We start from the raw sequence: 288,358 nt of genomic DNA on the forward strand, positions 1-288,358 counted from the left end.
TCGGAAAAGATGCTTGATATAATTTCAACCCTCTCAAATCTATTAAGAATTGTTTTGCAGCCACTCATGTGATCTATCTCAGAGAATGTTCTATTTGCACTTGAAAAGAATGCATATTCTATTGCTTGTGGATAGAATGATCTTTATATTTCTGTTAAGTTCATTTGGTGTAACATGTAAAGCTGCTGCTTCCTTATAATCTTTCTGGATTATCTATCCATTGATGTAAGTGGGATATTAGAATCCCCTAGTATCATTGTATTGCTGTCTATTTCTCCCTGTAGGTATGTTAATATTTGCATTATATATTTAAGTGCTTTATATTGGGTGCATAAACATTTACAAATGCTATATCCTTTTGTTCGGTTGTCCCCTTTATCATTTTGTAATGACCTTTTGTATCTCATATTATAGTCTTTGTTTTAAAGACTATTTTGTCTGATATAAGTATAGCTACTCCAGCTTTCTTTTGGTTTCCACGTGGATGTAATATTGTTTTCTATCCCTCCACTTTCAGCCTGTGTGTGTCCTTACATCTGAAGTGAGTCTCTTGTTGGCAACATATACATGGGTCTTGTATTTTTATCCATTCAACCACACTCTGTCTTTTGATTGGAGAATTTCACCCATTTACATTTAAAGTAATTATTGATAGGTATGTATTTTTTTCCATTTTGTTAATTATTCTGGCTCTTTTGTAGTTTCTGTTTCTTTCTTCTTCTCTTGTTCTCTTCCCTTGTGGCTTGATGACTTTCTTTAGTTATAATACTCTATTATGAGTTGATATTAAATTAAGTTTGAACACATTCTGAAGTTCTATATTTCTATTTGCCCCTCATGTTATATTTTTGATGTTACATTTTACATCTTTTATCTTTGTATCCCTTTACTATTTATTGTAGTTATAATTATTTTAACTACTTCTGTGTTTTAATGTTTATACTAGCTTTATGTGATTAATCCACTACCTTTGCTATATAACAACTACCAGTAAGATTTACACTTTCATATGTTTTCTTGTTACTAATTTGCACCCTTTCTTTTTAGCTTAAAGAAGTTCTTTTAGCATTTCTTGTATAGCCAGTTTAGGAGTGATGAATCCTTTAGCTTTTGCTTGTTTGGAAAACCCTTTAACTCTCAGTTCTGAATGATAACTTTTCTGTGTATAGTATTCTTTGTTGGTAGTTTTTTCATTCAGCACTTTGACTATATTGTGCTGCTCCTTTCTGGCCTGAAAAGTTTCTGCTGAAAAATCTGTTGACAGTCTTATGAGGGTTCCTTGTGTGTAACAAGTTATTTTTCTCTTGTTGTTTTAAGATTTTTTTCCTTGTCTTTAATTTTGACATGTTGATTATAATGTGTTTTGATATGGGTGTTTTGGGGATCTTCTTGTTTGGAAATCTCTTTGCTTCCTGGATCTGGATGTCTGTTTCCTTCCCCAGGTTAGGGAAGTTTTCAGCCATTATATCTTCAAATAAATTTTCTGCACTTTTCTTGCTCTCTTCTCCCTTTGGAGCCCCTATCATGCAAATGTTTGTCTGCTTAATGTTGTCCCATGAGTCCCTTAACCTATCTTCATTTTTTCATTTTTTCTTTATGCTGTTCTGACTGGGTGAGTTTTACTGCCCTGACTTCGAGTTCACTGATCCTTTCTCCTGCTTCATCTAGTCTGTTGTTGAAACCCTCTATTGTATTTTTCAATTCAATTATTGTATCTTACAGCTCTGTGATATCTATTTGGTTCTTTCTCATATTTTCTAGCTCTTCGTTGAAGTTCTCACTGTGTTCATCCATTCTTTTCTTAAGTTCAGTGACCTTCATGAACATTACTTTTAACTCTTTGTCAGGTAAATCACTTATCTCCATTTCAGTAAGTTTTTTTTTTCTTAAGTATTACCTTGTTCTTTTGTTTGGAACATATTCCTCTGTTTCTTAATTTTGCTTGGTTCCCTGTGTTGGTATCTACTCATCAGATAAAACAACCACCTCTCCCAGTCTTGAGTGAGTGACTTCATGTAGGAAATGAACCTTATTGTTCAACCCTGCCTTAACTCTTGGCTGTCTCTCAAACCTTTGTGATTGTTCAAGCAGCCTATTTTATTTTTAATGGTTTCCAGTAGGTGAGAGTATGATGAGACCTCAGTGCCCCAAAGGAGAGGACCTCAGTCAGCACCTATATTTAGGCTGTTTGGAAGCCAGACCCTCCAGTAGCAGCTTCTAGAGTATGCAAATGTATACAGTCCTATGGACTGCAAGTGTCAGCCCCACTGACCACCAGTGCCAGGTGATCTAAAAGTGTCCCCTGGGCAGCAGCTGCAAAAATCAGGTCTCCAAACAAATGTATAAGCTTCTGTCTGGGAGATACCAGCAAGCTGTAGTGAGGTAGATGGAGTGCACAAAGCTAGTGTGCACTGGCTTATGTTTCTCTGAGAACACGTCCATAGATCTCTAGATGTGTGCCAAACCTGACGCCTACCCTCAGGTCAATGTTCTAGGACAAGCAAATAGACCTCTTTCACAAAGAGACTTGGAGTGTGTTTCAGTATGCTGTCTATGAAGAGCCCTGTGAATGGTATCATGCCAAGAACTATCTCTCTGTTATAGCCCCATGGGACCCAAGAATGCAAGTCCCTTTGGCTACCAGAGCCAGACAATCAAGGGGCATCCCCTAGGCTGCAGCCTCAAAGATCAGAGAACTAGAAGTAAAAACTGGAGTACCAGATGCATGTAAAATCTCCCCTCAAGAGATACTGGTGCTTTGGATTAAGGCAGAGGGAGAGTGCAAATATAGGGCCCACAATACAAGGCCTCTGGAAAAGATTACATTCAGCCCTTAGATGCATGTCTAATTAGAATCCTGCCCCTCAGGCTGCAACTATGATGATAAGTTAACAGGCTTCATCATAGAAAGACTGGGATCTGGGGTCTATTGCTTTTTTGCTGTGCAGTGGAGGTGGTAGCAATTTAAAAACTCTTTTCCTGTTGATTACAGTGCTGTGGGACCCATGAGTGAAAGCCATGGCCACTGGCCACTGGAGCCAGGTGATACTGAAGTGTCCCCTGACAGAAACCACAAAAATTGGGATTGCAGATATAAAACCTAGGCACCAGATGCATGTAAAAGTTCCCCTCTGTGAGTTACTGACACTCTGGAGCATAGTAGAGGGAGAGTGCAAAGATGACACCCACTGGCTGGAACAAGGCAAAGGAAAATTGTCAAGATTGCCCCTGCCAGGAAAAAGGAAAGAAAAAGAAAGGAAATAACCCCCTAGAGTTAAAAAAAAAATTTTTTTAATGTTGCAGCCACTGGCTGGAGCAAGGCAGAAGGAAAGAAAAAAGCAGGAAAGAAGGAAGGAAGGAAGAGAGAAAGGAAGGAAGGAAGGGAGGGAGGGAGGGAGGGAAGGAGGGAGGGAAGGAAGAATGAAAGAAAGAAAGAAAGGAAGAAAGGAAGAAAGAAAGAAAGAAAAAGAAAGAAAGAAAGAAAGAAAGAAAGAAAGAAAGAAAGAAAGAAAGAAAGAAAGAAAGGAAGGAAGGAAGGAAGGAAGGAAGGAAGGAAGGAAGGAAGGAAGGAAGGAAGGAAGGAAGGAAGGAAGGAAGGAAGGAAGAAAGAAAGAAAGAAAGAAAGAAACGGACCTAGAGGCTTTTTTTTGAGGGAAAATAGGGATGGTGCCTGCAGCTGGAGCAAGGCAGAAGGAAAGTACAAAGGTGGCATCCACCAGTCTCTATCCCAGATAGCACCTCAGCAGTCCTCCAAAAGTGTGTCAAATCATATGTCTGCCCCTCAGGCCTACGTTCAAAGATCAGCAAATGAGGCTCTCCCGTACAACATCTGGGCATGCTTGATTGGCCACTTCTTTGCTGGGCCCTGGGGCAGGCGAGTCTGTGTGTTCAAGACCTTTAAGTACCATTTCTCAGATCCCTATAGCATTTTGTCTCTCATGGACACTAGCCCAATTGGTTTTAAAGGCTAGAATTTTGTAGCCGAGCAGGACCCTATGGGACCTTCCTGGGACAGACTCCTTCCTCCATGTCTTTGCCTGCCTCTTGTTTATAAAAAGGCTTTCATCTCCTAGACTTTCCTTGACTTCCAAAGAACAGATTCAGTTACTAACTAGGAAAGTGAGGGAATGCAGAAACAAAGGAAAAGGAAGCCTAACATAATCTCTTCATGATTGTTAGCTTAAACTAATGCCTTGATTTATCACCCCAAACTGTCAAGATAATATTCTGTGGCTTCAACCAGTTGGCCCCAAGCAGAAAGATTGAAAATGTGGTATTAGGTGGTATATATTAATATCAGTCCATTGCTGCTCTCCAATCAGCTACAGAGTTCAATTAACATCATCCTGGACTGCAAAGTATACTAAAGGTATGGTGCTATAGACCTTACCCAGCTTTCATCCGAACTAAAAAGCAGCAGAATCTTGGCAACTGTTTACTTAAAGGGTTATGGTGCTGTCTTTTAGTTTCTACTTTGTTTCTTCTGATAGTAAAATGAAGAGAGGTTATTATATTAGAGTTGCTTAAATATGAAATTTTTAAAACCTAAAAATTAGCCTAATGAATATTGTTTTGTTATGAAAGCAAATACCATGAGGGAGGGGAAGAGTGGGCAGGGGAATGTAGCTCTTTTTTTCTGCTTTTCAAGCTTTCTGCTGCTGCCATCTAGTGTTCTGTCTATACTGTTTGCATTTACTTTTTAGTATTAACCGATATCCCTCTGTATCTCTAAATGCCACTGCAAGAAAGGATCTGGGTATTCTGACTTCCCTGTCCAATGTTTTTTTCACTTTACCACATTTGGGATAAAGTAGAACATAATCATAAAAACTGTAGCTCTCATTTGTGGTGGTCTCTGCAGTTTACGAAGTACTTTCGCACACTTGTCATCTTAGATTGCTCCTAATAGCAGCATTTCAATGATCCAGAGACTACAAATTCTTTAAGACAAATAATCATAGAATGTCAGAACTGAAAATGATATTAGAGTATAGCTAGCCCAATGGTTTTCAAACCATGGTATTCTCTGTCCTAAGGTTCCAGGGAAGTAACTTGGGGGTAGGGGTAGAGGTAATGGGACTTCCTCCTCTCACCCCTATCACCACAAAACACACCTCCTTTATATATAGCACTGTTCCATTGATTTTAGGTGTTTTATCTATTTGGGTACTAATAAGATTTTATTTTTCTGTATGAGATTTTGCCCACAGCCAGGATTCTACTACTAAAAAGTGAAAGTTGAAAATCCATACAGATGAGAAAACTGAAGCTCAGAGAGTTTCAGTCATAAGTAAAAGATCATGCAGCTAATAAATAGCAGAGCAAGATCTGCCTGATTCTAAGGCCCACATTGGCTTCCCAGACTTTGGAGTTGCTTATACTAATCCAGATAGTTAAAAGAAATGAAAGATCAGACAATAAAACAAAACAAAAAACAACAACAACAACAAAAACAGATGTTTTTTTAAAACTGTGGTAAAATATGCATAACATAAAATGTACCCTTTTAACCATTTTTAATTTTATAATTCAGTGGCATTAAGTACATTTACAATGTGTATCCACATTGTATCCACCAGTAGGTATTTCCATAACTTTTTGCCATCTCAAACAGAAACTCCATATCCATTAAACAATAACTCCCCATTCTCCCCTCTATCCAGTCTCTGGAAACCAACATTTATTCTCTGTGTCTATGAATTTGACTGCTCTAGGAACCTCATATAAATGGAATCATACAATATTTGTTCTCCTGTGACTGGCTGATTTCACTTAGCATAATGTCTTCAAGGTTCATCCATGTTGTAGCATATGTCAGAATTCCCTTACTTTTTTTTAAACATCTTTATTGGAGTATAATTGCTTTACAATGTTGTGTTAGTTTCTGCTGTATAACAAAGTGAATCAGCTATATGTACACATATATCCCCATATCCCCTCCCTCTTGCGTCTCCCTCCCACCCTCCCTATCCCACCCTTCTAGGTGGTCGCAAAGCACAGAGCTGATCTCCCTGTGCTATGTGGCTGCTTTCCACTAGCTATCTATTTTACATTTGATACTGTATATGTGTCAATGCCCCTCTCACACTTCGTGCCAGCTTACCCTTCCCCCTCCCCATGTCCTCAAGTCCATTCTCTACTTTTTGAGGCTAATATTACACTGTATGTATATACCACATTTTGTTTATTCATTCATCCATCAATGGACATTGAGTTGTTCTCTACTGTTGACTGTTGTCAATAGTGCTGCTATAATTATTTGTGTACAAATATATGTGAGTCCCTGATTTAATTTACTTTGGTATATACCTGAGAATAAAAATTGCTAAATCATATGGTATTTCTATATTTACCTTTTTGCAAAACCACCAAATTGCTTTCCACTTTGAAGAATATTTTTTTCTTTTATTCTTTTTCTTTTAATTTTTATCTGAGTATAGTTGATTTACAATGTTGTGCTAGTTTCACATATATAGCAAAGTGAATCGGATATATATATATATATATATATATATATATATATATATATATATCCATTGTTTTTCAGATTATTTTCCCATATAGGTTATTATAAAATATTGAGTAGAGTTCCCTGTCCTTATTAGTTATCTATTTTATATGATATCACTTATATGTGGAATCTAATAAAAATGATACAAATGAACTTATTTATAAAACAGAAACAGAGTATAATTTGTATACTTATTTACAAAACAGAAACAGAGTATAACCAATCTCAAAATCAAACGTATGGTTACCAAAGGGAAACGTGGGGAGAAGTGATAAATTAGGAGATTGGGATTAACATATACACACTGAAGTATTTTTAAAAGCAATGCATTATAAATTCAGACAATATGTTTTCCAAATAATATATTTACCACTACCAATAAAGATTTTCCTTTTATGCTAAATTGTTTTTTTATAGAACATTGTTGTCTATAATCAAGAACACCTTATGTGGTTTTTATCACTGCTTATACTGAAGATTCTCTTGCTCTCCGTATAGTTACAATGAGTTGAAGTTTTGCTGATAGTCAATGCTGAGATTTAGAAGTCATGTGTTGTTTATGAAGACACATTTCTTTAGAATCTTTTCCTTTTTGTCTACCTTCCTTAACTTATTTTGGCAAGGCCCTAATCTAATAGAAATTCTGACATTTATTTAAGCACATTTGCCTCCAAAAGATGGAAGAATAAGACTAATTTATCATGCCACTTTTTGAAGTTGCTCCAGGTCAATTAAATGCCTTCTTCTCAGTGTTAAGTCCTCAGGTTTCCTAAAGCATAATTTTCAAAATTAAAAATTTTTCACTTGATCAGTTAATTAATGAACTGGATGATCAACTTACAGTATCATGTCACAATGTCTCTTTTACCTGAAGTAACTCTGTGGTACAAATAAAATGTCCTTTTTTTTTTTTACCCCCAGCACAGAATGTGAAAATCTTCCAGCAGATGCATAATATGAAATCAATTTGACCAGGATTATTCTATCGTTATTGCTAATATCAGTGAGTGTGACAAAAATAAATTTGCTTGAAGGAAGTATTCTTAGATACACTGATTTCTAAGACAATTCTACCAACATATTGACAGGTTCAATCATTTAATTAACTAAATGTTTACCCGCAGACCTACTAAGCTTCTGAGTTAACAAGAGAGAATATCCCTGTTTTCATGGAGGTTCCACTCTAGTGCCACGAGACAGACAAAGCACTAATAAGCAAAAATAATTTCAAATAGTGACAAGTACTAGATGGAAAGTGTTATTCTTTAGATAAGATGGCTAGGGAAAACTTTTCTGAAGAGATATTTGAGCTGACACCTGAATGGCAAGTAGGAGACAGCCATGCAAAATATGATCCAGGCAGAGGGAATAGCAAAGGCCATGAGGTAGAGGAAAGGTACATATATACCAGATCATGTAGGGTCTTGAAAGTCATGATAAGGAGTTTAGATTTTAACCTCAGTTCAACTTATATCAATACAGTTAAATCACCATGTATAATCTACTATGAAAGATTCTAAATTTTGATTCAGAATTTTATAGGAGAATTGACAGTTCCCTCATTCCTGTGTTGGAGGACAAGTCATTGGAAGTAGATCCTATTATAAGTCCAATAAGTGATCTTATCTCTGTACCTTTTTTACTACAAATTTATGGCTGGACACTGCTGATGAACAGGAGGGAAAATAGGTCAGTGGTATTACTGCATTTTTTGTGATGCTTTCAAGTTAAGTGTGTTGCAATAGGAGAAAACAGGGAATTTGATTTCAAAGAATTTAAAAAACACTTGGTTTTATGGTTTTAGGGTTCAAGCCTGAGACACTTTGGGCCAGGGGGCAGGTAGTAAACCATTTTTGAATTTAGCCATTTCCAGCTAATCCTTATTCTTTGGAACAAATGAGGTTTGGAGTTAGCAAGAGGAAATCTGGACAGTCACTGTGGTCTTGCTCTTTTTACGGCCACTTCCCTACCTTTCCACCCAAGTCTGCTTTCTATACTGCCTCAGGAGAAAAGATGGAACGATAAGTGTTAGTAAGTCAAAATGTGACCTTAGAAAAGGGCCAGAATTCCTAGTAACCAGAGGAATGATGGAAGTGTGTAGGCCTTAAAGAAATGCTACTTCATCTGTTTGATGAGGCTTATTAGCATCTCACATCACCATATTACATGATGAATGAGGACCCCTCCTCCAATATTTCAAAAGGGTGGGATACAGTAGTGACCCATCTAAGAAAGCCTTGGTGTTGCTTCAGGTAATAACACTGCTGTATTCCCCAGAAAGCTAGAGATGGAAATGGCTCACACAGCTCAGGGTAGCCTCCTAGACACGAGACTAGGCCTCCATCTTGCAACTAAATGATGATAGCCAAGGGCTAATTTCCCACTCAAGTAATTTTTTTGTGGATTTGAACATGTATGAGGGTTCTAATCACTCCACATACTCACTAATATTTGTTACTATCATTATTATTATTATTATTGCCCTCTTAGTAGATGGAAAGTAGTATTTCATGGTTTTGATTTGCATTTCCCCATGACTAATGATGTTGACCAACTTTTCATGTGCTTATTGGTCATTTGTTTATGTTCTTTGGAGAAATATTTATTCAAATCCTTTGCCCATTTTTTAAAAATTATTTATTTATTTATTTATGGCTGTGTTGGGTCTTCGTTTCTGTGCCAGGGCTTTCTCTAGTTGTGGCAAGCGGGGGCCACTCTTCATCGCGGTGCGCGGGCTTCTCACTATCGTGGCCTCTCTTGTTGCAGAGCACAGGCTCCAGACGCGCAGGCTCAGTAATTGTGGCTCACGGGTCTAGTTGCTCTGTGGCATGTGGGATCCTCCCAGACCAGGGCTCGAACCCGTGTCCCCTGCATTGGCAGGCAGACTCTCAACCACTGCGCCACCAGGGAAGCCCCCTTTGCCCATTTTTTAATGGGATTGCTTATCTTTTTGTTGTTGAGATGTAAGAGTTCTTTATGTATATTCTGGATACTAGATCCTCATCAGATATATAATTTGCAACTATTTTCTCCCTTTCTGTGGTTTATCTTTTCACTTTCTTGATAATGTTCTTTGAAGCACAAAAATGGTTAATTTTAATGAAGTCCAATTTATTGTCCTTCCTTTGGTTGCTTGTGCTTTAGTTGTCATATCTATGGAATTACTGCCTAATCTAAATTGGCAGATATTTACACTCAGGTTTTCTTCAAAGAGTTTTATAATTTTAGTTAGGTCTTTGATCCGTTTTGAGTTAATTTTTGCATATGATGTGATATAGTGGTCTAGCTTCACTCTTTTGCGTGTGGATATCAAGTTGTCCCAGCACTATTTGTTGAAAGGACTATTCTTACTCTGACTGAATTGTCTTGGCACCACTGTCAAAAATCAATTGATCATAGATGTATGGTTTATTTCTGGACACTGAATTCTATTCCACTGATTTATATGTCTATCTTTATATCAGTACCACGGTCTTGCAGTTGTTTTTAGTAAGGCTTGAAATTGGGGATCGTGAGTCCTCCAACTTTGTCCTTTTCAGGATTGTTTTGGCTATTCTGAGTCCCTTGCATTTTCATATGAATTTCTGAAGTTTCTGCACAAAAGTCAGTTGGGATTTTGCTAGAGATTGCGTTGAATCTGTAGATCAATTTGGGTGTATTGCCATTTTAATATTATGTCTTCTAAACCATGAATACAGGATATCTTTCCACTTATTTAGATCTTTAATTTCATTCAAAAGTATTTTGTAGTTTTCAACGTACAGGTCCTATACTTCTTTTGTTAAACTTATTCCTAAGTATTTTATTATTTTTGATGCTGCTGTAAATGGAATTGCTTTCTCAATTTTATTTTTGGATTCTTCACTGATAGTCTATAGAAATATAACTGTTTTGCATATTGATCATGTATCATGCAAACTTGCTGTACTCATTCATTTGTTCTAATACTTTTTACATTCTTTCTTTAAAAATTTCAACATACAGAATGATGTAATTTGCAAATGGAGATAATTTTACTTCTTCTTTTCCACTCTGGATGCCCTTTATTTATTTTTCTTGCCTAAACACCCATGTTAGGACCTCGAGGACAACGTTGAATAGAAGTGGAGGAAGCAGAAATCTTGTCTTGTTCCTGATCTTAAGTGGAGAATATTCAGTATTTCTCTCAAGTATGATATTAACTGTGGGTTTTTCATAGATGCTCCTTATCAGGTTGAGGAAGTTCTCTTCTATTTGCTGCAAATTTTTATCAAAAATTGGTAATGAATTTTATCAAATGATTTTTCTAATTCTAATGACAAGATAATGTAGTTTTCATTTTATTCTATTAGTATGGTGCATTATATTAATTGATTTTTCAAATTTTAAACCAAACTGCTTTCCTGGGATAAAGCCCACTTGATCATGGTGTATATACCTTTATATATATATATTACTGGACTTGGTTTGCTAGTATTTTTGTACCTATTGATACTCACAAGGAATATAGGTCTGTAGTTTTCTTGTGTTGTCTTTGTCAGATCTTAGTATCTTAGTATCTGTGTAACACTGGGCTCATAGAATAAGTTGGAAAGTGTCCTTCTCACTTTTATTTTCTGTAATAGTTTTTGAAGAATTAGTGTTAATTATATTTGGTAGAATTCACCAGTGAACCCTCTAGGACTGGGGTTTTCTTTGTGGGATGTTTTTAAATTATGAATTCAATTTACTTGTCTTAGTTCAGACTGCTATAACAAAAATACTATAGAGTGGATAGCTTAAACAGCAAAAATTTATTTCTCACAGTTCTGGAGGCTGGAAAGTCTAAGATCAATGTTCTGGGAAATTCAGTATCTGGTGTGGGCCCTCTTCCTGGCTTGCAGCAGCCAACTTCTCATTTTATCCTCACATGGCGTATAGAGCAAGGCTCTAGTCTCTTTTCTTATAAGGAAACTAATCTCACCATGGGGGTCCCAACCTCATCAACTCACCTAAACCTAATTACTTCCTAAACACCCCACCTCCTAATATCATCCCACTGGGGGTTGTGGTTTCAACACTTGAATTTCTGGGAGACAGAAACATTAAGTCCATAACACTTGTTATAGGTCTATCTGGATTTTCTATTTATTCTTAGTTTTGGTAGTTTGTGTCTTTCTAGGAGTTTGTCCATTTCATGTATGTTACCTGATTTGTTGGCATGCAGTTTGTCATGGACTGAATTGTGTACCCTGCCCCATATGTTGAGGCTCTAACACCTAATATGACTGTATTTGGATAGGGTCTTTAAGGAGGCAATTAATGTTAAATGAGATCATAAGGGTGGGGCTCTAATCCAATATGATTGGTGTCCTCCTAAGAAGAGGAAGAGACACCAGGGATGCATGCTCCTCCGTGTGAGGAAAGAGCAAGAAGGCTTCCGTCTGTAAGCCAAAGAGAGAGGCCTCAGAATAAACCATCTCTGCCAGCACTTTGGTCTTCTAGTCTCTGCAGCTGTGAAATTTCTGTTGTTTAAACCACATGGTCTGTGGTATTTTGTTATGGCAGACATAGCAGACTAATACACCATTGTTCATACTATTCACTAATAATTCTTTTGATTTCTTTAAGGTAGGAGGTGATGTCTTCTCTTACACTCTTGATTTTAATAATCTGAGTCTTATTTATTCTTGTCACTTTTGTTGATCCCTTCATAGAGTCGATTTTTTGTTTAATATTTTCTATTGTTTTTCTATTCTCTATTTCAACTCTAATATTTATCATGTCCTTCCTCCTCTTTGCTTTGGGTTTAGTTGCTCTTCTTTTTCTAATTTCCTAAGGTGAAAGGTTAGGTTATTGATTTGAGAGCTTTCTTACATTTTTTTTTAATTATTATTTTTTTGGGCACACCATGTGGCATGTGGGATCTTAGTTCCCTGACCAGGGATTGAACCCGTGCCCCCTGCATTGGGAGCATGGAGTCTTAACCACTGGACCACCAGGGAAGTCTCCCTTCCATTTTATATAGGTATTTACAACCATAAGTTTTCCTTTGAGTACTCCTTTCGCTGGTCTCATAAGTTTTGGTATGTTGTGTTTCAGTTTTACTCATATCAATGTATTTTCTAATTTCCCTTATGATTTCCTCCTTGATCTATTGGTTTTTTAAGTATTGTCTGACTTCCACATAAATTTTCCAATTCCCTCCTGTTGTTTGCTTTCAATTTCATTCCACTATAGTGGGAGGACATACTTTGCATGATTTAATCCTTTTAAATTTATCAAAACTTGTCTTATGGCTTTGAATATAGTATATTCTGAAGAATATCCCATGTGCTCTTGAGAATAATGTGTATTCTGCTATTACTGGAAACTGTTTTATGTCTGCTTCTCCCTGCAAGGCAAAATCTCTTGAGTCAGGTCATTGGAGCCGGTAGTGGGGACAAAGGCAAGCTTCCCTCTGAGTGATTCCTACTCTAGGAGTTGAGCACTCAGTTGGGGGCAGGGACAGCAGCCTGAGATCTTCTCCTCGCATAGAACCACATCATGAGCTGGGGAAAGAGTGATCAGGGCCTCAGTCTTCTCAGCCCACACTACCAAAGCAGAACCTCCATACCATGAGAGGGGGTTGGGCAGAAGAAGGGAGCCCCCACCTGTCAACCTCATTGAGACTTAGCCTCAGTAACACATAGCTGGGGGAAGGATAAGAAATGCTGATATCCTGCTTCTACCTGGAAGAAAGCCCTTAGCCTGGGATCTGGAGGGATAGGGAGCCTTTGTTCTTGGCTGTAGCAGTCTAGAGTAGTCTCTGCCTTGCTGACCTGGGATGGGGTAAGGAGAGAGCAGCCTTGGTCTTGGTTCAAATACCATAGATTCTCACCTTTCTTGCAGAATTTTCATAGATTTTCTTGAACAAACTTTTTTTGTTTTTTTCTATTTGCTGTTTGTCTTTACATTTCCAGAGGTTTTCACCAGTTCCACTGAGAAGTGAGTCAGAAGACCTCCTCCCATTGTCAGGCTAGAAGTTAATCTTTCTAATTCCTTTTTTACACTTAAATTGCATTCTGCAAGCCTTCCTTTATGAAAATTGAAACATCCGAAAGCAGTTCAGATAAGATATTTGTCTTCAAATGAATAACTTTAATCTGTAGAGTATAAGGCTTATCAAGATTCTAAGAAAATCAAGACTCCAATGAAAGTATGTTTTGGAGATTAGGAAGATGCATAAAGGATATGCAAAAAAATTAAGAGAATAAAATCATAAGGACTTTAGAAATCATTTAGTGATCAACTTCAGCCTTGTATAGCTAAAGACAACTGAAACCAAGGAAGAAAAGGGAATTGGCCAAAGCCACTCAGTAAGTCTCTGACAGATCTAAGGCTAAAACTAGACCAATGGGAAGTGGCATGTGTAATAATAGTTAAGTATACAGACTTTGGAAAATGATCTGAGGGTAAATCCTGCCATTTATTAGCAGTGTGATCTTGGGCAAGTTGTTTGCTTTTCTACACACCAGTTTCCTCATCTGCAAAATAGGGCTAATAATACCTTCCTAATAGCACTGAGCTCTCAAGAAATCTAACTATTATTACTAATACCATCAATTCTGACATTAAAATCCCACCATCACAAACAATCCCTTTACAGACCATCCCCTCAAAAAAAAAAAAATCACGTAAGGCTTCCCCTAACCTGTTTCTGAGGCTGCTGTGCTTGAAGGCATCGACACCCAAATCCTAACACTAGAGGATTTCATTCCTCATTAACCCTCCAAACCCCATTCCTCTCTCTCCTCTAGTTAAAATGGATCTTAGAGAGGTATCAAAATTTCCCCTTAGCTTTCCTTTCTCCCCTTACCCTCCACCATAACCATAGTACCTGACTCTAGAGTCAGACTCCTTCCATCAAAACACACGTCAAGCATACAGGCCAGGCCACAGAATGGTGTACAACCACAGCACAAGGCCCCAAGCCAGATTTCTAGGTTATATTCTCCTAATATAAGCAAAGATTAGTGTAAGTATAATCAGTTAGCCAAACCTGACTTTCTCTACCTAGCTAGAAAAATAAACTCTCTTATTTTGAAGCCAAAAATAAAGCAGAATTGACTTACTAGAAATTAGGCAACAAGCCCAGAGAAAATTAATATACTCTATTTTCAACTCCCTTTCTGTTTGATTTTTACAGCAATCTTTGTTGACAGAAGAACTCAACAGTCAATCTGTTAAAAACCAACATTTCTCTTCCTTGGATGACAATGAGTGGAAGGTGGTTAGAAGAGAAAATGTGGCATTGTGAAATATGAATGAGACCAATGTAAATGCCATGAACCAAATGCAACTTGGGCAGTCCTAATGGCTTTTCAAAACCCATTGCAAAATCCCATTACTTAAGAATAAAGAGGGGAGCTCTACCATGTAACAAAGGACATTAGTTCTGAGTTAAATTACTTGAAGTTTTTCCCCTAATAACCACATAAACTGTAACAGAATTGTTATAAAAATAAATAAAAATTGTTATAAAATTCAAGTTAGCAGGGGTTCAAATTCAATTTTACTATATTTATATGGCTACTTGAAACCCACCAAATGCCATCCCTGCCCCAAAGTCTTACCTAGGAAAAAAATCCAAATCATTAAAATGATACCAAAGAAGGATTGGTATATGAAAGATAGGTTAGTAAATGCTTTCTTTTTGAAACACTCTATTTTCCCTAGATATTTTGGATTTAGGGAAATTTTTTAAAATGAGGGTGCAAGGGAAGAGTGGCAAATTAAATGAGTAAAACCTAGAAGTAATTCAAGGAATGTTAAAAAAAAAAAAAGCCCAAAACAAAAACCCTAAACTAAATTAAAACCATGGCTTAAACCAGGAACCTTGCTATATTCTCTGAGAACTGTACTTAAAAACCATTTAAATTCAGAAGGGAAAAAAAGTTCTAGGTTTTGCAGCTGGCAAGAGAGCACAGTGTGTGTAAGGTAGCAGTAACTGATAAATTTTGTATCATGCACTGTAAAGGACACTTGTGTACATTATTAGCAGAATTAATCCTCAAAATAAGATATAAGTAAATTCGCTATATTTTTCTTGGATATTTACCTTTGTGTAATTATGCATAAGATATGTACTTTAAGAGTTCCATTCATTTTTCTACTTACAAATCTGATATCTTTAAAACTTTTAGTTCCTAACTAACCACCTCCAAAAAGTACTAAGAGGCATAAAGACCCACATCATAATGTCCTCTTTATTAAATGATCTTAGATATAAGCAAAAAGAAATGTGATCTTCAAAGTACTTATTGCATGATTTTAGAGTCTTCTTTTCACGGACAATGGAAAAATGGAAAATGGAACCAAATATCACCCCATTAATAAGATATAAAAGCTAAGACTAGAAACCTGGAAGAAGATATTCTGGATGAATCAAGGCTTTTCTATTTACTAGCCATGTAACGTTCGGCAAATTACTAGATTTCACTGAAACTCACTTTTTCTGATCTGAAAAATGGAATTGACTGATAGTGTCATTCTGGTGCTTGAGAATATATTTGAAGATGAAATTTGTAAACTGCAAAGCTCTTTAAAAAAATCACAGTGCTTGGCACATAACAAGTACTCAGTAAATGTTGAAATTAATAAATGTTGACTGAATTAATAAAATGAACAAATAAACAAATCTGAGAAGGAAGAGACTAGTCTTCCTTTAGCCACCTCTTATCATTGATATAAAGAATACAGGCTACAAATTCCTGGTGGTAAATATCTTCTTCTATGAAGGAGATCCCCGTATGTATCTGGAAAAAGAATGTAACTCATTATCTCAGATTGTTCTCTGGAAATTTCTGCTTGAATAATTATAAGCAAAGCAATAAAAGATTAATATTTTGACAGTATTGAAAACTTATTGTATTCACCGGTCATATTTTTGAGGCAACTGGAGAGTAAAAATATATCTATCATAAACTTGAACTATTATTTTGCCTTAATAACTATTTTTCTGTATCATGATAACTACTCAACACAATTACAACAAAAATGAACAGCAACCTTCGAAACTGAAAGGCAATGTGACTATGATCAAGCAAATGATATTTTCTGCTCCATAGGACCACACTAGACAAAACTAACACTTATGTTCTTGTATACAAGGTTTGCTATAATTTGTAAATTAAAGTTTAACAAATAGAAACAATTCAGAACCACCAGTATTTCATTATTAATATTTCAGATGAACAATACCCATCGTAACAAAAAATCCCCTAAAAAGTGAGCTATTATATAATTTGGGCTGAAAATTTCATTTTAACATGATATTCTAAGCTTTTTTAAAAAGAAAAAAAAAATCACCTTCAGACAGTTTTACTGCTTTAAATTACGTGACAGAATAAACAAAATTCCAAATATAAGTTAACATGTTGCTATACAAACACTACTTAGAACTGTAGCATGACAAAAATTAATCACAAAAAAATTCCTAAAAATGAATAAATCCCACTAAGTAATATTAGTAACCTAAATCAAGCAATTTAAAATGTTTTGATTTCTTCATATATTTACTATAAAACTTATTCTCTGAAGAGAATCATAAAGATGCTGAGCAGGTAATCTGACTATACAAAATTTACAAATTAATGAAAGGATACTAGCTTCAGAAAGTTGTTTTTAAAAGTTCTCCAATGTCAAATTAAGATTTAATTTGTTAATAATTAATAACAGTAAGAATTATCTATTACATGTTTGTAATCGACAGATAAGAGGTAACTTTATTAAGGCAATTGCCACAGCTGGCAAAGGAAAAACATACTAAAGTTACCAAGAAAGGAAAGAAGAAAGAAAAAATGTTTCTTCAAAACTTCAAGAAAACACTGACACCATAAAAAGTTCATTTTATTTAATGTTGTATTTGGTTTACCAGCAATCTGTAGCATTAAAAAAATCCTTTAATTATTTATATAAAAGACCTAAAAAAGCAACTTAGGTGTGCAGGCTTAAATATCCAAAGAAAACCAACTCACAGGCTCAATATATTGGTTTCAATTTATTTTGTGCATTTTTGGAAAGTAGCTTTAAATTGTCAGGGGCATATAACTGAGGAAGAGGGTAGAGAGCACTCTGTCCTTGATCTTCCCAACTAGAAAGAAAAATGGATCTTCTTCTGAATACTGCTGTAATATTTTATTATAAAAATTCTTTACTTTTTCTATCTTAAAAAAAACTATCAGGTGAAGTCAGAAAACATCAGAGCCTGCTAATGAATAATTTTTAATGTACATTTTTATATCTTTAAAGAGGGTTATCTTTAACCAATCAAGCAACTATACACAAATACCAAACAATGCATCTCCACTTAAATCTCCAAATATTGCAAAAATGTGGACTACTTTCATAGCCATAGGATATGATGCCAGAAGGCAAAGGTGATATTTTTGCTGAATACCTTATTTCTTAATTCTAAATACACAAAACAGACAGTATATGTATGAAACATACAGTTGGGTCTTTAGCCAGCTTACTTACCTTGAACCGAATGGAGTTCTGACCACTGGGAAGAAAATTCTCAGCAACCATTTAGTTGCATAAGTGGGATGTTCTTGTTAGGGCCTTCAGTTCCAGGCTTAAAAGTTACCTCTCACCTTAGTTCTCTCCCTTCTTCATTTACATTGAACTAAAGCACCATTTATAATATAGTTAAGCCTCTGTGGGCAATTTCACTATAAATAAGAATGCCAGAGATTCATAGCTCAGCTGTTAAAACTTATAAGCTATAAACACATTAGAAATCTATTCATTTCAAAGAGCTCTCTCTACAAAACAAAATGTTGAAAAAAGCTTTCCAGGCTGTTTTTTAATGCACCAAGCAGTCCACATTTAAAATGCTGACATATTTTTACCTAAAAGTGACCCAAAGAATATCTGCAACAACTAAGGGAAAAAAAAAAAACCTTAATTTTCTTTGATAGAAGAGCCCTAGTTTCTCTAATTAAAATAATAACAATAATAGAATATTATATGACAAAAGACAAGAAAGGAAAGGACTAAGAGTTACATTTTACAGTCTCTGAAGCTGGATAATGGAAAGGTAACTCCATATTTCTTTGTTTTTGTTAATTTATCTCCAGTACCTGAGTTGAGGCACAAAGCAGCAAGAGTGCAATTGATTCCAAACAACTTGGAATTTTATTGTAAACATCCCATAAAGAATGGCAACAAATTAGTTCAGTTTTTTTTCTTTGAAGGTAATTGCTTATAATGACTAATAACTGCCAAACAAAACATCTTTTATAAACCAAGCCAGTTTAGTTTACCTTTCTTTACTGAATTTTAGTTTAATGGACATTTTGTCCACATACAATATCACATCAACTATTAACTGAATGATTTTCCACCTTAAAATTTATGGATACTAAGAACAAACATAAAGTACAGTTTTGTTAATACTTTGTAAGGGATTACAAAAGACAAGGATGATAAGTTACAGGACAAAGAAATAAATTACTGATTGCCATCACCACAGTATTGTTTAAAGAATTAACATTTGTAGTACTGCCTAATGTGTATCTGGTGATATATGTAAAAACACATTTCCCAACTGTGTTTCTAAATATTTTTGTATGTGATTTTAAAAGTCAATTACCAATGGCGATTTTAATACGTATCAATAGTTTTATTTTTTAGAAAATACTTACAATGCTTTTATGTCAAAGTCTCATATTCTAAATTTAATTAAGATAGGTATAAGAATAACAAATGGGCATACATATAAATAAACAAACACACCTTAACTCTAAACTGCAGGGCCTTTCTACTGTACTTCTTCCATCAATGAATCATAAATTGCCAGTCTTGTTGAAGTTTGCTAAATTAGGTGCACTCTTCATTGCAGAAAGAGAAATGAGGATAAAAGCAAGCAGGAGAGAAATGATGGAAAAGGAAATAATCAAGGATAAGACTATATAAGAAATAAATGTCAAAAAATTTGAGGGCAATCCATATTATACAAAATACAGCACCATGAAAATAATTTAACCTCATAATTAGAATTTAATCAAAACTTGTTAAATTTGGTAAATTAAACTTGGTAAAGAAACTTTACTGAGAGGTGAAAAGCAAAAAAGCATGAAAATATTTTCACACTATTTTTTAAAACAAGTCTTAAAAACCATGTTAGAATATTCTATTTTCAATATAACCTTCATAAACCCTCATGTAACACAAAGATGTTGGGGATGGAGTTAATATTTAAAACAATGAACTTTAAATGTTGAAAGTTCCATTCCTTCCCCCAGAAGTAAACTATTTATTTCAGAACTTGAAATGTTGGTAATTGTTTAAAAGGCTGGATATCAAAGTATACTGAAAATTATACAGGATGTAAGTCTTTTTGTGGATGTGAAAATTCCAGCTTAAAAAAAAAGAAAATTCCAACTTTAAAGATAAGTACCAGTTGGTAAATGTGCATAAAATAATTCCCGAGATATATGAGCAAGTAATAAGGTGTTTAATTTTATCACTACCACAACATACAAATTTTGAAAAATGCTCAAAAAAGTTTTTATCAAAAAGCTAGAAGTAGCATTCACATCTTTCTCTTTTAATCATTCTGTTATTGTCTGAGGACAACTTAGGATTACAACAAAAACAACAACAAAGATAAATGACTCAAATTTACTTCAAAGTACTGGAAGGCTGAGTTAGGTATCTGAGCACACAGTTGTGCAGAATAAGATTTATTAATTTTACTCAGTTTCTTAGCCTCTGGGTGAAACAAAGTGCTGTATGAAAGAATTCCAGCACAAGCTTGATCTCTGGGAAGGGAAACAGACAAAGAAACACATGAAAGAAGGGCAAATTAGATTTAAAAAAATAGGACACATGTACACGACAAAACCTAGATTGTTTATCTAGAAGGCATAATGATATGGATGATCAAGCAGTATATATACAGGCTAAGCGCTTTACAACAGAGGCAATAAATTGGTAGACAGTGAAAACAGCTGTCTTCCACACAAACTTTTTTTTAATGTCTGAGATAAAGCGTGTCAAGTTGGGGAAAAAAATCTACATGTAGACCTATGCGTGTGTGTGTGCGCGTGGGCGCGAGCGCCCGCACGCACAAACACAAACATATCTAGTCATTACATTAATAGGCTAATGAATGTTTTGGAGAGCATCCTATTGCTGGAAGAGATACACACAGCTAGCCATAGAAGAAACACACAATTCTGTTTTCATAAACAGATACACATGCTAGGATCTTAAAGCTGGGAATTAAGAACATTATTAGCATTCATGAGAAATATTACAATTCATTGACTGTTAATATCTAGCATAGGAATAGGCTTGTACATGTATATGGTCTCATGGGCCTAAATGTAACTGTTTTTTTCTTAGCAATTCATTTAAGATTTAGACTTTTCTTCAAAATTCTTAGCTCATTTCCTACTTGCTTTGCTATGGCTAAACCCAGATCTTATTTAGGTTTTAAGGACCTCTAAAAAATTAAAGTGATAAAATATCAATGCGATATAAATTACAATACATTCACAGGAGGTGGTATTACAAAAAAAAGCAAAGTATAAATGGGGAGGGAGGGAGTCCAGATATAAAAGTAAAAATACTGTCTTCCAAACTTTTATTTTCACACTTATTAAAATAATTTGCATGCAAACAGAAAACAATCTGTTTGTTTTGTAATAAATGATAACTATGCTCATCTAACATACCCTGGTGACTAACTTTAAATCCTAATAACTGAAATCAATATTACAGCAAAATGCTGTTCACTAGTATTTTCACAGTATCTCACTACATATAAAATATGCTTAAAAATGTCTTCAGCCTTATTATTCTAATTATCTAAACCTAGAAAATCTTGACGTTTGGGAAATAAATGTGCCATTTTTATTTTTCAAAATAAATTATAAATAAAGCTTGAGATAGCTAAATCACACAAATGGCAATTCTTCTACATTTCAAGAGGTCGGCTCTTCATAGAAGAATGTCAAAATTTTTTTTTCACACTAAAACAATACACATGATACACATTTGAGTATATCCATGAATTTAAGTAACTATGTTACTTTGAATAGGGTAGGCCAAAGTGTTATCGATTCCAGGAAAACACAGGCACAAATTTAGTCTAAATGTCTAAGATATGAATAACTAAAATAGTACATTTTAGTAAAAATCAAATGTAGAGTTTTAAACATGAATGTTTTTGAATCTATATTATGGTTAAAAGTGGCAGCTGAGTTACAACCAGAAGTAATTTTGGTTTAGTGAAAAGTAGACTACAACAACAAAAAAAAATCAGCTTGATTTACTGTCCAGTAACAGAAGTTAGTTCCATTAATAATTCACAATACTTTCTTAAAGCCTGAACATCATTTCTACTGCAAGTGAAAATTGCTTAAAGATGTTAGTCCGAGAATACCCCCCACCCAACCCAACCAAAAAAGCAAAGTTATGTGTGTACTCCTTCCCCTGCACTTAAGGATTTTCAGACGCATGAAATGATTGAAAGCATGAGACAAATACATTAGCTTAGGAAATATCCTGGGATTACTAAGCATACATTAAAATGTTTCTTTTATCCCACAAGTCTGATCTATGCACAACAAATCGGTTGTTACAAAAACAGAGATCAATATTATCCTTCTCACCTCAAAAATCTAAGAATCTAATGAATTAGCAAATTTGCAATCTCTCAAATTTGAGGAGTAAAATTGATCTTGGAACTCAAGCTCACTTATGGAACCATGTGCACTCTACTTCTGTAAACAAGACCATACGGTTTAAAGTTTTTTTAATCTATAAAATAATGACTCAAAATATCAGTGTGCAGTGCAACCAGGTTCTATTCTGAAAGATTATCACAGAAGAACCCTTTGGAATGGTATAAGCAGAACCCTATTAAAGTTGATTCAAAATATTAGCTAGCCAAAACATTCCAACTCAAACTAGGTACTGTGTTACATTTTAAAATTCAAAACTAGTCACTCACAGCTGTTAAATAGTAAGTGGTAGCAGAGATATATAAGTAGTAGATCAAGTCTACTTATACAAATATGTTCTAAGAAAAGCCTAATAAGGTAGAGCATACTAAAGAAAGTTTGTTAATTACAACTATTAATTTGAGAGCCAATACAATTATTAACAACCTCTCAGCTTATAACTTATGAGTATTCATTCCTACCAAGCTTGTTCTATTTCTCCTTAGTAATGAATAACAGCATCTATTTTTCTTAATGTTTCCAGTAGTTGTAGTTAATAGAGGTAGCTGAGCTACTATTAAGTTATTCTTTGTGGATGAGGATTTTTCAAATGTTTAAGTTATTTTTTAAGCTACACAAGTTCTATTAATGCAATAAAATATAATAGGAAAAAGAAAATGGATGCAAGAAACTTTTGCATTTGGCACCTTGTCTAGATTGATACCTCAAGTATTCTTTTTTTAATAAAGTTAATGCACACATCAGGACACACCACAAAGATTTGCTACATATTTACAAGGCACCAACCCTTTCTCACCTTTAACATGAATTAAGCAAATCAATGAAAAGCATATTAAGAACCCCCCACCCCCCAAAAAAACTGTAGTATAAATATATACTTCAGTTCAGTACAATTCATGAAAGTTTGGCCTGGGAAGAGTAAAATAATCCAGATCGTTCTTACAATATAGAAACTGTAAACATTTAATAGCTGCCTTTAGGATTGGTGTATTGTGCAAAAGTTATTATTACTGGTACAGGAATCAAAATGGCAAAAACAAACTATATAAAACTCTGTAAGAAGGTGCTATACTTCTGTGATACAAAAGCAAAAGAGGGATATTCCATTGAGATAAAAATGTCATGCTACTCTTAAGAAGCTGAATGCTCCCTTCATGTAGTAAATCTGTAGTGTGTCTGTGGTGTGTGTGTATGTGTGTGTGTGTGTGTGTGTGTAGAATTTTTTAAAATTTAAGGCCTAATGAGTAAGGCTTGTTTGAACAAATGAAGTGTGGAGATCAAAAGTCTTGAAACAAATGTATACTGGCATAATGGAAAAGCACCAATGTGAAAGGAAGCAGAAGTCCCCACACAACTTGCTTTGTAGATTTCCTGGTAAATTCCCTGCAGTAGAAGGCCATTAAATTTTTAAAATTATTCTAAATTTATTAACTGTTAATAATTCCATCCCATGAGATGGCTAACCCTGGCTTTTTCTGTCATTTTACGGACTCTGCCTGATCTGGATGTACCAAGGTTTAGAGGATCTTCAGTGGACACAAAATTGTCATTATCAGAATCATCATTATATAAAACAGTCCTCCTGCCTTGGTTTCTTGTTTTAATTCGAGGCAGTCTACTGAAACGTCCTGAAAACATAGTATCAAATTCATCATCTGCAATACGTGCACGTTTGGCTCTGGTGGCTCCTCTAGAAGCACCTCTTCCTCCTCTCCCTCTCCCTCTCCCTCTCGTGCCACCTCCACCTCTTCCTCGACTGCCTCGTCCCCTGCCTCCTCTTCCTCTGCCACCTCTACTCCATCTACCCCATCTGCCCCATCTGCCTCTTCCTCCCGTGCCTCTCGTCTTCCAGTTTCTTTTTCCATTGGCATATTGCTTTCTGAGTTTTCTTTTAGGCCTAGTTTGTATGAATTTGCTATAGTCATGGTCTCCATCTACGTAATCTTGATCTGTTCTGGAAGTTGATTCAGAGTCAGAATCAGAACCACAGGTACTTTCAGAACTTAAACTGGATCCTAACTCTCCACTCTCTGAGGAAGATAAATGTGATTTCTCTTTTGTTTCTTTTTTCTCTTTCTCTTCTCTTCCCATGCTCTCATCTTCTTCTGATGCACTAAGTAGTTTTCTCTTGATTCCTGCCCGGGGCTCTCTGCCATCACCATTTGTAAGGGGTCCATCAAGGGAGTGATCTAAATCAAGATGAATAATTTTTTAAAGTTAAGCTTTGACATTGATAAGATGGTTATTTAGGTTCAAAAGTAAAATAAAAAGTCTATCAAAATATATTTGGCGCCCAAAGATAGATGGGGTAAAATCATGGAGAGTGCTGGAGTATGAATTTAAATCTGTTTGAAATGAAAGATACTAAGGTTTTAATTTTTATCTGATTGCTTTTTGCAGGGGATGGGGGGAGTGTGGAGGGATGATGGGTGGTGAGGTAGCTAGGTAGAAATTTTAAGGGCTTGAACTCTAGAAGGAATAATCTGGGAACATGTATCAGAATAATTTTATTCATTCATTCAACAAATATTATTGATTACCTACTATCTGCCAGGCATTGTATGGATTTTGGAATATGGCAATGATGAGACAAAGTCCTTGATCTTTGAATTTATATTTTAGTGTGGAAACCCTGATAGACTATGAAGTAAACAAATAGATAATATAACTTCAAGTACTAATATGGGTTATAAAGAAAAAGAAAAGTGGTTAAAAAAAAAGAGTGTGAATGTATGTATGGGGGGTATATTAGATAGGGAAGACTTTTCTGCTGAGGCAGTATTTGAGAAAAGAACTGAATGAAGTGAGATCTGGGGAAAGAACATTCCACTGAAGGAAACAGGAACCCAGTATAATTAGAGTAGAAGATAAAAATAAGAAGTAGTAGGAGATGACTGCCAGTGGAGAGTTTTAAAGCTAGAGAATGACAGGATCTGATTTACATTTTTAAGAGTGCTATGGTTGCTGTATAGAGAATGGAATATAGGAGGGGCAAGATTGAAAGCAGAGATCAGTTGGGAGTACACTGCAGTGGTCTAGGTAAGAGATGATGAGAGATGTATCAATAGAGGTGATGATAAGTGATTAGATTTAGAATATCTCCTTCTGGGGGAGCTACCAGAACCAATCTTTAAAGTTCAAACTGACAGGAATTGCTGATGGATTGGATGTCAAGTGTTAAGCACAAAATGAAGATCAACTCCTAGGTTTTATGCCTGAGTTAACTTGGTGAATGGTAGAGATATTTTGCTAGGTTAGAGAACAATGAAGGAGAATAGGTTTGGGCAATCTGGTGGAAAGAAAAAACCAAGATTCAAGATAGAAATACTACTAGAAATCCAAGTCAAGACATTTTAAAAAGAAAAAGAAAAAAAGCAAGTGGATATACCAGTCCAGAACTCAGGGGAGACTTGGATAGAGTTGGAGATATAATTTTGGATATTTTCAGTAATGAGATAACATTTAGGGTAAAGAGAAATAAGAAGGCTCACTGAGAGAGCAAGTAAAGAGAGAGAAGGTGGCTGAGGACTGAGACTTGGTATATTCCAACATTTAAAGATAAAGAACAATTGGCAAAGATAAGTGAGGTAGGAGGAAAACAGGAGAGTGGACTGGAAAAATTGGAGAGAGCAGAGTAGGGTTGTATGGTAACCACAATTACAAGATTAGTCTAATAGTCTAGGTGTTATGGACTGAATTTTGTGTGCCCACTCCCCCCTGCCAAATACATATGTTGAAGCCCTAACCCCCAATATGACTGTATGTAGAGCCTTTAAGGAAGTAATTAAAATTAAATGAAATCATAAGGGTAGGTGGGCCCTAATGCACCAGGACTTGCCTGTGTCCTTATAAGAGAAAGACACACCAGTGCTCACTTGCTCTCCCTGTCTGTGTATGCAAAGAAAAAACTCACACGAGGACACAAGGAGAAGGTAGCCATGAGCAAGCCAGGAAGAAAGCCCTTACCAGACACCAACCCTGCTGGCACCTTGATCTTGGACTTTGAGCCTCCAGAACTGTGAGAAAATAAATGTCTGTTGTAGGTATATGAAAAGGTGCTCAACATCTCTAATCATCAGGGAAATGTAAATCAAAACCACAATCAGATATCACCTCACACCTGTCAGGGTGGCTAATATCAAAAAGATAAAAGATAACAAGTGTTGGCGACGATGTGGAGAAAAGGGAACCCTTGTACACTGTTGGTGAGAAAGTAAATTAGTACAGCCATTATGGAAATCAGTACGGAGGTTCCCTAAGAAAACTAAAAATAGAACTACCATTTGATCCAGCAAACCCACTTCTGGATATATACCCAAAGAAATTGAAATCAGCATCTTGAAGAGATATCTGTATTCCCATGTTCAGTGTAGCATTATTCACAACAGCCAAGACATGGAAGCAACCTGTATGCCTTTCTACAGATGAATGGATAAAAGAAGGAAATATTGCCATTTATGACAACATGCATGGAGCTGGAGGACATTATGCTAAGCAAAATATGCAAGATACAGAAAGAGAAATATTGCATGATATCACTTATATCTATAATCTAAAATAGTCATTCTCATAGAGGGAGAGAGTAGGATGGAGGTTGCCAGGGGCTGGAGGGAGGAAAAATGGGGAGGTGTTGGTTAAAGGGTACAAAGATTCAGTTATTCTGGATATCAAATGTACAGCATGGTGACTACAGTTAACAATACTGTATTGTATACCTGAAATTTGCTAAGAGGATAGACCTTAAATCTCCTCAACACACACACACATACACACAAACTCGGTAACTATGTAGAGGTGATGGATATGTTAATTAGTTTGATTGTGGTGACCATTTCATGGTGTATATGTATATCAATATATCAAATTGTACACTTTAAATATATACAATTTTTATATGTCAAAGGGTATCTCAATATAGCTGCTAAAAAATGAATATCTGTTGTTTAAGCCAATCTGTGGTATCTTGCTGTGACAGCCCATGTTGACTACTATACTAGGCTAGAGACTATGGGGATAGCAATACAAACTGTAGCAAGAGATTTGAGTGATACTAAAAAGTTGTAGAATTCACAAAACTTAGCAACTGACACTTATGAGGGATAAAAGGTGAGTCAAAGAACACTGTAAGATTTTAAGTTGGATGACTCAGAAGATGATGGTGCCATTAACTAAAATAGTGAGTGCAAAAAAAGAAGCAAGCTTGAAACATAAAAATGGATGATAAGCACTCAAGGGAAATTTTTTTAAGAAGTACTGGAAATGAGACTGGTAGAATAAAGAGATGTTAGGGCTAGATATATGAATTTGGAGTCATCAGCATTAAGATGATAGATGTAGTTATTAAATTCTTTTATTTGTAGAAGACAAAAAAGTGAGAAACTTCAAATAGGAGGCATGAAAGGCCAAAGAAAAGACAAAATATAGAAATATAGGAGAAACAGAGATATAGGATCAGTAGAGTATAGAAGCCAGGCAGTGGAGTTCCTAGAGTGGGTAGTCAATAGCATGCAACGATATAGAGAGATCGAGGAGATGGGGACTAAGAAAAGGACACTGGTTGGTCACTGAAGATTACTGGTGATTCTGGGGAGAAAAGCTTTTGGAGAGTGGTACGGGCAGAGGCCAGACTACAAAGCATAAAGGAATGTTTAGATGGAAAGAAAATAGAGGTAGGAAGTATAAGCTATTCTTTCTAAAAGCTTGACAGTGAAGGAAAGGGCAAAAAGAGAAATGGCATGAGTATGCAATGTGCAGCAGGATCAGAGGAGAGGGTAAAGATATAAACTGGAAAAATAAAGGCACTAATTATTTTAAAGTAATCTGAAGTTTCAATATTTCTCACATAACTGATATAAAATATATCTTTAGAACATCTATTTTTAAGTTATTTGATACTTCAATAACAATGGATAAGCTACTTAATCTTTCATTAAAAATTTATATAAAATAGAAATATATATTCCAATAAAGATATTTATAAAAGCATATTAATCATTCTTCACAAAATTCAAATAGATGAACATATTAGAACTTTCTTTGAACATGCTCAGGGTCCATAACATAGGACTAAGTATAAGAAGAAAGTCTGCATAACAACAATAACCTTCCAGTATTTATAACTGATGCCCTCAGACATGGTCCAAAATGGATGTACCTGATAATGAATTATTAGGTCAGTGATTTCTTTTTAAGCAGTGAAAATTATTCTTCAAATAAAAGTTATATGAAAGCTCATCACACGAAATAAAAAACAGAGTTGTTCTGGTTGAAAGGAGAAAGCTCTTCTGAGTATTTCTAAAGTACCTCTTTGGATTACCCAGAAATAGGTAGAACAGTCTGAAAACCCCTGAATTATTGAGACAGCAGGCCCCCGAAGGAAGAGAATATCTGAGTAACATAACTGGAAAACCAAAGGAAGGTTTTAGAAGTGGATGTTGACTGAAAGAAGGCTCACTTTTCAACACAAGCCCTTTTGTAAAATTGGGGTAGCCCTTAAAAATATGAGGCCTATTTAAAGGTGATTTTGGATTTTTTTTCCTTTCTTATTAATATGGTTTAATAATATGAAAAACCCTAAATGTGTCAAACAGCCTAGTTTTTATGTGCTTGGGGAAAGATCTCTTCATTTAGTTTTTTCTCCCTACTCATTTTAAATTTTATTTTAAAAGACTAAGATATGTTTGGAAATCTGCATATGAAATCCTATCTGACTCAAGTCTGACAATATTGAAATCCTTATTAACTATAAGAACATGCTTATTTTTACTACCTAAATACATCAGCTTTTAAATGATTTGTCTGCCATCATAAAGGAACAAAGAATAAATTCCCTGTCCATATTTATTTCTTACCTTGTTTAATCGGCAAAACTTTATTTCGAAATGATTTGGCTTTCCCTGGGTCATGGCTATTTCCACTTCGGCTATATCCACCGAAGCTCGATGAAGAAAATGGCCCATCCAGTTCATCATCAAGTAAATACAGTGACAGCCCTTCAGCAGCATCTGAAACTTACATTTAAAAAGATTGTAATGTTAACATAATTATGTTTTCAGAAAAATTAAACAGGCTCTTTTTAAAACTATATCTCAGTTATTTCACTCTAACATAAAAATTACAAATTGTTTAAAGAAAATATGAATATTTTGAGAACAAATGTTTTATTACATCATTAAGCTTTCAAGCACAGTTTGTCAGAAAAACTTGTCCAAGGAAACCACCTCCCCACATTATGAATCTTCAATTCTTAGGTTGGCAATTATCGATGAGTGGTCTGAGATATTACAGATGTTAAAAATCATAAAGTCACATAATTTTAAAACTAAGTGACTTTAAAATTCATCTAGTCTTAACACCCTCACTTTAAAAATGAAGAAACTAAGTCCTATGACCTAATGTCTTACCCAGGGCCACAGAGAACTGGGGATAAAATGCAACTTTTCTATTGATACATCCAAATTCACTGCTCCTTGCATTATAAACCATATTGCTTCTTCTATATTCTTTAGTTAAACTAAAATACAGAACACCAATAACAAAAGGCATATTTACCAGGAGATGAGAAAGGAGAGCTAGTCCTGGCATAAGACACTGAGGTATTCTGGTCATTTTTAGGCTGTAACTTCATTTGTTTCTGTTTCCCTTTTGGACTATAAGTAAAAATATATAATAATGAACAAATTTTTTTATTAGCAATATATTATGATAGACAGTATGATACAAAATGCTTAAGCTAAGCAAAGAAGAAATGCAATATAATTTAAGTGAAATAATTCAAATTGGTAATAGGACAAAGTTAAATTTCAATCATTAAAATTAAAAAAAAAAAGGTTTTGGTATAGTAAAAGCCATATAAACAAAGCTTTGGGTTACCAGCTCCACCTTTACACAGGTATAAGAGTTCTAACAACAACAACAAAAATCTCAGGCTTCCCTGGTGGCGCAGTGGTTGAGAATCTGCCTGCCAATGCAGGGGACACGGGTTCGAGCCCTGGTCTGGGAAGATCCCACATGCCGCGGAGCAACTAGGCCCGTGAGCCACAACTACTGAGCCTGCGCGTCTGGAGCCTGTGCTCCGCAACAAGAGAGGCCGCGATAGTGAGAGGCCTGCGCACCGCGATGAAGAGTGGCCCCCGCTTGCCGCAACTAGAGAAAGCCCTTGCACAGAAACGAAGACCCAACACAGCCAAAAATAAATAATAAATAAAAAAAAATAAATAAAAAAAAAAGAATTTCTAAAAAAAAACAACAAAAAATCTCTTGGATTCCCTCAAAGTAGTCAATAAACTTTAAGAAGTGAGGTAATACATACAAGATGCTTTGAAAACTAAACTGCTATGTCAATGTAATATACCTAGGAGCTCTGCTACTAGATAATGAACTGCTGCTGCTTCTTAGACGTTTTCTGTACCGTGGCCTTCTCCTCTTCTGACTCTGGATTGCTGACTTATATTCAGAGATGATATTTTTAATATGACTTTCAAATAAGGCAGATAATCGCAATGTCATGCTATAGATCTGAAAAGGTAGAAATTAGTCTTGTTTTACCAACTACTTTAATTATATAAAAATAACAGGTTATAAACATGCCTGAACAATATCAACATCATCCTTTCAGACATAATATATGTGCTTCTTACACTTGAAAAATTCTTCCTGAAGAATTAAAACAAAATACCATTTTCACCTACAAATTAATAAAGATTTTTAAAAGATAATATCCAATGTTGGGAAGGGAAGGAAAAAACATTCTTATACATTGCCAGTGGGTATTTTAACCTGAACAACATTCTAAGGACAATCTGCAATATTTGCCAAAAACCTTAAAATATATACATCCTTTGGCTAATAATTTCATCTTTAGGAATTTATCCTAAGGAAATATCAGAGAATTACACACACAAAATAATTACGTTCAAGGATGTTAAAGATGTTAGCCACAGCATTATCCATTTAAAGTGAAAAACTAAAAACAACCTAAATCTCTAGCACCAGGACGCTGGTTAAACAACACAAAACCACCTACACAAAACCACCTACTCTTCTGTTTTCAAAGAGTAATAATAAGATGGAAAAATGTTCATAATATATATTTTTAAAAAGGCTTCAAAATATAAAACCTACTGTTTAAAGATTATACAAACATTTATCAGTACACATGTAAATGTAGAAAATAAATCAAGTGTGAAAAATTATGTGTACAGAAATCAGTGAAAATTCATTTCATATGAGGTGGAAGTGAGCATGTATATACCTACTGTGCAATTGATTTAAAAGTTAATCAGATACTAGTGATTAGAAAACACAAAAATTATTACTTTTTTGTTCTCAAGATGTTTAAGTACTGACAAAACACAGAGAAAGTATTCATGTGAGTATGAATAAACAGTTATAATTTCCCAATATAGTTCACTAATTTGTTATAATAAAGGGAACATAAATATTCATAGCTAATCTAAATATTTCATACAAATTAATCCTGTCAACCACTTTTATTTATCAAATTATTTATTGGACATATTAAAGAGTACTCAAATTTCTACCACTCCTTTCCTTGACTTCTCTCTGGCAAATATAGGTATTACTTAAGAGTAAAGAAGAGGCAGGTAGGAGAAAGGAAGAAGGGCTTAATTTCAGAATGACTATGCTAAATGTATCTTTAATGCATGCTTAATAAACTGTTTCAGAGAAAGTACTGAGAATCAAACTTTAGAAACTATGTCAGAATGGTAGTACATACTTGTTTAGCAATTTTAAAACTGGTGAAAGAAAATTGCCTGATATATATAACTAAACACTTAGGTAATTAATCCACCTAATATTGGTTTTTTCATACCCTTGACTTTTTATTAGAGGTATAAGCTTTGGAGTTGCTGAATATTTGGCGAACATCCTTATAAAATTCCAGAGGACTACCATAGTTTCCTGCTTCCAAAGTTTCTTTCACAGTGCTGAAGTCCATAGGAGTGTCTATAACATGATAATCCTACAAAGAAGAATGTGTTATTAAACACACAGGCTGGGTAACAACACTACATAATACAATGGGACTGAAATTTGCATCATCATGAAACAAACACACTGCTCTTCAATCTGCCAGTTACCTCTTCCTAGTCCCAAACCATCCATTTAATAGAGGCCTTTTGGTGGCTCAGGGAAACAGCAGGGGTCTGTGGGAGGGTCTTAGCCCTCACCCTTCAATGGAAAACCATATGACTCTCTCAAGGGACAGAATAGAAAATCCACAGCCACTGGCTTCATCTCTACATAGATGGGAATATCTTGGAAATAGGTAGCTAATTTGTGACATGGAACTATTTAATTCTGTGTGAATAATCCCATCTTCTACTTTCATTGAGCAATGTGCCAGGGAGTTGGCATGAGGGCATTCTACCTAAACTGTCATTAGTTGAAGGTCAAAATCAAATTGGTCATGTTTGTGCCTTTCTCCTATCTTTTTGTTTTTTAATAAATGTGACACTTGTGCTTCATCTAAAGTCTTCAGTCTCAGATTTATAATTAGTTTGATTTTTATTAGTTAGGGGTAGGAGAATATTCTTTCTATTTTAATCTAAATCTTTCAAGTCTAGTTAAGATATTCCTAGGGTTAACATATGGAATTACATCTGAAATTTATACTTATGTATACCACAACCACCAATAATAAACATGTTCTGGAGTGAAAACCATAGTCAATATTAGATCTTTCATCCTACTTAGAATCATTAAGAAATAAAAGCACAACATTTCTCTCAAAGGAGAAGCCAAAGGGCCAGATGAAGGGGCAGAAGAAAGGTATTATAAAAAGAGAAAATATTTTTCAAAGTATGAGAAACCACAGTTGATCTTAATGTATCTTAAATTTTTTTTGCTTAAATCATAAAAACCAAAGTATATTCCAACATAGTATGGCTTATGAAACAAAGATTTTCATAGAGAAAAAATATTGGAACTTCATGTAATACAATGACCAAAACTCAAAAGACCCAGTCAGCCTGCTGAATAAAGTCCCACTGGGAACAATCAGCTGCAATTACAGACATAATTATGTTGTGTAATTGATGTTTTCTACTCTGCTACAGTAGCTTTAGGCCTATAGAAACAAACAAACATCTACCCAGATGCTACAAAGAACTCTCCAGAGCATGTGTTGTTTAAAAGACAAAAAATAAACAACCAAAAACTCAAACAAAGGTAAAAAGATAGTGAGCAAAGTTGAAAAATAGCTTTACAAATTATAAAAGGTTTGTTTACAGTATTGGGATTTAAAAAAGTAAAACAACACAAAAACAACCAGAACATATATGCCTTTTAAGAGACTACTAGGCCTACCTCACAAAGAGATGGATCTTGTTGTCGTTCTGGAATAACTGACTCGGAGGATTCGCCCTCTTGCTCTTGATGGCCCTATTAGGGTAAAGAAGATATATTGTATTTCCAGACCACCACAACAAAATATCAAGACTTGCAATGCAATTATGATTTAAAGCTCAAAGATCCATAAATAGGAATTATGTTTTTACTGACTATAATTTAAGATGAAGGAATTCTATATTCACGATTCTCCTCTACCATGAAAAACACAAAACTAATTTATTCTACCTAAACCCCCTACAAAAACAAATCAAGTTTTGTTGAACGTAATTTTGTTCCTTATTTGAATAATATTTTTTCCCAACTGAAACCTGTGTATGCAGAGAATACTGATGTTTACTAATTTCAGAGGATGGTTTGATGTATTTCTGAAATATTGCTGTACCTTTTTTCTGAAAAAGCTAAAACAGATTTGCTATCTATACTAAAAGGTTATTCAACATATAAATAGATATACTCCTAGAAAAGGAATCCTGTAATTTAAGTTCTCATGCTTTTATCTTTGATGAAAAGTAATATGGCATATTGATTAGTCTAAGTGATCATATTGAATAACTTATTTATTATAAATTAAATAGAGCTGACATATGTTATCAAGGGTCTCCAGTATGTAGAAGTTTATTAGAAGTTAATAAAATGCATTAAACAAATATGCAAAATAAAAGTAGGAAGGAAATGCAAAGATGTTTAGATTAAAATTTGGTTTACAACTGTGTAATTTACAAAGTACATGTCAGGCATTTTAAAAAGTCATGACTAATCACACTACCCACTTTCACAATTCAAAGATACACAAACAAAGAAGGAAGAAGGAAGGAAGGAAGAAAGGGGGGAAAGGGCTCTTAACTAGAACTTAGCATGGACATTTATGGGAAATTACATATTGGTAATTATTTAAATAACTATACTTACTGGGTAGGAAAGAGGATCAGATGGCTGTCTAAATGGCTCTGAGTCTTCACGTTCATAAATGAGGCCCAACAGTTCTGTGCATTGTTTTCTCCAAGCATCAGGATCACACTTTAAAGACAGTCTTCTGCCTCGGCATTTGACCTGTAGATTTTAAAATAATTATATCTAAAAGCTCTTTCCTTAAGTCTTCATTGATTTTCTCCTGTCTTCCTATGTTAATATATATCTATATAAGATAGAGCAGCTGCTATTTAAAAGTTTCTTAGTTTAGATTAAACATCATTCTCCCTGGCAAAAATATAAACAAATAAAAACTGGATATTATATTCTTAGAAACAGCAAGAATTCTAGTATTCTGAATTCTCATTTTAAGAAAATCTACAAGGTCAATAATTTTAATACCTTAGTCTTTGCTGCTAGTTAAGAATATTTGACAATGGCACTGTAATTTTCTCAAAATAACACTTGAACAATATATATATTCTTAAGTAAACCCTTTGTGGTCATAATATATTCTTGCCTTTACTATTTGATGCCTTTTTTACACAATCTGTTTCAGTATTTGAAAGGAAACATTTTCCTTATATACAACAAATGTTTGTCTAATTATCATAGAGGAGAACTGTGCAGAACAGAGTTAACGTAACAGACCTGAGGCTATCTTTAGCAGGGCTTGCTTATAAGGTTGGCCCTTGACTGGCGTCTAGGAACTTGATACTTCAACTCTTTCCTAAATAATAAAGGTGGTTTACTGTGCCCACACTGTTTGTACAAAGAATGTCACTTGTGCTGAACATTCACTTTCCTGTACATTTCCTATGCTTTCCTGCTTTCTGGGAGTCTGGAATCTTGGCATGTGCTAGCTAGATAGGGTCTACATAACAAGCTCCCAATAAATTCTTTGGGAGCTTAGTCTCTAATCACACACATATTGCTACATTTTCATTGTGGGGAAAGAATGTACTCTGTGTAGCCCTTCAGAGGAGAGAGAGAACATAAAGAAACCTGCACATGGATTCCTCCAGACTCTGCCTGTATCTTTTTCCCTGTGATCCAGCTGTGTATCCTTACTGTGTCACTGTCATAAACCTTAGCGATGAGTTAACAAGTATATATACTGAGTTCCATTAAGTCTTTCTAGCAACTCTCCAAATATGTGGAGTTGGTCTTAGGGATCCCTGACACAGGAAGCCTGAATTTTTTCTTATCAGCAGTTCATTTATTCACTTACCCTTCTTCCAGATGAAGTACCAGGACCATCTGAATCTAAATCAACCATTTCTGTATCCTAAAATTAAAAAGGAAGAGTGGGAGAAGATATTAAGTTATATTCAGTCTTACAAATCAGATAAAATTTACAAAGAAATGGCAAATATAATCAAAATTAACTCCCTCATTGGAGCAGGCAACAGAACAAAGGTGGGAGGGAGACTCACTCCAAACTTCACCTACATGCTATATACAAGTTGGAAAATATACTGGGAGAAGAAGAGTAAATGAGGTTTCTCTTTAAATCAGAATAGGAAATGAGGGGGGAAATACAATCATTGGTATCTAAAGTTGTACCTAAATGTTAGTATTTTTTTAAAAAACTTGTTTTATATGACATGCTAATTTAATATACTATAATCATGAATTACTCATGATTAATCTTTTGCTACTTCAAGAAATACATCTCTTTTCTATAGGGAAAATATGAATGTTTATTAAAACATAAGATTCAGTTAAGTATCCCTCTGAGGGTTAGTTTTCTAATACAAAGAGGCAAGGCCCACACACCACTATTAACTTGGTGATGGTGAAGCACACTGGTAATGCCTCGGAGAATCTAGAAAAAGGCTACAAATGAACTTATCTACAAAACAGAAATAGAGTTACAGATGTAGAAAATAAACTTATGGTTACCAGGCGGGTAAGGGTGGGGGAGGGATAAATTGGAAGATTGGGATTGACATATACACACTACTATATATAAAATAGATAATTAATAAGGACCTACTGTCTAGCACAGGGAACTGTACTCAGTACCCTGTAATGGCCTATATGGGAAAAGAATCTAAAAGAGAGTGGATACGTGTATATGTATAACAGATTCACTTTGCTGTACACCTGAAACTAACACAACATTGTAAATCAACTATACCCCAATAAATTTTTTTTTAAAAAAGAAAGCAAAGTAGCTCATGAGCCATTGGTTTCCCTTTCTAAAATTGCTGAATTACATTTTACTTTAATTTTCTATTCTAATCCAGAGTTCCATTCTGAGGTGAGCAACATCCATCCATGATAAAAACTCCCTGGGGGGTTAATATCCAAAAGATATAACAAAATAGGTATAGATTTTATTTCAACATAATAAAGGCCATATATGACAAACTCACAGCTAACTTCATGGTCAATGGAAAAAACCCAAAAGCTTTTCCTCTAAGATCAGGAGCGAGACAAGGATGCCCACTCTTTTATTTATTTATTTATTTTATTTTTTAATTTTTTTTTTAAAGATTTATTGATTGATTGATTGATTGCTATGTTGGGTCTTCGTTTCTGTGCTAGGGCTTTCTCTAGTTGTGGCAAGCGGGGGCCACTCTTCATCGCGGTGTGCGGGCCTCTCACTATCGTGGCCTCTCTTGTTGCGGAGCACAGGCTCCAGACGCGCAGGCTCAGTAGTTGTGGCTCACGGGCCTAGCTGCTCCGCGGCATGTGGGATCCTCCCAGACCAGGGCTCGAACCCGTGTCCCCTGCATTAGCAGGCAGACTCTCAACCACTGCGCCACCAGGGAAGCCCCCACTCTTTTATTTTATTTAACATAGTATTGGAAGTCCTAGCTAGAGCAATTAGTCAAGAAAAACAAAAGACATCCAAATTAAAAAGGAAGAAGTAATACTGTCTGTTAGCAGATGACATAATATTACATATAGAAAACTCTAAATACTCCACCAAAAAACTGCTAGAACTAATCAACAAATTCAGTAAAGTTGCAGGATACAAAATCAATATACAAAAATAAGTTGTGCTTCTATATACTAATAATGGGCTATCAGAAAGAGAAATTTAACCAAGGAGTTGAAAGATCTGGACACTGAAAACTATAAGACCTTGATGAAACAGAAGAATACACAAATAAATGGAAAGATAGTCCATGCTCATGGATTGGAAAAATTAATATCGTTAAAATGTTTGTACTACTCAAAGCAATATACAGATTCAACACAATTTCCAACAGCATTTTTTGCAGAAATAGAAAATAATCTTAAAATTCATATGGAACCATATAAAAGAATTCTAATATCAATCTTGAGAAAGAAGCACAAGCTGGAGGCATCACACCTCCTGATACCAAACTATATTACAAAGATATAGTAATCACAAGAGTATGGTATTGACATAAAACACACTGATCAATGGAACAGAATAGAGCACAGAAATAAACCCATGCATATTGGTCAATTAATTTACAACAGAGGAGCCAAGAATATAAAATAGGGAAAGGATAGTTTCTTCAATAAATTGTGCTGGGAAAACTGGATATCCACCTGCAAAAGAATGGAACTGGACACCTATCTTACACCATACATTAAACACAACTCAAAATGGATTAAGGACTTGGATGTAAGACATGAAACCATAAAACTCCTAAGAGAAAACACAGGGGGGTAAGCTGCTTGACATTGGTCTTGACAATGATGTTTTTGGATGTGACAAAATCCAAAGGTAATAAAAGGCAACAAAAGCAAAAATAAACAAGTGGGACTACATCAAACTAAAAAGCTTCTGCACAGTAAAGAAAACCATCAACAAAATGAAAGGCAATGTACCAAATGGGAGAAAATATTTGCAAATCATATATTTGATAGGGGGTTAATATCCAAAAGATATAAACAACTTGATAGCAAAAGAACAAAGAATGCAATTAAAAAATGGGCAGAGAAACTGAATAGACATTTTTCCAAAGGAGACATCCAAACGGCCAACGAGTACATGAAAAGGCACTCAACATCACTAATCATCAGGCAAAAGCAAATGAAAACCACAGTGAAATATCACCTCACACCTGTTAGAATGGTTATTATCAAATAGACAAAGAAATAACAAGTGCTGGCGAGGATGTGGAGAAAAGAGAGTCCTTGTGCACTGTTGGTAGGAATGTAAATCGGTACAGCCACTATGGAAAACAGTACGGAGGTTCCTCAAAAAATTAAAAACAGAACTACCATATGATCCAGCAATCTCACTTCTGGGTATATATCTAAAGGAAATAAAAACAAGATATCAAAGATATAAAGTTGTACTCCCATGTTCATTGCAGTATTATTCACAATAGCTAAGATATGGAAACAATCTGTCTGTCAACAGATGAATGGACAGAGAAGATATGGTGTATATATACACACAATGGAATATTATTCAGCCTTAAGAAAGAAGGTAATTCTGCCATTTGTGACAATGCAGATGGACCTTGAGGGCATTATGCTAAGTGAAATAAGTCAGACAAAGGAAGACAAATACTGCATGGTATCACTCATATGTAGAATCTTTAAAAAAATAAAGTCAAACTCATAGAAACAGAGTACAGAAAAGCAGTTGGGTGGTGGTCCAGATGGTGGGGGGGAATATGGAGAGGGTGGTAAAAGGATACAAACTTCCAGCTAGAAGATGAATAAGGTCTGAGGATATAAGGATCTAATGTAAACCATGGTGACTATAATTGATAACACTGTATTGTATAACTGCAATTTACTTAAAGAGTAGAACTTAAATGTTGAAAGAAAGGAAGGAAGGGAGGGAGGGAGGGAGGGAGGGAGGAAGGGAGAGAGGGAGGGAGGGAGGAAGAAAGGAAAAATAAGGTTGCTGAATTACATTTTACTTTAATTTCCTATTCTAATCCAAGTAATGCTACTTCGAGGAGGTATTCTTGCTACATCAAATTCTGAATCAAAAGGCATTTATATGAAAGGTCAGAGAAAATATCAGGAATAAGAATGATACATTTTTCATTAGTTTCAGGAGGATAATATCTAATTGGCATATCTGAGTTTTCCTTAATATGTAAATAACATTTAACTTCAATAATACAACATTTTATAGTCAAATACATTTTTGTGATTTTTAAAAACACTGGAGATTTACCATTCTGGGAATTAACAGTACAGAAAATATAAACATGTAAAATACCTCTGTACAATAATAGCCACTGCAATAAAATCCAGCATATTTGAGTCACTCATCCCTGGGATGAATTGTTTTCCATTAAATATTTTTGAATTATCACTTTTCATTACTGTTTAAGCCTCTTATCTTGGTTTTTGCTTCTCTCTATCATAGACTCTAGTCACAAATAGCTTAATGTAAATTAGGGATATGACTGTGTGGGGAAATAAGATACGTGAGGGTCTACTGACAATACTAATTCCATTTCATTAAGAAAAACTGGTTTATGTTTGCAAATTTTCATAAAGGAAATCAAATAGCAATTCCATGAAACTACTAAAAATGTACTTTCAAGTTTAAAATTATAAAATACTTAAAAATTTTATATATACTGTGTAGAAAATTAATCCCTACTAAAACTTCCATCAACTAACCATTCTTTTAAAACACTGTTTAGTGCCTTGTCCTGTTTTCAAGGGCTGGAAAATAAAGTATTGATTTCTCATCACTGAAACCCACTATGTCAAAAAGGATGACTGACCACCTCTCTCTGACTGTAGCACCACTACATTTTTGGTATATATTATCTACATATAGGTTAAAAAGTTTAATACAAAAAGATGCAGGTGTTCAGCCAGCTTTCAGAAATCAGCTTCACTGCTCATAGCCAGTTTTAACACTTACATATAATACTTATTGTACTTTAAATGACAGAAAAGGAATTCATGCCTACTAATCATGCTGTGATTCTTACCTCCTCTGCATCAGTACTGTTTAGCTCTTCTGCTTTAATTTTATTATAAGTATCCAGTATATCAGTACAGCTCTGATCCCTGAGAAGACAAATAAGTTAAAATACATTTCAATAAATTTTAGAAGTCAGAAGTCAGCCTCTATGGGAGATAAAACTGCTTCTTACCCAATAAATCGAAGTAAGACATCAGTTACAATTTTGGCTGCTTTAACTATAGGACTGTCTGGCTCATTGAATGTCCTAGCATTATGCTCAATGTAGCGTACTTCCCACATTAATGCTGATATTCTCCTATGAAAGAAAAAATACCCTGTTACTCTTGGTTGATACATTTAAAGTCTATTCTAGGATTAGACAACATAGAACAACTAGGCATTTAATCATGATATGTCAAAGGTGTTCAAATATATGTATGTGACTCAATATATGTGTGTGACTAATGTGCACTAATAAAGGTATATAGTTAGAGTATTTGAATCACAGGCAAGAGTTCAGAACCACTGGACTATAAACTTGGATATGAAAACTTGGAAAAGAACTGACCCACGACATTGTGCGTAAATAGTGATTTGACCAAGGTCAAAGTAACAAAAACAAACAAATAGTGCTTTGATAAAGTCAACAGAAGAATGTTTCATTTTCAGAGAAAAGCAAAAAAACAAAAAGGACAGATTTTTATCTCATTGCTTTTATGATATATACTATTGAATGAAATTATAGGTAAAGATATAAAATACACCCAACTGGTTATATTTATAACCATTTCATGGAATAATTGTGGTTAGGACACAGTAGACTCTAGGGTGAGAGAGGTACCAAAAGCTGCCCTCCACTGCCTTCCCATAATCACCCCACTCCCAACCAAAACCAAGGAAAAAATAACTTGGCTTTTTCTATACACATTTTGGGGCTGGTAATTAAATCTAATTAACTGCTGCCTAATTCCCCAACAGGGGATTTAAAACATGCTCCAAGTCCCTGGAGCACCATAATCAGGATGAATCCACAAACTACTTAATCTGCCTTTAATAAGCTAAAATTAACTGTAGTTTTTGTTTCATATGTGACTTGTGCTAGTCATAATTTCCTCCCTGTCCATACCCCTTCTTACCCTGGAAGAGTGAAAATCTACTGAATAAAGGGAAATCAGTGTTCCAAATTTTCAGGAGAAATTTTGGAGTGGGTCTTCTGAACGGTTATTTTACACTATGAAAACAAAGATCTCAGTGTATCATTATGCAAAAAGGAAAGCAAAATATATAAAACTATACAAGCTTTTAGGAAATGATAAAAACTAAACAGACCTGTAAAAGCGATTTTCAAGTCTCCGCCTGATGGTGTTGAGGTCAGTTGGATAAGCAACTACAGTACAATACAAGGGATAGGCACTGAGATCCACTGGAACAGCAAAAGGGCTGGCAAAATCTACAACATTTACAAAATAAAAAAAGACAATTATAAAGAACACTAACATTTCATGTTAACAAACAAAAACACATATAAACAAGAAGGGTGGGCAATATAATACTACATTTCTAAAATGCTGATGATTCAATTATGCAAAAACTAGACCAATACTATTATAATGTTATTCTTTTTATTTGGACATTCTATCTATGAATCAATCATGCATGATACACTGGTTCAAATCAGGTAAAAACAAGACAGAATTAAAGGAGAACTGTGTTTAACTTCAAATTTATGTCTTTTCTGGATAAATGTCAAATGTCTCGTGATATACTTCAGAAAATATAAGTAGTCATGGAGTAAAATATATTACTGCACGCACTGTCTTTACCAAAAAATCGATCCAAAGTTAGGCTCAGGGAATAGCTAGAGAGCCAAAATGACTCAAGAAAGTAAAAGACACCTATATGGCTGCCTTCACTATTACAGCCCCAGAACTGAAAAAGTTTGCCAGTCATTACTTTGGCTAAGCAAATAAAAATGTTATTATTAAAACTAGAATCACCGTGCCTCTTGAGTTAAAAGTATACAGTGAGAAAATGCATTTCCTTTTACAAAACTTATAATTCTGCTGGTTTTCCTTATTCCTTCCCATCTTCCTAATATTCTTTCACATTCACCATACCCAGGGAAAGAAGGTGGTTGATGCCCTGAATAACTCGTTCACATTCCTCATCTCTGGAATGAGCCCCCCACTCTCCTTCCTGAGGTTTGTATAGCAAAGAAGTCAATTCCTCCTGGGACACAGGAACACCAGCACCAACTTCATCTGGAAAGGCAGCTATGCATAAAGTAAAAAATCAGAAATAATTAGTTTCTAGAATCATGATATTGCCATTTTTCTTTTAGAAAAATTATAATTCATTTTTTAAAAGCATATTTACTTCCTTCTGGAATTGGCTCCATATCCCAGGGACTCATCTTTTCTCTCTCGTTATTGTCCCAGCTATTAAAAAATAACAAGATACAAATCAAATTCAGATGACACTTTATATACTAGCATCATTTGCATTACTTCTTGGGGGTGAAATTTGTAAAGGGACAATACAGTTTCCTTGAAGTACAACTTTGCTTACACAAAGATAATAATAAGCCTCTAATAGAGAAAACATGGTCTATCAATATGAAAGAGAGTCATAAGCTTACTCTTAGTTCTGCTGGGCTTTTTTTTTTTTTTAATTCCAACCAAGCATACATTCAATGTTAAGCCAGGGTACGGAATAAAAAGATCTCTTTGGAAAATTCCTTTCAGGTTAAAAAAGTCGATTTAATAGATCACTTCTTTCTATGAGATAACCTACTTTATTCTAACAGGTTGAGTATTATAGCTTCTCCAAAAGTTTATTATTCCCTTTTGATCTACAATATGGAGACTAAAAGTCAATCTTCACGGAATAAACATTTGTTCTATCATTCTTGGGAAGAAAGGTTTATTTATCAGGAATCTTACAACTCTGGTATTTCATGAAGAACAAAAGTAAATTGTAGACAAACAGTATATCCAAACATAATGCAGTCACTCCTGTCTAGAATTCATACCATTAAATAAAAGACTATGTAAATATTTAGTATTATATTCCAGCTGTAACAATTAATTTAAACACTGAATTAATTTCAGTATTCTTCATGAAATAATAATTGTAATTCTTGTCTAAAATAGAAATACTTAAGAGAAAATACAGGAATAAGGGAGGCAGAAATAAGTCTTCAGTTCCTGCTTTGTGTTAGCATGCATACTGGACCAAAAGGTTTATCACCAAATTCCTTCCTTAAAGGTATTATGATTACTTCCTTACAGGTATAAGTCTTATAAGACTAGGTAAGGTAGGGTTTATAGAAAGTCCATGTAGTACTAAAGTATTATATCAGGTGTAAAAGACCATAAATATACTTACTGAACACTGTAACACTGGAAAGAACTATCAGGATACTCTGGTTGAAAAGGCTGCTGACTCTCCACGGTCCCAAACCACCAGGCGTCATCTATTATACTGCGGAATCTATCACCTACAATGTTTTTAGAAATTCTTAAGAGTGCTCTTGAGAATAATCACTCTGTTCCCACTCTAAACTGCTAGTTTTTGTTGAATACAGAAGCAGCATTGTATCCAGCATTATTAGAAGTTTCAATCTGAGTTTTCCATATATGTGAATTTTACATTTTACCCTCTTCAAGGATTTTGATTTCCAAATGCTAATAATTATTCTGAAATAAATCACATATTACCGCATATAATTTAACGTTTATCAATTACTTGGGATCATCATTAGACATACTGCTTTTTGTACTGCACATATGATACTACAGTTGTTTCTTCTATTTTTTGTTTCACCATTTTGTTTTTAAAAATCTCTTCATACTAGTTTTGTACCTGTAAATGGCTAAGGAATACGAAACCAACCATATGGACAAAAATGTTTCTCCCACATAAGGAGAATTTAAAAGTACTAATAGCAGATAATAACATAGTGTTTGCTCTGTGTCACGTACCATTTTATTCATATCGACCTTATAGGTATGTTCTGATGTGATTCCCATTTTACAGATAATGGAATTGAGGCAGAGAGAGGTTAAAATCTTGCCCAAGATTAAACAGCTAGTGAAGGGGGAGGAATAGAGGGGGAGAGAATAAGAAGGGGAAAGAGAGAAAGGGAGAAAAAGGGAGAGGGGGAGAGGGAGAGAGGAGGAGGGCAGAGGGGTAGATGGAAAGAGGTAGAAGAGGAGGAAGAGGGAGAGGGAGAGACAAAGGAGAGAGAAACCCACAATCAGTAAAGGTCTGTTAAAAGCCCAAGTGTTAAGTACTCCATTTCATGGCCATTGACATTTCAAGATTTTCTTTTTAATACAGATTTGTATTCTAATAGAGTAGGTATTCACAGAAAAGGTTTTATGCCACATACAATGTTCATAAAATCACCTAAACGTAACCGAAAAGAAAAATTTAATTTAATTTTTCTAATTTGGCTAACAGCTTTTTCAGTCTACTGGTTTCTTTCTGTTAAATCGGTTTAAAAGTTACTTACTCTACTTCAAACAATAATTATTCAGTGAGAATTCTATACTTACCAATCTGCCAGTTCCTTTCTTTGGCTTCATTATAAAACTGATGTAGCACAAGGAAGTCAATGACATCTGGCATGTCATGATACCTGAGGAGAAAGTAAAGTACATATGATTCAGTATACTGATATAACAGTATATGTTACTTTCTAAACATCCAGGAATATATGCTTAATGTGGAGGTATTGAGCAAAATGTTGCAAATCTCAAGGTCCCTGTGAATGCCTTTACTTAAATTAAACCCCATCTGTTTGATCTGTTTGGCTTAAATATTTACTTATGACATTATTTATATCACTAGCTATATTACTTATTTACTTACTTATTTATTTATTTATTATTTATTTATTTTTGGCTGCCTTGGGTCTTCGTTGCTGCGTGCAGGCTTTCTCTAGTTGCGGTGAGCGGGGGTTACTCTTCAATGTGGTGTGCGGGTTTCTCATTGTGGTGGCTTCTCTTGTTGTGGAGCACGGGCTCTAGGCGCGTGGGCTTCAGTAGTTGTGGCACGCAGGCTCAGTAGTTGTGGCTCACGGGCTCTACAGTGCAGGCTCAGTAGTTGTGGCACACGGGCTTAGTTGCTCCGCGGCATGTGGGATCTTCCCGGGCCAGGGCTGGAACCCATGTCCCCTGCATTGGCAGGTGGATTCTTAACCACTGTGCCATCAGGGAAGCCCTATATCACTATCTATATTACTTTTATCCTGTCTATTTTATAAGATTGTTGTTTCTTACATTACCCAATTGTGTAACCAGGTCTTCAACAAAACTAATGATGCTTAAATGTCTTGAGGCAATTGATCACATACATAGTTCCATATAAAATTAATTGTAATAGCGCAACTCTAGATATGAGCAGAAGCAACAAGGGAGAATATTTCCTGGATTATAAGAGTCTAGTAAAACAAATGATCCCAAGCCTAATCCAGAAATAGCACATTGAGTGGCCTATCAACAAAGTCCTTGCCTGACCTAAGAATAAGCCTTCGTAATGCCATGGGACAAATGGGTCATGACATTCTTCCCAAACCTTGGTTGAATTTATGACCAACGGGGGGTACTGTAAACAAAAATATGTTGCCTGCCACTCCAGTTCTACAAGGATCAAGTCATTAGCCACTGTAGTTGCTGACCTACAGCACACCCTGAAAGGAATTCAAGATGAAACATTCTGTGTTTTGGATATATGGGCCCCTAGATAGTTAAGATGCATATGTAATGAAGAATTTCAATGACCCCGGATTCTTGCATCTTCCCATATATAGAAAAGCACTAAAATCATTAACTGAGATATCTGATCCTTGTGACTAGCAATAACTAGCAGGATGTATGCTTGACTACATGTATTTCCCAGCCCCCCAAAAATCATATATACGCTGGCTCATTCCCTCCTACCTCTTGAGAGCAGTTTGTCAGAGCTATCTGAGAGGCTGTCTCCTAGACTATAGTCCTCAGTAAGTCCCCAAATAAAAGTGAAATCCACAACTCTCACATTGTACGTTTTTCAGTTGAGATATAGATAGATAGATAGATAGATAGATAGAGAGCTATTAAGTGGAGAAACAAAGCAAGAATTACACAAAGCAAGAATTCAACATTAAACCTTGGTCTTTAAACTCTAAAGCCTGTAGTGCTGTCATGTTTTCTTTCCCATTAAGACTTGTACTCTGCAGAATAAATGATAGGGATTAAAATACACACACACCCACACACACACACACACACACGATCCAAGATAGATACTCACTTAATGGAAAAAGATTCTCCAGTCATTTTGCCTGAAATGGGGTCCAGAAATGCAAGCTTCAAGCAGCATAGTGTAGGTGGTCCAACCTCATATTTGATTCCTACAATCTTAACAAATTCTTGTTCCTATTCATGAGAATACCAATAAATTATTACTTTCAATATAAATAATTGCCTAACATTTGCATATTATTTCATTATTATTTGAACAATTTAAAAATTATCTGAAACAACATTGTAAATCAACTATACTCCAATAAAACTTTAAAAATAAAAATAAAAAAATAAATAAAAATTATCCTAATACCCATCAGATACTAGGCACTCCACTAAGTGTTAAAGGTAATAAGACATGGCTCTTGACCCCTTAATAGCAATTTGTAGTTTAGTGCAGGGCTATAAACCAATGATAAACAGCAGAATCCCCTTGGGAACCTTTTTAAAATTCATGTTCCTAAACCCTACTACTATGGAATTGAGTTCACTATGTCTGGGGTAAAGCTCAGTTATATATATTTTGAAAAAACCTCCCCAGGTTTTTCTCTGGGGAGTTAAGAATTGCTCTGCTGGTTAAGAATCACTCCTCTTGTCACTACTTCTCCCCTGAACTCCTTGATAGTCTGTCAGTGGGAGATCTTTGTGGCCGTCCTCTTGCCTCCTCCAGCCCCACAGAACCCTACAAGTCTCAGTCATGCATGAGTGCATCTCCAGCCATGTTGGCCAGGCTGGTGTCCAGATCAGCAATTTCTGCTGGGAGCTCTACTGCGTGGAACATGGCATCCAGCCCGATGACCAGATGCTAAGTGACAAGACCATTGGGGGAGGAGATGACTCCTTCAGCACCTTCTTCAGTGAGACAGGTGCTGGCAAGCATGTGCCCAGGGCAGCGCTTGTAGACCTGGAACCCACAATCATTGATGAAGTTCGCACTGACACCTACCACCAGCTCTTCCACCCTGAGCAGATCGTCACAGGCAAGGAAGATGCTGCCAATAACTATTCCCAAGGTCACTACACCATTGGCAAGGAGATATTGACCTTGTCTTGGACCAAATTCGGAAACTGGCTGACCAGTGCACAGGCCTTCAGGGCTTCCTGGTTTTCCACAGCTTTGGTGGGGAACTGGTTCTGGGTTCACCTCCCTGCTGATGGAACGTCTCTCTGTCGATTATGGCAGGAAGTCCAAGCTGGAGTTCTCCATTTACCCAGCCACCCAGGTTTCCACAGCTGTAGTTAAGTCCTACAACTCCATCCTCACCACCCACACCATACTGGAGCACTCTGACTGTGCCTTCGTGGTAGACAATGAGGCCATCTATGACATCTGTTATAGAAACCTTGATATCGAGGGCCCAACCTACACTAATCTTAATCGCCTCATGAGCCAAATAGTGTCCTCCATCACTGCTTCCCTGAGGTGTGATGGAGCCCTGAATGTTGATCTGACAGAAGTCCAGACAAACCTGGTGCCCTATCCCCACATCCACTGACCTCTGGACACATATGCCCCTGTCATTTCTGCTGAGAAAGCCTATCATGAACAGCTTACTGTAGCAGAGATCACCAATGCTTGCTTTGAGCCAGCCAACCAGATGGTGAAATGTGACCCTTGCCATGGGAAATACATGGCTTTCTGCCTGTTGTACCATGGCGACGTGGTTCCCAAAGATGTCATTGCTGCCATTGCCACCATCAAGACCAAGCATACCATCCAGTTTGTGGACTGGTGCCCCCCGTCTTCAAAGTTGGCATTAATTCCAGCTTCCCACTGTGGTACCTGGTGGATTCTTGGCCAAAGTATAGTGAGCTTTGTGCATGCTGAGCAGCACCACAGCCATTGCTGAGGCCTGGGCTCGCCTGGACCACAAGTTTGACCTGATGTATGTCAAGAGTGCCTTTGTTCACTGGTACGTGGGTGAGGGCATGGAGGAAAGAGAGTTTTCTGAGGCCCGTGAGGACATGGCTGCCCTTGAGAAGGAGTGAGGAGGCTGGAGCAGATAGTGCTGAGGGAGAGGATGAGGGTAAAAAGTATTAACCTGTCTGCTGCAATTTTACACTATTGTCTTGGGACTATCTTATTTGTGTTCTGTGAAGCTGCCCATTGTGGCCCTATCTTGTCAATAAAAGTGATATTTCTATTTTAAAAAAGAAAAGAATAACTCCTCTAGCAGAAATACAGTTTGTAAGTAGTCAGGTGGACATGTTATGTATATGTTTGGGAAAAGGACTTACATTTATGAGTGCCTACAATATTATTTTATAATACCATCCTTATACATTGTTATTAGTCACACTTAACAGATGACAAAACTGAGCCTCATGGGTACAGTGACTTGTTTCAAGTTATACACTAGTATATAGCAGAGCTGGGATTGAAATTCAGGTCTTATTCCAAAGCCCAGGCTCTTATACCACATATATGCTGCCTCCTAAAATTTCCTATAACCACAGGGTTAGAATTTAAAGTAGGAAATCATATGGTTTATTTATTCCTTTGATTCTAAAAAAAAACAAGAACAAAAACCTCAATTTTCACCTGATTCAGAACAGATGGTAGCATTCCTGTTTCCCAGGAGATGATTATGTAAAGCTCACTTGATAAGAAATTTTAGCACCTTACAACCTTGATACAATTTTTACAAGTGTCAAATCTTTATTTCAATAAATATACACATTCTCTCTTGCATCCTTCCTTTGAAGCATCATTATACAACAACCCTTCATTTACCTGGAAAACTATCATAAAATTGCCCTTTAGTCTCTTGTTCTCAGAGTCGAAAAAACAAAACGACAAAAACAAATGTAAACCTAAGTAGAAATGATGGTGTATGTATCTCTATGTCTTTTTGTCTGTATTTATATAAGTATGAATGAATGAATGAATATGTATTTACAGTGAGAAAATCCTTCTCTAAAAAATAAACATATCTGTTTTATTCAATGACATGTAGCTACATAGGTACTATATCAAAAGAAATAATAAATAAAGCACCACAAAGTCATGAGTTTCTTAGGATTTATGATATTTACTATATCCTAAATCTGCCAGAATCTCAAGGGTGTTTGTGGTCCACACATGCAGTCACAGTTTATAGAACCTCTAGAACGTACAAAGCTGCTGAGGAAAATATCCACACCATGGAACTACTGCTTTGCTCCAATTATATCAATAGAATTGTATACACTACAGGACCTGAAGCTTGAAGGAAATTAGGTCAAATAATCAAGACAACAGGTGGCATACAAATTTCGGGAACCATAAAATGTGACCCATAACACTCAGCTGTACAAGAGTATGGTACATCACTTTATCCTGGATGCACAATCAACAGTGAAATATCCAGAAACTGAGAATAAGCCTACAGGCTAATAACTTAATTCCCAAGATACTTCAATTGCATAGCTTATTAATTTGGTGAACTTACCCTGAGATCCATTTTATTCCATGGCTGTTTTTGTAGGTTAACGCTGTATATTTTTGATTTTCTTACAGCCCGTACATAAGCTTCATGTCCTTGCCTAAAATATATAAGCTAAAACAAAAAACATGAGGTATTAAACAGCAGCATACCATTTAACACCTCTATACGTCCCAATATATTCCTACAAATGTCCTCTTCTGTTTACAAAGAATATAAATAATTATAATTTTGAAAAAATTTATACAATAAAGGTACTTATAATCAAATAATGTTCATTCAGTACTCATGCCTATGTAGCTCTGCGCTAAATATTGCATAATAAAAACACACACAGTCCTTCTTCTCCTTAGCACCTTCATAAATTTCTGAAGAAACAGACTAATGACAAATGTACACAAAAGTGGTCATATTTTAAAGTAATATTTTTCAAACTGTAATTGACATTCTAAAGCATCAACATTTTAATAGCCTACACATTATATATATATATATATATATTTCTAACCACAGGCTACTAAATACAGTAATTTCTAGACAGATTAAAATTTTTCTTTTGTAAGAAATAATATCAGAACTAGCATGGTATGGAAGGAAAATGAATCCAAGTGCTTGATAAAACTGTTCACCTCTTTAAGACAGCATTCACTACCATATTCTGATTCATTAAAAAAAGTTTCTTTCCCACAATAATTTTTTTCATCCTCATACCATACTGACAGGTTCAAATCACCTCCCAACCACAAAAATCTTAGCCTCCTTTAAGGTTCAGAATACTGGATCTGATTAAACAATCAGCAAACATTTCGAAAGTGAATGCCAACCCTGGATACAGCTTATTGTCCCAAACCTGTGCCCACCAGGGTAGAACAATGCCAGTGCGAATGGCCTTGCAGTAATGTTCCCTAAATATCCCTGGGTGCACTCTGTACCTGAGAAGCTTAAGATCAGATTGCAAGTAGAATATGTAAGTAATGCCACCCTTCTTGTACATGTAGCTTCTTCCAAACAGCAGGCCTACTTTGTAGGCGTTTTCCCCACTCTGCTTCCTTTATTTATTATTAATCCAAACACCCCACAATCATTACACAAAGGCAACCATGGGGACAGGGAAGAAGTCAGGAGACCTGACTGCTGTTGGTGCTACCCTTACAGGCCATGTGACTCTGGCCTTCCACATGCTCACCTGTCAAATGAAGAGGACACTCTGCTGGCAGGGGTGTTCGAAAGATTAATAACAATAACAAAGGACAGAGAGACTAGCATGCCTCAGGCACTATCCTAAGTGCCCTACAAATATCCTTTAATTTAATCCTTCCCAGAGCCCTATAAGGTAGATACCTTTATCCCCACTGTACAGTTGAGGAAACTAGGGCACAGAGAAGTAATTTGTCAAAATCTTATTAGGTTTCATGCACTCCAATGTCCATTGCAGCACTATTTACAATAGCCAGAAGCAACATGGAAGCAACCTAAATGTTCATCAACAGAGGAATGGATAAAGAAGATGTGGTACATATATATAATGGAATATTACTCAGCAATAAAAAAGAACAAAGTAATGCCATTTGCAGCAACATGGATGGACCTAGATTTGTCATACTGAATGAAGTAAGTCAGAAAGAGAAAGACAAATATCATTATGATACCACTTATATGTGGAATCTAAAAAAAAAAAAGGGTACAAATGAACTTATTTACAAAATAGAAGTAGAGTCACGGATGTAGAAAACAAACTTATGGTTATCAGGGAATAAGGGGGGAAGGAATAAATTAGGAGATTGGGATTGACATGTACACACTACTACATATAAAATAGATAACTAATAAGAATCTGCTGTATAGCACAGGGAACTCTACTCAGTACTCTGTAATGGCGTATATGGGAAAAGAATCAAAAAAGAAAAAAAAGAGTGGATATATGTATATGTATAACTGACTCACTTTGCTGTACACCCGAAACTAACACATTGTAAATCAACTATACTCCAATAAAAATTTTTTAAAAAAGAAAAAAATACTTATATTTCCTATAATACTTTTAAAGGGGTGGTAGAGATAAATAGAAGAAAGTAACGTAAAAAATACCATACTATGGAGATTTTAAAAATACACTGACATATTCTACCAATCAACACTAAGTCAGAATTTCTAATAGTTAAAAATACAAGTAAAATTTTTTAAAGGTTTAAATATTAGTATATAAACACAACTGTAGTGGTAAAAAAAGTCATTACCATGCTTACCAATAACATGATAAGCATGTTATTCAGATATCCTTTATTATATATTTATTCCTGTACTCAACAAATATTGATCAAATATGTATGTACAAGGCACTGGGTGCTATGGTAACACATCAAAATAAAATCCTTTCCCTCAAGGATATGGACAGACATGTAGATATATGAGTATGATACAAGGCAGAATGTAGTATGTATCATAAGAGAGAAATAATTTAGATGGGAAAGCACATGAAGAAGGAGTGGCAAGCAAATGGTGAGTAGGGATAACATGCAGAAGAAGTTGGCATTTAAGTTAAACCTTGAAAAATGAGCATTTTGAGAGGCAATGACCTGTGGGTAGGGGTATTCCAGGCAAAATAATGAAGGCTTAACACTTAAAAGTAAAAAGTAATGCTGTCATTAAGAGATTGATTATATAAAAGTATCTTTCTGCCTTTATGGGTTCTTTAAAAACATTCTTTAATTCACGTATTTCACTGTCTGATTCACTTATACACCTTTTCCATTACCTGAACAACTGTCATTACCTAATACACATTAGTCTTGAAGCATATAATCATGCACTAAGTTTAACAAAATAAAGGGAAAGGTAAATATGGTCCTATAAAATAGAGGGGAGTCTCAGATCATAGAGTATACAGATCCTTATTCTGTTCTAAGATTTTTTTAAAAATATTTATTTGCTTATTTATTTATTTATTTATTTTTGGCTGTGTCGGGTCCTAGTTGCAGCACATGGGATCTTTTGCTGTGGCACATGGGCTTCTCTCTATTTGCAGCACATGGGCTCTCTAGTTGTGGTGCACAGGCTCCAGAGCACATGAGCTCTGTAGTTGCGGCACACGGGCTCTCTAGTTGTGGCATGCGGGCTCAGTAGTTGTGGCAAGCAGGCTTAGTTGCCCCTTGGCATGCAGGATCTTAGTTCCCTAACCAGGGATTGAACCTGCATTCCCCGCATTGGAAGGCGGATTCTTAACCACTGGACCACCAGGAAGTCCCCCTGTTCTAAGATTAATTCAAAATTATTTCTCTTAAGCCTCCATAAAAAAAGGCAATAAATACAAGAAATAGTGATTTTTGGATATACCCCTAAGAAAGCTCTTCTAAGTTTTTTCATACAGCATTCATCCAGAGCATGTTTTACTAAAATAACCACACAGACGAGCATTGCTCAAAAGTCCGACACTTATAAGAAGACACACTTAGGAAAGGAAACATTTTAATAATATCAAAAGATATTATAATAATAAGTAATAGCTTAATTGTAAGGCTACTTGGTAGCTATCTCTGGTACAAAATATCTATAGAAGACAATTATAGAAAAGTTTGGTAAAATTTTTATTGGTTCCAAGATTTTTAGAACCATTTCCAAGGTTTTGCTCCTTCTTTATTACGATGATAATACTACATTCCTACTATGGGTCTTAAGTTGAAAACTGTGGGTAAGCATTTAATCATTCAAAAATGAATGATTAGTCAATATGTCAGAGACTATACAAGCCAACTAGGGCTCAAAATATAACAATGTTACCATAATTTTCATAAGAAAATCAAATAAAAATTTTTCACTGTATAGAATTTAAATCAATTTTTGACTGACCAATCATAAATATGGCTGTTATTCAATCATAGGTTCAGTAGGAAGGCCTTGTTTGTGAAATGACTTTCCCGTAAGCATTGAAAGGGGTGATCATCCTCTAGAATATTTTCTATCAGGTTGAGCATGGGCTTCTTTTAAAAAAACAAAACAAAACAAAACAAAAACAGTATTAGGACTTGATTAGGATTCAAAATACCACTCAGTTCTACTATGTGGCAATTAAGATAAAAATAAAGACAATTATTTTCATGGCTTCACAAGCCAATCAATTTATCTCAATGTTCATTGAGCATCTATTATACTAAAGACTCTGTGTCAGGCCCTACAAAGGACACAAAAATTAGTAAGATTCAGTCACCGTCCACAATAAATATATAATTGAGCAGCACAGTTAAGACTGTGAACATATAACTATAATAGAATTGAGAATATAAATGCCCTAAGACTGATATTAAAGTGAGTACTCTTGAGGTTCCAAGAGAAAAACGTTATTTAACAGAAAACAATTACCTCGTCTCCCATCTGTGGGACAAACGGGGAACGTCGTGGTATGGTATCCAAGATCCACTGAGGGGCAAACCATTCTTCATTGGGCTCACCTGCCATAGAAACCAGTCCTCCTTTCTAAAATATAGTTCACAAACATATAAACTATAAATATATGAACAGTTGTAGAAAAAATAGCAGGTAGAAAATGTTAAAAACATCAGGTTATAATAAAACACAAAATATACAAATTTTAAACATTTTCTTTTACCAATTAATTATGCATAACTTTTGTACCAATAAAACAATCAAGTGAGTAACATGTTCAATGTTGGCTGACAGATAATATGACACTATATACTATCTAAAAACCACAAATTTTACTCTTCATGTCCCTAGTATATCAAAGGAATTCAAATACAAGTAACACAATAACTTTTTGCCAATTAAATGATGACCATCAAGAAGATAATTCTGTCTACTAAAGCAAGAGGTTACAGAATGAATACAGAATCCATTTTTAAATTAATATTCAAGGAACTCTGTGGATTAAGTTTTTACATCATTCAAATGAAATTATAGTGGGAAAAAAAAACCCCATCATTGGGATGAAATAAAAACATAAAGAAATAGAAGAAGCCCTACATGATTTATCATATCCTTCCATTTTACAAGTCAAAAAGATATAGAAATTTATGACTGGTGACATGACAAGAATAATCCTTTCATACTACAGTGGCTTATTTAAAAACTCTACTACAGGGGTTTCCCTGGTGGCACAGTGGTTGAGAGTCTTTCTGCTAATGCAGGGGACACGGGTTCGAGCCCTGGTCTGGGAAGATCCCACATGCCGCGGAGCGGCTGGGCCCGTGAGCCACAATTGCTGAGCCTGCGCGTCTGGAGCCTGTGCTCCGCAAGAGAGGCCGCGATAGTCAGAGGCCCGCGCACCGCGATGAAGAGTGGCCCCCGCTTGCCACAACTGGAGAAAGCCCTCGCACAGAGACGAAGACCCAACACAGCCATAAATAAAAATAAATAAATTAATTAATTAATTAAAAAAAACAAACAAAAAAACTCTACTACATTTTAACAAACAACTGTCAAAATGTTTTTATTTAATGTTAAAATAATAATGAAAATATTCTAGCCTCTATTTTTGACAACAGAAAATTTTCAAAAAATCTTTACATCTTTTATACAATTTTACTTAGTTTCTCAGATGGAATATTATTTTTAGAGAAAAGTGAAGTGTTACTGTTAAATATTCAAGTATCAAAGGCAAAAACCAAAACCAAAAAAAAAAAAAAAAAGAAAAACAACCTGTAAACTTACAAACCTTCTTTCTAGTCTGTTTAGGTTTCTTTTGCCGTTCTTCAAGTGACTTCAAATTCTCCTCCTCAGAGCTGCTGCATATTTTCCGTGTTGCCTGTCTCGTTTGCCTTTTTGGAGGTTGCAAATTTATTCCAGCATCTGCTGTCCAATCAGAATATTCACTTGATGAATCACTGTAAATAATACATAAGTTCAGAAAAGGAATAGTTTTGCCTCATGATTGAAAGATGATCATTTTGTAATCAAACAGCATTATAAATGACATGGTTTGATTTTCTTCTAACCAAAGATTAAAAAATATCAAATATAGAATTTTGATCATTACCTAAGTGATTTTAGTGAAATGCTTCTTGGATAAAGTATAATGCTTAGTTTCCCATAACAGGATTTAAAATTCAAAATTCCTGTCCAAATCACAAAAGCTTCTTTAAATAAAGATGTTCCTTATCCCTGGAAATGGTTAAATATAGTTGTTTTAAACCTGAAATAAATACACATAGCCTGCCAAGGTGTAGAATCTTGGATTTACAAAGAATCTTATTTTACAGATGGAACTATTTTAGGGAACTAAAGCCCATGATGACATGCGCAAAAAGATATTGGTAGAGCTAGGATAAAACAACAGGTCTCTGGGCTTCCAACCCAGTACTCTTTCTACTGTAAGATACTATTTTAACTCTGGCTTTACCAAATTCCTACAAGAACATAATTTCACATTAAAACTGTCAAATGATTTTGACCAAATCAAAACCATTAAAACTACCTGGAGGAACTTTCACTTTGCCATTCAATAACAGGATCCTCTATAGAAGCATCACTTGTGCCAACTGTTTCATCTTCCTGCAACAAAGAGCCAGCAATTGAGATATATGGTTATTATTAACTAGCATATTATTAATTAGCATATATTACTTGTTTTATAACACTTTTTGTATTCCCCCTCCAAAAAAAGTTCTAGTTAAAATGTATGTAATCATTTTTCTATATATACTTGTAACTCATAACTAAGCCTACCAAGTATTTAAAGATTTCTAGCATCTACTATCTTACTGATATGAGACACCTTTTCTTATTTCAAAGACGCAATAGACTCCTTAAGAAATGCAAATATAACCCTCTTAAATTTTGTTAAAACCACTGTTTTCTTTTTTTAATTGAAGTATAGTTGATTTACAATGCGGTGTTAGTTTCAGATATACAGCACAGTGATTCGGTTTTTGTTTGTTTTTCATTGGGGTACAGTTGCTTTACAATGTTGTGTTAGTTTCTGCTGTACAACAAAGTGAATCAACTATATGTATACATATATCCCCTCCTTCTTGATTCAGTTTTATATGTATATATATACATAAAAAAATATATGAATTTATATGAATATATATATTCTTTTTCAGATTCTTTTCCCTTATAGAAAGCCATTGTTTTAAAAAATACCTACACAAAAAAAGATAAAAATACCTATATGCCTCTACCAAGTTAATATAATTACTCTCCATAAAAAAGTTAATCATCTTTTTATTATGTAAGCTCTCAAACGTACCAAAGTAGAGGAAATAGATAACATCCTTGTGTACACAATCTCCAGTTTAGACAATAACTCACTGCCTATCTTGTATATATACCCTTACCAACTGCCTCATACCCCAGGGATTATTGTGAAAAAAAAGCATTTCCACTATAAATATTTATTAAGATTAGGATTCTTTTTTAAAACATAACCACAACACAATTATTACATTAAAAAGATAACAATTCTTTTTTTTCTTTTTTAATAACAGCTTTATTGAGATAGAACTCACATACCATAAACTTCACCCCTTCAGAGTATACAGTTCAATGGTTTTTAGTATATTCAGAGCTGTTCAACCATCACCACTAATTTTAGAACACTTTCATCACCCCAAAAAGAATCCCTAAACCCATTAGCAAGGACCCCTCACTCCCCACTACCTCAAGCCCCTGGCAGCCACCAATCTACTTTTGGTCTTGGTACTCTTGTTAAAGTACCACATACTTTGAACAACAAAATCTGTACCAAGTAATCTTTGTTTTTCTTCTCTCTTCTTCTTTTTCATGTATTTTTAATTTTCTTAACCATCTTAAATTGCTACGTTGCCCTGAATTTCTCCTTGCCTATATGTCTTAGTGACACTCATGCAACAGGACTCTTTAATCCATCTACATTCAATGTCTTTTTGTTTTAATTCTTTTAAGTCCATGGCTCAGAGGCAACAGTTTTTTTTTTTTTTTAATTTGTATTGGGGTATAGTTGCTTTACAATGTTGTGCTAGCCTCTACTGTACAGCAAAGTGAACCAGCCATACACACACACATCCCCTCCCCTCTGGATTTCCTTCCCATCCAGGTCACCACAGAGCACTGAGTAGAGTTCCCCATGCTATACAGTAGGTCCTCCTTAGCCATCTATTCCATACATATCAATAGTGTTTATATGTCAATCCCAATCTCCCAATTCATCCCACCCCCCCTTGTTATCCATACGTTTGTTCACTATGTCTGTCTCTATTTCTGCTTTGTAAATAAGATTGTCTATACCAATTTTTTCAGATTCCACATATATGTGTTAATATACAATATTTGTTTTTCTCTTTCTGACTTACTTCACTCTGTATGATAGTCTTGAATACGTGATCATTCTTTTCAGATCAAGATTTTCATGGGTGGGGGGAGAGAAGGAGTGATATCATTGATAAGAGTTAAAGAATTGTGAATGGTGGGAGAAGAATGAGGGTACCATACATTATCAATGCATAATTAAACCCTCATTATTCACTTAAATACTATAGTTATTAAGAGAACAAAAGGAAAGGACTGGAGAAGAGAGGAACATGAGGAAAAGAACTGCTATAGTCTTTATTTCATTACCATGGAAAAGGTAGGTCTGAAAAAAATCATCACTCAGTAATCTCCATGACTGGTAAAGTCAACAATAACAGAAAACATGTATATTATGATTACACAGTCAATAAGTTCTAGAACTGTATAACTAGTTATCTCAGTTAATATTCCACTTCTTTCCATTTCTAGGCAGATTTGCTCTCACTCTCTTTTCTTACTGTCCCAAAGCCGAACTTTTCCTGGCATGTTTGATACCCTCAACGAAGATAATATCTTAGGTACAAATAAGAGAAGATATCTAAAGGAATTCAATATAATGCTCAAATTTGCCTATTAAATGCCTTATTAATAAATAATACTCATAAGAAAGTCATTAAAATAATTTTCTGTTAAATTGACCCTTAAAAGTAAACCCAAAGTTTATCAAATTGCTATTTCTTTTGTGATATGTCGATTTTCAGCCTTTCATAGAAAAAAAGAACTTTGAAAAGGAATCTAGGTATCAGATATGCCTTAACTTCTTTGTGATTTTACAAGGTCTCGGATATTGACCTCATTGATAGTCTCACGATATTAAACCTAGTTGAAAAATTAAAAAAAAAGTAAACCCAAAGTGATGACACTAACTGGGAAACAAAAAATTACATTGAGTAAATAATAGCAGATATCTAACCTCTGAGGAGCTATCTGAGTCTTCCTGTACACCTGAATTTTGACATGATGCTTGTGAATTATGCTCTATGTTGGATCGTGTTTGGTAAGTATGCTGGCGTTTGCGTTGTGTCCTTCGTAAAGACCGCCCACAGCTAGGCGGATAATCATTCTATAAAACAGAAGGAAAATAAATTTTAAAAAATGAAAGGCTCAGTGAATATACACAAAAGAACATATATAAAGCAAATCAATTGGGCTTGATTTGGAGTGAGGGTGGAGGTGAGAGATAGGAATAAAGTCCCAAAAAGAAAACCCAAGATATATTTTTATACTATGTTTTTACATAAAAAATATACTTCATTTTTATATATTTAACCCACTTCCATTAATACAGATTACTTTCCGTATTTTGAAAACTTTGTGATCAAATTAAAGACAGTGCTGAAATTCTAAGCTGCAAGAATCTGCCCACCGAGAATTTACATATACCATATTATTTACAATTTATTACAGGATGAAGCAAGATATCTATATCATATGTATGTGTATATATAATTCTTAATATAACATGTATTTCTTTAGTTCTATAAAAAACTACATTTAGTAAACGAGTCAAAATAAAAATTTAATTTTTAATAACAAAAATGTAAAGTAAAAACTGTTTTATTCTACCCTTTACAAGTATAAAATATTATTACTGATATACCATATGTCAAAACTATAACCCTAATATGTCATCAGGAGTAAACAAGCTTAAAGGTCTTCTAAATCATTATCAAGGGCCAGTTTCTTATCTTACATGTAAATGTTTCTCATTTTCAATATAAAAAAAAAATGTTTACAGATCCAACTACCCTGTTTATTAGTCTCAGACAAGTCTGATGTTTGACAAATCAGCTTAGCAGGAAAAAGGAATATAAATCATGGATGTGAGTCATTCAAAATCTCTAAGAAAATAATCTTATCAGAGAACATCATATAAGCTAATAAAATCTGAATAGAAATTAAGAAAGTGGGTATCAAAATGATCTAAGAATATTTAGAGATATTCATATAATAATTACCTGAAATTGTATTTATCAATACTGAAAAGACACTTAAAATTCAGTACCCATTGCTTATATTTCCTTAATAAGATTAAAATCAACCTAGACTTTCCAATTTACCAAACTCTTCAGGAGTTACAGTTATTAGTTCTGGGAACAAAACTATATTCTTATGCCACTAGTTTGTTCAACCTCAGAGTACTAGTCAGGGGCTTAAAATGCACCTAATGGAGTACAGGAATCTTATTCCCTGATTAGCAGTTTCTACTGGGAATATGAATCTTCCTAATGTATATAGAACAGATTTTGCTCCTGTCTAATTAGGTAGGCCAGGAGTAAGCCTAGGGCAGGGGTCAGCAAACTTTTTCTGTAAAGGGCCAGAGTACAAATATTTTGGCTTTGCAGGTCATATGATCTCTGTGGCAACTACTCAACTCCATAGAGCATGAAAGCAATCATAGACAATATATAAATGAATAGGTATGGCTGTGCTCCAATAAAACTTTATTAATAGGAATAGGCAGTAGACCAGATTTAGTCCATGGGCAGTTTGCCAACCTCTGGCCTAGGGTATCTGAACATTTGTTTTACATTGTGATTAGTGATCCAGCATTAATTTTAAAGTTCTACTTTAACCATATGAAAATGGTATTTTAATACAAATATCCTATACCTACAATGACCATATATCCTAGATTTGGGGGGATAGTTCTAACTTTGTGTAATTTTATCCTTATTAATAATAACCATATATCTCCATTTGGGGTTTCAAAAAAATAGTTTCCCTATATACAGACACCTATCGAAATAATCCCTTAATACATAACTGCCACCTTTCAAAAACCTGGTATCTGCAAATATTTACAAATAGTGTATTGCAAAGTACTGTAAAGCTAAACTTACCCTTTGGGTAGCATAAGATGGCTTCTTCTTCTTTTCGACTGTATAAAGACTGATTTCTAAGTCACCTTTAGCAGTTCGACATTCTTCCTGAACCCTAATAACAAATCAAAGGTCAAAGTAACAGAAAATCATCAAAGAGCAAACCAATGGTTTATTTATTATTAGAGAAATGCAAATCAAAACTACAATGAGGTATCACCTCACACCAGTTAGAATGGGCATCATCAGAAAATCTACAAACAACAAATGCTGGAGAGGGTGTGGAGAAAAGAGAACCCTCTTGCACTGTTGGTGGGAATGTAAATTGATACAGCCACTATGGAGAACACTATGGAGGTTTCTTAATAAACTAAAAATAGAATTACCATATGATCCAGCAATCCCACTACTGGGCATATACCCAGAGAAAACCATAATTCAAAAAGACACATGCACTCCAATGTTCATTGCAGCACTATTTACAATAGCCAGGTCATGGAAGCAACCTAAATGCCCATCGACAACGAATGGATAAAGATGTGGGACATATATACAATGGAATATTACTCAGCTATAAAAAGGAACGAAATTGGGTCATTTGTTGAGACATGGATGGATCTAGAGACTGTCATACAGAGTGAAGTAAGTCAGAAAGAGAAAAACAAATATCATATATTAACGCATATATGTGGAACCTAGAAAAATGGTACAGATGAACTGGTTTGCAGGGCAGAAATTGAGACACAGATGTAGAGAACAAACGTATGGACACCAAGGGGGGGAAGTGGCGGGGGGGTGGGGGTGGTGGTGTGATGAATTGGGAGATTGGGATTGACATGTATACACTGATGTGTATAAAATTGATGACTAATAAGAACCTGCTGTATAAAAAAATAAAATAAAATTCAAAAATTCAAAAAAAATAAAAATTAGATAACAAAAACACTTTTAAATATAAAATTGGACATTTTAACCATTTTAGGTATGTAATTGAGTGGTGTTAATGACATTTACAATGTTGTGTAACCATCATCACTATTTCCAAAACTTTTTCATCACTCCAAACATAAATTTTGTAACCATTAAGCAATAACTCTTTATTTCTCCTTTCACCAGCCCCTGCTAACCTCTAATCTACTTTATGTCTCTATGAATTTGCCTACTCTAGATATTTCATATAAGTGTAATTATACCCTATTTGTCCTTTTGTGTCTGGCTGATTTCACTAAGCATTATATTTTCCATGTTTATCCATGTTATAGCAAGTATCAGAAGTTTTTATGGCTGAATTATATTCCAGTGTATGTATATATCACACTTTATTTGTCCATTCATCTGTTGACAGGCACTTGAATTGTTTCTACAATTCAGCTATTATGAATAATGCTACAATAAACATTGGCATACAAGTATCTGAGTCCCTGCTTTCAATTCTACTTCTAACGTTTTGAACAGAGAATTATTTCATATTGTTCTACTGCCAGGGGGTAGCATTCAGTTCATATATTAGCTATGTCTCCCTTTTCTTATTACTGCTAAAGAAAGAGAAGGTGAAACCAAATTAATTTTGCTACTTGTTGGCTCAGCTGGTAAAAAGGTTTTGCTAGGAAGATATCATGATTTGAATGGATTTTCTATGTTCTCTGTCAATGTCCTTTCTCTTTTCCAAATCTATTTCTAGTTGCTGTGCATCATCTGGAGTCAATATTACAGTAAATGTTAAGGTTTACAAATAAGGATAGGGATTCTAAGTTTGAAATTCATCCTAATGAAATCCTTTCATCCAAAGAAGTCTACTTAAATGATATTTCTAAATATACGCTAAGCACTGGGTCTACTACATACCTATACTGCACTCCCAAACTGCTCCAATTCTGAGTTTCCTCAGAACCACTGTTGAATATTGGGTCCATGTATCACTGACATTTAATCACATATGGCCTCATGTTCTTATTTAATAGTATTTTTTCATATCTTCTAACCTAGACTATAAATTCAAAGAAGACAGAGATTATGTTTTTTCATTTTTCAGTATTCCCCAAAACATTTACCACAAAGCTAAGCAAATTTAAGATAATCTTTAAATAGTTGTTATGGAATAAACTAATGAAATAATGTGGAAAAACTAATGCATGGCTCAGCTAAATTAAAGAAAAATACCTTAGTTATTAGCCTAACATAGTACATTTCATTTTTTTTAACATCTTTATTGGAGTATAATTGCTTTACAACGGTGTGTTGGTTTCTGCTTTATAACAAAGTGAATCAGCTGTATGTATACATATATCCCCATATCTCCTCCCTCTTGTGTCTCCCTCCCACCCTCCCTATCCCACCCCTCTAGGTGGTCACAAAGCACCCAGCTGATCTCCCTGTGCTATGCGGTTGCTTCCCACTAGCTATCTATTTTACATTTGGTAGTGTATATAAGTCGATGCCACTCTCTCACTTCGTCCCAGCTTACCCGTCCCCCTACCCATGTCAAGTCCATTCTCTACATCTGTGTCTTTATTCCTGTCTTGCCCCTAGGTTCTTCAGAACCATTTTTGTGGGGTTTTTTTAGATTCCATATATATGTGTTAACATATGGTATTTGTTTTTCTCTTTCTGACTTACTTCACTCTGTATGATGGACTCTAGGTCCATCCACCTCACTACAAATAACTCAGTTTTGTTTCTTTTTATGGCTGAGTAATATTCCATTGTATATATGTGCCACATCTTCTTCATCCATTCATCTGTCGATGGACACTTAGGTTGCTTCCATGTCCTGGCTACTGTAAATAGAGCTGCAATGAACATTGTGGTACATGACTCATTTTGAATTATGGTTTTCTCAGGGTATATGCCCAGTAGTGGGATTGCTGGGTCATACGGTAGTTCTATTTTTAGTTTTCTAAGGAACCTCCATACTGTTCTCAATAGTGGCTGTATCAATTTACATTCCCACCAACAGTGCAAGAGGGTTCCTTTTTCTCCACACACTCTCCAGCATTTATTGTTTGTAGATTTTTTGATGATGGCCATTCTGACTGGTGTGAGATGATACCTCACTGTAGTTTTGATTTGCGTTTCTCTAATGATTAGTGATGTTGAGCATTCTTTCATATGTTTGTTGGCAATTTGTATATCTTCTTTGGACAAATGTCTATTTAGGTCTTCTGCCCATTTTTGGATTGGGTTGTTTGTTTTTTTGATATTGAGCTGCATGAGCTGCTTGTAAACTTTGGAGATTAATCCTTTGTCAGTTCCGTCATTTGCAAATATTTTCTCCCATTCTGAGGGTTGTCTTTTCATCTTGTTTATGGCTTCCTTTGCTGTGCAAAAGCTTTTAAGTTTCATTAGGTCCCATTTGTTTATTTTTATTTTTATTTCCATTTCTCTAGGAGGTGGGTCAAAAAGAGTACATTTTAATTTACTTACTCAAAAAGAATGTTACCATATTGACTCACCTACTAACCCCATTATTTAGTTCATTGACCACCACTCTTCTGCTCCATGCCATGAGATCTCTTTCAGTGGCCATCTGGCTTCTAGGAGCATTGTTATGCATTTGTCGGACACCTTCAATTTGACCACTACGTCGGAGTCCAATGTTTGGGGAAGAAGATATGTCCATATTTGGATTTCTCAGAGCTAAAACAAAAACAAAGGAAGGCACCACTCTCTCAGCAAAGGCACCAAACTCTTCCAGATCAGAGCTCTAAATAAAATAGGAGATTCAAAGACAGTACTGCTGGACAATATTGCTATCTCTTTTTTATACATTTTCTGTACCCCCTTTATGGTTTTTACAGTCTTATAGATAAAGCAGGCACTCAATAAATGTTTACTGTCTCTATAGCTCTTTTAATTTTTTTCAGAGGACTTTCACATCTGTCATCTACTAAATGCTCAGTAAATACAAAAGGTGTATTTAACATATTTGGTAGATTCATAAATGTTATTAGTACTAGTTCAGAAAGCAGCTTTTTAATCTAAATTCTACCTTTATTTAGCCCATTAAAAGGTTTTTGAATAGAACTCCAATAAAGCTTTCAAAAATAGTAAGAAAAAAATTATTTAAAAAAATTTTTAAACTATCAAAATTTCATTTTCAAAATTGATAAGGAATGAAAGAAAGGGGAAATAAGCAATAGAAATTTTACTTTTGTTTTTAATCCTCCAGTAAGGTCCCTGTTTATTTTTGTTGTAATTGCAAATAAAACAAAAATGGAAACTGAAACATTAAACTGTTAAAATAAGCACCAGAAAAAAAAACAAATGAACATTGCAAAGAGACGTCAGTGGGGTCCCTTTGACTAACAGCATTTCAAATCTAACCACAGAAACCTAGCATTGAATTACTGACCTCTAAATCAGGGTTCTAAGAAATTTTTATGTCTTAGGAACAAAAGGCCTGGATATATAGGATTATCAGCCCACTTCTTATCTTGTTCCAGGTTAAGGAAAGCTTATCTGAGCTAGGTGCTCCAAATGACATGAACAAAGAATGTTTTTATTTTAATTTTATGGGATACTAAAGAAATCAGGAAATGAGTAAAAGACCATGTGAATCACCTCAAATTTAAATCACTTTATTCATTTCTGTGGACTCCAAAATGTCACAATACCCAAATAAATGACCTCAATTATGTAAATATAAAAAGAAACACATTTGCCAAAATCCCACATGAGGACTGCATTTTAAACAGAACTAATAGTTCTTGAAAAAAGTAAAACTGACATAGGCTAAGATTATATAAAACTCAGATGCATAGACACATTTCATGTAAAGTGAAGGAAGACATACAATAGATTGGAATAATACTGGTAATTAGAATCAAACTTGTCAAAGTCAATTAAAAAGTTGTATCTGTATTCCCTAAGAAGAGGGCTTCTTGTCTTCCAGTATATTTTTGTAAACTCGAGAGACAGATGATATGTTGCTTCCTTTTCAACAAAGGAGGGCAAATTTTTTTTGGTATTAATTTTTAAACTTAAAGTGGCTTTAATTTTGAAAACTTTTAGGTTGGTTCCCCTAGAAGGGGCTGGACTTATTGTAGCACCTTGCTTATTAGAACAAAAGTAAAGACTGCAAATACATAACTGAGTTAACAGAAAACAGTATATTAAAATACACCATCTGTGGGCTTCCCTGGTGGCACAGTGGTTAGGAATCTGCCTGCCAATGCAGGGGATGCGTGTTCGAGCCCTGGTCCAGGAGGATCCCACATGCCGCGGAGCAACTAAGCCCACAACTGCTGAGCCGGCGCTCTAGAGCCCATGAGCCACAGCTGCTGAGGCCGCGTGCCACAACTACTGAGGACCGCGTGCCTAGACCCCGTGCTCCGAAACACGAGAAGCCACCGCAGTGAGAAGCCCACGCACTGCAACGAAGAGTAGCCCCAGCTCACTGCAACTAGAGAAAACCTGCACGCAGCAGCGAAGACCCAACACAGCCAAAAATAAATAAATGAAATAAATTTATAAAAACAAAATAAAATAAAATACACCATCTGTATTCCTTAGGAGATGCTAAATCACTTTAGCCCCAAATGATAATGAGATTATGGCACTTTAGTGTATCATATCACAACTGTAAATTAACAAAAATGTTGCTTTTATTTAAAAACCTAAAATGCTCCTCACATGTAATTACTTGGTACAAGTAAAATAATTAAAGTACATTCATCATACCTTTTACAAATATACACATACTTACCACCATTAGCAGAATATGATCTATTAATTGGAAAATGTGGAACATCTCCTTCATTAATTAGCCTCAGATCTTGTTCTCTTTGTAACTCCCTGATTATTCCATCAAGAATGCTCTCATCTTGGTCATTGGTTTGTTGCCCAATTACCTGTTCTACTACTTCACCATCACCTTAATTAGACCAAAGATATAAAGCCACAAAATTATTTACATTTCAGTGTACCATAAATATAGTAAAATCAAGCTTAACCTATAAGTTTCTAGACAAATAATTTTAAAGGGATTAAAATGAAAATAAAACGTATAGCAAACAAAATATTTTTTAAAGAACTTTTAAATATGTCAGCTTGTGTGTTTAACTTAACCAATATCCCCAAACTAGACATTATTTTGAGAGCCTTCTCACCTTAAAGAAAAATTATTAAATTATTAACTTAAAAATGAATTTTCTCTATAGAATATTCCAAGCTAAAAGTTGGGAGTAGAGATTTGAGTAAGGTTTTAATAAGTTCAACTGAAAATACCGAAAATGCTTTGCATCTTTCGTGAGAATTTCCTTTCGGAAAGAAATCAATTATGGTCTTTCAAATATTGTCTCTTTTGATAATACCTCAGTATATTGATGAGTATAGAAATTATTTCTTATAATGAAATTCAACGATTACGTCTGAATAAAAACTTATTTACTTCTATGATCTTTTTCTTTCTTAAATACATCTTAGACCTATTTTTCATCTTGTCCTCTAGTCAGATTAAATGGCATCTGGTAGAGTAGCCAAGTGATCAGGTCTTATAGGAAGTAAAATATGAATTACAGATTTTTTTATTCATATGCTTTCAGTTTTATCTCCTATTAATATTCATGCTTTTCCCCCTTATTTAATAAATATGACATCAAAGAAGTAACTATTGGCACATGTGTAACACCATTTCATTGCTCTACAAATCTTTATGAGAGAGAACATAAAAAAGGATATGCAACATTTCATTCTAGAAAGGTCAAGTCTTAATTCCCTAGTAAGGATATAAAATTCCATTTGCAGGAGTTCCCTGGTGGCCTAGTGGTTAGGATTCAGTGCTTTCACTGTGGAGGCCTGGTTTCGATCCCTGGTCAGGGAAACATCCCGCATGCCGCATGGCACAGCCAAAATACAAAAAAAAAAAAAAAAGAAAAAAAAATTCCATTTGCAAATAAATAACTCATTACCTCATACTTGGAAGAAAACCTACAAGTAACAAACTAAGGTATGAAGCCATTCTGGTGTGGGAGGTGGTGTGGAGGCAGTATACCTAAGGGAAATATGCCAACCAGAAGAGTTGCTTTAATAGAGAATAGCTTATTTCAATGTCTTTTTCTACTACGTTCCCATCATGCATCACACTCATCACTGTTTCTTCAATATCCTCCAAGATTGAGTGTTATTTAAACACCCAGCATCCCCCACCCCAAAACTCAATAATTCTTTACATTTCAAACATGAGGATGGGTAAACAGCCACTTCCCAGTTTGTAGTTCCTGAAATTTCCTCTTCTTCAGTCCATTAACTATGTACTCTCAAATTAAAATACTAATACTATGAGCAGTGGAATTTCACCAATTATAAAAGCTTGACACATTAAAGTTAGTACATTTAATCATCACTAGAAGTCAATACGATAAACAACAGGATCATACATATGTTCAGGGTTCTAAGAAAGCAGGTCAACACATTCTCTGTTTGAGTGTACTCTTGTTTGTCCTAGTCCATTTATCTGTGTCCAGGTGAGATAAACAGTGTAAAAGTACTCTGGTAAGATAAAAAGTTCTATGCAACTGAAAATTAATAAAGTATTAGGTAAAATATAGTATAACCTACTACAGAGTTTAGCATGGGGATATATTATAGAGAGAACAGGAGCAAGTATAACATTTTGCAAAATGTTTTAAATTTAATTTTGTAGAGAACATACCATTAGCCACATATCCCAGCTGTGGTATAAGCTGTTCATCTTTACAATTTTCCCGTCCTGGTACTAGCCTTTGGAATTTTGTGGGATGAGGATTTCCATCAACATCCACCAAGAATGGGGGAGGCATGAGATGAGGAGCTTGTTGGGTTTGTTCATCCAATACATAGTTGTTGGCATCACGGATAAGAGGTCGATAATCCGTATGGAAGAACATCTGATCTGGAATCTTTATGACAGATTTTTAGTACTTAATATGCACAGGAAATTTATAAATAAGCATTTATTTTCATTCCTAGAGCACATGTGTTCAAATCAGACAATTTCTGCATTATCTTTATAGTCCTCTATAGTCATATGTTCCCTCTAGGTAGAAGTGAATCACCTAGATCATAATCCTATCTTTTCCCCACAAAACTCTACAATCTATATTACTTTCTGGCCCTCCAATATAGTATTTTTCCAATTAGGATAAGAAGAAGCAAAGCAACAACACAGTAGATAAAGTTAGTTATTTTTTAAGTTGTAAAAAAAAAATACAAACTTTTATAACTATTTTTCTTGCTTATTTTTATTCAAATAAGAATAGATGGAGTATAATATAAATGGTAAGGCAGGTAAATATCAATTGCATGAAAGACACTCAAAGGTGATACAAGTATTGAGCTGAACTCAAAGATTCTAAGCTCTTTTCCAACTCCAAGATTCTATAATCTATCCTAAAGTCACAGCTACTAAAATATAAGAAACCAATTAAGTTAGCTTCCAAAGTATTTTAACAAGATCAATAATAGGTAAAGTAGCCAAGAAAGAAAATAAGCATTCAGTCACCAGCTGTTTATTCCCAATTTAGGATAAGTAGAGGATGTAATCTGGTAAAATTGTTCTCTTATTACACCTGAAAGGCAATACAGAGAATATGTTCTAAGCAAAAGGATTTCCTAATGATTTTTTTTTTAATTTTTTTTTAAATTTTATTTATTTATTTTTGGCTGCATTGGGTCTTCATTGCTGTGTGTGGGCTTTCTCTAGTTGTGGCAAGCGGGGGCTACTCTTCGTTGCAGTGTGTGGGCTTCTCATTGCGGTGGCTTCTCTTCGTTGCAGTGTGCGGGCTTCTCTCGTTGCGAAGCATGGGCTCTAGGCGCGCGGGCTTCAGTAGTTGTAGCACGCAGGCTCAGTAGTTGTGGCTCGTGGGCTCTAGAGCACAGGCTTCAGTAGTTGTGGTGCACGGGCTTAGTTGCTCCGCGGCATGTGGGATCTTCCCGGACCAGGGTTCGAACCCGTGTCCCCTGCATTGGCAGGCGGATTCTTAACCACTGCACCACCAGGGAAGTCCCTCCTAATGAATTTTTATATCTACATCATCCTATATCTTAATAGTAATTTGAACTGCCATGCTTTATGTTCTGTCAGTGATGAAAAATTTTACCAAAAAAGGTGACTTTGTTATTTTATATCTATTGACACAGAGTGACCCTTATTAACTGGAACACTTCAAATAAAATTTATGAATGATACAATAAAAAATTGCAATCTACAACAAAAATTAAATATACTAACCTTTTCATAGTATTTACTGCATCCAAATCCAAAAAGCAGCAAATGCCCATGAGAATCAGTACAGGCAAAATGGTTTCCATCTGGTGAAAATTTACAGTCAAACACTGCACCATGGCCTTGACCTTCAATCTGAAATTTAAAAGAGTCACTTTAAGTCATCTTAAGAGGTAATTTTCAAATAATAAGTGGTCAATAGCTTCTGCTTGCTAATATCTTGGATTCTGTGATGCATCAACGTTCCAATGTACTCTCTGACTTCTGTAGCCAGAACCCTACTGTAATAGTAAAGCTCTAAAAGAAATTAGGGAGAATTTCGCATCAAACATTACTAGCAATGTCATATCTGAAGAAGAACTGCATGAATGACTGAGGAGAATAAAAAAGACCTAAACACAACCAAATTGACAAAGGCGCTATCTCAGCAAAGTCAAGATATTATCTTCATATTTAAATTGTAATGCAAGTTTTAAAAGAACCATCCTAAAATTAAAGTACACAAATCAATCTCACTAACACAAGGCAGAGGGTTATTATTAACACCCTGAATCTGTATAAAGCCTATAAAAGGGAGCTCAAAGGCCAACAATTTAGAAACGTTTAGTCAGAACTATTCTTCAGAAAGGAACACTAAATATGGTGAATATGAGTATTCCCATCACCACAGGAGGGTGTTCTACTGGAAGAAGAGATGGCTCACTATATTTTTCCAGTTTGTACGAAATATATCTTAGAAGTATCCATATCTCCAATTCCATGTGTGCCAAATAGCTTTCTGATTACTAACTAAGCTATATGGGGTTTACCAGAGACAGATACAATACAGTCACTGTTGTGATTCATTAATTAGGATTATAGTTTAAACATTAACTTTTTTGTGATTTTGGTTAGTGTTAGCTCCAAATGCTTATTAAATTTGAGTTTCTAGAATTAAGAGCTGGGAACAAGAATTTGGAAAGTGCTAACACCACAATAACAGAGACACCCTGAAAGGCATAATCCTCAACTGACCTTACTCTCGGGTCTTGAGTCATTCTCTAAGTTATTACATGGATTTAAACAGATGACAAGAGGTTCCTTGGCACTAAGTATACTTTAATTACCAAGTTGTCACATAAGAGAAGTCTGTTTTAATATCAACTAAGCATAGATTTCCCTTACCATGTTAAAATAATTCCGAATTTTGGTCCCCCGGTCAAGGTCCCAAATAAAAATGTTCCCATCATGACCTGCCGAAAGTATGATCTTTTGGTCAAATGGATGTGCTTCCAAAACAAATACTTCATCATCATGTCCCTGTGACAAAATCAATATTAAAAATGAAAAGCAACACTGAGTATCTGGCTTATTTGGTTAAAAGATCTCAGGAGTGTGCTATCAAATCTGATTCAGATGAATTCATGTACACAAATTTAACAGCATTTACTACATGCACGCTATAAGAAATAGTTTAGAGTTCCTTATATATTTAAATGCTGATTTCATAAAATATTCAATAGAGAGAAGACCTGAAAAGGTGTTTAAAATAAAGACAGTCCAAATCAGTTACAGTTCATTAACCAGGTCCCTGAAGTGGAATTCTTATTTCTAGGACTCTGCTATTAAAAGGTTACAAAATATGTGACAAACAGAATCTTTTATTAACACCCAATTCTAACACAGTGATAACAGACAAACCTTCATTATTCTTCATCCAGCACTCTCTATCACTGGTATTCATATTGTATTGTGGGAGGCCCCATGGTATATTCAAACAAGCTATAGTTTGTCCTTTTTATCTTTATCTACTTTAAAATTGAAGGTTTCATCTAATATGCTATCTGAAAAATGGGTTTGCTGCTAAAAAAAAATAAGTTTGAAAACCAATGCTCATGTTTCCCTGACAATAAATCAAGTAATATCAGTATCTCTATAGACCTTAGATCAGGAGTCTGCAAACTATAAACTTCAAGCCAAATCCAGCCCCCGGATGTTTCTGGACATACAGCCTGAGAGCTAAAAATGGTTTTTACATTTTTTAACAGGTTGTAAAAAATGAAAGAATATGCAACAGAGACCATATGTGGCCTGCAAAGCCTAAAATATTTACTATCTGGCCTCTTAAAGAAAAAGTTTGCCAAAACCTGATTTAGATAATTGTTGATTTTCCTAAACTCCTGACTAGAGAGTACATCATTAACAACAGGCTCAAAGTCTTAGAAAAGCATGCAGGACATCCTGAAATTGGATTTCACTTAGGAACACGTCAGCATATTACACATCAGGGGCTTCTAGAAATGATCATATATTGTGAACCTAAAAAGTGCATTTTATCCCAAATCACTGTATACAAAAATAGAGTATCCTACCATATTACCATTATGGACAAAAATTTAAAAGTAACTTTAGAATGGCTCAAAATGAAAAGTGGAAGATGAGGAGGTAAAATCCATTACAATAAATATCATCAGAAAACTTTTTTCCCAATGACTACCAAAAAATTATTTATTTATCACAACAAAATCTCTTGCTGAATATCTAATTTGATATAGTAAATACTTCCTCAGTTTCCTAACCAGTAAATAATAAAATTACTCTGTTAAACTCAAATGATAGTGATACAACTACATTAGTGTACATTAGGAAAGAGAGGCTTTTAAATAGGGGGTGGCATTTTTGGCCAAAATGACATAGTCACTGGGTCATGGGAAACAAAACCTAGTCAGCTTCAGTAATGTCTTAAGATTTATCATCTGCCCTATTTTTATTTATCAAGCACACCTCTATTTCCACCACTACCACAGAATCCAAATTATCATCATGGCCCATGCTATCACAGAATCCTACAGTATACCCAGAGTCATTCTTATCTCATTCCAATCTATTCTCTCTACTCTATTGCTAGAATTACAGGGTATTTTTCAAAAGCAAAATTCACGTTATTCCTTTGCTTTTGAACCTTTTCATGGTGTCCTGTTGGTCTCAGGATAGATCCTGCAAGACCTTGTATGGTCAGGCCCCTGTCCATTTCTCCAGTCCTATGGGGTGACACTCTTTCTGCTCTCTGTGCTCTAGCCAAAAATTGGCTTTCTTTCTCTTCCTTTCTACCTCAAGACCTTTGTACATGCTTTTCCCTCTTCTTAGAGGGACCTTTCAACCTTCTCACATATGTAATTTACCAAATATTTATTGACCACACTGAGACAGAAAATAAACAAAAAAATACAATAAGAAAATATCAGGTAGTGATAAACACTATGATGAAAATAAAGCAAGACAGTGACTGGGAGGCTACTCTAGATTGTTTGATCAGGGAAGGCCTTGTCAAGGAGGTGACATCTAGGCTGAGAGCTACAAATCTTAACCCAAACTTCACTTCCTCAGGAAGCTTTTTCTGACCCTTCCAGACCAGGTTTGGTCATCCTATTAGAAACTTGCTTTGCACTTTTCTTTCTTAGCATTTGTTTATTAAATGCTTGTTTCTTTTTTTAAAATTTATTTATAAGCTGTAAACTCCAGGAGGATGGGGACCCTTTAATTTAACATTTACTCCTAACTCAATGGTTGGCACAGTGGATACTCAGTAAGTATTTGCTGAATGGAAGAACTTTACGCCCTAGTTAAGACCCTGACATACAAATTGTTAACACATAAAATATAAATTCTATACCAAAACTAAGCAGATTTGACTGTTACAAGTACTAAAAATAGTCTGTTCTAAAATTTCTTCATTAAAATTCACTGGAAACAGATGACCCATGAGTCAGCCCATGGGAAGTGTACCACTAAAGAGAACTCTAAATTAAGATATTTATTAAGACAGAATTTTATAAAACCAATGGCTACAACATGGCCTTTGAAGCTGTGATTTTTAGAGATAAAGACCTGTAGCCACTGGCCACATGTGGCTACTAAGCATCTGAAATGTGGCTAGTGAAAATTGAGATGTTCTATAATTGTAAAATACACACTAGATTTCAAAGATTTAGTATGAAAAAATGTGAACAATTTCATTAATATGTCATATTAATTACATGTTGAAATGTTATTATTTTAGATATACTAGGTTAAATAAAATATATTATTAAAATTAATTTTACCTGTTATATTTTACTTTTTTATTGTGGCTACTAGGAAAATTAATATTATATACATGGCTCATATTATCTTTTTATTGGACTGTGCTGACATAGACAAACATTTCCTAGTAAGTAATAAAGCAAACAGTATAGGTTTTTCCACACATATTAATAGAAACTTGTATCAAGGAACAGGGAAAGCCAGAATGAGATAAGCATTGATTTAACAGATAAAAGGAAGAATCTAAAACTCCCCTAACACAGTGTTAGGGTTTTACTTAGGAAGGAGGACTTGGGAGGTATATGAAAGATCAACTGCAAATCCTCCCAAAATTAAACAAATCTTTAGAAATCTCAGAGGCCTTAGAAAAGATTATCTCACATAGGCATCAAATAAGGATGATACTATGGCATACAACAAAGAAATGAGTCATGAGAATTGGTATCTAGTCCCTATCATTTACTACTGTGTAAACCATATGGCAATCTCTTGGCCCTTCTGAAAGTACTTATGAATCGATAATTGAAGCAGATAGGAAATAGGCTTTTAAGTAGAGTTCAACTATGACAAATTCCTTTTTTTAAAAGAAAGAAGGAAAGACACCATTTTCTCCTACTTCTTCCTCTTACCTCTACTTCTTGCATAAACTAATCCCCAAAGGTAGAATACAGGATACCCTTGTTAAAATAAAGTCAGCTCTACCCTTAAAACATTAACAACAAAAAATCCCAACTCATGCTAAAAACAAAATAACTTACATACCCTTGACCACATATGATAACATAATGCATAAATAAATATCAGACTTGGAAAGGATCTTAATAAGTTTTCATACTTGCTTTTAGCAGCTACACCATGTGCCATCCCTATTTTGTAGATATGTCAACAGAGGTACCTTGAATAATTACTTCTCCAAAGGACAGTAAGCCATAGAAAGTAAATTAGAACACTTAAATTTCCTGTCTTCTAGAATAATGCCCTTTTTGACCATTTTAATTATTCCAAAAATAGAATACTTACGGATAAAGTATGAAGAAGTTGGCCTGTGATAGAATTCCATACTTTCAAAAGGAAATTGTTCACTGCAGTAATAACTGTGGTATCATAGCGATCCCAGGCCACCATAGTCACCTTAAGTTTAGTGACCTTGTCTTCTCCAGATGGCAAATTATTCCTAAACAAAATGATTTCAGGTTCATAAATTTTGAACAAAGGTGCATCTAACATAGCAAATTATGGCAAAAATCTCTCCAGGAGCATGCAACTTTTTAAATTAAAAACTCCTAAACTATACTTTTAACTATTCATGAAATAAAATAATAAGAGTAACACATAGGGCAATACCCATAAGCTTATTTTAGGGAGGAAAAAAAACACAAAATGACAAAAATTTTATAGTTAGTTACATGAGAACAACAACAAAAAAGTGAAATTAGAAAGGAATCTGCAGATACCTTGAAAAATAAAGTACAATGTTAGATTGGCTACCAGAAAATATGAAGAAAACATATAATGGACACTTTATTCTTAAATATTCATTTTTGAAACTAATAGGTCTTATAAAAAAGCAGTAAGAAATTCAGTAACTTTTGCGTTAATTGAATGACATTATCAGTAGCTATGACCACAAAGTTGGTTCTATATTGTTATTAATGGGAAGATAATTAATTTCCGGGTCATACCCTAAAGGAATTGCAGTATCCTAAAGAGGAATTATATATCTTCCAATGAACAGTGAAGATGATGAAACAGAATTCTGATTAATTGTATTTATAATGTCAAGTAGGAATGTTAGCAATATGAAACATAAAGGTATCCTCAGTAAGTCAGAGAAATATCTAAACATACGATGACATTTAATAGGGACAATCCTCAAAGTAGAAAATAGTATAAATAGATATAAAAAATGACTTAATAGAAAATCAGGGCAGAGAATGATTATATGGGCATTAGTAAAGCACAGAGATCTTTGGATCACAAGAGACCAGAATTTTCAGTGAGTCAGCTATGTTCCTATCATCCAATCTGTCCATCAACAGCAAAAGGCAATAGTGCTTAGAGACTATATACAGATGCAAACTTCACATCTACCAATTAACTACAAATTAAAAAGATATTTATTTTCATTATTAAATAGAATTCAATAATGTAAAACATACTATACCATATGAGAACCACTAAAATATCTAACATCCAATCTTACCCAGTCATTTTAGTAGCCATATCTAGCACTATACTCTTCCACTCTTGTTGCTGATATTGCCAGATTCTTGCCGTTCCATCTCTACTTCCACTAACAAATCTTAAACTGCAAAGAAACAGTTAAAATATCCTTATTACCTTCCTCTAAAATGGAAATCACTATTTTTCTAATTATAAAAGTAATACCTTCATCCTCATATACTTCTGCGGAGAATAAAAATGGTACACTTTGTAAAACAGTTTGGCAGTTCCTCAAAATGATAAACAGTACCATATGACTCAGCAATTCTACTCCCCCATAAATATACAAGAGCAATGAAAACATAAGTCCACACAAAAACTTGTACACGAATATCCATGACATTATTCATTATACGCCAAAAAGTGGTGACAACCCAAATGTCGATCAACTGATAAATGGATAAACAAATTGTCATATATCCATACAATCGAATGCTTGACAGCCACAAAAAGGAATCCAATTCTTATACATGCTCCAACATGGATGAATCTTGAAAACATTATGCTAAGTGGAAAAAGTCACAAAAGACCAAATATTGTATGATTCCATTAATATGAAACATCCAGAATAGGCAAATCTATAAAAACAAAAAAGTGGATTAATGGTTGTTCAGAGCTGAGGGTGGAGGTGTAAAAAGATTGGGGATTGAAAGCTAAAGGGTATGATATGGGAATTCTTTTTAGGGTGATGACAATGTTCTAGGGATATGGATTAAGAGATACAAACTACTATGTATAAAACAGATAAGCAACAAGGATATGGTGTACAGCATGGAGAAATACAGCCATTATTTTATAATAAACTTAAATGCAGTATAATCTATAAAAACATTGAATCACTATGTTGTACACCTGAAACTAATATAGTATTATAAATTAAATATACTTCAATTAAAAAATAATAAAATAAAATTGATCGTAGTGAAGGCTGCACAACCCTGTGAATATACTAAAAACATTGAATTTTATGTGGAATGTATCTCAATAAAACTGTTATAAAAATACATTCATTAACCTATAAATCTATCACTGTTCATAATTTAGTTTCTATTCTTTCAGACTTTATTAAAGACATATATACATATATATATATATATATATATATATATATATATATATACACTTAGATATTCCCCCTACGGAAAATAGAATTACACTACATATAATGTTTTATAATGTTTTTCTTTAATTTAAGTGTACAGTTTGACCCCTGAACAATGTAGGGATTAGAGGCACCGACCCCCACACTGCCACACAATCAAAACTTTGCGTGTATATTTTGACTCCCCCAAAGTTAAATACTATTAGCCTACTGTTGACCAGAATTACCAATAACATAAACATTTGACTAACACTTATTTTGTGTGTTATATGTGTATCTACATATATTTTATACATTCATGACATACCTTTCTCTTAATTTTTTTGATATTTCTAGGCTACATGGTTTGTCTGAGTTTTTTCAAATTGTCACAAATCTCCAAAACTTTTTCTAATGTATTTATTGAAAAACAATCTGCATAAGTGGACCTGCACAGTTCAAACCTATGCTTTTCAAGGGTCAACTGTATTTTGTAGATATATTTCTATGTTTACAAATATAAAAACTACCATCACTTTCAATAAATGTTCAACAATATGGATATATCAAAATTTATTTAATCAACCTCCTAATGATGAATATTTTTACTGTTTCTAGTCTTCGCCATTATAAATAATGTTGTGATGAATATCTCTATACACATCTTTGTAAAACCTTATATATATCTTTGCTGAGTCAAAGGGTAGGCACATTTTTTTTTTTAAAGAAAGAAAAGTTTTATTCTGTCTCAGCTTCAGGTTTGGCCACAGATGCACACACTGGGAGCTGTCAAATCAATGACATTTTCCTAGTATAACAGTATAATGGACTCTTTCATGAAGAATTTATACTCTCTTCCTGAATCTTTTCTCCCTTATATTCCCCCTTCAGGGTAGGCACATTTTGAAAGCTTTTGACATACTGCCAAATTATTTCCCTGAAAAGTTTTTTTAAAAACAATTTACAGTATCATCAAGGTTGTGGGGGAGTGTCTATTTTCCCTAAACCCTTGTCAATATTGGGTGTTATCACTTTTCAATATCTTGTCATTCTGAAAGAAAAAAATTGTTAGTTATTCTAAATTGCATTTCTCTGATTATTAGTAAAATTGGACATCTTTTGATATATTTACTGGCCACATAACTAATTAAGATAAAATAATGTTTCTCATTTAAGGAAAAAGGCAAAGAATTAAAAAATTCATACACTCCTAGAATGAAAGAATAGTAGCTGTACAAACCTTCCAGTGTATAGCTCAGTAGGGTGCAATAAACCAACTTAAAAATTATTTTAAGGATTTTTCATTCCTAATAAAAACATCACTCTTTGTGGACCATCATTATTTACTCTCGCATTTAACAAAGATGAACACATTCATCATAGTAATCACCCAGTGTTTGAAAAGTATTTAATAATAAAACATGGTCACCCACATAAAGTCTTTATAGACAGATAAGGATACAAATTTATGCTAAGTGGTTGAATTTTTAAATCTATTCTAGGTCAATTTGTAGGCCAGGGCAGAAGATTATCACCTTCTGGGGACCAGACATTTGAGAGGGTACATGAATACCTGTATATAATTTCTGAGTTTACAGACATAGGAAATTGTGTATCATGAGTAGTAGAGACAGTAAGCAATACAGACGCTCAAAGGAAGACAAGACAGCTAAACTCTCAAGCAGTCAGGAAAGGCTTCAGGTAGGGTATGAACCTTAAAAGGAAGATAGAACTTAGAGAAGAAAAAGAAACAGGAGGCAGAAGGAAAATAAAAGGAAGGAGAGCAGAAGGGAGAGGGAGGACATAGGCGGTATAGAAAAGGAGTGAAAGGAAGTAGGGTATGATTATTTCTGGTGTGAGGTAAAGTATAAGTGAAAGAATGGATAAGAGAATGTATATGGGATGTAATAATAATGATGACTAAATCAATTGGGCTGGATCTAAGTATTTAAATGGGGAATAGTAGATAAGAAAAGAATGTAGGTCTAAGTCAAGTTGAAGAGAATTCTGAATGCCAGGCTAAAACATTTGAATTATAAACAAAGAGAAAACACTAAAGATTTCTGAACAGGGCAATGTTAATCTGACAGAGATGGACAAGATACATTTAGAAGGGAAAAGAAAACTGAAGGTAATGGGTCAAATAATGGAATTCTTGACTAAAATGGGTGATAACAGAAATGGAAAAAGGAAAATCACTAATAAAGGAAGAACTGATAGACTATGGCTACTACTTGGATGGGAGCTTAGAAGAGCTGGGGTAAGAATGTCATCAAAGACAGACAAGGGCTTTCAGCCTAAGTGACTGGACAGAAAAAAAAAATGTAGTAGAAGTAGTGTTTTCTGAAGAAATACAGGTAAAATATGTGAAACATCTGTTTATACAGATATGTACTACATAGTTACCTGTCTCCATTGTTACAGAACTGAACAGCAACAACCTTGTCCTAAAACATAAAACAGATTTTTGGTTAGAATTAATTTATTTTTAAAACGAATAAAGTACTCTTCCCGCCATATTCACATATGAAAGTATCATGGAGTAGATATTTTAATGCTATAATTTTCTTTAAAAAAACCCTCTAATTTTCTTTAAAAAATTAATGAAGGCTGAAACAATACGTTAACTAAGGAGGAATACTTATCAGCAGTAATTTGAGATAAACCAGACATAAGCAAACCTGTTTCTAAACCATAATCTCAAGAGACAGATAGTTCTGAATAGGTGATAGTTTATTATATCCCCCATAATAAGACAGCACACTAATCTAAAATGCCAACTTAAAATAATTCATTTAATAGTAGTTGAATTAAATTCCTCACTTAACATTTTTTTTTTTAATTTTAGAAAACAAATCAATGATTTCCTGTTTCTTACATGGTTTACTTAATTATTTTACAATGAATTCATTTGACCGTCTTTAGGTTCTATAATTTAGATACTGTTGTTTGAACCTTTCTTTACAATGACTAAACTATACTTTTACAAATATAATGTGCATTGTAGTGATTATATTATAGTAATGTACCTTCAAATGTTGGAAACATTTTCACAAACCACAATTATTGAACTATATTTGAATGTAATTTTTTAATTAATTTTCTTTTTTTATTTGAACTTAATTTTTAATAATAAGCTCAGATACTAAATGTCTTCATATTTAATTATTTTTTCATTTTAAAAACGTATTAAACCGTCTTCATATGTTCAGACGTATCTGTGATTCACACTGTTCCATGATTTCACTGAGTATTTATCTGACAGATTCGGGATTCTCACTGCCAGTTGCAATAACTGGTTTTAGATGTTCTGGAAGGACATCTTACTTTCAATGACTAACAGCCACCACTGATTTCAACAGGGAATGTTTAAGTTTTCTGACTTTTTTCTTAGCTAGGCCCTTGCCAAAAAACCCCTACCAATCAGTTTTTCTTCATCTTTTCCCCCCTCAATTATTTCCCATTCATTTATTATCTCCTCCTCTCTCAGCTCTCAATAAATTTGACTGCACTGTATACACACCTTGCTTGGGTGGTAACTGTAAAGATGCCTCCTTTGTGTGCTCTAGCACAAGTGGATTTTTCCCACTGGATAGTCTCAGATTGAGATCTTTATATATCTCCTAAGTTTTTCTCTTTCACAATTTACATAATATTCCAGGATTTTAGTATCTAGGAATAAGTAACAGCAAGGTGAGAGCTCAGCTAGGTTCAGTAACTTTTCATAAGGAGAATATCCAATTATGTTTATATGGTAAGACAAAAGCAGGAGGCTGTTTCCAAAAGCTCAAGGAAAAGGTTTCTAACAGGGGTCTCTTTTACTACAAATTTCGGGAACATGATTGATTCCGGAACTCACAAAGTATCTTTTTTTAAAAGTCATCTTTCAGGGAAATTATGTGTGTTTTATTGATATGTACTAATACTATTCTAAATAGAGTGTCAATAGTAGTAGGAACAGTAACAGTAAGACTTGTAAAGCTGAGTACTTTCAAATGCTGACTATACAGCTTTGACAATGAGGAACATGAGATATACAGTGAGCTGAAACAGAAATACTCCCATATTCAACAGTAAATAATTACCTGGAGAAGGTAAGGAAATAAACAGAAGGAAGAAGTGAAAGGTACACAGGGATATGAATAAACAGTAGTGGCTCCAAGATTCCTGAAAATGTCACAGGAGAGTGGAAAGAGCTTGGGAGGAAAAATGCCAGGCACCAATGGCTGTCACCCCAGCATAAAATTGTAACTAAGTGGGATTAGATTTCAGGAGTCTGATGGCATTCTGAAAATAATCAAACTAAGATCAATGAGCTAAATTCAGTAAAAAGAATTTTTTTCCTAAGACATACTTTAATGTGTCTTTTAATAAGTGTATAGACTTCGAAGTAACAAACACTCAAATAATTAATAAAATAAAGCAAGCTAGAAGAGGACTTTTATAAATTATTACTGTAATATATATTTTTCCCTTCCCATACAGTCAGATAGAAATTGTCTTAAATACTACAACCATACTAAATCCAGAATTTCACACTGATCTTCATTACTAAAGAGACATCTTACCATATAGGTTTCAGTACCAATCTATATTAAATTAGGGTAGAGATCAGAAAAGAAATAAAACCAATTTTCGAGGGGTGTTTAAAAAGAAAGCAACATATTTAAGTTTCTCATTTTGTTCTTACCGTATGTGACTCTAATTCAGCAATTTTCTCAGGGATCTCAGAACCCAAATAATATATTCTAATCACATGGTCAGTGCTACCTGTTGTAATGAACATACCACCTAGAGGATTAAAAAACAAACAAACATTGTACCAAAGAATTTTAAAAACCCTCTGATGGCTTCCTTAGTTATACGTTACCTTGTTAATTAAAAAGCCTTCAAGAAACATAAGGTTATTTTCTAACCATTAAAGACATATTAACATTTCTGAGGAAAAGTAAGTAAAATTCAAGAAAAACAAGAGGAATATTTAAAGAACAACTATACCATTCACCCAACAAAAATCCACCAACTATACACTAAATACAGGCCTTTGGATCATAAACATTAAAGGCGTTGAGGAATTCATTTCTTCATATTTTATGTAAAAACATAATGTTCCAAAATTATTTATAAAATAACCTATATCTACAATTCTCTGTATAGTGGCTATAGTGGTTGATTGTGAAAACTCAGCAGCTTTTGGGATGATGAAAAAAATTCTAGAGATGGATGGTGGTAATGTATGTAGAACAATGTGAATATACTTAATGCCACAGAACTGTACACTTAAAAAATGTTCTTAAAATGGTAAATTTCATGTTCTATTTTACCACAACAAAAAAGAAAAGGTTAACCAGCACATAATTCTTAGCAGTAGAAAAGCACTGTTTACATACTGTGAACATGTCTTCTACATGGAGCCACTGTACATGTTTTCTGAAAAGTCAGGGCAGGATTTTAGTGTTGAATTGTGTATGAGTATTGGGGGAAGGCTTTACTTTTTACCAACTAAATTCTGCATTATATAAAAACATATTAATTGTAAATAAGAAAACAACTCAAAATCTATTACATGTTAATTAGAGTCTACAAAGGTCTGTCTATTATAACATATGGTTCACATTTTTAGTATGCTTCCATTAATTCTCAAACATATGCATTTTTTCTCCACAAAATTAAAAAATATTTTACAATTGAAAAATCTTTTATAACTGGATTATTCAATATTTTAGATACTCAAAACATTCAATTTTTACACATACCAGAACTGAAAGATGAACAAGATATCTGAACTCCAGGTCTAGATCTCTCAGTAAATTTCACGGGGCGATCTCTAAGAGAAAAGTAAGATGTTTTTATTTTTCATCATGTTCATTTAATGTGCAAGAATTTTAGCACACTGCTAGATAGTGACAGATTTATCATCAATATTATAGAAACCACAAAACTGAAGTAGTAAGTACTATTCCCATTATTGAAGTTAAAAATACATTTAAACTTACAAATATATTTTATGCTATCAGTATTATTATGTTAGCTTTACAAACAAATTACCATGTTACTTACTACCATCATGAAGAAAGGTTCAAAGTGTTCTTACCAGAGTAAGAAATGAAACAAATACTCCTTATCAAAATTTTGTGTATAAATTAAATAGTCTCTTCAACATTGGTTTCATAAAAAATTTATTCTAAAATCTCTAACATCAAATTGAAGTAGGTATGGATATGTACATACACACTCATACATTTATAAATTTATATACTTACATACATGGACTATCAAGAATCTCTCAAGGTGATAAAGAAAAATTTCTAACCCAATTCTAAACTTACTTAAACTTCATTGTTTTTACATGCCATTGCCAGAAACAGATAGTTCCGTCAGCACCAGTAGAAGTGAGGTATCTGGTTGTGCCTTTAGTTGATGGACAAAACTGGAAAAAAAATTTTAATTAAAATAGAAACCTTTCATGTTCAAGCTTAATTTCAGTTTCAAAAAATTAGTTATTTAAATTTCCTAGATTAATGAATACCTTATAAAAATTGAAAATATCAAAAAACTAGAAAAGTCATTCATTGAATTTAGGATAAAATATTTTAGCTCTAAAGATAATTATTTTAAAATTATTCAACATCATACTTTAATATTATTATTTTCCTACTTTTAATGGAGGAAAAAAACAAAGTCATTACTAGTTAAACCATTACAAATCTGCTGAATACACGCTTATATAGCAACCATATAAAATTTTTATAGTTCACATGAAAAAGGCATGCATCAGAAGTAAGTCTAAAACAGTGATAAGGAAGTTAATGTCTAAGTATTTGGGTTTTAACATTTTACTTTAAACTCTAATTTCAATGAAGTATGATAGAAATTTCACCATTCTTAAATTTAAATCATCTTCATGTGTTTTAATGGATAACATAAAATAGGCCAAATGTCTGTATGTATCATTGTGGAAAAAAGAGATTAAAAAAATATACTTGAGTTGCCAATTTAAAGTATGACTACTATCTGATGGTCTTTATCATGTAGGATTCTCAGGCTCTAACTCTCAGTATCTTACAGGTCCTCAGAAGAGAATCAGAGAAGGGAAAAGCCACTAGGCTCCTGATACCTGGGACACAGGAAAAGGCTGAAAATCAAACCAGGGTCTCTAGCATGCTCATGAGCTTTAAAAATCCCAAATAGGGAATTCCCTGGCAGTCCAGTGGTTAGGACTCAGAGCTTTCACTGCCATGGCCCAGGTTCAATTCTTGGTCGGGGAACTAAGATCCTGCAAGCCGCTCAGCACGGCCAAATAAATAAATAAAAATTAAATTAAAAAAATAAAAATCCCAAATAAACATAATGAATACCTTCCAATGAGATGAAAATTAAGGATCATTGGATTTGAATAAATTTTAAACTCAAATCAAAAGAAAATGATCATTATAGATATTAGAAGTCATTTATTTAGTTTTCTTGTTTGGAAGCACAGAACTTCTAAAGACTACAGAGTTTAAATCAAACAAAAAATATCAATTAATATTATCCATTAATAGTTGATGAATAGTAAAGAAACCAGTACTGAGGTAGCATGCTTATATTTTCATTTCTGACATAGAGAAGAGTGCAATAGAAAGCTTAATCCACAATCTATAGTAGGGGTCTGCAAATTAAGGCCCACACACCAAATCCAGCTTCCTGCCCGTTTCTGTAAATAAAGTTTTATTGGAACACAGTCACCTTACACTGTCTATGGTTGCTTCTGCATTGCAAAGGCAGAGTTAAGTAGCTGCAACAGAGACCATATGGCCTTCAAAGCCTAATATATTTACTATCTGGCCTGTAAATTTGCTGATCTAGGATCTATAGGAATGAGACAATAAAATATGAAATATAATGATTTTATTAAGTTTGAAAAAACACTAAAACCTTTATTATGCTCATATTTAAAATGTTTCAATCACAAAGGGGAATTCAGTCCATTAATGTACCTTAACTGGATTGTTTTTAAATGAGAAATCATGTTTAAGATTATAAAAACACATATGTGCATTTCTGAATACAAATTAATACACAGTTATTGAAGAAAAGTTAGAAAATATAGAAAAACAGAAAAAAAGCTATTTATAATCCCACTACCCAGAGGCAACCACTATTAACATCATACCATTTTACCTCAATTTTATTAAAAAAGAAAGAAAGAAAGAAACTGAAAGAATAATAATACACTATGATGTCAACAGAGACAGTCAATTAGCAAAGAATAAAGCATATAGAATGCATGCTAAATGATGATCATTACTATGAACAAAAATGAAAGAGTGCTGGGGGGGGTAATGATTTACAATTTTAGAGTGGTAAGTTTGTCAGAGAAGGTTTCCCTGGAAAAGTGACAGACATTTCCATCACTTAGAAAGTAAGGGAACAAACCATGTGACTATCCAAAGAGGACCATTTCAGAGACATGAAACAGCAAGAGCAAAGACAGGAGTGTAGCTAGAGTGGTCTAAAAAAGCAGCTAAAGCAGAATGAGAACAGGAAATGAGTAGTAGGAGATAAGGTCAAAGAGAGCAAGGGGCTGAGTATGTAAGACCTTGTGGGTCATTGTAAAACCTTCAGCTTTAACTCTGAGTTTGGAGGCTATTAAAGGTTCTGAGCACCAGTGACATGATTTAACTTCCTTTTTTTTAAACTTCCATCTTAAAATCACTCATGCAGCTATGCAGAGGCTAGACTGGGACAGGAAAGAGGGATGGGAAGAAGCAGGAAGATCAGTTAGAAGTCTGTTCCAAAATCTAGGTCACAGATGATAGTAATTTGAAATAGGGTAGTAATGATAGAGGTCATGAGAATTTGTTCAGATTCTGGATATATTTTGAGGGTAGAGCCAACATGATTTGCTAACAAGTTAGATATGGGCTATGAGAGACAAAAAGTCAGGGATGACTACTCTGAGCAATTGGAAGGATGAAATTGTCATTTGTTTAGATGGGGAAAGCATTGGGAGGAGCAAATCTGAGGAAGGAAGACAGGGGTTCAATTTTGAAGATGTTGAGTTTGAGATGCCTCGTAGACATTCATGTGATGATGCCAAGTAGGTAGTTGAATGTACAAGTATGGAGCTAAAAGATAGGCCCCAAGATGGAAATACAAGTTTGGAGTCATCAGCATACAAGATGAAATTTAAAGCCATGAGAGTTGATGAGATCAGTAAGGGAAAGAATGTTATAGAAAAGAGGTCCATACAAAAACAAAACAAAACAAAAAACAAAAACAAAGAGGTCCATGGATCTCTAGGGCACTTACACACATAAATCAAATGAGACAGAAACTAAATGTTATAGAAAAGAGGTCCATACAAAAACAAAACAAAACAAAACAAAAACAAAGAGGTCCATGGATCTCTAGGGCACTTACACACATAAATCAAATGAGATAGAAACTAGCAAATGAAACTATGAAGGAGCCAAACAGTTCCATAAACATTTCCAGTATAAACAAATATTCATATTTTTTTATGTTGTATGAGACTATCTCCAAATTCCAGAAACAGTCTGTCAGATAGGATGGTGGGAACACAAGTAACTAGTAATATCCCAAAAAATAATTTCAACTAATTAAAACTTTGACATAAAAGTGTTCAAATCTAATATATGTTGAATCCAATTCTTGCTAGGGTCTCATAAACAGGTGATATATTATTTAAATAACACACAAAAAATTGACTGGCATATTTATTAGTGATTAAAGAACAAAGAAAAGTGAATGCGAGTAATTATCTCATCCGCAAAAGTAATCTCCTTGACCAAAATAAAAGACAGTGTCAGAAGGATTCCTCTGTTTTGCTGTCAACACAAAGAAGAGAACAAAGTTCTTTGGGGAGTTTCCAGGACTTTCACTACCAACATCTGGTAAAAACACTATATGAACAAATATTTAAAAACTCAATGTATTGTATGTCAAACATCAAGTTGAAATAAGAAATGACTGAAACTAAGAATAAAAATTTCCCTAATATTAAACTATGCATACACACACACACACACACACAAAATCTGAACTGATAAACATTTTGCATTAAATATTAACACAAAGTATGCCAATATTCAAATTAGAAGCTACTTACATCCTGCCTAAAAGGTACCGGTGTTGTTCCTTAAGGCAATTCCAAGTCTCTTCCCTTCTTCACAAATACAAATGAGATAAAGAAGATGTCTTACACTGCATTTGAAAAACCTTTTCAATGACCTTTTTACTTATTTCTAAAGGGAACAGATTTATATGAAAAGGGAACTTTAAAAAATACCTGTCTGCAAGGTAGGGACAAAGCCCTTAAGAGATCAATATTTTTCTGTTGCCGTTCTTTGTATAATCCACACGATGTAACAAAAAACAAGAGAATTCTCATTCTTATTACATATACTAGAGGTATCTTTTTATTTTTCTTACCTGTATGGAAGTAATAGAAGCTGAATGTCCCTGAAGGACTGCAACTGGTGCACAAGTTCGAAGACACCACACTCTTACAACTTTATCACAGCTGCCTGCGGCAATGAGAGTGTTTTCATAGTTAACAGCCATGTCAGAAATTTCAGCAGAGTGCCCTCGAAGTGTAGCAAGAAGGCGCCCGTCATCTGTTGCCCAAATTTTCACCAAACAGTCATCTGAACCCTATAGCAACACAAAAGGACAGAAGATTTACAATAAAGCAGAAATTCGCTCCCTCCCTGCACAAAAAAAGCAAAAACAAAGGAGAATTTTATTAAGTTACTTCTAAGCCTTTACTTTTTAGTCTCTTTTCTTCATATAACATGGAGTAGAAAATATAAAATATGTCCAAATGATAGCACTGACAAAGCACTGTCCAAACTGATAATGGTATATGTGAATAACTCCTCAAAACTACTACCAATCCTGAGAACTCAAAATATTTTTTACTTTTAAGTGATTTGGCATTAACTATCTCTGCCATTATTTCTTTCCTTACACCTGACAGCCTTTTTTCTTAATTGCTTGAATATTTTTTTCTCTACAAATACTTAAAACTTTAACCTAAAATCTACATGCAAACATGAGACTTTGTTAATAATCTCTGGGAAAAATATTATGTGGAACTTCCTACTGAGAATTTCAAAAGAGCTTTAAATAGTAAAAAGCAATTCTACTGTGGTAGATAAGCTATTTAATAATTATCTGTTTATAAAAAGATGAAAATCATCATCCTTATCATCATCAACACCTATATACTTAGGTGATGCATTTTGGAGTCATGAAAACATCAATGGAAGAGTCTGTAATGAACTCCAAGAAGTCGAACTTCTCAAAATACAAACCACTTCCTTTGTTGTAGCCTAGGAATTTAAAAAGAAAATTATGCCATTACCTACACTTCTACATTAACTTAGTACTGAAACAATGAGACTAAGCCTTTACTTGGAAATATTAGTGTGCTATAATTTTGTACTCAAAAGCACACAATATGATCTGGTTAATAAAAATCCAATTTTAAAAATAATTAGTATTAAATTCAAAGAGAGATATATATAATAACTGTAATCTTCATTACTAAACATGTAGTTCAACTATTCAACTATAAGGATGATGTAATCATTAATTAAGCAGAACTGGCACCAATGGAAAATGCATTTTAATAAATGTTTGCTAAAATGGAATGAAACCAATTGAGTAGATAAACTTGTTTCACATAAATTAACCACCTCTAGAATATAAGGCCTTCTGAAGATTTAATTTTTTTAAATTAGATTTCCCAAATGATAGAGGTCATTATAGTTCATCCATTTACTTATATAGAAAGAGAAAAGATTTTCAATTTCCACTCATCTTTTCTTGCATGCATGCGTCTAAAAAGGAAGAACTGCTTACAAAGCATAATTCAATGCCATGAAGCCTAGCTTCCATTGTTGTAAATCTCTAATATGCTATAGTATCATTAATTTTAAACTCACTGTAAAAATTCTTCTCCCACTTCGGTCAAATGCTACACAGTAGACAGATGACAAGTGCCCCAGAATTCTCTTATGCATCTTAATGTGCTGGTAAGCAGATGAAGGGAAAATATGGCTGAAGCGACTACATCCGGTTAATTGCCTGGCAGAGGTGATATTCACTGAAAAACAGAAAACACGGGATTCACTTCTTAAAACCTAAAAGTGAAAACTACATTTAACATGAAGTTAAATCATCAGTATTATGATGAAACAAAACAGGGTACACACACCATGGCAATTCTACACTGTGAGAAGTCTAAATTCCATCTCACATTTCACGATTTTATGAACTCAAGTTCACTACCACAAAGCACTAAGAATACTCTTCTTTCAAATCCCAGAAGTCTGATTTTCTGTTTACCTTACTATGGTTTCCCAAGCACAATCCCCTTTTGCCTTTCTTGGTATACTTCAGACAAAGACACTGCAACTTTAAATATATATAGGTAAATCTTACCATAACATGAAAGAATTTTAGAATAAAAACGGTATTTGGTTAAGTATAATACATCTTAAAATGTATATAGGAAATTTTATGAACTCCTGTCCTACCTCCTCACACCCATCCACCCTGTAAACAGCTGCGCCTAAAAATTCAAGAGTAATACAAGAGATGTATACAGTAAAAAGAGGAAGGAAGCTATAACATCACATAGGTTTTCAGTAACAAACAATCCTTTCTAGACTTGTCTATAGGTTCTCCCCCTTTTTGGTTTCAGAAACTATAGACTCTCCCTCTAATCAATGAACTTTTGAGAATTCATCTCTTATAAGGTCATCTTAGATCCTGTCTCCTTTTTTGTTTGTTTTGTGTTCTGATTTTCTTAAAAAGCAGCCAGAATAAAGCATAAATCTGCAAAATTCTCCTCCAAATACCACCTGGATTCTACTCACTTCCCTAAAACGAAGATCTTGTTCCCTATGAAAGGATATACAAGCACCTACTTGCTCTGTGACATTCCACCAGTCTTCCCTTATACACTGAAAGTATTCAGCATCCCACATATTATATTTTAATCAAAACATAGACGCCTTAAAGGTTAAAGTGACCTTGAGGCAAGGCAAAATTTTACCATACTTCATAATAATATAGTATAAATAATAATAGCTTTATGTTGAAACAAGGCAAAATTAAGGCAAGAATTGAGTTGTAGCTAGATTAGTACAATTAGAAGCATGCCACAATCAAAAATAAGAAACCTTTCAACATCTCAATCTTAAGAGCAATGAAGTCTTTTTCAGGCAACGGTCAATCTACTGGCCACCTTAAACTGACAAAATGACAAAAATTGAATGATGAATAGCAAAATCCAACTTTGAATGCAAATCATGAGAGCACATTAGAAATCTGAGTATTTATGTCGAGATGCTGAATAAATAATGGTGGAAAATCCATAAGCATCAGTACTAGGTAAGAGGTTTCCTTTTTGGCAGTTGCTTCCCATGCCAACCTCTAGAAATGGCCACAACTCTAAGATGGGAAGAGCAGGCACCGTAACTTTCGGACTTTAGCAATCTTCCCTCTCCAGTCAAACATTTCTTACTGCTCTGAGTTCCTTTAAACAATCAACCATTACTTCTGCTTTGCTTTTTTACATTCATATTCTGTAAATAAATAGAGGAAAAGGTGTGTTACTTTTAAGGAAGGATTTCTCAACCTTGGAACTATTGGCCTTTGGAACTTTGGGACTGAGGATTCTTTGTTGTGGGGGGCCGTCTGTCTACTGTAGAATGTTTAGCAGCATACCTGGCCTCTACCCACCAGATGCTATTAACACCCCACCAACAACAACTTGTGACAAGCAAAAATATCTCCAGACATTGCCAAACATCTCCTGGGGAAAAAACTGCCCCTGGTTGAAAACCAATTTGAAGTTTAAAAACAAAAACACCATCAACATGAAGAAAAAAATCAGAAAAGCAGAGATAGAGAAAGAATCAGAATTACAAAATATATGATGGACTATTCTGTAAAAATTAATAATTAAAATATGAAAACTCCATCAATGTGGAACAATTTAGGAACTACAAAGCAAAAAATATAAAATATGAACTTGTAAGTAGGTGATGATTTAAATTATACAAAAAACGCATACATATATGTATAAAGACTAGAAAGAAAAAGAAAAATGAAACCAACTGCTTTGTGATAAAAGTATAGATTTTTTTAAGTTTCACTTAACACTCTTCTAATAATACATTTTTATCTTAAACACAAGTTTTCTATTAGGTTCTCTAGTCCATTAACAGCTATTCAAAAAATTCCTATATAAGGTATATCACATATTCGACAGCAGGATCATCAAATATTCCTTCTTTCCTATCTCAGCGATTTTTGTTTATTCATATAGCACCTGAGATGATAATATTTATACATTTTTCTCAGTCATTTGGTAATGTCAACAGGCCTTAGGCTCTATATACAATAAGGAGTTCTGTCAACACTCTTTTGCATGTATTCTCCATTTAGCCACTATTTTTCAGTACTGATGCTTTTTGCTTTTCTTACATCTCTAAAGAATCCTTTATCAAGAACATTTTCTGAAATTTGTAATGGCTGATAACTGACTATAAAAATACAATTAAAAAGAGTTCACTGTTGACCAATCCTTGAGTATTTTACTAGAAAGTAGATCTCATTCTTCTAGCATAAATATTATATAGCTCCTTCGGGGGAGAGGGATGCTTAGAGTCCTTATTCCTTTCCTCAAAAGTAGTAATAAAATAAAGGGACACACACACACAATTATCACTGTGTTGTATTTAAATATCTCTATCAAGATTACTATGAAAAACTATATGCCAATAAAGTGGACAACGTAGAAGAAATTGACAAATTCCTAGAAATGTACAATCTCCTAAAACTAAACCAGGAAGAAATAGAAAATATGAATAGACCATTGGTAACCAATCTAGTGGTTACCAATGGGGAAAGGAAAGGGGGAAGGGGCAAGTTAGGGATAGGGGATTAAGAGGTACAAACTACAATGTATAAAATAAATAAGCTACAAGGATATATTGTACAGCAAAGGGAAACATAGCCAATATTTTATAATAACTATAAATGGAGTATAATCTATAAAAATGTTTGAATCAGTTATACACCTGAAACTAATATTGTAAATCAACTATACCTCAATTAAAAAATAAATAAATAAAAATAAAATAGTCAAAAATAAAATAAGGGACTTCCCTGGTGGCGCAGTGGTTAAGAATTCACCTGCCAATGCAGGGGACATGGGTTTGATCCCTGGTCAGGGAAGATCCCACATGCCACGGAGCAACTAAGCCCGTGCACCACAACTACTGATCCTGTGCTCTAGAGCCTGTGAGCCACAACTACTGAGCCCATGCACCACAATGAAGAGTAGCCCCTGCTCGTCACAACTAGAGAAAGCCTGCAGGCAGCAACAAAGACCCAACACAGCAAATAAATAAATAAATAAAATAAAATATATACCCTTTTTTAAAAAAATTTAAAAAATAAATATCTATCAAATGTACTATTTGAATGCATTGTTTCTTCTTCTATTGTAAGCAGAATGCAAGATTAGAGATGAGCAATTTAAACTTTCACCCTAACAAAGTAGAATGAAGTATTAATGAGAAACAACTACAAATAAATAAAAAAAAAAATCCCACAATCCTATGCCAATATATCCACTATTCATTATTGCATTCTCAATATTAAGCCTTCTAAAATCTACTGTATTTCAAAGGTATGTAATAAGTTTTAGTATATATAATTAATTACCTTGATTACTTATTTAAGTATTTCAAAAACACTATAAAGAGTAAACGTTATCTCAGCTTAAATTTACTAAGGAATGTAGCTCTCAAAGTTACAAAAGTGAAATGACAATACAACCCTCAAAACACTGGTTAGAACGGGGCAATCAATCAACATAATTTTAGTCAGAACAAAATGCCTGCTTCTCCATCCACTGTTGTTAAGGATCTGGCAACCTTGAAAAATAGTACACCTTAATTATGACACCTTTCTATCTGGGGAGCTGATATGGTTATAGTCAGGTTCGAACAATCAACTACAGAGCATTTTCTCTTGAGTACTGATGTGAACATGCCAATCTTGTCTTGAAATACATTAAGAACTTTTGAGAAAAACATTTTTGATGTGACAATAATTTCTTTGTATTTAGCAATGCTGACAAATTCAATTAGTAGATAAATTAGTCAAATATACATACATATAAAATGTATTTAAATACAAAATACTACATTCAGAATCCACTATGTCTCCTAAGTTTTTTTCTTTAAATCTTTGTAGGATAAGCTTCCAAACTCTTCTCTAAAAAATGATATATGAACTAACCCAACAAGAGACCAAAATGCTTAAAGATTCAAGTAATAACAAGATAAGACTTATTCAGTGTATTTTATAAACTTTTTAAGTCACAGAGATTAATAAACAGCTACAAATGGAATAATTGCTTTCTCTCTTTAAAAGGTATTTGTTGACAACCTACTATGAGCTAAAGCACTGTGACAAATACTAGAATACAACTTATAAACGAGTCAAACAAGATTCCCATCCTTGTGGAATTTACATTATTCCACTGGGCAAAAGCTTTCATCATTTACTCAATTGCAGGAATGAATAAGATACTTTAATGAAGTGATCTGCAGAAATATATATCTCTCAAAATGTGTTTTTCTAATAAGTTCTGCAAGTGATGCTGACACTGCCAAATTTGGGAATTACCAATTCTAGTCCAACTTCCCTCCCCACAAAATTATCCTTTCTATAATGTATCTGGTAGATAGCCATTCAGCCTCTGCCTATACACTTCTAGTAAAGAGAAGATTATTTCTCAAAAATGAATGATTTATATGTTGAGCTGCTCTAATTTTGCAGAGACTCTACCTTTAACTGAGCTCAATTTCTTTCCCTGCAAGTTCCAGAGAATCATACAGGTTTAGCCCTTGAGAGCTACACTTAAAAAAAAAGTCAAATCCCTTTGTTATATGGTAACCCATGAAATATTTAAATCATTTGTGCCTTAAGTCTTCTCTCAACATGTGAGGTCCCCTCTATATTACTCACAGCCATAATTTACAAACACCTTTCTTTCCTATCATTCCCTATAGAAAAAAACATTCTTTCACCATAAACACTACTGTGGTTGCTTTTTTCTGGTAAGTCTCTAGTTCATCAATGTCTGAGCCTCTTAAAACAATACGAGGACTTCCCTGATGGTCCAGTGGTTAAGATTCCGCACGTATAATGCAGGGGGTGCGGGTTCAATCCCTGGTCAGGGAACTAAGATCCCACATGCTGCATGGTACGGCCAAAGAAAAAACAACTGAGCAAAATATCCCCAGTGGTCTGATCAGCACAGAGTACAGGGGATTATTTCCAGCTATGCCTCTATAAATGCAATTTAAGATTGCAAAGACTACATTAGTTTTCTAAAACAGCTGTCTTACACTATCTAATAGTCAGATTAAAGTTAGTTTGACATTCTTTTCTAGTAAATGTATTTAAGGTCCTAGTGATCACCTCCTTCTTTTCTAAAAGTACACAAACCACTTATTAAATAAGCCTATCTAAAATTTTCCTGGGGTTAAAGCTAAGTTCACCGATCAATAACTTAAAGATCTGTTCTTTGTCCCCTTATTGTATACTTGTCCATTGGTCATTTCCATTTCTCTTGTCTACTCTGATTTCACAAAGAATACCTGCCAGTGAAAACTAGTTCAGTATACTGTGACTTAATTCATTTGGGACTCTTAAAGCAGCTAGGTACTCATGCATCTTGGGTTTTCTTTTCTTTTAACCATGCTAGCTCTATCCTTTACAGTTTAGAGATCTTCCTCTTTGATAGAGAAGACTAAAGCAAAATATAATTACCCCCAGCACTTACATTTTAGTTATAAATTTATTCCATCTATTCCTTTTTAATAAATCTATAGGTTCCTTCCCCATATGCTAATTAGAACTTTAAAGGTGTTTTGGGGGTATTCTTATATGGATTGAACCATATGAAATTATTGATATTCAACCATTTTCTACAAATAGAAGTAGTAATTTTAAATGGCTCAACATAATAACTAAATTGGAGTGGGGAGGAATAAAAGGACATTCATTATTAGTTTGATATAGATATCCTGCTTTTTTACCTCTCCATTAGGAAAGCATCATCCATACCGTACAGTCTGTAATATAATCCAATATAAATTTCTCACTCAGTCTCTACACACTGTTTTTCATAGCACAGCCACATTTTGGCCTATGGATTTGTAAATACATTTAACATGCACTGCTACTCCTTACCTTCCTATTAGATATGTTTGTTTAGGACCAAGTATCGCCACTCATCACATTTTAAGTACTAATACCATTACAAGTTTTGAATGTCTTTATGTTAAATTTTCTAGTTCACTTTGTTGCGTTATATCTAATATTTGTAAATATTCTGCCTAACCTGTATGTTTTCTATCATGAATTACTGGTCACTTCCTCCTTTATGGATCTTTTCCCTATGTTATACCTGCAATACTTCATCATATCACTTTTTTTTCTTATGGGTAATTTTACTAGTGCCAGTAACAAATGGTAAAATTAACTTATTTTGGCTTAATTTCCTGTGCTTTCTCCACATCAATTAGAAGTGGTAATGAACAGTAAAAGGGAGAGAATACAAGGTCACAGTTATCCCACAAGAAGACTCAAATTTTATGAAGAACATATTAAAGAATTAATTAAAACTGAATAAAATGCACATAAAGATTCTCCTGAAATCTATTTTTTCTATTAATATTTTAAATGCTATTTAATTACCTTTAGAAATTAATAATACTGAATGGTCTTTGAAAAAAGGAACAGAATAATATCATAATATGAAGTGTATAATATTCTAGTGTATGTTGGATATTAATGCACCATTTTATGTAATCAAATTCTATTTGTTTCAAAATTACAATATGGAACACTGTGTCCCAAATTAATAAGGTTAGAACCAGACTGACTTTTTTCATCTAGTCTTCAATAACAGCTTTGCCTTCCTCACTTTTTGGCATCCTGAATTATAAGGATGTGCTTCTTTTCTTACGTTACTCTTTTTTTCACTGTCCTCTCCATTAGTTATCCATCCCACCATTTTATAGGAAAAAAAGTAAAATCTACCAATAACCTATAAAATTTTAGTGTTAGAAAAAAGTGTGTGTATTTTAGAACATTTGTTGAGTGTGGCACAAGATATACTATTTATTCTCTTGACTTCAAAGGTTAGTACTAGACCCTCAAATATTGAATGGTGATTTTAAAAAAAACTTAAAAAAATTAGAAGAATCAATAACAAGGACACTTAACAACAGTAAATCCAAATTGAGGACTTATTACAGGGTTGCTGTACCAAAAAAACTGTATTAGTACATCAGCTTATTCCTACAATAGTTCAAGACCACACAGTTTGTTCTCCTAAATTCAGTCAATCACATCAACACACTTAGGTCAGTAAGCAAAAAGAAATAGAAGGATCATTGCAAGTGCATAAATTCTGTGAAAAAATACCTCAAAGCACATTTCCTTCTATTATCTTCATACATGAAAGATAGAACATTATTAGACCAAAAAATGATTAGGAAGCCTATGCTAAAACATACTGAAATAATTATATAACAGGTAGAGGACAAAAACTGTAAAGTAGTAAATAAGTTTAAAATTGGGGAAAGTTGTAATAAAGTATAAAATATTTGTTATTTTATACTAAATTTAAGGTTTTATATTTTATATACTTAATAAAGAAAATGTTGAATTAAAATGAGTATTTCTTATAGAATTTCATACTCCACATGATTTCTTGCTAAGACACAGCTATCAATAGCAGAATCCAAATTTAAAGTGCATTAGGGGAATGATGTCAGCATCATGACAGTTTAGTTTTTCTTTTTTTCTCTCCCCTCTGATGAACAAGTAATTGGGCAATAATAGCTGAGAACATCCCAATCATGGGAAAGGACTTGGACATACAAGTACATGAAGCTAATAGAAAACCTTATTACCGCAATGCAAAAAGACGTTCTGTAAGACACATTAAAATGAAAATTTCAGAAATCAATGATAAAGAATATTAAAGCCATCAACAGTAAAAGAGAAAGTAACCTACAAAGGAAACCCCATTAGCCTATCAGCAGATTTTTCAGCAGAAATTCTATAGGCCAGGAGAGTGTGGACTGACATATTCCAATTATTGAAAGATAAAAATTGCCAGCCAAGAATACTTTATCTGGCAAAGTTATCCTTCAAAAGTGAAGGAGAAATAAAGGTTTTCTCAGCCAAATGAAAGCTGAGGGAGTTCAGCACCACTAGACTTGCTTTGTAAAGAAACACTAGAAGGAGTTCTCCAACTGAAATGAAAGAACTAAAAAGCGAGATGATGACATATGAAACACTCTGGTAAAGGAGAAAAATGGACAGAATTAGAAAACTGTAATTCCATATTAGAATGGTATGTTAACCACTTAACTTTAGATACAGGTTAAAGGGAAAGACTATTAAAAATAACTATAACCACTATAATTTGATAATGAATACACAGCATAAAAAGAGGTAAATAGCGAAATTGAAAATAGAAAAGTGGAGGAGAAGGACTTCCCTGGTGGTCCAGTGGTTAAGACTCTGTGCTTCCATTGCAGGGGGCATGGGTTCAATCCCTGGTTGGGGAACTAAGATTCCACATGCTGCATGGCACGGCCAAAAAAAAAAGAAAGAAAGAAAAAGAAAAAAGAAAGAAAGAAAAGTGGAGGAGAAAAGGGGTGGAAATCTTTAAAGGTGAATGAAGATAAGTTGCTATCAGAATAAAATGGACTTTTTTTTTTAATCTATAAGATGTTTTATGTAAGCCTCATGGTAACCACAAAGCAAAAATCTGGAATAGATGCATGAAACTAAAAATAGGAGAGACAGAGCATTCCACCATGGAAAACCAACAATTTACAAGGCAGGCAGAAACAATGGGAAAAAGAAACAATGGAGACATAAAACAACCACAAGGCAAACAATAAAATGGCAGTTGTAAGGCCTTACATATCAATAATCACTCTAAATGTAAATGGTTGAATTCACCAATCAAATGGCATAGAGTGGTTGGATGGGTAAAAAAACAAGACCCAACTACATGCCATTTACAGGCAACTCGGTTCAGCTCTAAAGACATATAGGCTCAAATTAAAGGGATGGAAGAAGATACTACTGGCAAGTGGAAACCAAAAGAAAGTGGGGATAGCCATATTTATCAGGCAAAGTAAGACCTTCAAGCCAAAAATGATAACAAAGACAAAGACTGTCATTATATAATGATAAAAGGAGTCATTACATCAAGAAGGTATAACAATTGTAAATATATGTGCAGCCAAAATAAGAGCACCTAAATATATTAAGCAAATACTAACAGGTCTGAAGGGAGAAACAGACAACAAAACAACAATACTAGAGGACTTTAATACCCCTCTGTCAGCAATGGATAGATCACCCAGACAGAAAATCAATAAGGAACGGTTGGAATTGAACATACTTTAGATCAAATAGACTTAACAGATATATAGAACATTCCATCCAATGGCAGCAGAATAAACAATCTTCTCAAGTGAACATGAAACATTTTCCTAAATAGATCATATGATAGGACACAAAACAAGTCTTAGCAAATTTAAGACTGAAATCATTCCAACTATCTTTTCTGACCATAATCGTATGAAACTACAAATCAACAACAAGAGGAAACCTGGAAAGTCTACAAATATGTGGAAACTAACCAACACACTTCTGAACAGCCAATGGTAAAAGATACAATCAAAAAGGACACAAAAAACTATCTGAAACAAATGAAAATGGAAACACAACATATCAAATCCTATGAGATGCTGCAAAAGCAGTTCTGAGAGGAAAGTTTATAGTGATAAATTCATGTATTAAAAAAATTAGAAAGACTGGAAATAAACAACATCACTTCAAGAAACTAGAGAGAAGAACAAAGTAAGCCCCAAGTTAACAGAAGGAAGGAAATAATAGATATCAGAGTGAAAATAAATGAAATAGAGACCAGAAAAACAATAGAAAGGTTCAACAAAATTAGGAGCTGGTTCTTCAAAAAGATAAACAAAGTTGACAACTTTAGCTAGGCTAAGAAAGAAAAAGTGAAGACTCAAAATAATATTAGAAATGAGCGACATTACAACTGATACTGCAGAAATACACAGGTTCATAAGAAACTACTATGAACTATTATATGCCAACAAATAGATAACCTAGAAGAAATGGATAAATTCCTAGAAACACATAAACTACGAACACTGATGCAGGAAAAAGTAGAAAATCTGTACAGATCAATAACAAGTAAAGAGACTAAATCAGTAATCAAACACCTCCCAACACAGAAAACCCCAGGACAGGTGGTTTCACAGGGAAATTCCACCAAAAATTTCAAGAAGAATTAATGCCAGTCCTTCTCAAATTCTTTCAAACTGTAGAGGAGGGAACACTTCCAAACTCATTCTATGAGGCCAGCATTACTCTGATACCAAAGGCAGATAAGAGCACTACAGGAAAAGAAAACTACAGATCAATATCCCTGATGAACATAGATGTAAAAAATTCTCAACAAAATATTAGCAAACGGAACTCAAGAACACATTCAAAGAATCATAGAAAATGACCAGGGCTTCCCTGGTGGCACAGTGGTTAAGAATCCGCCTGCCAAGGAAGGGGACACGGGTTTGAGCCCTGGTCCGGGAAGATCCCACATGCTGCGGAGCAGCTAAGCCTGTGCGCCACAACTACTGAGCCTATGCTCTAGAGCCTGTGAGCCATAGCTACTGAGCCCGCATGCCACAACTACTGAAGCCTGAGTACCTAGAGCCTGTGCGCCAAAACAAGAGAAGCCACTGCAATGAGAAGCCCATGCAGGGCAACAAAGAGTAGCCCCCACTCCCCACAACTAAAGAAAGGAAAGCCCGCATGCAGCAACAAAGACCCAACACAGCCAAAAATAAAACTAATTAATTAATTAATTAAAAAAAGAAAATGACCAAGTGGAATTTATCCCTAGGATGCAAGGATGGTTGAACATACGCAAATCAATAAATATAATATATAACATTAATAGAATGAAGCATAGAAATCACAAAATCATTTCAATAGATGAAGAAAAAGCATTTGACAAAATACAACGTCCTTTCATGATAAAAACTTTCAACATATTGGGTATAGAAAGAGCATACCAACATAATAAAGGCCATATGCAACAAACTCATAGCTAACATTATATTCAATGGTGAAAAATCGAAAGCTTTTCCTCTAAGACCAGGAACAAGACAAGGATGCCCACTCTCACCACTCTCATTCAGTTTAGTACTAAAAGTCCTAGATAGAGCAGTTAGGTAAGACAAAGAAATACAAGACATCCAAATCGAGAAGGAAGAAGCATAATTGTTGTTATTAGCAGATGATATGATTTTATATATAGAAAATCCCAAAGACTCAAGTAAAATATGTTATAAGGAATCAACACATTCAGTAAAGTTGCAGGATATAAAATCAACATAAAGATATGAGTTGCATTTCTATACACTAATAATAAAACATTTGAAAACAAAACTATCCCATTCACAATAGCATCAAAAACAATAAAATACCTAGGAGTTAATTTAACCAAGGAAGTAAAAGATCTGTACAAAAATAAATAAATAAATAACTACAAGACTTTGTTGAAAGAAATTGAAGATACAAACAAATGAAAGAAATCCCATGTTCATGGATGCAAAGATTGTTAAAATGTCCATGCCACCCATATCTATCTGTAGATTCAACACAATCCCTATCAAAATTCCAATGGCATAATTCAAAATAAAATTCAAAATTCAGAAAAAACAATTCCAATGGCATAATTCAAAGAAATAGAAAAAGCAATCCTAAAATTTGTATGGAACCACAAAAAAACCCAGAATAGCCAAAGCAATCCTGAGAAAGAACAAAGCCAGATATACCACATTTTCTGATTTCAAACTATACTACAAAGCTATAGTAATTAAAGCAGTATGGTATTGGTATAAACACAGACCCACAGACCAATGGAACATATTGAGAGTCCAGAAATAACCCTCCATGTATGGTCAACTAATATTCAAAAACAGAGTCAAGGGAACCCATAATGGGGAAAGGATAGTCTCTTCAACAAATGGTGCTGAGAAAACTAGATAAACACAGGCAAAAAAATGAAACTGGACCCCTATCTTACACCACTCACAAAAATTAACTCAAAATGTACCAGAGATCTGATAACATAAAACTTCTAAAAGAAAATGTAGGGAAGAAGCTCCTTGACATTGGTCATGGCAATGATTATTCACATATGACACCAGAAGCATAAACAACAAAAGCAAAAATCAACAAGTGGGACATCAAACTTAAAAGCTCCTGCTCAGCAAAAGAATCAAAATGATGAAAAGACAACCTACAGAATGGGAGAAAATTTTTGCAAACCATATATCTGATAAGGGGTTAATATCCAACAAATATAAAGAACTCATAAAACTCAATAACAAAAAATCTGATTAAAAAGTGGGCAGAGGAACTAAACAGACATTTCTCCAGAGAAGACATCCAAATGCCCACCAGATAAATGAAAAGATACTCAACATCACTAATTGTCAGGGAAATGCAAAGCAAAGCCACAACGAGATATCACCTCACATCTTTTAGAATGGCTATCATCAAGAAGACAAGAGATAACACACACTGGCAAGGATGAGGAGAAAAGGGAACTGTTGGTGGGAATGTAAGTTGGTTCAGCCACTATGGAAAACAATATGGAGGTTCCTCAATAAATTAAAAATAGAACTACCAGGGAATTCCCTGGCAGTCCAGTGGTTAGGACTCCAAGCTTCCACTGCAGGGGTCACGGGTTCAATCCCTGGTTGGGGAACTAAGATCCCACATGCTACATGGCAAAGCCAAAAAAAAAAAAAAAGAAAAGAAAAAAAAACTACCATATTACCCAGAAATTCCACTTTTCACTATATACCCAAAGGAAATGAAAACAAAATATTGAAGAGATTCACTCTCACTTTTATTCTGGTATTATTCACAATAGCCATGATATGGAAACAACCTACGTACCCATAAGAGATGAATGGATAAAGCAGTTGTGGTATATATATGCAATGGAATATTATTCAGCCATGATAAAGAAGGGCATCTTGCCATTTCTGACAACATGTATAGACCTTGAAGACTTTATGTTAAGTGTGATAAGTCAGACAGAGAAAGACAAGTACTATATAAAGACAGTAAGATGGTGGTTATCAGGGGCTGGGGACTAGGGGAATAGGACAGATGGTTAAGGGTACAAACTTAGTAAATAGTAAACAAGTCTTTGGGATCTAATGCACAGTATAGTGAATATAGACAACAATACTGTTGTATAATTATCAAACTTGCTGAGATTAGAACTTAATTATTCCAATCACTAAAATGAAATGATGATTATGTAACGTGATAGAGGTGCTAACTATCATTACAATGTCAATCATATTAAAATATGTAAATGTATCAACATGTTGTACACCCTTAAATTTACACAATGTTATATGTGTAACAAATATATTTCAATTTAAAAATGTGCATTAAAAACGCTCATTTTTGTAAAAAGCATAGGCTCAAATAAGCATTTGATTCAACCACAGGAAGAGACATTTGCCCACAGGTACGATTAGAAATTTAATATTTGTAATAATTTTCTGTCTTATGAAATTTTTCATTGAGATTTACATTTAAAATGTAACTGAACTTTGTGATCTTTAATTCTAGACACAGGAAATGCAGGAGACTGGAAAAACAGCTGCCTTTGGCAATAAGAAAATGCAAACCTGCCGTCTATGACAACATGGATGAACCTGGTGGACATTATGCTAAGTGAAATAAACCAGACGGAGGACAAATATTACATGATTTCACTCATATGTAGAATCTTTTTTAAAAAGTTGAATTCATAGTAACAATAAGTAGAATGGTAGTTGCCAGAGGCTGGGGGGAGACGGAGGAGGAGATACTGTTTAAGGAGTACAAACATTCGGTTTCAAGATAAGAAAATTCTCAGGGGCTTCCCTGGTGGTGCAGTGGTTGAGAATCTGCCTGCCAATGCAGGGGACACGGGTTCGAGCCCTGGTCTGGGAAGATCCCACATGCCGCGGAGCAACTAGGCCCGTGAGTCACAACTACTGAGCCTGCGCGTCTGGAGCCTGTGCTCTGCAACAAGAGAGGCCGCGACAGTGAGAGGCCCGCACACCGCGATGAAGAGTGGCCCCCGCTCGCCACAACTAGAGAAAGCCCTCGCACAGAAACGAAGACCCAACACAGCCAAAACTAAATTAATTAATTAATTAATTAATTAATTTTTTAAAAATAATGTTAAAAAAAAGATAAAATTCTGGAGATCTAATATACAGCTTAGTGACTACAGTTAATAATAATCTACTGTATACTTGAAATTTGGTAAGAAAGTAAATCTTAAGAGTTCTCATAACACATGCAAAAATGGTAACATGATAGGTAACTGACAGGTTTATTTTTTATTGTGGTAATCATTTCACATGGTAGACATATATCAAAACACCAAGTTGTATAACTTAAATGTATACAATATGTATTTGTCAAAAATAAATAAGTAGAAAGGAAAAATGCAAACCAACACTAGTGAAGATTCTGAGAGGCTAATCACCATTTCTGAGGCCCTAGAAAGTAATCTACACACAACCATGATTTACCTTTCTCTCTTTGAACTAGTGTATGTTATAGAATTGTGCTAGAGCTTGAAGGGACTTTAAAGATTAATTTTTACTCTAATCACTCATTTTACATATAAATAAACTATGATCCAGGTTAGTGAAGCAAATTTTCCAAAGTCATACAGGTGATAATTAACAGAGAAGGAGGGTGCTTGAACTTATGTCCAATGTTCTTTTTTCTTATACCACAGCTACCTCTCAGTTAGTGCTTTATGTTTAAACATATCAGCAATGTTTACCCCCCATCAAATAAAGGATACTGATGGGTCAAAGCAGTGAACTCACCCCCTTGTTTTTCTGGGTACCAAGTCACTATTCAATATAAATGAGGACATGTGTTTGACAGACAAGGAGAGCAGGGCAAAGGATATATACAATAGTAATCCTGTGGGAAAATCAAAGAGCCAGGCAAGTATCTCAACAGGTGTTGGCAGAATGGGTTCTACCAATTCCCCCTATTTTGGCAGAATGATGGAGTAAACGGGCAACATAGTACTGAGAAAAGAACAAGAGGCCTAGCTTCTTCCTTATCTATAAAATCTATAAAACAGGCATAATACCACCTATCTAAGTGACATGAATTTTGTAGAACATCTAGCACAGTAGGCTTAGTTTCTGTGAAACTTAGTTCCTATTCTTCTTCCCTTTCCTTTCCTCTCTAGAATTTCAATGCTCTCACATTCCAAAATGGGTAGGGTGGAGGGAAGAGGGAAACATTTGGTATTAGATTGGTTACTCTAATGATAGTAATCTCTATGATAAAGAAAATAATAAAATACATACAAAAATATTATATTATCCATACTTTGCCAACCAGAGTAGACAAAAAAATCCCTTGTTATATAATAAAACTTAACATTTATTTAATACTTTTTATGTGCCAGGCACTATGCTAAGCACTTTATATGTTTAACTTATTTAACCCTACAAAGTGAGTACTATTAACATCCCCTTTTTAAAGACATGGAAACTGAGGCATAAAGGGGTTAAATAATTTCTCCAAGATCCCAAGCTGGTAAGTGACAGAGCCAGGATTCAAATCTAGGCAATATGACTTCAGAGGCTGATCTCTTAACCAATATTGTATAACAGTTTTTCTGAAAATGAGAGAAAAAATTTTAAAAATTATCATTTGCACCAATAGGTAAACTGTGTTCCAAACCTTCTAGCCCAAACCAACCCAGATCATAATTACATCTGCCAAATCATCTAATCCCCAAACTATAGTATAAAAAAGCAAGATAGAATATGTTTAAAAAGAGATTGAAAACTCCTAGAAATAATAGGTGGGCTCAGCAAGGTCACAGGAAATAAGATCAACACACACAAATCAAATGCATTTCTATACACTAATAATGAATATGCAGAAACAAAAATTAAAAACACAATACCATCGAAAGGGGTAGGGGATTAAGAGGTACAAACTACTTTGTATAAACTAAATAAGTTACAAGAATATATTGTGCAGCACAGGGAATATAGCCTCTATTTTATAATAACCACAAATGGAGCATAATCTTTAAAAATTGTGAATCACTATGTTCTACACCTGAAACTTACGTAATATTGTAAATCAACTATATCTCGATAAAAAATAAAGTGTAAAAAAACCACACACATTCATAATCACTCCAAAAATTAAATACTTGGATATATACTTAACAAAACATGTACAATATCTGTATGCTGTAATTATAAAATGCTGATGAAAGAAATCAAAGGAGACCTCAATAAATGTCCATGTCCATGGATTGAAGTCTCGACATACTAAACACGTCAATTCTTCCAAATTGATTTATAGGCTTAATGCAATTCCTTTCAAAAGGCTTTTACAGACATTAATAACCCTGTCCTAAAATTTATATGGAATGGCACCAGCCCTAGAATGTTGAAAACAATCTCGACAAATAATAAAGTGAGAGGGATTACTCTTTCCAACGTTAAGCCTTACTATGTAACTACAATAATCAAAACAATGCGGTCCTGGTAAAGAGATAAACACATAGATCAATGGAACAGAATAGAGGACCAAGTAGATCCACACAAATAGTAACTGATGTTTGAAAAAAGTACAAATCAAATTCAATGGAGGAAGGATATCATTTTAAACTAATGGTGCTGGAGCAACTAGACATCCATTGATAAAAAATAATGAACTTCCACCTAAACTTCAAACCTAAACTTCTCCCAGTTTACCAACCCAGCACCTGTGCTTACGCTATTCCCTTAGCCTTATGCCTAACCTCTGCCATTTCAGCTTGTCAATATCCTTCTTATCCTTGGAGGCATAGCCTAAAACCATTCTTTTTCATGAAATCTTTCTCAATCGCTTCAGCTAAAACTAAACCCTCCTGTTTCACTTCTTATCGTGGTCCTTGTATTAGTTATCTGTGCATATCTCTGATCTAAGATTACAAGCACTTTAAGGATAGGATTAACGTCTAATGTATCATGTACTGACCTAGCTCAGTCCCTTGGAAGCAAAAGACCCTCAAGTATTTGCTTAATTAATCTGGTCCCACCTTTCCCAAAATATCCAACCATAATTCATACTCCTCCAGGGCATAAATTTTCCACTTAAAATCAGAGAAGCCTTCTTTTCTGTCCTATGCAGATATCCTCTCATCTGTAATGTTCCACCTTTCAAGTTATAATTAATCCTTCAAAGTTCATCTCAAAAGTCACTTATTCCTTAAAATCTCTGTGTTTCTCTTAATCAGTTTCATCTCTCCTTCCTTCCTTAATGCCCATTACTGTATTTCCCTTAAATCACTTAGTCTATGTCTGCTTTAGACAGAACATTTGTGCCTCTTCCACCAAATTCATATATTGAAAACCTAATATCCAATGTGATGGTATTAGGATGTGGTACCTTTGGGGAAGTAAACTAGTGACTTTATATAAGAGGCCTGAGAAAGTTCCCTTGCCCCTTCCTCCATGTGAGGTATCTATGAACCAGAAAGCCAGTTCTAACCTGACACCAAATCTGCTGGTGCCTAATCTTCAGCTTCTCAAACTCCAGAACAGTGAGAAATAAATTTTGTTCATAAGCCACCTCGTCTATACTATTTTGTTATATCAGCCCAAAAGGACTGAGACAATGCCTTGTACTATAATCATCGTCCAGCATCTGTCTAAACCTCCCCAAAGAGTAAAATTCTTGACAGCAAGGACTGCCCTGAACATTAGAAAAGGTTTTGCATATATTTGGTGTTCAAGTATTTGCTGAATTGAATAAAAATTATTTTTAGTATTCAACCTTCCAAAACCATTGAGAATATAAATTCCATAGTAAGTTTGATAGGGAATATTGATCAAATCTGCAATTTTCTTCTTATGACTTACAAGATATCATTTCTGATTCTCATTTCAAGATATCATTACTGCCTCTCTAAACCTTGCCCTCTTAGTTTCTTATATTGTTTTTTCTACCCTGACTCACCCTTGATGAAATGCTAACAGTTCACTCAAATTCTATCCTGGGATTTCTTCTCTGTTTTCATGCTGTCCCTGCAATCTTACTTACCCATATACTAATTACTGCCAAATCTTTATCTCTAACTTACATCTTTCACCTGAGCTCCTGGACCACATTTTCAACTACCTAATGGACATCCTTCCCCTCTACCTAGATGTACCACAGATGGAGAGTTCCCAAATCACATTCATTATCCTTCCATCACAAGTTTTCTATATTCTCCCTCTCCTCAATTTTGTTACTAATAGTTTTACTCTTCCTCTTTTATGCCCCACATCCAACCAAACTGTATTATTCATCTCACCTCCAAAATTTTGCTTGAATCAATCCAGTTATGTCCATTTCTATTGCTACTACCCCCACACTCATCATCTCCTGTCTATACCTACAGTAAGAGCCTTCCCTCTGATTTCCCTGCCTGCCTCCTCCATTCTCTCTCCTCTCCAATTTATCCTATATTCTGCTACCTGAGCTATCTTTTCAAAATAAAAATCCAATCATATAATTTTCCCATTCAAAAGTACCCAATGGTTCTTCAGTACCTATAGGATAAAATCTAAATTCATTAGTGTAGAACAGAGGTTGGCAAACGGGTTCATAGGCCAAATGCAGCTCACCACCTATTTTTGCAAATACAATTTTATTAGAAAACAACCATGCTCATTCATTTACATATTATCTAGAGCTGTTTTTACACTACCACAGAGTGGAGTAATTGCAACAGAGACCAAATGATCCAGAAGGCCAAAAAAAAAATTGACTATCTGGCCCTTTATCCAAAAATTTTGCTGACTCCTGGCATGGACAGTTCAGAATAATTGGACCCCAACCTCCCTTTCCAGTTTCATCTCCCACCACAAACTCTAGGCTCATACAAGGGGTTCTATTATGGCAACTAGGAAATATATATTACTTACTTTGCTGAGACTTTTGTGGAAAGGGCACTGGATTTGGAGACAAAGAACAGGTCCTGAAACTTAAGTTTAGATTCTAAAAAAGCACCCCACTACAGTTGCATGTGAGCTAGATAATCTTTTTGTGATGATAACTCAAATACCAGATCTTTAATCTATGAGTCATTATTATCACTATCAACATTATTATCAGCATGTGTGATCCAATATCATAATTATAAGTTACATTTGCATAACATTTTAAAGCTTATAAAGTAATTCCAAAGACATCTCATTTGAGTTCACAGTAATCCTGTGAGTTCTGAAGGCAAGCATTTTCTTCAATTTGTAAATGAGGAAATTAAAGTCCAAAGAAACTGTCTTGCCTAACATCAATACATAGCAGACCCTTGGTTCAATCCAGGTCTCTTGATCCTAGTTCAACAATCTTACTTTTCAATGCTGTCTATTTAATGACATTATAGAAAATATATAATGAGCCTGAAATAGGAAATAACTATAACATCAAAAATTCTACATTATATTCCTCAATCTTCCCTCTACCTGCAAAAGACACTGAACAAAATCGGCAGGGACTCTGGTATCTACTAAATTGGGTTTTACTGGAAAGTTCACCAAGAATCAAAGAGTTGGTTTGAGATGGACACATCAGAGTTGTTAGACCACTCTTCTACTCCACTCATTCTCTATTTACAGTGGAGAAAAATCTGTTTGTTTTAAAATTATTGTACACTGGCATGGAATTTTGAACTGGTGTTAGAAAATGTTTGTAGACCAAAACAAAAGATTTTCAATTCAACAGACTAAGAACATCCAGAAAAGCCCTTAAACACAATTAATAACAAATTGTTGTAGGTTGACCATGTGTTTTTAAAAGATTTATAAGAACACATGTTGAAAGAATCAAAACCTATCTGGGACTGAAAGAGTAAATGTCAGTTAGGACTGAAAAAGAAAAAAGCGGCCCTGCAATTAATCAGGCTGGGAGGACAGACACAGATAAAGCCAGCTGAAAAGTTAACAGGAAACACTGTTTTTCCCAAGGTCATGCAGCAATTGTAAAATATCATAGCGACCCCTTCTTTGGGTGATTACAGCTTTCTTACCAATGATGCTCCCATCCTCACTTTGGTATTTTCATTTATTACTGGAGCGAGATACCCAATTCCTAAACCACCCTGCTTCATGACCGCACCCAACCCTTAGTTAATCCCCACTTCTCTCAATTTACCTCAGAATCAGCCACCAATCCAGAACTAATCCTGGCTTCCTTCAGACACTCCTCAAAATTCTTCAGTGGTAAGCCAAAATTTACTAAAGACACTTCCCTCCTCCCTCTTGCCCAGAGGCCTTCCACGGTGCCTCAGGAGTACACTCCCTCACTATGAGTCAATAAATTTGATTTTGTCAAACTACAGGCTTGTTCCTGGTGGTCTTTGTTTGATGAGACTTGCACAAGGTAAGTTATTTTGAATTACCCTACACATTCAGCAGTTTAGTACTGACCAAAGCCCTCCCCGCTACAAAACAAAAAAAACAAAAACAAAAAACACTTGAACTGGACTTCCCTGGTGGCGCAGTGGTTAAGAATCAGCCTGCCAATTCAGGGGACACGGGTTCCAGCCCTGGTCCGGGAAAATCCCACATGCTCCGGAGCAACTAAGCCCGTGCACCACAACTACTGAAGCCCACGCGCCTAGACCCCGTGCTCCACTACAAGAGAAGCCACTGAAATGAGAAGCCCGTGTACCACAACAAAGAGTAGCCCCTGCTTGCCACAACTAGAGAAAGCCTGTGCGCAGCAACGAAGAGCCAACACAGCCAAAAATAAATAAATAAATTAATTAATTAAAAACACAAAAAACACTTGAACCTAAACCAGAAAATCACTAACCACAAGAAACTTTCACTGCCAATAAGGATGAATAACTCACTGAATTCTACTGCTTATATCACAGGAAATATCTGATCAATGATGCTAAGAGATAATAGCATCTACCATATCTTTGCCTGCCAAAGCCAGGAAACTACCGTATCTGCTGGGAAAAAGAGTATATCATCGTGCTCACTTCGGCAGCACATATACTAAAATTGGAAGGATACAGAGAAGATTAGCATGGCCCCTGCACAAGGATGACACGCAGATTCATGAAGCGTTCCATATTTAAAAAAAAAAAAAAAGAGTATATCATCAACTTGGCATCAAGCTCCAGATAAAAACCAGATGTGTACAAATTGGTGATATTATTCGATTTTTAACACAAATGAGTCACATAACTCTTGAGCAATTTTATCTGTCACCTACAATCTAATAATATGCTATACAAAGTGTTCATGAAATCCTTGTGTAATTTGTTAACTTTTAATTTTTAAACTTTAATACAGATTATATAAAAAGTAGAATATTTACAACTCTTCTGCAACTGGCATTGAAAGATAAACTGAATTAATTGTTTTAAACATAGGTCAAGCTAACTTCATATCCATAGAAGCCATAAACAACCCAGAGAGTTTAAAGGTGCCTCTTTACCAGTAATGCTTTGGAAATAGCAGGTCTAGCTATTTTAAAGAATAATCTCAACCCCTTTGCTAGGCCAGCCCTATGAGAGGAATGAAGGACAAAGGACATTATTACCAAAAGCATGTTCTAATATGATGCCTATAGCATCAAGAAATGTTTTAAAATCCACTAAAACAACTTCATAACAATAAAGCAAAGTTGTGACCTTCTAAGAAATAGTAGCTACATACCTACCTCAAAGACAAACCTCAGGAATGTGGGGGTAGGGTAGAGGATGAAGCAGGGAGAGGGGTGCTTTCAGCAAAAGCTTAAGACAATCAAAACAGTACCAGGCTCAACCAATAATTGCTAACCAAATAAAAGACTTAAGGCTTTATACACACAAGGCAGAAAGGATTATTGTTCACAGATCAGACTTCTTACACCACACCCATCACCATCAACATCATCTTCAAAAACAGTTTTTCAGGAAACAAGCTGTATTTAAAGAGGGTTAAAATATTCTTGGATTAGTCTTTTCTCTTTTACAAAAAAGTCAATTGATTAACATTTGTAGTTTTATTTTTTAATTTTAATTAAAAAATAGAATAATAGCATATATACGACCTTATGATTGGTTAAAATGCAGTTGATCATATCAATCAGCTCCTATAGGTAGAGAGGACAATAACAGACCAAGAAAATACTCTGTCAAGAACATTGGAAATTGACTCATGAAATTCAGTGTTAACTCCAGATTTAAAATGACTAGTGTTTTCTGTGTGAAACTTGGTTTGGGATTTCCCAAAATAGTTCTAACAACAAATTAATATAAAGTCTTAAAAGAAGCCAGAAAAAAAGGGCAAAAATGAATTTTAATAAAACCTGAAAACTGTAGTAGAAGCACAACAGAATTATTTCTTTCATGGATTTGATGCTACTATGAATCAAATTATATCTCTGAAACCTTAACCACACAGAGTAACAGCTTCACAGTCTTTAAGGCTGATGCCATTCCCACCCCTTAACACCCATCCACAGTACAATTTAAGTAAACCTAGTAAGTCCTACAGGCTATTGGTATTCATGGTCATTGAATGTCTTATTGCTAGGATAATATCATATAAGATATGGCAAAGAAACAATATTTCTAACTCCATTCAGGCTTTCTGCAAAGTTCACTTAATATAATTTGGGAATAAATATCCTAAATCTTTATTTTACTATCTTCTTCTAAACCATTTAATTTGATTTGGTTATTATACACAGACATTTTAGACTGCCTTTTCCTCCAAATAAACAAATCTAAACTGTTTTACAGCTTCCCTTTGTGAACTATAAAGTTCTATTTCTATAAGGTACTGGGTAAAATGTATAGAACAAATACTAAAAGATGCTTTTAGAATACTCTGGTGCATGTTGAAAGAAAAAGCTAAAGAAATGACAAAGAATAATGAGGAAAGGAAAAAAGTGTTCTTAATAGGATTAAACAGAAATTATTTTTTCATTATATTTTACATGATCATACTAAGACACAACAAAATCTACTTTCTTTCAAATAAAGGAACTAAAATTATTATCCTAATATTAATACAATATTGATTCCAGAAATGGATACAAGGGGCTAGAAACTCATACAAGCTATATAAAACCATAAAAATGCCTTTAAAAGGGATGCTTCTGTTTCCATGTGGCAGCAATCATAGCACTTCCATTCATTTAATATTTAGTGAGCACTCACAATGTAGCACATACAAAAGACTCTGAGTTTATATTCCAGTTCTAATTACTTGCAGGTGTGACAAGAATCCCTTGCTCCTCTCCAGATACAAGAAAGTAATAACTTTAGAAGCAACTTGCTTCATGCATAATTATCAAGTACAAAAAGGAGGAAGGTGAAGTGGAGGGAAGCAGGCAACAAAAAGCAAGGCTTGGCCAAAGTGTGATGCATGGGCAAGAGACGAGAACTACATAAAATCAGAGGGAGGATGACAAATATTCCTGGCAGAAACCCAGCCAACCTCAACCAAATAAAGTTTACCTTAGAGTACTTTCTTTCAATTTACATTTACATATTAACAAGAGGTAGATTTCCCACCTCCAAGTGAATTCTGGCTTTAAGTTGACATATAACCATACAATGGCCAATAAGTCAAGAGCCAATCAATGCTAAATGGAAGCTTATGGCAACAGATAAATATTAATTTGGCTACAGAGTTAATACAAGCCTCCTGAGTTATATAAGTTGTAAATTACAGGCCTACTATGTAAATTACAGGACATTGCTATATGTCAATTGTACTAAAGATAAAAGGGGTATAGAAAGGTTTAGAGTCTTACAGCATCATGCCCTTGACTCAGTTTAGAAATACAAGCATGTACATTTGTTCCTTGGGTATAATGTTAAGTCTCAAACTAAAATGAACAAGCCATCTTGCTGCCATTTCTATGGATAATTTTATGAAAATTGTTTAGAATGTGATAATTAGGACAATTTCTGAAACTTTTACCATGATGGGTAATAACTATAATACTAGTTCTTCTAAATATTCATTTCAAACAGACATGAAACAGATTTTTAAAATTATTTCTGTACTGACAAACTCTCAAAGCAGAGTTGTACTTGTATGAAATTATATTTTCAAGTTTTAATGTGACCACTACAAAGTTTCCAAAACAATGACTAATTTTTAAAGGGATGAAGAAATAACAATACGTAGTGATTATAGTGCAAGATCTCAAACAATACTACAAATATTAATTACATATGCCCTAGGATTTCTTTGAGTGGCATTAGGTATTAATACTGTTTTGAAAGAAAAAGACTCACAGACATAGAAAACTTATGGTTACCAAAGGGGATGCTGGGGGGGGGGGAGGGAAGAAAAATCAGGAGTTTGAGATTAACATATACACACTACTATTTATAAAACAGAAAAACAACAAAGACCTACTGTATAGCACAGGGAGCTATATTCAATATCTTGCAATAACCTATAATGGAAAAGAATCTGAAAAAGAATAGATAGATATACATGTATATGTTACTGAATCACTGTGCTGTACACCTGAAACTAACACAACATTGAAAATTAACTATACTTCAATTAAAAAAAGTTAAAAAAAGAATAAGACAGGGACTTAATATGAAAAGTACTGTTTTGAATTTAGTTCAATTTTTTTCCTCTGATTTAATTTGACACAATGCAAAACCAACTTGATTAGTCAAGCATACAGCTAATGAGGTGGCATGACTGGAGCTTAGACCTGTAATAATGTAAATATAGGCATTGTTGCTCTTGCCCTATAGGAATTTGGAAATTCATTCCTGGTAAATTTAAGTACACATATATTTAAAGTATTACAGCTGTTAGTCTGGAGAATGTAATCTGGGAATTAACTCCCAAATTCCATTCCCATGCTCCCTCTCCTCCATTTCATTAAATTATTAAATAACATTGCTGATTAACTGCACAAAAGATGGGAACATTTGAATAAATAATCCAATATAGTAGAGAGTCCAGATAAGGTCAGAATTTTATTGGTTTTGGCCAAAGACAATTGTAAAACTTTCATTGGAAAGAAGTGGCACAAAGTGATCTTTAAAGTGAGTTACTAAAATCATAATAGGAAAAGCTAAAGGCAGTTTCTAAGTACAAAAATAGGAAACATTCCAGGTTAAGTATATAAAGTGAATCATTAGGCAATATATTATTACCAAATTATGCACCTATCCAGAGGGCTGCTTATGGATTCCCACACTGGTCTAGATCTGCACTGTCCATTGGCTATATGCAGTTACTGAATGTCAAATTACTTAAAGTTCCATAAAATTAAAAACTTAGACCTCAGATACAATAGCCACATGTGACTAGTGGCTACTGTTTTGGATATCACAGGATAGAACATTTCCATTATCACTGAAAGTTCTATTGGGTAGCACTATACTATATAAAATACCAGTTAAAATGAGTGCCAAGAAATAACTGGTACAATTCCAACTATACTGAATAAAATTTTAAACGTGGGACATATCTATTTACGATAAAAATTCTACAGAGTAGGAATAGGGACTTCTCTGGTGGTCCAGTGGTTAAGAATCCACCTTCCAATGCAGGGGATGCAGGTTCGATCCCTGGTCGGGGAACTAAGATCCCACATGCTGCGGGGCAACTAAGCCTATGTGCCGCAACTACTGAGCCCACGCACCACAGTTACAGAGCCCACACGCTTTGGAGCCCGTGCGCCGCAAATAGTGAGCCCCCGAGCTCTGGAGCCCGCACACCACAACTAGAGAGAGCCCACGCAATGCAACGAAAGATCCCGCGTGTCACAAATAAGACCCGACGCAACCAAAAATAAAATAAATTTTTTTAAAAAATGGAAGTAGGAATAGAAGGGAACATCCTCAACCTGATAAAGAGCATCTACAATCATACTTAATGGTGAAAGATTGCCTGCTTTCCCTCTAAGATCAGGAATAAGGCAAGAACATCCAGTCTTACCACTTCAATTCACCACTGTACTTGAGGTACTAGCAGTTCAAGGCAAAAAAAAAAAAAGCACTATAAGGCATAAAAGATTACAAAGGATAAAGTGAACCTGTCTTTATTTGTGGACAACATGATCATCCATGTAGAGAATCCCAAAGAATCTCAAAAAAGAAAAAAAAGGCTATTAGATCTAGTTAGTGAATTTTGGATTAGCAATATACAAAAAAAAAACAAAACTGTTTGTGTTTACTAACAACAACTGGAAACTGAAATTTAAAAATATACAATTTAAAATAGCATCAGAAACCCTTAGGAAAAAATTTCACAAAACATTGCTGTGAGAAATTTAAAAAGATCTAAATAAACGGAGAATTTTACTATGTTCCTGGAATGAAAGGCTCAATGTTAAGATATTAATTTTCCCCAAATTGATCTACAGATTCAATGTAATCCCAAACAAAATCTCAGTTGCTTCTTTTTATAGAAATTGAGAAGCTAATTCTAAAATTATACATTGCTAGTAGGAATACAAAATGGGATAGCTACTTTTGAAATAATTTGAAAGTGTCTTAAAGTTAAACCTGCACTTACCATATGATCCAACAATCCACTACCTAGCTATTTACCCAGAGAAATGAAAACAGATGTTCATGCAACAACCTGTACAAGAATATTTATAGGCCTTTATTTATAATAGCCAAAATCTGGAACAACCCAAATGTCCATCAATAGATGAATGGACAAGCAGAATCCAGTGTATCTATACAACAGAATATAACTTGGTGAAATGATATGCATGAATCAAAAAAGAATTAGGTCTAAGTGAAATCAAACGGACACAAAAGGCTACATACTATATAATTTCATTTAGATGACATTCTAAATAAGGCAAAAGTACAGTAATAGATTAGTGGTTTCCAGGGATTGAGGAATAGGGGATTGACTGCAATGAGGCATGAAAGAAATTTAAGGGGTGATAAAAATGTTCCATATTTTTATTGTGTTGGTGGTGGTTATACAAATGTATTCATTTGTCAAAACTCATTGAACTGCACACTTAAAAAGGCAGAACTTGGGAATTCCCTGGCGGTCCAGTGGTTAGGACTCAGGGCTTTCACTGCCAGGACGGATTCGATCCCTGTTGGGGGAACTAAGATCCCACAAGTCATGTGGCGCGGCCAAAAAAAATGGGGGGAGAACCTTTTTATGTGAATCATACATACACCATAATATACTTGACTTAAAAAATAAAAGTGATGTGGCTAATCCTTTATCTTTTGAGTTCTAAGTGTAGATCTGTTATAAAAGGAAGTATTGGTAACATCTGACCATGAAATGTTTTTTTCCCTTTGGCCGCCCCACACAGCTTGTGGGATTTTAGTTCCCCAACCAGGGATTGAACCTGGGCTCTCGGCAGTGAGAATGTGGAATCCTAATCACTGGACCACCAGGGAATTCCCCATGAAATAGTTTAGAAATAGACTGGAAGGCAAGCAGTGTAACGTATGCCAGTCACATACTTCTCTGGGCTTTGGATTTTTCTGCTGTAAACAGGGGTTTGCAACCCAGTTTCCCAAATCTGTTCCCAGGAAACTTTCAGAATGTTACAGGTGTTCTGGGAGAAGGATTTCCACTGTCAAATTACTTAGATAATGCTCCCCTTAAGGTGATTCACAATGCATTTCAGCATATGAAAGGATCTGAGCAGTCCTACATGCATTCATTTGTTTCTGTATTTTTTTAAACTCAATGTTTCCCACATTTACTTGACCAAGGAACCCTTTTATCAAGAAATAGTGTTGCTAAAAGTTCTTTCTAGTGCTAAGATTCTTTGATAAAACCTTCAAGACTTACCATCATGATTAAGTTTTATTTATACAGGGAAACTACAAAACTGATTTTAAAGTAGCTATGGAAAGCTGTACCCCACAATGAGAAAACTGTCTCAAATAACAAATTTTAAAAGATTTTCTACTCATCTTGTTTACTTTCATAGTCAGCTCCCCTGAGTTTTTATCAGATTCTGAATTCTAAATATGTTGAACTTAAGTATCTTGACTAGTATATACTACATGAAAATACATCATGATTGAGTTATCTCTATTTCAATAGCTCCTCCCCAAATAACATGGCAGATTTAAGAATGTGAAAGCATCAGTGACAGGGACACTAAAATTCCTAAGCAATTACCATTATGAATAACAAAATGATTAAGTCAGAATGTAAAGCATTTACTGTACAAAACCAACAGAAGTTTGAATGTATATGCATAGTAGAAAGAATTTTTTAAAAGAGAAGGAAAGAGGGACTTCCCTGGTGGTCCAGTGGTTAAGACTCCATGCTCCCAATGCAGGGGGCCTGGGTTCGATCCCTAGTCAGGGAACTAGATCCCACATGCCACAACTAAAGATCCCACAAGTGGCAATGAAGATCCCGCGTGCCACAACTAAGACCGGGTGCAGACAAATAAATAAATATTTTAAAAAAAAGAGAGAAAGAGAAGGAAAGAAAGAATAAAGAAATATTGAAAACCTAATACTCTACAGGCTGCTCTTCAGTGCTTCACATGTGACCACTGAAGGAAGTATAAAGCATATAAACAATGTTGATAGTACGACTAAAACTATTATATCTTTTGAACATAAATAAATGCATGAAAAATAAAAGCTATCTCAATTTAATTCAATAAATTAATTATGAATAAAGCTTAAGGGAAAAGTGAACACCAGAAAATTCTGGATGGTAAACAAACTTCCCCTGAAAACGAAAAAAAAAAAAAGTTAAAAACACCATGTCCAATTAGACCCAACCCAGTAGTCTACTTTTTCCAGTAATATCCAGGCTATGGAAGAGTAGTGTTAGCAATATATATCAAAGAATCCAATTTATCTTAATAACACTTATGAATCTTTATCAATGACTTTATCTAAATATTTTTAAAAATTATTTCTAGTCTAAATTTATTTAACCTCTTTGGGTAAATAAGTTCTATAAGCTAATTATATAAAATAGTATTCCTTAAAAAAGGTAATCTTATTTTTCAATTTGAATTTAAGGCATATTCTCTAGGCACTAGGCACTATATAAAATAATGTAATTTTTCAGAAGAGTGAGAAAATAGGAAAATAGGAAAAGAGTGGCAGTTACTCATCTAGCTGCTTGGTTCTATACATTCTTTGCAAGAATTAACTTTAGTATAAATGGTTTTGTTAGCTAGGTCTCCTCGGGAACCACTACTATTATTTCTTCATAATGGTCTGGCCAGAGATGACCCAGGAATAATATGAACGGGACATGTGAATTTCAGTAAACTACAAGTGGGAAGGGTGATTTTTTTTTCTTTTAATAAAGACATAAAATTTATTACATCATTATAAGTTTGGCAAGCAGCTATAAGCAGAATGTACTTTTGCTTCCTTCTGAAATCTATCTTTACATAGTTCCCTGAAAAATCTTTGAGCTCAGCACAGAAATATGTAAATAAACATCCATATGGTAAAAAACACCTGAAATATATAAAAAAGGAAATGCTTCTGCTAAGAGGAAAGAAAGAAAGAAAGAAAGAGAGAGAGAGAGAGAAGGAGAGAAAGAGAGAAAGAGAGAAGGAGAGGAGAGAAGGAGAGGAAAGAAGGAGAGAAGGAGAGAAAGGAAGAAAGGAAGAAAGAAAGAAAAGAAAGAAAGGAAGAAAGGAAGAAAGAAAGGAAGGAAGGAAGAAAGAAAGAAAGGGAGGGAAGACAGGAGAGGAGAGGAGTGGGGGAGAGGGAGGGGAAGGGGAAGGGAGAGAAGGAGGAGGGGAGGAGGAGGGGAGGGGGAGGGGGAGGAGGGGAGGGGGGAGGGGGAGGAGGGGAAGGGGAGGAGGAGAGGAGGGGAGGGGAAGGGAAAGAAAGAAAATGAATTTTAAAAAAAGGTTACCTTTTACAAAACCATGCTTATATTTGCTTTACATAAAAATGCTTTAAAAAATCTGGACCAACCATGAAAATCTTCAAGAATGTAAGCAGTTTGTTTATTCTTCAAATTTAATTCTGGCACGTATTTTTGGCTGTATAATGAGTTCAGGAAGGAACAAATTAAGAATATGTTTATAACTCATATGGACATTACTCACCCACATTTGGAGGTTTCACATAATTTACAGGTAGTTCTGGAGGTCTGCCTCTATGTAGAGCTGCAAAAGCAGAGCCATTCCATAGTATACTCTTACAGTCTATACAAAAAGATTCAAAAGTTAGTCAAGGCATAGAACAGTTTTTTTTAACTGTACTCCAGAGGCAAATGTCTGTTTTCAATTTTATTTATTGAAATACATTTTTAACTATTAAAACCACAATAAGAAATAACATGCATATGCTTAAAAGTGTTATAATCTATATTATGATAGGTAAACACCAATGCCTTAATATTATCATCAGGATGTTTTATTTCCATGCTGATATAGAACCAAAGCTTTTATTATACATATATTTGAATCTTATGTAAATATGTCATGGATTAATAAGGTTTTAAGTTTACATTGGTCCCCTTCTTGATCTTTAGGCTTATACACATCTGCTCATATAAAACTGTATAAGCAAGGAAATGAATTCAGCACAAGTATGCCAGGTAAAATTCAGAAACATTTATACTTCGTGTATGCTCATGTTATGGAGCGCCTGCCAGCTGTGCCATAACAGGTAACACTGCATATCAGATGATAATTGAGTAAAAATAGTTGTTTTTTATCTTTAATGTTTATGTCAAAAAATTCAAGCAAATACGAAATATTCCTAATAATTCAACTTTGAAACAAAAATATTCTACTACTCTCTTGAAAGGTTTCAAATTAACTGAATTGAAGAATTTCCTTAAATTATAAAATGAGATATTTAAAAACTGATATCATTTATGTAACTATTTATATTTGTAAATTAGGATTTTTAAAACATTATGCTAAAAAACAAAACATAGAAATAAATTGGTTGCTAGACCTGAAGTATTTAATTCACTAAGGCATCCTAAACGCCTAATTTCACATTTTTATGTTCAGAAAATTCTATCTATATAATTTACATATGGTGGTTCCGTGTAAAACTTTGGGAGAAATCTGTAAAAGAATGAAAAATAGTGGAGTAGAGAAACTGTTACTGAACGCTGATGGATTGATTTTTTTTAATATTTTTAATTATAAACATAGTTACATATCATAATTTTCATTTACCTGTTATGAAATACCCAATGTGATTAGGATGATATCAAGACTCAAAGATTAAGAACATCAAAATGCAATGAAAGAATACTCTATGTATTTATACTGTACTAATCAGAGCAGTGATCTTTTGAGATTTCTATTCCACAGGATTACAAAGAGATTTTATATTCTTTACCTCTATAGTATTCACTGTTTTACAGAAAAGGGCTCCATTTAGGCCTCTAAAAATTTACTTGTACACTAGGAAAATAAAAACAAGATTGGCAAGATAAGAAAAACTAAAAGAAAATTAGTATTTAGAAAAGCATGGGAACATTTAATTAACATAAAAATATACTACTCTCGACTCCTTCCTCTAAAAACTGTAAAAATCTTACCTTTGGCATCCCGTAACAGAGACTGCCGACCAACACCTAGTAATGTCTGTACCCCAGGAACACTCTGAGGGATCTCCTTATCTAGTAAGGGACCAATCCGCTCACAAATTTTAAGGAGGTAGTCTGGAGGAATGTGTGCATTGGCTGCCACCTAAAAAGCATAAGTAAAATACAGGAAAACAAATTTGGCTTAAAAACATTAATCTAGTCCATTACCAAACTGTTCCATCATGGAAAAAAGTACAATTTTAAAACACACAAGGAAAATAACATTTTAAATATTTAATACTTCAACCAAATTTAAGAAACAGCTACAAAAATTAAGCATCATTTAAACAAATGATAACATGTAAATGACATGGCAGTTTAACTTACTTTTTCGTGCCTTGATTAAATCATTTGCTTAGCTGTTAATCTAATGCAATAAGCATTACAAAACAGCAAAAAGGAGCATGCCTAAAAATCAAAGAAGTACAAAGATGATGGGTAAACTCTACTAGTACTTGATCAGCAGTGATCAAGAATCAGAGAATCTAGATTCTATATAAATGATAAGAATGCAAACAAAAGGTATTACTTGCACCAAACTCTCACTTAAGTCCCTTTAGGATTAACAGGACACATTTGCTTAATTAAAGCAGAACTCTTTCTCCTAAAAAAGTTAATTGGTTTTCAAAAGAGTATCAAATTAATGATTATTTTAAATACCATGTTCTAAACAAGCTATGTACTCAAAATTCATTGAAACATTAACTCATTTTTTTCCTCCAAGTGCTTTATTTATTTATTTTAACATTAACTCATTTTTAAAACACAAGTAAATTTCTGAAGATGATTAACAAATGTAGATAGGGATGAGACAATAAAACAACGAAACTGGTTTTCATTTTTTATCTAAGCTAATGTTAAAGTTACTGATGTGTTTCATAAATACCTAATTATTAAAACAGTAAAGAGTAAACTAGAATATTAAAAATCCTTAGATTAAAAAGAACATCTACATTCTCATCTTGACAAAAGGCCCTAAAATCTACTTACAGTTACAATGCCAATTTTTATAAGTGCTACAGAGAGAGAAATATATATATACATATATATACCTACCATCACATAGGACACATATCAATATATTACCACCAAGTCAAAAACAATATAACACAAAGGAATAATTTTGTAAATCATCCCTAATGATCACCAGAAGAGATTATGTGTGTTCTTGATAAATACTCGTTCACTGAATCAATGAATGAATAAAAACCAAAGTCTATCTATAAGCAATATCATATGAACTCACAGAGGAAAAATCTTTCTCCTATCAGGGTGCCTTTTTTGTTTTCTTAAGAAACACAGGTCAAAGAACTACAGTCCAACATGTACTTAGGAATCTGGGAATAAATGATTCTATTGTGACTTTTAAAAATTATTTCCTGCCAATTATCTTTCGTAAGTCCCTGCAAAAACGAATTTTAATCTACCAAAATCACTGGGGCCTGGCAACTGTCATGATGGTCAGGAAGAATGGCAACTTAATGGGACTTCCCTGGCACAGTGATTAAGACTCCATGCTTCCACTGCAGGGGGCACGGGTTCGACCTCTGGTCAGGGAACTAAGATAAAAAAAAAAAAAAAAAGGAAGAATGGCAACTTAACCTGATTATTTGCATCTACAAGGTTTAGCTTCTGGATTGGGACAAAGGATCAAGCAAATTCTTTCAGTTATTTCACACATGTCTAGTTTTGTTCTCCAAGCAATTAACTACATAGAACTAAAATATACAGGTAATATTAAAGTCAAAGTACGTGATGATTCAATCTAAAAACTTTTTTTTGTTGTTACCTAGAGACACTGATGCCCTAAAATCCTAGTTTGTAATTCATTCTCTCCACAATAGGGCATTCCTAAATAGGCCTACATGCAAATATAGTTAGTACTCCTAAAAACATATATCTCAAAGAAAAAAGCCTTAACATACTGCATATTAACATCTATAATAGTTTGTGCCTTTTTTCCCCCAACATTGTCTTGTATAAACTGGGCTTCTGATATCAGTCATTACTTTTTCACCAAGTAAATGTTATAAGGCTTTACACACAATGGTAGTTGATGTCTTTAGTGGCATTTTCTTTTTTATCAATTTTCTTTTCCTCATTTCATTACCATCTCAAGAGTTATTCACTTGTTACACAAATCTAACTACCCTCAAACTTGCAATATATATATAGAAACATATAATCCAGAAAATGGGAGTTCTCTGATATGAATTTTTAGTATTACCCTCTTAAAGAAACCTGTCAGAATTATATCTTAAACTGAAATCTTAGGCCCCCTGGCTACTTCATTTTATAAAAACAGTGATGTTTGATTTTCAGCTAGTTGTATAAATTTTTTATCAATTCCTCAGTAATCATTTAAAAACACAGAATCATTAATTAAGCAACTAAAACAGGGCTCATCTACTCTCAAATTCTCCCTCTTGAAAATTTGTATTATAAACTATTAAAGTTTACAAGTTTGTTTTTCACCCTATGCAATAGAAAATTGCTCTATTTCTAGGCAGTCCCATTCAAAAATCCATTCCTCTAAAATCAATAAAAATTTGATTGTAAAACAGCACTAGAGAAACAGAGATTCTATCAACACAATGGCAATAACAATACTTTTGAGTTTGAACATGCTCTTTTCCTTTAAACAATATTTACAGGCTTCCAGACTATATCGGCACAGTTCTGGCAATGATAGTTTCTTCTAAATCAAACTTTAGGACTTATAAGTGGTATTAAACATTTACTTCAATCCATTTGTTTTGCCTAAAGCTGGAATTCCTTTTTTTTTTTTAATTTTTTAAAAAATAGGTATTTATTTATTTGGCTGTGCCTGGTCTTAGTTGTGACATGCGGGATCTTTAGTTGTGGCATTCAAACTCTTAGTTGGGGCATGTGGGATCTAGTTCCCTGACCAGGGAGATCAAACCGGGCCCCTTGCATTGGGAGCGCAGAGTCTTAGCCACTGGACCACCAGGGAAGTCCCCAAAGCTGGAATTTCTTAAAGGTGATCTTTTTAGGCATAAGAGCTCTTATCCACCCTCAGTAATTACATTTCCAAGTTTTTTAAAAATTCTATATTAGAATTACATGATTACATGTGAATATAATGTAATATATAATAAAATGTAATATTAAAAGTATGTATTAAAATATTCTATGAAATTTGTGGCTTATTAAAAGCCACTCTTTTTGATTAAAACTCAAAATATTCTGATTTCAGTTATTTAACCAAATTTCTTTCTGGAATATAATGGCCAAGAAGTAACACAAAAAGCACTTTGAAATCTGAAGAAGAAAGGCATTCTCTAAAAACAAATTTCAAGAGCATAATACAAACTTTTGTATTATTCTGTAAAATAGCTCCAAGGAGTTAAATTATAGAGCCTTTGAACTGGAAGGATCCTTATATACAATCAACTTAATTCCGCATCTTACAGTAGGAAAAACAGATCCAGAGAAGTGAAGTCCAATGGTCACAATGAATGGACAGGAATCTGGGTCTCTGTGCCCACTGTTATTTCTATTACTGACCCATTAAGGCAGCTGAAAAATCATGAAAGTAACACAAAGACTGCAAAAAATTAAAACTATAAATTTGATAAACTGAAAGAAATTAAACGAAGCCTAGATTATAAACCTTCTTGATAGGAACACTGGCTGACCTAAAGAGCAAATCTAACAACTGAAATTACCACACTTGAGAATCATTATGACAACTGAGAAGACCAGAGAGCTCACTGAGATGATCCTACTACTCATAATTAGTTAAAAGGAAGCCAGCTGGGCACTGAATAAAATACAAAAGGTACCTAATCTCAGGGGGCCAGACCTGCACCAAGAGCTACATTTGAAATACTAATTTTCAGATAGCCATGATAGCATTCTTACTTTGGCTTTTCGAAATAATAAGATCAGACAAGTAACTAAAAAACAAAGAAAATAGAATTGTGTGTTTTGTTTTCTAACTAGAATCACTACACAGGTAAAATGAAGACTGAAACTGAGACCATATGCTGAAGAAGTAAAATGCAACATTTTATCTGAGATTTGAAATTTTTTTTGGGGGGGGGATAGAAAATGCACATCCATAAAGTTAGTCACATGACTTTTTGATATTTAGGGACAGGAAACAAAACAGATTTTGAAAAATACAGCAAGGCTTTAAATATATCAATATAAGTATAGTAGAGATAAGCACGGTACTTTGAAGTCTAAGAGCCTGGATTACTCAGGCTCTAAAATTTACTAGCTGTTACTCCTTCTGGCAGTATGATACAGTAGAAAAGACTTAGATTTGAATTTTTTCCAGCATTCCCAGGATCCTACTTATATGACCTGCAAAGTTATTCAGTCTCTCTGAGCCTGAGCTGCCTCATCTGCAAAACAGGGAGTAATGATAACCACCTCATATTATTTGTAAAACAAAAACAAAATCATTCACTCATGCATTCATTCATTCAGACATTTGAAGTATAGGGATATAATGGAAAGATTAAACTGCTGCCCTAAGAAAATCCATAATCCCAGTGGGGGAAACAAACTAGTAGCTAGAAACAAATCAAATCTACAAGCGCCCAGAGGTTTAGTACAGAGAGCTAAGGAAGCAAAGTACAGTACCTAATTTAGCCTGGGGGTAGGGGTTCCTGTCCAATTTCACACCTGAATTCTAAGTGAAAGTTAACAAGGCAGACAAAAGGAAGGGAAGGCATTCCAGGCAAAGAGAAAGGCACCCTCACCTAGTAAACACACTTTGCACAGTGACTAGTACATGTATCTCCTCAATGTTTAAGATGCTCCTCCACAACATTAAGTTAAAAAAAATAAAAATAAAAAACTCTATCCAGAGTATCATCTGATTTTGAAGAAAAAAAATGCTCATACTTGTACAAAAAAGATGAAAGAAAACATAAAAAATTAAGTTTATTTTCTGCTTGATACTGTTCAGTAAAATATAAATGTCTGCAATAATCCAATATTATCTTTACAATTTAAAATTTGAGTTTTAATGTTTGCTGAATTTGAAGGAGGAGAAACGAAAAACTGGGAAGCAAAGGAAAGAAAATAGGCCTTTCCATTGTAGTAATACCACTGGTTAACAGGGTGGGCTACAAAGTGTTAAGACTTCCTATCATTTTCTTTTGAAAATATTAATCATTGTTCATAGCATTTCTTTTTATTTTTATTAGTTTTAAGATTTCCTCAGGAATGAGACAGGCAGAGCAATCCACCTAAGGCTCAAGTATTCTCTGGTTTATACTGCCTCAAGAGAGCACTAAAAGTACTATAACCCTGAGGTCAGATGATATCAAGACGAGAACAAGGGACCCACCCACAGTCTAGAAGTTTCTCAGTAGAGAAAGGTCCAATAAAAAGAACTCCATACTAGCTAGCAGATTAGTAAGCCTAAAAAATATATATCATGAAAACACTTCTAAGGGCTTCCCTGGTGGCACAGTGGTTGAGAATCTGCCTGCCAATGCAGAGGACACGGGTTCGAGCCCTGGTCTGGGAAGATCCCACATGTCGCAAAGCAACTAGGCCCGTGAGCCACAACTACTGAGCCTGCGCGTCTGGAGCGTGGGCTCTGCAACAAGAGAGGCCGCGATAGTGAGAGGCCCACGCATGGCGATAAAGAGTGGCCCCCGCTTGCCGCAACTAGAGAAAGCCCTCGCACAGAAACGAAGACCCAACACAGCCAAAAAATAAATTAATAAATTAATAAATTAAAAATAAAAGCTACATACATCCGTGACTTATAAAAAAGAAAAAAGAAAACAAAGAAAACACTTCTAAAAAAGTTAAGAAAATTGAACAAGTAATAACTAAGAACCAGCTAATTATACAGCACCATGGTAGATACTAAAAGGCATAAGAAAACATCTTCAACAAGGTAATTTAAAATACAAGAAATAGGGCTTCCCTGGTGGCACAGTGGTTAGGAATCTGCCTGCCAATGCAGGGGACACGGGTTCGAGCCCTGTTCTGGGAAGATCCCACATGCCGCAGAGCAACTAGGCCCGTGAGCCACGACTACTGAGCCTGCGCGTCTGGAGCCCGAGCTCCGCAACAAGAGAGGCTGCGACAGTGAGAGGCCCGCGCACCGCGATGAAGAGTGGCCCCCACTCGCTGCAACTGGAGAAAGCCCTCGCACAGAAACGAAGACCCAACACACCCAAAAATAAATAAATTAATTAATTTAAAAAAAAATACAAGAAATAAATTGTCAATAATGTATAGAAAATAAGATTAGGATAAGAAGAGATCAGTCAGAAGGGTTGAGGATCCCTGCAACAAGACATGGGAAAAACATACCTCCCACTTCTTAAAAATGAGTTAATATTATACCAGTATCATATTGAATTACTTTTCTGTAATTCATAAAAATGCAAATAACACTAAATATCTTTTCACCTAGTGATCATTCCTTGCTTAACACAGATGTACTTCAAAGACACTCATTTTGGGCTCAATTCTGACACTTTTTAAATGCTTTTTTAATGGTACTATTTTATATGCCCCTTACCTTATAAAAAATATTAGGAAAATTGGGTGGTGATAATTAGCCAATTACCAAAGAAAACATAAATTCTGGTGTCATAGTTCTTCAGATTTTAATGCTAACCATTCAAACTCTCTGTCCTATATTTAAAATGTAGTAAAATGTAGTAACCAACTCATTTGCACTCATTTGCATTCTTTCATATTTAACTCATTTGGTCCACACAACGACCTTGCAAAACAGGTAGGGGTTTTTATTTTATAAATGAGGAAACTGAATCTCTGAGAGGTTAAGTAACTTGCCCGGGGTGGCTCAGCGAGTAATGACTATCTCCCGGACTAAATCTTATGGCCTTTTCTACTACCCACAAAATCCTATTTGAGAAATGTCAAACAAAGGCATCTCTAAAATATGACACAAACACTAAGTTGACTTTAAATTACTATTTTGCTCCCTACAAAAAAATTATTAATCAGTCAATAACCAACATCAGTAAAACTTCAACAAAAACACACAAACTAAACTAATATTCAAATGTCACAAAGGTGCTTTCTGGACAAAATTTTATAAGAAACATTCACCCAATCCAAATTCTTACTCTTTAACAGCAGCTCTCTTCGTTTCCTTAATACCATCTTATTTGTACTGAGATACCAGTTTTCCTAGGACTGATGCTAAATCTCCAAAAGGATTTTAATCATTGAAAGTATGTTTCTAGAGCCCAAGTGTGGAAAAAAAAGCCAGTCATCAATCCAGATGAATAGGTAAAACAAACATGTCATAGAAAGCAAGAGCGTACACGTGGCTCAAGCCAATCAGTAGTGAGGAATACCAGTTTCCAGACATTGACTGCTGCCTGCCATAATACCTATCAGTTAGCATTATATCCACACGGGAGTCAAGCAGCACATGCTTTTTGGTTTCCCATGATGCATTCCGTTCCTCCTAACTATGGCTGTGTGTCTACATAACAGTTAATAAATCACACATGCTTAAATTGCTTCCACACTTAGAGATGCAATAACCATGCTACCAACACTCAAAGATCATTCTACAGTTCTAATAGACAATTTAAGCTATTACTAGTAACTAGAGAAAAAGAGCTGGGTAAGGTAAGAAAAAAATGCAGGTATGTCTGGAATTCAAATACAGTGTTTTAAAGCAGTTGGTGAGGATCAAATGAGATAATGTGAAAACATTTTTAAACTCAAATATGTTAAATGCAGATGTAAATTCTTATAATGACATATATCACCATAGATGTACTATTTTTAAAGACAGCAGTTAACATACGATCTTGATCAAAGTTTTTTAAATAGCAGAAAAGTGCTTCAAGTCTTTTGAATATAAAATGAAGGTAATAAAATTTATGTCACTCCAAATGTAAGCACTAATTGGTGCTTTCAATTCTACAGATGAAAAATGCTGAATAAATGTAAAAATATATACCACACCTAAAGATAATTATGTCTTTGGTTCAGTCTTATGATAGGAGTACCCATACAGTGATTCAAAAATCTTAAAGCATGCCTTTAAAAAATGTTTCCAACTCACCATTCCAATATATAAAATGTGTATATTAACAAAACTGTTCATTTGTTTACACACACACACACACACACACACACACACACACATGCCCCTCACTGCTCTGTTTGTCATCCCCAATAAAGCTCCAAGGAGGAAGCAATAAAATAGTCAACAATTCAACAGGGTCACCACAAATGAAAGGACATCTGTATTTATTTATATTATCTACCTTAAGATGTAAGAAGCAAATCTAATTCTATTATGCTGTAAATAACAGTCAAGCAGAAATAAAGAAAAATACTCAGATCAAACTTCAAAAACAATTACCCTGACTTCAAATCTCTCCCTGTATCATTACAAAATTCTGAAAATTAATTTAGAAGTTTTTTGAATGTCATAATCAAAAACGTTACAGTTCAACATAAACTGACAAACATTTCATGTTCAGACTCATTTTTTTAAAGGCACTTCAGATCTTGACATGTCAATACTTGGCTGCAAGCAGCTTTTACAAAAAAGCACCTTCCCGTGTGTTCCAAATTATAAGTAAAACACTAAATCAGATTTAAGAAAGAAAAAATAGGGATTTCTAGGCTATGCAATAGTAACAGTAGTAATGAAGTGTTGAAGAAATCTAAGTTATTATCTTAATATTCTTCTGGATAAATCAAGTTGAGCAGTATAGACAATTCAAATGAAAATATACATATGGACAGAAAGGCAGGATTTTTGTTTCAAGTATGTAGTATACATGACTATGCAACTTCAATTCAGTATTTTGATATCCTTGTTTATAGTCCTTCACCTCTTCATTATGCATTTGTCTTCTTTCCTTTTTATATCCCAGTACATCTTCAGTTTGAAGTGCTTCTATAAAATTATACTAATTAATACTTTGCCCTAAATTTCAATCCAAACCATGTAGCTAAATCAAAGATCACACTGTATAAATCCATTGTTCTAATAGCACTTTAAAAAATACTACCCCGGGACTTCCCTGGCGGTCCAGTGGTTAGGACTCTGTGCTTCCACTGCAGGGGCACAAGTTCAATCCCTGGTGGGAAACTAAGACCCTGAACGCCCCTTGGTGTGGCCAACACAACAAAACAAAACAAAACAAACCTACCCCAAGAAAAAAATCCATCTCTCCTACAATGAAGCCACTCAAAATCTCAAGTCAGATTTGAAATAATTTTTATCAACCATACGACTGATGAATCTAGCAATCAAACACTGCACACTCAGTTCTCAGCCACTTCTTTTCCTTCCGTTCAATTCTCAGCCCTGCCTCATCTTCCCTTACAAAGAAATCTATAGGTAGAGAACAGACATATGACTAAAAATAAGACCATATTATCAAAATGTAATATCCCTACAAAAATTGGATCCTGGTGTGGAAAAATAAAAACCTATATGTACAATACAAAAAGTAAATTAAAAACAAAAATGATAACACTAAACCATAGATAACAGTCAAACAATAGAAGAAATTCTGTATATATAAAAATTAAAAATGTATAAGGAATTATAAAAACAATAAATTAAAAAGATAAAGGTGAAAATCAAGTATATGTAGGGATATACAAATGGATTAATGACAATTAAAAAAATAACTTGTTAAAGTTTAAGCCTCACTAATAATGGGGAAAAGAACCAATTAAGTCAACTGAGGACTATTTTCACCTATTAAAGCCACCAAAAGATTTTTAAATATTTTAAAAATTCATTCTAAGTATCTAGATGGTTACATTATAAATCAGGACAATCTTCTGGAGAGCAATTTTATAATATATAACAACAGCTATAAAATGGATGAGTCCCTTGACCTGATAACTCCACTTCAGAATATAGCCCAGAAAAACAACTGGAAAAAAAAAAGAAAAGAAAAAAAAGGAAAAAAGCAGAAAGACTACTTAACTATGCAAAGATATTAGTGAAAAACTGGAAGTAACCCAAATGTTCAACTAGCAATTGAGTTCTAATCACAGCAACTTAAAAACAACTGAATCTTTTCTTGCCATTAAAATAACAATGACTATTCAAATATAGATAAGTATATGTAAAAGTGTTAAGTAAGAAAATATAAAGCATAAAGTGGACATTGATTACAATTACATGAAAATATGCCTTTACAATATAAGGAAAGGAAGTCTAGTAAACTGGGCTTTGTTTTTTTTGTTTTTCTCTGTGTGTGTGTGTGTGTGTGTGTGTGTGTGTATGTGTGTGTGTGGTTAGGAGACTATTTTTAATCATTTTGATGCTCATTTACTTTTTGCCACTGTCAAGTTAATTTTTAAAAAGCTTTTTCCTTTTAAAAAATGTTACTTGCTTAAAATGGTCTACTTAGAAACAAATAAATATAAACAAAAATATTGTCAATACACCTCAGTATAAAACTATCTTCAAAACCACATTAGTCATAAAGTATTAAAACATATTGGTAAGCACTGTTGTTTTTGCCCTTTTTTTGAAAGAACTTCAGTCCAACAAAAAGTCTGACTACAAATTAAACTGGTAATACATGCAGTTTTTCAAAAATATTTTTTATCATCGGAGAATTTTTTACCATTAATATTACAGATGCTGGAGTTTATCCTTATCACAATTATTATACCATTTTCTGTGCTTTGCAAAACTAAAAAAATCTAGTCAGTAGATTTGGTGATAATTAGCATGGCCTCATTCTTGTAATTTAATACAAAGAAAAATATCAAATGAACACCAAAGTAATTTAAATATTGTCCTGTTGAAAGCAAATTTTAAATCATTTTATTTATATTTAGAGTCTACCATACCCCTCCAACTTTCTTTAACTTTGTCTGATTTTCCTCTGTTTGGATCTTACTGGAAGGAAAGATAGCTGAACTTAGATTTTAGTAACATCACCCCTTTCTCCTTTCATTTCCTTCCAATTTACTGTGCCAGTGGCTAACACAAGGGAACATCCTCCCAAAAATAAAAAGGATCACCTTTTTGTGTGTGTCAGTGCCGAACAGAAGGTGCATTTACACTATGAATTATATTTGCTGAACAAACAACAGTCAATCCAATGCTTTTGGTCCTTTACTAAAGTATATTCTATTTTAAAATATGACCTTTGTTGTTTCCTTGTAAATCCAAAATCGTGTTTTGTCAATTCTTAAAAAGCTCATAATCCACAGTTCTTATTTAGTGAAATTGTTAACTGCATAAACGCGATTTAATAATGATTTGATGAGCTATTTTCTACAATCTGAGATATACAACGATTATGCTTTTATTCCGTAGTCGATTATCTAACCCCCGGCAAATTTTGAAATTAGCTTGATGCTATTATTTTTAATTGTGTCGTTTTTCCCTAGTCCCTGGTCCGTCAACTCCCCTCCTGAACCCCCTCTGCCGTGCGGCCTGCCGCCCCCAGACCAAAAAAAAAAAAAAAAAACAGCCTGGCCTCAGTTCCCGTATTTCAAGCCAGGACCAACCAGAAAGCAGTTTTCTTCCACTAATCCGGAACTCCGGGCTGTTACCAACGCTGTCATTGGCCAGCGTCAGTCCTTGGTACGTGCCCCAAGATAACCCCCTACTTTCTCTCCCTTTTCCCCCTACAATGGGCCTTTCCCGATGTTTGTAACATATTCGTAATCCACAATACGGCATCTCTGATAACCAGTTCACATTCTTCAAAGTTTTCGGGTGGAAACAAACGAGGCCAAGGGGAGGGCAAGGTACCCTTTCTCTGACTCGCCGGGAGGGGGGAAGGGACAGTTCTTCGGCTCAGCACTGAGCTCCAGAGCCGCGTAGGTTGAAGGGTCGGGGGCGGGTTGGGGGAACAAGGTGGGGAGGGAGTGGAGAAAGAGTTGGGTTAAGTTGAAATGAAAACTTTACTCACCAGATCCTCGAAGCTTCTTCGGTGCTCTCTCCCCTCCCAGTCTAAGCGGCGCGGAATAAGCTGGGGGCCGGCGAAAAGAAAGGGGGGAGGGGGCAACGATAAAGGCCAAGCCTCTGCTCTGCATCAACCCGACCCAGTTTGGGTCCGGGTCCTCGACCCTTGGGCGTCTTTATTTCTGTTGGCCTGATAGCTGTTGTCTCAGAGCTAGACGAGTGTGGGGGGAAGGAGGCCGAGGGGGAGGAAATCCTGAAAAAACACCTCCCACAGGCATAAAGAGGGGGCGAGTTAAGACCCCAGCGATATCCGCCCCTTTTGAGGGAAGAAGCCGGTTCACCACTGTGACAACAGCTATGAGTGCCCAGATCCAAGCCTTCCTCCCGGCCCTAGCCCTCCACCCCTTACTTGCCCTTCCTCCAGTCTCACCCCAACCGTCCCCACCTCTTCCCGAAGGGGCTGCGTACCTGATGCTCCTCGAGCTCCTGCACTAGCACCTGAGCAAAAGGGAAACACGGATATGAGGGCAGCTCGGGCCATCAACCCATTCCTCCCTCCCCAAACTGAACCCAGCCGCTGACGGCAGGGCTACTCAAGGCCGGCCTTTCCCTCACCCACAGCGGAACCGCACACGCCGCTGCCTCGATTTCCCCACTGGGACCATTCCCCAAGACTCCCAGATCTCCTTCCCCTTCTCACCTGAGCGGATTTGTTGCAGGGTCCGGACTGCAAGAATCTAGCGATCAGGTAATACAGCTCTGAGGAAGAGGGGGGGAAAGAGGTTGAGAGGGAGGCAAAGAAGAAAAAATAGAAGCTTTTTCAAAAGAAACTGACAGCCGTCGCGCTAAGCCCCCATCCTCTTAGCCCCCGGACACAGCTACCCACCGGCTTCGATCTGGGTAGGTGCCGCCGCCATCCTTTTCCCGAGGGGGTTTGGGGGATTTGCTCCAGAGGGGCTGGCGGGGGCGGGTGGGGATGCTGCCTCTATTGTGGTGAAGCCCCCATGCCCAGGAGTCCCGCCGCTTCCGCCGCACTCCTCGTCCCAGTTTCGGTCTCTCTCGGATTCATCGCATCACGTTTCGACCCATAGATATTCTAGCCCAAGAGCTGAGGAGGCGGAGGAGGAAGGAGAGGGAGAGAAGAGGAGGGAGGAGCCGAAGTGGCGGAGGGGTGGGCGGGGGCAAAGGGGGTGGGGAGAGGGGAGGGTAAAAACTGTGAGAGGGACCTGCAGCGCTCGTTGCTCACCGCCAGAGGCACTAACGCATCCTCCAGTCCTCAGCTCTCCAATACAGCCGACAGTTACCTAGCTACCGCTCCCGGAAGGAAGGGGAGGTGCTAACTGATGGCAGACGCTCTGGCAGCTACCGTAGAACTCAGTGGTGACGTTCCCTTCGGCGAGTTCCAGAGTGGTTACCCTTCCTGTGAGGGTAATCGGGCCCTTTCCTGTTGAGGACCTTTCCCTCTGGCGTGGTCGTGAGGAACATGTGAGAAGCCGACTTGGTTCAGCTGCTTTATTCGATTCCCTCCCGGCACCGAGGAGGCTTTGGTTTTTTTGTCTCTCTTCCACCGAAAGGAGGCTAGCCGCTAAAAGATCTCGTGACTGAGAAAGAAAAGGAGCCCCTACTTCGTTGTCACTTGTTTCTCTTTAAAATGATTTTTGTACCAGATGAAAATGCTGTGAACTTAGCAGTCCGGAGGGCAGGGCTCATATTGTTATAGAGAAAGAGCAGCTCTCAAAACGTCCCCTGATTCTGATAAATCTTCAGGAAGAATTTGCTGTCAGACATGAAGCATTTTATTTTGTCCCCTTCTGAATGTTTAACACATGCCATATCTGTCCCATTCCTATAGGATAATTTTCAATTGTGTCTTCAAATACTGTCAAAATATTTTACGTTAACCATGGATTTTTATGTATTATTGCATATCTGTATTCAAGGTAGTTTTCTACAGGTTTGGGGCAACTTTCGTTATTTAATATATAACCCCTAACTCTTAGTACAGTACCAACTTTCAGTAGTTGGTTACTGAAATCTTAAGTGATCAAAGGATTTGTAGAGTAATTGACACACATATAGTAAACAGTCTACTTCCCTACTTTCCCTCGCGTAATATATTCCCACCTCAAGCCCTGACCAAAAAGTAATTAATAGAAGCTGAACCTGATGAGACCAGAAATGCTGTTTAAGCTGCATGTACTGTTTACATTGAAATATTCAGATTTGAAGGTTCACCTTTTAAGGTTAGGGCTGGATTCTTAGGAATTTGATTTCCTCACTCAGAGTTCAGCCATTGACCACAGTGTGCCTAGAATTGCATTATGCTGGCATAAACTTAGCCTAGGTTGGTTAGTTCTCACTCTGGCCATTATTTTCCCCTCAGAAAGAAAGAACCACACAAGATGTGATATGATAGGTCTATCTTTGGTCATTATGCTGTAGTACTTGATAAGACAAATGCCATTAACTGAAAAATATTAGATATTGAAAAGATCTATAAGCCCTAGATAACTCATTGCAAGTAGCTTAGCAAACACCAGACTAAATATATTTTACAGATCAAGTATAATATATACAACAGTTACCATTAAGCCATTACAATGTACTAAGCACTTTACATATTTTACCTCATTTAATCTTTATAATGACCCTAGGAGGTAGTTTCTATTGTTATCCACATTTTACAAATTATAAAAATGACTATATGACTTTGGACAACTCACTGAAATTCTGTGAACCTTATTCCTCATCTATAAAATGTAATAGTACTTGCCATGCCCACTTCACAGTAATTGCTGTAAAAGTCATGTGAATATATTTGTGTCATATTTCAAACTGTATAGGGCACTGTTATTTCAGTGATTGCTTCAATATCAGTCTGGGTGCAATCAGGAGAGAAAAGGCACACAGTAATTTGAATAGAGAAAGTTTAAGGTACAGAATTATTTACAATAACAGAAGATTGGAGTAATGAGGAATTACCTAGTAAGGGGTAAAGAGAACTCTAAAGAATATAGGAATAGAAGACATAGTATATAATATAATAGCAGATAGTAATAGCCACTAACCCTAGAGCTGAGAGTACTCGCAATCCCTATTGCCCGCCCAGGGCTAAGATCCAGACCTTATTGGAGAGGACACAGCCAACCAAGGCTCATTCAATGGCAGGAAAGATGCTGTGGTACCTTGCTGAAACTCCAACTTCTGGAACTTTCTAGAAGCCTACCTTCTGGAATCAACCCTCTAGGGTACCTGGGAAATAATGTTCACAGGGAAATGTCTCACCAGAGGCACTTTACTACAAAACCACCAGAGGCAAGGTGCCAGGGGAGGCTGCTGGGTGCTACCAAAAGCATGTACCACAGGAGCCAGGCACTAGAGAAAGCTGCACAAGCTGCAGGAGCAGCCTACTCCATAAGCACTCCAGAAGCAGGATGCAAAACCTTTTCTTCTTATACTGTATTTCCAGTTTGCTCTACTGACAAAGCTTCAGTTCTCACTGACCAAAGGAAAAATATTTAGATAGCCCAGATCCATTTTCGTAGAGCAGTCAATAATGGAGAATTTGGAGATGGTGAGCAACAAATCAATAAACTGGCACAAATTCCCTACTGTTTTCTTGACTGTAAGGACTAGGTTGATAAAAGGAAAGTTATTAAAATGTGTGTGTTAACATAAAAGTGTTCATTTGTTCTTTAGGATAAGCCAAATGCTTTGAATTATTTTGTTGCAATTAAAATCACCAGTCTTAACCCTGTGGCCAAAGGCTTAATTGGGAGGGGAATGAAATTTTTATAAGCTAAAGCAAATATGGATTTACATAGAAAAGATCAGGAATGTTTACCTGATAGGTATTAGTTTCCTAGGACTGCCATAACAAATTACCACAAACTGGGCGGCTTAAAATAAGGGAAATTTATTTTGTCACAGTTCTGGAGGCCAGAAGTCTGAAATCAAACTGTCGCCAGGCCAGAATTCCTTCAAAATCTCTGGTGGAGAACCCTTCTTCCAGCTTTTGATGGCTCCTGGCATTCCTGGAAATTATGGTAGCCTAACTCAAATCTCTACCTCCAGCTTTACATGGCCTTCTTCCTTGTGTGTCCCTGTGTTAAATCTCCCTCTCCTTTTTCTTACAAGGACAACAGTCATTGGATTTTGGCCCCATCCCAAATCCAGAATGATCTCATCTTGAGAACCTTAACTTAGTTACATCTACAACGACTCTATTTTCAAATAAGGTCATATTCACAGGTACTAGGGGTTAAGGCATGGACATATCTTTTGGAAGATATATAACTAAACCCACTAAATCATTTATTTTATTCTGACTCTTTAAAAATCACATTTTAAGGGAAGATCAAAGTTGAAAATTTAACAGTTCTCCCCAGGATGGCCAGAAAAGAAAGAAAGAAAAAAAATAGGAAATTCTGAGATGGAGGGACAGAAGTAGTAAATAAGAAGATTAAGGGACTTCCCTGGCTGTCCAGTGGCTAGGACTCCGTGCTTTCACTGCCGTGGGCCCGGGTTCAGTCCCGCAAGGGAACTAAGATCCCGCAAGCCACTCAGAGTAGCCAAAAAACAAAAAAACAGTTTAAAAAAAAAGATTAATATACCAAACTCTGTAAATAAATAGTTGCTGTCTTTTCCTGTCTCAGTTTCTTAAAATAACAAAATTATATAATGTAATTATTAAAATAATGTATTCTTGGATTAAAAACATATCACATACATTATAATATGTTGCCATATTTTAATACATTGTATAGGTGTGATATGTGTAACAAAAATAGGAAAAAAAAGAAGGAAGAGGGGATAGAACTATATAGGAGTAACATTTGTATATCTCAAAAGAACTGATTTAGTATAAAAGCGAACTACATTCTGTTAAGAGGTATACAATCAACCCTAGATGAACCACTAAGAAAATAACTTTAAAAAGAGTGAAAAAGTAATTTAAAAAATTAAAAAGTTCAAAAAACGAAACAAAAAAATTTTAAAGTTCCACTAAGGAATATTTACTTAATGCAAAAGAAAGGGGAAAAAAAGGAAGAATAGGACAAAAAAAGACATGAGATATATAGAACAAAAATTAAAATGGCAGACATAAATCCAACTATATCAATAACAACATTACATGTGAATGGATAGGTTTCACTTCTGGCATGACAGACAGCATGAAGAGCTTTGTAGACCAGTTCTCCAGTGAACCTAGTAAAAATTATAAAATATAAACAATCATTTAAAGTTTCTGGAAATGGTCCTAACGTCATAAAACAAATTTTTTTAAAAAACACGTGTTGAAGAAATCTACTATAACTTTTTAAAAAATATTTATTTATTTATCTATCTATCTATTTATTTATTTATTTTTGTCTGTGTTGGATCTTCATTGCTGTGCAGGCTTTTTCTAGTTGCAGTGAGCGGGGGGCTACTCTTCGTTGAGGTGCATGGGCTTCTCGTTGCGATGGCTTTTTGTTGTTGTTGTTGTTGCAGAGCACGAGCTCTAGGCATGCAGGCTTCAGTAGTTGTGGCACACAGGCTCAGTAGTTGTGGCTCGTGGGCTCTAGAGCACAGGCTCAGTCGTTGTGGCGCACAGGTTTAGTTGCTCCATGGCATGTGGGATCTTCCCGGACCAGGGATCGAACCCATGTCTCCTGCCTTGGCAGGCAGGTTCTTAACCACTGTGCCACCAGGGAAGTCTGAAATCTACTAAAACTTTAAGAACAGTGAACATCTATTGTATTTAAACCAAGACCCACTCCGTTCCCCCTGCTACTGAAGCTTATCAAGATGGAAACTCCACTGTAGAGTAGAACAGCCAAGAACAGAGGCCTCCCTCTCCCCCTCCTTTTCAGTTGAAGGGCTATATTCTTGTGTGGGACAGGACATAAGTGTTTCTCATACTTCTCCCAACTACCTGTTGCTAAGGCTAACTTCTGAATAGCCAAGAGCTGGGAGCTCCCTTCTTTTGCCCAGCCCCCAATCATGGGACTAGATCTTGGACATGATGGGTGGCAATGAGAATATTGAGGCCTCAATCACCTTTGCACCAGATTGAGGCACAGGAGATATATGTTAAGAGAGGCGAGGCAAAGAGACCTGGGCCTGCTGCTCCCCTCCTACACTGAGCACTCATCTCCAAAAGCAGAGTTGTCAGAGAGAAGTGTGTCATTGTCCTGGCCCTCAGTACCAGAGCTGTAGCTCAGAAATTTTTCCCTAGGGGAGAAACAGGGTTTAGAAGAGAGCTGTGAATCTTTCCCCAGAAGAACTGACTTTGCAACAGAATGTGAAGAAATTCAAGCCTAAGGGCACTCTACAAAACGGTGAAGGTTGTGGTAAAAGAGAATTGGGAAGAAATTGGTAGATTCATTGGAATTATAGGCTAAACCATAGGCTGGTTAGTTTGCTGAAGAGAAACATAGGAAAAAGACAATTGAAAAAAGCCCTCTTGGGAATTCCCTAGTGGTGCAGTGGTTAGGACTCTGCGCTCCCACTGCTGAGGGCCCAGGTTCAATCCCTGATCAGGGAACTAAGATCCCAGAAGCTGGGCAGTGCAGCTAAAAAAAGAAAAAAAAAGCCCTCCTGAGGTCAGAGCAAATCTAAAACACTAGCTTAGGGAAATATCTCTTCAAAGGAGCCCAAATTTGACTGGATCAGGCTGTGAAGCAATAATGCCCAACAGTATTGTTGAAAACAGTAGAGCAAACAGCAGGCACTTAATGAAATTTAAGAGCTGGGAGTGGTCAGGGAAAGAGACAAAGAGAGCCCTACCAAAATTAGTGTCATCCCAGGGTGACTATGTGCATACTCAAGGCTGCACTTTCTGAGGGGCAACATCAAGGCCTTCACACAGTGAAGTAAACAAGCACATAACAATAACAAGACCTGGAGGTGGAGGAGAAACCAGTACCCAGGGTTGCTACAATATATTATCTAAAACGTTCAGTTTCCAACAAAAATTTATGAGACATGCAAAAAAATAGAGACGTATGAACCATACACTAGAAAAAAAGGAGGCAACAAAAACTGCCTGTGAAAATGGTCAGATTATGTTAGATTTAATAGACAAAGCCTTCAAAGTAACCATTATAAATATGTTCAAAGAACTAAAGGGAACTTCCCTGGTGGTCCAGTGGTTAAGAATCCACCTTCTTATACAGGGGACGGAGGTTTGATCCCTGGTCGCGGAAGTAAGATACCACATGCCTTGGGGCAACTAAGCTTGTGTGTGACAACTACTGAGCCTGTGCGCCAGAACTAGAGAGAAGAGCCCATGCACCGCAATGAAAGATCCCGCATACCACAATGAAGACCCGATGCAGCCAAATAAATAAATCAATTAATTTAAAAAAAAAGAGGTGCAAAGAAACTTTAAAGAAACCATGACTAAAGAAGTAAAGGAAGGTATGGCATCAATGTCACATCAAATAGAGAATATAAATAGGGATAAATTATATTTAAAAAAAGTGAAATGAAGATTTTGGAGTTCATAAGAACAATGACTGAAATGCAAAACTTACTAGAGGGAACAAGAGTAGATTTGAACTGGCAGAATAAAACATCAACAAAGTAAAAATAAACAAGTAGGACTACATCAAACTTAAAAGCTTCTGCACAGCAAAGGTAACTATCAACAAAATGAAAAGGCAACCTACTAAATTGGAGAAAAATATTTGCAAGTCGTATATCTGATAAGGGGTTAATATCCAAAGTATATAAAGAACTCATGCAATTCAATAACAAAAAGTAAACAATTTGACTTAAAAATGGGCAGAGAGAGAACTCTCTGCTGGTCCAGTTTAACTGCAGGGCCCCGGTTTTTTGTTTTTTTTTAATTAATTAATTTATTTATTTATTTTTGGCTGTGTTGGGTCCTTGTGGTTGCACGAGGGTTTTCTCTAGTTGTGCTGAGCAAGGGTTACTCTTTGTTGCGGTGTGCAGGCTTCTCATTGCAGTGGCTTCTCTTGTCGCAGAGCATGGGCTCTAGGCACATGGGCTCAGTAGTTGTGGCTCACAGGCTCTAGAGTGCAGGCTCAATAATTGTGGTGCATGGGCTTAGTTGCTCCGTGGCATATGGGATCTTCCCAGACCAGTGCTCGAACCCATGTCCCCTGCATTGGCAGGCTGATTCTTAACGACTGTGCCACCAGGGAAGTCCCCAGGCCCCAGGTTTAATCCCTGGTCAGGGAACTAAGATCCCACAAGCCATGGGACACAGCCCCCCCAAAAAAAGGGCAGAGAATCTGAATAGACTTTTTTTCCAAAGAAGACATGCAGATGGCTAAAAGGTACATGAAAAGGTGCTCAGCATTATCAATCATCAAGTAAATGCAAATCAAAACCACAATGAGATATCATTTCACACATGTTAGAATGGCTATCATCAAAAAGACAAGAAATAACAAGTGTTGGCTAAGATGTGGAGAAAAGGGAACCATTGTGCACTGTTGGCGGGAATGTAAATTGGTGCAGACGTTTTGGAAAACAGTATAGAGTTTCCTGAAAAGTACTAAAAATAGAGCTACCATATGATCCAGCAATTCCACTTCTGAGTATTTATCTGAACAAAATGAAAACACTAATTCAAAAAGTTATATGCACCCCCATGTTCATTGCAGCATTGTATACAATAGCTAACACACGGAAACAACCTAAATGTTCACAGACAGATGAATAGATAAAGAAAATGGAATATCATTCAACCATAAAAAAGAATGAAATCTTGCCATTTGTGACCACATGGATGAATTTTAAGGGCATTATGCTAAGTAAAATAAGTCAGACAGAGAAAGACACATGTGGAATCTAAAAAAACAAACAAACAAATGAATGAGCTCATAGATACAGAGAACAGATTGGTGGGATTGCCAGAGGCAGGGTGTGGGTGAAAAGAGTGAAGGGAGCAAAAGGTACAAATTCCCAGTTATAAAATAAATGTCATGGGAATGTAATGTACAGCATGGTGACAATAGTTATAATACTGTATTGTATATTTAAAAGTTGCTAAGAAAGTAGATCTTAAAAGTTCTCATGGGGAATTCCCTGGTGGTCCAGTGCTTAGGACTCCATGCTTCCACTTCAGGGGGCACGGGCTCAATCCCTGGTTGGGGAACTAAGATCCTGCACACTGCACAGCCAAAAAAAAAAGTTCTCATTGCAAGAAAAAAACTTTTGTAACTATGTATGGTGACAGATGTTAACTAGACTTATTGTGGTGATCATTTCACAATATATACAAATATCGAATCTTTACATTGTACACCTGAAACTAATATAATATTGTATGTCAATTATACCTCAATTAAAAAATTAACAAATGATGAAAATTGATAGAGTTTATAAACTCTGAAGAATAGAGGAGAAAAGAATGAATAAAAATGAAGAAACCCTTAGAGACACAAGGGTCAATATTAAGAGTACTAACATATATGGATTGGGAGTATTAGAGGGAAGGAAGAGTGAGAAAAGAGAGTAGAAAAAAATATTAGAAGAAATGATGGCTGAAATCTTTCCAAATTTATTGAAAGACATTATTCTAAACATGCAGGAAGCTTAGTGAACTGAAAGTAGGAATGCAAAGAGATCCACAAATAGTCATGTTATAGTTAAAATTCTGAAAGACAAAAACAAAGTCTTGAAAACAGTAAAAGAAAAATGATTCCTACCTTACAAAGGATGATTAAAAGCTGATTTCTCATTAGAAACAATGGAGGACAGAAGGCAGTGGGACAACGTATTTAATGTGCTCAAAGAGAAAAAGAAATCAAAGGAGAATACTATATCAAAGAGAGCTATCTTTTAAAATAAAAGTGAAATAAAAACATTGCCAGATAAACAAAAAGTGTGAGAATTTGTTGCTAGCAGACCCATATTACAAGAACTGTAAAGGGAAGTTATTCAGGCTGAAAGCAACTGGATCCAGACAAAAACTCAAATTATTCAAATCCACATGGAAAACAAAGTGCAATTGTAAAGATTACTATGTAATTATAAAAGACAGTAAAAATACATATTTCTCCTACATTCTTAAATTATTTTTAATTGTATAAAATAAAATAATGTGTAGATAATCTATTGTTTGGCATATCACATATAGAAATGTAATATATTTGCCAATAAGAGCAAAAAGAAGGTGAGTGAGAAGAAAGCTGTATTGGGTTAAGAACATGATACCATGTGGTACATCAAATCTGTAGTAACAAATGCAGAGTGCAAGAAATGACAAATAATCAGGTTAATATAACAAAAGCTATAAATATATACTAGCTCTTCTTTCTTCTCTTAGCTTCTTTAAAAGATATTAAATTATATAAAGTAATGATTATAACAATATATTGTTTGGATTGAAAAATTTATAAATGTAATATGTTTAACACCACAAAATGGGGGAAAATGGAGTAGAGTCATATAGAAGTAACATTTCTATATCTCAGCAGAATTAAGTTAGTATAAATTTTAAGATGATTCTGATGAGTTATGATGTACACAGTAAGCTCCAGAACAACCACAATGGAAATAACTCCCAAAAATATAGTGAAAATATTATTAAAGAAATTTAAATGCAGCATCAGAAAATATTCACTTTAATGCAAAAGAAAGCAGTAAAGAAGGAGTAGAGGAACAAAAAGGAACAAAAAGTAAAATGATACAACTGTTGGTGAGAATGTAAATCAGTGCAGTCAGCATTGAAAACAGTATAAGTTTCCTCAAAAAATTAAAAATAAAACTACCATATGATACAGCAATCCCACTTCTAGGTATATATCTGAAGGAAATGAAATCACTGTCTTGTACAGATACCTGCACTCTCATGTTTGTAGCATTATCCTCAATAGCCAAGACATGGAAACATCCTAAGTGTCAATCAACAGATGAATGGATAGGGAATTCCCTGGTGGTCCAGTGGTTAGGACTCTGTGCTTCCACTGCAGGTGGCCCAGGTTCGATCCCTGGTCAGGGAACTAAAAACAAACAAACAAACAAAAAAAACAGACGAATAAAGAAAATCTGGTATATATATATGCAATATAACATTATTCATCCATAAGAAAGGAAATCCTGCCATTTGCAACAACACGGATGAAACTTGAGGGCATTTGGCTAAGTGAAAGAAGTCAGGCAGAGAAAGACAAATACTGTATGATCTCATTTATATGTGATCTAAAAAAGCCAAACATAAAAACATAGAGTGGAATGGTGGTTGCCAGGAGCAGGGGAAATAAGGAGCTATTGGTCAAAGGGTACAAACTTTTAGTTATAAGATAAAGAAGTTCTGGGAATCTAATTGTTGTGTTAAGTTATTTTTAAGTAGAGCCCCAGGGTGTCAGATGGTGAGCCTCAGTTCAACAAAAGACCGAAAGGAATTAAAACAGAGAAGTTTTTGGAACTTCTCTGGCAGCAGAGTTGTTAAGACTCCACCCTTCCACTGCAGGGGACACGGGTTCGATCCCAGGTCGGGAACTAAGATCCCCGCAAGCCACGAGGCTTGGCCAAAAATAAGTAAATAAATAAATAAATAAAAACAAAAATAGTGAAGTTTATTACTCCAGGTCCTAGAAGAGGTACACAGCATGCCTCAAGGGACAATGTGGGAGGTCAAAGCAGAGTGCAGTCTGAGATAGAGCAGCAGGACATAAGATCCATGCCTTTAACAGAGTCTGAGGGTGGAGCACTTTGGCATTCCCAGGCTAAAGCCAGATTGATCAATTCAAACCAAAAAGAGCAGGTGTTTGGTAAGTTTTGCAAGGGTTTTATCTAAGGGGTGCACGAGGGGAAGGCTCTGGAAGATGGTGGGGACTGTTTATCACAAGGGCCTTTGGGACAGTCATATCAGGAACTTATATTTGCTTGTGACTCTGCAGGTTGTTTCTAGGTCAGGTGTTCCCAGGAGGAGCTAGTGTCAATTCAAGGGTCCTGCAGGCCACTTGGCCGTGCAAAATGGATACCAAGGAAGAAATGTTGTGGAGTAGTTTAGCTAAACTCTCAACACTAATGTACAACATGGTGATTATAGTTAACAATACTGTTTTGTATACTTGAAAGTTGCTAAGAGAGTCAATCTGAAATGTTCTTACCATAACAACAACAAAAATAGTAATTATGTGAAGGATGTGTTAACTAACCTTATATGATAATCATTTCACAATATATATTTATATCAAATCATCACATTGTACATCTTAAACTTACACAATGTTATATGTCAATTATATCTCAATAAAGTTGGGAAAAAGAAAAATGATACATAAATCCAAATATATCAATAATGCCATTAAATATAAATGGATTAAACAATCCAATGAAAAGGCACTTTGTCATACTGGATTAAAAACATTATCCTAGAGACTGACATACAGAGTGAAGTAAGCTGGAAAGAGAAAAACAAATACCATATGCTAACACATATATATGAATCTAAAAAAAAATGGTTCTGAAGAACTTAGGGGCAGGACAGGAAAAAGACGCAGACGTAGAGAATGGACTTGAGGACATGGGGAGGGGGAAAGGTAAGCTGGGACGAAGTGAGAGAGTGGCATGGACATATATACACTACCAAATGTAAAATAGATAGCTAGGGACTTCCCTGGTGGCGCAGTGGTTAAGAATCCGCCTGCCAATGAAGGGGACACTGGTTCGAGCCCTCACCCGGGAAGATCCCACATGCCGCAGAGCAACTAAGCCCGAACGCCACAACTACTGAGCCTGTGCTCTAGAGCCCGCGAGCCACAACTACTGAGCCCACGTGCCACAACTACTGAAACCCACGTGCCTAGAGCCTGTGCTCCTCAACAAGAGAAGCCACCACAATAAGAAGCCCACGCACTGCAATGAAGAGTAACCCCTACTCACCGCAACTAGAGAAAGCCCGTGTGCAGCAATGAAGCAAAAATAAATAATAAATAAATTTAAAAAAATAATAAAATAAAATAAAATAGATAGCTACTGGGAAGCAGCTGCATAGCACAGGGAGATCAGCTCGGTGCTTTGTGTCCACATAGAGGGGTGGAATAGGGAGGGTGGGAGGGAGACACAAGAGGGAGGAGATATGGGGATATATGTATATGTATAGCTGATTCAGTTTGTTATAAAGCAGAAACTAACACACCACTGTAAAGCAATTATACTCCAATAAAGATGTTAAAAAAAATGATCCAACTGTATGCAGTCTATAGGTGAAACACTTTTAATTCAAAGATACAAATAGATTAAAATGAAATGGATGAAAAAATATATACCATGCAAACAGCAACCACAAGAAAGCTGGAGTGGTATACTAATATCAGAAGAAATAAAATTAAAAACAAAAAATGTTACTAGAGATAAAGAGGGACACTTTCTAATGATAGAAGTTTCAATACATCAGGAAGAGATGTATTCTAGGCCATAAGACTGACCTTAATAATTTTTAAAAGATAGAAATGCAGGCAGTCCTCAACTTAGGATGGCACTACTTATGATTTTTCAAATTTCCAATGGTGCAAAAGCAATATGCATTCAGTAGAAACCATACTTAGAATTCTGAATTTTGATCTTTTCCTGGGCTAGGAATATATAATATAATACTCTCTTGTGATGCTGGGCAACAGAAGTGAGCTGCGGCTCCCAATCAGCCACAGCTCCCAGTCAGCAATGCAATCACAAGGGTAAACATCATATGGTTCTGTACCCACACAACCATTCTGTTTTTCACTTCCAGTACAGTATTCAAGAAATTACATGAGATATTCAACACTTTATTATAAAATAGGCTTCATCTTAAATAATTTTGCCCAAGAGTAGGCAAGTGTTCTGAGCATGTTTAAGGTAGGCTAGGTTAAGCTATGATGTTCAGTATGTTAGATATATTAAATGCATTTTTGACTTACAGTATATTCAACTCATGATGGGTTTATCAGGACATAACTCCACCGTAAGTCAAGGAAGATCTGTAATACAAATTGTGTTCTCTGACCAAATAGAATGAAATTAGAAGTCAATAACAAAGAAAATTGGGAAAGTTACAAATATGTGGAAATTAAACAGCATACTCCTAAATTACCAAAAAAGAAACCCAAAAGGAAATTTTAAATTTATTTTATTTATTCACTTTTTTGATGAAAACATTGAAATTTTATTTGTCCAAAGGAGTATTTATCTGATGATTGTTACATTTAAATAAATTGGATTTCTTTTAAAAAGGAATTGGAATATGAGCTACATTTCTCTTTTATTATGAATCAAATTTTAAGGACAGTCCTGGTCCATGTTTCAAGAGGTATATACATGAAATGCCTGATATTCTGATCTTTTAAGGAAATTAGTCTTTGAGGAAATCAGTACCTAATGATAAAATAAGATGTTTATAGTATGACTTCAAAAAACAGCAAAACCTTCAGTAGAACCTTCAGATTTTCTTGCATGTGGTTATAGTATCAGTAAATGATTGCTAACTAGATGAACAAGAAGAGAAAGTATTGATTCTTTTCATTGACTTCAGTAGTAATATTTGTACAGAATTTCTCAAAACTTTTCATTCGAATTCATTTTGTAGAGCTCTAAGGGTATCTATGAAGTACAGAAATATACCTTAAATCATTGATTGACTTTAGAATTATATTACTCTGCTTCACAGTGTCCTCTATATGAAATAATTTTCAAACAAAAATAGTGTTACCCCCTCATTGTTCACTACTTGGTTCTGAATTACTTTTGAAATATCTCCAAATGTGGTTTCACCCTCAAAAGATAATGTATCACCTATCATTTAGACTGTCCAAAACTATTTAACATAAGCTTGGAAAGCATTATAAAAACATTTAGAATGTGTCCTAGTGGCAGTTTCACCAGAGTAAGTGCATAGCCATAGTCCTGTAGCTTCTTCAATTGCATTAAAAATTATTTTAGATTAATGCAATGAAGCAAAAACTTATGAAATCAGCTAAAGCAGTGCTTAGAGGGAAATTTAAAGTTGTAAATGCTTATATTACAAAAGAAGAAGGATCCAACATCAATAAGCTAAACTTCCACCATAATATCAATACACTGGAAAAAGAAAAGCAAATGAAATGCAAAACACACAGAAGGAAATAAATAATGAAAATTAAAGAAAAAATTAATAAAATAGAGAATGGAAAAATGGTAGAGAAAAATCAATGAAAGCAAAAGTTGATAATGTGACAAACCAACAAAACTGAGAAAACTAGATAGGCTAACCAAGAAAAAAATGACCAAAATAGACAGTTGGAAGAGGCGGGGCAAGATGGCGGAAGAGTAAGACGTGGAGATCACCTTCCTTCCCACAGATACAGTAGAAATACATCTACACGTGGAACTGCTCCTACAGAACATCCACTGAACGCTGGCAGAAGACGTCAGACCTCCCAAAAGGCAAGAAAATCCCCACGTACTTGGGTAGGGCAAAAGAAAAAAGAAACAACAGAGACAAAAGAATAGGGACGGGACCTGCACCAGTGGGAGGGAGCTGTGAAGGAGGAAAAGTTTCCACACACTAGGAAGCCCCTTCGTGGGCAGAGACTGCGGGTGGCAGAGGGGGGAAGCTTCAGAGCCACGGAGGAGAGTGCAGCCACAGGGGTGCGGAGGGCAAAGCGGAGAGATTCCCACACAGAAGACCGGTGCTGACCGGCTCTCACCAGCCCGAGAGGCTTGTCTGCTCACCCGCCGGGGCGGGCGGGGGCTGGGAGCTGAGGCGCGGGCTTCGGTCGGATCCCAGGGAGAGGACTGGGGTTGGCGGCGTGAACACAGCCTGAAGGGGTTAGCGCACCACAGCTAGCCGGGAGGGAGTCCGGAAAAAAGACTGCAGCTGCCGAAGAGGCAAGAGACTTTTTCTTGCCTCTTTGTTTCGCGGCGCGCAAAGAGAGGGGATTCAGAGCGCCGCCTAAACGAGCTCCAGAGACGGGCGTGAGCCGCAGCTATCAGCGCGGACCCCAGAGACGGGCATGAGATGCTAAGGCTGCTGCTGCAGCCACCAAAAAGCCTGTGTGCGAGCACAGGTCACTCTCCACACCGCCCCTCCCGGGAGCCAGTGCAGCCCGCCATGGCCAGGCTCCCGTGATCCGGGGACAACTTCCCCGGGAGAGCGCAAGGCGCGCCTCAGGCTGCTGCAACGTCACGCTGGCTTCTGCCGCCGCAGGCTTGCCCCGCCTCCTCCGTACTGCTCCCTCCCCCCGGCCTGACTGAGCCAGAGCCCCCGAATCAGCTGTTCCTTTAACCCCATTCTGTCTGGGCGGGGAACAGACGCCCTCAGGCGACCTACATGCAGAGGCGGGTCCAAATCCAAAGCTGAACCCCGGGAGCTGTACAAACAAAGAAGAGAAAGGGAAATCTCTCCCAGCAGCCTCCGAAGCAGCGGATTAAAGCTCCACAAACAACTTGATGTGCCTGCATCTGTTGAATAACTGAATAGACAACGAATCATCCCAAATTTAGGAGGTGGACTTTGGGAGCAGGATATATTAATTTTTCCCCTTTTCCTTTTTTTGTGAGTGTAGATGTGTATGCTTCTGGGTGAGATTTTGTCTGTATAGCTTTGCTCTCACCGTTAGTCCTAGGGTTAGGTCTGTCCGTTTTATTTTTAATTAAAAAAATTTTTTTTCCCTAATAAATATTTTCTTAATAATTTTTTCCTTATTTTCTATTTTTAAAAAATTTAAAAAAGTTTTTAATAAGTTTTTTCATATTTTTTATTTTAAAAAATTAAAAAATTTTTTTTCTTAATAAATTTTTTCTTAATAATTTTTTTCTTATTTTTTATTATAAAAAATTAATCTATTTTTAAAAATTAAAAAAATTTTTTTTTCTTAATAAATTTATTCTTAATAATTTTTTTCTTATTTTTTATTATAATAGCTTTATTTTATTTTATTTTATCCTCTTTCTTTCTTTCTTTCTATTTTTTTCTCCCTTTTATTCTGAGCCGTGTGGATGAAAGGCTCTTGGTGCTCCAGCCAGGCATCAGGGCTGTGCCTCTGAGGTGGGAGAGCCAACTTCAGGACACTGGTCCACAAGAGACCTCCCAGCTCCACGTAATACCAAATGGCGAAAATCTCTCAGAGATCTCCATCTCAACATCAAGACCCAGCTTCACTCAACGACCAGCAAGCTACAGTGCTGGACACCCTAGGCCAAACAACTAGCAAGACAGGAACACAGCCCCATCCATTAGCAGACAGGCTGCCTAAAATCATAATAAGGCCACAGACACCCCAAAACACACCACCAGACGTGGACGTGCCCACCAGAAAGACAAGATCCAGCCTCATCCACCAGAACACAGGCACTAGTTCCCTCCACCAGGAAGCCTACACAACCCACTGAACCAACCTTAGCCACTGGGGACAGATACCAAAAACAACGGGAACTACGAACCTGCAGCCTGTGAAAAGGAGACCCCAAACACAGTAAGATAGGCAAAAGGAGAAGACAGAAAAACACACAGCAGATGAAGGAGCAGGGTCAAAACACACCAGACCTAACAAATGAAGAGGAAATAGGTAGTCTACCTGAAAAAGAATTCAGAATAATGATAGTAAGGATGATCCAAAATCTTGGAAATAGAATAGACAAAATGCAAGAAACATTTAACAAGGACGTAGAAGAACTAAAGAGGAACCAAGCAATGATGAAAAGCACAATAAATGAAATTAAAAATACTCTAGATGGGATCAATAGCAGAATAACTGAGGCAGAAGAACGGATAAGTGACCTGGAAGATAAAATGGTGAAAATAACTACTGCAGAGCAGAATAAAGAAAAAAGAATGAAAAGAACTGAGGACAGTCTCAGAGACCTCTGGGACAACATTAAATGCACCAACATTCGAATTATAGGGGTCCCAGAAGAAGAAGAGAAAAAGAAAGGGACTGAGAAAATATTTGAAGAGATTATAGTTGAAAACTTCCCTAATATGGGAAAGGAAATAATAGTTAATCAAGTCCTGGAAGCACAGAGAGTCCCATACAGGATAAATCCAAGGAGAAACACACCAAGACACATATTAATCAAACTATCAAAAATTAAATATAAGGAAAACATATTAAAAGCAGCAAGGGAAAAACAACAAATAACACACAAGGGAATCCCCATAAGGTTAACAGCTGATCTTTCAGCAGAAACTCTGCAAGCCAGAAGGGAGTGACAGGATATACTTAAAGAGATGAAGGAGAAAAACCTACAACCAAGATTACTCTACCGAGCAAGGATCTCATTCAGATTTGATGGAGAAATTAAAACCTTTACAGACAAGCAAAAGCTGAGAGAGTTCAGCACCACCAAACCAGCTTTACAACAAGTGCTACAGGAACTTCTCTAGGCAAGAAACACAAGAGAAGGAAAACACCTACAATAACAAACCCAAAACATTTAAGAAAATGGGAATAGGAACATACATATCGATAATTACCTTAAATGTAAATGGATTAAATGCTCCCACCAAAAGACACAGACTGGCTGAATGGATACAAAAACAAGACCCATATATATGCTGTCTACAAGAGACCCACTTCAGACCTAGAGACACATACACACTATAAGTGAGGGGATGGAAAAAGATATCCCATGCAAATGGAAATCAAAAGAAAGCTGGAGTAGCAATTCTCATATCAGACAAAATAGACTTTAAAATAAAGACTATTACAAGAGACAAAGAAGGACACTATATAATGATCAAGGGATCGATCCAAGAGGAAGGTATAACAATTGTAAATATTTATGCACCCAACATAGGAGCACCTCAATACATAAGGCAAATACTAACAGCCATAAAAGGGGAAATCGACAGCAACACAATCATAGTAGGGGACTTTAACACCCCACTTTCACCAATGGACAGATCATCCAAAATGAAAATAAAGAAGGAAACACAAGCTTTAAATGATACATTAAACAAGATGGACTTAATTGATATTTATAGGACATTCCACCCAAAAACAACAGAATACACATTCTTCTCAAGTGCTCATGGAATATTCTCCAGGATAGATCATATCTTGGGTCACAAATCAAGCCTTGGTAAATTTTAAAAAATTGAAATCGTATGAAGTATCTTTTCCGACCACAACGCTATGAGACTAGATATCAATTACAGGAAAAGATCTGTAAAAAATACAAACACATGGAGGCTACACAATACATTACTTAATAACGAAGTGATCACTGAGGAAATCAAAGGGGAAATCAAAAAATACCTAGAAACAAATGACAATGGAGACACGACAACCCAAAACCTATGGTATGCAGCAAAAGCAGTTCTAAGAGGGAAGTTTATAGCAATACAAGCCTACATCAAGAAACAGGAAACAGCTTGAATAAACAACCTAACCTTGCACCTAAAGCAATTAGAGAAAGAAGAACAAAAAAACCCCAAAGGTAGCAGAAGGAAAGAAATAATAAAGATCAGATCAGAAATAAATGAAAAAGAAATGAAGGAAACAATAGCAAAAATCAATGAAACTAAAAGCTGGTTCTTTGAGAAGATAAACAAAATTGATAAACCATTAGCCAGACTCATCAAGAGAAAAAGGGAGAAGACTCAAATCAATAGAATTAGAAATGAAAAAGGAGAAGTAACCACTGACATTGCAGAAATACAAACGATCATGAGAGATTACTACAAGCAACTCTATGCCAATAAAATGGACAACCTGGAAGAAATGGACAGATTCTTAGAAATGCACAACCTGCCGAGACTGAACCAGGAAGAAATAGAAAATATGAACAGACCAATCACAAGCACTGGAAATGAAACTGTGATTAAAAATCTTCCAACACACAAAAGCCCAGGACCAGATGGCTTCACAGGCGAATTCTATCAAACATTTAGAGAAGAGCTAACACCTATCCTTCTCAAACTCTTCCAAAATATTGCAGAGGGAGGAACACTCCCCAACCCATTCTATGAGGCCACCATCACCCTGATACCAAAACCAGACAAAGATGTCACAAAGAAAGAATACTACAGGCCAATATCACTGATGAACATAGATGCAAAAATCCTCAACAAAATACTAGCAAACAGAATCCAACAGCACATTAAAAAGATTATACACCATGATCAAGTGGGGTTTATTCCAGGAATGCAACGATTCTTCAATATATGCAAATCAATCAACGTGATACATCATATTAACAAATTGAAGGAGAAAAACCATATGATCATCTCAATAGATGCAGAGAAAGCTTTCGACAAAATTCAACACCCATGTATGATAAAAGCCCTGCAGAAAGTAGGCATAGAAGGAACTTTCCTCAACATAATAAAGGCCATATATGACAAACCCACAGCCAACATTGTCCTCAATGGTGAAAAACTGAAACCATTTCCACTAAGATCAGGAACAAGACAAGGTTGCCCACTCTCACCACTATTATTCAACATAGTTTTGGAAGTGTTAGCCACAGCAATCAGAGAAGAAAAAGAAATAAAAGGAATCCAAATCGGAAAAGAAGAAGTAAAGCTGTCACTGTTTGCAGATGACATGATACTATACATAGAGAATCCTAAAGATGCTATCAGAAAACTACTAGAGCTAATCAATGAATTTGGTAAAGTAACAGGATACAAAATTAATGCACAGAAATCTCTTGCATTCCTATATACTAATGATGAAAAATCTGAAAGTGAAATTAAGAAAACACTCCCGTTTACCATTGCAACAAAAAGAATAAAATATCTAGGAATAAACCTACCTAAGGAGACAAAAGACCTGTATGCAGAAAATTATAGGACACTGATGAAAAAAATTAAAGATGATACAAATAGATGGAGAGATATACCATGTTCTTGGATTGGAAGAATCAACCTTGTGAAAATGACTCTGCTACCCAAAGCAATCTACAGATTCAATTCAATCCCTATCAAACGACCACTGGCATTTTTCACAGAACTAGAACAAAAAATTTCACAATTTGTATGGAAACACAAAAGACCCCGAATAGCCAAAGCAATCTTGAGAACGAAAAATGGAGCTGGAGGAATCAGGCTCCTGACTTCAGACTATATTACAAAGCTACAGTAATCAAGACAGTTTGGTACTGGCACCAAAACAGAAATATAGATCAATGGAACAGGATAGAAAGCCCAGAGATAAGCCCACGCACATATGGTCACCTTATCTTTGATAAAGGAGGCAAGCATATACAGTGGAGAAAAGACAGCCTCTTCAATAAGTGGTGCTGGGGAAATCGGACAGGTAGATGTAAAAGTATGAAATTAGAACACTCCCTGACACCATACACAAAAATAAACTCAAAATGGATTAAAGACCTAAGTAAGGCCAGACACTATCAAACTCTTAGAGGAAAACATAGGCAGAACACTCTATGACATAAATCACAGCAAGATCCTTTTTGACCCAGGTCCTAGAGAAAGGGAAATAAAAACACAAATAAACAAATGGGACCTAATGAAACTTAAAAGCTTTTGCACAGCAAAGGAAACCATAAACAATACCAAAAGACAACCGTCAGAATGGGAGAAAATATTTGCAAATGAAGCAACTGACAAAGGATTATTCTCCAAGATTTACAAGCAGCTCATGCAGCTCAATAACAAAAAAACAAAGAACCCAATCCAAAAATGGGCAGAAGACCTAAATAGACATTTCTCCAAAGAAGATATACAGATTGCCAATAGACACATGAAAGAATGCTCAACATCATTAATCATTAGAGAAATGCAGATCAAAACTACAGTGAGGTATCATCTCACACTGGTCAGAATGGCCACCATCAAAAAATCTAGAAACAATAAATGTTGGAGAGGGTGTGGAGAAAAGGGAACCCTCTTGCACTGTTGGTGGGAATGTAAATTGATACAGCCACTATGGAGAACAGTATGGAGGTTCCTTAAAAAACTAAAAATAGAACTACCATACGACCCAGCAATCCCACTACTGGGCATATACCCTGAGAAAACCATAATTCAGAAAGAGTCATGTACCAAAATATTCATTGCAGCTCTGTTTATAATAGCCAGGACATGGAAGCCACCTAGGTGTCCATCATTGGATGAATGGATAAAGAAGATGTGGCACATATATACAATGGAATATTACTCAGCCATAAAAAGAAATGAAATGGAGGTATTTGTAATGAGGTGGATGGAGTTAGAGTCTGTCATACAGAGTGAAGTAAGTCAGAAAGAGAAAAAGAAATACAGTATGCTAACACATATATATGGAATCTAAGGGGAAAAAAAAGGTCATGAAGAACCTAGTGGCAAGATGGGAATAAAGACACAGACCTACTAGAGAATGGACTTGAGGATATGGGGAGGGGGAGGGGTGAGATGTGACAGGGTGAGAGAGTGTCATGGACATATATACACTACCAAATGTAAAATAGATAGCTAGTGGGAAGCAGCCGCATAGCACAGGGAGATCAGCTCTGTGCTTTGTGACCACCTAGAGGGGTGGGATAGGGAGTGTGGGAGGGAGGGAGATGCAAGAGGGAAGAGATATGGGAACATATGTATATGTATAACTGATTCACTTTGTTATAAAGCAGAAAGTAACACACCATTGTAAAGCAATTATACTTCAATAAAGATGTTTAAAAAAAAAAAAAGAAAATGACACCGTTAATTGGGTTAAATATCAGACAAGTAAAGCCATTATTCAAAGCCCTATTTTTCTACTTCCCTTTTCTTAACATAGTTTTAACTAACTGCAGTAATGCAGATGACATGTGTAACAGCAATCTGAAAGACACACTCTAGAAAATAAAGGTGTAAACCAACTAAGGAGATATTATGTTTACTTCCATTTGCTTCAACCAGGGTGGAAAATGAATGCAAACTAGGTAGAACCACGAAGACAAATGCAAATGAAATGTGTGAGTGTGTATCTTCAAAGTTTCTATTCTTGCGATCAATAGTATTCATTCTAATAATGAATATGTATGTCTTAAAAAAAAATGACCAAAATAGGCTCACATTACTAAAATCAAGAATGAAAGATGAGACATTATTGCCAAGCTCACAGAAACAAGTAATCAACTTCCAGCTTCCAACAAATAAAGCCCAGACTCAGTCAACTTTACTCCTGAATTCTAGCAAACATTTAAAAAATTAATGGCAATTCTTCACAAATTCCTCCAAAATATAGAAGAGAAAATAGTGCTTTGTAAATCATTCTATGAAGTATTACCCTGATATCAAAAGCAAACACATCACAAGAAAATTATAGACAATATCTCCTATGAATATTGTCATAGTTAATTTAATGTGTCAACTTGACTAGTCATGGGTTTCCATATTAAACACTACTGGGTGTGTCTTTGAAGGTGTTTCTGGATGAGATTAACATTTGAATTGGTGGACTCTGTAAAGTAGATTGCCCTTCCCAATGTGGGTAGGCATCATCCAATCCATTCAGGACTTTAAAAGAACAAAAGTCAGGGGAAGGAGAAAATTGCCCCTTTTTTTCCCATTTCACTTTTTGAGATGGGACATCTCATCTCATCTCATCTTCTCCTGCCCTCTAACTAGGATTGCACCATTGGCTCCCCTTATTCTCAGGGTTTCAGACTTAGAGTAAATTACACCACTGTCTCCAAGCTGGAGACAACTGGGACTTCTCAAGACTTCATAATCATGTGAGCCAATTCCTAGAGGAATAGAATTTTATGGGTGTGTTTTCTTTTTTTTTTTTAACATCTTTATTGGAGTATAATTGCTTTACAATGGTGTGTTACTTTCTGCTTTATAACAAAGTGAATCAGTTATACATATACATATGTTTCCATATCTCTTCCCTCTTGCATCTCCCTCCCTCCCACTCTCCCTACCCCACCCCTCTAGGTGGTCACAAAGCACAGAGCTGATCTCCCTGTGCTACACGGTTGCTTCCCACTAGCTATCTATTTTACGTTTGGTAGTGTATATATGTCCATGCCACTCTCTCACTTTGTCACATCTTACCCTTCCCCCTCCCCATATCCTCAAGTCCATTCTCTAGTAGGTCTGTGTCTTTATTCCCGTCTTGCCACTAGGTTCTTCATTACCTTTTTTTTCCCCTTAGATTCCATATATATGTGTTAGCATACTGTATTTATTTTTTGCTTTCTGACTTACTTCACTCTGTATGACAGACTCTAGGTCCATCCACCTCACTACAAATAACTCAATTTCGTTTCTTTTTACGGCTGAGTAATATTCCATTGTATATATGTGCCACATCTTCTTTATCCATTCATCCAATGATGGACACTTAGGTTGCTTCCATGTCCTGGCTATTGTAAATAGAGCTGCAATGAACATTTTGGTACATGACTCTTTCTGAATTATGGTTTTCTCAGGGTATATTCCCAGTAGTGGGATTGCTGGGTCATATGGTAGTTCTATTTTTAGTTTTTTAAGGAACCTCCATACTGTTCTCCATAGTGGCTGTATCAATTTACATTCCCACCAACAGTGCAAGAGGGTTCCCTTTTCTCCACACCCTCTCCAGCATTTATTGTTTCTAGATTTTTTGATGATGGCCATTCTGACCGGTGTGAGATGGTATCTCATTGTAGTTTTGATTTGCGTTTCTCTAATGATTAATGATTTTGAGCATTCTTTCATGTGTTTATTGGCAATCTGTATATCTTCTTTGGAGAAATGTCTATTTAGGTCTCCTGCCCATTTTTGGATTGGGTTGTTTTTTTTTTTTGTTATTGAGCTGCATGACCTGCTTGCAAATTTTGGAGATTAATCCTTTGTCAGTTGCTTCATTTGCAAATATTTTCTCCCATTCTGAGGGTTGTCTTTTGGTCTTGTTTATGGTTTCCTTTGCTGTGCAAAAGCTTTTAAGTTTCATTAGGTCCCATTTGTTTATTTGTGTTTTTATTTCCATTTCTCTAGGAGCTGGGTCAAAAAGGATCTTGCTGTGATTTGGGTGTGTTTTCTAAAGTGGTTCAGGGAATTTACTCTGTAATCCAATTAGATTCAAAGATACTAATGAGCAAGGAGCTAGGTAACTCTGTATATGATAATTTCCACTATTTTTGAAAAACTAATAAGTATAATGATGTTGGTTGATTGCTCCTAATGTCGCTAATGGTGAAAGAAAAGGAGATCAGGGATTCAAATTCACAAATTCAAGAGGCATAAAAATGACCTAAGAACTTCTATGTGTGTCATGAAGGAGACCTTGTCGCTTGTAGCTGCAGAGATGAAATTGCTAAAATTCAAATGTAGAACCCCATCCTGTGACTGGTTGAGTTACAATGCAAGTTGAACTCCCAGCCTTGCAGGGTGTCTACTGTTAAAGTGAGGGCATGGATTGAGAAAGAATGAGATCCCATAAATTGTGGGAAGATCCTGATGAGGCTGAGGACATTGGGCCCCTAAATTCTGATTAATCTTATTTACCAGTCGAAGAGACCTCCCCACCACCAATGGAAAGTGTCTTCCTCAATCCCAGCAGAATTGGCCTCCCAACCCCCATCAGAAGCAGCCTTTCACCTCCAGCAGAGGCAGCGAGGTGGCAGGGGCATCTCTACCTTGATTGGTATCAGTTTTTCCACCAACAGCAGTATCAGGCTTTCTACCTCCACCTAAGTGGATTAACCATACATTGCCCAAGGAAACTCTAAAGACCTTCCCTAAGGCAGTTGCCATGTAAGACAACGGTGATTCTCCTCAGGGCCCACCCCCACCACCACTCTTTGCTTCTAGACCTATAACTAGACTCAAGTCCCTGCAGGCTCCTAAAGATGAGGTACAATGTGTGACCCATGAGGAGGTATGTATTCCAAAAGAGCTACTTGAGTTTTCTAATTTATACAAACAGAAGTCCTGGGAACATGTGTGGGAATGGATATGAAGGATGTGGTTAATGGTGGAAGGAACATAATGAATCAGGTCAAATTTATTGATATGGGCTCGTTAAACAGAAATTATGTGTTTAATGTTGCAGCCCGGGGAGTTAGAGAAGACTCTGTTTGTTTGGTTTGTTTGGTAGGGCTAAAATGTAACCAGCATGAGTGAATTAAAAATGCTGGGCATGCCTTGGTTTAACAGAGGAGGGACTACAAAGGCTTAGGGCTTAGGGAGACTGGAATGGTGGAGTGGATTTGTCACTTAAGACCAACCCACCCAAATTAGGAGGGTCCAAAAGACATACATTTCACCAATGCTGGGAGGCATATATTTGTGAGGAGAGCCACAACATCCTTGAAGAGCTCTGTGATCACTCTTCTTTATAAGCCAGACCTCAGAGTGGAAACTACAGTTACTGAATTGGGAAACCTAAGTGCAGTGGGAATAATTGGATCCCCAGGTGACAGAGGCCAATTGGCTGCACTCAACCATTAAAGGCAATGTGGGCATGATTGTTGTAATGGACAGCAGAGTTAAAGCTGCAATTACAAAAGTATGACTTGCCCAGACCTAGAGCATTGACTAACTGATCATGGTGTTCTTAGAAGTGAAAGAGATAGGAAGCCTATTAAAACCTTACTTGATCTATATGAGCAGAAAAGTTCTTAGTCAAGTAAACCAAAGTCGAACCTAAATCATAGAAACAGAGAGTCACAATCACTCAATTCCCAGATGAGAGAGTTTACAGATCCAGAAACCCTTGAATAAAGGGGAGGGCACCTTCCTTCAAGGAAGGACCTGGTACACTCCTGAAAATTATACTGTTAATCTTTCTCTCAGCTTTGCCCAAAAGGACCTATGGCCTTTTACCAAAGTAACAGTATACTGGGGAAAAGGAAATAATCAGACCTTTTGGGGACTACTGGATTCTGGCTCTGAACTGACATTGATTCCGGGAGACCCAAAATGTCACTGTGGCCCTCTAGTCAGAGTAGGAACTTATGGAGGTCAGGTGATCAACAGAGTTTTAGCTCAGATCTATCTCACAATGGGTCCCCAAACACATCCTGTGGTTATTTCCCCAGTTCCAGAATGCATAATTGGAATAGACATACTTAGCAGGTGGTAGAATCCCCACTTTGGTTCTCTGATCTGTGGAGTGAGGGTTATTATGATGTGAAAGACCACATGGAAGCCCTTAAAACTGCTTCTACCTAGAAAAGCAGTATATCTAAAGCAATACCACATTCTTGGAAGGGTTGAAGAGATTTGTGCCACCATCAAGGAACTGAAAGACATAGGGGTGGTAATTCCACCACATCCCCATTCAACTCTCCTATTTAGCTTGTGCAGAAGACAGATGGAGTTTGGAGAATGACAATGGATTATGATAAACTTAATCAGGTGGTGACTCCAATTGTAGCTGCTATACCAAACGTAGTTTCATTGCTTGAACAAATTAAAATATCCCCTAGTACCTGATATGCAGCTATTGATCTGTCAAATGCCTTTTTCTACATCCTTGTACATAAAAATCCACCAGAAGCATTTTGCTTTCATCTGAGAAGGCCAACAATACACTTTCACTGTCTTACCTCAGAGGTATATGGACTCTCTGGCCATATGTCATAATATAGTTCTCAGTGACCTTGATCAACTTTCCCTTCCACAAGATATTACACTATTCCATTACACTGATGACATTATGTTGATTGGACCTAGCAAGCAAGAGGTAGCAACTACTCTAGCTTGTTGGTAAGACAGTTGCATGTCAGAGAATGGGCAATAAATCTGATTAAAATTCAGGTGACTTCTACCTCAGTGAAATTCCTAGGGGTCTTGTGATGTGGGGCATGTTGAGAATTCCCTTCTAAGGTGAAGGATAAGTTGTTTCATCTGGTCCCTCCTACAACCAAGAAAGAGGCACAACACCTAGTGGGCCTCTTTGTATTATAGAGGTAGCATATTCCTATTTGGGTGTATTTCTCTAGCCTATCTACCGAGTGACCCAAGAAGCTGCTACCTTTCAGTGGGGCCCAGAACAAGAGAAGGCTCTGCAACAGGTCCTGGCTGCTGTGCAAACTGCTCTGCCATTTGGACCGTATGATCCTGCATATTCAATGGTGCTTAAAGCAGGTAGGGATACTCTTTAAAGTCTTTGGGAGGCCTGTCTAGGTGAATTATAGTACAAACCTTTAGGATTTTGGAACAAGATCCTGCCATCCTCTGTAGATAGCTACTTTCCTTTTGAGAAAGAGTTCTTGGCCTGCTACTGGGCCTTAGCAGAGACTAAATGCTTCACCGTGTGCCACCAAGTTACCATGTGCCCTAAACTTTCAATCATGAACTGAGTGTTGTCTGACACACCAAGCCATAAAGTTGGGCATGCACAGCAACACACCATTATCAAGTGGAAGTGGTATATACAGGCTTGGGCTGAAGCGGGCTTTGGAGGCACAAGTAAGTGACATGGAGAAGTGACCCAAATGCCCATGGTCTCCACTCCTCTTTTTTTTTTTTTTTAATCTATTCCTCTTAAACTACGGTAAGTCCCCTGCATATGAAACTTCAAGTTGCGAACTTTCAAAGATGCAAATGTGCGTTAGCATGTCCAATCACGTAAGTTAGTTCATGTGTCTGGCGTACATTGTCACGTGTGTGCATCCTCTACAAATGGTTGTGCTTTTGTGTACTTTACTGTACAGTACTGTATAGAGTACAGTAGTACAGTATCTTTATTTCAAGCCCAGGAAAGAGCTACTACCCAGACATCACTGGATCATTTTTTCAAGAGGGTAGATGGAATTGAATCCAACAAAGAACCAGAAACTGTGCCATCAACCTCAGGCATGAGTGAAATTGCAGCTTGCCCTCCAGCTCCTATTGCTGACAATCTTTCAGCTCTACCATCTCCCACCTCCTCTCCCTCCTCCAGTCAGTAACTCTTCTTGCTTGTTCACTTGATGCCAGCCCCTGTATGCCAACTGTTGTACTGTACTACTGTACTTTTCAAGGTACTGTACTGTAAGATTAGAAATGTTTTCTTTGTATTTGTTTTTTATGTATTATTTGTGTGAAAAGTATTATAAACCTATTAGTACTATATAGCCGATTGTGTTAGTTGGGTACCTAGGCTAACTTTGTTGGACTTACAAACAAATTGGACTTACAAATGCGCTGTTGGAATGGAACTCGTTCGTATGTAGGGGACTTACTGTAGAGGATTTCTTTTTTGAATTTTGACTATTTTTTTTCTTTAGTTGGGTACAAATTATATAGCATCATTCAAAAAGTTAATAGTCACAATTTAAGGATTTCTCCCTTAAAAATTGTCCACTTATTTAACTATTAGACGTTATCAACAAATATGAACAGAACAAGTCATACTAAAGTTGCATTCATATCTGACTAACTGAGAACTTTCATTATAAAAAAAAGTATATAATTTTCTACTTTCAGCAAAAAATTTAAAGAAGTAATTTTGTTTTACATTTTAGGGAATATCTGAGAGGCAGGACATATATAGTTCAATCTCTGTATATGCAGTGAATCTGTAGAATGGCATCCCACAAAACACAGTGATAATCTAAGAGCTTACTACAGAATTTTTAGTCTTCAGAGAAATATTGTTGATTTCAGCATTCTTATTTACTAATGTAAGACAAAATTTTCACCTTAAGTTTTGGGGAATTCTGATTAATCAGGCATTATAAGCCATAATTCCTAATTCCCCCAGCTCTCTGATTAAAATGAAAATTCACTGTGATTAATTTTATATACATTAAAGTCCATATTGCTCATTCAGTTTATTGTTTCACATTTTTAAATAGTATAGCTGAAGTCAAATCACCTAGTCCCCAAATATCACCTCTTTCTTCAAAGTGCATCACAAACAAAAACTCCCTACAAAAGTGTCTGATGTGAATTTCTTACTCTGAGTAAACTTGCTTTCTACCTGCGCTAACGACATCAAAGTACACTTTGTCCTTTGAAATTCTTATGAATTTGCTAGTAGTTTTATTTTTCTGAAAATAACTCTTTCCAGCATGATGCAGCACAAATAATGAATGGTGTGAGTGTCAGAAAAATTTTGTTCTAATTCTGGCTCCATCATTAACTGTGTGAACTTAGGCAAATCATATAACTTATTTAGACTTAAAAAAAACCAAAACTATAAAATGAATATATTCCTCCTAGCTCTAAACTTCTGTGACTATAATCTTTACTTCTACTCCATTACTTTATCCATTTCAGTTTTCAATATCCTTCCAGTGAAGATGCAAGTCTCTTATTTCTGTTACCTCCTTTAAGATAACAAATACTCATCCAAAATATCCCTACCCTACTCCATAGTGCTCTCAGTTCTCCTGCATTTTTCCTTTTCTCTCTTCCAGGGTGCTTTGTGGAGACCCTGATGCTTGTAGGCAAATTCCACTTTTTTCTAAAACCTGTTTGTCAGCCTAACAAAATCTCATTCTCACAAGAGGACATCAACTTCTCCAGTTTTCCTCACTGGAGATTTCACCTGCAGACTCCAGTGCATGTGGCTTCCCCAGTGCCCAGCTTCTGCAGCATAAGGGCAGTTTCTCCAGTGCTTGGCTCCTGTAGCACGTGTAGCCTCCCAAATACTTAGCTCCTTCAGCAGAGATGGCTTCTCTACTGCTCAGATCCCACAGCTTCCCTTGAGCACTTCCCCCCTGGGCATTTTTCTAGCTGATACCTCCACATGATCAGCTGTCTTAGGTACTCCAGAGGGTGGTTTCTGGTAAATCTTGGAAGGCAAATTTCCAGCAAGTACCAGCATAACACCACAGTGACTTCTCTGTCATGGTAGTGTCCACTCCAATAAGGTCTGGATCTCAGCCCTGGGCAGGGGGTGGGGTGGGGATGCTTTACTTTGGGTGCTCTATCTCGGCCCTAGGAGTAGTAGCTATTCCTTATTTCTGCTATTCTTACATTCTTTAAAGGTTTTACTTCGTACTAGCCAATCCCCTCTTATTCCCATTCACTGTTGTAGTTAATAATTCTTTACCTTAAACTTTCCCTATTCAAATTACTGTGTGGGCCCAGACTGATACAGATGATTCTATTTCTTTGTAGCTTAATTCAGTCCTTAATTGTTTGCAATCAGGCTTCTATTCCAACTGCTACTGAAAAATGGTGAAATTCAACCACCTTTCTCCATCCTGCTTTTTGCTGCTTGTGGCAGAAACTTCTTGAAACTCTTACCTAGGCTTCCATGATATTATATTATTCCAATTGTCTTCCGAAATTTCATTTTTTCCTTCTGTATTTTCTTTATTTACTCAATTTCTGCTCATACTTCTTAACTGTCACTACAAAAGTCTGACTAGCCTTTGGCTACTTTCTGTTTATTTCTCTTCTTTAGATAACTCATATTCTCATGGTTTCAGCTAACATCTCTGATATAATTAATTCCAATCTATGTTTGTAGTCCTCTCATTTCTCCTAACTTTAATTCTATATCATTCGTTCTTTTATTCAACAGATATTTACTGAGTTCCAACTATGTGACAGACATTGGTAGATACTGGACATACAAAAGTGAACAAGGCACATTTCCTGCACACAGCAGGTTTATTGACTGGTGGTGAGCAATAACAATAAACAGAATATTATTATACAGTGTGATAAGTGCTGCAATTGAAGTAAAGAGTACTATGGGAGCATAAAAGGACACCCAACCTAATCTTGGAGGAGGTCAGGGAGGACTTCCCAGAGGAAAGATGTAATCAGAGACCTGAGGGATGAGCAGGAGTTAACCAAGTGAGGGGACTTGAAAGGGAGGAAGAGGTTAGAAAGACAATTTCAGGAAGAGAGAACAGTATGTGCAAAAGCCTAAGTGTCATAGAGAGCATAGAGTTTTTGGGAGACTTCAGTTAGTTCAGATCATAGAATTGTAGATCAATTAGCCAGACCATAAAGTTTAAGGGGAGAGTGACTAAAATGAAGCAGAGGTCAGAAATTCAAATTGTCTACTTCTTAGACATTTTTCTTGTGATGTTCTGCAAACATCAAACTCACTATGTACGGGTAATAAAAAACACATTTCGACATCTTTTGTTTTCCTTAAAATTTCATCCTTTCAACTTCTAACCTCTTATTTTTCTGTTTCTCTACAGAAATCATACCCTTTTATGCCAATTTTTCTACTATCAAGATCATTGCTATTCCTTTGCCTTTGACTATATTGCCTCCACTCTGAAACTTCCACTTTCATCCTCTCTAGTCACTCAATTTTATTATTTATTTATTGTCTCCCTCTTTAAAGGAAATTTTCCTGACCTATTTTCAGTACAAAATCATACCTATGTAGTATTTTTCCCTCCTATATCATTAATTATTTATTTCATGTAACCATATACTGTTGTACCTTGCTCACTGATTGTTTTATTCACATATTTCTGGGTGCTGTGCTGAACACAAGAGACCCAAGAGTGAACAAGATAGACAGGACTCCCTAACTATCCCTTCCTCTCACCTTTCCCCCCTGGTAATCATAAGTTCATTCTCTAAGTCTGTGAGTCTGTTTCTGTTTTGTAAATAAGTTCATTTGTATAATTTCTTTTTAGATTCCACATGTAAGAGATATCATACTATATTTCTCTTTCTATGTCTGACTTACTTCACTCAGTATGACAGTCTCTAGGTCCATCCATGTTGCTGCAGATGGCATTATTTCATTATTTTTAATGGCTGATGGGAGGGGAGTTTGGGAGAGAATGGATATATGTATACGTATGGCTGAGTCGCTTTGCTGAATGCACCTGAAACTATCACAACATTGTTAATCAGCTATACTCCAATATAAAATAAAAAGTTAAAAAAAAAAACATAGACAGGACTCTTGCCCTCATGGAGATTATAATATACTAGAGTTTTCTGAATGCATGTCCTACCTTTTCAGCTATACTGTAAGCTCGTTGAAGTCAAGGGCTATGATCTAAAGTTTGTGATAAATGTGTCTGAGCTCAGAATAATAGAAATGAAAAAAGAATCAAAATGAACGGGTGAAAGGCTTAAGCTTAGTAACATTCTTAAAAATATCCCTAGGTAGTATGGACACATTTTCTAGAAAATGGGACATTTATCTAGGGCATAACATATTCTAATTTTTAAATACAGATGATCACTCATTTTTTCAAGTGCATATCACAGCAAATATCTTAAACATTTATCAATTAAACATATATTCACCTATTAATCTATGATAAATTCTAACTTCATTACGTTAATCCAACCTCATCACTATTGATATTTTGGGCCAGATAATTCTTTGTTGTGTGTTTGTATGTTGGGTGGGGGCTGCCTGTGCATTGTAGAATGTTTAACAGCATCTCTGGCCTCTTCCCACTAGATGTGTGTAGCACCCCTCCTACCCTAGTTGTGACAACCAACAATGTCTCCAGATATTGCCAAATGTCCCCTGGGGAGCAAAATCACCCTGGTTCAGAGACACTGCAACCTTATTCTGAGATTCGTGGTAAACAGTTGCATGGTGACCTTCAGTCCAATATTCAAAATAAGATCTCTGTATTTGCATTTTAGCAGAAGTCTGAGGATTCCCCACACACAAATCACAGTTGCTTTTTATACAGGGTATATTATACTCAATAAATGTTCATATTTTTAGAAATGAATGTGGAATTTACTCATTCTTTGGCATTCCTTATCTTTCAGGGAAAAACTAACGTTTATTAGCTATACATTGTGATAAGTGTTCTACGTGTATTATCTCACTTTAATTTCTATAACAACTCTGAGAAGTTGGTACTATATCTACAGATGAGAAAACTGAGGTTCAGGAAAATAAAGTAATTAAAACATTTTTTTTATTGAAATATAGTTAATTTACAATGTTGTGTTAATTTTTGCTGTACAGAAAAGTGGCTCAGTTATACACACACATATATATATATTCTTTTTAATATTCTTTTCCATTATGGTTTATCCCAGGGTATTGAATATATTTCCCTGTGCTATACAGTAGGACCTTGTTGTTCATCCATTCTATATGTAATAGTTTGCATCTACTAAACCCAAACTCCCAGTGCATTCCTCCCCCCACCCCCTTCCCCCTTGGCAACCACAAGTCTGTTCTCTATGTCTGTGAGTCTGTTTCTGTTTTGTAGATAGGTTCATTTGTGTTATATTTTAGATTCCACATATAATTGATAACATATGATATCTGTCTTTCTCTTTCTGACTTACTTCACTTAGTATGATAATCTCTAGTTGCATCCATGTTGCTGCAAATGATATTATTTTGTTCTTTTTATGGCTGAGTAGTATTCCATTGTACATACGTACCACACCTTCTTTATCCATTCATCTATCAGTGGATATCTAGGTTGTTTCCATGTCTTGGATAGTGTGAATAGTGCTGCTATAAACATAGGGGTGCATGTGTCTTTTTGAATTATAGTTTTGTCCTGACATATGCCCAGGAGGGAGATTGCTGGTTCATATGGTAATTCTATTTTTAGTTTTCTGAGGAACCTCCATACTGTTTTCCATAATGGCTGAACCAACTTACATTCCCACCAACAGTGTAGGAGAGTTCCCTTTCCTCCATGCCCTCTCCAGAATTTGTTACTTGTAAACTTTAATGATGGCCATTCTGATCAGTGTGAGCTGATTCCTCACTTTAGTTTTGATTTGCATTTCTCTAATAATTAGCAATGTTGAGCATCTTTTCATGTGCCTTTTGGCCATCTGTATGTCTTCTTTGGAGAAACGTTTATTTAGGTCTTCTGTCATTTTTTCAATTGGGTTGTTTGTTTTTTGGTTGTTGAGTTGTATGAGCTGTTTGTATATTTTGGAAATTAAGCCCTTGCCAGTTGCATTATTTGCAAATATTTTCTCCCATTCTGTAGGTTGCCTTTTTATTTTGTTTATGGTTTCCTTTGCTGTGCAAAAGCTTGTAAGCTTGATTAGGTCCCACTTGTTTATTGATTTATTTTATTTCTATTGCCTTGGGAGACTGATATAAGAAAACATTGGTACAATTTATGTCAGAGAATGTTTTGCCTATGTTCTCTTCTAGGAGTTTTATAGTATCATGTCTTATGTCTAAGTCTTTCAGCCATTTTGAGTTTATTTTTGTGCATGGTGTGAGGGTGTGTTCTAACTTCATTTGTTTACATGCAGCTGTCCAACTTTCCCAGCACCACTCATTGAAGAGACTTTTTCCCATTTTATATTCTTGCCTCCTTTGTCAAAGATTAATTGACTATAGGTGTGTGGGTTTATTTCTGGGCTCTCTATTCTGTTCCACTGATCTGTATGTCTGTTTTGTGCCAATACTACAGTGTTTTGATTACCGTAGCTTTGTAGTATTGTCTGAAGTCTGGGAGGGTTAGGCCTCCTGCTTTGTTCTCTAGGAAACTCAAATAACTTGCCTAAATTTATACAGTTCATGGTGTAAATGAGTTTCAAATCCAGAACTCTGACAACAAAACCAGTTTACTTTCACACTTACTGACCTTTCTTTCATCTGAGTAATTCACCAGTAGGAATGAGTTATAGAGTAAATTTTAATTCCAGCAGAAGGTGGTGGATCAAAAAGTTTCCATTCTTACTTTGGGGGAAACTGTTATTAACTTTCTCAATTTACACCCCACCATCTCAGTTTTCATGTTGTTTAATGATATAAACTACCAGAAACTCATCAGTTTCTCATAACAGCTTTCTAAACGAGAAGGGAAAAGAGATTGATCTCCACTACATGCAAATAAATCAAGGGTGTTAGAAGGATAAAGATCTAGTCACTCTGTGGTAAACACTTCAGTAGTATTACAGAGGTTTCAGTGGTTTTGTTGATCTTTTTTCTAGTTGAAAATAATGTATGTTTACTTATGATAGAGTTTAAAGGATAGTGTGCTAGAATGAGAAAGTACTATTCTGGAAATCAGGAGATTCCAGAGATTTTAGTTTTGGTTCTTAATGTAATTAAGACCCTGAGTAAGTTATTCCTCTACTCTGGACCTCAGGTTCCTCACTTGTAAAAGGAAGGGTAGTAGCCCATATGATTTCTAAGGTCCTTTATAGCTCTGACATTCTAAAAAGATCTGTGTTGTAGAAAACTCCTCTGAAAGAAATAGAAATCATAAATATCATATATAATCCTATTAAGGCTTCACTGTTTAAGTAAAAAATAATTGGAATTGGGATGATTGTAGAAATTCAAAATTATATACAATCCTAAAGTTGTTCGTTCCTTAGGGTTTTTTTATTTGATTGTTTTAGGTATGATTGTTATTGAACTCCATTCTTGCCTAAAGACTTTTTTTTCTCCTCACATTTCCTCTAGATGGTGCTCCATAACCAAAAATCACTCCTTTTAGGCTAGAAGCTATTAAGAAATATTCTTAGTCAAGAGCACGCTCCCCTGTGTCTCCAAATTCTCTATTATATTTTATCAGTGTCACAATTTACAGGATACCAGCACTATAAACATATTTTTCTAAGTTTTACAAATGTATTTAATATAGCACAAAGCACCATCTGTATGGAATAGTACCATCTGTTATGCTGTGTACTGATCTCATATCTGTGTTATGGAAGCCAGGCATTAATTGGTGTTAGATGTTTAGTATCCTGTTGATCTGCTACATAGTGTGTACATCATTTATAAAATGAAGCTTTTGGGAATTCCCTGGTGGTCCAGTGGTTAGGACTCCACCTTTCCACTCAGGGGGCATGGGTTCAATCCCTGGTAGGGGAACTAGGATCTCATAAGCTGCTTAGCATGTCCAAATAAATAAATAAATAAAATGAAGCTTTTAGAAACATAGGACAGGAGACACATAGTTTTTCGAGGCAGAAGCTCGGTGTGTCTCCCTTTGCCTGACAAAGCAATAAAACTATCCTTTAAAAACAAAAAGAAAAACAAAAACAAAAACATAGGACACTTTGAGTTAAATTTTCTTTACACATATTCAACAGATACATAATGAATATTTTAAAGGCAAAGTTTTACTTATATGTTATGTATTTCTTATTATAATATTTATTATTTCACAAAAGTATTAAAACTTCATACATAGGAAAGATCTTAGACCAGATAATTTTTGACTTGTATTTAAAAAAGGGTCATAAATGTCTTTTAATTAAAAAAAAAATTACTGTTGCATTTAGTGTCTTTATTCTTAACTATTTTATCATTCTTTAGTTCTCTACTCTCTTTAAGGAACTAATTATTTCTGTAACTCTAATCCCTTACCATCACTCTGCTTCTCACTTTAACTCTGAATGCCAATGATGTAAATTCCTTGGTATCTCAACATATTGAAAGTACCAACTTGAAAGATAAGATGAGTTGTCTCTGAAGATTTTATGTGTGGGTTTTATCAGATACGATTTTGTATTTAGCTGCCATTTTAAAAGAATTACTCATTCAGCAAATGTTAAATGTAACCAAAGTTGAATGTTTTAATTTTGTGTTCACTGATTGTTAGAGAATTTTAAATATAGTGTAATTAATTTCTTTTTTAAAAATTTTTATTGGAATATAGTTGATTTACAATGTTGTGTTAGTTTCAGGTGTATAACAAAGTGAATCAGTTATACATATACATATATCTATTTTTTTTTTTTTAGATTCTTTTCCTATATAGGTCATTACAAAGTATTTTTTTAAACATCTTTATTGGAGTATAATTGCTTTACAATGGTGTGTTAGTTTCTGCTTTATAACAAAATGAATCAGTTATGTTCCCATATCTCTTCCCTCTTGCATCTCCCTCCCTCCCACCCTCCCTATCCCACCCCTCTAGGTGGTCACAAAGCACAGAGCTGATCTCCCTGTGCTATGTGGTTGCTTCCCACTAGCTATCTATTTTACGTTTGGTAGTGTATATTGAGTAGAGTGCTCTGTGCTATACAGCAGGTTCTTATTAGTTAACTATTTTATTTATAGTAGTGCGTATATGTCAATCCCAATCTTCCAATTTATCCCTACACACCAATGCCCTGGTAACCATAAGATAAATAGAATCCAGTGTCTCACAACATAATCTCAAAATGAAGAATCAGGACAACTATACGTGAGTAAGAAAAGACAATCAACAGACACTGACACCAAGATCACACATGGAATTATCTGACAAGGATTTTAAAGCTATTGAAAAATACTTCAGTGAGCAATTACAAACACACTTGAAACACATAAAAAATTGAAAGTCTCACCAAAGAAATAGAAAATAAAAAGAAGAACCAAATGAAAATTTTAGAACTGAAAATACAATAACTGAACTAAAAAAACTGGATGGTTTCAATAACAGAATGAATATGACAGAGGAAGTAATCAGTCAACTTGAAGGTAGAACAATAGAATTTACCCAGTCTGAACAACAGAGAGAAAATGACAAAAAATAAATGACAAGAGCCTTAGAGATCTGTGGGACAAACAACAAAAATATACTATTAGTAACATTGGGATCCCAGAAAGAGAGGAAAAGAGTATGCAGTAGAAAACTACTAGAAGAATTATAGAAATGAAGAACAGATTAGTGGTTGTCAGAGATTAGGGATGAGGGGAGGAAGAAAGTGGGGTTAGTATGACTATAAATGGATAGAATGAAATGTCTTTGTAGTGATAGAATAGTTCTGTATCTTGATTCTAGTGATGGCTATATACATCTACACATGATAAAATTGTACACACACACACACATACACAAATAAGTACATATAAAATTGGTGGAATCTAATTAAGATTTGTGAATTGCACCAATGTCAATGTCATGGTTTTGATTGTACTGTAGTTACCCTGGGGGAAACTGGTTGAAGGGTGAATTGGATGTTTCTGTATTAATTTTGTAACTTCTTGTGAATCTATAATTATTTAAAAATTTAAAAGTTAAGAACAGCCACTTCATATACTGGGACCAACTTCTGATTAGAACAGTAAAAAGATAAACTTCAAAATTAAATAGAAGGTTTTTTTTTTCACTTGTGACACGTTGATCTCATTTTATTTGGCAAGCACACAATAAAAAAAATTAAACACCTTCCCTCCTCCCCTTTTGCACACAGCTAGAAAACCTGTATAAGGACAAACTGACTTTAAGTGATTCTATGTACTTCAGATGTAAATGAGTTGGGCTTATTTTGTAATATAAGACTCTAGAGAATTCTCATCAACTCCACATTGAGTAACAGACCTTCAATATTATGCCTAATTTTTATTTGTCCCACGTTTAGAGCTTCTATTATTTACGTGTGTCTTGTGCTTTCTTGGCAATATGTTAAAAGATTATCTGAGTTTCCTCAAGAGTTATATTTTAAATTTAAAAATGCATTAGTCTATGAGCAGTGAAAGCATGAAATACGTTAAGTCTCCACTCAATAATTCACTATTAAATCAATATACAAAAAATGTTTTTTTTAATTAATTTATTTATTTTGGTACTTTTTTTTTCTTTTTAACACTTTTATTGGAGTATAATTACTTTATAATGTTGTGTTAGTTTCTGCTATATAAGAAAGTGAATCAGCTATACGTATACATATATCCCTATATCCCATCCCTCTTGCGTCTCCCTTCCACCCTCCCTATCCCACCCCTCTAGGTGGTCACAAAACACTGAGCTGATCTCCATGTGCTATGCGGCTGCTTCCCACTAGCTATCTATTTTACATTTGGTAGTGTATATATGCCAATGCCACTCTCTCACTTCCTCCCAGTTTACCCTTCCCCCTCCCCATGTCCTCAAGTCCATTCTCTACATCTGCGTCTTTATTCCTGTCCTGCCCCTAAGTTCTTCAGAACCATTTTTATTTTAGATCCTATATATATGTGTTAGCATACGGTATTTGTTTTTCTCTTTCTGACTTACTAGAAGGTTTTTTTGGGAAGGAAACTCACACAAGGTTGTTTATGACAACAAAATGTGTGAGCCTGAACAACTAATAATTTATGACATTATTAGAAACCTGGTTCCTAAATTCTTTTTCTTCATTTTTTATTCTTTGTGAACATAAAACATAGTGGATATTTTTGCCACACACTACGTATATGACATTGGGCATGCTGCTGAAACTCTAAACATCTTAGCATCTTAGCATTCTTATCAATAAAGTAGCAATGGCAAAAGAGTACCTATATTACAGTTATTATAGGGGTTATATAATATAATTAAATGGAATGCTTTTAAAGAACTATGTTCAGAGAAAACAATAAAGTTAAGTAAAATTAAAATAAAGTATTAAATTAGCATTCTGTTTGTCCTTTTTCCTTGTTTTGGTTACCAAGAATTTTGGAGTGGAATTTGATGTAAATTTTCAAGAATTAAATACAATAAAACACAGAATACTAAAACACCTTAATAAACATGACTGAGGTTATTCTAGTGCTTTAGAATGAATATGTGAACACCCGACATCATTACAGAGTACAGAAATTTGGAAGTTTTCTCTCTATGGAACCAAATGGCATTACTTGGAAAATGAATTATTCTGAAACGTATAGTTCTGGTATGATATTGTTTACTGGTTATCTTTATTTTTATGTAAATAGTAAAGTAGGCACCCTCTATTTAATTGAGCCTACCAGTTATTTGATTAGAGTAAACAAGAATATATTCTATCACTGCAATTTCCCCTTTATTCTTTTTCCTATATAGTAAGCATTTAATTCATGACATTGAAAAGCCAAACCATCAGAATCTGAGTTCTGAAATTTCATACTATCTCTTTTGAATCTCCATTATCCAACACACTGAGATGCTATCTTCATAAACATTTTCCTTCAGATACATGTTTTTTTAAACACAAGTGGAAAAAGGTAACTTTTTTAAAAAAAATATTTTAACTGATTTACAACATTGTGTTAGTTTCAGGTGTACAGCAAAGTGAGTCAGTTACACATATATATGTCTCAACTCTTTTTTAGATTCTTTTCCCATATAAGCCATTACAGAGTATTGAGTAGAGTTCCCTGTGCTATACAGTAGGTCCTTATTAGTTGTCTATTTTATATATAGTAGTATGTATATGTCAATCCCAATCTCCCAATTCATCCCTAAACCCCTAACCCCCTGGTAACCATAAGTTTGTTTTCTACATATTTAACTCTATTTCTGTTTTGCAGATAAGTTCATTTGTAACTTTTTTTTAGATTCCACATATAAGCTATATCATATGATATTTGTCTATCTCTGTCTGACTTACTTCACTCAGTATGACAATCTCTAGGTCCATCCATGTTGCTGCAAATGGCATTATTTCATTCTTTTTTTATGGCTGAGTAATATTCCATTGTATATATGTGCCAACGCTTCTTTATCCATTTCTGTATTGATGGACATTTAGGTTGCTTCCATTTCCTGGGTATTGGGAATAGTGCTGCAATGAACACTGGGGTGCATGTATGTTTTCAAATTATGGTTTTCTTTGGATATATGCCAAGGAGTGAGATTGCTGGATCATATGGTAGCTCTATTTTCAGTTTTTTAAGGAACCTCCATATTGTTCTCCATAGTTACTGTACCAATTTACATTCCCACTAACAGTGTAGGAGGGCTCCCTTTTCTCCACACCCTCTCCAGCATTTACTGTTTGTAGACTTTTTGATGATGGCCATTCTGACTGATGTGAGGCGATACCTCATTGCAGTTTTAATTTGCATTTCTCTAATAATTGTGATGTTGAGCATTTTTTTATGTGCTTTTTGGCCATCTATATGTCTTCTTTGGAGAAATCTCTATTTAGATCTTCTGCCCATGTTTTTATTGAGTTGTCTGGTTTTTTGATATTGAGCTGCATGAGCTATTTGTATATTTTAGAGGTTAATCCTCTGTTGGTCGCTTCGTTTGCAAATATTTTCTCCCATTCTGATTGCTGTCTTTTCGTTTTGTATATGGTGTTCTTTGCTGTGCAAAAGCTTTTAGGTTTAAATGGGTCCCATTAATTTATTTTTGTTTTTATTTTCGTTATTCTAAGAGGTGGATTGAAAAAGATCTTGCTGTGATTTATGTCAGAGTGTGTTCTGCCTATGTTTTCCTCTAAGAGTTTTATAGTATCCAGCTTTACATTTAGGTATTTTTTTTGAGTAGAATAAAATAGCTTTCTTACTTTGCCAAGCAAAGGGGGACACAGTGGTCTCCTGCCCCAGAAACTGTGTGTCCCCCCCCCTTTTTTTGGCCATGCCACCTGGCATATGGGTTCTTAGTTCCCTGACCAGGGATTGAACCGTGGCCCCTGCAGTGGAAGCGCAGAATCTTAACCAATGGACTGCCAGAGAAGTCCCTACATTTTAGTCATTAATCCATTTTGAGTTTATTTTTGTGTATGGTGTTAGGGAATGTACTAATTTTATTCTCTTACATGTAGCTGTACAATTTTCCCAGCACCACTTATTAAAGAGACTGTCTTTTCTCCATTGTATATTCTTGCCTCCTTTGTCATAGATTAGGTGACCATAGGTGTGTGGGTTTATCTCTGGAATTCTATCCTGTTCCATTGATCTGTATTTCTGTTTCTTTGCCAGTACCATATTGTTTTGATGACTGTAGCTTTGTAGTATAGTCTAAACTCAGGGAGCCTATTTCCTCCAACTCCATTTTCTTTCCCAAGATTGCTTTGGCTCTCCATCGTCTTTTGTGTTTCCATACAAATTGTAATTTTTTTTTTCTAATTCTGTGAAAAATGCCATTGGTAGTTTGATAGGGATTGCAGTGACTCTGTAGATTGCTTTAGGTAGTATAGTCATTTTCACAATATTGATTCTTCCAATCCAAGAACATGGTATATCTCTCCATCTGTTTGTGCCATCTTTGATTTCTTCCATCAGTATCTTATAGTTTTCTGAGTACTGGTCTTTTGCCTCCTTAGGTAGGTTTATTCCTAGGTATTTTATTATTTTTGATGCAATGGTGAATGGGATGTTTCTTTGATTTCTCTTTCTCATCTTTCATTGTTAATGCATAGGAATGCAAGTGATTTCTGTGTATTACTTTTGTATCCTGCAACTTTACCAAATTCATTGATGAGCTCTAGAAGTTTTTTGGTAGCATCTTTAGAGTTTTCTATGTGTAGTGTCACGTCATCTGCAAACAGTGACAGTTTTACTTCTTTTCCAATTTGGATTCCTTTATTTCTTTTTCTTCTCTGATTGCCATGGCTAGGACTTCCAAATCTATGTTGAATAAAATTGGTGAGAGTGGACACCCTTGTCTTGTTCCTGATCTTAAAGGAAATTATTTCAGTTTTTCATCATTGAGAATGATGTTTGCCATGGGGTTGTCATATATAGCCTTTATTATAATGAGGTAGGTTGCCTCTATGCCCACTTTCTGGAGAGTTTTTTTTATCATAAATGTGTGTTGAATTTTGTCAAAAGCTTTTTTTGCATCTATTGAGAGGATCATATATTTTTTTATTCTTCAGTTTGTTAATGTGGTGTATTGCACTGATTAACTTGTGGATATTGAAAAATCCTTACAACCCTGGGATAAATCCCACTTCATAATGCTGTATGATCCTTTTTTAAAAAAAATATTTATTGATTGATTTATTTGGCTGTGCCAGGTCTTAGTCGCAGCACACAGTATCTTCATCACAGCATGTGGGATCTTTAGTTGCAGCATGCAGGATCTAGTTCCCTGACCAGGGATCAAACCCTGGGGCCCCTGCATTGGGAGCACAGAGCCTTAACCGCTGGACCACCAGGGAAGTCCCTGATCCTTTTAATGTGTTGTTGGATTTGGTTTGCTAGTATTTTGTTGAGGAGTTTTGCATCTATATTTTTCAATGATATTCGCCTGTAATTTTCTTTTTTTGTGATATCTTTGTCTAGTCTTGGTATCAGAGTGATGGTTGCCTTGTAGAATAAGCTTGGGAATGTTCTGCAATTTTTTGGAAGAGTTTCAGAAGGGTAGGTGTTAACTCTTCCCTAAATGTTTGATAGAATATACCTGTGAAGCAATCTGGTCCTGGACTTTTGTTTGTTGGAGGATTTTTAATCACAGTTTCAATTTCAGTACCTGTGATTGGTCTGTTCATATTTTCGTTCTTCCTGGCTCAGTCTTGGAAGGTAGTGCCTTTCTAAGAATTTGTCCATTTCTTCTAGGTTGTCCATTTTGTAAGCATATAGTTGCTTGTAGTAGTGTCTTATAATCCTTTGTATTTCTGTGGTGTCTGTTGTAACTTCTCTCTTTTCATTTTATTGATTTCAGTCCTCTCCCTTTTTTCTTGATGAGTCTGGCTAAAGGTTTATCAATTTTGTCTTCTCAAAGAACCAGCTTTTAGTTTCACTAGTCTTTGCTATTGTTTTCTTTGTCTCTATTTCATTTTTTTAAAAACATCTTTATTGGAGTATAATTGCTTTACAATGGTGTATTAGTATCTGCTTTATAACAAAGTGAATCAGTTATACATATACATATGTTCCCATATTTCTTCCCTCTTGCTTCTCCCTCCCTCCCACCCTCCCTATCCCACCCCACTAGGTGGTCACAAACCACTGAGCTGATCTCCCTGTGCTGTGCGACTGCTTCCCACTAGCTATCTATTTTACATTTGGTAGTGTATATACGTCCATGCCACTCTCACACTTTGTCACAGCTTACCCTTCCCCCTCCCCATATCCTCAAGTCCATTCTCTAGTAAGTCTGTGTCTTTATTCCCGTCTTACCCATAGGTTCTTCATGACCTTTTTTTTATTCTTAGATTCCATATATATGTGTTAGCATATGGTATTTTTTTTCTCTTTCTGACTTACTTCACTCTGTATGATGGACTCTAACTCCATCCACCTCACTACAAATAATTCAATTTCGTTTCGTTTTATGGCTGAGTAATATTCCATTGTATATATGTGCCACATCTTCTTTATCCATTCATCCGATGATGGACACTTAGGTTGCTTCCATGTCCTGGCTATTGTAAATAGAGCTGCAATGAACATTTTGGTACATGACCATTTTTGAATTATGGTTTTCTCAGGGTATATGCCCAGTAGTGGGATTGCTGGGTGGTATGGTAGTTCTATTTTTAGTTTTTTAAGGAACTTCCATACTGTTCTCCATAGTGGCTGTATCAATTTACATTCCCACCAACAGTGCAAGAGTGTTCCCTTTTCTCCACACCCTCTCCAGCATTTATTGTTTCTAGATTTTTTGATGGTGGCCATTCTGACCAGTGTGAGATGATACCTCACTGTAGTTTTGATTTGCATTTCTCTAATGATTAATGATGTTGAGCATTCTTTCATGTGTTTGTTGGCAATCTCTATATCTTCTTTGGAGAAATGTCTATTTAGGTCTTCTGCCCATTTTTGGATTGGGTGGTTTGTTTTTGTGTTATTGAGCTGCATGAGCTGCTTGTAAATTTTGGAGATTAATCCTTTGTCAGTTGCTTCATTTGCAAATATTTTCTCCCATTCTGAGGGTTGTCTTTTGGTCTTGTTTATGGTTTCCTTTGCTGTGCAAAAGCTTTTACGTTTCATTAGGTCCCATTTGTTTATTTGTGTTTTTATTTCCATTTCTCTAGGAGCTGGGTCAAAAAGGATCTTGCTGTGATTTATGTCATAGAGTGTTCTGCCTATGTTTTCCTCTAAGAGTTTGATAGTGTCTGGCCTTACATTTAGGTCTTTAATCCATTTTGAGTTTATTTTTGTGTATGGTGTTACGGAGTGTTCTAATTTCATACTTTTACATGTACCTGTTCAGTTTTCCCAGCACCACTTATTGAAGAGGCTGTCTTTTCTCCACTGTATATGCTCGCCTCCTTTATCAAAGATAAGGTGACCATATGTGTGTGGGTTTATCTCTGGGCTTTCTATCCTGTTCCATTGATCTATATTTCTGTTTTGGTGCCAGTACCAAACTGTCTTGATTACTGTAGCTTTGTAGTATAGTCTGAAGTCAGGGAGCCTGATTCCTCCAGCTCAATTTTCGTTCTCAAGATTGCTTTGGATATTCGGGGTCTTTTGTGTTTCCACACCAATTGTGAAATTTTTTGTTCTAGTTCTGTGAAAAATGCCAGCGGTAGTTTGATAGGGATTGCATTGAATCTGTAGATTGCTTTGGGTAGTAGAGTCATTTTCACAATGTTGATTCTTCCAGTCCAAGAACATGGTATATCTCTCCATCTATTTGTATCATCTTTAATTTCTTTCATGAGTGTTCTATAAATTTCTGCATACAGATCTTTTGTCTCCTTAGGTAGGTTTATTCCTAGATATTTTATTCTTTTTGTTGCAATGGTAAATGGGAGTGTATTCTTAATTTCACTTTCAGATTTTTCATTATTAGTGTATAGGAATGTCAGAGATTTCTGTGCATTAATTTTGTATCCTGCTAGTTTATCAAATTCATTGATTAGCTCTAGTAGTTTTCTGGTAACACTTTAGGATTCTCTATGTATACTATCATGTCATCTGCAAACAGTGACAGCTGTACTTCTTTTTTTTTTTTAAACCCAATACTAGTGTCATACTTTTTTTTTTAATAAATTTATTTATTTTTGGCTGTGTTGGGTCTTCGTTTCTGTGTGAGGGCTTTCTCTAGTTGTGGCGAGCAGGGGCCACTCTTCATCGTGGTGCGCAGGCCTCTCACTATCGTGGCATCTCTTGTTGCGGAGCACTGGCTCCAGACACGCAGGCTCAGTAGTTGTGGCTCACAGGCTCAGTTGCTCCGCGGCATGTGGGATCTTCTCAGACCAGGGCTCGAACCCGTGTCCCCTGCATTGGCAGGCAGATTCTCAACCACTGCGCCACCAGGAAAGCCTCAGCTTTACTTCTTCTTTTCCGATTTGGATTCCTTTTATTTCTTTTTCTTCTCTGATTGCTGTGGCTAAAACTTCCAAAACTATGTTGAATAATAGTGGTGAGAGTGGGCAGCCTTGCCTTCTTCCTGATCTTAGTGGAAATGGTTTCAGTTTTTCACCATTGAGGACAAGGTTGGCTGTGGGTTTGTCATATGTGGTCTTTATTATGTTGAGGAAAGTTCCCTCTATGCCTACTTTCTGCAAAGTTTTTGTCATAAATGGGTGTTGAATTTTGTCGAAAGCTTTCTCTGCATCTATTGAGATGATCATATGGTTTTTCTCCTTCAATTTGTTAATATGATGTATCACGTTGCTTGATTTGCGTATATTGAAGAATCCTTGCATTCCTGGAATAAACCCCACTTGATCATGGTGTATGATCCTTTTAATGTGCTGTTGGATTCTGTTTGCTACTATTTTGTTGAGGATTTTTGCATCTATGTTCATCAGTGATATTGGCTTGTAGTTTTCTTTCTTTGTGACATCTTTTTCTGGTTTTGGTATCAGGGTGATGGTGGCCTCGTAGAATGAGTTTGGGAGTGTTGCTCCTTCTGCTATATTTTGGAAGAGTTTGAGAAGGATAGGTGTTAGCTCTTCTCTAAATGTTTGATAGAATTCGCCTGTGAAGCCATCTGGTCCTGGGCTTTTGTTTGTTGGAAGATTTTTAATCACAGTTTCAATTTCATTGCTTGTGATTGGTCTGTTCATATTTTCTATTTGTTCCTGGTTCAGTCTCGGCAGGTTGTACATTTCTAAGAATTTATCCATTTCTTCCAGGTTGTCCATTTTATTGGCATATAGTTGCTTGTAGTAATCTCTCATGATCCTTTGTATTTCTGCAGTGTCAGTTGTTACTTCTCCTTTTTCATTTCTATTCCTATTGATATGAGCCTTCTCCCTTTTTTTCTTGATGAGTCTGGCTAATGGTTTATCAAGTTTGTTTATCTTCTCAAAGAACCAGCTTTTAATTTTATTGATCTTTGCTATCGTTTCCTTCATTATTTTTTCATTTATTTCTGATCTGATCTTTATGATTTCTTTTCTTCTGCTAACTTTGGGGTTTTTTGTTCTTCTTTCTCTAACTGCTTAAGGTGCAAGATTAGGTTGTTTATTCGAGATGTTTCCTGTTTCTTAAGGTAGGATTGTATTGCTATAAACTTCCCTCTTAGAACTGCTTTTGCTGCATCCCATAGGTTTTGGGTCGTCGTGTCTCCATTGTCATTTGTTTCTAGGTATTTTTTGATTTCCTCTTTGATTTCTTTAGTGATCTCTTGGTTATTAAGTAATGTATTGTTTAGCCTCCATGTGTTTGTATTAATTACAGATCTTTTCCTGTAATTGATATCTAGTCTCATAGCATTGTGGTCAGAAAAGATACTTGATACGATTTCAATGTTCTTAAATTTACCAAGGCTTGATTTGTGACCCAAGATATGATCTATCCTGGAGAATGTTCCATGAGCACTTGAGAAAAATGTGTATTTTGTTGTTTTTGGAAGGAATGTCCTATAAATATCAATTAAGTCCATCTTGTTTAATGTATCATTTAAAGCTTGTGTTTCCTCATTTATTTTCATTTTGGATGATCTGTCCATTGGTGAAAGTGGGGTGTTAAAGTCCCCTACTATGATTGTGTTACTGTTGATCTCCCCTTTTATGGCTGTTAGTATTTGCCTTATGTATTGAGGTGCTCCTATGCTGAGTGCATAAGTATTTACAATTGTTATATCTTCTTCTTGGATCGATCCCTTGATCATTATGTAATGTCCTTCTTTGTTTCTTGTATTAGTCTTTATTTTAAAGTCTATTTTGTCTGATATGAGAATTGCTACTCCAGCTTTCTTTTGATTTCCATTTGCATGGAATATCTTTTTCCATCCCCTCACTTTCACTCTGTATGTGTCCCTAGGTCTGAAGTGGGTCTCTTGTAGACAGCTTATATACGGGTCTTGTTTTTGTATCCATTCAGCCAGTCTGTGTCTTTTGGTGGGAGCATTTAATACATTTACATTTAAGGTAATTATCGATATGTATGTTCCTATTCCCATTTTCTGAATTGTTTTGGGTTTTTTATTGTAGGTCTTTTCCTTCCTTTGTGTTTCTTGCCTAGAGAAATTCCTTTAGTATTTGTTGTAAAGCTGGTTTTGTGGTGCTGAACTCTCTCAGCTTTTGCTTGTCTGTAAAGGTTTTAATTTCTCCATCAAATCTAAATGAGATCCTTGCTGGGTAGAGTAATCTTGGTTGTAGGTTTTTCTCCTTCATCACTTTAAATATGTCCTGCCACTCCCTTCTGGCTTGCAGAGTTTCTGCTGAAAGATCAGCTGTTAACCTTATGGGGATTCCCTTGTGTGTTATTTGTTGTTTTTCCCTTGCTGCTTTTAATATGTTTTCTTTATATTTAATTTTTGATAGTTTGATTAATATGTGTCTTGGCATGCTTCTCCTTGGATTTAACCTGTATGGGACTCCCTGTGCTTCCTGGACTTGATTAACTATTTCCTTTCTCATATTAGGGAAGTTTTCAACTATAATCTCTTCAAATATTTTCTCAGTCCCTTTCTTTTTCTCTTCTTCTTCTGGGACCCCTATAATTCGAAAGTTTGTGCGTTTAATGTTGTCCCGGAGGTCTCTGAGACTGTCCTTAGTTCTTTTCATTCTTTTTTCTTTATTCTGCTCTGCAGTAGTTATTTCCACCATTTTATCTTCCAGGTCACTTATCCGTTCTTCTGCCTCAGTTATTCTGCTATTGATCCCTTCTAGAGTATTTTTAATTTCATTTATTGTGTTGTTCATCATTGCTAGTTTCCTCTTTAGTTCTTCTAAGTCCTTGTTAAATGTTTCTTGCATTTTGTCTATTCTATTTCCAAGATTTTGGATCATCTTTACTATCATTATTCTGAATTCTTTTTCAGGTAGACTGCCTATTTCCTCTCCATTTGTTAGGTCTGGTGGGTTTTTATCTTGCTCCTTCATCTGCTGTGTGTTTCTCTGTCTTCTCATTTTGCTTAACTTACTGTGTTTGAGGTCTCCTTTTCGCAGGCTGCAGGTTCGTAGTTCCCATTGTTTTTGGTGTCTGTCCCCAGTGGCTAAGGTTGGTTCAGTGGGTTGTGTAGGCTTCCTGGTGGAGGGGACTAGTGCCTGTGTTCTGGTAGATGAGGCTGGATCTTTTCTTTCTGGTCGGAGGTCCATGTCCGGTGGTGTGTTTTGGGGTGTCTGTGGCCTTATTATGATTTTAGGCAGCCTCTCTGTTAATGGATGGGGCTGTGTTCCTGTCTTGCTAGTTGTTTGGCATAGGGTGTCCAGCACTGTAGCTTGCTGGTCTTTGAGTGAAGCTGGGTTTTGGTGTTGAGATGGAGATCTCTGGGAGATTTTCACCATTTGATATTACGTGGAGCTGGGAGGTCTCTTGTGGACCAGTGTCCTGAAGTTGGCCCTCCCACCTCAGAGGCACAGCACTGACTCCTGGCTGGAGCACCAAGAGCCTTTTATCCACACGATTCAGAATAAAAGGGAGAAAAAATAGAAAGAGAGAAAGAAAGAGGATAAAATAAAATTAAATCAAATAAAGTCAGATAAAATATAATAAAGTTATTAAAATAAAAAATAAAAAATTATTATTTTGAAAAAAATTTTTTAAAGTAAAAGAAAAATAGAAAAAGAAAAAAGAATGGACGGACAGAATCCTAGGACAAATGGTGAAAACAAAGCTATACAGAGAAACTCTCACACAGAAGCATACACATACACACTCACAAAAAGAGGAAAAGGGGACAAAATAATATATCTTGCTCCCAAAGTCCACCTCCTCAATTTGGGATGATTTGTTGTCTATTCAGGTTTTCCACAGATGCAGTACATCAAGTTGATTATGGAGCTTTAATCTGCTGCTTCTGAGGCTGCTGGGAGAGATTTCCCTTTCTCCTCTTTGTTCGCACAGCTCCCAGTGTTCAGCTTTGGATTTGGCCCTGCCTCTGCATGTAGGTCACCTGAGGGCGTCTGTTCTTTGCTCAGACATGACGGGGTTAAATGAGCAGCTGATTCAGGGGCTCTGGCTCACTCAGGCCGGGGGGAGGGAGGGGTACGGATACGGGGCTAGCCTGTGGCGGCAGAGGCCAGCGTGACGTTGCACCAGCCTGATGCGCGCCGTGCATTCTGCTGGGGAAGTTGTCCCTGGATCACGGGACCCTGGCAGTGGTGGGCTGCACAGGCTCCCGGGAGGGGTGGTGTGGATAGTGACCTGTGCTTGCTCACAGGCTTCTTGGTGGCTGCAGCAGTAGCCTTAGCGTCTCATGCCCATCTCTGGGGTCCGTGCTTATAGCCGCGACTCGCACCTGTCTCTGGAGCTCCTTTAAGCAGCGCTCTTAATCCCCTCTCCTCGTGCACCAGGAAACAAAGAGGGAAGAAAATGTCTATTGCTTCTTCGGCAGGTCCAGACTTTTTCCTGGACTCCCTCCCAGCTAGCCGTGGTGCACTAACCCCCTTCAGGCTGTGTTCATGCTGCCAACCCCAGTCCACTCCCTGTGATCCGACTGAAGCCCGAGCCTCAGCTCCCAGTCCCCCCCCCCCGGCTGGTGAGCAGACAAACCTCTCAGGCTGGTGAGTGTTGGCCGGCAGCGATCCTCTGTGCGGGAATCTCTCCGCTTTACCCTCCGCACCCCTGTTGCCGTGCTCTCCTCTGTGGCCCTGATGCTACCCCCTCTGCCACCCACAGTCTCCGCCCTTGAAGGGCCTTCCTAGTGTGTGGAAACCTTTTCTCCTTCACAGCTCCCTCCCACTGGTACAGGTTCTGTCTCTATTCTTTGTCTCTGTGTTTTCTTTTTTCTTTTACCCTACCCAGGTACGTGGGGAGTTTCTTGCCTTTTGGGAGGTCTGAGTTCTTCTGCCAGCGTTCAGTGGGTGTTCTATAGCAGCAGTTCCACGTGTAGATGTATTTCTGATGTATCTGTGGGGAGGAGGGTGATCTCTGCATCTTACTCTTCTGCCATCTTCTCCTCGAGCCCTGTCTGTATTTCATTTACTTCTGCTCTGATATTTATGATTTCTTTCCTTCTACCAACTTTGGGTTTTGTTTGTCCTTCTTTCTCTAGTTGCTTTAGGTGTAAGGTTAAGGTTGTTTATTTGAGATTTTTCTTCTTTCTTGAGGTAAAATTTTATTGCTATAAACATTCCTCTTAGAACTGCTTTTCCTGCATCCCATAGGTTTTGGATCATCGTGTTTTCATTGTCATTTGTCTCTAGGTATTTTTTGATTTCCTCTTTGATTTCTTCAGTGATCCACTGGTTATGTAGTAATAGTTGTTTAGCCTCCATGTGGTGGTGTTTTTACAGGTTTTTTTTTCTTTTCCCTGTAATTGATTTCTAATCTCATAGTGCTATGTTCAAAAAAGATGCTTGATATGATTTCAGTTTTCTTCAATTTACTGAGGCCTGATTTGTGACCCAAGATGTGATCTGTCCTGGAGAATGTTCTGTGTGCACTTGAGAAGAAAGTGAATTCTGCTGCTTTTGGATGGAGTATCCTATAAATATCAATTAAGTCTATCTGTTCTAATGTGTCATTTAAGGCCTGTGTTTCCTTATTAATTTTCTGTCTGGATGATCTGTCCATTAGTGTAAGTGGGGTGTTCACATCTTCCACTATTTTTGTGTTACTGTTAATTTCCCCTTTATGGCTGTTAGCATTTACCTTATATATATTGAGGGTCTCATATGTTGTGTGCATATATATTTACCATTGTTATATATTCTCCTTGGATTGATCCCTTGATCATTGTGTGGTGTCCTTCCTTGGCTCTTTTAACAGCCTTTATTTTAATGTCTGTCTTGTCCGATATGAGTATTGTTACCCCAGCTTTCTTTTGATTTCCATTTTCATGGAATATCTTTTTCCATCCCTTCACTTTCACTCTGTATGTGTCCCTAGGTCTGAAGTGGATCTCTTGTAGACAGCATATATATGGGTCTTGTTTTTGTATCCATTCAGCCAGTCTGTGACTTTTGTTTGGGGCATTTAATCCATTTAAATTCAAGGTTATTATTTATATGTATGTTGTTTTCCATTTTCTTAATTGTTTTGGGTTTGTTTTTGTGGGCCTTTTTCTTCTCTTGTGTTTCCCACCTAGAGAAGTTTCTTTAGCATTTGTTGTAAAGCTGGTTTTGTGGTGCTGAATTCTCTTAGCTTTTCATTGTCTGTAAAGCTTTTGATTTCTTTACTGAATCTGAATGAGAGCTTTGCTGGGTAGAGTATTCTTGGTTGTATGTTTTTCTCTTTCATCACTTTAAATATCAATATATCATGCCACTCCATTCTGGTCTGCAGTTTCTGCTGAAAAAATCAGCTGATAACCTTATGGAGATTCTCTTGTATGTTATTTGTTGCTTTTCCCTTGTTGCTTTTTTTTTTTTAAATATTCATTTATTTGGTTGCTCCGGGTCTTAGTTGCAGCAGGCAGGCTCCTTATTTATGGCATGCAAACTCTTAGTTGTGGCATGCATGTGGGATCTAGTTCCCTGACAGGGATTGAACCCTTGGTCCCCTGAATTGGGAGCACGGAGTCTTATCATTGTGCCACCAGGGAATTCCTCCTTTTTTGCTTTTAATATTTTTTCTTTGTATTTAATTTGTGTTAGTTTGCTTAATGTGTGTCTTGGCATGTTCCTCCTTTGGTTTCTCCTGTATGGGACTCTGCTTCCTGGACTTGGGTGACTATTTCCTTTCCCATGTTAGGGGAGTTTTCAACTATAATCTTTTCAAATACTTTCTCAGGCGTTTTCTCTTTTTCTTTTCTAGTACCCCTATAATTCAAATATTGGTTCATTTAATGTTGTCCCAGAGGTCTCTGAGAGTGTCCTCATTTATTTTCTTTATTCTGTTCTGCAGCAGAGATTTCCACCATTCTGTCTTCTACCTCAGTTAGCCATTCTTGTTTCTCAGTTATTCTGCTATTGATTCCCTGTAGTGTATTTTTCATTTCAGTTATTGTATTGTTCATCTCTGTTGGTTTGTTCTTTAGTTCTTCTAGTTCTTTGTTAAACATTTCTTGTATCTTCTTGATCCGTGCCCCCATTCTTTTTCTGAGATCTTGGATCATCTTTATTATCATTACTCTGAATTATTTTTCAGGTAGATTACTTATGTCCTCTTCATTTAGTATTCTTGTAGGTTTTTATCTTGCTCCTTCATCTGCAGCATATTTCTTTTCCTTCTCATTTTGTCAAACTTACTGTGTTTGTGGTCTCCTTTCCACAGGCTGCAGGATCATATTTCCTCTTGCTTCTGGTGTCCTCCCCCTGGTGGGTGAGGTTGGTCCAGAGGCTTGTGCCATTATCCCCTTGATAGTGGGTTTGATCAGTGTTGTGGTTACCAGAGCCTGCCCTGGATATTGAGTGGGTCCTCCCCTTTGCTCTGTGGTTGTCACTGCTCTGTCAGTGGTGGGGTCTGCTCCCTAGTGGTTGGAGTAGAGGCCTCCAGATCTGTCTCTTAGCTGTGTTTCTGATCTGTAGTGTGAAGTAGGCAGGACTGGAGCACTCACACTGGGAGAGAAGTCACTGAGTATTCCTCCTCTGGATCTGTTCACCTGTGAATATGCTCTATGGTGTTTCCTTTCATCCACTGTGTGAGCTCACAAAGTACACTGTTGTTGGCACTGCTCTTGGTCCCACCTTAACTGTGGGTATGCTGACAGTTGGCCCTGGTGACTCTCCAGCATTGTTTTCACCAGACCGCTGGTCCAGATCCACTGAGGTCAGGTCCCAGGACTGCAGTAGTCATGCACATAAATCCACTGTGGGAGCTATAGAGGTAGCTCAGACTCTGGCCTGGACCAACCCCTCATGTATGTGCCCGCAAAGCCCACAGCTGCTAAAGCCAGACTCATCCCAGCTGCTGGAACACTTGTTGTTCTTTTGGATGTTTCACTGGTGCTGAATTTAGGAAGCTGTCAGAGGAGGTGTAACTCTGCAGTTCACGTAGCTGCTAGGAGAGATTTCAGCTCTTCTTCCTTAGTCACATGGCCCCTGGGGCTCAGCTGCAGTTTTAGCCCACCTCTGTGTGTGTTCCTCCCACAGGAGTCTGCTCCAGAGGTTGCCAGAGGACACGAGCCTGTCAAGCAGGAAGAAGTCGATGTGGTGAATGGAGCAACCAGGCTACCCAGGCGGGAGGGTGCTGGGGTAAGGATTGGAACATGTGAGCCCATTAGGCAGTGATCAGGGAGTGTGTCGCCCAGGCTTGAGGGGGGCAGAGTAGGCGATGGTAGGGGTGTGTGAGGTGGCTCTGGTGGGAACCCTCCCTAGTGCCTGTGGAGGCAGGGGCTGGTGCATGTGGAGAGAGGCTGCAATTGTGGCCTTGGCCTTGGTGCGTCATTTGACAATGGTGCTTCACTTACGTAGCCATCAGGGCTTCCTCCATGAGTGTTCCCGGTTGTGGAGCTCCTTACTTCCATCCCCTCAGGCTGTCTCCTCACAGCCAACAGTAGTCCCCTCCCCGGATCTGCTCTCCATACCCCACTTTCTAGCACCCAGCCCCCGTGCACACCAGCAGACACCAGTCTCAGGCTGGGGCGCACAGGGCTGTGGCATGAACCATCTGTGTAGGTCTCAGTCTGTTCTGCCTGCCACAGACTTGTTGTTGGGTTCACCTTTGAGCCTCTGAGGCTCTGCTTCTGTCCCTGCTGATCTCCCCACCAGTGAGGGGGCCTGCCCAGATGTGTGAACCTTTCCTCACTTTCAGCTCCACACCAGGGGTGCAGTTCCCATTCTGCTTCCTCTCCTCTTCCTTTTTCCTTCTTTCTTTCATCCTACCTGGATATGTGGGGATCTTTCTTGTCCTTTTAGGCATCTGAGGTTCTCTGCTAGTGTTCAGCAGGTGCTCTTTGAGAATTGTTCCATTTGTAGATGTATTCTTGATGCATTTGTAGGGAGAGATGAACTCTAAGTCCTCCTACTCCTCTGCCATCTTGGAAAGTCCCCTTAAATGTGGGAAATGATACTTTAATTGCAAATTTTTAAGGATACAGTAAAATCTTACTATCTTAGTAAGTATATTCATATTTAATTGAAGTTGTTGCAAAAGGTTTTGTTTGGAAGAAAAATGATAATATCTATGATTTATCAAAAATATATTTATTCTCTGGTTTATGACTCATTTGTAGGTCAGTAAGTTTATGGTGAATACCTATATAGAATAATCCATGTGTAAAAATAAGCATACTAGCTTTGTGTTGAATTAAAATTTTATTAAAAATGTATATCGGAGGGAGGGGCAAGATGGTGGAAGAGTAAGACGCGGAGATCAACTTCCTTCCCACAGATACAGTAGAAATACATCTACACGTGGAACTGCTCCTACAGAACATCCACTGAACGCTGGCAGAAGACGTCAGACCTCCCAAAAGGCAAGAAAATCCCCACGTACTTGGGTAGGGCAAAAGAAAAAAGAAACAACAGAGACAAAAGAATAGGGACGGGACCTGCACCAGTGGGAGGGAGCTGTGAAGGAGGAAAGGTTTCCACACACTAGGAAGCCCCTTCGCGGGCAGAGACTGCGGGTGGCAGAGGGGGGAAGCTTCAGAGCCACGGAGGAGAGTGCAGCCACAGGGGTGCGGAGGGCAAAGCGGAGAGATTCCCACACAGAAGATCGGTGCTGACCGGCTCTCACCAGCCCGAGAGGCTTGTCTGCTCAGCCGCTGGTGCGGGAGGGGCTGGGAGCTGAGGCTCGGGCTTCGGTGCTAGCCGGGAGGGAGTCCGGAAAAAAGACTGCAGCTGCCGAAGAGGCAAGAGACTTTTTCTTGCCTCTTTGTTTCGCGGCGCGCAAAGAGAGGGGATTCAGAGCGCCGCCTAAACGAGCTCCAGAGACGGGCACGAGCCGCAGCTATCAGCGCGGATCCCACAGCAACAGGGGTGCAGAGGGAGAAATGGAGAGATTCCCGCAGAGAGGCTCGGCGCCGAGAAGCACTCACCAGCCCGAGAGGCTTGTCTGCTCACCCGCCGGGGCGGGCGGGGGCTGGGAGCTGAGGCTCGGGCTTCTATCGGATCGCAGGGAGAGGACTGGGGTTGGCGGCGTGAACACAGCCTGAAGGGGCTAGCGCACCACAGCTAGCCGGGAGGGAGCCCGAGAAAAAGTCTGCAGCTGCCGAAGAGGCAAGAGACTTTTTCTTGCCTCTTTGTTTCACGGCACGCAAGGAGAGGGGATTCAGAGCGCCACCTAAATGAGCTCCAGAGACGGGCGCGAGCCGCGGCTATCAGCGCGGACCCCAGAGACGGGCATGAGACTCTAAGGCTGCTGCTGCCGCCACCAAAAAGCCTGTGTGTGAGCACAGGTCACTCTCCACACCGCCCCTCCCGGGAGCCAGTGCAGCCCGCCACGGCCAGGCTCCCGTGATGCGGGGACAACTTCCCCGGGAGAGCGCACGGCGTGCCTCAGGCTGCTGCAACGTCACGCCGGCTTCTGCCGCCACAGGCTTGCCCCGCCTCCTCCGTACCGCTCCCTCCCCCCGGCGTGACTGAGCCAGAGCCCCCGAATCAGCTGTTCCTTTAACCCCGTTCTGTCTGGGCGGGGAACAGACGCCCTCAGGCGACCTACATGCAGAGGCGGGTCCAAATCCAAAGCTGAACCCCGGGAGCTATACGAACAAAGAAGAGAAAGGGAAATCTCTCCCAGCAGCCTCCGAAGCAGCGGATTAAAGCTCCACAAACAACTTGATGTGCCTGCATCTGTTGAATACCTGAATAGACAACGAATCATCCCAAATTTAGGAGGTGGACTTTGGGAGCAGGATATATTAATTTTTCCCCTTTTCCTTTTTTAGTGAGTGTATATGTGTATGCTTCTGGGTGAGATTTTGTCTGTATAGCTTCGCTCTCACCGTTAGTCCTAGGGTTAGATCCGTCCGTTTTTTTTTTTTTTTTTACTTAAAAATTTTTTTTCCCTAATAAATGTTTTCTTAATAATTTTTTCCTTATTTTCTATTTTTAAAAAATTAAAAAAATTTTTTAATAAGTTTTTTCATATTTTTTATTTTAAAAAATTAAAAAAAATTTTTCTTAATAATTTTTTCTTACTTTTTATTATAAAAAATTAATAAATCTATTTTTAAAAATAAAAAATTATTTTCTTAATAAATTTATTCTTAATAATTTTTTCTTATTTTTTATTATAATAGCTTTATTTTATTTTACTTTATCCTCTTTCTTTCTTTCTTTCTATTTTTTTCTCCCTTTTATTCTGAGCCGTGTGGATGAAAGGCTCTTGGTGCTCCAGCCAGGCATCAGGGCTGTGCCTCTGAGGTGGGAGAGCCAACTTCAGGACACTGGTCCACAAGAGACCTCCCAGCTCCACGTAATACCAAACGGCAGAAATCTCTCAGAGATCTCCATCTCAACATCAAGACCCAGCTTCACTCAACGACCAGCAAGCTACAGTGCTGGACACCCTAGACCAAACAACTAGCAAGACAGGAACACAGCCCCATCCATTAACAGAGAGGCTGCCTAAAATCATAATAAGGCCACAGACACCCCAAAATACACCACCAGACGTGGACGTGCCCACCAGAAAGACAAGATCCAGCCTCATCCACCAGAACACAGGCACTAGTTCCCTCCACCAGGAAGCCTACACAACCCACTGAACCAACCTTAGCCACTGGGGACAGATACCAAAAACAACGGGAACTACGAACCTGCAGCCTGTGAAAAGGAGACCCCAAACACAGTAAGATAGGCAAAAGGAGAAGACAGAAAAACACACAGCAGATGAAGGAGCAGGGTCAAAACACACCAGACCTAACAAATGAATAGGAAATAGGTAGTCTACCTGAAAAAGAATTCAGAATAATGATAGTAAGGATGATCCAAAGTCTTGGAAATAGAATAGACAAAATGCAAGAAACATTTAACAAGGACGTAGAAGAACTAAAGAGGAACCAAGCAACGATGAAAAGCACAATAAATGAAATTAAAAATACTCTAGATGGGATCAATAGCAGAATAACTGAGGCAGAAGAACGGATAAGTGACCTGGAAGATAAAATGGTGAAAATAACTACTGCAGAGCAGAATAAAGAAAAAAGAATGAAAAGAACTGAGGACAGTCTCAGAGACCTCTGGGACAACATTAAATGCACCAACATTCGAATTATAGGGGTCCCAGAAGAAGAAGAGAAAAAGAAAGGGACTGAGAAAATATTTGAAGAGATTATAGTTGAAAACTTCCCTAATATGGGAAAGGAAATAATAGTTAATCAAGTCCTGGAAGCACAGAGAGTCCCATACAGGATAAATCCAAGGAGAAACACACCAAGACACATATTAATCAAACTATCAAAAATTAAATATAAGGAAAACATATTAAAAGCAGCAAGGGAAAAACAACAAATAACACACAAGGGAATCCCCATAAGGTTAACAGCTGATCTTTCAGCAGAAACTCTGCAAGCCAGAAGGGAGTGGCAGGATATACTTAAAGTGATGAAGGAGAAAAACCTACAACCAAGATTACTCTACCCAGCAAGGATCTCATTCAGATTTGATGGAGAAATTAAAACCTTTACAGACAAGCAAAAGCTGAGAGAGTTCAGCACCACCAAACCAGCTTTACAACAAATGCTAAAGGAACTTCTCTAGGCAAGAAACACAAGAGAAGGAAAACACCTACAATAACAAACCCAAAACTTTTAAGAAAATGGGAATAGGAACATACATATCGATAATTACCTTAAATGTAAATGGATTAAATGCTCCCACCAAAAGACACAGACTGGCTGAATGGATACAAAAACAAGACCCATATATATGCTGTCTACAAGAGACCCACTTCAGACCTAGAGACACATACACACTATGAGGGGATGGAAAAAGATATCCCATGCAAATGGAAATCAAAAGAAAGCTGGAGTAGCAATTCTCATATCAGACAAAATAGACTTTAAAATAAAGACTATTACAAGAGACAAAGAAGGACACTATATAATGATCAAGGGATCGATCCAAGAAGAAGATATAACAATTGTAAATATTTATGCACCCAACATAGGAGTACCTCAATACATAAGGCAAATACTAACAGCCATAAAAGGGGAAATCGACAGCAACACAATCATAGTAGGGGACTTTAACACCCCACTTTCACCAATGGACAGATCATCCAAAATGAAAATAAATAAGGAAACACAAGCTTTAAATGATACATTAAACAAGATGGACTTAATTGATATTTATAGGACATTCCACCCAAAAACAACAGAATACACATTTTTCTCAAGTGCTCATGGAACATTCTCCAGGATAGATCATATCTTGGGTCACAAATCAAGCCTTGGTAAATTTAAAAAAATTGAAATCGTATCAAGTATCTTTTCTGACCACAACACTATGAGACTAGATATCAATTACAGGAAAAGATCTTTAAAAAATACAAACACATGGAGGCTACACAACACACTACTTAATAACGAAGTAATCACTGAAGAAATCAAAGGGGAAATCAAAAAATACCTAGAAACAAATGACAATGGAGACACGATGACCCAAAACCTATGGGATGCAGCAAAAGCAGTTCTAAGAGGGAAGTTTATAGCAATACAAGCCTACATCAAGAAACAGGAAACATCTCGAATAAACAACCTAACCTGCACCTAAAGCAATTAGAGAAAGAAGAACAAAAAAACCCCAAAGCTAGCAGAAGGAAAGAAATCATAAAGATCAGATCAGAAATAAATGAAAAAGAAATGAAGGAAACAATAGCAAAAATCAATGAAACTAAAAGCTGGTTCTTTGAGAAGATAAACAAAATTGATAAACCATTAGCCAGACTCATCAAGAGAAAAAGGGAGAAGACTCAAATCAATAGAATTAGAAATGAAAAAGGAGAAGTAACCACTGACACTGCAGAAATACAAAGGATCATGAGAGATTACTACAAACAACTCTATGCCAATAAAATGGACAACCTGGACGAAATGGATAAATTCTTAGAAATGTACAACCTGCCGAGACTGAACCAGGAAGAAATAGAAAATATGAACAGACCAATTCCAAGCACTGAAATTGAAACTGTGATTAAAAATCTTCCAACAAACAAAAGCCCAGGACCAGATGGCTTCACAGGCGAATTCTATCAAACATTTAGAGAAGAGCTAACACCTATCCTTTTTAAACTCTTCCAAAATATTGCAGAGGGAGGAATACTCCCCAACCCATTCTATGAGGCCATCATCACCCTTATACCAAAACCAGACAAAGATGTCACAAAGAAAGAAAACTACAGGCCAATAGCACTGATGAACATAGATGCAAAAATCCTCAACAAAATACTAGCAAACAGACTCCAACAGCACATTAAAAAGATTATACACCATGATCAAGTGGGGTTTATTCCAGGAATGCAAGGATTCTTCAATATATGCAAATCAATCAACGTGATACATCATATTAACAAATTGAAGGAGAAAAACCATATGATCATCTCAATAGATGCAGAGAAAGCTTTCGACAAAATTCAACACCGATGTATGATAAAAGCCCTGCAGAAAGTAGGCATAGAGGGAACTTTCCTCAACATAATAAAGGCCATATATGACAATCCCACTGCCAACCTTGTCCTCAATGGTGAAAAACTGAAACCATTTCCACTAAGATCAGGAACAAGACAAGGTTGCCCACTCTCACCACTATTATTCAACATAGTTTTGGAAGTGTTAGCCACAGCAATCAGAGAAGAAAAAGAAATAAAAGGAATCCAAATCGGAAAAGAAGAAGTAAAGCTGTCACTGTTTGCAGATGACATGATACTATACATAGAGAATCCTAAAGATGCTATCAGAAAACTACTAGAGCTAATCAATGAATTTGGTAAAGTAACAGGATACAAAATTAATGCACAGAAATCTCTTGCATTCCTATATACTAATGATGAAAAATCTGAAAGTGAAATTAAGAAAACACTCCCGTTTACCATTGCAACAAAAAGAATAAAATATCTAGGAATAAACCTACCTAAGGAGACAAAAGAACTGTATGCAGAAAATTATAGGACACTGATGAAAGAAATTAAAGATGATACAAATAGATGGAGAGATATACCATGTTCTTGGATTGGAAGAATCAACCTTGTGAAAATGACTCTGCTACCCAAAGCAATCTACAGATTCAATGCAATCCCTATCAAACTACCACTGGCATTTTTCACAGAACTAGAACAAAAAATTTCACAATTTGTATGGAAACACAAAAGACCCCGAATAGCCAAAGCAATCTTGAGAACGAAAAATGGAGCTGGAGGAATCAGGCTCCCTGACTTCAGACTATATTACAAAGCTACAGTAATCAAGACAGTTTGGTACTGGCACCAAAACAGAAATATAGATCAATGGAACAGGATAGAAAGTCCAGAGATAAGCCCACGCACATATGGTCACCTTATCTTTGATAAAGGAGGCAAGCATATACAGTGGAGAAAAGACAGCCTCTTCAATAAGTGGTGCTGGGGAAATTGGACAGGTAGAAGTAAAAGTATGAAATTAGAACACTCCCTGACACCATACACAAAAATAAACTCAAAATGGATTAAAGACCTAAGTGTAAGGCCAGACACTATCAAACTCTTAGAGGAAAACATAGGCAGAACACTCTATGGCATAAATCACAGCAAGATCCTTTTTGACCCACCTCCTAGAGAAATGGAAATAAAAACACAAATAAACAAATGGGACCTAATGAAACTTAAAAGCTTTTGCACAGCAAAGGAAACCATAAACAAGACCAAAAGACAACCCTCAGAATGGGAGAAAATATTTGCAAATGAAGCAACTGACAAAGGATTAATCTCCAAGATTTACAAGCAGCTCATGCAGCTCAATAACAATAAGCAAACAACCCAATCCAAAAATGGGCAGAAAACCTAAATAGACATTTCTCCAAAGAAGATATACAGATTGCCAACAGACACATGAAAGAATGCTCAACATCATTAATCATTAGAGAAATGCAAATCAAAACTACAATGAGGTATCATCTCACACCGGTCAGAATGGCCATCATCAAAAAATCTAGAAACAATAAATGCTGGAGAGGGTGTGGAGAAAAGGGAACACTCTTGCACTGTTGGTGGGAATGTAAATTGATACAGCCACTATGGAGAACAGTATGGAGGTTCCTTAAAAAACTAAAAATAGAACTACCATACGACCCAGCAATCCCACTACTGGGCATATACCCTGAGAAAACCATAATTCAGAAAGAGTCATGTACCAAAATATTCATTGCAGCTCTGTTTACAATAGCCAGGACATGGAAGCCACCTAGGTGTCCATCATTGGATGAATGGATAAAGAAGATGTGGCACATATATACAATGGAATATTACTCAGCCATAAAAAGAAATGAAATGGAGGTATTTGTAATGAGGTGGATGGAGTTAGAGTCTGTCATACAGAGTGAAGTAAGTCAGAAAGAGAAAAAGAAATACAGTATGCTAACACATATATATGGAATCTAAGGGAAAAAAAAAGGTCATGAAGAACCTAGTGGCAAGACGGGAATAAAGACACAGACCTACTAGAGAATGGACTTGAGGATATTAGAGGGGGAGGGGTGAGATGTGACAGGGTGAGAGAGTGTCATGGACATATATACACTACCAAATGTAAAATAGATAGCTAGTGGGAAGCAGCCGCATAGCACAGGGAGATCAGCTCGGTGCTTTGTGACCACCTAGAGCGGTGGGATAGGGCGTGTGGAGGGAGGGAGATGCAAGAGGGAAGAGATATGGGAACATAAGTATATGTATAACTGATTCACTTTGTTATAAAGCAGAAAGTAACACACACACACACACACACACAAAAATGTATGTCACTTTTTAAAACTACCATACTACCATGTATCAAGTGTTTACCATGTGCCAAACACTAGTAAGATTTTTTTTAAATTGAAGTATAGTTGTTAGTTTCAGGTGTACAGCCAAGTGAGATATATATATATATATATATACATATATATATATATATATATATATATATATATATATATATATGTATATATATATATGTATGTATTCTTTTTCAGATCATTTTCCATTATAGGTTATTACAAGTTATTGAATATAGTTCCCTATGCTATACAGTAGGTCCTTGTTGATTATCTATTTTATATATAGCAGTGTGTATCTATTCATCCCAAACTCATAGTTTATCCTTCTCTCCCTTTCCCCTTTGGTAACCATAAGTTTGTTCTCTATGTCTGTGAGTCACTTTCTGTTTTGTAAATAAGTTCATTTGTATCACTTTTTAAGATTCCATATATAAGTGATATCTTGTGATATTTGTCTTTGTCTGACTTACTTCACTTAGTATGATAATCTCTAGGTCCATCCAAGTTGTTGCAAATGACATTATTTCGTTCTTTTCAATGGCTGAGTAATATTTCATTATATATATATATATGCATGCCACATCTTCTCTATTCATTCATCTGTCTGTGGGCACTTAGGTTGCTTCCATATCTTGGCTAATGTAAATAGTTCTGCAATGAACATTGGGGTGCATATGTTTTTTCAAATTAGAGTTTTCATCTTTTCTGGATATATGCCCAAGATTGGGATTGCAGAATCATGTGGTAACTGTATTTTTAGTTTTTTCAGGAACTTCCATACTGTTTTCCATAGTGGCTGCACCATTTTACAATCCCACCAACAGAGTACGAGGGTTCCCTTCTCTCCACACCCTCTCCAGTATTTATTATTTGTAGACTTTTGGTGATGGTCATTCTGACTGGTGTAAGAAGGTTTTTAAATGCATTATCTCATTAGATCTTCACATTGCCCTATGAGTTAAGACCAATTTTTATCCCCATTTACTGAGGAAGTTAATAAAGATGGCAGAGCCAGAATGCAAACCCACATCTTTCTGATTCCAAAATTCCTGCTCTTATCCACCATATAATACTGATTTCCAAATTAATTTAAATGACTTTCTACATCATAGAATAGTCCAACTCTATTTGGCCTGTTTCTATAATAAGTATTTGCCATGTTGTTCATGCCTTGGCTATGGTACAGCCAGGGGTTTGTTTGCTTATTTGTTTAATTGTTCAATTTATGATTGTTTACATGTTATGTATATTTCCCTGTATTCATGCTTGCTTTTTAGCAGAATTTTTATTTATTTTCTCTGAAAATAGAATTGAGTGCCTAGAGTTTATATGAAAATTTCTCTCCAAATATATTTATTCTTTCTGTATTCATAAAAGACCAAGATTCCATGGAATAGCCAAAATTGAAATAAAAACTGGGAAAAAACAAATATTGACATTCTTAAACATCTAGAAATTTGATGGTGTTTAGTCAAACGTCTGTAACTTTGAATTTTCCAGCTTTCAACCATATGCCTGGCAATATGCAGACATAGCCTGCAGCTGTTCAGGTTTAGAACTTTCTATTAAGGCTTACTTTAGTACCATCTATCTGTTCTCCTCCAATTTCAGGTTGAAATGTCTAAATCAGAATAATTCAAAAGGTTGTCCTGGGAATTCCCTGGCAGTCCAGTGATTAGGACTCTGCGCTCTTGCTGCTGAGGGCCTGGGTTCAAGCCCTGGTCAGGAACTAAGATCCCACAAGCCAAGTAGCCAAAAAAACAAAACAAAAAATACCCCCCTGCAAAAGAACACAAAAGATTGTCCTATTTGAACTACCTGCAGGACTTTCCTTCTTCTCTTGTAAAATAAAACTAAAATAATTATCAGTCCAGTTTTATTTACTCTATTAAAATCTCCTGTGGATATAACATACCTATTCTATGAATAACCAGTTTATATCCTCGGCTTTAATACATATTAATTAGCAAGAAGCTCCTCTTCGAAAATTAGCATTAATTTTATAATTACTGAAGTAAAATACAAGTACCATAACTTTGCCTTCTGTACCAGTACTGTACCAACTTTAAATATTTTAAAATAGTGTTAAAATAATATCAAGATATGAGAACATAATATTAATGTAAATGGCAATCAGCATCATTGGCAGCACAAAAAACTTGGACATTTGTTAAAAAACAAAGGATGTGGTGCCACTGATTTATTACATAATTTTTTAAAATAAATTTATTTATTTATTTATTTATTTTTGGCTGCAATCGGTCTTCATTGCTACGTGCAGGCTTTCTTTAGTTGCAGTGAGAGGGGGCTACTCTTTGTTGCAGTGCACGGGCTTTTCATTGCAGTGGCTTCTCTTGTTGCAGAGCACAGGCTCTAGGCACATGGACTTCAGTAGTTGTGGCGTGCAGGCTTCAGTAGCTGTGGCTCATGGGCTCTAGAGCACAGGCTTCATAGTTGTGGTGCATGGGCTTATTTGCTCTGCAGCATGTGGGATCTTCACGGACAGGGCTCGAACCCGTGTCCCCTGCGTTGGCAGGGAGATTCTTAACCACTGCGCCACCAGGGAAGGCCTGTTACATAAACTCATATCAGCAAAAGACTTTGTTTGAAGAACACCTGTCCATTTAGTGGGAGAATATATGCAATAAAGTAATATAGTCAATATTAGTTAATACACCCTTCATTAATCCAGATGCCTGATTTTGTAGAAGAAAGGATTCTCCTATTCTTAGCAGTAGAAAATATGAAACAAAACAATAAAAGCTTTAGTACACTACGTCATCTGAAGGCAGTTTAATCAGTAAGTGAATATCACAAAGTAATTTCCATCAATCAGCTTGAACCGTTTCTTCATAATTATGGCTGTCAAAGCAGTACTTTATTTTTATAAATTTATGCCATTTACTACACCAGATACACACACACACAAATGTACAATCAATTAATGTATTTTGTAGCCAATATAAAAAAGGACTCCAGTAAAGGGGAAGCAAATTTCAAGTTAAGGGCAAGAAAGTGCTGTCCTCTGAGATAAAAGCTAAAAAACAAACAAACAAACATAGCTGTCTGAAGAGATAGCCCATACTGAAAGATGGTATGTAAAGTCTGTCTCTATTGTTTATATTTCTTTATTTAAAAAATATTTTATTGAAGTATAGTTGATATACAATATTGTATAAATTAAAGGTATACAATACAGTGATTCACAATTTTAAAAGTTTATACTCCATTTATAGTTATCATAAAATATTGGCTATATTCTTTGTGTTGAACAATATATCCTTGTAGCTTATTTTATTTTATATTTAAAAAATATTTATTTATATATTTATTTATTTATTTGGCTGTGCCAGGTCTTAGCTGCAACACGCGGGATCTTCAGTCTTCTATGCGGCATATGGAATCTTTTAGTTTTGGCATGTGAATTTTAGTTGCTGCATGTGGGATCTAGTTCCTTGACCAGGGGTTGAACCCTGGCCCCCTGAATTGGGAGCGTGGAGTCTTAGCAACTGGACCACAAGGGAAGCCCCATATCCTTGTAGCTTATTTTATACATAATATTTTGTACCTCTTAAGCCCCTACTCTTATACTGCTTCTATATCTTGGCTATTGTAAATAATGTTGCTATGAACATTGGGATGCCTGTATCTTTTTGAATTAGTGTTTTCATTTTCTTTGGATATACACCCAGGAGTGGGATTGATGGATCATATAGTGGCTCTATTTTTAGCTTTTTGAGGAACTCCATACTGTTTTCCACAGTGGCTGCACCAGTTTACATTTCTACCAACAGTGTGCAAGGGTTGCCTTTTCTCTACATCCTCGCCAATATTTTTTATTTGTAGTCTTTTTGATGATGGCCATTCTGACAGGAGTTAGGTGATATTTCATTGATTTGCAATTCTCTGATGATTAGAGATGTTGAGCATCTTTTCATTTGCCTGTTGGCCATCAGTATGTCTTCTTTGGAAAAAATGTCTATCGAAGTCTTCTACTCATTTTTTAATCGGGTTGTTTTTTTATGTTGAGTTGTATGAGTTTTTTTATGTCTTTTGGATATTAACCACTTATCCATCATACCATTTGCAAATATTTTCTCCCATTCACTAGGTTATCTTTTTGTTTTTGTCAGTGGTTTACTTTGCAATGCAAAAGCTTTTAAGTTTAATTGGATCTCATTTATTTATTTTTGCTTTTGTTTCCTTTGCCTGAGGAGGCAGATCAAAAAAATATTGCTACAATTTATGTCAAAGAGTGTTCTGCTTATGTTTTCTTCTAGGAGTTTCATGGTTTCAGGTCTTACATTTAGGTGTTTAATCTATTTTCAGTTTATTTTTATATATGGCATCAGAGAATATTCTAATCTCATTCTTTTACATGGAGCTGTCCAGTTTTCCCAGCACCGCCTATTGAAGAGACAGTCTTTCCTTCATTGTATATTTTTGCCTCCTTAGTCATAGATTAACTGACCATAAATGTGTGAGTTTATTTCTGAGCTCTCTATTCATTTCCATTGATCTATGAGTCTGTTTTTGTTGTCATACAATGCTGTTTTGGTTAGTATAGTCTGAAATCAGGGAGTATGATACCTCTGTCTTTGTTCTTTTTTTTCAAGATAGCCTTGGCATTTTGGGGTCTTTTGTGGTTCTATGTAAATTTTAGGATTATGGGTTCTAATTCTGTGAGAAAAGTCATGGACATTTTGATAAGGATTGCGTTAAATCTATATTTTGCTTTGAGTAGTATGGTCATTTTAACAGCATTAGTTCTTCCAATCCAAGATCCCAGAATATCTTTCCATTTCTTTGTACCATCTTCAATTTCCTTCATCGATGTTTTATAGTTTTCAGAATATAGGCCTTTAACCTACTTTGTTAAGTTTATTCCTAGGGATTTTTTTTTTTTCTGATGTGATTTTGAACAAAATTTTTTCCTTGTTTTCTCTTTCTGATAACTATTAGATCTATAAAAAACAATAGATTCTGTATATTAATTTTGTATCCTACAATTTTACTGAGTTTATTGATGAGCTCTAATATGTGTTCTGCAAATAGTGACAGTTTTACCCCTTCATTTCCAATTTGGATTACTTTTATTTCTTTTTCTTAACTGGTTGCTGTGGCTAGGATTTCCAATACTATGTTGAGTAAAAGCAGTGAGAGTAGGCAACCTTGTTTTGTTCCTAATCTTAGAGAAAATGCTTTCTGCTTTTCATTGTTGAGTATGATGTTAGCTGTGGGTTTGTCATATATGGCTTTTATTATGTTGAGTTATGTTCCCTCTACATGCACTTTCTGGAGAGTTTTTATCATAAATGGATGTTGAATTTTTCAAATACTTTTTCTGCATCTATTGAGATGATCATACTGTTTTTATTCTTCAACTTGTTAATGTGGTATATCACATTGAGCGACTTGAGGATATTGAAAAATCCTTGGATCCCTGGGATAAATCCTTCTAGATCTTGTTGTATGATCCTTTTGATGTATTGTTAGATTTGTTTTGTTAATGTTTTGTTGAAGATTTTTGCATCTATGTTCATTGGTGATATTGGCCTGTAATTTTTTTTTCTGGGGAATATTTTTGTCTGGTTTTGGTTTCAGGGTGATGGTGGCCTCATAGAATGAGTTCAGAAGCATTTCTTCCTCTGCAAGTTTTTGGACTCATTTGAGAACTATAGGTGTTAATTGTTCTTTAATTTTTTTGTTAAATTCAGGAGGGAGAGAGAGAGAGTGAGAGAAGGCTCAAATTAATAAAATCAGAAATGAAAAAGTAGAAGTTACAACCGACACCACAGTAATACAAAGAATCATGAGACTATTATGAACAGTTATATGCCAATAAAATGGACAACCTAGAAGAAATGGACAAATTCCTAGAAATGTGTAATATTCCAAGATGAACCAGGAAGAAATAGAAAATATGAACAGACCAATTTCCAGTAATGATACTGAATCAGTAATGACAATATTATTATTTTTTTATTGCTAGCAATGCCTTTTTAAATTTGAAATCTGTTTTTAACAAAAGACGTTTGATTCTTTCACTAAGTGTTTTTGACCAAAAGACACTCGAGACAGGTTTTAATTTCAATATATTTTCAAATATTAAAAGCACTTACAGAGAAAATGACAGGGAATACTGACAATTTATGTAAAAACTAGTATAATATTTCAGGATGGGAGGAAGTTGCACTGGTAACAAAATAATTTACCTTTAAATTGAGCCATGTATCTCAATGCCAGAAAAACTGCTGCATATTTGTGCTATTAGGATAACACAAGCTATCTAGTGGTCCTGACTTATTTACTCGAAATGGTCTATAATTTTTTTCTCCCATAAAGTTTGTGGAATTGAACTCAAAGGAAAGTACTTTTACTTTCCAAACATATAAAATGATGTAGGGACTTTAATAATTTCATTATTGCATTTGCAAAGCTAGGCAACTTGAAACAATTTATGGTGTAATAAAATAGTATGAAGCTTCTTGGAGAAGTATGGAAGGGTTAGAAAATGTTTTAAAGACTCAGAAGCTTAGGATGTATTAATGTCTAAAGATTTAAGTGCTAGTGAAAAATCTTTAAATACATTTTTTTCTCTTCTCTTATCAACCCTTTAATTCCACGCTCCTCTTAAATCTACTAATAATTTGGGGGCATGTTTACACGTAATATCTAAATGAGTATACTGTTGAAAGGAGTAAGTGTATAGTTCAATCTCTAAACATTTATGTTTTTTTTTTTGTCTAGACACCTGGGGATTTTACCTCTTACTTATCCCTTATAAAAAAAAAATAATTGAGAGGCTTCCCTGGTGGCGCAGTGGTTAAGAATCCGCCTGCCAATGCAGGGGACAAGAGTTCGATCCCTGTCCCAGGAAGATCCCACATGCCGTGGAGCAACTAAGCCCATGCGCCACAACTACTGAGCCTGCGCTCTAAAGCCCGTGAACCACAATTACTGAACCCCGCATGCCTAGAGCCTGTGCTCCGCAGCAAGAGAAGATATCACAATGAGAAGCCTGCACACCGCAATGAAGAGTAGCCCCTGCTTGCCGCAACTTGAGAAAGCCCGCGTGCAGCAATGAAGACACAAAACAGCCAAAAATAAACAAATAAATACATTTATTTTGAAAAAATTAAAAATAATTGAAATATAGTTGATTTACAATATTATATTGGTTTCAGGTGTATAGCATATTGATTCAATATTTTTATAGATTATAGTTCTCCTAAAATTATTAAAAATAATGGCTGGTGGACTTCCCTGTCAGTCCAGTGGTTAAGACTCTGAGCTTCCAATGCAGGGGGAGTGGGTTCAATCCCTGGTAGGGAAACTAAGATCCCACATGCTGTGTGGTGTGGCCTAAAAAAATAATAATGGCTATATTTCCCTGTGCAGTACAATATATCTTTGTTGCTTAACTATTTTATACATAGTAGTTTGTATCTCTTAATCCCATTCCCCTATCTTGACCCTATCCCCTTCCCTCTCCCCACTGGTATCCACTTGTTTTTTTTCTATATCTGTGAGTCTGTTTCTGTTTTGTTGTATGCATTCATTTGTTTTAATTTTTAGATTCTACATATACGTGGTAACATACGGTATTTGTCTTTCTCTGTCTGACTTATTTCTCTAAACGTAATACTTTTTAGGTCCATTCATGTTGTTGCAAATGGCAGAATTTCATTCTTTTTTAAGGTTGAGTAATATTCTGTGATATATATATATATATATCTTCTTTATCCATTCATTTTGTGGTGGATACTTAGGTTGCTTCCATATCTTGGCTATTGTAACTTGTGCTGCTATGAACATTAGGGTGCATGCATCTTTTTGAGTTAGTGTTTTCATTTTTTTTTGGATGTACACTCAGCAGTGGAAATGCTGGATGATATGATAGTTCTATTTTTGGTTTTTTTGAGGAACCTCCATATTGTTTTCCATAGTGGCTGCATCAGTTTATATTCTCACTAACAGTGTGCAAGTGTTCCTTTTCCTTTGCATCCTAGCCAACACTTATTTGTAGTCTTTTTGACTATAGCCATTCTGACAGGTGTGAGGTGATATTTCATTGTCGTTTTAATTTGCATTTCTCTAATAATTAGCAATGTTGAGCACCTTTTTATGTGCTCATTAGCCATCTGTATGTCTTCTTTGGAAAAAAATGTCTATTCAGGATATATATAGTTTGGATATTAACTACTTATCCATCATATCATGTGCAAATATTTTCTGCTGTTCAGTAGGTTGTCTTTTAATTTTGTTGGTAGTTTCCTTTGCTGTGCAAAAGCTTTTAAGTTTAACTAGGTTCCACTTGTTTATTTTTGCTTTTGTTTCCTTTGCCTGCAGAGACAGATCCAAAAATATATTGCTACAATTTATGTTAAAGAGTGTTCTGCCTATGTTCTCTTCTAGGAGTTTCATCATTTTAGGTCTTACATTTAGGTCTTTAATCCATTTTCAGTTTATTTTTGTATAAGGTGTTAGAGAATATTTTGAGCTCATTCTTTACACGAATTTGTTCAGTTTTCCCAGCACCACTATTGAAGAGACTGTCTTTTCTCCATTGTATATTCTTGACTCCTTTGTTGTAGATTAATTGACCATAGGCATGTGGGTTTGTTCTGTTCCATTGATGTATGTCTGTTTTGTGGTAGTACCATGCTGTTTTCATTACTGTAACTTTGTAGTATATTCTGAATTCTTGATACCTCCACTCTGTTCTTTTTTCTCAAGATTGTTTTGGCAAATTGGGATATTTTCTGGTTTCATAAAAATTTTTGGATTATTGGTTCTAGTTTTCTGAAAAATGTCATGGATATTTTGGTAAGGATTGCATTAAATGTGTAGATTGCTTTGATTAATTTTGTCATTTTAACAGTATTAATTCTTAGAATCCATGAACTCAGAATTTCTTTCCATTTCTTTGTATCATCTTCAATTTCCTTCATCAATGTTTTATAGTTTTCAGAGTATAGGTCTTTCACCACCTTTGTTAAGTTTATTGCAAGATATTTTATTCTTTTTGATAAAATTTTAAATGGTATTATTTTCTTGTTTTCCCTTTCTGATAGTTCATTTTTATATCTATAAAAATCAACACATTTTATATACTAATTTTGTATCTTGCAACTTTAGTGAATTCATTTATTAGTTCCAAGAGCTTTTTGGTGGACTTTTGGGTTTTCTATGTAGATTTTCATGTCATCTCCACAAAGTGACAGTTTTGTTACTTCCCTTCCAATTTTGATGCTTTTTATTTTTTACTTGTCTGATTACTGTGGCTAAAATTTCCAGTACTATGTTAATTAGAAGTAACAAGAGTGGGCATCCTTGTCTTCTTGATTTTAGAGGAAAGGCTTTCATCTTTTCACCACTGAGTGTTATGTTAGCTGTGGATGTGTCATAAATAGCCTTTGTTATATTGAGATATGTTCCCTCTATATGAACCTTGATGAGAGTTTTTATTATGAAGGGATGTTGAATTATTTTCAAATGATTTTTCTGCATCTATTGAGATGATCATGTGAGTTGAATTCTTCCTTTTGATAATGTGGTGTATAAAATTTCATATCTGGAGTAAATCCTGCTTGCCCATGGTGTGTGATACTTTTTACGTATTGGTGAATTCAGTTTGCTAATACTTTGTTGAGGATTTTTGCATCTATATTCATCACAGGTATTGACCTATAATTTTCTTTTCTCATAGTGTCTTTGTCTAGTTTTGGTATCAGGGTAGTTGTGCCCTCAAAAAATGTATTTGGGAGTGTGTCCCTCCTCTGTAATTTTTTGCAATAATTTGAGAAGGATAGCTATTAGCTCTTCTTTGTATGTTTGGTAGAATTCTCCTGTGAAGCCATCAGGTCCTGGACTTCTGTTTACCAGGAGGGTTTTTTCTTTATTACAAATTCAATTTCAATGCTATTGATTAGTCGGTTCAGATTGTCTGTTTCTTCCTGATTCATTCTTAGCAGATTGTATGTTTCTAGAAAATTTTTTATTTCTTCTAGGTAGTCCAATTTTTTGGTGTATAATTGTTCATAGTATTCTCTTATGATTTTTGTACCTCTGTGGTATAAGTTGATATTTCTCCTTTTTCATTTTTTACTGTTTTCTGGGTCCTCTCTCTTTTCTTCTTTATTAGCCTGGCTAAAGGTTTATCAATTTTGTTTATCTTTTTTAAAAAACAGCTCTTGGTTTCATTGACGTTTTCTATGTTTTTTATCAATCTCTATATTATTTATTTCCTCTCTGATCTTTATTATTTCCTTCCCTCTGCTGACTTTGGGCTTTCTTTGTTTTTCTTTTTCTAATTCCTTTAGATAGAACATTATGTTGTTTATTTCATATTTTCCTTGTTTTTTGACAAAGGCCTTTATTGCAATTAACTTCCCTCTTAGAACTGCTTTTTCTGTATCTCATAGATTTTGAAAAGCTTTGTTTCCATTTTCATCTGTCTTGCGGTATTTTCTGATTTAATCTTTGATTTCTTCATTGACTTATTTGTATTTTAGTAGCATGTTGTTTAGTCTCCACCTGTTTCTGCTTTTCTCAGTTTTCTTTCTGAAATTTATTTCTAGTTTTATACATTGTGGTTAGAAAAAGTTCTTGATATAATTTCTATCTTCTTAAATTTTTTGTGACTTGTTTTGTTTCCTAGAATGTCATCTATCTTGGAGAATGTTCCATGTGCCCTTGAAAAGAAGGTATATTCTGCTGTTTTTGGAAGGAATGTCCTGTACATATTCTATGTCTCACTGGTTTATTGTGTTATTTAAGACCACTGTTGCCTTGTTGATTTTCTGTCTGGATGATTTGTCCATTGATGTAAGTGGGGTGTTAAACTCCCCTACTATTTTTGTAGTACTGTCCATTTCTCCCTTTATGTCTGTTAATATTTGCTTTATATATTTAGTTGCTCCTGTATTGGGTGCATGTATGTTAATGAGTGTAATATCCTATTCTTGTATTAATCCCTTCATCATTATATAAATCCCTTCTTTGGCTTCTGTTATTGACTTTATTTTAAAATCTATTTCATTTGATATGAGTATTTTTTTCTTGTTGTTTCCATTTTCATGAAATATTTTTCCATCCCCTCACTTTCTTTCTGTGTGTGTTTTTACCTCTGAAGTGAGTCACTTGTAAGCAGTATATAGATGGGTCTTGTTTTTTTTTTTTTAATCCAGTAAGTAAGTCACCCTAAGTCTTTGATTGGAGCATTTTTTCCATTGACTACTGAAGTAATTATTGATAGGTAAGTACTTATTGACATTTTAGTACTTGTTTTCCACTTGTTTTTGTAGTCCTTCTCTATTCATTTCTTCTTCCTTTCATTTCTTCCCTTGTGGTTTGATGATTTTCCTTAGTAGTATGCTTCAGTTCCTTTCCTTCTACTTTCTGTGTATCTATTGTGGGTTTTTAATTTGTGGTTACCATGTGTTTCATATAAGTGGACCTATAATTATATCCACTTATTTTAAACTCATGGTCATTTAAAGTTCAAACACATTCTAAAAGATCCACCTCTTTTACTCACCTCCCTTACATTTTTATATTTTTGGTGTAATTTTTATCTTGATCATTAATCACTTCATTGTTAATTGCAGTTATAGTTGCTTTCACATTTTTTTTTGGCCTTTTAACCTTCATATGAGGTTATGTAAGTGGTTGGGCTTCAACTATTACTATATATTAGCCTTTCTTAGTGGGATTTTTTCCTTTCCTATAGATTCTCACTTTTTGTTATAGCCTTTTCTTTGCCACTCAGATAAGAGCCTTTAACATTTCTTTTAGCGTGGGTTTAGTATTGATAAACTCATTCATTTTTTTCTTGTCTGAGAAGTTCTTTATCTCTCCTTCACTTCTAAATGACAACTTGCTGGGTAGAGTATCCTGGGTTGTAGGTTTTTCCCTTTCAGCACTTCAGATATATCATCTTACTTCCTTCTGGCCTGTAAAGTGTCTGCAAAAAATCAGCTGATAGCTTTATGAGATTCTCTTGCAAATGACATTTGTTTTTCTCTGGCTGCCTTTAGAATTCTCTTTTTATCTTTTGCTATTTTAATTATCATATGTCTTGGTGTGGGACTCTTTCATTTCATCTTGTTTGGGACCCTCTGTGTTTCATGGACTGGGGTATCTGTTTCCTTCTTCAGGTTTGTGAACTTGTCAACCATAATTTCTTCAAATACTTTTTTGATACCCTTCTTTCTCTCTCTCCTTCTGGAATCCCTATAATGTGAATGTTGGTATGAGTCATATTATCTCAAAGACCTCTTAAACTACTCTTGTTTTTATTATTTGTTTTTCTTTTTGCTGCTCTGGTTGAATGGTTTCCATTTTTCTATCTTCCAGATCACTTATGCATTTTTTCTGTACCAGTTAGTCTGCTATGAGCCTCTTAGACAGCCTCATCAATCAGGGGGCAGACAGAGGAAGCAAGAAGAACTACAACCCTGCAGCCTGCAGAACGGAAACCACAATCACAGAAAGTTAAACAAAATAAGACAGCAGTGGAATATGTCCCAGATGAAGGAACAAGATAAAGCCCCAGAAGAACAACTAAGCGAAGTGGAGATAAACAATCTACCTGAAAAAGAATTCAGAGTAATGATAGTAAAGATGATCCAAGATCTCAGAAAAAGAATAGAGGCACAGATCAAGAAGGTACAAGAAATGTTTAACAAAGACCTGAGGAACGAAAGAATGAAAAAAAAGAGATGAGCAATAACTGAATTGAAAAACACACTAGAAGGAATCAATAGCAGAATAACTGAGGTGGTAGAACTGATAAGTGAGCTGAAAGACACAATGGTGGAAGTCACTGCTGCAGAGCAGAGTAAACAAAAAAAATGAACAGAAATGAGGAGAGCCTAAGAGAACTCTGGGACATTAAATGCACCAACATTCACATTATAGGGGTCCAAGAAGGAAGAGAGAGAGATAAAGGACCTGAGAAAATATTTGAAGAAATAATAGCTGAATATTTCCCTAACATGGGAAAGGAAACAGGCACCCAAGTCCAGGAACTCAGAGAGTCCCAGGCAGGATAAACCCAAAGAGGAACACATTAAGACACATAGTAATCAAATTTACAAAAATTAAAGACAAGGAAAAAATATTAAAAGTAACAAGGGAAAAGCAACAAATAATGTACAAGGGAACTCCCATAAGGTTATCGCTGATTTCTCAGCAGAAACCCTGCAGGCCAGAAGCCAGCGGAATGACATATTTAAAGTGATGAAAGGGGAAAACTTTTAGAACCAAGAATACTCTACCCACCAAGGCTCTCATTCAGATTCAGTGGAGAAATCAAAAGATTTACAGAAAAGCAAAAGCTAAAAGAGTTCAGCACCACCGGACCAGCTTTACAACAAATGCTAAAGAAATTTCTCTAGGCAGAAAAGAAAAGACCACAACTAGAAACAAGAAAGTTACAAATGGAAAAGTTCACTGGTAAAGGCAAAGATACAGTAAAAGTAGGAAATCATCTGCACACAAATATATGAAAACCAGCAATTGTGAGAAGCGGAGAGTACAAATGCACGATATGGGAAATGCATTTGAAGTTAAAAGACCAGCAACTTAAAGCAATCTTGTTTATATATAGACTGCTATATCAAAACATCATGGTAACCACAAACCAAGAATCTACAGTAGATACACACACACAAAAGAAAAAGGAATCCAAACACAATACTATAAACTTAGTCATCAAATCACAGGAGAAGAGAACAAAAGAGGAAGGGAAGAAAAAAGACCTACAAAAACAAATTCCAAACAATTAACAAAATGGCAATAAGAACATACATATTGGTAATTACCTTAAATGTAAACAAGTTAAATATCCTAACTGAAAGACATAGACTGGCTGAATGGATACAAAAACAAGATGCTTATATATGCTGTTTAAAAGAGACCCTCTTCAGATCTAGGGGCACATACAGACTGAAAGTGAGGAGATGGGAAAAGGTATTCCATGCAAATGGAACTCTAAAGAAAGCTGGAGTAGCAATCCTTATATCAGACAAAACAAACTTTAAAATAAAGAGACATAGAAGGACACTACATAAGGATCAATGATCAAGGGAGCAATCCAAGAAGAAGATATAACAATTGTAAACATATATGCACCCAACATACGAGCACCTCGATATATAAGGCAAATACTAACAGCCATAAAAGGGGAAATTGACAACAGCACAATAATAGTGGGGGACTTTAACACCCCACTTTCACCAATGGACAGATCATCCAAAATGAAAATAAATAAGGAAACACAAGCTTTAAATGATACATTAAACAAGATGGACTTAATTGATATTTATAGGACATTTCATCCAAAAACAACAGATTACACTTTCTTCTCAAGTTCTCATGGAACATTCTCCAGGATAGACCATACCTTGTGTCACAAATGAAGCCTTGGTAAATTTAAGAAAATTGAAATTGTATCAAGTATCTTTTCTGACCACAACACTATGAGACTAGATATCAATTAGAGGAAAAAAATCTGTAAAAAATACAAACACATGGAGGCTAAACAATACACTACTAAATAACCAAGAGATCACTGAAGAAATCAAAGAGGAAATCAAAAAATACCTAGAAACAAATGACAATGAAAATACGATGATCAAAACCTATGGGATGCAGCAAAAGCAGTTCTAAGAGGGAAGTTTATAGCAATACAATCCTGCCTTAAGAAACAATAAACAACTCAAATAAACAACCTAACTTTACACCTAAAGCAATTAGAAAAGGAAGAACAACAACAACAACAAAAAAACCCCCCCGAAGTTAGCAGAAGGAAAGAAATCATAAAGATCAGATCAGAAATAAATGAAAAAGAAATGAAGGAAACAATAGCAAAGATCAATAAAACTAAAAGCTGTTTCTTTGAGAAAATGAACAAAATTGACAAACCATTAGCCAGACTCATCAAGAAAAACAGGGAGATTGGAGTGGAGATGGAGGGGCTAAGGCTGGAGCCAGATGTGAGTCATCGCTTCCCCTCTGATCACTGGTTATCCCCACCCTATCAGAGGCAGGGTTGGATCCCGAGTTGATGGAGCAGAAGCCCTGAGGTTTATGTCCAAGCTGTCTCTGTTTCCTTTACGTGTGTGTTCTCCTGTCTCCCAGCACTGGTAACCCTGCTCCAGAGGGGAGCAGTGTTGGAGCAAGAGTGGCCTTTGTGGGCTCTCAGCTTGTAATGGGGCACAGGCTGTTGGGGGCTGGCCACAGACAGAGGTCTGGAGTGCCTCCAACGTGCTCTCTGCACAACCACCAGCAGTGGCAGTTGCCAGTGAGTTTGAGTATCCTTTGTTTTTCACAGCTGATCACTACCCCTTGTTGTCGAGCCATGCCACAGGACAGGTGGGGCCCGCATGGGCTTTCTGCATATATGGGGTGTGGGCTGAAGTGGTCTGACTGCTGTTGCAGATTGTGATTGTCCCTGAAGTTCTGCCCATGCAAATGTCAGTGATGCCAACCCCCGCCACGCTCAGATGTCACCCTGGGTTTGAGTCCCTCTGCGTCCCATGGCTGAGTTCTCTCCCTGGTCATGGAAGATTTTGCTTCAATGTGGAGCTGTGAGTTGAAGTAAGTGGGGCTGCAACATTCACTTAGCTCAGGCTGCAGAGTGTGCTGGGTGTCTTTCTGCCAATTTATAGTTAGTTTTCAGTAAGAATTGTTCCACACGTAGATGTATTTTTAATGTGCTTATGAGGGGAGGTGAGTTCCATGTCCTCCTACTCCATCATCTTAATCTGTCCCCCAACTCATCTTTTTGATTCTTCCTTCAACTTTCCATTCACATGATATATTCCTAATTTAAAACCTTGTCATTTCATATCTGATATTATGTAATATCTCCATAATAGAACTCCTTATCCATAATCTCTTCCTTCTTCATTCCAACCTACATGAGGTCACCAGGAATTTCCAAAACAGAATCTGATGCTATCACTCTCATTCAATCACAAGATAATTTTAAGTTCATGTATATAGCCATATAGCCCACAAAGCTCTTAACAATATGGCTCCACCTCACTTTTCCAGCTTCATCACCTTCCAGCTTTTTCCTCTACCAACACATTCATATTCTCTCCCTCCCTCCCTCCCTCTCCCTCTCTCTCCTACATCAACATCTGATTAGTTGCCATTTCCTGAACATTCACAAAACTTTTCTAACTCTGTCTTTGTTCATACCATTCCTCTTCATGCCTTGAGAGACACATCCTTCAAGGTACAGCTCAAATTTCTCCTCTTCTGTAAAGAAAGCTTCTCTATATCTGGCACTGATGTGCACTTGCCAATTGTGTGATCTTGAAAGAGTTACTCAACTTCTTTAGGTTTTAGTTCATTCAATCTGTAAAAAAAGGTAAGGAAAAGTAATTTAACATTTCTGCTATCTACAGTTTTATGTGAGAACAGATAAAAGCAAAAATGATAGGAAAATAGAAATATGATTGCTGAACAGTAAGTTTTGAAGCAAAAAAGTTACTTTTACACTCACAACTTTTAAAAACAGAAATTTTAAGTACCTATAACTTTTATGAGCTTTGTATGGTAAAGAGATAGATCATGTCTATATGATAGCTATTTAGGAAAAGACACCCCAAAAGGTGACATTTCAGTTTGAATAAAACATCTTGTATCTCATAGTTCACAATGTACTTTCATATGTAGTTGTTCTTTGAACTAAATGTTAGAAATGTTATATTAGGGCTCGGACTTTCAAGATGGCAGAGGAGTAAGATGTGGAGATCACCTTCCTCCTCAAAAATACATCAAAAATACAACTACATGTAAACAACAACTACAGAACACCTAATGAACGCTGGTAGAAGACCTCAGACTTCCCAAAAGGCAAGAAACTCCCCATGTACCTGGGTAAGACAAAAGAAAAAAGAAAAAACAGAGACAAAAGAATAGAGACGGGACCTGCACCTCTGGAAGGGAGCTGTGAAGGAGGAAAGTTTCCACACACAAGGAATCCCCTTCACTGGTGGAGATGGTGGGGGGGGGGAGCTTCAGAGCCACGGAGGACAGCATAGCAACAAGGGTACAGAGGGCAAAACAGAGAGATTCCTGCACAGATGATTGGTACTGACCAACACTCACCAGCCTGAGAGGCTTGTCTGCTCACTCACTAGGGTGGGTGGGGGCTGGGAGCTGAGGCTTGGTCTTCAGAGGTCAGACCCTAGGGAGAGGACTGGGGTTGGCTGCGTGAAGACAGCCTGAAGGGAGCTAGTGCACCACAGCTAGCTGGGAGGGAGTCCGGGAAAAAGTCTGGAACTGCATAAGAGTCAAGAGACCATTGTTTCAGGGTACGCAAGGAGAGGAGACTCAGAGTGCCGCCTAAACGAGATTCAGAGATGGGCGCGAGCCACAGCTATCAGCACAGACACCAGAGATGGGCATAAAATGCGAATGCTGCTGCTGCAGAAACAAAGAATCCTGTGTGGAAGCACAGGTCACTATCCACACCTCCACTCCCAGGAACCTGTGTAGCCCACCACTGCCAGTGTCCTGTGATCTAGGGACAACTTCCCCAGAAGAACACACGGCATGCCTCAGGCTGTTGCAACATCATGCTGGCCTCTGCCGCCACAGGCTCACCCCACATTACGTACCCCTCCCTCTGCCCGACCTGAGTGAGCCAGAGCCACCTAATCAGCTGCTCCTTTAACCCCTTTCTGTCTGGGTGAAGAACAATGCCAGAGGGTGACCTACATATGGGGGGGACAAATCCAAAGCTGAACCCCAAGAGCTGTTTGAACAAAGAAGAGAAAGGGAAATTTCTCCCAGCAGCCTCAGGAGCAACAGATTAAATTTCCACAGTCAACTTGATGTATCCTGCAACTGTGGAATACCTGAATAGACAATGAATCATCCCAAAATTGAGGTGGTAGAATTTGGGAGCAACTGTAGACTTGGGTTTTGCTGTATGTGACTGACAAATTTCTGATTTATATGCTTATCTTAGTTTAGTTTTTAACACTTGTTATCATTGGTGGATTTATTGGTTTGGTTGCTCTCTTTTTTTTTTTAATACGTTTTATTTTATTTTTTTATTTTTAAATTTTTTATTTTAATAGTATTTAATTTTTTATTTCAATAACTTTTTATTTTATTTTATTTTACTTTATTTTATTTCTTTCTTATTTTATCCATTTTCTTCTGAGCTGTGTGGCTGACATGGTCTTGGTGCTCTGGCCAGGTGTCAGGCATGAGCCTCAGAGATGGGGGAGCCGAGTCCAGGACATAAGACCACCAGAGACCTTCCGGCCCCATGTAATATCAATTGGTAAGAGCTCCATCTCAACACTAAGATCCAGCTCCGCACAATGACAAGCAAGCTCCAGTGTTGTACACACCATGCCAAACAACTAAAAAGACAGGAACACAAGCCCACCCATTAGGAGAGAGGCGGCAAAAAATCATACTAAGCTCACAGACACCCCAAAACACACAACTGGATGTAGTCCTGACCACCAGAAGGACAGGATCCAGCCTCATCCACCAGAACACAGGCACCAGTCCCATCACCACAAAGCCTACACAACCTGCTGAACCAACCTTAGCTACTGGAGGCAGACACCAAAAACAACGGGAACTACAAACCTGCAGCCTTCAAAAAGGAGACCCCAAACACAGTAAGTTAAGAAAAATGAGAAGACAGAGAAATACACAGCAGATTAATAAGCAAGGTAAAACCCCACCAGACCAAACAAATGAAGAGAAAATAGACAGACTATCTGAAAAAGAATTCAGAATAATGAAGTAAAGATGATCGAAAATCTTGGAAAGAGAATGGAGAATATACAAGAAACGTTTAACAAGAAGCTAGAAGAACTAAAGAGCAAACAAACAATGATGAACAACACAATAAATGAAATTAAAAACTCTCTAGAAGGAATCAATAGAAGAATAATTGAGGCAGAAGAACGGATAAGTGACCTGGAAGATAAAATAGTAGAAATAATTACTGCAGATCAGAATAAAGAGAAGAGAATGAAGAGTTGAAGACAGTCTCAGAGACCTCTGGGACAACATTAAACACACCAACATCCGAATTATAGGGGACCCAGAAGAAGAAGAGAAAAAGAAAGGGTCTGAGAAAATATTTGAACAGATTATAGTTGAAAACTTCCTCAATATGGGAAAGGAAATAGTCAGTCAAGTACAAGAAGCGCAGAGAGTCCCATACAGAATAAATCCAAAGAGAAACACATCAAGACATATATTAATCAAACTATCAAAACTTAAAAACAAAGAAAAATGTTAAAAGCAGCAAGGGAAAAGCAAAAAATAACACACAAGGGAATCCCCATAAGGTTAACAGCTGATCTTTCAGCAGAAACTCTGCAAGCCAGAAGGGAGTGGAGGACATATTGAAAATGATGAAAGGGAAAAACCTACAATCAAGATTACTCTACTCAGCAAGGATCTCATTCAGATTCGACAGAGAAATTAAAACCTTTACAAACAAGCGAAAGCTAAGAGAATTCAGCATCACCAAACCAGCTTTACAACAAATGATAAAGGAACTTCTCTAGGCAGGAAACACAAGAGAAGGAAAAGACCTAAAATAACAAACACAAAACAATTAAGAAAATGGTAATAGGAACATATATATTGATAATTACCTTAAATGGAAATGGATGAACTGCTCCAACCAAAATACACAGACTGGCTGAATGGATACAAAAACCATACCCGTATATATGCTGTCTACAAGAGACCCACTTCAGACTTAGGGATACATATAGACTGAAAGTGATGGTATGGAAAAGGATATTGCATGCAAATAGAACTCAAAAAAAGCTGGAATACCAATTCTCATATCATACAAAATAGACTAAAATAAGGACTATTACAAGAGACAAAGAAGGACACTACATAATGATCAGGGGATCAATCCAAGAAGAAGATATAACAATTGTAAATATTTATGCACCCAACATAGGAGCACCTCAATACATAGGGCAATGTTAACAGCCATAAATGGGTAAATGAACAGTAACACAATAATAGTAGGGGATTTTAACACCCCATATTCACCAATAGACAGATCAACCAAAATGAAAATAAATAAGGAAACACAAGCTTTAAATGACACATTAAACTAGATGGACTTGATATTTATAGGACATTCCATCCAAAAACAACAGAATACACTTTCTTCTAAAGTGCTCATGGAATATTCTACAGGATAGATCATGTCTTGGGTCACAAATGAAGCCTTGGTAAATATAAGAAAATTGTAATCATATCAAGTATCTTTTCCGACCACAACGCTATAAGATTAGATATAAATTACAGGAAAAAAAACTATAAAAAATACAAACACATGGAGGCTGAACAATACGATATTAAATAACCAAGAGATCACTGAATCAATCAAAGAGGAAATAAAAAAATTCCTAGAAACAAATGACATTGAAAACACGATGGACCTAAACCTATGGGATGAAGCAAAAGCAGTTCTAAGAGGGAAATTTATAGCAATACAATCCTACCTCAAGAAACAAGAAACATCTCAAATAAACAATGTAACCTTACACCTAAAGCAATTAGAGAATGAAGAACAAAAAACTCCCAAAGTTAGCAGAAGTTAAGAATCATAAAGATCAGATCAGAAGTAAATGAAAAAGAAATGAAGAAAATGATAACAAAGATAAATAAAACTAAAAGCTGGTTCTTTGAAAAGATAAACAAAATTGATAAACCATTAGGCAGACTCATCAAGAGAAAAAGGGAAAAGACTCAAATCAACAAAATTACAAATGAAAAAGAAGAAGTAACAGCTGACATTGCAGAAATACAAATGATCATGAGAGATTAATACAAGCAACTATATACCAATAAAATGGACAACCTGGAAGAAATGGCCAAATTCTTAGAAAAGCACAACCTTCCGAGACTGAACCAGGAAGAAATAGAAAATAAAAACAGACCAATCACAAGCACTGAAATTGGAACTGTGATTAGAAATCTTCTAACAAACAAAAGCCCAGTACCAGATGGAGTCACAGGTGAATTCTATCAAACATTTAGAGAAGAGCTAACACGTATCCTCAAAGTCTTCCAAAATATAACAGAGGGAGGAACACTCCTAAAATCATTCTACAAGGCCACCATCACCTTGATACCAAAACCAGACAAAGATGCCACAAAAAAAGAAAACTACAGACCAATATCACTGATGAATATAGATGTAAAAATCCTCAACAAATTACTAGCAAGTAGAATCCAACAGTACATTAAAAGGATCATACATGATGTTGAAGTGGGGTTTATCCCAGGAGTGCAAGGACTCTTCAGTATATGCAAATCAATCAGTGTGATAAACCATATTAAAAAATTGCAGGAGAAAAACCATATGATCATCTCAGTAGATGCAGAAAAAGATTTTGACAAAATTCAACACCCATTTATGATAAAAACCCTGCAGAAAGTAGGCATAGAGGGAACTTACCTCAACATAATAAAGGCCATATATGACAAACCCACAGCAACCATTGTACTCAATGGTGAAAAACTGAAACCATTTCCTCTAAGATCAGGAAAAAGATAAGGTTGCCCACTCTCACTACTATTATTCAACATAGTTTTGGAAGCTGTAGCCACAGCAATCAGAGAAGAAAAAGAAATAAAAGGAAGCCAAATTGGAAAAGAAGAAGTAAAACTGTCAGTGTTTGAAGATGACATGATACTATACACAGAGAATCCTAAAGATGCTACCAGAAAACTACTAGAGATAATCAATGAATTTGGTAAAGTAGAAGGGTGCAAAATTAATGCACAGGAATGTATAGGAATCTCTTGCATTCCTATACACTAATGATGAAAATTGTGAAAGAAAAATTAAGGAAAACTCCCATTTACCATTGTAACAAAAAGAATAAAATACCTAGGAATAAACCTACCTAAGGAGACAAAAGACCTGCATGCAGAAAACTAGAAGACACTGATGAAAGAAATTAAAGATGATATAAACAGATGGAGAAAAGTACCATGTTCTTGGATTGGAAGAATCAATATTGTGAAAATGGCTATACTACCCAAAGCAATCAACATATTTAATGCAATCCCTATCAAAATACTAATGAAAATTTTCACAGAACTAGAACAAAAAATTTCACAATTTTTATGGAAAAACAAAAGATCCCCAATAGCCAAAGCAATCTTCAGAAAGAAAAATGGAGCTGGAAGAATTAGGCTCCTTGACTTCAGACTATTCTACAAAGTTACAGTAATCAAGACAGTATGGTACCGGTACAAAAACAGATATATAGATCCATGGAACAGGATAGAAAACCCAGAGATAAAGCCACGCACCTATGGTCACCTTATTTTTGATAACAGAGACAAGAATATACAATGGAGAAAAGACAGCCTCTTCAATAAGTGGTGCTGGGAAAACTGGACAGCTACATGTAAAAGAATGAAATTAGAACACTCCGTAACACCATACACAAAAAGAAGCTCAAAATGGATTAAAGACCTAAATGTAGGACTGGACACTATAAAACTCTTAGAGGAAAACTTGGGCAGAACACTCTATGACATAAATCACAGCGAGATCTTTTTTGACTCACCTCTTAGAGAAATGGAAATAAAACAAAATAAACAAATGGGACCTAATGAAACTTAAAAGCTTTTGCATAGCAAAGGAAATCATACACAAGATGGAAAGACAACCCTCATAATGGGAGAAAATATTTGCAAACAAAGCAACTGGCAAAGATTACTCTCCAAAATATACATGTAGCTCATGCAGCTCAATATCAAAAAGCAAACAACCCAATCCAGAAATTGGCAGAAGCCCTAAATAGACATTTCTCCAAAGAAGATATGCAGATTGCCAACAACACATGAAAGTATGCTCAACATCACTAATCATTAGAGAAATGCAAATTAAAACTACAATGAGGTATCACCTCACACCAGTCAGTATGGCCATCATAAAAAAATCTACAAACATTAAATCCTGGAGAGGGTGTGGAGAAAAGAGAACCCTCTTGCACTGTTGGTGGGAATGTAAATTGATACAGCCACTATGGAGAACAGTACGGATGTTCCTTAAAAAACTAAAAATAGAAGTACCATATGACCCAGCAATCCCACTACTGGGCATATCCCCTGAGAAAACCATAATTCAAAAAGAGTCATGTGCCACAATGTTCATTGTAGCACTATTTACAATAGCCAGGACATGGAAGCAACCTAACTGTCAATCGACAGATGAATGGATAAAGAAGATGTGGCACATATATACAATGGAATATTACTCAACCATAAACAGAAACAAAATTGAGTTATTTGTAGTGAGGTGGATGGACCTAAAGTCTGTCATACAGCGTGAAGTAAGTCAGAAAGAGAAAAACAAATATCGAATGCTAACACATGTATATGGAATCTAAAAAATAAAATTGTTCTGAAGAACCTAGGGGAAGCCAGTAATAAAGACATAGATGTAGATAATGGACTTAAGGACACGTAGAGGGGGAATGGCAACCTGGAACGAAGTGAGAAAGTGGCCTTGACATATATGCACTACCAAATGTAAAATAGATAGCTAGTTGGAAGCAGCCACTTAGCACAGGGAGATCAGCTGGGTGCTTTGTGACCACCTAGAGGGGTGGGATTTGGAGGGTGGGAGGGAAACACAAGAGGGAAGGTATATGGAGATATATCTATATGTATATCTGATTCACTTTTTATACAGTGGAAACTAACACAACAATGTAAAGCAGTTATACTCCAATAAAGATGTTAAAAAAGAAAATAAATGTTAGATTAAATGTATTTTGTGAATGAGAAAAAAATTAATTTATATGGTTGTTGTGGAGATTGAATGAAATAACCACTGAGCACAGTGCTTTGAAAATTTATAGTCCTTCCAAAATGCTAATTCTTCCTAACAGTTACCATACCTCATTCAGATATAAACCCGGTGTACAGTGCTCTTATTATTCATTATGTATATTTCTATTGTAACACTTAACATCTTATAGATAAGTTTTTGTATTTCCAGCTAATTATGAACTTCTTAGTAGAAGGGCCCTTGTTTTATTATTTTTCAACCATGTATTGTGAATCTGGTGCTACTGTAATCTTTTTTACATGTTATTTATTCTTGTGTCCTCTGAACCTTCTAGTTCATGCTATTAAAATAGCTCATGTTCAGATCTAATTTTCTGAAATTGGTCATGCCTTTAATAGTAACATATGTTATTTTTCATGTTAAAATATTAGATTCTTGAGCGGTCAATAGGAATTTTAACTAATCCATTACATTCTCTCTCTTATCTCTCTTTTGAATTGTGGAGTAATTTTATAATAGAGGTTTTCATATTTTTCTATTTTTATTGAGCTACAATTGACATATAACATTATATTAGTTTCAGGTGTGCCAGACAAAGATTTGATATTTGTATATGTTGTGAAATGATCATCACAATAAGTCTAGTTACCATCGTCACCATATTTAGTTACAGAATTTTTTTCTTGTAATAAGAACTTTTAAGATTTACTGTTTTAGCAACCCTTAAATACATAATTTAGTATTATTAACTATAGTCAGTATGTTGTACATTTTTATCCCCAGGACATTTATTTTATAAGTGGAAGTTTGTAGCTTTTGACACCCTTCAACTATTTTGTCCACCCTCAACCCCCCTACCTCTGGCAATCACCAATATATTCTCTGTATCTATGAACTTTGTTGTTTTATTTTTTAGATTCTACATATAGGTGAGATCATACAGTATTTGTCTTTCTCTAATTTATTCCACTAAGCATAATACCCTCCAGGTCCATCCATGTTATTGCAAATTTCATTTTTTTTTCCATTTGTCTGTTGATGAACACTTAGACTGCTTCCATATCTTGGCTATTATAAATAAGGCTGCTATGCATATTGGGGTATATGTAACTTTTCAAATTAGTGTTTTCATTTTTTCAGATATACGTCCAGGAGTGGAATTTCTGCATCATACGGTTCTATTTTTAGTTTTTTGAGGAACTGCCATATGGTTTTTCATAGTTGCTGCACAAGTTTACATTCCCACCAACAGTGTACAAGGGTTCCATTTTCTCCACATACTGGCCAACATTTGTTATTTGTGGTCTTTTGACAATAGCCATTCTGAGAGGTGTGAGGTGATATTTCATTGTGGTTTTGAGTTGCATTTCTCTGATGATTAAAGACGTTGAGCATCTTTTCATGTGCCATTTGGCCATCAGTATGTCTTTGGAAAAATCTCTATTCAGGTCTCGTGTTCATTTTTTAATTGGGTTTTTTTTTGATATTGATTTGTATGAGCTGTTTATTTATTTTGGATATTAGTTCTTTATCTGTCATATCATTTGCAGATATTTTCTCCCATGCAGTAGGTTGTCTTTTAATTTTGTTGATGGTTTCCTTTGCTGTGCAAAAGCTTTTAAGTTTAATTAAATCCCATTTGTTTATTTTTACTTTGTTTTCTTTGCCTTAGGAGACAGATCACAAAAAATATTGCTACTATTTATGTCACAGTGTGTTCTGCCTATATTTTCTTCTAGGAATTTTAGTATTTCCAGTCTTACATTTAGGTCTTTAATCAATTTTGAGTTTATTTTTGTATATGATATGAGAAAAAGTTCTAATTTCTTTCTTGTATATGTAGCTGTCCAGTTTTCCCAGTGCTACTCATTGGAGAGACTGTCTTTTCTCCATTGTATACTCTTGCCTACTTTGTTTTAGATTAATTGACCATAAGTGCCTAGGTTTATTTCTGGGCTGTCTATTCTGTTCCATTGATCTATGTGTTTGTTTTTGTGCCAGTATCATACTGTTTTGATTTCTCAAGTTCTGTAGTTTAGTCTGAAGTTAGGGAGAATGACACCTCCAACTTTTCCTCCTTCTCAAGATTGCTGTGACTATTTGAGGTCTTTCATGGTTCCTTACAAATTTTAAAATTATTTGTTCTAGTTTTTTAAAAAATGCTATCGGTATTTTGACAGAGATTTCATCGAATCTGTAGAGTGCCTTGGGTAGTGTGATTTTTGCAGTGTATTTTTTTTTTTGACCACACTGTGTGGCTTGTGGGATCTTAGTTCCCTGACTAAGAATTGACACGGGGCCTTGGCAGTGAGAGCACGGAGTCCTAACCACTGGACCACCAGGAAATTCCCAACAGTGTATGTTTTTTTTTTTCTGAAACATTTTAGTTTTTATTTGTAAAAGCTTGATTTAGGTCTTTTTAATATCTTTCCTGTCTCTTGTGGACTTTTTGAGCACAAGGAATAGAGTTATTCCTTTTAATGTCTTTTTTGGTTTTTTTTGTTTGTTTGTTTTTTTGCTAATTCTGATATCTGAGTCAGTTCTTGGTTAATTTCAATTGAATGATTTATATCCTCTTTTTGAACCTTATTTTCCCGATTTGTATTCCTGGTATATTTCATTGAATGTCAGGTACTGTCAATTTTTATTTTGGGTGCTGTGTATTTTTGTATTTCTATCAATATTTTTTACCTTTATTCTAGCATGCAGTTAAGTTACATAGAGATAGTGTTATTCTTTCAGATCTTGGTTTTTTTAATGCTTTTTTAGGCAAGTAAAGCCATTACCAGAGCTAATTATTTCCCACTACTGAGGAATCCTTTCTGAGTACCCTACTCAATATCTTTTAATTAAGATTTTTTGTTAGGAGATATATTGGTACTGTTTCTGGCTCCCTGTTAGTGTTGGGTGCTATTCTTTCTAATACTTTTGGATGGTTCTTTCCTCAGTCTCAAGTGGTTTTCTCAAATACATGAGCCGATCAGGACTCTACTGAATACTCAAAGAAGGATCTCTGCAGATCTTAATGATTCTCTCTCTGTGTAACTCTCTCTTTTCCATTACTCTGTTCTTCAAACTGTAGCCACCTTGGCCTCTACAGATTCTCAGTTCTATATCCTCAGTTCAGGGAATCTGTCTGGCTCCACCTCAAATTACCCCTCCCACTGGTTTGGCCTGGAAACTCATAAGATATTAAGCTGGAACAACAGTCAATCTTATCTCCTTTGTTTCCTGTCTCTCAGTATTACTGTCCTTCTCAGCCTCATGTCTAATATATTAAGAACCATTGTTTTATATAATTTGATTTTTTTGTTGCTTTAAACAATGGTGGTTAAATCTAGTTCATATATCTTATTATTAGCAGAGGTATAAATCTCAAAGCCTATATATGATCTCGACAACTGTATTATTCTGCCACAGTGTTGAATAAGTTTACCCGGCTGGAAGAAACTGAATGAGAAAAGAAGAGGGGCAATGACAGGGTCCTCTACAGCTCTAAACATTTTCAACATTAGCAGTGAAATAAATGAGCACTAGGGATAATGAAAAGGAGATGACAGAGATGTTGAAGAAAAAGTACAGGAGGGCAAGGTTTCACAGAGATGGAGGGAAAATAAGCATTTTAAGCAGGAGTGGAAAATAATGTTAAATACTTTAGCTAAGTGATAGGAGAGCATCATGAAAATGGATGAAATTGTCTAAGAAAAAAATATTGGCTACTGGATTTGTTGATAGGCTGATGGCTTGAGGGAAGCAGGGTAGAAAGTAGGTTTTTAAGGATGGAAGTTTTAAAAGGGCGAATATTTTTAAACGAGGCATAATTGACATATTACATTATATTAGTTTCAAATATACAATGTAATCATATATCTATGTCTATATCTATATCTATATCTATATCTATAGCTATATCTATATCTATATCTATATATAGCAAAATAGTAACCAAAACAAATTTAGTCATCCATCAACATACATAGTTATACAATTTTTTTCTTGTGATGAGAATGGATATTTTTTTCTGCACCACACAACTTGCAGGATCTTAGTTCCCCTACCAGGGGTTGAACCCACGCCCTCAGCAGTGAAAGCATGGAGTCCTAACTACTGGACCTTCAGGAATTCTCGAGAATGGATATTTAAAAAATATTTCTGCATGTGGAAAGTAGCTAGTAGAGGAAAACAATCAGGTATATGAACTTTTGCTCTTTCTGACACTGCTGATCTTGTAGATGAATGATACAGAGTGTGCATATTTCAGTACTATACAGGATGTACTCAGTGAGATAAAGAATAGAATTTTTACAAAATTATATTACTGAATGTAAGGTCTTGAAGACAGAGATGCCATTCAGCCAAAATCAGTTAACCTTTTTAGTATGTGCTACAGCACAATACATATTATTTTTTTAAAATATTTATTTATTCGGTTCCACTAGGTCTTAGTTGCAGCAGGTGGGCTTCTTAGTTGTGGCTTGCAGGCTTCTTAGTTGTGACATGTGAACTATTAGTTGTGGCATGCATGTGGGATCTAGTTCCCTGACCAGGGATCAAACCCGGGCCCCCTGCATTGGGAGCACAGAGTCTTAACCACTTTGCCACCAGGGGAGTCCCAGCACAATACATATTATTATAAAAATAGTTCATCTTTCTATTTCCTACAAAAATAATTTTAGCAGAAACAAGGAAGTTAGCAATCTTATAGACATTTTATTAAAATAAAATAACCTTATTTTTATTCAACCTGCCTACCTCCACTTTTGATTGGGAAAAGACCATAATTTAGCTTTTACTGTATCATTAGATTTCAGTTACGGGTTTCTAGATTACAATAATGAGCTGACATATGTATTTAATTTTTCTCACTCTCTAATTCCAGTAAAATAATAGATGGAGAGAACATAAAAAGAAACAACAGTCTCAAAACTAGAAAGTACATAGTCCTGAAGAATAGCAGAACTGAGGAAGTTAAGTCCCAAGCATCAATGGGGAGAGCTAAGAACAAATCCCATTCATGCAATAGAATCATAAAAAGGCACAGAAACTGATAGCACCTGTTACCTCTATAACTAGGGGTGAAACTAACTAAAATAAGAGGGAATATGGTAAAAGATATCTGGAAATTTAGGCCCCAGGATCCTCTACCCTACTCCACACTGACCCTTTTCTACTGCAGCAAAAGTTTGAGCTGTATTTTCTGGAAAGCATGAAACAGAGTGTTGGGACTTGGGGACACAAGCCTCATTCAAAGGCAAGGATACTGTACTGAAAACAAGGATGAAGGGACCAAAAGTGAAAGTAAATGCTAAATGTAGAGACATCAGTTTTCTTCTCCCTGTGGACTCCTACAATGCTGTCAACCAGATATTTACCTGAAGGTAGTCAATTGGAACACTCTTCCAGGGGGAATCTACAAACCTCGAAGGCAATACCTTAATGATACTGATATAGGGAGGGCTCCCCACCCCAAATCACACCCAGATCATCTTAGAGTAAGCTCAAAGTTAACAACCTATAGCTTAGAACTTCCAGTGAGCTTTTTAGTCCTTCACTCCTAAAAGGAATAGACTGCCAAAGATTATAAGACATTTGAGGAAATTCTATAATGGAAAATAGATGCTAACACACACACACACACAAACACACACAGAAAAAAACATTCAAGGAAACAGACTATGTAGAGATGTGAAAAGTTAGTAAAAGAACTATCATTAATACAGGCATACCTCGGAGAAATTGTGGGTTCAGTTCCAGTCCACCACAATACAGCAAATATTGCAATAAAGTAAGTCATACAATTTTTTTTTGGTTTCCCAGTGCATATAAAACTTATGTTTACACTATAGTCTATTAAGTGTGCAATAGCATTATGTCTAAGATAACAATGTACATACCTTAACTAAAAGATACTTTATTGCTGGGAGTAATGTCAGCATCTTGGCAGAGTGAGACACTCCCTTTGTCTCATCCTTTCAATCTACAACTATCCATAACTCAACAAAAGTGCATCTGCCCAATACACCAGGATGCCAGATAATTCCACACATCTATACATCTAAAGGTGGGTGGACTAGAATACATAGAGGAGGCAGAACTGGGGGAGCATCAAAGATGGTGCCTGTGATCCCTACCCCCAGCTATGGTGGCTGAGCACACAGGCCCAGAGAATCTGGTAGCATCAGGGGAAGCAGCACACATGACTCCTGTCTCCCAGCTTTAGTGACACCCATGGCCCCAGGAAACTGGTTATCAGTGGCAGCAGGGCCTGCTGTGACCCCATCCCTCCAGTTGAGGAGGCACCCATGACTCTGGCTCTCCACCCCCAATTGCAGTGGTGGTGCCTGCAAGCCTGACCACCTTGGACATGGCAGAGGCACTGTGACCCTGGGTCCCAACCACATTCCACTTCCCCTCTTGACAGGGAAGCCTGTGGCTCAGGAGACCCCAGAAGTGGTGGAAGAACCAACCATCCCAGAACCCCAGGTGGTGATGTCAGTGACACCACCAGCAGCAAGGCAACAAAGTCCTGAGACCCAAACTGTGACAACCAGGGCACTGGGTGACACCTCAGACAGAGGTGGTGGAAGGTGGAAAGTGGAATTCTCAAACATAACCAGACTAAGCTTAGGCATGAGAAACCAAAAAATTGTGTTATAGCACCACCTACTAGAAAACAAAAGAAAGCTTCTAACTTTTACCTATTGAATCATTAGAATCAAGTAAAAAAACAAAAAACAAAAAACGTTACTTAAAAAAGAAAGGTGTTTGCTGCTTCAGATGCACTGGCAGAGGAACAACTTCCAAGTACCATGAAGAACTACAATAACACTGTATCACAAAAAGGAAATGGCAGTGCTCCAGCAACCAAACGTAAAGTCATGGACTATTGTTATTTAACTGATAGAGAATCCAAAATACCTGTCATGAAGAAACTCAACGAGCTACAGGAAAACTCAGAAGGAAAGTTCAATTAACTCAGGAATAAAATTACTGAACTGAAGGAATACTTTACCAAATATATTAAAAGTCTAAAAAAAGAACCAAACAGAAATTCTGGAGCTGAAGAACTCAATAAATGAGATAAAGAATGGATTAGAAACAATTGGAAATAAAGCAGACCATATGGAAAAGAGAATTAGCAAGCTCAAAGAAAGAAATCTAGAAATGATACATGTAGAAGAGGAGAGAGAATTGAGACCTAAGAAGAAAATGAAGAAATTCAATGAGAACTATCAAACTCTATTAGAAAGGGCAACATTAGGAAAATGGGTATCCTAGAAGGAGAAGGGAGGAAGGGAGCAGAGTTTATTTAAAGAAATAATAGCTGAGAACTTCCCAAGCTTGGGGAATGAACTGGGTATACAAGTCCAGGAAGCTAAGAGAACATCTAATTACCTCAATGCAAAAAGAGCTTCTCCATGACATTATATTAAAACTGACAAAAGTCAATGACAAAGAAAGAATTTTAAAGGCAGCTAGGAAAAAAAAGGTTGGCAACCTACAAGTGAACCCCCCCTTAGGTTATCAGCACATTTCTCAGAAGAAATTCTACAGGTCAGAAGAGATGGAATGACACACTCAAAATAATAAAAGATAAAAACTGTTAGCTAAAATTATTCTATCCAGCAAAGTTAATCTTCGTATATGAAGGAGAAATAAAGGCTTTCCCAGGCAAACAGAAGATGAGGGAGTTCATCAACATTAGATCTACTTTACAAGAAATGTTGAAAGGAGCTCTTCTACCAGAGACAAAATGGTAAAAGTACACTAAACTCTGAGTAAGGTGACAAACAGACAGAATCAGACAATTGCAACTCTAAATGAGAATAGATTTTTAAACACTTTATTATAGCATAAATTTTAAAGGGAAAAATCACTAAAAATAACCATAGTTCCTTCATTTGGTAACAAAGTCACAACATAAAAAGGAATTGTCTGAGAAAACAAAAGCATAAAAAGGGAAGAGGGAAAGGATGGAAACTGCATAGGCAAATGAAGATTAGATAAGTTGCTATGAGCAGAAGGTGGACAATTTTATCTATAAGACATTTTATACAAACCTCATGCCAAAAACAAAATATAAATCTAGAGGAGAGACACAAAACATAAAAAAAGAGGAAACTGATAAAAGCATAGAAATTTACCAAACTAAAATGTCAGAAACACAAGGAAAAAGAAACAATGGTGATATAGACCAATCAGAAAACAAAAGATAAAATGGCAATACTGGACTTCCCTGGTGATGCAGTGGTTAAGAATCTGCCTGCCAATGCAGGGGACACAGGTTTGAGCCCTGGTCTGGGAAGATCCCACATGCCGCAGAGCAACTAAGCTTGTGTGCCACAACTACTGAGCCTGCATGCCACAACTACTGAAGCCCATGTGCCTAGAGCCTGTGCTCCGCAATGGGAAAAGCCACTGCAATGAGAAGACCGTGCACCTCAACGAAGAGTAGCCCCTGCTCGCTGCAACTAGAGAAAGCCCGTGTGCAGCAATGAAGACCCAACACACCCAAAAACAAATAAATAAATACTTTTTAAAAAGGGCAATACTAAGTCCTTATTTATAAATAATCACCCTAAATGTAAATGAATTGAATTAACCTATCAAAAGACACAAGACCCAACTATATGCTGCCTAGAGGAGATTCACCTCAGCTCTTAAGACAAACATAGGCTCGAAGTGACAGGAAGGAAGATGATACTCCAAGCAAATGACAGCCCAAAAAAAGTGGGTATAGCAGTACCCATATCAGACAAAGTAGGCTTTAAGCCAAAAAAGGTAACAAGAGACAAAGATGGACATTATATAATGATAAAGGGGACAATTTATCAAAAAGACATAACAGTTATTAATATATATGCACCTAACAAAGATACACCGAAATATATAAAGCAATTATTAACATAATTTTGTTGTGTTAATAATAATCAACATAATATTAAAGGCAGAAATTGACAGCAACACAATTTTATTAGGGGACTTTAACATCTCACTTACATCAATAGATAGATCATCCAGATAGAAAGTCAACAAGTAGATGCAAGGCAAGATGGTGGAGTTGGAGGATGTGGAGCTCACCTCCTCCCAGAAAAACATAAAAAATCCATCTACATGTGAAAAAATTTGCATAGAAAATGAGCTGGAAGCTGGCAGAAGATCTCCTATACAATCAAAGATGCAAGAAAGATCTCCATGTGACCGAGTAGGACAGAAAAAAAAAAAAAGGCAATCAGGTTGGGACCGGTGCATCTGGGAGGGATCTGTAGGGAAGGGAAGGGTCACTCAGGTGGATGCTTGCCTGCTGGGAAATCCACTGAGACAGGTATAAGGGCGGGAGAAGCCTAGTTACTCATAAGGAGTAAGTGCGTGCTGTCTTGATAACAATCAAGGCGGAATTGCATTTGTGGCTGCTGCCTCGCCACACTTCCCAATCTGAAGGGGCAAATGCCCTAGCTCTGCTCACTCCACACCCCAACCTGGTGCGAGATCAGGGCAAAGATTTGGTCTAGTTATGCAGAGACACACTGGGGTGCCTGAGGTGTGATCCAGGCAGAACCATGAAGATCATTATCAGTGCATGAATGGGGGCAGCTGGTCAAACCCAGCAGACATTGTCAGCACACACACTGGGCAGGACACAAGAATGTGAAATGGCTAAGTGCTGAATCTCAAGCAGACAGGCCCTGGGAGAGGTCTTGATCTAGCTATGTAGAGACAATCCTGAGGGCCTGTGGTGTGATCTGGGGGAGTCACAGAGCCCATGTCAGTGTACACACAGGGGTGGCAGGTCCAGCCACATTAGTCATTGTCAGCGCACACATTGAGCTGGGCCACAAGAATATGCAGCAGCTAAGTGCTGAATCATGGGCAGACAGGCCCTGGGCAGGAGTTTCCAGTGATTCATTTCCCAGTGAGAGCGCCCTGGCTCCACCCACTCCACACAGCAGCTTAGCACCAGATCTGGGGAAGACAGGTCCTGGGAGAAGTCTGCACAGAAATCAGGCAGCAGCTCAGCCATCTCAATTCTTGCAGCCACAGTGCCCTGATGCCCAGCCCAAGCCTACTCCACAAAACAGCCTTGCACTAGATTTGGATGAACACAACAGAGATAGGGACGTGACCTTGGCTGCTTCTGAGTAGAAACAGGGACATCTACACAGGTGGCACATAGGTTCACTGTGACCGCAGGGGCCTCACTTGCTTCAACAATCACTTCCTTTGGGGCAGAGCATGCACCCAATGGCAACAGAGCCTGATTGAAAATGACCCTCAACAGCTTCTACTCCAATAACTGGGGAGGAGCAGATCCCACCCCTGACAGGGCAGTGACAGTCACAGAGAAAAGAGGAAGCACCGCCTCACATCCTGCATAAGCTTTATATCACCCAACACCCTCTACAATGCCTATCAAGGGGATAATGGCCAGCACACTCTGAGGAAAGACCTGGCTGGTGTCCATACTGAAACCAGCCCTTGCACCAAAAATATTGGACACACACAGTCTACACAGGGATGTTACCACACATAAACACCCCTCTAAAAACACAGTAGATAACTGTTTCTCTTAAATTCACAGAGTAAAATAAAAAAGCAGAACTACTCCCAATTAAAAGAACAAGAGAAAGCCTGTGCAAGAACAAATAATGAAACAAACCTCACCAGTCTACCAGACCCCAAGTTCAAAAAGGAGGTAATAAAAGTGCTAAAGGAGTCAAGAAAGATTATCAGTAGAAATGCAGATCACTGTAACAAGGAATTAAAACTATAAATATGAACCAATCAAAATTAGACAATTCGATTGCCTAGATAAAAACCAATCTAGAAGCAATGACTAGCAGACTAAATTAAGAATGAATCAGTGATCTGGAAGATAGAATAATGGAAATCTCCCAATAAGAAAAGCAGACAGAAAAACAAATGAAAAAGAAAATGAAAGCAACATAATTCAATTAATGGGATAATATAAAGTGTGCCAACCTATGCATAATAGGGATTCCAGAAGGAGAAGAGAGAAAAGGGAATTGTAAATGTATTTGAAGACTATGGCTGAAATCTTCCCAAACCTAAAGAAGGAACTATTGAATACATATCCAGGTACATGAAGCAGAGGATCCCATACAAGATGAAACTAAACAAACCCACACCCAGACATATCATAATTAAAATGGCAAAAGTTGGGGAATTTCCCTGGCAGTCCAGTGGTTAAGACTTCTTGCTTCCAATGCAGGGGGCCCAGGTTTGATCCCTGGTCAGCAAACTAAGATCCCACATGCTGCATGGTGCAGCCAGAAAAACAAAATGACAAAGATTAAAGAGGGGATTCTAAAGGCAGCAAGAGAAAAACAAAGAGTCAGTTACAAGGAAACCCCCATAAGGCTGTCATCTGATTTCTCTGCAGAAGTGTTGCAGGCCAGAAAGGAGTGGCATGATATATTCAAGTTCCTGAAAGGGAAAAACCTGCAACCTAGGATACTCTATCCAGCAAGTTTATCATTTAGAATAGAAGAAGAAATAAAGAATTTCTCAGAGAAGCAAAATCTAAACGATTTCAACAATAGTAAACCTACCCTAAAAGAAATATTTAATGGTCTTCTCTAAATAGAAAAGAAGCAAGAATACATAGGAAAGGGAAAATCATATTAGGAAAGGCAAACATATAGTAAGGATTGGAGATCATTTAAATAGGTCAGTACATGGATTAAAAAACAAAAAAAATAGTAAAAGTGATTTTAACTATAATAAAAATTAAAAGGATAAGCATGAAGATATAAAATAAGATATCAAAGTTACAAAATGTGAGGGAGCGGAGTATAAAAATGTAGGTCATCTAGAATGTATTTGAATTTGAATGACTATCAGTTTAAAGTAAGTAGATACAGTCATGAGTCAACATACTTGAATTCTGTGGTAACAAATTAAAAACATATGATAGATTCACAAAAAACAAAAAAAGGGAACTCAAGCATACTACAAAAATCATCAAACCACAAAAGAAAAAGCAAAAAGAAGAAACAAAAAAAAGAAGAACTACAAAAACAACTGGAAACAAGGTTTAAAATTGCAATAATTCCATACCTATCAATAATTACTTTAAATGTCAGTGGATTCAATTCTCTGATCAAAAGACACAGAGCAGCAGATTGGATAAAAGAACAATAACTGACAATATGATGCCTACAAGAGACTCACTTTCCCTCAGGGTGAAAGACATATACAGACTGAAAGTGAGGGGATGGAAAAATAAATTTTATGCAAATGGAACTGACAAGAAAGTGGGGGTAGCAATACTTGTATCAGGCAAAATAGACTTTACAACAAAGGCTATTAAAGAAGGACAAAGAAGGCATTATATACTGATAGAGGAATCAGTACAAGAAGGGGATATTACACTCATTAACATATATGTACCCAAAATAGGAGCACCTAAATATATAAAACAGATACTAACAAACATAAAGGGAGAAATGGACAATAATACAGTAATAGTAGGAGACTTTAACACCTCACTGATATCAATGGACAGATCATCCAGACAGAAACTCAAGAAGGCAGCAGAGGTCCTAAATGACACAATAGACCACTTGGACTCAGTGGATATCTACAGTCCACTACATCCAAAAAACCCAGAATACACATTCTTTTCAAGTGTGCATGGAATGTTCTCTAGGGTAGACCACATACTAGGTCACGAAACAAACCTCTATAAATTTAAGAAGATAGAAATTATTCCAAACATCTTTTTTGACCACAAAGGTATGAAACAAGAAATCAACTACAAAGAGTGTTCTGCCTATATTTTTCTCTAAGAGTTTTATAGTATCTGGTCTTACAATTAGGTCTTTAATACATTTTGAGTTTATTTTTGTGTATACTCTTAAGGAATGTTCTAATTTCATTTTTTGTATAACTTCATTTATTTATTTATTTTTGGCTGCATTGGGTCTTTGTTGCTGTACGCGGTCTTTCTTTAGTTGCAGTGAGCGGGGGCTACTCTTCGTTGCAGTGCGCATGTTTCTCATCTCGGTGGATTCTCTTGTTGTGGAGCAAGGGCTCTAGGCACGTGGGCTTCAGTAGTTGTGGCAAGTGGCCTTCAGTAGTTGTGGTGCATGGGCTCTAGAGCACAGGATCAGTAGTTGTGGCACACAGGCTTAGTTCCTCCGTGGCATGTGGGATCTTCCTGGATCAGGACTTGAACCCGTGTCCCTTGCATTGGCAGGCAGATTCTTAACCACTGCACCACCAAGGAAGCCCTAATTTCATTTTTTTTAATGCAGCTGTCCAGTTTTCCCAGCACCATTTATTTAAGAGACTGTCTTTTCTCCATTGTATATATAGTCTTGCCTCCTTTGTTGTAGATTAATTGACCATAAGTGTGTGGGTTTATTTCTGGGCTTTCTATCCTGTTCCATTGATCTATATTTCTGTTTTTGTGCCAGTACCATACTGTTTTGATTAATGTAGCTTTGTAGTATAGTCTGAAGTCAAGGAGCCTGATTCCACCAGTTCTGTTTTTCATTCTCAAGATTGCTTTGGCTATTCAGGGTCTTTTGTGTCTCCATACAAATTTTAAGACATAAATTGCAGCAATATCTTTTTTGATCAGTCACCTAGAGTAATGGAAATAAAAACAAAAATAAACAAATGAGACCTAATTAAACTCAAAAACTTTTGCGCAGCAAAGGGAACCATAAACAAAATGAAAAGACAAGCCACAGAATGGGAGAAAACATTTGCAAATGATGCTACTGACAACGGACAAATTCCACAATTTATAAACAGCTCATGTGGCTCAATATTAAAAAAACAAACAACCGAATCAAAAAATAGGCAGAAGACCTAAATAAGCATTTCTCCAAAGAAGACATACAGATGGCCAAGAGTCACATGAAAAAATGCTCAACATTGCTAGTTATTAGAGAAATGCAAATCAAAACTACAATGAGATATTACCTCACACCAGTAAGAATGGCTATCATCAAAATGTGTACAAACAATAAATGCTGGAGCAGATGTGGAGAAAAAGGGAACCCTTTTACACTGTTAGTGGGAATGTAAATTGGTACAGCCACATGGGGAACAGTATGGAGGTTCCTTAAAAAAATAAAAATAGAGCTACCATATGATACAGCAATTCCACTCCTGGGCATGTATCCAGAGAAAACCATGGTTTGAAAGGATACATACACCCCAATATTCATTGCAGCACTGTTTACAATAGCCAAGACATGGAAGCAACCTAAATGTCCATTGACAGATGAATGGATAAAAAAGATGTGTTACATATATACAATGGAATATTACTGAGCCATTAAAAAGAATGAAGTAATGCCATTTACAGCAACATGGATGGACCTGGAGATTATCATGCTAAGTGAAGTAAGTTATACAGAGTAAGACAAATATCATATAATGTCGCTTATAGGTGGAATCTAAAAAAATGATACAAATGAACTTATTTACAAAACAGAAACAGACTCACAGACTTAGAGAATGAACTTATGGTTACTAGGGGGGAGGGTGTGGGGAGGAATAGATTGGGAGTTTGGGATTGACATGTACACACTGATATATTTAAAATAGATAATGAACAAGGACCTAATGTATAGCACAGGGAACTCTGCTCAATACTCTGTAATAACCTAAATGGGAAAAGGATTTGAAAAAGAATATATATCTATATCTATATCTATATCTATATCTATATCTATATCTATATCTATATCTATATCTATATCTATATCTATATCTATATCTATATCTATATCTATATCTATATCTATATCTATATCTATATCTGTATCTATATCTATATCTATATCTATATCTATATCTATATCTATATCTATATCTATATCTGAATCTCTTTGTTTACACCTGAAACTAACACACATTGTTAATCAACTATACTCCAATATAAAATAAAAATTTAAAAACTCATCTAAAAAAAAAAAAGAAATCAACTACAGAAAGAAAAATGGGAAAAAAACAAACATGTGGAGACTAAACAACATACTACTGAAAAACCAATGGGTCAACCAAGAAAGCAAAGAAGTCAGAAAATACCTCAAGACAAATGAAAATGAAAGCACAACTTTACAAAGTCTATGGGATGCGGCAAAAGCAATTTTAAGAGAGAAGTCCATAGCAATACAGGCCTTCCTCAAGAAAGAAGAAAAATCTCAAATAAACAACCTAAACTACCACCTAAAAGAATTAGAAAAAGAAGAACCAACAAAACCCGAAGTCAGCAGGAGGAAAGAAGCAGTAAAGATAATAGAGGAAATAAACAAAATAGAGATCAAAAAATATAAAAACATCAGTAAAACCAAGAGTTTTTTTGTTTGTTTTGAAAAGGCAAAGAAAATTGACACAACACTAGCCAGGCTCACCAACAAGAAAAGAGGTAAGACGCAAATTAAAAAAATTAGAAAAGAGGAGAAATAACAACAAATATCACAGAAATACAAAAGAAAATCATATGAGAATACTATGAACAATTGTATGTCAACAAATTGGACAATCTAGAAGAAATGGACAACTTTCTAGAAACACACAGCCTCCCAAGACTGAGTCAAGAAGAAACAGATAATTTGAACAGACCAATCACTACTAGTGAAATCAAATCTGTAAAAACAAACAAACAAAGAACAACAACAAAAAAGAAAAATACTCTCTGCAAACAAAAGTCCAGGACCAGACAGCTTCCCTGGGGAATTCTACCAAACATGCAGAGAAGGACTTATGCTTACCCTTCTTAAACTATTCCAAAAGATTGTACAGTAGGGAACACTCCCCAACTCATTCTAGGAGGCTAGTATTACACTGATACCAACATCAAAAAAAGACACTACAAAAAAAGTAAATTACAGGCCAATATCCTTGATGAATATAGACGCAAAAATCCTCAACAAAGTATTAGCAGACCAAATCCAACAATACATAAAAAGGATTATACATGATAGTAAGTTGGATTTATTCCAGGGGCACAAGGGTGGTTCATCATAAGCAAATCAATCAATATGATGCACCAGATTAACAAAAGGAAAGATAAAAACCTCATGATCATCTCAACAGTCACAGAAAAAGCATTTGACAAAATTCAACATCTATTTATGGTAAAAACTCTCACCAAATTAGGTATAGAGGAAACATATCTCAATATAATAAAGGTAATTTATGACAAACTCACAGCCAACATAATGCTCAATGATGAAAAGCTGAAAGCTAAATTCAGGAAAGAGACAAGGATGCCCACTCTCACCACTTTTATTCAACATAGTATTGGAAGTCCTAGCCACAGCAATAAGGCAAAGAAATAAAAGGTATCCAAATTGGAAGAGAAGTGGTAAAACTGTCACTGTTTGCAGATGACATGATACTCTATATAGAGACCCTAAACTCTCCACACAAAATCTATTAGAACTAATGAATGAATTCAGCAAGGTATCAGGATACAAGATTAATATACAGAAATCTGCCTCATTTATTTACACTAACAATAAAATGTCAGAAATAGTTAAAAAAAAAAACACTATGAATTAACTTAACCAAGGAAGTGAATCCTATATGCTGAAAACTATAACATGTTGATAAAGGAAATTGGAATGATATCCCATGCTCTTGGACTGGAACAATTACTGCCATTAAAATGACCACACTACCCAAAGCAATCTATAGATTTAGTGCAATTCCCATCAAAATACTCATGACGTTTTTCACAGAAGTAGAAAAAATAATCCAGAAATTCATATGGAACAACAAAAGACCCAGAATTGCCAAAGCAATCCTAAGAACAAAGTATAAACTTGGAGGTATAACCCTTCGAGACTTCAGACTATACTACTAAGCTGTAGGAATCAAAACAGCATCAAACTGGCACATAAACAGACATACAGATCAATGAAACACAATAGAGAGCCCAGATATAAACTCAGACACTTACTGTCAATTAATCTATGGCAAAGGAGACAGTATACAATGGGAAAAAGGAAATCTCTTCAACAAGTGGTGTTGGGAAAGCTGTACAGCTACATGTAAATCAATGCTGATAGGACATTCCCTTACCCCATATACAAAAATAAACTCAAAGTGGTTTAAAGATCTAAATGTAAGACATGACACCATAAAACTTCAGAAGAGAACATAGGCAAAACATTCTCGGATACAAATTGTAGTGATATTTTCTTTCATTTTTAAAAAAATATTTATTTATTTATTTATTTGGCTGCATCAGGTCTTAGTTGCAGCACGTGGGATCTTCAATGTGGCATGCGGGATATTTAGTTGCAGCATGCAAATTCTTAGTTGCAGCATGTGGGATTTAGTTCCCTGACCACGGATCAAACCCTGGCCCCCTGCATTGGGAGCACAGAGTCTTAGTCACTGGACCACCAGGTTAAGTCCCAGCAATGTTTTCATAGTTCAGTCTCCCAAGGCAAAAGAAATAAAAACAAAAACAAACAAACGGGACCTAATCAAACTTATAAGCTTTGCACAGCAAAGGCAACCATCAACACAAAAAATGATAGTGTAGAGGATGGAAGAAAATATTTGCAAATGATACAACCAATAGGGGGTTAATATCCAAAATACACAAACACCTCATACAGGTCAATATCAATAAAACAAACTCAACTGAAAAATGGACAGAAGACTTGAATAGACCTACAGATGACCAATGGGCTCATGAAAGGATGCTGATCATCAGGAGTTATTAGAGAAATGCAAGTCAAAACCACGAGGTATCACCTCACACTGGTCAAAATGGCTATCATTCAGAAGTCTACAAATAATAAATGCTGGAGAGGGTGTGGAGAAAAGGGAGCCCTCCTCCACTATTGGTGGGAATGTAAATTGGTGCAGCCAGTATGGAAAGCAGTATGGAGGTTCCTTAAAAAACTAAAACTGGAGCTACCATATGATCCAGCAATTCCACTCCTGGGTATATATCCCCCCAAACAAAAACTCTCATAAAGATACATGCACCCCAGTGCTCATAGCTGTACTATTTACAATAGCCAAGACATGGAAACAACCCAAATGCCCATCAATAGATGACTGGCTTAAGAAATGTGATATATAGATATACAATGAAATACTATTCAGTTATAAAAAGAATGAAATAATGTCACTTAAAGCAACATGGATGTGCCTAGAGAATATTATTCCTAGTGAAATAAGTCTGACAGAGAAAGACAAATACTATATGAGGTCATTTATATGTAGAATCTAAAAAAATAATACAAATGAATCTATATGCAAAACAGAAAAATACACAGAAAACAAACTTATGATTACTAAAAGGGAGAGAGAATGGGGAGGTACAAATTAGCAGTATGGGATTAACAGATACAAAATACTATTGTTTTTTATTCTAACTTATTTCTACTTTTACCTTTTAAAAATTATTTCCTTCTATCTCCTTTTATTTTACTTTGCTGTTCTTTTCTAGCTTTCTGAAATATGTGTTTAGTTATTTTTATTTCTATCTTTATTGACGTAGGTGTTTGTTGATATAGGTATTAGTATAAAAATTCATCTAACTGATTTAGTTGTATATCATAGATTCTGATATTTTGTGCTTAATTTATCATTAAATTTAATAAATTATATCTCAGAGTAATTGGAGTAGCTGGGATCTACTAGTAGTGTAAATAAAAGTCCTTTCTTCAAAAAAAAATTATGTCATTTTATTTTCAGTTTCCCATTTGACTCAAGAATTGTATAGTACCATTTTTTAAGTTTAAGTATAGTTAATTTACAATGTTGTGTTAGTTTCAAGTGTACAGCAAAATGAATATATATACATATATATATTCTTTTTCAGATTATTTTCCATTATAGGTTATTACAAAATATTGAATATAGTTCCCTGTGCTATATAGTAGGTCCTTCTTGTTTACCTATTTTATATATAGTATTGTGCATATATTAATCCCAAACTCCTAGTTTATCTCTCCCCATCCCCGCCATCCCCTTTAGTAACCATAAATTTGTTTTCTATGTCAATGAGTCTATTTCTGTTTTGTCAATATGTTCATTTGTATCATTATTTTAAATTCTACATATAAGTGATATCATATGATATTTGTCTTTGTCTGACTTACTTCACTTAACATGATAATCTCTAGGTCCATCCCTGTTGCTACAAATGGCATTATTTCATTCTTTTATGGCTGAGTAATATTCCATTGTATATATATATATATGCCACATCTTCTTTATCCCTTCCACATCTTCTTTAGCCATTCACCTATCAATGGACATTTAGGTTGCTTCCATGTCTTGGCTATTGTAAATAACGCTGCTATGAACATAGGGGTGCATGTATCTTTGCGAATTAGAGGGTTTTTTTCCAGATATATGCCCAGGAGTGGGATTGTAGGATCATATGCTAACTCTATTTTTAGTTTTTTAAGGAACCACCACACTGTTCTCTGTAGTGGCTTCACCAACTTACAATCCCACCAACAGTGTAGGAGGGTTCCTTTTTCTCCACATCCTCTCCAGCATTTATTATTTGTAGAGTACCATGTTTGGTTGTTTGTTTAATTTTTCAGGCAGAGGGACCTTTCCTGGGGGGAGGGAGGTTGTTAATTTCTACTTTATTGCATTACAGTCAGAGAATGCAGTTTGTATTATTTATTTTTGTTCAGTTTTATTGAGATATATTTTACATATCTATATATTATTTCCATTTGTTAAAATTTATTGAGATTGCTTTAGAGCTAAGATATGGGTAGCTTTTGTGAACGTTCCATGGAAATTTGTAAAGAAAGTGTATTCTCTATGAAATAAGTTCATAGTTCAATATCTTTCTGTTAGATATATATTGATTGTTTTTTAGTTCTTCTACACTGTTACCATTGTTTTCCCATTTGGTCTGTGTTTAACAGAATGGGGTATGTTAAAACCTTCTATTATAAACTGTGTTTATATCTATTACTCCTTGCATCATCTATACTTTCTGTTTTATTCAAATTGTTGCTGTAACTGGGTACACAAATAATCATAATAGCTATTATAACATTATTGTGACTTTTAGACAGTGGCATTATAAAGCATCCTTTTTTCCTTTTGAGTCATTTTGTTCTGAATTCTACATTAACTGGTATTAAAATTGTGACTCGCTTTTTATTTTAATTTCCATTTACCTGATATAGTTCTGTCCATCTTTTTTCTTTGTGCTTCCCTCCCCTCTCTTCTCTTTTTATGATACTGAATTACATGTAGATTAGATGGATTGAAATTATCCCACTGTTTTCTGATGCTCTGTTAATTTTTTAAGTCTTTTTTTCCCCCTGTGTATTTCTTTTTTATTATTCCTATAGCTATGTATTTGGGAGTTTTATCAGTTTTCCCTCCCTGCACTACATCTTGGAAACACTCTCAAGGCTGTACACTGTGGCAGTTGTAGGGATCACTTCATTTGTTTCCCTTCTTTCAGGGATTACTAGTACTATATGCAAAATGCCCCAAATCTGATTCCCCTTTTCTCAGGGATCGCTATAACTATAGGCTGGATACTCCAAATCTTGGAAACTTTTTCTTTTCATATATTTTAATCAGTGTTTTAATTTTGGTTGTTTCATGCAGGAGGGTAAACCTAGTTTCTGTTACTGCATCTTAACCTAGAAGGGAAGTTCTCTATGTAAATTTTTTAACCAGCTTGTCAATATCAACAAAAATATTCTGCTGTTATTTTGACCAAGATTGGACTAAGTCTAAAGATCAATTTGGTATAATTAACATCCTACCAATATTAAGTCTTCCAATTCATGAACATGGTATAGCTTACCATTTATTTAGGTCTTTTTAGAGTTTATTTAGAAAGTGTTTTGAAGTTTTCAGTATACATGTTCTGCACACATTTTAAAAATGTTTATTTCCAAGTAGTTCATTTTTTGGATAAAAGGTATTAAGCTTAGTGAAAGAAGCTAGATTCAAAAGGCTAAATTCTATATGACACCTTTTATTTGATATTCTAGAAAGGGCAAACCTATAGGGATAGAGAACAGATCAGTAATTGTCAAGGGCTAGGGATAGGTGCACTTTAATTCTGGTAGTGAGCCTCTGCATTTTTGAAAACTCCCAGGACTCTATACCAAAAATAATGATTTTTTTTGGTATGTAAATTTTTTTAAAAATCCGCTAGAGGGGGCTTCCCTGGTGGCACAGTGGTTGAGAAGCTGCCTGCCAATGCAGGGGACACGGGTTCGAGCCCTGGTCTGGGAAGATCCCACATGCCGCGGAGCAACTAGGCCCGTGAGCCACAATTGCTGAGCCTGCGCATCTGGAGCCTGTGCTCCACAACAAGAGAGGTCGCGATAATGAGAGGCCCACGCACCGCGATGAAGAGTGGCCCCCACTTGCCGCAACTGGAGAGGGCCCTCGCACAGAAACGAAGACCCAACACAGCTATAAATAAAATAAATAAATAAATTTTAAAAAAAAAACAAAAAAACTCTGATTTAAAAAAAAAAATCCACTAGAGAAGGTTTATTTATTTTAACAAGTGATCGACCCAGTTAGTTTCAGACTGCAATTTCTGTCTCACCTTCTGGAGTAGTAGTTCCAGTGTCAGTTCATTTATAAAAGGCTTTGCTCTGCAGTATTAGGACTTTACCACACTCAGGTAGCTCAGGGATGACAACAGTCCATTTGTGGGTTCATACACGGTATTAGGGGATCCCCTCTTTAACTCTTTCCTTTATGAAATTGTCCGCACTGTCTCCAGCCTGTAGGGGCTTCTTTTCCTGGTCCTCTAGCCAGAAAGACAGTATTTCAGAGTTTCAGCTGCCTGAACTACTCCTGGGCTATTCTGTAAACGGGGCTCCCCTTGTGGGTTAAAGTTACAAGAGAAAAGCAGAAAACAACGGATAACATATCTTATATGGATCACATCTCCAAGTTTTGACATTACCCAATCTACCTGCCTTTGTTAACTTCTGAGAGTCTTCATGTAAATGCTTTTTGTTGTTGTCATTCAGAGTGTTTACTTATAATCAGCAAGAGAAATTGGCTGTATTGAATGTATGTGTGAAAATTCTATTGTATTTTATCTTTCACTTATATGCAATTTGGTATTTTTGCTTCTTTGTCCAAAGGTTTTTCTTTTCTTTTCTTCTTTTTTTTTTAAAGCCCACTAGGTTTACCAAAATACGTGTTAATGCTTACTGTCCTGGGACTCTTATCTCGAGTATATGGTGTGCCTTTAAACACTTAGTTTCAAGGTTTTTTGTTTTTTGTTTTTTGTTTTTTTTTTTAGGAAAATAGTTTTGAATTATTGATAGTAGCATTTATACTTTTTCTTAACTTTGATTTTTTATTTAAGGACTGCTTTTATATTTATGTAGGATCTTACATGCCTATCACCTATATAAGTCACTTTCTCTTAAATCTTTTTTTAGTCCCTATTTTATTCAGCAGTCATTGTTTACTGACCTTCTGACATTTTATATAAAAAAGAGAACTCCTCTAGTGTTGATAGATTGAACATATTACTCTTTTGCTATAGCATTAAAGGTTCTTTGTCATTTAGAAGCCTGTAATGATTGGAAACAGTGTGTGGAAAATTACATGTGTACTAAAACACTGGGTAGTATAAATGGCAGTGATGTTTTAAGAATTATGTTATTTCATATTAGTCAAGTGATGTACTTTTTTTATACATTTTTATCTCATTTTGAAAACCCCTTTGAAATGTAATTGATACTTTAAAGAAAAATGATAACAATATATTGTATTTTTTAAAAATATGTGGAATTAAAATGTGTAACAGCAATAACAAAAATGTACGAAAGGCAAAATGAAGGTTTTGGTCATTAGGGTTTTATAATATACATGAAGTGTTATAATATTGTTTGATTATAATAAAAGTCAAAATATGCATTTTAAATCTTAGAGTAGTGTATATATGTTTATGCCACTCTCTCACTCCATCCCAGCTTACCCTTCCCCCACCCTGTGTCCTCTAGTCCATTCTCGATATCTGTGTCTTTATTCCTGTCCTGCCCCTAGGTTCTTCAGAACCATTTTTTTTTTTAGGTTACATATATATGTGTTAGCATACAGTATTTGTTTTTCACTTTCTGACTTACTTCACTCTGTATGACAGACTCTAGGTCCATTCACCTCACTACAAATAACTCAATTTCATTTCTTTTTAAGGCTGAGTAATATTCCATTGTATATATGTGCCACATCTTCTTTATCCATTCATCTGTTGATGGACACTTAGGTTGCTTCCATGTCCTGGCTATTGTAAATAGAAAAAACTAAAAATAGATTACCATATGACCCAGCAATCCCACTACTGGGCATATACCATGAGAAAACCATAATTCAAAAAGAGACAAGTACCACATTGTTCATTGCATCTCTATTTACAATAGCCAGGACATGGAAGCAACCTAAATGTCCATTGACAGATAAATGGATAAAGATGTGGCACATATATACAATGGAATATTACTCAGCCATAAAAAGAAACGAAATGGACGTATTTGTAGTGAGGTGGATGGAGTTAGAGTCTGTCATACAGAGTGAAGTAAGTCAGAAAGAGAAAAGCAAATACAGTATGCTAACACATATATAGATGTATTTTTGATGTATTTGTGGGGAGGAAGGTGATTTCCACACCTTACTCCTCCGCCATCTTGAAGGTCTCAATTATCATATAGTTTTTAATAAGACATTTAATAAATATATTAAGGATATGTGTTCTTTATCACTGTGTTGAGGTTTTGCACCTAATCATGTAACTGTGAAAATCAGAACTTTCTCACTCTGAGTGCTATCTTCTTGGAGATTTTGGACTAGTGATTTAGCTCTCATGGTTTTCTTATGTGTAACATAGAAGCAATACTAGTTATTTTATTTAAACTTAAAAAAAGCAATCAAGTTTTACTTTCATTAACAAAAACAAAACCAACAGTTAGTGATAAAAATTAAAGAGAAAAATGTGAGTAAGAACTTATTCAATAAGAAGAGGTTCAGGCTAGTTTTTTACAAGGTGTTTACTTTGATTAGGCTCACCATTTCTTCTTTTTTTAAAAAAAAATATTTATTTTATGCACTTATTTTTCGCTGTGCTGGGTCTTCGTCTCTGTGTGTGGGCTCTCTCTACTTGCAGTGAGCGGGAGCCACTCCCCGTTGCAGTGCACGGGTCTCTCACTGCGGTGCCCTCTCTCACTGTGGAGCACAGGCTCCAGGCACACGGGCTTCAGTAGTTGCGGTGTGTGGGCTCAGTAGTTGTGGCCCGCAGGCTCTAGAGAGCAGGCTCAGTAGCCGTGGTGCATGGGCTTAGTTGCTCCACGGCATGCAGGATCCTCCCAGACCAGGGGTTGAACACGTGTCCCCAGCATTGGCAGGCGGACTCCCAACCACTGTGCCACCAGGGAAGTCCCTCACCATTTCTTCTTTTGAGCCAGGGCTTCATGGCTAAAATTCCAAGTATTTTTAAAACTCCTAGTTTCTTCACTATAATAATATAACTAGCTTGGGTCTTTTTCACAAATAACTTAGTTTTGAATAACTTGTTTTTCTTTTTCTGGTTTGTTAAGTTGTGTAATTTGTATTGTATTTCCCAAAGAGAACACAATCTTTATTCAGCTTCCATCTATACTTAGAACTTATGGGTTTACAGAAAGAAATCCTTACCAAGGTGCTGAACAGCATCACAATCCTGTATACAGACTGATTTTTCAGAGACCTTGGGAAGTTCCTCCTCATGTTTTTTACCCTTTCATATCCTCTAAATCTCCAATCTCTCATATTTTCTGATTTCTAAAATGTCAAAATATAAATTTATTCTGTTTTAGAAAAGGGAGTTCATTAATTTAAATACACATTCAGTGTCACATCAATAGGCTTTCTTGACTGTGGCCTAATTAATTGCAAGTGCCATGAGATCAACTTGGCAAGAATATTAGATCTTACCACTAGGCAGAGGTAGGTACTTGTGATTAGATTCAACCATAAGTATTGGAGGGAAGTCCTATCTGGCAGACAGGTACCATATCTGATGGTATGGCAACAGGTGGTCATTTACACTAATAGTTAACATGTGAGGGTCTAATGGGAAGACACAGCATGCTCCCTGAAGTAAGTCAGAGTACAAGTCCATTGAACCAAGGAGCAGATGTCATTCAGGATACAAATATGTAGACTTAGTTTAACATCAGGAAATGTGTCACTTGATAACAAGGCAGAGCTTGAGATTTGGGGAAGATTACCAACATTACCTAGACTCAAGCACAGGGAGCAAGATAGGCATTCAGTTACCAAATCTGGGGCAAAGTGGAAATGGGTCTTAAGAATAATGCAGAAGCCAAAATGGAAGGTACAATGTAAGGAACACAAACTAAAATGTTTACATTGGTTAGGCAAATAATACAAGTGTGTAAATCAGACCAAGTCTATGATGCTAGATTAAAGGGGCCTGTGATGAACTAGAAATTGAATGTCTCACATAAAGATATTTAAGTTCAAAAAATTAAAACAATGTTTGCCATACCAACAAATTAATGGATCCTTGGTAAATGGTTGATATCAGAGGTATTCCTTAAAGAAAGCTTTGATAGGAATAAGAAGAGAACACAGGAATGAGCACTGGATAGTCAAAAGGGCAGAGAAAGAAGCTGAAACTACCTAATACAAGTTTCATCAACTTCACAAATTTTGCCTCAGCTCAAGCTTAATCTTAAGGAGCTAGGTAAGGAAAAGAACACACAGGCGAAGTGATTGAATGCTCTAAAAAGCAGCATGCCAGGAAGTGCAAATTAATTAGTGCTAAGGGAATGCTGACTATATTTGTGATCAGAGTCAGATGGGATTAGTCTGGAAAACTATGTATGGGGGTAAAATTTGAGTTCAGTTTTGACGAAAATAATAAGACTGAAAAAAATGTTGAGAGAACAATGGTAGTAAGAAAAATAACATATTCAAAGGCACAGAAAAAGAAACACATGTAGTGGAAAGAGATTTGAATTGGGAGTCAAAAAGTTCCGGGCTCTAGTCTTGGTTTTGCTACCAGCACTCTGTGTCATCTTAGGTAAGTCAGTGTCCCTTTCTAAGTCTCTATTCCCCATCTGGAGTTCAACCAAACCATGGATCATAAGTGCAAATTCCTACAAGGGCCAGGTAGTTAAATGAGTGAAGGACAGGTGGAGACTTGTCTAATTAAAACATGTATGCCTTGATTAAATAGAAAGATATAACTGAATTTCAGCTGTTTGTGACTAAGTGGGAATTGCAGATTCAGTATTCTAATTTTTCTAGAGAAACCAACAATTCTGATTTTTATGTAAAATATTTCAATTTTTAATTGTTGATAAGGAATTTACACTAAAACAACATGAAGACCAAATAAAATATTTATATAGGCCATAATTTCCCTGTGTGATACTCGTTTGCAATCTCTGGGCTTGATGGACTCCAAGATTACTTCCAGCTGTTTTTGCTTATGGCTTTATGACATTAAAAAATCAGATACAGTAAAATGGAGGGAGAAACCATAAGTTCTTGGGCTCTGTCATATAGTAGAATGGCTAAAAGTCTGGAAGTTGGACACAAACAGCCTTGCTTTGCCTCAGAAGTATGTGACCTTGAGCAAATTACATAATCTCTCTGCACTTCAGTTTCATCTTCTGTAAAATAGAAATAATAACAGTAATTACATCATAGTGTTGTAAAGATTAACTGAGATGTTACAAGTAAATCACTTAAAAAAGTGTCTGCTTCATAGTAAGTCCTTAGTAGTTAGCTGTTACTAGCATGAAAATGGTATTTGTGATAAACTATTTTGCCAACTGAATGTAAGATGAATTAAAGTCAGGGATATGAGCTAGGAGGCTTACTAATGTGATACATATAAATAGGTGGCTATAAAAAATGGAAGGAAAATGCCAGATATGAGAGACATTATGAGAAGAGAATTGTTAGGACTTGATGATAGATTGAATGTAGGGATGTTACAATGTTTTGCATATAGGTTAAAAATTCTAAGCAGTTTCACTTTTCATAGTTGATGCCTTTCTTGTTATTTGATGGAGTTTAATTACCTTGAAATTCTACTCTTCTTTGTGTCTGACATGTCTTTTTCTAATAAAAAAGTGCTTCTGATATTTAATCTGTCTTCTTAAAAAAGACATTTTTGAGTGTAAACCAAAAATAAAACAAAAACAGCACCAGGATTAGGTCTGGTTACCATGTTCTTATTATAAACGAGGCTCCATTTGTGGTTGTTAAATTTCAGCCTATTTTTAATGAATCAAAATTGTTTTATTTAGAATATTAAACATAAACGCATGCTAAAACTGTTGAATTTCATGACTGATATCATAGATGTTATACTACCTGCCAGAGGTTTCTATGTCTTTTCAATATTTAATAGGACATCACTACCCACAACCTTACTCAATTTTTTTGTTGATCTGGATATTTTCCTTGCCCTTGGATCTTTTCTCCATGGGGGACCGAGGCTTCTTCTGTCTACTCAGAGACATGTCCCAGACATTTTCTTCTTTGCCCATCACTCTGTGGATCAGTTCTCCTGACTTCTTCCTCTTAATGTCCTTTCCTTCATCAGCTCAGTTTATGCACCTAGTCCCTTGACCACTGCACATATATGAACTTGAACCTGTAACTTACTGAATACAATTTTCATTTAAACTTAGATTGACTATTAACACAAACACCATGATATAAGAATAACTGAAAATATATGACTTTAGAAAGAGATTTAACATAAGAGGCAAGGAAGGAGGGAGAGAATAAGAGTACGGGGACTATGTTGAAGAAGAAAGAAGGATACTGAAGGCAGAGGCACACAGAGATTGAGACTTGTGAAGGATGAATAGGATTAGAGGGAAAGAGGTGTTATTGCTGACAATAGAGCAATAGTAATTTCTTCCTCTCTTATGTATCTTACAGTATAATTTATAAGGATGTTAAACTGAATGCTCCCTGAGAAGAAGGACACTGTCTTGGTCATCTTTGTGTCTCTTAGAGTTCTTAGCACTTTATAATGCAAAAAAAGTGCTCAGTGAATGTTTGGCAAATAAAAAAAAAAATTAATACTTCTGCTTTCACACTTCTCCCTGTTACAAAACACCAAGTGGAAGGAGATTTAGCACAACTCCATTTTAGTTTATCATATAATCATTATTGACATTTATTGAGTGATTATTAGGTACCAGGCTTGGGGTCAGCACTTCCCACTTATCTAATTTAATTCCTACAACAGTTCTGTGAGTTAAGGAATAGTATTATTCTCAGTTTAGAGAGGTTAAGTGACTTGCCCAAGGTCACACAAATAAATAAGTGATGGAATAACCGACCCATTTTGATCTGACTCCATAGCCTTTCCTTTTGATATTTACTTGTTAAACTCCTCCCCTGAATATTACTATTAGACTTTAGATCAACAAATAGACACAAATATTTCCACAGAAGTTTCTTTGCCTCATATTACTAGTAACCCTATAAAATATATTGAAATTAAGATTTTCATAATAAAGCATCTTTTGTTCATTGGTTTTGATATAAACTCTTTAAAATCAATTATTCAAAGCAAAATTGAATTAACCAGACATTGATATAGCCTGTTTGGGATGTGCTGTAGACATGGAAAGAAAAATAAGAGGAAAAAAAAGATGACAATAAAATGAAGAAATGTAGAAAATGTTTCTGAACTAAAGACGGGATTAGGTAGGTAAGAGGGGGATTAGTAAGAGAATGATGAAAGGGCAGGTGGCTGGCAAGTCAGCTAAGTAACCACCAGATGTTAGGTTTTCATTTATCATACAAAAGTGGGATTTGTCATTTGGTTTCTTTTGGATTTATCATCTTACACAGTGTACACACAGTTCTTTCTGAAAGGGTACTCAATATCAATGTGTCTTAATCTTCTTTAGGTCATAAATCCCTTTGAAAATCTGAAGAAAGCTGTAGGCCCTCTTTTCAAATGTACATATATTCCAAATCTTGCATACAATTTTCAAGGACTTCTCAGATTCTCTGAATCCCACCTGTAGATCTTAGGCTAAGAATCTGTAACCTTATTAGGGTTATGAGTCCCTCTCCAGATGGCTAACAGGGTAAAGGAGCTAATTGGGGAAGAGGATGAGGGAGAAAAGATAGTAGCAAAACCCACAAAATTTCACAACCTAAACCCCAAAAATACCATTGTACACAATGTACTTCCTAAAATTATTCCCCAGGGTCTAAAATCCCTAGTGGCAAAGGAGCTCTAAAGATAAACCTGATGATCAGCCAGTAAAGACATCTACTGAATTAAGGTTTTGCTCATTAAAAGGATATTGTGTAGTATTAGCAGCAGTAATATGTTGGTAAATGTTTAACAACTAGCTCTCAGTGAGATAGGGATTGCAGAGTTAGAAGGAAGCCCTGATTTATAGTATTTGCTGATTTCCATTGTGTAAATAATCCAACCAAAGCCAATTTTAAGCTACCAATGAGCAGTCACTGAACACAGAAGCACATAATTACTTGTTATTTCCAACAGACAAATAAATAGATATAAATAACCTAAAGAGCATAGATAGTAAAATAATGAGGACATTATGAGTTTTGAGTATTAATTCTCTTTGCTTTTAATATGATTTATTTAATGATAAGTTTATATAATTTATTTTAAAATAATGGTTGTGTTTAACAACACTGTCTCCTCATGTTTTTTAAAACACTTTTTATTTTGAAATAATTTTAGATTTACAGACAAATTGCAAAGGTGGTACAGAGAGGTCTTTCATTCAGTTTTCCCTTTATTAACATCTTACAGTAATGTAAAATGGAGTATTTGTCAAAACTAAGAAAAAAACATTGGTACATTACTATTAACTGGACTCCAGACTTCATTTGGACTTCCTCAGTTTTTCCACTAATGTCTTTTTTTCTATTCCAGGATTCAGTCCAGGATATCACATTGTATTTAATAATTATACCTTCTAGTCTCCTTTGGTCTGTGACATTTTCTCAATCTTTTCTTTTTTCTTTTGATCTTCAGAGTTTTGAGGAGTACTGGTCAGATATTTTGTAAAATGTAGCTCAATTTGGGTTTGTCTGATGTTTTCCTCAGGCCTAGACATGGGTTATGGATTTTGGAGAAGAATACCACAGAGGTGAAGTGCCTGTCCATATTATATGTCATCATATTATATCAGGGGGTATATGATATCAACATGGAATCGTTGGTGATATTGATCTTGATCACTTGCTTAAGGTGGTATCTGACAGGTTCCTCCACTGTAAAGTTATTGTCAGCTCAGGCTGCTATAACAAAATATTATAGACTGGATACCTTAAACAACAAACATTGATTTATCAGAGTTCTGAAGATTGGGAATTCTAAGATCAAGGTGCTGAAAGATTCAGTTCTTGATGAGGGCCCTCTTCCTGGTTTGTGGATGACCACCTTCTTGCTGTGTGTTCATATAACATCTTCTTTGTGTGTACACTGAGAGTGAGATCTCTGTTTTCTTCTCCTTATAGGGGCACTAATCCTATCCTGAGAGTCCAACCCTCACGATCTAAGCTAAACCTATTACTTTCTAAAGGCCCATTTCCAAATACCATCACATTGGTGGATAAGGTTTCTATATATGAATTTGGAAGGGAGACACAAACATTCACCTCATAACCCATAACAGTTACTATATTTCCCTTTATTTACTCCATTTTTGGAAGGGAGTCACTAAGTTCAGCCCTTTATTTATTTATTCAACCATTTATTTATATCAGTATTCACTCATGGATATTTATTTTATACTTTGGGTTATAATGCAATACTATAATATTTATTTTGTTGTTCAAATTGTTTCAGTTTTGACCATTTGGAGCTTTTTCAGACTGGCTCCTGAATCATTTTTTCATTTCTTATCATTTTCTTTTTTGAGCACTTCCTTACTTTCTGGCACTATAAGATGCTCATTGTGATTATTAATTTATGTGTCAACTTGACTGTGCCATGGGGTGTCCAGATATTCGGTCAAACATTATTCTGGGTGTATCTGTCAGGGTGTTTTGGTACGAGATTAACATCTGAATCAGTAGACTAAGTAAAACAGATTGTCCTCCCATATGTGGGTGGCCATCATCCAATCAGTTGAAGGCCTAAAAAGAACAAAATATCTGACCCTTCCTCAAGTAAGAGGGAACTCCTTGTGCCTGATTACCTTGAGTTGAGACATTAGTTTATTCCTGCTTTCAGACTCAAACTAAAACATTGGCTCTTCTTGGGTCTCGAGCTTGCCTGCTTTCAGACTGAAACACCATCAACTCTCCTGTTTCTCAGGCCTTCAGACTGGAACCAGAACTACACCATCAGCTCTCCTGGATCTCCAGCTTGATAACTGCATATCTTGGGACTTCTTAGCTTCCATGATTGCATGAGTCAATTCCTTATAATAAATAAATCTCTCTCTCTCTCCCCCTCTCTCCCTCTCCACACACACACACACACACACACACACTAATTGTTCTGTTTCTCTGGAGAACCCTTACATATAATCTTTCTTTTTTTTTCCTACCACATCCCTAAGAGACACCATTTCTCTAGGGAGACCTGGTCTCTGTAATTGGAGAATGGCATTTAGAAATGAAGATCTGGGTATTGCTCCACTATTTTATTTGTACAAAATGCAGTTTAGCTAAGCATTCTAAGAATATTGGAGGTATAAACTACCTTACCTTTTTGCAGCTTTTCAATGCTGAAAAATATTTTGCTGTAAATCAGTTAATAAACCTATAAGCCTGTAAATTAATCTGTAGTTTCCAAATTTCATATGGATATAGATGTAATAATGATTATTTTACATTTAAAAAAAATAAGACTCTGTTTTTTTCTTGTGACCTAAAGTATTTACCTATGACCTTTCCACTAAGGGAACTAGAAATAAGATATCCTGAAAGTTTAAGCACATGGAAATTTTGACCTCTGTGTGGCCTAACACTTTGAAAAGTCACAGAAACAATTCCAAGAAGGTAGTGAAAATAAAATATGTCCTTACTTAATTTCAATAGATCATAATCAAAGCATGAAGCATGAGGTAATAATAAAGGTACATGTGATAGCATGAATTCCAAAGGGTCTCTCTTACTATATGATGAAACATATTGCCTGAACTTTTGTATTTTCCTTGGCAAAAGAAAAAAATAGTGTTATAGATTATAATAAGTAGAACTTTGGATAGCATATAGTCAAGCCTTTATATTTCTCTGATGAGGAAACTGGGGTCAGGAACAATTAAGTAAAAATTTAAACTCTGAAATCAGACTAATAATTTCCTCGAATATGTTCCTTCTTTCTTATTATTCATCCCAGTAAATGGAGTCACAGTTCACCTAGTCTTTCACTTTAGATATCTCACCGTCATCCTCACAATATATCAAATAATGGCAGCTCAACCCTAATCTGGGCTCTGTCGATCTGAGCTTTATTATTTTTTTTTAATTTTTATTGGAGTATAGTTGATTTACAATGTTGTGTTAGTTTCAGTTGTACAGTAAAGTGAATCAGTTATACATATACATATATCCACTCTTTTTTTTTTTTTTAGGTTCTTTTCTCATATAGGCCATTACAGAATATTGAGTAGAGTTCCCTGTGCTATACATCAGGTTTTCATTGGTTATCTGTTTTATATATAGTAGTATGTATATGTCAATCCCAATCTCCCAATTTATCCCTCCCCCCTTATCCCCTGGTAACCATAAGTTTGTTTTCTACATCTGTGACTCTACTTCTGTTTTGTAAAAAAGTTCCTTTGTACCCCTTTTTTTAGATTCCATCGACCTGAGTTTATGTTGAAACTTCACCACATTTCTCTAGGACTATTAAACAGATTCCAAATTAGTCTTTATAATGTAAATCTCTCCCTACTCTATGCACTTTAACACAGCTTTATTTCTAAAATGAAATTTTATCACACCATTCTTTCTTATAAAAATTTCACCAAATTTCTTTTGTATACAAGATGGTATCCAAATTCTTCAGAAAGACATACAGTCGAGGTCAAACTCTACTCCTCTATCTTTACTTTTTGCTACACTGCACAGAGGGAGTTGGCTTTTTAAAAAATTTTTATTGGAATATAGTTCCTTTACAATGTTGTGTTAGTTTCTACTGTATGGCAGAGTGAATCAACTATACGTATACATATAGCCCTTCTTTTTTTGATTTCCTTCCCATATAGGTCACCTCAGAGCAGTGAGTAGAGTTCCCTGCACTATACAGTAGAGGGAGTTGACTTTTAATAGGATATTATAATTTCTCTGCCAGATAACTTATAAAGTATGGAATTCACACAAGATCACTAATCAGAAATGAAGATGGGAGGTGAAATATTTTGCAGATTAAAATGAGTTAGATTTTCTGGAATAAATTTTAATTAAAAAAATGCCATGGTAATTTGAATTGTTATCATCTTGCTGCAAAGATGGTGATGGTAGTGTTGGTGGTGGTGAAGCCAGAGGAAAATTTCAGATCCAATCTGAGAGGTGATGGTGAAGGATATAGGTGAATCCAAAGTAAATTATTGGAGTTCTCTGCACTGTCAGGACATCCTGCACATACCTTTAATCAGCATATAATTTCATTGTGTTGTAATAGTTCAATTAACTACTTAACTACTTGAATGTAAGGAGTATGCATTTTTTCTCTGACAATTAGTAGGCATTCAACAGTATTTATTTTTGGAATAAACGAAGATACCAAGAGCCACATTATAAACTATCCACATAATGCAAAAGAAAGCAGTAAAGGAGAAAGAGGAATGAAAGGCATCAGACATATAGAAAACCAAAAGTAAAATGCCAAACACAAATCCAAATATATCAATAGTAACAATGAACATGAATGGACTAAATGATCCAATCAAAAGGCAGAGATTGTCAGACCAGATTTAAAAGATTAGATCCAACTATATGCTGCCTTTAAAGGAACACTTTATGTTGAAAGATACAAATACATTGAAAGTAAAATGATGGAAAAATATATATTTTTGCAAACAGCAACCACAGGAAACCTAGAAGGACTATAATATTATGATATAATGATTATAAACATATATACACCTAATAATAGAGCAAAAAAATACATGAAGCAAAACTGACAGAAGTGAAGGGAGAAATAAACAATTCAGCAATAACTGGAGACTTCAACACCTCACTTTTCATAATAATAGAACAACTAGAATGAAGATCAAGAAGAAAATTTCTATCAAAAATAGAAATTTTAAACAACACTAGAACCCAATCAGACCTAACAGACATCTATGGAACACTCCATCCAACAGCAGAATATAAATTATTCCCAAGTGCACATGAAACTTTCTCCAGGATAAACCATATGCTAAGCCATGACAAACAATAAAACAAACCACAATACATTTAAAAGAAAGAAATAATAAAAATTATGCTCTCTGACCACAATAGAATAAAATTAGAAATCAATAACAAAGAAATTTGGGAAACCACAAATATCTAAATATTTTAAAACATACTTTCTGTTTTATTTTGGCCGCACCACTTGGCTTGCATGATCTTAGCTCCCCGACCAGGGATGGAAGCCTGGCCTCAGCAGTGAAAGCACCAAGTCCTAACCACTGGACCACCAGGGAATTCTCAAAACATACTCTTAAATAACCAATGGGTTAAAGAAGTCAAGAAGGAAGTCAGAAAAAAATTTGAGAAGAATTAAAATAAAGACACGACATGCAGAAACTTATGGGATGGAGCTAAGTCAGTTATTGGAGATAATTTTTTAGCTATAAATGGCTTTATTAAGGAAGAAGAAAGATGTCAAATCAAAACCTCATCTTTTACTTTAAGATACTGGAAAAAGAGGTGAAAGATAAACCTGATGCAAGAAGAAGGAAGAATATAATAAAGATTAGAATGGAAATTAATAAAATAGAGAATAGAAATACAATAGAAAAAGCAATGAAGCCAAAATCTGGTTCTTTGAAAGTGATTTTTAAAAATGACAAACCTATGCACCCCAACGTTTAAAGCAGCATTATTTACAATTGCCAAGATATGGAAGCAACCTAAGTGTCCATCAACAGATGAATAGATAAAGAAGATGTGGTATGTATATATACAGTGGAATACTGCTCAGCCATAAAAAAAGAATGAAATATTTCTATTTGTAACAACATGGATGGACTTGGGAATATTATGTTAAGTGAAATAAGTCAAAGAGAGAAAGACAAACACTGTATCATATCACTTAAATGTGAAATTTAAAAAATACAACAAAATAGTCAATATAACAAAAAATAAGCAGACTCACAGATATAGAGAACAAACTAGTGGTTACCACTGGGGAGAGGGAAGGGGGAGGGGTAATACAGAGGTAGGGGATTAAGAGGTACAAACTATTATGTATAAAAATAAGCTATATTGGGACTTCCCTGGTGGCACAGTTGTTAAGAATACACCTGCCAATGCAGGTGACCATGGGTTCGAGCCCTGCTCTGGGAAGATCCCACATGCCACAGAGCAACTAAGCCCATATGCCACACTACTGAAGCCCATGTGTCCAGAGCCCATGCTCCGCAACAAAAGAAGCCACCGCAGTGAGAAGCCCACACACCAGAATGAAGAGTATCCCCCGCTCGCTGCAACTAGAGAAAGCCCTCATGCAGCAAGGAAGACCCAATGCAGACAAAAGTAAATAAATAAATAAATTTTAAAAAATAAGCTATATTGTACAACAGAGGGAATACAGCCAATATTTTATAATAACTATAAATGGAGGATAAACTTTAAAAATTGTGAATTACCATATTGTACACCTGTAACATATGTCATATTGTACATCAACTATACTTCAAAAACAAAATAACAAACCATTAGCAAGATGGATCAAGAAGAAAAGAGAGAAGGCTCAAATTACTAGAATCAAAAATGAAAGCAGGGCACATTACTACCAACCTACAGAAGTAAAAAGATTCTGAAGGAATCTATAAATAAGTTGTGCCAATAAATTGGATGAAATGGACAAAATTATTTTATTTATTTATTTTTTACTGGGGTATAGTTGTTTTACAATGTTGTGTTAGTTTCTACTGTACAGTGAAGTGGAGTTTCCTGTGATACACAGCACATTCTCATTAACTATCTATTTTATACATATTAGTGTATATATGTCAATCCCAATCTTCCAATTCATCCCACCCTCCCTTTCCACTCTTGGTGTCCATATGTTTGCTCTCTATGACTGTGTCTCTATTTCTGCCTTGCAAACCAGTTCATCTGCACAATTTTTCTAGATTCCACATATATGTGTTAATATACGATATTTGTTTTTCTCTTTCTGACTTACTTCACTCTGTATGACAGTCTCTAGGTCCATCCATGTCTCTACAAATGACCCAATTTCTTTCCTTTTTATGGCTGAGTAATACTCCATTATATATATATGTACCACATCCTTTTTATCCATTCGGCTGTCAGTGGACATTCAGGTTGCTTCCATGACCTGGCTATTGTAAATAGCACTGCACTGAACACTAGGGTGCATGTGTCTTTTTCAATGATGGTTTTCTCTGAGTATATGCCCAGTAGTGGGATTGCTGGGTCATATGGTAATTCTATTTTTAGCTTTTTAAGGACCCTCCATATTGTTCTCCATAGTGGCTGTATCAATTTACATTCCCACCAACAGTGCAAGAGAGTACCCTTTACACCACACCCTCTCCAGCATTTATTGTTTGTAGATTTTTTGATGACGGCCATTCTGACCGGTGTGAGCTGATAGCTCATTATAGATTTGATTTGTATTTCTCTAATAATTAGTGATGTTGAGCATCTTTTCATGTGCCTCTTGGTCATCTGTATGTCTTCTATGGAGGAATGTCTATTTAGGTCTTCTGCCCATTTTTTGATTTGTTTGTTTGTTTTCTTGATATTGACCTGCATGAGCTGTTTGTATATATTGGAGATTAATACTTTGTCCGTTGATTCATTTGCAAGTATTTTCTCCCATTCTGAGGGTTGTCTTTTCATCTTGATTATGGTTTCCTTTGCTGTGCAAAAGCTTTTAAGTTCCATTAGGTCCCATTTGTTTATTTCTGTTTTTATATCCATTACTCTAGGAGGTGAGTCAAAAAGGATCTTGCTGTGATTTATGTCATACAGTGTTTTGCCTATGTTTTCCTCTAAGAATTTTATACTGTCTGTTCTTACATTTATTTCTTTAATACATTTTGAGTTTATTTTTGTGTATGGTGTTAAGGAGTGTTCTAATTTCATTCTTGTACATGTAGCTGTCCAGTTTTCCCAGCACCACTTATTGAAGAGACTGTCTTTACTCCATTGTATATCCTTGCTTCCTTTGTCATAGATTAGTTGACCATAGATACGTGGGTTTATCTCTGGGCTTTTTATCCTGTTCCATTGATCTGTATTTCCGCTTTTGTGCCAGTACCATACTGTCTTGATTACTTTAGTTTGGTAGTATAGTCTGAAGTCAGGGAGCCTGATTACTCCATCTCTGTTTTTTTTTTTTTTTTTTTTTTTCTCAAGATTGCTTTGGCTATTTGGGGTCTTTAGTGTCTCCATACAAATTTTACGATTTTTTGTTCTCTTTCTGTGAAAAATGCCATTGGTATTTTGATAGGGATTGCACTGAATCTGTAGATTGCATTGTGTAGTATAGTCATTTTCACAATATTGATTCTTCCAATCCCAGAACATGGTATAGCTCTCCATCTGTTTGTGCCATCTTTGATTTCTTTCATCAGTGTCTTATAGTTTTCTGAGGACAGGTCTTTTACCTCCTTAAGTAGGTTTACTCCTAGGTATTTTATTCTTTTTTTTGCAATGGTAAATGGGATTGTTTCCTTAATTTCTCTTTCTGATCTTTCATTGTTAGTATATAGGAATGCAAGAGATTTCTGTGCATTAATTTTGTATCCTGCAACTTCACCAAATTTATTGATTAGCTCTAGTAGTTTGCTGGTGGAATCTTTAGGATTTTCTATGTATAGTATCATGTCATCTGCAAACAGTAAGAGTTTTACTTTTTTAAAAATTTGTAATCATTTTATTTCTTTTTCTTCGCTGATTGCCATGGGAAGGACTTCCAAAACTATGTTGAATAATAGTGGTGAGAGTGAACATCCTTGTCTTGTTCCTGATCTTAGAGAAAATGCTTTCAGTTTTTCACCATTGAGAATGATGTTTGCAGTGGGTGTGTCATGTATGGCCTTTATTATGTTGAGGTAGGTTCCATCTATGCCCACTCTCTGGAGAGTTTTTATCATAATTGGGTGCTGAATTTTGTCAAAAGCTTCTTCTGCATCTATTGAGATGATCATATGATTTTTATTCTTCAGTTTGTTAATATGGTGTATCACATTGTTTGATTTGCAAACATTGAAGGATCCTTGCATCCCTGGGATAAAGCCCACTTGATTATGTTATATGATCCTTTTAATGTGTTGTTGGATTCTGTTTGCTAGTATTTTGTTGAGGATATTTGCATCTATATTCATCAGTTATACTGGTCTAAAATTTTTTGTGTGTGATATCTTTGTCAGGTTTTGGTATCAGGGTGATGTTGGCCTTATAGAATGAGTTTGGGAGTGTTCCTTCCTCTGTGATTTTTTGGAAGAGTTTGAGAAGGATGGGTGTTACCTTTTCTCTAAATGTTTGATAGAATTCACCTGTGAAGCCATCTGGTCCTGGAATATTGTTTGTTGGAAAATTTTAAATCAGTTTCATTTTCATTGCTTGTGATTGGTCTGTTCATATTTTCTATTTCTTCTTGACTATACCTTTCTAAGAATTTCTCCATTTCTTCCGGGTTGTCCATTTTGTTGGCATATGGTTCCTTGTAGTAGTCTCTTACGATCCTTTGTATTTCTGCAGTGTCCATTGTAACTTCTTCATTTTCATTTCTAATTTTATTAATTTGAGTCTTCTCCCTCGTTTTCTTGATGAGTCTGGGTAAAGTTTTATCAATCTTGTTTATCTTCTTGAAGAACCAGCTTTTAGTTTTATTTTTCTTTGCTATTGTTTTCTTTGTTTCTATTTCATTTATTTCTGCTCTGCTGTTTATGATTTCTTTCCTTCTAGTAACTTTGGGGTTTTGTTTGTTCTTCTTTCTCTAGTTCCTTTAGGTATAAGGTTAGATAGTTTATCTGAGATTTTTCTTTTTGCTTGACGTATGATTTTATTGCTATAAACTTCCCTTTTAGAACTGCTTCTGCTACATCCCATAGATTTTGGGTCTTCGTATTTTTGTTGTCATTTGTCTCTAGGTATTTTTTGATTTCCTCTTTGATTTCTTCAGTGACCACTTGGTTATTTAGTAGTGTGTTGTTTAGCCTCCATGTGTTTGTGTTTTTTACAGTTTTTTTCCTGTAATTGATTTCTAATCTCATAGCTTTGTGGTCAGAAAAGAAGCTTGATATGATTTCAATTTTCTTAAATTTACCGAGGCTTGATTTGTGACCCAAGATATGATCCATCCTGAAGAATGTTCCATGCAAACTTGAGAAGAACGAGCAATATGCTGTTTTTTGGATGGAATTCCTGTAAATATCAATTAAATCTATCTGGTCTGTTGTGTCATTTAAAGCTGTGTTTCCTTATTAATTTTCTGTGTGGATGAGCTGCCCATTGGTGTAAGTGAGGTGTCAAAGTCCCCCACTATGATTGTGCTACTGTCGATTTCCCCTTTTATAGTAGTTAGCATTTGCCTTATGTATTGAAGTGCTCCTATATTGGGTGTATATTTATTTATAATTGTTATATCTTCTTCTTGCTTGATCCCTTGATCATTATGTATTGTCCTGCTTTCTCTATTGTAATAGTGTTTATTTTAAAGCCTGTTTTGTCTGATATTAGCATTGCTCCTCCATATTTCTTTTGATTTCCATTTGCATGGAATATCTTTTTCCATTCTCTCACTTTCAGTCTGTATGTGTCCCTAAGTCTGAAGTATGTCTCTTGTAGACAGCATATATATGGGTATTGTTTTTGTATCCTTTCAGACAGTCTATGTCTTTTGGTTGAAGCATTTAATGCATTCACATTTAAGGTAGTTATCAATATGTGCCTTCCAATTACCATTTTCTTAATTGTTTTGTTTTTGTTTTTGTAGGTCTTTTCCTTCTCTTGTGTTTCTCACTTAGAAGAGCTCCTTTAGCATTTTTCTGTAGAGCTGGTTTGGTCGTGCTGAATTCTCTTAGCTTTTTCTTGTCTGTAAATGTTTTAATTTCTCCATTGAATCTGAATGGGAGCCTTGCTGGGTAGAGTAATATTGGTTGTAGGTTTTTCCCTTTCATCACTTTAAATATATCCTGCCACTCCCTTCTGGTCTGCAGAGTTTCTACTGAAAAATCAGCTGATATCCTTATGGGGATTCCCTTGTATGTTATTTGTTGCTTTTCCCTTGCTACTTTTAACATTTTTTCTTTGTTTTTAATTTTTGATAGTTTGATTAATATGTGTCTTGGTGTGTTTCTCCTTCAGTTTATCCTGTATGGGACTCTCTGTGCTTACTGTACTTGGGTAACTATTTCCTTTCCCATGTTAGGGAAGTTTTTGACTATAATCTCTTCAAATATTTTCTCAGACCCTTTCTATTTATCTTCTTCTCCCTGGACCAATATAATTTGAATGTGTTTGTTTTTTATGTTGTCCCAGAGGTCTCTGTGACTCAGAGAAGTCCTACATTCTTTTCATTCTTTTTTCTTTATTCTGCTTTGTGGCAGTTATTTCTACCATTCTATCTTCCAGCTCACTTATCCGTTCTTCTGCCTCAGTTATTCTGCTATTGATTTCTTCTAGAGTATTTTTAAATTTTCGTTATTTTGTAATTCATCACTGTTTGTTTGCCCTTTAATTCTTCTAGGTCCTTGTTAAACATTTCTTGTATTTTCTCCATTTTCTTTCCAAGATTTTGGATCATCTTCACTATCATTACTCTGAATTCTTTTTCAGGTAGACTGCCTATTTCCTCTTCATTTGTTTGGTTTTGTGGGTTTTTACCTTGCTTCTTCATCTGCAGCATATTTCTCTGTCTTCTCATTTTGTTTAACTTACTTTTTTTGGGATCTCCTTTCCACAGGCTACAGGGTCATAGTTCCTCTTACTTCTGGTGTCTGCCCCCAGTGGGTGAGGTTGGTCTAGTGTCTTGTGTAGGCTTCCTGGTGACAGAGGACTGGTGTCTGCCTTCTGGTTGGTACCGCTGGATCTTGTCCCTCTGGTGGGCAGGGCCACATCCAGTGGTGTGTTTTGGTGTGTCTGTGAGCTTAGTGTGACTTTAGGCAGCCTCTCTGCTAATGGGTAGGGTTGTGTTCCTGTCTTGCTAGTCGTTTGGCATGGGGCATCCAGCACTGGAGCTTGCTGGCCCTTGAGTGGAGCCCAGTCTTAGTGTTGAGATGGAGCCCTCTGGGAGAGCTCTTGCCAATTAATATTTCCTGGGGCCAGGAGTTCTCTAGTGGCCCAATGGAAATGGACAAAATTAGGTAGAAAAAAGCTATCTAAACAGACTGAAAAAGACTAGACAATCTCAATAGACCTCTAACAGGTAAGATAATTGAATTGTATTGTATTTTATTATTTATCATAATACTACACACAAAGAAAAGCCCAGGCCTGCATGGCTTCATTGCTGACTTTTATCAAATAGTTAAAGAAGAAGTAATACTAATTCTTTTCAAATTCCTTCAAAAAATAGAAGAGGAGAGAACCCAACATCTCTTATGATATAGATGGAAATATCCTCAAAAAAATACTAGCAAACTAAATCTAGCAACATATAAAAATAATTATATGCAGTGACCACCATGATTCTAGTCCTTGCATATTCCAGAAATGCAAGCTTTTTTAACATCTGAAAGTCAATTAATGTAATATACCATATTAATAGAATGCAAAATAAATGATCTAAGGATCATCTTATTACATGCAGAAAAATCATATGACAAAATACAACACCCTTCATGACAAAAACACTCAGAAAACTAGGAAAAGAATGGATCTACTTCAAGCTCACAAAGGAGATAACGGAGAGGGATGAAAACCAACAGCTAACATCATATGTAATGTTCAAAGGCTGTCTTCCTAAAGTCAGGAACAAGACAAAGATTTCCACTCTGACCACTTTTATTCAGCATTGTGCTGGATGTTCTAGCTGGGGCAAGTAGGCAAGAACAATAAATAAAGGCATTAAGATTGGAAAGAAAGAAGTAAAATGATCTGCATTCACAGATGACATGATATTATATGTAGAAAATTCTAAAGAATCAAAAATATTAAGACTAATAAAAGAGTTTCACAAACCTGCTGGGTACAAGATCAATATGCAAAAATCAATTGTATTTTTATACACGAGTAATGAACAGTTCAAAAATGAAACAAAGAAATCAATGTACAATATCATCTAAAATAATAAAATATTTGAGTTAAGTTTAACAAAAAGTGTGCAAATTTATACTCTATAAGTGCAAAATATTGTGGAAAGGCATTAAAGAAGACCTAAATAAATGAAAAGCATCTCATGTTCATGGAGTGTAAGAGTTAATAGTGTTAAGATAGCAAGACTTCCCAAATTGATCTAAAGATTCAACACAATACCTGTCAGAATCTAAGCTTATTATTTTTGGTGAAAATTGAGAAGCTGATTTTAAAATTCACTTGGAATTGTAAGGGACCCAGGATAGCTAAAACAATCTTGAAAAAGAAGCAAAAAGTTGGAGGATTCATTCTTCAAAACTTACTAGAAAACAATGATAATGAAACCAGCATGGTACTGGATAAGGATAGACATATAGATTAGTGGAATAGAATTGAGAGACCAAATATAAACCTTCACATTTATAATTATTTTATTTTTAAAAATATTTTTGTTTTTAAGGTGAAATTCACATAACATAAAATTAACCTTTTTTTTTTTGCCGATTTAATAGATTTGGTCTTACATGTTAAGACCCAATTAATATAGATGTGCAACTAATCAGAAGGATAGGTGTGTATTTTTTTTTGAATTTTATTTTATTTATTTTTTTATACAGCAGGTTCTTATTAGTTATCAATTTTATACACATCAGTGTATACATGTCAATCCCAATTGCCCAATTCATCACATCACCACCCCCACCCCCCCACGGATTTCCCCCCTTGGTGTCCATACATTTGTTCTCTACATCTGTGTCTCAATAAAATTAACCATTTTAAATTGTAGAATTCAGTGACATTTAATACATTCACAGTAATGTGTAACAACAACTTCTATCTAGTTTTAAAATATTATTACCAACTGAACAGGAAACACGTTACCTTTCCAGGCATTCTCTATTCTCTACTTCTCTACACCCCCAACCCCTGGTTACCAACAGTTTGCTTTCTATATCTATGGATTTATCTATTTTGAATATTTAATATAAATGGAATCATATATATGACATTTTGTGTCTGGTTTCTTTCATTTAACATAATGTCTATCCCAGTTGTAGTATGTGTAAGTATCTCATTCTTTTTTATGTCTAAGTAATATTCTATAATGTTCTATTATATGTAAATACATTTTGTTTATCCATTTATTCATTAATGTACATTTGGGTTGTTTCCACCTTTTGGTTATTTGTGCATAGCACTGCTGTGAACACCTGTGTACAAGTATTTGCTTGAGTACCTGATTTCAATTCTTTTGGGTGTGTACCTAGGAGTAGAGTTGCTGTGTCATATGGTTGTTCCATGTTTAATTTTTGAGTAGCCACTAAAGTATTTTCCACAGCAGCTGCACCATTTTACATTCCCACCAGCAATATATGAGGGTTCCAATTTTTTCACATCTTCATCAACACTTCTTATTTTTTTAAATTATATTTATTCTAGTGGGTATAATGTGGTATCTCATTATGATTTTATTTTGTGTTTCCTTAATGACTAATAATATTGATTATCTTTTCACATGTTTATTGGCCATTTGTATATCTTCTTTGTATAAATGTCAAGTACTTTGCCCATTTTAACTTGGATTGTTTTTAACTGTTAACATAAGGTCTCTTTATATATTCTGGATACTAGACTCTTGACAGATGCATGATTTGCAAATATTTTCTCCCTTTCTGTGGTTTGTCTTTTCACTTTCTTGATAGTATCCTTTGAGACAAAAATGATTTTAATTTGATGAAGTCCAGTTTATCTATTTTTTATTTTGTTTCTCATGCTTTGGGTGTCATATCTAAAAATTCATTTCCTAATCCAAAGTCAGAAAGCTTACACTTATGTTTTTTCCTGAGTTTTATAGCATCAGCCTTCAAATTTATATCTTTAATCCATTTTGAGTTATTTTTCTATATGTTGTAAGGCAGGAGTCCAACTTCATTCTTTTGCATGTGGATATCCAGTTGTCCCAGAACCATTTGTTGAAAAGACTATTCTTTCATTGTTGAATGATCTTGGTTTTAAGGGGGTGGTATTCAAAACCAGACATTTGATAGTATTGTAGGATACAATCAATAAATTTTCAAGTTTTTAAAACTAGGACCTTTAGTAAGTAAGCAAGTAAGTAATGTGGAAGAGTAATACTGAAGAATAGCAATACATATGCTGTATGAACGTGGTTATAACTAGAATTTACAAAGCATGAAATTAAGCATTCATAATGAATCACATATAACTTATTTCACTGTATATATAAGTAAATCATGTGAGAATATGTTCTGTTCTGACCACCAACACAGGGTGTTCCAAGTCATTCACTATTATCTAAATCTCTTTCTTGCCATGAAATTTTATTCCATTCTTCTATGTTGATTTGTCTCATAAAGCTATGTTGATTTTTTGCAGCTGAAATACTTTTCCCCCTCTTAAAGTTCCACCGGTCTTGTTCTAATGCCTCTTATAGGAAGCTTGCAAAGTCCTTTCCTTTTCTTTCCAAATTTCTCATACTTTATCTTGTTCCTTTTCTTTTCACTGTTTTCTTTTCTCTTTGTTCTGTGTGCTTCATTTTATTTTTATTCGTCTTTTTTTTTTTTTTGCTATTTCTTTATGCCTGTAATGAATAGGTGAGCAAACCTATTCATTATCCCTCATTGTGAAGGTAAAAGATTGACTTTCTAGCAAAGCCATCATAAATAATTGCTTCAGGAAAGAAATTTACCATTTATCATTTTCTGATTCCTGCTTGATCTCAAACATCCTTAGTCCTCCTAGTGCCAAAGCTGGGACCACTGTTCCCACCTGCAGGCTTAGCCTGGAAACATTGATTTTAGAATATAAGGCTTTAAAAATTGCCATCCTATCACTCTGTGACTCAATATCAAGTTACTCATGCTACTTGTTTGGACCTGCAATTATGATCCTTTGGATAAATGCTCTTGTGATTTGTTCACTTTGTCCCCATCTTGCCATTCTGGTAACCCATTTTCACTAATTATTTTCTGAGCCTGAGTCCCTACCTTGGTACCTTGCCTTCTACTTCAGTCTGCTAGGACTGGATTTTTGTTTTGTTTCTGTCCATTCCCCCTTCTTCCCTGGAGTTCTCCTTTCTGAACCCTAGGACAGTAGCCAAGTCCATGTTAACTTGCTGATGGTCTACTCTGACTTCTGTATTAGCCTCCTGAATCCCTTTTCTCTGCTCAGCTGGCCTGTTGGGAATTACTATTGTCTTATAAGCAAATAACCTCAAGTTCACCATTCTTTTTTTTGTTTGTTTGTTTAAAATGGAAAGTTTATTTGCTCAGTACACCAAATAGAATGCAAGCACTGTCATGACAAATATACAGAAATATGCAGATCAACATAAAATAGTAATTTAGTTTAAAGGAAGGGAAATCTCTTTAAATGTTATGACAACGTACTCCCAAGAATCTTTTTTTCAGTTAATTATACATTTCAATAAAATACACAGTAATGAATTAAGTGGAAGTTAGCTTGTGAATTTTTCTTAAAAATAAAAATCCGGGCTTCCCTGGTGGCACAGTTGTTGAGAATCTGCCTGCCAATGCAGGGGACACGGGTTCGAGCCCTGGTCTGGGAAGATCCCACATGCCGCGGAGCAACTAGGCCCGTGAGCCACAATTACTGAGCCTGCGCGTCTGGAGCCTGTGCTCCGCAACAAGAGAGACCGCGATGAAGAGTGGCCCCCGCTTGCCGCAACAAGAGAAAGTCCTCGCACAGAAACGAAGACCCAACGCAGCCATAAATAATTAAATAATTAAATAATTAAAAATAAATAAATAAATAAATAAAAATAAAAATCCAACCCCATTAATCCATGCCAGTTAAACACTCAACTAAAATTTCTAAGTAAGTGCAAAAGGAGATGGAGTTAGTTACCTTTTTTGCTGGAACAGTCCCAAGGAAAATGGTTACTACAAACACAGCAGGGAAACTGTTAAGACCGACCTATCTAGAACATAGTGTTGAACTAATTTCAGTCTCAAGTTGTGCTAAATGCTCATCATTAGTATGGCACAGTTTGGTCCATGATATGGTTTAATGCCAAGACAGATCCCAATTTGTTACAGAAACACATAGATTACTGTTGTTTTGTTTTGTTTTGTTTTGTTTCTAAATATACATATTTTAAAAAGCCAGGTATACTTCCACATACAAAGGCAGGTTTTCCCAGGACGAATTTACAGAAAGTAATCTGGGGTGCGCCGGGTCACATGAGGCTCTCCACGACGAGGTGCTGGGTCAAACTGAAGGAAGGAATACTTCAAAGTGTCATCTAATTCCATGATAGCAGCCTGGTTCCCACAACGGTAACAGTAATTCGGTGCACTGAAAATGGTAACCACATTCCGATCATGACACCAATTGTATCCCTCCATTACAAGTTGGTGAGCACGAGAAACCAGTGTGAGACCATTGGCATGGTTAAATGTTTCAGAAATATCTTGTCCAAATGTGTAGCCAGCCCTGAGTGGTGAAATACCCCACCCACCACGATCATCTGGATCTGACCGTAACAGATCACACATTGGGCCCTCATGTGGAACTTCTTGTAAACGATCCAGGGCTCTTATACGATCCAGTGTATCTATGGATGGGGAGAGGCCACCATGGAGGCAGAATATTTGTCCATCTACTAAAGCTGTAAGTGGCAGATAGTCAAACAGATCTGTAAAGTATTTCCAAACATTGGCATTCCCATACTTTCGAAGACATTCATCATAAAAGCCATATATTTGTCGGCTTTCGTGGTTTCCTCTCAATATTGTAATACGTTCTGGATAACGCACCTTTAATGCCACAAGAAGAGTCACAGTCTCCACAGAATAATGACCTCTGTCTACATAGTCACCCATGAATAGATAGTTTGTATCTGGTGACTTCCCACCGATTCAAAGAGTTCCATAAGATCAGGGAATTGACCATGCACATCTCCACAGACAGTAACAGGACAACGGACCTCTTGCACATTTGATTCTTTTGTTAAAATTTCCTTAGCCTTTTCGCACAGCGTCCGCAACTGATTCTCGTTCAGCTGTTTACACTCGTTCAGCTGCTCGACCCACTGGTCCAGCTCCTTGGTGAACGCCTTGTCGTCCACGGTGGCCCGAGCCCCTCCCCCGCTGCCTCCCGCCCCCCTCCCCCCGACCCCGCGCGCCCCAGTCCCGGGCGCCGCTCCCCTCGCCCGGCGCAGCCGCCGCCGCCAGCTCCCAGTGGGAGAGGAAGGAGCCGGGGAGCGCGACCCCGCGCCCCGCCCAAGCCCCGCGGGCGGCTCCGGGCGCACGGCCTCCGGGAGACCCCTGCCCGCCCTGGCCCGTCGGGCCGCGCGCCCCAGGAGTCGGTGAAGGGCGCGGGAAGGTGCGGGGCTTCCGCGGAGCTCCCGCCGGACGATGGGCACCTGCCGCCACCGCCTCCCGCCCGCCGGCCGCTCCCGGTTCCCTTGCCCCTTCTCTCTCGCTCTTTCTCTCCCCTCCCTCCGGGTGTCCCAAGTTCACCATTCTTAAACTTCAGTGTGCATAGAAATTACTTGTGGTATGTATTAGAATTTCAGATTCCTGTATTCTATGATCTGAGATTTTGATTCACTATGTTTGGGGAAAAACACAGGTCTTTTAATTTTTAACAAGCTCTTTTGGTGATTCTGATGCCAGTGGTCAGCAGACCATACTTTGAGAAACATTATAACTTACAATTATGGCTCGCCAATGAAATGTTTACTATTATCTATTGTCATATTATTTGGATGCTACTTCTGAATTGAACTTCACTGAGTCTAAAGGGCTGGATCTGTTTTAGCTGCCTGTCATACCTGATGATTTCCACCTGTGAGGTTTGCTGAGCCCTAAATGGCTTGTTTCTTTTTTTTTTTTTTTGAATTTTTATTGGGGTATAGTTGATTTATAATGTTGTGTTACTTTCAGGTATACAGCAAAGTGAATCAGTTATATATATATATATATATACATATATATATATACATATATATATAAATATATATATGTATATATATATATATGTATATATATATCTACTCTTTCTTAGATTCTTTTCCCATACAGGCCTTTACAGAGTGTTGAATAGAGTTCCCTGTGCTATACAATAGGTCCTTATTAGTTACTTATTTCATATATAGTAGTGTGTATATGTCAATCCCAATCTCCCAATTTATCCCTCACCCCCTTACCAACTGGTAAGCATAAGTTTTTTTTTTTTATACATCTGTGAATCTACTTCTATTTTGTAAATAAGTTCATTTGTACTCTTTTTTTTTTAGATTCTACATATAAGTGATAACATATGATATTTGTCTTTCTCTGTCTGACTTACTTCTGAATTGAACTTCACAGAGTCTAAAGAGCTGTATTCCCTGCCTGTCATACCTGACGATTTCCACCTGTGAGGTGAGACCTCAATGGCTGGTTTCCGCATGCAAACTAAAGATGGGCAGGACCAGGCTCTGATCCTAGAAGTAGGCCCTATGTGTGTGGCTTGAAGTTGAAATCACACTTTCTAAGGGTGCATAACAAATGAGCTTGATTTGAGTGTGATTTGATGGGTGATGCTTAGTAGCAGGGTAGAGACAATACTTGTGTTGTCAAGTGATAAGTGGGAAGCTGGAAAATATTCAGCATCATGGACATTTGACGGTTTTGGTTGCCCAGTATTAATTTCCTTTTCCTAATTAGTATTTTAATTTCATTATGAGGAATTACCTCTTCTCCATTGCATCTTCTGTAATCAGGTCCCACTTCCTCCCCTAACCAAAGGATGAAAAAGTGATCATAATTATGCCAACTTAACACTACTTTCCTGGAATTTCAAACTTGAAGGGAATTGCCAAAAGACAAACAAGTTTGAATCTATTCTATTCCAGCAGAGGGTCCAGTGCATACTCTTTTGCTACAAGAGCATTCCTATTCCTATGGTTACATCTTCTTAGCCTTTAGCTGCCTTGGTTCTTGCTGATTTCTAAACCTGGTTCTGCAGCCTTCGGGTGATTTCTATGAAGAAACAATATGTTTCCAATTAATTTCTTTTTGCCTAAGTTAGCCAGATTTATTTCCTGTTGCTTGTAAACAAAGAACTGTAAAGGATATATTCAGGAAGATAAGGCAAAAGGACAGGAAAATTGTAATACAAGCTTGGGGGAAGAGGGTTCTCTGAAGGGACAGCAACATGTTGGAGGACTCATGTGGGCCCAGAATTTGGACTAAGAATACCAGTTGTAGGGCTGAGAATAAGAGAACTAGGTCTAGATTCTACCTGTCAGTGATAATGCGTTACTAATGTATTGAACGGTGTTGAACCTGCAATTTGAAGTTTTTATACTTATAGAGAGAAGTAGCTGGAAAAGGTAGAGACTGATGGGGCCTGACAAATCCCAAAGATCATCTCTAGTTCTAAATCTAAGCCCTGTTAATCATCTTCATCCACTTCTGGAAACCACACTATTCCTGGCTACTAAGATACGCCTCTAAGAACAAGCAGCAGATTGTGAAGATCAAGATAAATACTGGTTCAGACCTTTTAATTTATGCCTTTCCACATGTATATCACATTTAATAATTTTTATTGGTGGGGATGGAAGTAAGGGTAAAGAGAATAGAGATGTTGAAAATTATGTTTATATTTATAACTTTTTTTTTCCAGAGGCTGCAAACTGTATATTATTTTCTTTTCTTTTTTTTAACAGTCATCAATTTTACACATATCACTGTATACATGTCAATCCCAATCGCCCAATTCAGCACACCACCATCCCCACCCCAAGGCAGTTTTCCCCCCTTGGTGTCCATACGTTTGTTCTCTACATCTGTGTCTCAACTTCTGCCCTGCTACCGGGTTCATCTGTACCATTTTTCTAGGTTCCACATACATGCGTTAATATACGATATTTGTTTTTCTCTTTCTGACTTACTTCACTCTGTATGACAGTCTCTAGATCCATCCACGTCTCAACAAATTACTCAATTTCATTCCTTTTTATGGCTGAGTAATGTTCCATTGTATATATGTACCACAACTTCTTTATCCATTCGTCTGTTGATGGGCATTTAGGTTGCTTCCATGACCTGGCTATTGTAAATAGTGCTGCAATGAACATTGGGGTGCATGTGTCTTTTTCAATTACGGTTTTCTCTGGGTATATGCCCAGTAGTGGGATTGCTGGGTCATATGGTAATTCTATTTTTAGCTTTTTAAGAAACCTCCATATTGTTCTCCATAGTGGCTGTATCAATTTACATTCCCACCAACAGTGCAAGAGGGTTCCCTTTTCTCAACACCCTCTCCAGCATTTGTTGTTTGTAGATTTTCTGATGATGCCCATTCTAACTGGTGTGAGGTGATACCTCATTGTAGTTTTGATTTGCATTTCTCTAATAATTAGTGATGTTGAGCATCTTTCCATGTGCTTCATGGCCGTCTGTATGTCTTCTTTGGAGAAATGTCTATTTAGGTCTTCTTCCCATTTTTGGACTGGGTTGTTTGTTTCTTTAATATTGAGCTGAATGAGCTGTTTATATATTTTGGAGATTAATCCTTTGTCCATTGATTCATTTGCAAATATTTTCTCCCATTCTGAGGGTTGTCTTTTCGACTTGTTTATGGTTTCCTTTGCTGTGCAAAAGCTTTGAAGTTTCATTAGGTCCCATTTGTTTATTTTTGTTTTTATTTCCATTACTCTAGGAGGTGGATCAAAAAAGATCTTGCCGTGATTTATGTCAAAGAGTGTTCTTCCTATGTTTTCCTCTAAGAGTTTTAGAGTGACCAGTCTTACATTTAGGTCTCTAATCCATTCTAAGTTTATTTTTGTGTATGGTGTTAGGGAGTATTCTAATTTCATTCTTTTACATGAAGCTGTCCAGTTTTCCCAGCACCACTTATTGAAGAGACTGTCTTTTCTCCATTGTACATCTTTGCCTCCTTTGTCATAGATTAGTTGACCATAGCTGCATGGGTTTACCTCTGGGCTTTCTATCTTGTTCCGTTGATCTATGTTTCTGTTTTTGTGCCAGTACCATATTGTCTTGATTACTGTAGCTTTGTAGTATAGTCTGAAGTCAGGGAGTCTGATTCCTCCAGCTCCGTTTTTTCCCCTCAAGACTGCTTTGAATATTCGGGGTCTTTTGTGTCTCCATACAAATTTTAAGATGATTTGTCCTAGTTCCATAAAAAATGCCATTGGTAATTTGATAGGGATTGCATTGAATCTGTAGATTGCTTTGGGTAGTATATTCATTTTCACAATATTGATTCTTCCAATCCAAGAACATGGTATATCTCTCCATCTGTTAGTATCATCTCTAATTTCTTTCATCAGTGTCTTATAGTTTTCTGCATACAGGTCTTTTGTCTCCCTTGGTAGGTTTATTCCTAGGTATTTTATTCTTTTTGTTGCAATGGTAAATGGGAGTGTTTCCATAACTTCTGTTTCAGATTTTTCATCATTAGTGTATACGAATGCAAGAGATTTCTGTGCATTAATTTTGTATCCTGCAACTTTACCAAATTCATTGATTACCTCTAGTAGTTTTCAGGTGGCATTTTAAGGATTCTCTATGTATAGTATCATGTCATCTGCAAAAAGAGACAGTTTTACTTCTTCTTTTCCAATTTGTATTCCTTTTACTTCTTTTTCTTCTCTGATTGCCGTGGCTAGGACTTCCAAAACTATGTTGAATAATAGAGGTGAGAGTGGACATCCTTGTTTCTTTCCTGATCTTAGAGGAAATGCTTTCAGTTTTTCACCATTGAGAATGATGTTTGCTGTGGGCTTGTCGTATATGGCCTTTATTATGTTGAGGTAGGTTCCCTCTATGCCCACTTTCTGGAGAGTTTTTATCATAAATGGGTGTTGAATTTTGTCAAAAGCTTTTTCTGCATCTATTGAGATGATCATATGTTTTTTATTCTTCAATTTGTTAATATAGTGTATCACATTGATTGAGTTGCATATATTGAATAATCCTTGCATCCCTGGGATAAATCCTACTTGATCGTGGTGTATGAACCTTTTAATGTGTTGTTGGATTCTGTTTGCTAGTATTTTGTTGAGGACTTTTGCATCAATATTCATCAGTGATATTGGTCTGTAATTTTCTTTTTTTGTAGTATCTTTGTCTAATTTTGGTATCAGGGTGATGGTATCCTCAGAGAATGAGTTTGGGAGTGTTCTTTCTGCTGCAAATTTTTGGAAGAGTTTGAGAAGGATGGGTGTTAGCTCTTCGCTAAATGTTTGATAGAATTCACCTGTGAAGCCCTCTGGTCCTGGACTTTTGTTTGTTGGAAGCTTTTTAATAACAGTTTCAATTTCATTACTTGTGATTGGTCTGTTCATATTTTCTGTTTCTTCCTGGTTCAGTCTCGGAAGGTTATACCTTTCTAAGAATTTGTCCATTTCTTCCAGGTTGTCCATTTTATTGGCATAGAGTTGCTTGTAGTAGTCTTTTAGGATGCTTTGTATTTCTGCGGTGTCTGTTTTAACTTCTCCTTTTTCATTTCTAATTTTATTGATTTGAGTCCTCTCCCTCTTTTTCTTCATGAGTTTGGCTAATGGTTTATCAATTTTGTTTATCTTCTCAAAGAACCAGCTTTTAGTTTTATTGATCTTTCTATTGTTTTCTTTGTTTCTATTTCATTTATTTCCACTCTGATCTTTATGATTTCTTTCCTTCTGCTAACTTTGGGTTTTGTTTGTTCTTCTTTCTCTAGTTTCTTTAGGTGTAAGGTTAGATTGTTTACTTGAGATTTTTCTTGTTTCTTTAGGTAGGCTTGTATAGCTATAAACTTCCCTCTTAGAACTGATTTGCTGCATCCCATAGGTTTTGGATCATCATGTTTTCATTGTCATTTGTCTCTAGGTATTTTTTGATTTCCTCTTTGATTTCTTCAGTGATCTCTTGGTTGTTTAGTAACGTATTGGTTAGCCTCCATGTGTTTGTGTTTTTCACATTTTTTCCCCTGTAATTCATTTCTAATCTCATAGTGTTGTGGTTAGAAAAGATGCTTGATATGATTTCAATTTTCTTAAATTTACTGAGGCTTGATTTGTGACCCAAGATGTGATCTATCCTGGAGAATGTTCTGTGCTAACTTGAGAGGAAAATGTAATCTGCTGTTTTTGGATGGAATTTCCTATAAATATCAATTCAATCTATCTGTTCTATTGTGTCATTTAAAGCTTCTGTTTCCTTATTTATTTTCATTTTGGATGATCTGTCTATTCGTGTAAGTGAGGTGTTAAAGTCCCCCACTATTATTGTGTTACTGTCAATTTCCTCTTTTATAGCTGTTAGCAGTTGCCTTATGTATTGAGGTGCTCCTAAGTTGGGTGCATATATATTTATAATTGTTATGTCTTCTTCTTGGATTGATCCCTTGATCATTATGTAGTGTCCTTCCTTGTCTCTTGTAACATTCTTTATTTTACTGTCTATTTTATCTGATATGAGTATAGCTACTCCAGCTTTCTTTTGATTGCCATTTGCATAGAATATCTTTTTCCATCCCCTCACTTTCAGTCTGTATGTGTCCCTAGGTCTGAAGTGGGTCTCCTGTAGACAGCATATATATGGGTCTTGTTTTTGTATCCATTCAGCAAGCCTGTGTCTTTTGGTTGGAGCATTTAATCCATTCACATTTAAGGTAAGTATCAATATGTATGTTCCTATGACCATTTTCTTAATTGTTTTGGGTTTGTTTTTGTAGGTCCTTTTCTTCTCTTGTGTTTCCCACTTAGAGAAGTTCCTTTAGCATTTGTTTTAGAGCTGGTTTGGTGGTGCTGAATTCTCTTAGCTTTTGCTTGTCTGTAAAGCTTTTGATTTCTCCATCGAATCTGAATGAGATCCTGGCCAGGTAGAGTAATCTTGCTTGTAGTTTCTTCCCTTTCATCACTTTAAGTATATCATGCCACTGCCTTCTGGCTTGTAGAGTTTCTGCTGAGAAATCAGCTGTTAACCTTATGGGAGTTCCCTTGTATGTTATTTGTCATTTTTCCCTTGCTGCTTTCAATAATTTTTCTTTATCTTTAATTTTTGCCAAATTGATTACTATGTGTCTTGGTGTGTTTCTCCTTCGGTTTATCCTATATTGGACTTGCTGCACTTCCTGGACTTGGGTGGCTATTTCCTTTCCCATGTTAGGGAAGTTTTTGACTATAATCTCTTCAAATATTTTCTCTGGTCCTTTCTCTCTCTCTTCTCCTTCTGCCACCCCTATAACGTGAATGTTGTTGCGTTTAATGTTGTCCCAGAGGTCTCTTAGGCTGTCTTCATTTCTTTTCATTCTTTTTTCTTTAGTCTGATCCACAGCTGTGAATTCCACCATTCTGTCTTCCAGGTCACTTATCCTTTCTTCTGCCTCAGTTATTCTGCTATTGATTCCTTCTAGTTTAGTTTTCATTTCAGTTATTGTATTGTTCATCTCTGTTTGTTTGTTCTTTAATTCTTCTAGTTCTTTGTTAAACATTTCTTGCATCTTCTTGATCTTTGTCTCCATTCTTTTTCCGAGATCCTGGATCATCTTCACTATCATTTTTCTGAATTCTTTTTCTGAAAGTTGCCTATCTCCACTTCATTTAGTTGTTTGTGTGGGGTTTTATGTTGTTCTTTCATCTGGTACATAGCCCTCTGCATTTTCATCTTGTCTATCTTTCTGTGAATGTGGTTTTTGTTCCACAGGCTGCAGGATTGTAGTTCCTCTTGCTTCTGCTGTCTGCCCTCTGGTGGATGAGGCTATCTAAGTGGCTTGATGGGCGGGACTGGTGGTGGGTAGAGCTGACTGTTGCTCTGGTTGGCAGAGCTTAGTGAAACTTTAATCCAGTTGTCTGCTGATGGGTAGGGCTGGGTTCCCTCCCTGTTGGTTGCTTGGCTGGAGGCAACCCAACACTGGAACCTACCTGGGCTCTTTGGTGTGTCTAATGACAGACTCTGGGGGGCTCACGCCAAGGAGTACTTCCCAGAACTTCTGCTGCCTGCGTCCTTGTCCCCACGGTGAGCCACAGCCCCCTCCCCCACACCTCTGCAGGAGATCCTCCAACACTAGCAGGTAGGTCTGGTTCAGTCTCCTATGGGTCACTGCTCCTTTCCCTGGGTCCCGATGCACACACTACTTTGTGTGTGCCCTCCAAGAGTGGGCTCTCTGTTTCCCCCTGTCCTGTCGAAGTCCTGCAATCAATTCCCACTAGGCTTCAAAGTCTGATTCTCTAGGTATTCCTCCTCCCATTGCCGGACCCCCAGATTGGGGAGCCTGACGTGGAGCTCAGCACCTTCACTCCAGTGGGTGGACTTCTGTGGTATAAGTCTTCACCAGTCTGTGAGTCACCCACGCACCAGTTATGGGATTTGATTTTACTGTGATTGCACCCCTCCTACTGTCTCATTGTGGCTTCTCCTTTGTCTTTGGATGTGGGGTATCTTTTTTGGTGAGTTCCAGTGTCTTCCTGTTGATGATTGTCCAGCAGCTAGTTGTGATTCTGGTGTTTTCGCAAGAGGGAATGAGAGTACTTCCTTCTACTCCGCCATCTTGGTTCCTCCTCCTCTCATTTTGTGTTGAGTTGTGATTAGAATAGCAAAGAAGAATTCTGCAGAGGTATTGAATTTGTCTCCTCTGACTCATCACCCCACAGTGCCCACAATATCTCTGACAGCCAGAACATATGCATCTGAGAGAAGGAAAGATCCAGATTAAGAGTTTAGTTGTGCCTCAGGGACAGAACAATGTTAACTCATCCAATCATAGATGGACCCAAGGTTTTGGCCTTATAAGCATTATTCTGACTCACTGAGCTAACCATTGTATGACTTGTTGTCTTAGTAGCTATAACTCATTGTTTTGTTATTTTATTATTTGCTGGGATTATAATATGCATCTTTATCACAACCTCTTTTCAGGTGATATTATACCACTTAACATATAAGAATCTTACAACTGTATACTTTTTTTTCCCTTCTTGGCTTTTGTGCTTGGTTGTCATTACACATGGTATATTTACATATTTGCACATTTACATATGTACATATATTCACATATTACATACATATTTACATCTGTTCTAAAGCCCATAATTCATTGTTTATATTTTTGTTTACAGAGTCAATTATATTTTAACCAGATTTAAATAATTTATAAAACTGGCACCCATGTATTTATTATTTCTGGTGCTCTTCATTTCTTTGTATAGATTCAGATTTCCCTGTAGTGTAATTTTTTTCTTCTTGAAGAACATCCTTTAACATGTCATGTAATGTAGGTCTGCTGGTAATGAATTATTTTACTTTTTGTATGCCTACAAATCTCTTTTTTGTGGTTGTTTTTAACAGATCTATTAATATATAATTCATATGCTTTTATGAATTTGCCAATTTAAAGTATACAACTGAATTAATATTAGAATATTTTTATTATCCATGAAGGGAAACTCATACCTATAAGCCATGGTTTTCCATTTCCCCCCAGTTACCCCAGGCTTGGCAACCACTAACTTATTTTCTTTATAAAGTTGCCTATTCTGTACATTTCATATAAATGAAATCATACGTGTTTTCTCTATCTGGCTTCTTTCACCTAACAAAATAATATCAAGGTTCATCCATGTTTATCATGTATCAGCAATTCATTATTTTATGGCTGTAAGATATTCCATTGTATGAATCTACTACATTTTGTTGACCCAGTCATTAATTGATAGCCATTTGGGTTTTAACAAGTTTTTGTTATTATGAGTAATTCCACTATGAACATCCATGTATAAGTGTTTGTGTAGATATATGTTTTCATTTCTCTTTGATATATACTTAGGAGTGGAATTACTGGATCATATGGCATCTCTATGTTTAACATTATGAGAAATTGCAAAACTGTTTTCCAAAGCAGCTGTACCTACATTCTCACCAGCATGTGAAAGTTCCAATTTCTCCACATCTTCACCAACACTTGTTACTGTTTTTAAAAAGTATAGCTATCCTAATGGGTGTGAAGAAGTATTATATCCCCTTGTGGTTTTGATTTGCATTTCCCTAATAACTAATGATGTGGAGCATATTTTAATTAATTAAATTGAAGTATAGTTGATTTACAATGCTAGTTTCTGATGTAGAGCAAAGTAATTCAGATATATATGTGTGTGTGTGTGTGTGTGTGTGTATATAGTGTATATATATATATACAGTTTTTTCAGATTCTTTTCCATTATAGGTTGTTATTACAAGATGTGGAATATAGTTCCCTGTGCTATAGAGTAGGTCTTTATTGTTTATTTTACACATAGTAGTGTGTATCTATTCATCACAAACTCCTAGTTTATCCCTCCCCCCTTTTCCCCTTTTGTAACTATAAGTTTGTTTCCTATGTCTGTGAATCTGTTTCTGCTTTGTAAATAAGTTCATTTGTATCATTTTTTAGATTCCACATATAAGTGATATCATATGATATTTGTCTTTCTTCTACATACTTCACTTAGTATAATAATCTCTAGGTCTGTTCATGTTGCTGAAAATGGCATTATTTCATTCTTCTTTATGACTGAGTAATATTCCATTATATATATATATATATCACAACTTAGGTTGCTCCCATGTCTTGTCTATTGTAAATAATGCTGCTATGAACATTGGGGTTCATGTATCTTTTGGGATTAGAGTTTTCCTCTTTTCTGGATATATGCCCAGAAGTGGGATTGCTGGATCATATGGTAACTTTCTTTTTAGTTTTTTAAGGAACTTCCATACTGTTCTCCATAGTGGCTGCACCAATTTACATTCTCACCAACAATGAAGGGGGTTCCCTTTTCTCCACACCCTCTCCAGCATTTATTATTTGTAAACTTTTTGATGATGGCCATTCTGACCAGTGTGAGGTGATACCTCATTGTAGTTTTGATTTGTGTTTCCCTAATAATTAGTGATGTAGAACATCTTTTTATGTGCCTGTTGGCCATCTGTATGTCTTCTTTGGAAAAATGTCTATTTAGATCTTCTGCCCATTTTTTGACTGGATTGTTTGTTTCTTTGATATTGAGCTGTATGAGCTGTATGTGTATTTTGGAAATTAAGCCCTTGTCAGTTGCATCATTTGCAAATATGTTCTCCCATTTTGCATGTTGTCTTTTCATTTTGTTTATGGTTTCCTTTGCTGTGCAAAAGCTTATACATTTTATTAAGTCCCATTTGTTTATTTTTGCTTTTATTTATTTTACCTTGGAAGACTGACCTAAGAAAACATTTGCTATGATTTATGTCAGGGAATTTTTTGTCTATGTTCTCTTCTTGTAGTTTTATGGTGTCATGTCTTATGTTTAAGTCTTTAAGCAATTTTGAATTTATTTTTGTTCATGGTGTTAGGGAGTGTTCTAACCTCATTGATTTACATGTAGCTGTCCAGCTTTCCCAACACCACTTACTGAAGAGACTGTCTTTTCTCCATTGAATATTCTTGACTCCTTTATCATAGATTCATTTACCATAGGTGTGTGGGTTTATTTCTGGGCTCTCTATTCTGTTCCATTGATCCCTATGTCTGTTTTAGTGTTGAGCATCTTTTTTCTTGCACTTATTGACCATTGTGTACCTTCTTTTGAAACATGGCTATTCAATTCCTTTGCTCATTTTAAAAACTGAGTTGTTTTCATTATTGATAGCTGTTTTCACTGTGTTTGGGCTGATGGATTTTTGAAAGTTGTTTTCACTGTTTGGGCTGATGGAATATTTTCTTTCACTACTATTTTTCTTTCAGTACTATTATTCTTTCAGATGTGTTTCCTGTCTACTAGCTTGTATTATTTCACAAGAAATCTGCTATCATATTTATCTATGTTTCTCTGTGTGTAAAGTATCTTTTTTCTCTGGCTGCTTTGGGACATATATTTTTATTGCTAGTATTTTAAGCGATTTGATTATGATATGCATTGGTACTGTTTTCTTCGTGTTCCTTGTATTTGGGATTTATCAGTTTTGAGATCTGTGATTGAAGTTTCCATCAACTTTAGGAAACTTTCAGTCATTATTTCTTCAAATATTTTTCTACCCACTTTTCAAGTTTTCCTGAATTACAGGTATACTAGGCCACATGAGGTTGTTTCAGAACTCCGTGACTCTCTATTCATTTTTAAAAACTTTTTATTTTGGAACAAATTTAGATTCATGGGAAATTACAAAGATAACACAGAAAAGTCTCGCGTACCCTTCACCCAATTGTCCCAATGGTTCCATCTTAAGTAACTGTAGTACAATATCAAAACAAGAGAATTAAAAATGTACAATGTGTGTGCATCATTTTATTCCACTTTATCACATGTATAGGTATGTGGAACCACCACTGCAGTCAAGATATATCATTTCAGAATGCTCCCTCATGCTAAGTGTTTATAGTTATATCCATTCCATATGCTCTACCATATGATAAAATGAAATTATATAGTGTATGACCTTTTGGGATTGGCTTTTTTTTCACTCAGCATGACACAATGTGTTTGTGTTTACTCATTCACACACTGGAGGACATTTGTGTTGTTTCCAGTGGTTACCTATCATGAATAAAGCTGCTGTGAACATTTGTGTATAGATTTTTTGTGTGAACATATGTTTTATTTCTCTGGGATAAATGCCCAGGAGTGTGATTGCGGTGTGGTATGGTAAGTGCATGTTTAGTTTTATAGGAAACTGCCAAACTATTTTCCAGAGTGATACTGATACTCTGTTTATTTTTTAAGTTTTTCTTTCTGTATTTCATTTTGGGTAGTTTCTATAGTTATACCTTCAAAGTAAGTAATTTTTTCTTTTGCAATATCTAGTGTTCTGTTAATCCTATCCAATGTATTTTTCATTCCAAATACTGTAGTTTTTATTTTCAGATGTTTGATTTGACTTGTTTTTGTATATTCTATGTTTCTACTTACATTTTTTAACATTTAGAGTACAGTTATAATAACTATTTTAAATATCTTGTCTGTTATTTCTGACATCTGTCTCAGTTCTGGGCCTGTTTTGATACACTGATCTTTTCTGCATTATGGGTCATATTTTTTCTTTGCATGCCTAATAATTTTTTATTGGATGCAAACATTGTAAATTTTATCTTCTTGGGTGCTCAAATTTTTGTATTTTTATAAGTACTCTTGAGCTTTGTTCAAGGATACAGTTAAATACTTGGAAACTTTTTGATCTTTCTGGGTATTCCTTTTAAAGAATTTTTTAGGTGGCACCAGAGCCAAGTTTAGTCTAGTGTTGTTTCCCACTACATAGGTGAGACCCTTCTAAATTCTCTACCCCATGTTTTAAGAATAATGAGGTTTCCAGTCTAACTTGTGGGAACAGGTTCTGTCACTAGCTCTGATTATTATTTCCTCTAATCTTTTCAGGTGGTCCTCTCCTTATCTTCAGATAGTTTACTTACATGGATACAGTAATTAGTACTCTTCTGAATACTTGAGGAAGACCCTTTAAATCTGATTACTCTATCTCTGAACCTCTCTCTTCTCCAGCACTCTGCTCTGTGAACCCTGGCTACTTTGGACTTTCACACTCTCAACTTTGTCTCTTCAACTCAGCACATCTTCTGGGCTCTCCCTGAGTTCCCGCTCCCTGTGCTGTGGCCTTGAAACTCTCTCAGTGCAGTAAGCTGAGGCATTTATTGGGCTCACTTCATTTTTTTCAGCATCTCTTAGAAATCAGTCCTTCCTTGCCTGATGCCCAGTGAATTGAAAGCTGATGTTTATATCTATCTATATCTATATCTATGTTTATGTCTATATCTAATGGTCTTTATTTTTGTCATTTCCGGTGGGAGAGTAAAACTGGTCCTTGCTACTCCATGTTGGCCAGAAGCCAAGCTAACCACTCTAGAAACACGGTGGACAGAATTAGCTTGGTTCCTTCAGCCCCTTACTTGGGCCAGATATTTTGCATACCAGGTCAGCAGCCGCAAATTCACTTACTTCAGGACAAGGCTATTAAGGCAATAATTTATTATTTCAGCTGTTTTCAAATGGCATGATTGGTGCTTTTAGGGCCCAAACTCTACTATTAAGCTGCTGTGTGTCTTGTGGAAACTGAGAAAAATTGCCACAAGATGACCTCTCTTTGTTCTAATTCTGCTTTGGATCCTGTTTGACTTCATTTGATGTTGTGTTTTTCAAAGTTTCATTGTGCTCATTTCTTCTCCATTGTATGATCTCTGTTTTTCTGTTAAATACATTTTTTCTCTTGTGACCACTGAAGCAAAACACATTCAGTTGATTATTTTACTAATATCCATCATTCTGTACAACGATTCCCCCTGCCAACTTTTAGGCCTTCTTATGATTTGAATGAGGAGTTTGGTAGTAGTAAATTTGGCTGTCAGTAAATTCTAAAAGCCTCGTTGAATTGACTTTTCAAAAAAACCTTATTTTGAATTAATTATAGATTCACAGAAGGTTGCAAATAAATGTATAGGAAAGTCTTATGCACCCCTCACCACCTCATACCAACATCTCACAGAACTACTGTATAATATAAAAACCAAGAAATTGACTTTGGTACTTTGATTTCGCTTTTTATACATACATTTGTGCATGTGTGTGTAAGTATGTGTGTAGCTGTATGTGATTTTCTTACATTGGTAGCTTTGTTTTACCACCACCACAATAAATACATGACTTTAATTTTTATTATTATGACTTTTCTTATTTTGATAGTTCAGCAGCATTACAACTCTTACTAGTCATGTGTTACACAATACTATCCCTTAAGTATAAAACTCCTTTACACAGGGAAATTAGTTGTTAGACCCAGAAGTTGAAGTAAATATATGACCTTTCTATTGAAAAGAATAATTTTTAAAGCTGTTTCATCTTTTCTTTTTAAAAAATAAATTCATTTATTTATTTATTTTTGGCTGCATTGGATCTTTGTTGCTGCGTGCAGGCTTTATCTAGTTATGGCGAGTGAGGGCTACTTTTCCTTGTGGTGCACGAGCTTCTTATTGTGGTGGTTTCTCTTGTTATGAAGCACGGGCTGTAGGCACGTGGGCTTCAGTACTTGTGGCACGTTGGCTCAGTAGTCGTGGCTCGCAGGCTTAGTTGCTCTGCTGCAGCTGGGATCTTCCCAGACCAGGGCTCGAACCCATGACGCCTGCATTGGCAAACGGATTCTTAACCACTGGGCCACCAGGGAAGTCCCTGTTTTATCTCTTGCATTAAGACCTTTAAATTTTTTAAGAGGAAATTATTTCCAATATGGATTTGGAGAAACACACAATATTAACTGAATGAATGAAGATTTATGATTAGTGAGATTTGACAGTAATTTGTTCTCAATGAATGGAGCACTTGTTGCATACTGGCTAACATTTGTGAATATGCAATTTAAACTCTAGTTCAGTCTTGTCCATTTAAAAATACTATACCGGAGGGAGGGGCAAGATGGCGGAAGAGTAAGACGCGGAGATCACCTTCCTCCCCACAGATACATGAGAAATACATCTACACGTGGAACTGCTCCTACAGAACACCCACTGAACGCTGGCAGAAGACGTCAGACCTCCCAAAAGCATGCTGCGCTGGGCAAACCAGTGGATGAGACCACCTCTGGAGAAGGGTTCCGATGTGCTGGGGAAGAACTTGGATGCTCGCTTATTCCTCGGGTCATTGGGGCATTTTGGTCATTTTCATAACATTGCTGAAGTTTTCCCTGTTTTTAGGTTTAAGGAAACTCCTTCTGAATTTAATTCCTTTCACTTATTCAACCTCCAAATGAAGTTCCCGTATCACTTGGAAGTTTTATATATGTTTTCAAAAATGGAAGAGAAAGCAGACAATGTGACTGTGGTCAACTAAATGAGAAAAAAAAAAAGGGTTATAGGAAGAGCAAAAATTGGAAAGAGAGCTGAGAAATGTTATGACAAGTCTCACAAACTGCAACCCCAACTCTACCCCTGTAAAATCATCTTATTGTTGCTACTGAAAAAAAGACTAACTGCAAATATGATTTATTGCATAAGTTGTGCTATCTTTGTAAATTCAAAGATTATATGTCACTTAGGTCATTTTTAACTAACAATAGCTATATGTTGCTTCATTTTCCTTTATTATGTATAACGTTATTAAACTTTGCTCTATGAAAAAAAAAATACTATACCTTTTAAGTCTCTTTTAGTCTACATGTTTCCACCCCATCCCATTCTTTTTCTTACAATTTATCTTTTGAAGATCTTGGACTATTTGACCTGTAGTTTCCTACAATCTGGTGGAGTGCTACATTACTTCTCCTACCTATATTTTCCACAAATTGGCAACTGGTTTCAGAGGCTTGATCTAACTCATGTTGAACTTCTTCAGCAAGCCTATAGATAGATGATGGTGTATTCTTTCACTAGAATGCGTATAATATCTGGTCGTCTACCTTTTTTGTGATAATAGCAGCTATTGAAGTTCAACACTTAGATTCATTAATTCATTGGGAGCTACAAAATTGTTTATTCTAATTCTATAATTCTTCATATATTACATGGAATACTTTTATGTAGATGCTTCCCTTAATCTACTATTTGGTTACATATGGGGAATATAGGAGAAAAGCTTATTTCCCCTTATTTACTAATTTTTGAGATAGTTAATTTATTTGTTATCATTCTATGAAAGTAAAAAAATAGTTTTATGTTTTTAAAAATATCATCACAAACTCATGAATCTCCTTTTTTTTCTACACCAAGAATCCATTCTTACCCCTTTAAAAGTAGCTGTACTATATCTAAAATGCTTGAGCAGATAGCCATTGAATTCTATATTCCATTCATTTTAGTCCTCATTTGGTATTAGTTCTACATGTAACTATACGTCCTATATGTTTAATGCTCACCAATATTTATAGACAGTCTGATTGTCTGAAGATTGTTCTCTAGTAGATTCTTCAAGATGAGATCATAGGAAAAATACCCTGAGTTTTAGCATGTTGATAAGTGTTTGTACCCTTTATACTTGCAAATCAGTTTTGCTAGATATAAAATACTGGGCTGACATTTTCTTTGCATATCCTAAATACATTTCTTCATATTCTTCTGGTTTAAGGAAGTTGCTGCTTGAAAATCTGTTGCTATTGAAAAGCTTGATTATTATCTAATTTTTCTTACTTGATAAGTCACTACTTTTGTCTAAACCAAGGTTTCTCCATCTCAGAACTACTGATATTTTGCACTATATATATATGGGATATCCTACAGTAAATTGTAGAATGCATAGCAGCATTCCTGGCCTCTACCCCTAGATGCCAGTAGCATCGCAGTTTTAGGCATTGCCAAATATCCACTGGAGGCAAAATTAACACTGGTTAAGATTCACTTATCTAGATTACAACAGAAAATTTAATTATCTTAATAGTCCAATAATTCTAAAAGAATACAATACCTCTTGGACTTGATCAATATGGGTTTATGTTTTCATTTATGTGATGTTATTTTAAGATCTAGCTTGAAATTTCTCTTCATTTCAGGAAAGAGTTCTTCAATTACAGTATTTAGAATTTATTCTTTTCTTTGGGAATATCGTCTTTTTTTATTTTTTTTATTTTTTATTTTTTTAACATCTTTATTGGAGTATAATTGCTTTACAATGGTGCATTAGTTTCTGCTTTATAACAAAGTGAATCAGTTATACATATACATATGTTCCCATATCTCTTCCCTCTTGCATCTTCCTTCCTCCCACCCCTCTAGGTGGTCACAAACCACAGAGCTGATCTCCGTATGCTATGTGATTGCTTCCCACTAGCTATCTATTTTATGTTTGGTAGTGTATATATGTCCATGCCACTCTCTCACTTTGTCACATCTTACCCTTCCCCCTCCCCATATCTTCAAGTCCATTCTCTAGTAGGTCTGTGTCTTTATTCCCGTCTTGCCACTAGGTTCTTCATGACCTTTTTTTTCCCCTTAGATTCCATATATATGTGTTAGCAAACTATATTTGTTTTTCTCTTTCTGACTTACTTCACTCTGTAAGACAGACACTAACTCCATCCACCTCACTACAAATACATCCATTTCATTTCTTTTTATGGCTGAGTAATATTCCATTGTATATATGTGCCACATCTTCTTTATCCATTCATCCGGTGATGGACATTTAGGTTGCTTCCATGTCCTGGCTATTGTAAATAGAGCTACAAGGAACATTGTGGTCCATGAATCTTTTTGAATTATGGTTTTCTCAGGGTATATGCCTAATAGTGGGATTGCTGGGTGGTATGGTAGTTCTATTTTTAGTTTTTTAAGGAACCTCCATACTGTTCTCCATAGTGGCTGTATCAATTTACATTCCCACCAACAGTGCAAGAGTGTTCCCTTTTCTCCACACCCTCTCCAGCATTTATTGTTTCTAGATTTTTTGATGATGGCCATTCTGACCGGTGTGAGATGATATCTCACTGTAGTTTTGATTTGCATTTCTCTAATGATTAATGTTGAGCATTCTTTCATGTGTTTCTTGGCAATCTGTATATCTTCTTTGGAGAAATGTCTATTCAGGTCTTCTGCCCTTTTTCGGATTGGATTGTTGTTTTTTTTTTTTTTGTTATTGAGCTGCATGAGCTGCTTGTAAATTTTGGAGATTAATCCTTTGTCAGTTGCTTCATTTGCAAATATTTTCTCCCAATCTGAGGGTTGTCTTTTGGTCTTGTTTATGGTTTCCTTTGCTGTGCAAAAGCTTTTAAGTTTCATTAGGTCCCATTTGTTTATTTGTGTTTTTATTTCCATTTCTCTAGGAGCTGGATCAAAAAGGATCTTGCTGTGATTTATGTCATAGAGTGTTCTGCCTATGTTTTCCTCTAAGAGTTTGATATTGTCTGGCCTTACATTTAGGTCTTTAATCCATTTTGAGTTTATTTTTGTGTATGGTGTTAGGGAGTGTTCTAATTTCATACTTTTACATCTACCTGTCCAGTTTTCCCAGCACCACTTATTGAAGAGGCTGTCTTTTCTCCACTGCATATGCTTGCCTCCTTTATCAAAGATAAGGTGACCATATGTGTGTGGGTTTATCTCTGGGCTTTCTCTCCTGTTCCATTGGTCTATGTTTCTGTTTTTGGGCCAGTACCATACTGTCTTGATTACTGTAGCTTTGTAGTATAGTCTGAAGTCAGGGAGCCTGATTCCTCTAGCTCCATTTTTTGTTCTCAAGATTGCTTTGGCTATTCGGGGTCTTTTGTGTTTCCATACAAATTGTGAAATTTTTTGTTCTAGTTCTGTGAAAAATGCCAGTGATAGTTTGATAGGGATTGCATTGAATCTGTAGATTGCTTTGGGTAGCAGAGTCATTTTCACAATGTTGATTCTTCCAATCCAACAACATGGTATATCTCTCCATCTATTTGTATCATCTTTAATTTCTTTCATCAGTGTCTTATTATTTCCTGCATACAGATCTTTTGTCTCCTTAGGTAGGTTTATTCCTAGATATTTTATTCTTTTGGTTGCAATGGTAAATGGGAGTGTTTTCTTAATTTCACTTTCAGATTTTTCATCATTAGTGTATAGGAATGCAAGAGATTTCTGTGCATTAATTTTGTATCCTGCTACTTTACCAAATTCATTGATTAGCTCTAGTAGTTTTTTGGTAGCATCTTTAGGATTCTCTATATATAGTATCATGTCATCTGCAAACAGTGACAGTTTTATTTCTTCTTTTCCAATTTGGATTCCTTTTATTTCTTTTTCTTCTCTGATTGCTGTGGCTAACACTTCCAAAACTATGCTGAATCATAGTGGTGAGAGTGGGCAACCTTGTCTTGTTCCTGATCTTAGTGGAAATGGTTTCAGTTTTTCACCATTGGGGACGAGGTTGGCTGTGGGTTTGTCATATATGGCCTTTATTATGTTGAGAAAAGTTCCCTCTATGCCTACTTTCTGCAGGGCTTTTATCATACATGGGTGTTGAATTTTGTCGAAAGCTTTCTCTGCATCTATTGAGATGATCATATAGTTTTTCTCCTTCAATTTGTTAATATGGTGTATCACGTTGATTGATTTGCGTATATTGGAGAATCCTTGCATTCCTAGAATAAACCCCACTTGATCATGGTGTAAGATCCTTCTAATGTGCTGTTGGATTCTGTTTGCTAGTTTTTTTTTGAGGATTCTTGCATGTATGTTCATCAGTGATATTGGCCTGAAGTTTTCTTTCTTTGTGACATCTTTGTCTG

The 288,358-nt window shown here is 35.9% G+C and overlaps 2 protein-coding genes, 1 non-coding gene and 1 pseudogene across 3 annotated transcripts; 2 read left to right on the forward strand and 2 right to left on the reverse strand.

Annotated features, from left to right (window-relative positions):
- Positions 1–22,729: 22,729 nt before the first annotated feature.
- On the reverse strand, positions 22,730–134,541 carry BRWD3 (bromodomain and WD repeat domain containing 3). The gene is made up of 41 exons (XM_061179196.1): positions 134,330–134,541; positions 134,144–134,202; positions 133,912–133,941; positions 133,451–133,510; positions 121,509–121,659; positions 120,052–120,150; positions 89,712–89,872; positions 88,195–88,416; positions 84,087–84,187; positions 83,514–83,584; positions 82,448–82,548; positions 80,164–80,204; positions 76,657–76,761; positions 75,474–75,627; positions 71,556–71,690; positions 70,398–70,526; positions 68,841–69,066; positions 66,894–67,061; positions 64,642–64,825; positions 61,211–61,304; positions 59,281–59,430; positions 56,512–56,588; positions 55,753–55,921; positions 54,441–54,554; positions 50,091–50,198; positions 46,667–46,791; positions 44,929–45,011; positions 43,757–43,868; positions 42,746–42,807; positions 42,487–42,642; positions 41,699–41,819; positions 40,560–40,685; positions 40,395–40,473; positions 35,723–35,779; positions 34,492–34,632; positions 33,538–33,612; positions 32,042–32,191; positions 30,560–30,723; positions 29,758–29,855; positions 29,058–29,216; positions 22,730–24,395 (listed from the first exon to the last, which is right to left on the reverse strand). The coding sequence occupies exons 1-41, from the start codon at positions 134,358–134,360 to the stop codon at positions 23,641–23,643; spliced, it is 5,403 nt and encodes a 1,800-aa protein (XP_061035179.1). The 5' UTR covers positions 134,361–134,541; the 3' UTR covers positions 22,730–23,640.
- Positions 47,357–48,700, forward strand: LOC133081632 (tubulin alpha-1C chain-like; annotated as a pseudogene).
- On the forward strand, positions 111,012–111,118 carry LOC133082843 (U6 spliceosomal RNA). Its single transcript, XR_009699059.1, has one exon. It is a non-coding gene; the product is annotated as a U6 spliceosomal RNA (small nuclear RNA).
- Positions 134,542–267,306: 132,765 nt separating the features above from the next.
- Positions 267,307–268,098, reverse strand: LOC133081656 (serine/threonine-protein phosphatase 2A catalytic subunit beta isoform-like). The gene has a single exon (XM_061177979.1). It carries the CDS (start codon positions 268,043–268,045, stop codon positions 267,371–267,373), a length of 675 nt encoding a protein of 224 aa, XP_061033962.1. The 5' UTR covers positions 268,046–268,098; the 3' UTR covers positions 267,307–267,370.
- Between the last annotated feature and the right edge of the window lie 20,260 nt (positions 268,099–288,358).

The sequence above is a fragment of the Eubalaena glacialis genome, chromosome X (genome assembly GCF_028564815.1).
Source record: "Eubalaena glacialis isolate mEubGla1 chromosome X, mEubGla1.1.hap2.+ XY, whole genome shotgun sequence".
In the NCBI taxonomy this organism is placed as follows: Eukaryota; Metazoa; Chordata; class Mammalia; order Artiodactyla; family Balaenidae; genus Eubalaena; species Eubalaena glacialis.

Bases quoted from the DNA above. Each gene is read 5' to 3' on its own strand.
- BRWD3 (XM_061179196.1), bottom strand. From the start codon at position 134,360: ATGGCGGCGGCACCTACCCAGATCGAAGCCG. The intron at 133,942-134,143 runs GTGAGAAGGGGA...CCTTTTGCTCAG, and splicing joins CCTGCAACAAATCCGCTCAG to GTGCTAGTGCAGGAGCTCGA. The intron at 45,012-46,666 runs GTGAGTATCTAT...CTTTCTCCTCAG, and splicing joins GGAGAATCTTTTTCCATTAA to GTATCATGACATGCCAGATG.
- LOC133081656 (XM_061177979.1), bottom strand. From the start codon at position 268,045: ATGGGTGACTATGTAGACAGAGGTCATTATTCTGTGGAGACTGTGACT.